Here is a 242,500-nt window from a genome sequence, read left to right on the forward strand (position 1 = left end):
TGTGTGTGTGTGTGTGTGTGGGGCGGGGGGATTGGCTCGATCGTCTGTTTCACACCTGGCCAGGCCAGTAGTGAGTCAGCAGTGAGGGTAGAGGTTTGATCTGTATCCCTGTCACACAGCTCAAAGTTGTGTTAACCTTTAAGACAAAAGGCGGTGACGTGTGTGGGCCACTGCTAATCCTGTGGGGGAAGCCATCTGAATGCCCTGTATTCTTCTTGCTGCCATCCCAACATCTCATTTGAAAATGTGCGGTTGAGGTCTCTCGGGAAACCTTTGGGGCAATCCTAACCGTTGAATTGTAAGGGCCTTTTTGATCACTGTGTGAGTCCGGGCTGCTGCAAGTGAACACTCAGGTTGAGGCTATTTTCATTTTTACTGGAACTTTTCACTGTGGTTCTGCAGTGAAAGACCATGCAAGTTGTGCAACATATTCTGTCAGGAGGATCTGCAACACAGGAAATCAGGGAGGGCTGTGTTCTCAAAATGCGATGCTGTTTTAATTGAACTTGCATCTATTTAAGTTGGGTGACATTTGTGTTAATAAAACTGCCTGGGTATTTTTAGAATGGCAGAGAATGCCTATTTTAGCCATTAGACTAGACGAGCATGGCCACAGGATATTCCTTATTACCTATGAAACTTCCTACAAAACCTATGAGAAGTTTACAGCACTCAAAAATAATACTTAGGTGTGATGTCGATGTGCTGATCTCGTTCTCGTCACTACGTTTTTACTTTTTTTACTATGCAACTATAATTCCCTCTGATCAGTATTTTCCCGAGCAAAAAAATGCCACAATGTGTGAAGAAGCGACTTGTTTCTTCTCATCCAGTAAGTGAAATATAAAAAGATAAGACTGTGAAGTTCATCTCAGAGTTTGATCATGTTTTAAAAATGTCTGCTGCCCTTAAATTCACTGTCTGGCTGCCAGCCACTACAAAGCGGAGAGACACTGAAAGCATGAAGCAGATTGTTGTGCTTGCATTAACCTTGTCACAGCTAATTTCACAGCGATATTTAAAAGGGAACATCGGAGATCTTTTAAAGTCCCTTTGGAGAAACATGTTTGAAATGGGAGAGAGCGCGGGCCAAAAGAAGTGAGTTTGTTTGAACATTTCTAAGTCCAAACATGAGTGAATTGGGTAGAGGTCAACAAGCCTGTGTCTCTCTGGGTAGGACTGCAGATGTGGACTAAGCCTGGGTCTCTGGGTAGGAGGACTGCAGCTTCGTCCTGCAGAAACAAGCCTGTGTCTCTGGGTAGGACCGCAGCTTCGTCCTGCAGATGAGGACTAAATGGAGACAATGTACATTTGACCCAAAGAATGACCTTCTGCGAAGAGAGAGGAGCAGAAATGGTAAGTGCTTCCGGTGCTGAATAACGGTGACCAGACTTTCTCCATGTGCATTCTCTGACTGTTTTTGTTTTATTGCGATGACCATTTTACAGATGTTCTACCTTCGTGTCTTGTTAACAATTCCACAGTTCCATTCAAAAAAAGTGACAAGAGGCCACATTAAATCCTGCACAGCAGCTGAACCAACACAGGTAGCCCATGCATCTCCATGGATCAGCCATAGAAAAACACGTGGAACTCACAGGACAACGATGTACTAGACATGAATAACGTGCGCTTTAATTTGGTGAAACCGTTAAACTCAGAAGCCAGAAGGAAAATGGCCCAGAAATATGTATGCACAAAGTGAGTAGGCTATTGTGTGTGAAACCCAGGAATGTGGTAGCTTTGAACGCACACACACTTGGACGGATTCAGTTCAGTTCAGTTTTGGATTGTGAAAAACAATATAAACGTCTATGTCTGTAAGTTCATTTTCAAAACATCCAGATGCAGAAAGTTGAAAAAGGATTTATTTTAAAACACTGGACAGAAGAAGAAGAAGAACTGGACGGACAAACCCGTCTTTTTATTGGTCACACGAACACACCCAACAACACACGCATGCGGCCAGCCACAGCCACAGCCACACACACACTCATGCTGGTGGTGGCCAGTGAAACACAGTCTCTGCATTTATCCCATCCAGGCTTGTCCTTCCTCTGGGGGGGCAGCCAGGAGCAGTGGGCAGCTTTCTTGTGTACAGCGCCCAGGGACCAACTTCAGATGTTGTCGTCACTGGTCAGATGACGATCTTCTGCATGTTCACTAACTATGACCAAGCCACAAATGATTAATAGTTTATTTAGGAGGAGGAAAGGGGATGAAGGGATGGGGGAAGGGATGGGGGGAGGGGGTGATGGGATGGGGGATGAAGGGATGAGGGATGAAGGGATGAGGGATGAGGGATGAAGGGATGAGGGGGTGAGGGATGAGGGGATGACTTGAAGGAAGTATGAGTAGATGTCTCAAGGAACCAGGGAGTGAGACTCTGGATGGGGTCTTGATGGTAGCCTAGGTAAACCCAGCCACCACGTGACCTGCTCTTTCAGTTCCCAGTCACTATAGTGACTGAGAACAGGTCTGAGAGCAGGTCACGTGGGGGATGGGTTTACCCAGGCTATCTTGATGGCTCCATCTTATCCCTGGTGGTTCCTAAGCTGAGATAGAAGATTAAGGGGTTGGGTGGGAGAGATGAGTTTGGACTTGAGACGAGAGCGAGAAAGGATCTTGGTTTGGGGCGTATATGTAGGTGCAGCGAATGATTGAATCCGGGCGGAGCAAGGGATTGACTGATTGAATGATTGAATGAGTGGTTAGTTGTGGCATGGCCTTGTTCCCGAACTTTAGTTATAATGGTATTATAACTTCATTTTGTTTGGGTTTTTTTTTGGGGGGGGGGGGGGGGGGGCTGGGAGGGTCCATATCGATGATGTATTGAGGAACCCCAGGGGAGCACGGGGAGAACATGCAAGCTCCACACAGAAAGGCCCTTTTGACGAGATATCCCACCTGGGCATGAGCACCGAGGACATGGGTGGAATGCACCCCCAGCGTCCCAGGCGGGAATCGAACCCAGGACATTCTAGCTGTGAGGCGACAGCGCTGCCACTGCGCCACCGTGCCCCCTCAAAAAGTACAAACAACACGTTTGTTGTGTTCATCCAAACACCATCATCAGTTGTAATGAGTGGAACAGGAAGTAACTGTGACAAATACTGTAAAAACACACAAAAGTCACACGACAAGCACATGGCTTTTCGGGTTGAGGAAGCCAAAACCCACAGCGACCAGTACCTCATGTTTCACTCTCACCATCCACTTGAGCATAAACTGGGAGTGATCCGCACCCTCCAACATCGGGCGGGGACTCTACCCGCAAACCCTAAGGCTAGAGACAAGCAACTGAATCATATAAAACAAGCCTTGAAACATTGTGGCTATCCAGAGTGGGCTTTTATTAAAACACACACAAAAACACAAAAAGGAAAAAATGGATCGCAAGGTCAAAAGGAATCGTGTTGTTATTCCATATATGCCAGGGCTCTCTGAGAAGCGTTTGGTCTATCCGAAGGACCAGATTCCCAAACATTAAAAGAGAAACCTGGTATACGCTCAAATGCAGTGAAGAGTGTAAAGATCTCTATATTGGGGAAACCAAACAGCTGCTCAGTAGACTCATGTCCTGACTCCCAACACAGGCAAGCAAACTCCTCTGGACAAGACTCAGATGTCTGGACTCTACACACAACACACTTACACTCAGAAGAACGCCATTTTCACGAGCATGATGTACAGTACAGATCTTGGACAGAGAAGATGGATTTGCAAGAGGTGACAAGGAGGTCGTCTACGTGTATGTTAAAGTCGAACAACTCAAACAGAGGAGGGGGTCTGAGACATCACCTGTCCCCAGCTTGCAACGCTGTGTTAAAACCGGTTCCTCTGCGCTTTATGGACAAAGCCAACTTGCCCCACCTCACAAGCGGGGGAAGTGGCATCACCATAAGCTGCTGAGAACACGATCTTCTCTGGCAAACACACACTCAGAACACACTCTCAAGTCCAATCCCAAAGCATGCAGCCCCTAACCCCTCGCCCTATCAACGCCCCCTCCCGTTCCAATCAGCGCGGAGTGTATGATACGTCGTGGACTGTTGCACCCTCCGACACTTGAATGTGAGCTAGCGCACCTGCAACAGGAGACTGGCGGAAATTAATTTAGTTCATTTCCATCTCTCACTATTTTTGATCATTTACACACATTACTTTGTTGTCCTCACACTGACTTTACAGCCTCAAACGAAATCACGGAATTGTGCGGTGAAGTTTCAAGCTAAAAAAAGGAGAAGCTCACTTTGTCCCTAAGGTCACTTGACTTGTAGCAAAGCCATAAATGCATTTCTGCATGCACACAAAAACAGACCATTTTACTTCACATGTCATTCTCACGGTTTGGGATTGTTAGCCTAGATGTGTTTACACAGTGACAGTTGTAACCTGTTATTATTCCCCCTCGTAAAATTTGCAATGGCAAAACAGCCGCGCTGCAGCCCAGCTGCAGCCTGGGCTTCTATCGGTTGCCATGGTGACGACTGCTTCCAATTCTTCCGGTGAGTGGCAAGGGCATCGCATAGCTTGCCAATTCATTACTCCCTCTTCATTGGAGGGCACCTCCGCACACCGCTAGCTAGTGTTACTTGATTTGGAGTGACACTTGGTAGTGAAGTGGGAGTGGGCATAGAGGGGCTGGTTTGGGGTTGGGCCAGTAACTACATCTCAACAAGTCATGTGACTTCAACACCTCATGCCATGTGCTTGTCACGTGACGTGCGTGTGTGTGCATAGATGTGTGTGTGTGTGTGTGTGTGTGTGTGTGTGTGTGTGTGTGTGTGTGTGTGTGTGTGTGCGCGCGCGCGCGTGTTTATTTGTGTATTTGTTTATGCTCAAGTGGATGGTGAGAGTCAAACATGAGGTAGTACTGGTCGGTGTGGGTTTTGGCTTTCCGGTAGACCTCTCAACCCGAAAGCAATGTGCTTGTGACTTTTTGTGTGTGTATTTATTTGTCAGAGTTACTTCCTGTTGCACTCATTACAACTGATGATGGTGTTTGGATGAACAACGAAACACCTTGTTTGTACTCTTTAGTCCAATGTTTTAAAAATAAATCCCTTTTAAATATAAACTCCTCTTCGTGGACACAGATGGACATTATTCTAAGGGTCCGAGCTGTATTTGAACATGTATCTTATCCATCAGATGCAAAGCCTGAAGGAACTTTGCACAACAACAACAACAACAACAACAACAACAACAACAACAACAACAACACAGCTTATTGTGAAATTTTAACTTTGAGGTGAGGCTTCAAATAAGTCCATGGTTTTTCTGCCTCTCCCTGCACTGTACATTATGTTATCTTTGTCATCTTTGTGTATTTATTTTATTTTTATTGCGCAAACATAAAACTAACTGGATCACAGGCAGGGTGTGTGTGTGTGTGTGTGTGTGTGTGTGTGTGTGTGTGTGTGTGTGTGTGTGTGTGTGTGTGTGTGTGTGTGTGCAAAATGACCTGCAGTTCTTTGGCCGGATGAAAGCCTGCAATGTCTGTGCTTGCCTGTCAAGTCAATGACTTCACCTGGGCTTGCTCATGGACATTTTGCAACAACAGTAATCCTACACCTGAAAAAGCAGCCTTTCAAGTTGGCTGTGAACATGACAGCTTTTTTTTTCATGTGGGCATCGCTGTTTCTGAGGAGTCAGTGGAGAGGAAGCGATAAAGTTGCTGTAAGATGACTACATCAAAAGCTTCCAAACCTGCTGTAACGGACCGCACACGTGATGTTACAAAGAAAGAGGAGTTCTCCGCCGAAATGAAAACTCAGAAGTCGGGCTCCAAAACGGAAACAAAAGTCTCTGGATGGAAAGACGGCGTATAGATGAGAGAGAGGCCTGATATCGTGCTTGATTACCTGCGCAGTGAAATCAGTGAAACGAGATATAGCGGAAAAGTGAAGTCGAAACAAGTGTCTCTGAAATTCAACAACTTAGTAAGGCAGCTTAACCGAGATGTGTTCCGAGATGCTTCAACAGGAAGCCTGCCTGACGGAGGTAATAAGAGGGATGATTCACCCTAGTCTGGAGGTGGTCATGGGGCTTTAGAGGAGCTGTTAGGAGCATTATAGCTGAAGAAACTCTTGGCCCTGGGGGTTAACAGTCCTATCTTTCTTTCAACCCATTTACTCAAACCACTAGATGGATGTCCTTGGGCGTCACAGTGGGGGGAGGTGGGATACTGACTACCCAGGGGCCCCAAACTGAGGGAGGGTGTGGGTGTCAGATCTGCTCGCCTACAAGACCTGGCTCGCACGCATTGTGATTTAACTGTATTTCGCGCAAGTGGGATTAACATGCCCAAAATGTCCCGACACCTTTAGATTAGCTAACAAGCTACGCTATTGATGTTATCAGACATTTGGGAATGTCAATACATAAAAAAAATAGGAATCATACAAACAGCCAATCAGGATTCAAGTGTTACAGGACCATTTCTCATCAACATGAGCCTTACTTTTTGAAAATAAATGTTGCGAGAGTTTTAACTTCATCTGTCGTCGCAGGAGCCCGAGCACATCGGGTAGGGCGAGTAGATCTTACACCCACGAGGGCAACTAAAGTGTCTAGACTCATGCCTTCTGTGGTCCTAAAGTATTTATAAAAATGTTATGCTTTTATTTCACACTGTTCTGGTTTTGAAACAGAGCTTGTTTGAAATCTACAAAACTGCAAACGATAAAACAATGACAATTTCTTAAAAGTATGATGCAGCAACTGTTGTGTAATCTGAGACAAACTGGAACAAGGAGGAAAAACATTTGGCTATATTTTTCCTGTGCAGACTAAAACAAAACTGTACAGGTTGAAAGCATGGTTATGACAGCGAGTTAGTGCTTTCAGGGTCGTGTCCAAATGCTATACTTTCAATTAGCGATGGATGTGTCTGATAATTGATCAGTAAATGAGTGTGTGGAGCAGGGTGGGAATTTCGGAAATTTTAGGGGGAAGGCCTTCTGCGTCACAATTTGTTTTAGGGCACAAGGCCACATGCCAGCCGGGCACAAAGGCCATTTCCCCATTGACATCGTGAAGAGCGATTTTTCTAAAATGTGTGGAAAAAATGATTGAATTACACATCATTTGCATAGGGCATTCTACATTAAACTGAGACCACTGACGCTTTTAAAACAACCGACAGTAGCAGGCTGGTAGCAGGGCACTGCCAAGGTGGCCTTTAGGGATCTCAGGGCATCACGGCCAGTGGGAGGGGCAACGGGGGCCATGGCCTCTGTGTAATCCCCACCCTGGTGTGGAGGTGACTTTGAGTTGTGGATGGGTCAGAATGTAGATGTTTGTTAGAATAATGGCGATGGGGGAACGGGGGAGGCCGGGGCAGAGTCACCCCCCCCAGGGCCCGTAACCCCTCTGGATATCACAGCCATGTGTCAAAGACAACCAAACCCTATAGCTGGCGCCATCAAGATAACTCGTTCACAGGTCGGGGAAAAAGGCCTCAGCATGGGTTGAGATAAGAAGCATCATAAATCCAATTTTAAAATAACAGAACACAGGATATCCTGTGGTTAACCACCGGCGCACAGCAATCCGATTGTCTAACCAAAAGGAGAAACACACTGAACGATTCAATATGAATGTTTGAGTCAATTTTGCGCAAACAAGATAGTCATGTCGTTTTTCGCCCCTTTAGGAAAATGACATACTTAGGTTACCAAGTTGATTCTTGATAGCTCTTGTTTGGCAAGTTAGTCTGACTTCATTCCTGATGCTGGAACATTTCTGCCAAAGCCTCATTATATAATTTTGGAAATCTTCACCTCACACACTAGTATTTGGTCATATCTGACAACATTGTCAATACAATGGATTCACTTTGAACAACTTGACGTCTGTACGCGCTGGGTTGGGAAGGGTGTGTGTGTGTGTGTGTGTGTGTGTGTGTGTGTGTGTGTGTGTGTGTGTGTGTCAATGTCAAGCTCTACTGAGAGACCAACCACTGTTCTGGGATGCAGTGACACACAATGCACTACACAATGAACACATCCTTAGAGATGGGCTGTGTTTACTGCCGGGTTGTCAGGGAGTCCTCCACAGTCCGGCCATAAGGAAAGGGATTATTTGCTTTGGCTGTGGAAGAGGACTGCAATCAGATCACTGTGACGTGAACACACTGTTTGTCCTCTTCGCCACCCGACTCTCTCCCTCCCCGTGTGTTTGTCCCCTTCGCCACCCGACTCTCTCCCTCCCCGGGTGTTTTCGCCTCACTTCTCCCTCTCCTCCGTCCTGTCGTGTTTTACAGATGCTTTCTCAAGGTGTAAAACACGTCTGAGTGTACATTATACTGGGCATGATTGTCACTGTCGCTGATAACTTAAATTGCTCCGTTTATTCACTTTTAAAGAGTTTTACATGTACTAAAAGCCATACATGGTTTGTTTACATTTGTATTGTTTGTAAACATTGGAGCAAAACAGCCTTGTGTTTTGAGTTATATGGTGCAATAATCGTAATATAAAAGGGAGCAAGTGGGTTCTGTTTGTCTGTTTGTTTGGTTTGTTTTGCTTGTTTGTTTTTTGTCCCACAGATGATGTCACAATGTCTATGACATCATCAGTGATGTCATCACTGACATCATTATTGACCAAACATCGTCTTATGACATCACCGATGATGTCATAGTCATTGTGACATCATCAGTGATGTCATAATAGCAATTGTGACATCTTCAGTGAGTGATGTAGCGCAGCGGGCGAGCTGCAGGGCGGGCGAAAACAATTAAAAGAGCATTATGGTAGTAAAAAAAAGTTTGTTTATGTTTGAAGGGCCCAATTTTTGTGTGTGCGTAGTATACATTTAATACATTTGTTGTGGATTAGGATAAAATAGCTTGGAGTTCCTTCTTTTGTGTCTGTCTTTGTGCTGATTAGATTTTTCCCCCTTTTTTTTTACCAAACCTAGTTTGACTCAAATATCTCTCACAGTAAAATCCTGACAGGCTCTGTGTGCTCTGCCTCTCTCCTGCAGTTTTTGCTTTTCCACTTGCTCTCATTATATCCAGCATGTGAGAAGAGCGAGGCCAAGATACAGTAGATTGCTCAGGTTTGGGGAATTGGATTGTCATGGCAAATTGCCACATCATCTGCCTTATCTGATCTTGCAAGGATGTTATTGTAATGAAACACCAGTGGAGACGAGCCAGGAAAGTTGAAGATATTACAGCACGAGCCACTCATGGCACAATCCGGCCCTTCATTTCTCCGGGTTTTCCACACTGACTGTATCATTCCAGGAAGTAGTGGGGCATGTGAGGGCTGGATGTGGGCTGGAGGATGGCAGGAGCGCTGAGGTAACACTCTGATAAGTGATGCATCTCTCCACTGCATTGTGCATTGTCATCCGAGATGATTGCCCTATTGCGAAGTGCTCCTTAATATGGAGACGCAACAAAGGCGGATTATTTTCTGCGATGGAAAGATCAGGTTCCAGCCTGTCAACATGTTTATATGTAAGGATTACAGGATTTTTGTCTCAATACATTTCAGCTGGATTTGAACAAATCTTTAGACAACAATGACAATTTCATCTGGTCAATGTTAACAGAACTAAAAAATCTGTGGACCTTATGCCTTTGGTTCACTAAGGTATTGCCCACTTTTCCAGCTATTTAATAAAAGGTCTGAATTATGACACTGCCCTTTAGTGCCCTCCCATGGTCTCACTGGGTATTGCAACATTTTATTTTCTCATATTGTCTTTTGTGGCATCTGTCTCTTAATTGCCATTTTTACTTTTATTCCCTAAGTAATATTGTCAACAAAATTATTAGCATGTCTACAAGCTCAATAAATAAATTTGTTATTACTAAACTAAACTTGATCTGAATCCAAAAATCACCTTTTCCAAAAGGAATGGGAGTTTAGCAATGACTATTTTCTTGTGTTCTAAAAAAGTGGAGCTGTGGTGCGAGACTGTGAGTAACGCTGGTCTGGAAGACATGTATGATGCATTTTTTGCATTCTACTGCAGATTAAAGAAGAAATTAGTGGTTGAATTTAATGGAAAGTAACAGTGATGGTTTGAATTATGGTTTGGACTGAATGATGGGTATCACTCATCGCCATAAAACTGAACTGAGGTTTGTTTATGGACACAACAAAGCTAGATACAAACCAAGTAATGGAGGCCTCTCTCAATTCAACTTAAAGTCATCCATTTATTAATGACATATAAAATAGTGTGTTAGAGATTACCAGAGATGGTTTACAACATAATTTATGTTGTTATATTTACATTACGTCATTTGGCAGACGCTTTTATCCAAAGCGACTTACAATAACACATTTTTGTCAGCAACAGAGCAATCAACTATGCAGCACAGTCTATGACAACTACAACTTCTGAAGGAACAGTGGTACAAGTTTAGTTTAGGTTAGTATTTTGTTTTTGTTTTTGTTTTTTGTTATTGCATTTAGGGCTGCTCGATTATGGCAAAAATCCAAATCACGATTATTTTGACTGATATTGAGATCAATATCATTATTAAACGTGATTACTCATTGACTTTGGCAACATCATGCATTTGCAAAATGTATCTTTTTAATGCTGGATGTCTTTGAACTTTAAATATAATTTAAGGGAAAAACAAGGAAATAAATGAAAAATAAAAGTATTCTTATTTTTTGTAGATAAATAAATAGGCTAACTAAAATATGAATATATAAAAATAATAATAACTGTTTTATCTCGATTGTCTTGTTTTCATAATTGTGGGAATCCAAAATTGTAACTGAGATTAAAATCCGATTAAGCAGCCCTAATTGCACTGTGCATCCTCTTTGAAAGTCAGTTTTTGGCTCTGTTTATCTTTGCCGCTCTCTGGCAGGTAGGCGTCTCTGGTTTGGTCCCTCACAGTCTTAAGAAAGGTCATGATGCCTGAGCCGCCGGTGCCCCTTTCCTCCAGCGCTGTGGGGGCCCTGCTGACCGTTTCGCACCCCACCGAGGCCGAGGCCTGACCGTGGCTGCGGAGCTGGCGGGCGCGGGCAGCGGGCACCGTGATGAAGCGGCTGACGACGTTGATGTGGTAGCTCCGGAACGCCAACACCTTGGTGACACAGAGCTGAAAGGCCTGGCTGAGCCGCTCGCTGGCCCGCTGATGGACAAAGGTCCTCAGGGAAGGTTGCAGTGAGATGTCATGGATCAGCTGCTTGTGGGCGGGAAGCATGTAGTTCCTCATGCGCATTAGAAAGGCACCTGTAGGTACAGTAAGAGGGCAGTATCATCGTCATCACACTCAATTTCTCTCATTGCTTCCCTGCCTACGAACACGAGGGTCGCAGGTTCGAGCTCCTGTGTTACCGCCGGCTTGGTCAGGCGCCCATACATTCACAATTTTGGCCCTGTCTGTGGGTGAGAAGCCAGATTAAGGGTATGTGTCCTGGTCACTGCACTAGTGCCTCCTCTGGTCGGTCGGGGCACCTGTTTGTGGATGAGGGGAACTGGGGGAATTGCGTGAACCTCCCGCCTGCTACAACCTGCCAGTGATACTCCTCAGTGTCAGGTGAGAAGAAGCGACTGACTACGGCACATGTGTCAGGGGAAGCATGTGCTAGTGTACAACTATCCCCAGATGGCCAGAGGGGGTTAACTAAGCTACCCAAGATACCCACTGGTGTAACATATTGCACATGGGACACTTCAGTGACCGTCTGAATTTGAAGTCATACATGACTTCTGTCACAAACATTTCGGCTAATTGTCTTGATTCTATCCCAGGAAAAGGCCCACAATCCTTCCGTTTGTCTTCAGTACCGCAGGGATGACATATTTTTGTAGGCTTACCCTGGAAGTCCCTGCATGCACTGCTGGTTCGTAGGGGGAAAAGGCAATGGGATTTTTGTATGGGAACAAACGAGGACCACTTTTGTGACTTTTGGAGCACAACACTGGGCTTTGCGGGCTGGGGAAAATCGAATCATCCGATAAGGGGAATCACAAAACAAACATGGCACAATGAGTGTTCCTGACTGAAACTTGATAAAAAAAATCCTCTCATTCCTCTCCCGCACTGTTGTAATCAAAGGAAAAATGTGTGTGTGTGTGTGTGTGTGTGTGTGTGTGTGTGTGTGTGTGTGTGTGTGTGTGTGTGTGTGTGTGTGTGAGTGAGAGAGTGAGAGAGACAGAGGGGGGTGTTGGGGTTAAGGAGAGAGTGAAAAAAAGGAATTGGATTGGCTGTTGACAGAATTTGAATTAAGAAGAGAGTGAAACAAAGGAATCTGATTGGCTGTTGACAGAATTCAAATTAAGGAGAGAGTGAAACAAAGGAATCTGATTGGCTGTTGACAGAATTAGAATTAAGCAGAGAGTGAAAAAAAGGAATCTGATTAGCTGTTGACAGAATTCGAATTAAGAAGAGAGTGAAACAAAGGTTGGCTGTTGACAGAATTCAATTAAGGAGAGAGTGAAACAAAGGAATCTGATTGGCTGTTGACAGAATTCTAATTAAGGAGAGTGAAACAAAGGAATCTGATTGGCTGTTAACAGAATTCTAATTAAGGAGAGTGAAACAAAGGAATCTGATTGGCTGTTGACAGAATTCTAATTAAGGAGAGAGTGAAACGGCCAGGCCGGGCCGACCACGCCACCCCCCACATGCAATTCAGCATAGCGCCACTTACTGGCAAACAAAAAGTGGTTTATCTCGAGAACCATTTGTGGGATTGACTTCAAACTTGGGGAGTGCGCTTAGGGGGGCCTGACAGAGTCCAGTGCCACATTTCGTGCAATTTGGCATACTGGCCTACTGGCAAACACAAAAAGTGGTTTATCTCGAGATTGCAGCATTGATGAATGCTCCATATAACAGTTATGAAATTGGTTCAGGCATCATGAATGTGTTTTAAATTATGTACTATTCAGCTCAGTGTTCTGTTATTCAGTGTGACCGAATTGTGTGTGTGTGTGTGTGTGTGTGTGTGTGTGTGTGTGTGTGTGTGTGTGCATGTGTGTTCAATAATCAACCCTCTTACCAGTTTCTGCTTGATGTTTGACTCCCAGCAGTTCGTCAAAGCAGTGCAGCAGGTTGCTCTGTGCAGCGCTGCCCCCTGAATACTCCATAGCTTCAGTCTGGACCCCCTCATACACCATCCCCTTTGGCATGGCGGGGTTGTCTTTCCACCTAACCATGTGTACATAGGCACACACGCACACACACGCATGCACACACACACACACACACACACACACACACACACACACACACACACACATTACGAAAATAGCTTCTGCTGTGCAAATGTCATCTAACTAACGAAAACAAAAATGCTCTTTTTTCTAAGAGAGGTCAACATGTACCCAGACAGATAGATCCTCATAATTCCATAGAAGACTGACGGCTCCACGTACACTTGAGGGGAAAAAAACAAAGGCAGATGCATAACAATGTGAGTTAACTAAATGAATATGAATACATCAAGTACCACAATATGTTGGGGTCATTACCTTGCATCAATTTGACTGCATCTGTCATGTCCTGTATTGACTGGCTGATGTCCTCCAGGGCTTTGGCCACAGCCTCAGCATCACCACACCGGACGCCATTGATCACAACAGGAATGCTCTGCAAACACAGATCCATTGACGGTGCCATGTTTGAGAAAGCTTTGTCATACATCAGCACTGCTTTAAAATGTCCTCTATTTGTTCAGTGTTTGTGCCTGTTTCTGGTTTCCCATTATCGGTCAGCCAATCACATACAATTAGTCTTCGGATTAGTTGTCTTTCCATGGGAGCACACTGCATGAATCAGCTTATTTTTCAAAAAGAGATTCACCCTCAGAGCCGGAACCGCAGCCAGCTCCACCAGCAGAGTGACCATGAAGAAACCCCGGACACTGTCCCCACCTGGGAGGGTGAGCAGCAGCTCCAGGTTCCTGGATGATCCAAAATAAAACAACAGCGTTTGACATGACAGGTGGGTACCATTAATTATAATGCTACAGTACAGTATATCCTGTCTCTGTAGACTGATAACATACTTACTCCATGTCAAAAGGTCTGGCACAGGGGATGAGAAGGTGAACATGAAAAAGAAATGGGACAGATCCTTATGGACATGTTTATGATAAACCCAAACAGCATGCAGAAGGTTGTTGTCCTCCTTACCCCTCTGGATCCCTCTTCTTCCAGTTAGCCAATACTGCATCCGCATGAGTGAGAATAGGGGGAAGCCCTAAGCGCTGTGATACCTCCCAGTATGGAACGGCCAGGTTACGGGGCAGGGTCTTGAAGGAAAATGATGAAGTCAAATGTCATTGACATAATTGTAGATTGTAGCAAATGTGATTGAATTGATCTGATATACGGTACTATTTTCAGCATAATACTACTTGAGCTAAACCTTTTCTAAGCTGACTGTAATCGCATAGGGATGGGACTAATTAATCTTGGTAGCAGGGTGAATAGTGAGAGGCCTCCTATGTCGACGTCTGCAATATGTTAATTTCCAAGATCCATTTGAAGTCCATTGGATGGGAAAGCGTGTTGGATCAAGCCAGGATGTCCTGCAGGAGTTAGAAAAAAATGATCCCTCGACAGTTGGACATTCTGATGGATGGTGTCTGGAAAGCGTCTCTGCTTCTGATTCATCCACTGAAAATGTGTCACAAAATCTTCAAGACTGATAGAGCCAACACTTCATACAAGTTCATGACATCCTCCAGTCGGCCAAAGTAGGTATTCGACCGTGTGACTTTCTCCAAACTCAGTTGTTTACAAGTTAGATAACGGAACGCTCAACTTTGACCGGAATGTGTTTACATCATGGTCCATCTGAAATGTGTGTGGTGCAGTATGGGAACTGTGGTCAGTGCCAGAAGGGGAAAGAGAACATGAGAGAGACAGACAGATACCTTAACAGTGTCATTCTCCCCCTCTTGCCAGGCGTACCCCATGGTCATCATACTGAGGGCCAGGTGGGCCAGCCGCAGCTCCCGGTGTCTCTCCAGAAACTGGCTGCTCAACAGCGGCATCTGGGGGAAGAGGGGAGCAACCTGCACTGAACTGAGGCAGGACACCTTAAATACAGTTGGTTATCCTGGACAGTTGATCATCCACACTTACCTTGTGAATACAGGAGCGCAACTTGTGAGAGCGTATGAGTTCTGGGACACGCATTGCGATATCCATCCATGGCTGGTAGTATGGCGGCAGCTTTTCCTTTAAACATGAGGTTGCAGCATGATGGTACAGTAAAAAAAATGATTTTGTTTACATCTGAAACCATATGACAGGGATGGTCACAAGTCTTTTTTTTTTTTTTGCAAGTCCAAGTCAAGTCTCAAGTCTCTTATGGCTGTAATGAACATTATATCATCTGCTGCCATCTGGTCTGTTTATAGAACACTGCAGGAATTCAAAGCATATCCTCCTGTATTATCATCACTCCTTTATCTATTGGCATACAGTAGCCTATCAGCATTGATAAGTTGGTATATTATCACTGTAAACAGGCTATTGCAATGCATTATTATTAATTAATACACAGGACAAGATGTTACTATCCCTTGTGCCAAAATCCGAGGAAAAACACATTTAGAAGCCCAATCCAGAATAAAACAAGCTAACAGGCTAACAAACTAATAAGCAAGACACAAATCACCAGTTACCTACCCTAGCCAACAGCAGTATGAAGCATGTCATTGGGGTTTTCAAGTGGGCACCTTCCTTCACCGACGTTTCGTTAAGTTAGGCCCACGACACCTCAAGAAGGCTTAACGGTGTAATCCAGCGTCCTGGAAACACCCCCCTCCATGCTACCACCGCACAACTGCATATTACCTCACTATCTAAGCCTAGCTATCCAGGTCAGTTCGGTATGACATTCCTAACTACACCACCACTGTCAATGATTCAGTAATGCAATATGAAAACACACACACAATGAAAGCTTATAGTTAGTGAATAACTGATAATAATATACATAGGCGCCGATTTATGTTTCTGCCAGTGGGTGCCCATGCCAACACAAGCCACACGCCCCCCCCCCCCCCCCCCCTAGCCTTTAGTTTAGACAGTTTATCCAACTTGTTCCCACTCCAATATATCTAATAATCTAATAATATATATCATCATCCTGTCCTCTTTTCCCCTTCCTCTTTGAACACTGCAATCTGGGCTTGCTAAACCCTGACGTCATCTGCCATTAATTTATGCGTTTACTTTTGCTACTAGGACATCCAAGCAAGTTCTGACAGAGACTACAGTAATGCCATTGGAGCATTGGACAAACACATTTGCATATTCCCCCATGCCTTGTTCCTTACAAACTTTCCTTACAAACTTTTGACATGGAAGTAACCAAATTAAATAAGTGGTGGGTGGAAATAATCATTAGCCTATTCTTAGCATGCAGTTTTGGAACATTCAATAAAGACAAATAAAAAATAGACTGACACCGTAAGTGGTACAGACATGGTATGAGAGTGGTATATATACCCATCACACCAATATCTATTTCAGTGTAGAATGGTTAGTTCTTTGCTCTGCTCTCCCCTAGGAGCACCGGGAGCAGGGAATTTGTCCTTCTCAATGTATATTGCTCAGGCCCCGGGGCACCCACGGTTTCGGCGCCCATGATAATATAGAGAGGGTGGCTAAAAGAGGGTTTATATATTTTTTTAATATAGACTAACATTACTCAGGGTAAGAGGAAAATATTGCTAGCAATTATTAAGCTTGCAACTGTAACCTATTTTTCAATAACAGTTAGAGTACAACAGAATGACATTCAGCTCATTAAACATTTATTTAATGTGCAACAAAACAAAACAAAAAACACAGATTGTCACGAGTCCCAAATCTCGAGTCTGAGTCAAGTATCTTAAGTCTCATCTTAAGGAAGAGTCTCAAGTCAAGTCTCAAGTCACGTGCGACTTAAGTGCGACTTGAGTTCAAGTCGCAATAAAGTCCAAGTCCCCATGTCCTGCATGAAGGACAGATGATGGAAGAATAGAGAAACTTTCATTTCGAATTTGCAGGACTTGTGAGCCAAAGCTTGTATTTCAGCTTTAATTTATGTTTGCAAAGTGACCTTGGACTTGGCAAAGGCTTTGAATGCAAATTAATTTTGTAAACTGCAATCCGTAGGGATACGGTTCAATACACAAAGCAAACAGAAATGATGCCCAATTTCAAAGTTCGATCAGTTGAAAGCTCTCAGCTCTCATATTCCAGCCACAACTGTTAATCGCTCTATCATGACAAACTAAAAAGGCTGAATACATGTGATATAACAGAAAATACACTTGAACAAATCAATGCATGCCCATACAACAGGAGTCAGCAGCCTAGGGCACAGGTGCCACCTCTGGCATGTGAAGGGTTAGCCAGTGGCATGGCAGCGCACAGTATTAATAAGTGCACAATTGAGATTTTGAATTTGAGAAGTGCCTTGGAAAATTATCTATTTCACAGCCATTTGCAGTTGCGCGCATGTTTTTTTTAATTTTTTGGGTGGAATAAAATTACAGACCTGTTGGCGATTTAAATTTTGATCTGCGAGTCATTCATCTTGGTGTGGCAGTGGCACAATGATTGACAAGCAAAGTTGAAAATGGCACTTCATATCAAAGTTGCCGACCCCTGCCATACAATAATCAATTACGCTCACAATTAAATTCCAGGTACTGTGATTTCCTGGCAGTAAGATATTGCATTATGCCTTCCCTTGTATAGTGGTAAAGCGGAGGGTGCCCTATTCCATAATAAAGCTGTTTTCCCTACCAGAGGTTGAGGAAGGAGGAAGCCCAGCTCCTCGGAGAAATGGTAGAGGTCCAGAGAGAAGGGAGCCTGGGAGCCTGTGACAGCAGCAGCCATAGAGAACACAAGAGGAACCCACAGACAGCAATGAGCCTCTGACAGTCTGAATGCGTCACCAGATCCCAACCTGTCTGACCTGGACTCTGTCACAGAGTTCACTTGTAAGCTGTGGTCAATAACAGCCCAGGGATTGCTTACACAACACCCTTACCTTCAGACTTCAAAGCTATTGCACAATATGACAAAATCATTATAATATTTGTTGTTTCATTCTGAGCTATATTTAAAGACTTAACTTCCAGTGTTATCATGTATCATCATGTTTCCAAACAAATATAACAAGTGTAAGTTCATTGTGTATAATGTGTGGTGGCATGATGAGAGATGGGTAGCATTTGCATTACAATATTTTAGAAAATGTATCAATTTGAAGTTCTTCTGGCCAGAAATATGAGTTTTACAGATGATTTGCTTATGTAAACACCACAGGAGGTATCCAACCACACCAGTAAACTTGCAAGACCTGAACAAAAGGCCTGAGCAGGTACTGTAGGCTTAATTATGAACCAATGCAAGTCAGAGAGCACAGACTACAGTACATGATGTGTACAAAGGTTATCTCTCCTCTATCCACTGTATCTACTGTGTCCTCCTCTTTATCCACATGCCCACCCTGACACACACTGTGGAGTGTGGAAGAACAAATACCAAATTGGAGTTAAATGTCTCAAAACAGACACTATAGTTATTAGGGTCGTCACAATTTCCAACTTCGATACGATACTCAGGAAAATATCGATGATCAATACAATTTTCGATACCACGGGGGGAGAATATGACAACAGATCAAGAGGCATATAAAGTAAGAGTGATGGACGGACAGAAGCACACTTCTCCATAATCTAGGCCCCATAAAAGTTATTAAAAACGTTGCATTTACAAAGCAGATTAGCCCTGCTCTAGTCATCAGTATTGTTGCAAATGACTATTGTATCCATACATTCTTTTGTATCAATACATCGATACTATCAGTCCTGTTGCAAACTTTGCCGTTTCAAACTTTGAGCATTTATCTACAACCATAGTGCTGTGGAAAATACAGAATATGTGACTAATTTCTGTAAATTATTGTGATCCATTTGTTGAAGGAAATCCATGTTGATCTCTGCCTGTGATGACAAAGACGGAGTAAAGAAATTCAGAGTATCAGCCTCACCTGGTGGAGCAGACTAAACATTGCAGGATAAAGGATGTCACCGTGCACTGGTATCTCTCAGTCCTCCCTATCCCACCCAGCACTTTACAATTCAGAACTAGACCAACCAGAGACCAGAGTCACCAGACCAAATGCAACTACAAATGCATTTCACATAACCCATATGGGTAATGTGAAATGCTTTTAGAACTACAATATATGAAACTGTTCTTTCACTGCAAACATATTGTGGCTCTGGCATATAAATGTGCATTGAAACTCAACTGCAAAGGTCAAATGTAATTTGATCGTTCTGTTCTTGGAACCAAAATGGAGAGATGGGAAGTAACTAAGTAGCCTACAAATACTTTGTTACTGTACTTAAGTAGGATTTTCAGGTATCTGTACTTACTGAGTATTTATTTTTCATTTTTCAGACTTTTTACTTTTACACCCTACATTTGAACACACATCTGTACTTTCTACTGCCTACATTTTCAAAACAGGCTAGTTACTTTAGTTATAATAATGCACAACAGACACAAATGATGTCTGTCTCTCTTGTTGCACATCCAAAACAAGACACAGAGTTTAAATAAGGCGTGGCCGATGATGTCACAAATAAACGGATGATGTCACAGATGATGTAATCAGTGATGTCCCTCGAGAAATTGCATCAGTGATGTCGAGCATAGTAATGTCATCAGTCAGTGAGGGATGTCATCAGTGAGTGCAGTGATGTCGCTTGAGCAAATGTGATGTCATCAGTGATTGATGATGTCTTCAGTGATGTCACTCGTCTCGAGCAATAGCAAGAGCCCCCCCACCCCCCCCCCTCTCTCTCTCTCTTTTTGTTATTTTTTCTGCCTGTCTAGCTACGGAGGCCTTTACGGTAGATGACTGGAGGTTGTTCCTTGACGGTCAGGGCTGCGGCTCTGCAACTCACCGACAGGCTCGAGATCGTCGCTCGCGTGTGGCACTGCGGTCGGACTTATCACGCCGAGCGATCCAGAGGAGTCTTCTACACGCAGCAGCGGTCCACCGCCGGTTTCCAACCCTCCAAAACCTGGCCTCGAAGATGACGTTAAATACGAGCTGCCGCCGTCAGGTGCAAGCCGCATCCGATGGAGCCCTTTTCATCTCGTTCATCATCGGCCAACCCGATGCATCACTTCCTTATGTTGCGGTGAGTGAGTGGACATAATGGCACATTCCCTGCATTGTGATCAAGTGAAAAATGGCTTTTAATTCTATGTCGCTCATTTTGCAATGCGCACACAGACCCAAACATTGCATGGCACTAGGCTACTAGCCCTGACTGGCTGTTACATAACGTGTAATGCAGCAGCGCCTTGTGACTTGTCTAGCCTTGGTGGGAAAGGAAAGGGGACCGTTTTTGTGGTAGGAAATGTCTGCAATTTTCATCTTTGGTAGGCTAACGTTATCTGCTGATGCACTGTGCAGGCCCGGGCCTATAATGCCGATTATGAGATAATAAATCCGTGTATTGCGCAATGTCGACTAGCGAGAAAAATGCATTTGAATGAACAATATTATTGGAAGCTGTGTAACTCTATGGCGTCAATTTAATTGTCTCCTATAGGCTGTAGCCTGCAAGGAAGGCTGCTGCTAAACCCGTTTTTATATCACTGGAGGCATAGTCACTTTGATGCAGAATGTGCATTCAGTAAAGGCTGATTTGTGAATAATAATAATAATTGTATAAGCATTGCATACTGTAAATATGATACTACACGAGATAGAAGAAACACTGGTTTCTGATTAGGCTATAGTCCCACTCAATCCTACGAAAGCTTTGAATTGTCAGGGAGAACTCAGCTTGGTCTGTTTACTAATGTACAATGGGCGGCTTCATACTGTAAACAGCCCCCACAGTACCTCGTTTTCAGACAGAGCTACCCAATTTAATCCTAGCATAGTGCAGTGATTCAAACTGGGCTCCCGCTCCAATAAGTTTACCTCATTCACAAGAAGTTACAGCACAATTTGAGAATCTGTAAAAAAGAAAATAACTATTCTGATCAGAGTTATCACTCTCCCACTGCTCTCTCCCACGCCAGGATATTTGGACAAAACCTTCAAACGGGGTTTGAAGGTCTATTTTGTGGGAGCCCCTGGCCATAGAGTAGCCTGTACAGTGGTTGATGGGCTGTGTGGCATGCTGGTAGAAATTACCTTTAAGATACAGTAGTAATAAACACTTGCATGACTTAAACACAATTCTTGTTTGATAGGTTACTTCTGTTTTGTTGACGAAAAGCATATTTCATAATGAATATAATATGTGGATGCCTACATGGTGTTTGTTTTTCTACGATATATACTGCCTTGCACAGATTTGAGATGAGATCCAATATTTTGAAGTGTTGAAGTGTTTGTCTTGTTGACACCCAGCCGTAGAAGTAAGTGTGCCTGATTTTATGAATGGGCCATGGTCTGAATTGCAAGTGGTAGGCTGGCTCGTTGCCATGCATTGTATAAATGTACAAACCTTTATTAACAGGTCAACATCACCTACATGGCCCTATTACACATCTTAACTCTATGGCGTCATAAATCAAGATCATAAATCAAGACATAATGCTTTGACTCACGAGAAGCAGCATATTTATGCAGGATTGTTACATAGGAGACATACAGAGAAACAGGCTACAGTTCCCTTGGAAACGAGTCTGGGTACCAATCAGCCACCATTTTCAAGAGACATAGGCGTAGTCTATTTACTTCCATTGCATTTAATTAATCTTCTGCTGCATTGTTGGTGGCAGTTGTCCATTACAAGTATGTATTAGATGTGTACTAATTAAAGGTACGCACTGGCTGTTTGTAGTTTTGAACATAATAGGACTGTAGGCAAGGAAAGGTGTTGTTTAGATGATTGCTGAGATAATAGGATTGTAATGTATCAGCCTTTATTCATCTACAGTAGACCAGGCTGACTGGTCAGTTTACTGCTTTGTGAAATCTAATTTGCTTTTCCTGTAAGCTACATTCAGCATTGAAATGTTTGGCATATTTGATATTATGCTGGATTTGACAATAGTCTGTATTTATTGAGAATGTAAATTCTCCCTCATTGTTTGCTTGTCTCTTTAAATATTTTCTTCTATATATATCAAGGACAGGGAGCTTCTGAATGGGCACAGGCAGCAGCTACCTTTGGAGCGAAGTCACAAGACCATCCATTGATAGCTCTGCAGGCAGAATGAGCAATGCAGATGAGGAGTAGTCAGAGGGTCTAATTACCATATTGATTCATCTTCCTGTACTGTCCAGGTGAATAGTTTATAGGATTGCAGGGTGCTGCTGCTGCTGAATGATGCAACTTTGCTCGACCTGGTATTTGGCCAAGCTCATCTGTGCTTATTCTATGCTTCTTTGTTGTATTGTGACAGGTCCCAGTTGACAGATTCTGATATGGACTATGAGAGGCCAAACGTTGAGACTATCAAGTGTGTGGTGGTAGGAGACAATGCTGTTGGGAAGACCCGCCTCATCTGCGCCCGGGCCTGCAATGCCACACTCACGCAGTACCAACTACTGGCCACACATGTGCCCACGGTCTGGGCAATTGACCAGTACAGAGTATGCCAGGAGGTGAGTACGGACTGGAGTCCATTGATTCCTGTCAATGCTCTGCACACGTTTGACACGCAACAGGAAGCTAATTGTGGAAGCAAATCTCTGGTCATGCAGCCAAACTAACTGTTTGCCGTGCATGCTTTTTTAACTTGTCATTCATTCATTCACTTTGTGCTATAACTTGATTGGCACATTAGGCCGCTATCTTGGTGTTAACTCCATTCTGTTGATGGGTAATAAATAGCCATGAATGTGATAGATGGGAATCTCTTATTAGGTACTAGAGCGCTCCAGAGATGTGGTGGACGAAGTCAGCGTGTCCCTTCGCCTCTGGGATACCTTCGGAGACCATCATAAGGACCGCCGTTTTGCATATGGCAGGTGAGTTTCTGTAAACTGAAGTCCATCTTACTCTAGTATCAACACTCCTTCTTGCCCTGATGCTAAATAAGTGAAGTGAATCAGAGTCATATTCTCCCTCTTCTCTCCATTCACCTTACTTCTCCCCCTTCAGGTCTGATGTGGTGGTGCTGTGTTTCTCCATCGCCAACCCCAACTCTCTGTACCATGTGAAGACCATGTGGTACCCTGAGATCAAGCACTTCTGCCCCCGTGCCCCCGTCATCTTGGTCGGCTGTCAGCTGGACCTGCGCTACGCTGACCTGGAGGCAGTCAACAGGGCACGCAGGCCTCTAGCTAGGTACCAGGCCAAACACAAGCATTTGAAAGTCTTATTCTGTGGAATTTAACAGTTCCAAGATTATTTATGCGCCATATTATGTTCTTGTACTTCCGTCTTTCTTAGCGTTTATCCAGTGCCAGGAACTCCTTTCATAGAGTTTTCTATTTTTCAGACCCATTAAATCCAATGAGATTCTTCCTCCGGAGAGAGGCCGTGAGGTGGCCAAGGAGCTGGGAGTGCCATATTTTGAGACCAGCGTTGTGGCTCAATTTGGAGTCAAGGACGTCTTTGATAACGCCATCCGAGCCGCGCTGATCTCACGCCGCCACCTGCAGTTCTGGAAGTCTCACCTCCGGAACGTGCAGCGGCCTCTCCTCCAAGCCCCCTTCCTGCCTCCCAAACCGCCCCCGCCTATAATCACTGTGCCCCCTCCCCCGACCACCACAGAGGAGCATCCGGGCCGCCTCCTGGAGGACCCCCACTGTGCCGACGTCATCCTGGTCCTGCAGGAGCGACAGAAGATCTTTGCACACAAGATATATTTGGCGACATCCTCTTCAAAGTTCTACGACCTCTTTATCATGGACACGCAACCCGAGGAGGCCGAGAGGCCCCCGCGCGGCGCCCCCTCTGGCCGAGAGCAGCTGATGCGCGCCGCCAGCTTTGACGTCTGCGAGAGCAGCGACGACGGGGACAGGGCCAACCTGCGGGCCTGCACGAGTGACGGCACCCTGAGGGACTCTGAGGGCGGGCGGCGGGGCCGACTGCTCGCCTCGTGGAGTAGAGCGTTTGTCAGTATCCAGGAGGAGCTGGTGGACGACCCGGTGACCTACAGCCCCAGGCCCATGACCGTCGTGCACATGGACCAGTCCATGCAGCTCGGTCCTTTTCGAGCGGTGCTTCGCTACCTGTACACGGGTCAGCTGGACGAGCACGAGAAAGAGCTCATGCACATTGCGCACATCGCAGAGCTGCTGGAGGTTTTCGACCTGCGGATGATGGTGGCAAATATACTAAACAACGAAGCCTTCATGAACCAAGAAATCACCAAAGCCTTCCATGTACGCCGCACAAACAGAGTCAAAGAGTGCTTGGCCAAAGGAACCTTTTCTGGTGAGCGGATTTCATTTGTCCCAGTTTTCAGGATGTTCTCTGCTTGAATATAGAGAAGTATTGAAGGGGAGATGCTCTTGTACTGCTAAATCAACTTTTCACTGCTGAAAGGAACAAAATAAAAACACAGCGTATCACCTCTGTGTTGCAGATGTAGTGTTCAAGCTAGACGATGGGACGATCATGGCCCATAAGCCCTTACTCATCTCTAGTTGTGACTGGATGGCTGCTATGTTTGGGGGGCCGTTTGTGGAGAGCTGCACCAAAGAGGTGAGGTATTCCACACCACTGGTCTGTAGGGCTGCAGTCAAGACCACCAGCCAAATCCCAGACAAACCAAGACCAGACCTAGTAGAGTCCAAGTCCGGACCAAAACCAGAGCAAGTCACCAAAACCAAAAGTGTGCAAGTGTTTCGTACCACATTATCCACATTTCCAAATGTTATTCACACTATCAATACTTAATTGTAATGACTATTATTTATAATTAAATAACAATTGGAAATAGATGTGTATATTCTTTCACAAATTGTGCAAAACATACAAAATACAACAGAGAACAATAGATGTACAGACCAAAGTTGAGCACCACAGAACTATGTGCTCTGCGTACCAAGTAGGCCTGTAACTTAATTAGAGGAATACAAATCTGTTGTAATAAGATTATTATGCTAACCTCTGTGGTTCTAGCATAGTTCTGTGAGCTTAGGCACCACAATGTCTTTCTGCTTGATCAGAAAATCATAGCCCTATATTAGCATTACATCTCCATAGAGTAAAATAATACATGTACTGAAATATTGCTCAGGTAGAGCTTTTCAGCCTGTCAAATCCCACTGCTGTACTGTATATACAGATCAAAAATTCTCATTATTTTACTTTAATTACATTTACTAACCAAAATTACGGCTTTGAGACACATTTTCTTTTATGTTTCTGCTGTTTTGTGCTACCGTAGCACTCTCGATGAAGTTGTAACAAACTTTTTTACTTTTTCTTTTCATGGTGAGCGCTAAGAACGAAGTACAAAAGATGTAATTTTCTAGATTTGATCTCGCTCTTCCATAAAATGCAAAAATCAGCAAAAGCCTCAGGCACCAAAGTGATGACTTGCCATCATGCTGTGTCACATTTTCCCGTCTCCTAGGTGCTGTTTCCCAACACGACTCGCAGCTGTATGAGGGCTGTGCTAGAATATCTCTATACTGGGCGCTTTTGTTCTCGCGCTGACCTGGATGCAATGGAGCTCATTGTTCTTGCCAATCGTCTTTGCCTCCCCCACCTGGTTGCCCTTACAGGTATTGCATTTCGCACGCTTATTACTGTTCAAAAGTGAACTACGGGATTGTATTACACACGCCCTTTATGTTGGTTGAATGACGAGCCTATACATTTGTTTCAGAACTCTACACAGTGACAGTGTTGATGGAGACAGCGATGATGGGGGCTGATATTGACGGAGATGTTCTGGTGTACTTGGATATGGCCCAGGTAGTGTGACCTGTCAATCACCTCCAAACTGGAACTACAAAGCATTTGCCTAATCCCTTCAGCAGATTGGAGTTTTAGTTATATACTGAAGAGATGCAGGAACAGAGAGACAAGTCGCTTCTCTTTTGGCTCCAGGCAAGTGCTGGAGACGTTTATTTCCTCGAACTCTTACATTGCATCGCTCGCTCGCAGCCGCTCTCAAGTCGCGAGACAGACCGACTACGTCAAGACTGAACGTGGCAAATACAGTATAGTCTTTCGTATGACATAGTCCTTTGCGGGCCACGTGACTGTGGCTCTCTTTGCCCCTACTCGTACTTGCGAATTATGTCCACTAGATGTCACCACAATACAAGCATTTCTCTGAGGCAGAGCTGCTCTTGAGGCAGAGATAATCAACCAAAAGAAAGAAGAAACTCTGGTGAGAACATGAATAAAAAACAATGCCAATGATCCCCCCCCCCCATTCATTCTTCATTCATGATCTTGGAAGGTCAGATAGCCTACAGTATGACTAGATTGCATTTTTCAGTCATTAGCGGGAGTGCCAAGCTTCATAACGAGCTCCTCTTTTACCCCATGCCATTTTCACTGGGGTTCAGTCAGTGTCACTAATGCCACACGGAGGCCCATTGAGGTTTAAATCAAGGAGCGGATTTGTGCCTCCGAGAAATGTTTGTGGAACTAAAAAACTCCAATCCGCAGTGCGTGGAGTCTTACTTGGAGTCATGATGTCATGAAATTAATAATGTATCATATTGCTGTTGCTCTCTGTCTCCTGCTGTTCCTTATCATATTGCTGTTGTTGTTGTTGTCGTCACAGTTCCACTGTGCCCAGCAGCTCACTGGCTGGTGCCTTCACCACATCTGCACCAATTATAACAGTGTGTGTCGCAAGTTTCCCCGAGACATGAAGGCCAAGTCTACAGGTAACACACACGTGATCTAGTACCACACTAGTGAAAACACAGATGTGATCTAGTAACACACCAGTGAAAACAACACATGCTCTAGTAACACACTAGTGAAAACAACACACATGTGATCTAGTAACACACCAGTGAAAACAACACACGTGATCTAGTAACACACCAGTGAAAACAACACACATGTGATCTAGTAACACACCAGTGAAAACAACACACGTGATCTAGTAACACACGACGGAAAACAACACACATGATCTAGTAACATGCCAGGGGAAACAACACACGTGATCTAGTAACACACCACGGAAAACAACACACATGATCTAGTAACACACCACGGAAAACAACACACATGATCTAGTAACACACCAGTGAAAACAACACACGTGATCTAGTGTAACACCACGGAAAACAACACACATGATCTAGTAACACACCACGGAAAACAACACACATGATCTAGTAACACACCAGTGAAAACAACACACATGATCTAGTAACACACCAGTGAAAACAACACACATGATCTAGTAACACACCAGTGAAAACAACACACGTGATCTAGTGTAACACCACGGAAAACAATACACATGATCTAGTAACACACCACGGAAAACAACACACATGATCTAGTAACACACCAGTGAAAACAACACACATGATCTAGTAACACACCACGGAAAACAACACACATGATCTAGTAACACACCACGGAAAACAACACACATGATCTAGTAACACACCAGTGAAAATCTGATCTACAGTGTTGGAATGAAGCAGCCTGGTGCTGCCCATGAAAGGCTTTATGTGGCCCTTTGGAACATCCCAGCATGAAACCCAAACCTTGTGTAATAGGCTTTCAAGAACGCTGGTCAACTTAAATCAAATCTGTATAAAGCAGATTAAGCTCAGTGTACCACCGCTCCCACCACAAAATCACTCATAGTTCCTTTTAAGTAGTTATATTACTGCATTATTTAATCAAGGATTTGTGCAGTAACCGTCGCTGCCTATATTGGTTAGTTTCAATTTCCTTTGTCTCATGTTAGCCCTACTCTTGTCTTGATAAGGAGTAAGGACAAGTGACAATACCAAACCGCTAAAGGGTGATGATCTAAAAATACAATTGTACCAACTGATTGCAAAAAAGGCTGTTTTTGCAAGTAGCCTATCTGTATACAATTACACAAGAATTTTCTGATAAAAGTATCCCATGTCATGTGAAAACAAGACATGGGGATACTTTTATTCAATTCATAGAACTAGACGGGCTGCCACTCACTGTCACAATCAGCATCCTCCTTGATATATGCTATCACTCATCACCAGTGTTGGGGGTAACTCATTACAAAAGTAACATATTACATGTAATATATTACTTTTAGTAGTAACTTAGTAATATAACTTATTACTTATAGGATTTCAGTAATATTATACCAGTTACTTTGTCAAGTAACTCAAGTTACAAATTGAGTTACATTTTATTCAATCAAAGCACATATTTAAAAAAAGATACAATAATTTCTTAATCAAACTGTGTGTTTTTATGCAAATAACCACTATAGATGACAATCACAAAGTTTTGGATTGTTTACACTGACTTCAAGGCAGTTGAAATTATTTTTTGGGATGGTTCCGGGGTGGCGATGTCATTCTGCTGCTGCTGTTGTTTTGGTAAAAGTAATGCAAAAGTAGTGTAATAAGTAACGAGTTACTCTACACAGAAAGTAATATTGTAAAGTAACTTATTACTTTCAAATGAAAGTAACTAGTAATATGTAGTATATTACATTTTGAAAGTAACTTGCCCAACACTGCTCATCACCAATGAATGATTGCAAATAAACATGGGGAGAAGTAGTACACCATTCAAAATTGAAAGCAGTCCTATCACTACTGCGGCTGCGACGCCCACATGTGATCGACATATGATACATCCTGCACATACAGAACATGTGATCGACATATGATACATCCTGCACATACAGAAGAAGCCTTTCAGCTTTCTGAACGTGTTGCCTCTCCTGCAGAGAACCAGGAGTACTTTGAGAAACAGCGCTGGCCACCGGTGTGGTACCTGAAGGAGGACGACCACTACCAAAGGGCACGAAAGGAGCGCGACAAGGAGGACTACCTGTACCAGAGACGGCAGTGCAAACGCAAGTGGCTCTTCTGGAACATTCCTTCTTCCCCTTCCTCAAACTCTCCCGCCGGCTCCTCCGCTGTCATCTGATGCGAGGCCAGGGCCCGCGCTCGAACGGACGCCCTGGATGCGAGCGGTAAAATGATACAGCAGAAGAAGATAAGCTCTGCTGGCTTTGTTAAGCCCAGTTTATCCAGGCCCACAATTTGTCCTTCCATTCGTTTGCCTCTGCAGTCCCTCTTCTAGGTTTTGCAAGGTCAGCTCAATCTGGCAGTGAAAGTAATGAGCTTTGTCTCTTAGATTTGGATCTTAGTGTGTTCTATCCACTGCTGTGCTATGTAAGAGCTGTGAGACTCAAACCTACTGACAGATGGCACAGTATACTGGCCCAAATGACAACTCATCATTGATCGATGATCAACTCACTACGTGTTTCAACAAAACGAGACCCGGGTTAAGTTTTTGAAAGAGGACTGGCACAGAACTTTTATCCTATGATCATAATTACCATCAATTCTACCTGAACTGACAACCAAGTGCTGCTTATCAGCTGCAATGACCAGCAATTCAACACATAACTGAAGTCTCAGAGATAGAACACTTCTCCCTTAAGTGTTTGTACAATCTACCAAGCTACGTGTATAGTATGATCTCCTCAACAGGAGATACAAAGAAACTGAGTGCACCCTCCCAGGAATTACAGATTTGAAGTCATACACACTAAGAACCCTGCCGATTATGATGATGATTATAAGGATGAATATGCAGAAATGAAAATGCTGGCAGGCTTGATTCGTTTTTGTACAGTCATTCTATTTTTGAATGTTTGTGTACAGCTTGCACAGCTGCAGTAATGGTGACGTAGTCTGGAAACACCCAGAATTTCTGTATTGTGGTCTTGTGATTCGTGGCCTCTTGTCAAAAAAGGGCTTTAGTTTACATGAATGCATTCAACGTCCTATGAAATGACACAAGAGACCCCAAATCTTGGAAAATTCCTGTATTTTCTGTCAAATGCCAGTGGAAACAAACTAGATCATCATTATTTCATGTACAGTATGTGTTACTCAACGAGTCTTACCTGTATCCTGAGTCATTCAGCTTTACATTGAGTGTTTCAACCAGATTGATCACAGTCATCCTGAAAAGCAACACATGTATCTGAAGCATTGCAGACCCTGGAGTGACTGCATGTACTCTACCATCCCTCTGTGATGGAGTGCTTAAGTTACCTGTCACTGGTGGTGATATGCCCTGTAGAGGTAGTCGTCGACGATAGTATGCCCCATGACTGTCTGCGGTTGGCTGTTTAAGACTTGTACATGCCGCCACCTTCTACTTGTCATCCCTCTCCTTCTACACATCTCTTGCACTTTGTGGACTCTTCTCCACAGAGAGCGAGCACACCCTCCAGTAGCAGCCTCCTGGTGAGAGGCATTGAGGACAGTATGGTGTCCTGACACACGTTGCAGCAATTTGAATGGGACTGGAGAGGCCATAGGGTCATGACCATTCAAAAGTTTTGAGAGTTGTGAAGAGGTTTAGGTCAAATCATTTGACCTTTTTTCTTCCTCTTTTTTTGCACATTTCACAGAATAATATGCTGAAGATTATTCTCTGCTGTCGTTACTTGACTGAAAGATGGCCTACAACATTGTTTTCATTTAAAAGCATGGTGCTCATTCAATATGGGTAGTAATGTAGGTTGTATCAGAGATATGGAGTGCAAGTAACTTGCATCACTCTCCAATACCGGTATGTAGTTATTCTAATATTGTGCACTGCAGGCAGTGAGTAGACTAGTACAGTATTACTCAGTAATACATACACTGAATATAGACTTGACTTATCTGACTTGCATTAAGTTACTGTGCAGCTACATAATGTTGTCAAAAATAACTGAATATTCATTGTGGCTTTGCTATTAGCTCATATTTTAATAGATCCTGGTGCTGGCCTCCAGTTACATCTACTAACTATATACTAGTATACATGCAAATTACATGCAGTACAAATGAACAGTTGACTATAAAATAGGATAAGTGCAAAGTATAGTAGACACATGTTATGATATTAAAGTTTTTATGATATACCCATAAAGCATACATGTATTATGCTCGACATGCCATAGTCAAAAAAGAAAATATTGATTGCTGCATTTGTTTTTGCAGCATATGTTAAAGAAAGGCTTGCTTCAATCCTGCATATGATTGGTTAGACTTAAGGTTATTTTCCTTGCAGTTAGTGATTAGATAGGTTTATATAGCCTTATAAAGAACTTAAAACTATTAATAGGTATGGATCAACTCTGTGACAAAACCAGATTTTTGCCTGCATTAAGTCCTGACCTTATAGCTAGACTGCATGAACAAGGCTCGCCAAAATAGATAGTTTATTTATCATAATTTAAGGTGTAAGATATAGATGAGAAGTGGTGGTGCTGGTGCTCTAAGCAGTAGCTTTACATTGTTCTCAATGAGATGAAAATGTCTCTTTTAATGTTGCTAATTAAACATGGGTACTATATTTTTCAATATCTTGTTAATTCTTCATATCTCTTTTGGCATACATATTCAAAATAATACTCTCTCGGAGTCAACTTAATCCTGTTTGTGATTTTTTTTAAGAGCAATTGTCTGTCATGTCTACACGTTATTGTAATGGGTTAACTGCAGGAGTTTATGTGTTGTTATAGTGGTTAAATGAGCTCAATTTCATTTATTAACATGCACTTAATTTCTCAGTGCAATGCATTTCTCAATGCTTCTGCTCTACAATGTTCTGTATCAGACACCTCACGCCTTAATGTACAGTGTAGTGCGGTAGCTACTGAATGGGAATAGTGTAACTCTGGTTCCTAGTTTGTGTGCTACAGATGTTAAGTTACCATGGTACCTGGTTGTATGTGCGTAAGTGTACATATTACATAATCTGGGTGTTAAGTAATTGTGTGTGATGTTGGGAGGGTGCTTTTTAATAGTTTGAACACTGCTTAGGTTCTATGTTCTTTAAACGCCGTGAATGCAAATTGCTGAAAAATGTGTCTCACCGTGATCAATTTGTGACATTTATCATTAAATAAATGCAGGGAATTCAAATTTGTTTCGTCACATTAAAATTTGCTCTATGATAATGAGCTCCAATTTTGGAGTCAGTATCATTACAAAATGCTGATTTGGTGTGGTCATTGGAAGTTGGATTATAACAAAAATGAAAAAGCAAATTGTATGATGACTTGCGATTAAAAATGGCATAGCAATTGATACTAGCTATCGCATAGTTCAACATAGATACTGTTTTTGTACTATGCATAGCCTATGCCTGACTTTGAAACCACAAACTTGCACTGCTTTGTAGCACCACGTGGTCCTCTCTTCAGACTGCATTAGAGGGTACAGCATTGCAACATCATTAGATAAGTAGACAACATCAGGTAAAAAGATTAGATCATAAAATAGAGAAGTTGTCGACTGAGGCCCTTTTCATGTTTGGGTGCTAATATCACCGCTGCAGATAAGCACAAACCAAAGGGAGCTTTAGCAGCACCAGGAATAGAATATGCTGCACAATCACAACTGCATAGTTTAAGAGGCCTTGTTCTGAAATGGTTGAGTAAGAAAAAACAAAACAAAAAAACTTGAATGTTTCCTCAGTGTTCAAAGCCTGGATGACCTTTTCCCTAGTCAGCAGGTGTTTTGGTTGTTCTGAAGAGCTGTAAATCTGGAATCCTGTAGCATGTGTTCTTGAAAATGTGGGGTGTAAGGAGGGAGCTGTGTAAATAATGTTTATTAAATTAAAAAAAAGGAGCAACATGTGCAGCTGAATCCATGTCCACTCTTCTGTCTTGCCTCTATTATTATTATTATTATTATTATTATCATTATTATTATTATTATTATTATTATTATTATTATTATTATTATTATTATTATTATCATTATTATTATTATTGTGTGTGTGTGTGTGTGTGTGTGTGTGTGTGTGTGTGTGTGTGTGTGTGTGTGTGTGTGTGTGTGTGTGTGTGTGTGTGCGTGTGTGCGTGCGTGCGTGCGTGCGTGCGTGCGCCTCTATTATTGTCACATGGAACTCTTCCACCAATCCTATGTAAGTAGGCGGCTACTGCGCAGCAGCGGCAGCAACAACAGCTGACTGAGCAACTAGTAGCCTACACCTGCAGCGACGCACATTGGGCAACTTTGGAGCTCCGAATCTCGATGGTAACGTTAAAACGAGAACTAAATGACGAAGGTGCAGTCTGCAGACTCTGTTTTACTTAGTATTATATGCCAGTCATGGGAATTTGATAAATTAATTGCCGTGCGGACAGACCATGGACAGACAGACGCAGGTTGTTCGAGTCTGAATACACTGCAAAAAGTAAAGCTAGTAGCCTACTAGTCTCGCTGGCCAGGAAGGGAGAGGAGGCTGAAGGGAGAGGAGGCTGGCCAGCGAGACTAGTAGCCTACTAACTTAGGCTAGCTGTTATATAGCTGTTGCACTGTGATTAATTTGCTAGTCCTCTATGCAAAATTGCAAATCAATGTATTTCAGATAGGCAATCCCCCCCTCCCCAAGCAAGTGAAATTTGGCCTATCTGTCATCATTGGCATGACATTTTTTGTGCAGTGTTCAGCTCGTCCTAACCAACACTTCATAGGAGATTAAGGAGTTAATATTCATAGTTTGTATTAAACAACCTTAGGTTTTAAGTAAACTTGACCTTTAAGTGTCAACGTTGCTGATGTGTCACAAGAACTAGCCTAGCAGGTTTAGGTGGGGTCAGGTCAGGTGGTATAAAATTATGATAGTGGCGGTCCTCAGCTCTGATTGGCTGACATAAAATAAACATAAGCGCACACTTGACCTCATAGCAGCTAAAAGGAAGATGTGTCAAATAGTAGGGTTATGTAGGCTACGTGTCGCCTAACAACCACAATGTAGGCTACATTGGAGAACTATACTGCTTGGCAGAAGAATACCATTTAAAAGTAATAACTCATTGCACACTGCTGCTCTGCAGGCAGTGCCAGGGCCGCTGCTGGTGTTATCGGTTGCTGTGTGTGTGTTGTTGGGGCCTCACCATGTGGCAGGAGCAACAGACAGCCCAACTCTGAGTCCTCACGATGCCTCTTTCTGTCAGTAAGTAGCCCATCAGGGACATCTGCCGTCAAAGCTTAGCTAGAGGAATGCAGGTGAACGGGAAGCCATGGGAGAAAACTGGCAAAGACACAAGAATTTGCCTGAAAGCTTCCCTGCCTGCCTATCTCTTTGGACAAAATACTTCAAATTTAAGTAGCATATTTGTGTTTCACATACTGTGAAACACCTGCTGCACCTGTGCCACCCATCATGTCACAGAGGACTTTGTGACACGATGGACAGGTGCAGCAGGTGTTCTTTGTTGAAATTGTAGTGATTTTAGCTATCCATCTTATATTCATTGTAGCCTATTCTGTGACATCACCACATGGCCATCTTCACAAATCGTGAACTCGAAGCTTTCTGAAAATTCCCACTTACCATGTCGTGAATACCACATGAGGGGGCGTTCATATGGACTCATGATGTAAACACGGTAAACACGACCCCATTTGAAGGGCCCATAAGACCTACCTGAGACCCGGATGTCAACACTTCCGGTAAATGTGATTGTTAAAGATCACGGGTTTCAGAAAATGCTTCAAAAATCATAAAGGTGGTCCCCATTTGTGAAGATTATCGTGCTGAAACACAAAGTTTGCCGTTTCATTAACGTTTGTTAACCACAGACCTTATTTTAGGCATTTAACCAAATTCCCATATAAAAATCCCATGACTTCCTGAAGAGGGAACCAGGAAGTGTATGACTTCTGGGTTGGACTACAAAAATATGTCATCCCTGCAGGGGTTCTCAACCTTTTTGAGCCGGGACCCCCAAAAATGTGTAGCCCCCAAAATACCTCTGTGATTAATCTTGTTCCCTTTACATTGTGTTGAAATCAATCAACAGACTGAGGTTGATCTTTTACTCTTTTTCAATTAAGTGGAGGACTAGAAGTGATCTATCCACATGTGGAAATCAACAAATGCCTCGTCATTTCCAAGGACTTGAAACTCAGAGAGAAGATCAGCAAAGTGTGGGACGCCCCACAGATTCACTTCACTGGAGCAGATAAGGTAAGAGGTGTGTGTGTGTGTGTGTGTGTGTGTGTGTGTGTGTGTGTGTGTGTGTGTGTGTGTGTGTGTGTGTGTGTGTGTGTGTGTGTGTGTGTGTGTGTGTGTGTGCGTGCGTGTGCACACGTGCACGTGTGTGGGAGGGGTAGGGTTGCGTCTGTGCATGTGTTTCTGTCTGAGAGATATTTGGCAAAATTCCATGCCATACTTACAGCCGCCGATTGGTGCACATGCTTGTTTTGAACACTAGAGAGCAATAATGCATAAAATATGTTCCATCTTCACATCAACACCCAAGTGGAACTTGAAAAATAAATATTCTATAAATATTCACAAAAATGTTCAGAGTCAATAGTCGTCATGAAATTACATTTTAACAGTATTTTAAATACCAACCTCCTCCCCAGGTTTAAGTGTTACCATCTGTTACCTGTGTTACCTGTGCTAATATATTAATGTACTGTAGCCTTTGCTACCAGAAGGTGGTGCAAGCACCTCATAGTTACAGGTCGGCCAATAAGGGAATACATGTGTGTATAGCCATGGTAATGTTGAATTTAGACATTTAGAATGTCAAGTTATATTAAAATAACATTAAATGTTGGTAATGCTGTCATTGGCTTGATTAATTCAGTAACCAATGGCTATAGCTCAATATTGACTGGCTGATGTTCTAATCTTTGCTTAATATTAGAAACACTACAGAACAATGAAGCTTCATCCTCACAAGGCATGCAATTGTTAGAATGGATTGCAGCAGATAGCACTCAAATATATGTGTGCTTTAGAAGAATAGCCTGCTATGACCCAATGTTCTACAATTGTAACGATTTAAACAATTATTTTAATCATTTTATATAAAAGTAAAATGGAGTACCAATTATAATTCATTTATTCAAAGGATTAACATTGTCTGGACTCCACAGTAATTCATCTAAACTGCTGTGTGCACTTTGAGTTTGCTGTTCAAATTCTAAATACATTTATAATATGCTTCTCGTAACTGTAATTATATATATATATATATATATATATATATATATATATATATATATATTAATGCATGTATCAGCTTATTTGCTGGTGAAAAAACATGGGAAATGCTTGTGTGAAAAATATGAGGGAAATTTGTCATCTTTTTCTGCCGTATAACTGAAAAGGAAGACGAGGTTTAAAATGCTCTACCATTACATAAAGTAAGGGTAGTGTGTGTCATGATTTGAACTATATGCCAGCTATTAAATGATTACAGTCAGAGATACACTGAAATGATCAGCGTACTATTTATTTATTTAATTATTTATTTATTTATTTTTCTGTGGGCCTCAGGCAGCGCACGGTTCTGTTGTTGAGCGACAGATTGAGAGAGAGATACAGTTCCCGATCCACAGAACCCCCGGCTGAAGTTGACAATGAAACTACAGCAACCCGATACCAAATCCTATATCTGTAAATTGAAAACTTAAATTGAAAGCCACCTCGATTTCGGAGGTAGTTTATGAATTCCAGGGCTAAGCAGTCTAGTTTGAACATGATCTATTGCCCTTCCCCTGGCCAAACTCCATTTGATCTATGGTCGTATTATCTATAATGCTGTCTTACATGATTCTCTTTTATTGCCAGAATCAGTGTCAGACAGCAAAACGGATTACATGTTGGATTAAATCAATACAAACTTTATTTACTGGGCTTTGAAATGTAATTCACCTTTTCCTCCTGACACTTAAGCAAACACACACATGGTGAAGGGCTCCGGCAGAGTCTCCTGCCTGTGGTTGTGTGGTAGGTCTGATGCTCAGCCTCCGCCACGCTGTCTGTCACTGCCAGGCAGCGCTGCTGCTGCTGCTGCTGCTGTTGTTGTCTGCCACTCAAAGCGCTGTGCCCAGTAGCTGAGCTACAGAATAGCGGTCAGTCACTCTGGAACCCGCCCACTGTGACTCCCACTTCATTACTGCGACGGCATGGAAGCCTGCTGAGTCATTGTAATCGAGCGCAATGGGCAGTCGTCCAGTAAACACGCCTCTAAATAGACGCTCGTGAGCCAAAACAAAAGCAAAGGGCCACAGAAACTGCAGACTTTCTTAGCCGCATGCTTCAAACTTTAAATACCGCATTATCAAAATGAGCATGTTATTGTTATTGAAGCACAGTGGGAAATCTTAATTCCACTACTGTATAAAGCCAGATGAACTTAATAAAATGAGATACTTTTGGTTGATGGCAATGACTTGGTTCCTGTTCGCTTTAATAATGTATATAACATATATAATAATGTATAATGTATAATAATGTATATATACCGTAAGTGGGACAGACATGACCGTAACCCACAAGGGTCACCGTGAATCTTTCCAAGAAAGTGCACTTTCTTTTCAACATTGCTTTTCTGATTAGGTTAACCCCAAATCACTACAACAGAGTATGAAATAGTGCTGTTCTTGAGATCTTGATATCTTGTTAAATGATTTTTTAAATACCACAACTGTCCACCATAATAAACAAATGTTTTGCATCAACCATAAAGCTGGTGTTTGCAGCTGGAATGGACATCACCCCAATTACAATTTTGTTTATGTACCAAATGTGATATTAAAGGGGATAGTTCCGGTTTTTTGATGTGTGGTTGTAGGAGGTACTTGCCAACAGTCAGTGAGCAATGCTACATGTAGTAGAATGCAGCCAGCGTGATCCCAGCGACCCTGTTCACACTCAGCAGACAGCTCTACTTGCCGGTCTCCATTTCTCCAAACTGGGACCGCGCCAGCTGCATTCTACTACTGCATGTAGTACACTGACTGTCGGCAAGGACCTCATACAACCCCACATCAAAAAATCCCGAACTATCCCTTTAAGCACCAAACGAAAAGCGGTTCTGCCAGTGCATACAGTAGTTACAAATGATTACAATTTCCTCAAATGAGCGACAATATCATCTTGTCAATGTCGCTCTCTCGTCTCACATCCCCAGTGCATTATTGTCTATGAACAGGAAGCATCTGTGGACTCCAGAGTAATAACTTTGGTTTAAAAGATACCACTTCAAGAGTCGACACAATCAAAACAACTGGTCTGCCTTTCTGACTGGCGCTCATAACAGCGCAAGAAAACAATGATGCAAAAAAGTACCTTGAGAATCAAGGTTGTGTTTAGGAAAGTACTTTTTGAATGACATTTTCAGCAAACATGGAAACCAATGCAGTGCTCCCATGATGCACTTCCTGGTTTTCCAAATCCCGCCTCATTTTGTATTTAAGGTGACTAGCTGTACACGGCAGCGTCTGAAGAAAGATCTAGACAAGAGATTTTATGAAACTAGAAATATTGCGCGGCCTCGCCCGCCCTGCAAGCTCAGCTGCTTCGTGGCCTCGCCTGTTCTGTTGGCATGCGCAGCGCACAATTTGCTCAACTTTGCATCACTGATGACGTCACAATTGACTTTGCATCACTGATGACGTCAGTGAGTGATCAGTAGTGATGTCATAGACATTGTGACATCATCAGTGACATCATTACTGACCAAAATCATCACAAATCTCACAATGTGGGACAAGAATTGCAGAGAGAAAGACAGACAGAGCCCACTTACTCAATTTTATATGATGATGATGATGATGATGATGAAGTTGGAGGAGGTAGACCAAAGCTGTAATTTGATGCAACTATACTTGTTCTCAGAAGAGTTAGAGGTGTTTATGAAACCAACCAATGACAATCTTCTGTTAGTATAAATGGGGTCTGAGAGGTCAGTGGTTTGCACTCACCATAACATTCCCCTTATCCAGGCAGAGGCTCTGAATTTATTTTGAAAAAAAAAAAAGGGGGTTTTGTCCCATTTTCTCCCCAATTGTACTTGGCCAATTTCCCCTGCTGTGCCGGTCGTTGCTCCACCCCCTCTGCTGATCTGGGGAGAGCCATAGACTAGCACATGCTTCCTCCGATACATGTGCAGTTGCCAGCCGCTTCTTTTCAACTGACAGTGAGGAGTTTCACCGGCAGGATGTAGCGTGTGGGAAGATCACGCTATTCCCCTCAGTTCCCCTCCCCCCGAACAGGCTCTGAATTTCTAAAGGATCATAACACTTTGTCCTGCTTTAAAATATCCACATTTGAGTGTTTCAATTCCACATTCATATCTAAATATCAGAATGCTTACAGGGAAGTTTCAGTAAAAAGAGAGGAGGATCTGCATGGGTCTATTATGTGAACAGGGGCTCTTTGGAGAAGCAGCAAACTTGGCCAGAAGACAAGAAACCTTCCAGATAAATGCTTTGCCTGTAGACGGCGAGGAAAGAAGAGTGAAAATTAGGAAGACTCCAAAAATAACCAAGGCGCTCATGTCTGAAGTGAAAGATTAAAAAGCCAGGGTATATTTGGCACCCGGGTGTGCTTTGGCACAGTGTTGCAGGGAGTGTGCTTAGGGCAGCAGGGGTTCCCAACCTTTTTTGGCTCGTGACCCTACTTTAACGTCGCAAAAATCTAGGCACCCGAGACATTCAAATTCCGGTACACCATCGATAATATCATCGGTGACCTCGTCAGTGATGTCACATAGTATGCTGCTTTCCCCCCCCGCAGAATTCTGACTTTAATCTGGGAATTCTGACTTTAATCTCAAAACTCTTCTCAACTTTTTTCTCAAAATTCTGACAGTAACTCGGAATTCTGACTTTAATCTCAGAATTCTGACTTTATTCTCAGAATCCTGATGCAAAGTTATAATCTCAAAGATTTTCAGCTAAATAAAAAAATAAATTTAAGATTTACTCACAATGTTGATTGAGGCTATGGTCCATTGATGGAAGCCTTTGCAGTATATAGTGACATTATGTAACATTAGTAATGTCACATAATGCAACACTGTTTGGATGTCACCTGCAATTACCACTCATCGCCATAGGTGTCAACGTTTTTTATGTCTGTTTTCTAATATACATGTATAGTGTAGCACGGACAATATATTAATATTAGAGGTTATTGGCTAGCTAGAGGTCTAGCTGACCACGCCATTGTCTGTCTTAGATTAGATTTGTTTTTTAATCTTACTTCTGTTCTAAACTCAGAACTAAATAAATAATAATAAAAATAAAAATAAAATGCAAGTATTATTATAATATACCTACCGGTATATATATATACTGTGTATATATATAATTTATTTTTCAGGCGACCCCACTTAGGGTCACGACCCTAAGGTTGGGAACCACTGGCTTAGGGGGACCCGACGGAGTGCAGTGCGGGGAAAGAAAACGCCCACGGGGGGAGCTACAATGATATTTGAAACACTTTCATTGTGACATCAGTGATGTCATAAATGGGGAGGGGAACAACCACTGCACTATGGCCACTGTAGCAATCGGGGGTCTGGCGGGGGGTGAAGAATGGGAGAGCAGCATGTGTGAACGGTGGATAGGGGGGGAAAGGGAAAGGGGTGGGGCGGATTCTCAATAGCTGCGTCCAGATATCAGATATCTGTGATGATGTCATCAGTGATGATGTCAACTAGCTTGTTTGCTCAACTAGCATGCTCAGCCCGAGTGACATCGCTGATGATGTCATAAAGTCAATGCACTGCGAAAGTGAGCATGCTCACTGATAAGGGCATCATGCACACGTGTGTGTGTGTGTGTGTGTGTGTGTGTTTTGGGACTTGTGAACAATCTTGATTTAGTTAAAAATTTTATTTTTTTGTGCATTAACATTGAGGAAAGGTCTATCAGCAGGCGTCTTCATAATAAACAACACGGGCCACAGGAGTCATCTTCACCTCAAAAGTGGAGACGGTTTTGGATTGATTTATTTATTGGGGGGCAGGGCAGAGCCACAGGGCACATTCTGAGACATGGGGGTTTTCAAAAGCCTTGTTCTTGGGTAGACATTCTTGCATCTGCTGGATGGAATGAGGGTTTAAACCATTACTGCGATTAGACCTGCCTCACTATGATCTCCTGAGCTTGTCTTACGCCGCTAATAGCTGTTTCCTCTCTGTTTGCCTCTATCCTTTTCTCTTTCGCTTCCTCTCGCTGTGTGAATGGTTTTTATGCTTTGCTAAAACATGTGGGGGTGTTGAGAGAGGATTTAAATGCAATGATCCCCCCCCCCCCTCCTCTCTGTTTTTTTTGGGTGAATCTCACTGTTCCTTTCTGCAAGCCTCTGATGACGACAGGGCAGCTTTAAAGCCTGGCAGTGCCCACGGCAGGCTGCCGTCTCAGCGCTGCCCACTCTCCTCTTGTGTTGGCACGCCGGAGAGAGAGAGCGAGGGTGGGGTTCCTCTCTCTAGCAGACCCTGTCATCCCCAGGAAAGCCTGCATGTCCACCCATGCACGATTCCTGAAAGGTCTCCTCCGTGTTGGGGGGGGGGGGGGGGGGGGGATATGAGAGCGCAAAGACATGGATTACGTTTTCAGTAGGCGATGGGCTTCAATCAGCCAAACGTCGAGGATGTATATTTAGACGTACAGATGCGGGGCTGCTGCTGCCTCGTGCCTTTTATACATGACAGCGAGGGGTCAACCAGTGAAACATGTAATGTCTGTCTAATTGCATATTCAGTGTCATCAGGTGGGTGTCGTTGGCTCTGTTGGATCACGGCAACGCGCTTGGGCCAAGATTCAGGGAGTTTATTTCCTTAGCTAATGTTCTCCTTTGTCATTCTAACACCCTGTTAAGCTGAACCCGTGACCCGCTGCAGTCACTCACTGCCCGTTACTACACACAGCAGTGATTCATGCAAGGCTCTCCGAAGAGTCGAAGAATTACAACCTCTGTTACCGGGAAGCGCCCATTGATTATGCATATTCAGTGGAATGGAGAGAAGGCAATAAGCCGCCTGAGCCACGTTTTCCACACACACACACAGGGATGATTTACACGTTGTGTGACCGACCGGCGTCTGTGGCACGCTAGACCACAGCGGTCACAACCAAAACTATTGATCCAAGGTGTGAGGTTTGCCCTCAGTGGGCAGGAGTCTGTGTTCGTTTGCAAAAGGGAGACGTGCCTCACGGAGAGATTGTACACATGGGATATTAACATATCATAAAAATGTATTATTATTATTATTATTAATAATAATACCAATTGTACTTGGTATTCACCAATTGTACTTGGCCAATTTCCCCCTGCTGCCCCCGGTCGCTGCTCCACCACCCTCTGCCGATCTGGGGAGAGCCGTAGACTAGCACCGTGCTTCCGCCGACACATTGCCGGCCGCTTCTTTTCACCCGACAGCGGGGAGCTTCACCGGCACGACGTAGCACGTTGGAGGACCACGCTATTCCCACCAGTTCCCTTCCTGCCGCGACCGACCAGAGGAGGCGCTAGTGCAGCAACCAGGACACACACCCTCAATCCGGCTTTCCCACCCGCAGACACAGCCGATCGTGCCTGTATGGACGCCCGACCAAGCCGGAGGTAACACGGGGGCGCGAACATGCGACCCTCCTGTTGGTAGGCAGGGAATCTTCCCGCTACACTACCCGGATGCCCATAATAACAATTTATTTTTTATGTTTACTATTCATCTCACTCTCTCCTCTCCCTGCCTCTGTCTCCTTCTTCCTTCCAGTGCGGCTCATCTTCCCTCCCCATTCACTTACACACTAAGAGAATGACTTTTATTTTGTAAGCTACCCTTTTGTCCTCCATTTGTTACAGAGCATGCATGCTATTCCCTCACCTAACACTTGGTCTGAGCGCGTAGGCAGCAATAGTTTTACTCTGTGGCTGGGAGTAAAATATGATTTCCATTACCATAAAAATGTATTGTATTCTCAATGGGAGGATAAGAACAGATTAGGGAAGCTCTGGGATGCTCTTATGGATGACAATGGTCAGGTTTGTACGCAAGCAGAGCGATATTGGAGAAAATGATAGATGTTCACTCCTTTGACTAAAGCTCTGAGAAAAGCAGGTGGTTCCACATGTTAAGCCCACTCAAGCGGCCTCGATGAGTCAAGATGTGATTTTAAAATGAAGTTGTTTGCTTTCAAAAGTGTTAACACGGTTATTACTCAAGGGACGTTGTTTTTAAGAGGTCAATATTCTTACATAGTAATACTAAATTCCAAAGTTTTTGTTAAAAGCAGGGTAACGGTGGTGTTATGTGAACGGTAGAAACATATTTTTGTGCAAAAGTTCATGGCTAGTTGTCTTTCCGTCTCCAACTGACAACATGAAGTTGTCAGTTGAAGTTGAAGAGCTTTATGAAATTCATTAATTAGATCCCAATTTGCGAGTCCAGCACAGAGCTAACAGTAAAGACACACAGCAACGGCAGGTCGGTAATAAAAATAAAAAGCAAACCTGTGCTGTCTGATTATTATTCACACAGAAAGTCTATCTCGTCAGTTCATATACATTGACTGCTATATCTGTTCAAACAGAGATTAATAATCTGCACGGGAAGTGCATCTGCTGCTGTGGATGCTTAGATAAACATACAAGATTAAATTTCTATTTATATGAGCCACAGAAATCTAACATTTGCCTGGGAATCATTGTAAGATCTGGAGACGACTGCATCATCACACTTCGGCACAGTAAGAAATTCCTACGTTTTCTTAACGTGTCGTGATCTGTCCGGCCTCATGAAGTCCAAAAATATCACCTCCCACAAGTTGGGGCTGCTCTGGCCACTTTTGATTTTGTCTTCTTACCCTGTCAGTATTATGATTTGATTTTGTCTTCTTACCCTGTCAGTATTATGATTTGATTTTGTCTTCGTACCTGTCAGTATTATGATTTCAAGAGATGTCAGGGCTTTCCATTTGTACACGATGTGTTGCTTGTCAGCCAACTCCTTCCTTGTCATAAAGTTTAGGGCAGAACTTTGCTTCAGTTGCTGTGAAAATTTTTACTTTTGCAGACACGATTACTGCAGTACTCAATGTATGCATAAAACTCAGGTAATTTACCCCCCCCCCCCCCACACACACACACACACAGTTCCTTGTCTCTTTTAGAACTCAAGTAATCATAAAGTTGGAAGTGATGGTGTGAAGTTTACTTAAGACCCAGATGCCTGGCTTAGTGGCACTTTGCCCAAATTGTTTTGTGCTTCTGATTGCTGGTCCGGCACAGGGTTTAGTTACAGTCTGGTCCCAATCCTCTGATTCACCTTCTTTAAGAACAGCTTCGGGGCTGCTCATAATGCTTAACTCTCTATAATGCCATCCCCTTCATCTCCCCAGTGCTCTCATTGTCTTAACTCTGGATGGAGAGGCAGAGTGAGGGGAAAAAACGGGTTAATACACATTTGGCACAGTGAAAGTAAGAATCTTAGTAAGTAAGACTGTATACAAGTTTCGCTTTGGAGAATCTTTTCGCTGTCGATTTCTGCTTCCCCCTGACTCGTATTCATCTTATGTAGCCCCGCCCACTTGACCCAGTTGTGTTATGACTTCCTGTTCAAAACACCGTCTGTTTTACCTGGTCACTAGTACTGTACTGTCACAGCAAGTGTAAACACAGGAAGTAACTGGCTGACCCCTGTGTTGGAACATAAGGTGAACAGTTACTTTGTGATAGATATTCCATCTTTTTTTTCTTTCTTTTTTTAGCTTCTTTCTCAAATTTAGAAGATATCCTGCCAGGACTTCACATACCTATTGACATAAACAGGCTATCACTGCCTAGCACTATCCAAGTGACGGATCTGAGGTTGAGAACAGCGGATGATAAAGCTGAGCAGCCATCACTTCCTCGTCGTTTCTCTGATCCTGTAGTTTGGAAGCAGAGAAAAAGCTATGCAAATGATTTGTTAATCCCCTTTAGATTATTTGTTCCATTTCTCCCTTTCATTTTCACACTCAATTTCTAGCACAGCAGGCTGACAGGGCGGACACCCTCCGATTGCTAATTCTTAACCGAAAGAAAAGGTCTGATCTCTATCTTGCATTTATAAGATGCTTGATTCAATTAAGTAATTTGACTTAAAAGATTTACCTGAGTGGTGTACAAAGAGATCCTGAAAAACCATTACCACGCAAACTAATCATTACTTCCGCCAAAGAGGTTATGTTTTCGCTGTCATTTGTCTGCTTGTTTTTTTTTTTAGCAGGATTACGGAAAAAACTACTGGCCTGATTTTCATGAAACTTTGTGGAGCCGCTCCGGATCCAACTCGAGCAATAATAGCACAAACAAGCAATAATAGTGAATAATAGCAGGTCTGAATAGAAGGTCTGCGCTCTCTGAGTGCCCTTCTAGCTTCCGAATGTATGTGTGGACATTTTTGTCATTGATTTTTTAATGTTTGAGTGCAGAAAAGTCATACAGAAACCTTCAGCGTTAACATCTTTCTCTTCTTCTGTGTGCAGAAAAGTCATAGAGAAACCTTCAGCTTTAACATCTTTCTCTTCTGTGTGCATTTTCCTTTCATGCTTTCAGCAACAGATTATCAATCCCACCAGAAAAAGATTACCTTGCACAATTAAGGCTTTAATATCAGCATAAGCAGGATAAGACAACCGAGTCCAAGACATGAGCATATAAAATTGTGACCAATGTCTTTTCCATAGTTTGGTTGTCCCCTAGGGTTGGTGTTAAAATAATAAGAAAGAGGTGGGATGGTCTTAGATCCAAGAAGCTTAAAATGCAAAATCGCAAATAAGCCCAATTCTCCCTAGCCAATCGTGTTGCATTTTGATGGGTTTGTGTTGATCGCCTCAACTGACTCACATACCGCCCCTCCCCAAATAAAAACATTAGAGATTTACATGGCTTTTCAAAAAATGTATCTCGACATTTATCCAGCTTAATCTTCTTAGCATATTAAAGTGATTTGCTTTACCGCGAAGTGGCTGAAGCTGTATCAAGCTCACCGCCCCTCATGGCACGAAGAGCCGAGAGGCATTGTGGACATTTTCAGCTCGTGAATAACGGCAGAGGTGGGCAGAAGTCAACCTGCTTCTCAGCTGTGGAGCCATGGCCGTCTCCGCTCTGCGTCCATTTTTGTTGTTTTTGTTTTGTTCTGTTATTAGTCCAATTGTTGCACTCAGTCAGTGTTCTTAGGCACGCGGCTCTGCCAGAGCTGCCCACACTGTGGTGTGGAGGTTTGGAGCTCTCAGCTTTTGAGCTGAACTGAAAGAGCTCGCTCACAGAGTAGGTGTTGGCAGGATGCTTTGTTTCTTTCTGTGAATGTCATGAGAGGTATGGATAATGAGAAGACTGAAGCGTAACCACGGCGATGGCACCATTTATCCCGGTGCCAACTTTGTGCGCGACTGCAGATTTGGGCATTTTTCTGATTAGATGATGTTTTTAACCTTTTCTCCAGACAGGACACAAATCAGCGCGAGAATCCGTAGTGACGGTTACAATGTGTTTGCTTTATATCACCACTTCACAGACTGGGCATTGAAAAGGTCTTGGTCAAGCTCAAGTACGTTCTGATGTCCTCATTTGGCATAATGCTCTATGGATGTGCTTCAGGGCACAGACTTTGCCTGGTCGCATCAGCTGAAGTGTAGGTTTGAACTTGGAGACATTCATTGCAGCTGAAGCATGGACCTATTCGTTGTCATCATGGTATTTAGCTTAATGTCTATCAAAGTCAAATCAGAGATAATGTGGTCATGCTACATTCATAGTTGTTTTTTAAGAAGAAGAAGAAGTTGGTTGAAACTAAAAATGGTTTTCAGATGCATCATTGGTATGATGATGATAATAAATTAAATTATATTAGTGTTCTGGAGATCCGGCCGGGCCCACCGGGCCTGACCTGCGCCGGATCTCGCGAGGTCTCTGGCTTCTTCGCAGATAAGCCCCGAAGACCCAATTTGTTGTGGAGATCCAGCTGGGCTTACTGGGCCCATCTGCTGTTGTTGAGATAAGCTTGGTTCGTCACTGCTAGCATGCATTGTCTCAGGTACGCTCGTTAGGTCTTGTCGGTGAGCACCTCCTGTAAAGTGTTGTGGGGAAGAGGGCAATAAGTTGGCCCACAAGTCGTCCAGGGTCTTTACCCTGTTCCACCCGCCAGCGCCAACTGGATGGTTGTGATAGTTGTGTTGGCAGGCACCTCCTGTAGGTGCCTTCTCCACAGCTTCTTCACGGAAGAGTGATGCGTATGCACACAAGTCGTCCAGCTCCTTACTTCCAGGCTGAAGGTCATCGTATCTGATATGGAGTTGAAGTCCTCTTTGGTAGCTGCTCTTGCGTAATACTCTTGGCATGGTCTTCAGACTGTTGAACGTACGTGGCGTCCTGAGAAAGTTAAAATACTAACGTACTGAACATACTAACATACTAAACTGGCAAGCCGTCTTTACGCCTGCTAAAATAGATGTGGTCATAACTGATGATGTCATATTGCTGCTTATGACATAGATGATTATGGCGTTATGACATCATTTGGTCTCGGCATCACCGGCTCTGATGATGTCATCGGCGAGACGTCGCGTTGCACTCTCATTGTGATGTCATCGCTGCTGTGCGCTATCCATTGTGATGTCGTCGCTGCCGCGGTTCCCATTTTGATGGCAATAATGGTGATGTCATGATGTCATCATTTACGATAGTTCCAGGGCTAGTTCCACGGAGCTGGCTGAATCCGGAGGCCCAGGATGGGCCCCTGGGGGCGGCCGTCCCGCCTCGAATAGGCATCTGCGCAGGAACCTTTGTAACAATTAGTATATGATATTATTTTGTATTATATTTATTTTATTTCATGGATATAAATGGTTTATTGGCTGTCAAACAGAATAGTGTTAATAAGGAATGCTTATTGCATCATTAAGACAGCAATCAATCCGACGAGCCAAAGCAAAAGCTCTACGGCACTTGCACAGTGTTTTCAGAGCTCAACCAGAGCCTCTCACAAAGCCTCTCATTTTGAGAATGGCACTTGAGTTTCACTCTGCTACAGGCCATGCTTTGGCAGGGTTTCCTGTTGTAGCATACAGTACAGTACAGTAATGCATTTGCTATAGGTAGCTTGCTGGCCACCTAGCACTCTATAGCAGCACGTCTTCTTAATTTTCCTTTCACATCATGAGACGCATCCACAATCCACATCAGTCCACCACTGCCCACTTTATTGGTTTTAAAAGCTTGTTGATCATTCTCCACGAGTTATGCACCCAGTGGAGCTACTACGTAGAGAGGGGGGTTCTAGTGAATGAATGCTGAGGCCAGCATGTGTTGTTAGAATAGTGCAAAATCTAAAGTAACCCAATGAAACAAGACATTCTGATACTGTGGCTATGAACTCTGATTTACTACACTCCACATTCCTTGCACTGTGATTCTACAATGGTATTTATTTTTTATTTCATTGTGATGCGTACATGTAGCTACTAGCTGGTGATCAGCTCATATGAATAATAATAATACTTTTGCACTTTTCATTTTGACCAAATCCCAAAGTGCTACAGAGGTAAAAAAAAAAATACAATAATAAAATAATAAAAATTAAAAGATAAAAACATAGAGAGAAATAAAATAAAATAATAATAATTAAAAGAAAAACATAATTAAAAGAACATGAAAAATCACATAAAAAGCCTGAGAAACTAAGGAAAAGCATAGAGCTAGGAGAAGGCTTTATTAAAAAGGAAAGTTTTCAGTCCCTTTTTAAAAGCATCCACCGTCTGTGGTGCCCTTAGATGGTCGGGAAGGCTGTTCCACAGACGGGGAGCGGCCGAGCAGAATGCCCGTTCTCCCATGGTGCGGAGCTTGGTCCTGGGGGGATGGAGGAGGTGGTTGTTTTTTGAGCGGAGGTTACGGGAGGAGGTTTGTGTTGTGAGCAGTTCTTTGAGGTATTGGGGGGCATGTCCATGGATACACTGATGTGTGAGCAGAGAGGTTTTGTAAATGATCCGGGAGGAGACAGGGAGCCAGTCTAGTGAGTGTAGGATGGGAGTGATGTGGTCATATTTGCAGACTCTCATCAGGATCCTAGCTGCACTGTTTTGGATATATTGTAGTCTTTGAAGGCTCTTGCTTGGAATCCCGATTAGGAGCGCGTTGCAGTAGTCCAGCCTTGAGGAGACAAAGGCATGGACAAGTTTTTCGCCATCTGGCAGGCTGAGTGTGGGACGGAGTTTGGAGATGTTTTTTAGGTGAAAGAAAGAGGTTTTGCAGAGTTGTTTGATGTGGGTGTCAAAGGTCAGGTGAGGGTCAAACCTAACACCCAGGTTGGTAACTGATGTGGAGAGGGGAATGTCTTGGCCGGAAAAGGTGATGCGGGTTATGGGGGATGGCTGGACCGGGTGTGGAGTGCCAACTAACATAGCCTCGGTTTTTGGAACTGTTTAGTTGTAGGAAGTTCTGTTTCATCCATGCCCTTATCTCCTCAAGGCAGGTGGTCAGTGAAGATGATGATGCAGAGGGGGTTGGGAGAGTTTTGAGATATAGCTGAGTGTCATCAGCGTAACAGTGAAAAGATATTCCATGTTGGGTAATGACATTTCCGAGGGGGAGCATGTAGAGGATAAATAGGATCGGTCCGAGATCTGACCCTTATGGGCTTACAAGAAGCATCCACACATCACATATTGTATCAAACGTATATTTGATACTGTAACCATCTCCCCAAGTGAAGGCAACAGAAAAGGAAGTCATTTTACTGTAACTCAACTAATATACATAAATGACAACAGGGCATCAAATGTTTGTCATTTTCTATTTTTTCCTCACATAGCAAGGAGATCCTCCTGTCCTCTCTTGTTAATGATTAAGGGTCTGTAGATCGTTGACCCCCGAGTAAGTGTATATATATACGGTATTGTATATTATATTGTATATTGTATATACATTTCGGTCAGTGGTATACCACTGTATACCAATCTATGTGTATACCACTTTATGTGATTGACAGTATGCTAATGATTGTGTGACAGCACATTACATTACATTACATTACGTCATTTGGCAGACGTTTTTATCCAAAGCGACTTACAATAACACACTTTTTGTCAGCAATAGAGCAATCAACTATGGAGCACAGTCTATGACAACTACAAATCCTGAAGTGGTACAAGTTTTAGATTAGGATTTTTTTTTTTTTTTTTTTTTTTAAAGAGAGAAAGAAGAGAGAGAAAGAAGTGTATGCACAAGACGATGGATGACGTTCTCTTGAAGCCATTCAATCCTTGGCCCTGAGGCCTCGATGTTCTGAACCATAATGCTTTAGCCATGGTATCTTTCTGTAGATGTCTGCACTTATTAGGATACCTTATGAAACATGATTTATTTGAATTTGCTTCATCTCTTCTCTTTTATTCAAACAAATACTTGACCTCTCACTGGATTGAATGTCTGGACAGGTGTCACAATCGGCGACCTCGGCTGTCCGTACAGAATGTTGTTGAACAGACTGAACGGAGCACAGTCCCGCACAGACGAGCACATCAAGCAAACGGCGAGCGGTTTGCTTCTTTTCATAGCACACAGAATGGGAGAAATTGATTGGAACTGGGAGGCTTAGGACTGGATTTTCCTCAACCATGAATCTTCTTCTTGAACAACTGCAGCTTACATTTTATTTATATATTTATTTTTTCCTGGCTTTGTTTTTATTTCTTTGTCCAAATCCTATCGAGTGGTGCTTCAGGTTCTTCCTTGAGTAAAAAGTTGATGTTGTTGTGGGGAGGGAGAAAGGACTTTTTTCATGTGTGCAGGAATGTAGATTCCTTCCCTCCGTGAAATCCTAATTGTGCCTTGGAGGGCTGCGAGGGTATCTCCGCTCGGCTCAGCGCTACAGGATTTGTGTCTGTGTATGTTAGAGTATGTCTCTTAGCCTGAATGCGGATATAACCCTTTCATTGCAGCCAGAAGCTGCTGATTCTTCATATTTGCCGATAGGCTGATCCTATGCATCCGCAGCTTTTTTGTGTGGACGACATTGAAAGTTTTTGTTTGGGAAGCTTCCATAATGTAAAATGTATATTTTATATATGTGTGTACACAGAGTATATGTTGAGACGTAAGGCAGATAACAAGTGGACTTCTTCCTGTGGATGAGCCCTGTTAGACAGAACAGGACTCGTCAGTATGGCGCGTGGCCAGGTTGGACTTGGCGATAGACAGAGAGCACATCTCAGGTCAAACCTTCCATCCTGTGTGCCTCTAGAAGTATTGCCGTGCGTTTATCTATGCAAATCCAGGATAAGATCCTATCTGCCTGCAGCTACATATCCAGGATAAGATCCTGTATCTGCCTGCAGCTACATATCCCCCTGGATTTGGTCTATGTTAGGCAGGTTATGGTTGACAGTCAAAAAGGGATGACAACAACATATATGCGAAGATTATTGTTGCAGTCATTAATTGTCGCTTGAAAGGGGATTAGGCTTAAAAAAAAATCCTATAGGATGCTGTTACACCTGTCCTTCCTCATGTCTAACAAGGTTCCTTCACTTTCCCCTTATTTCAGTATCAATTCAAGTTGGCAAAATAAGAAGAAGGAAAAAAAATCTGATTTATTCAAATGAATCATCAACGCTGGAAATGATTCAATATGTGGCGCATTGAGATGGGTGATATATTATTCCCCTGGGGAGAGGCAGCGATGGAGCGGTGGAGCTGTGTTATTTGTGCTGTCTTTATCAGGGTGTCAGGCAGAGAGGCTGAGCATCTTCTCTCTGAATGGACAAGCCCTTGAACCATAAACCTGTACCTCCTCTGATAACACTTCCTGCATTGTGATCTCGGCGCCATTCTGTGTGTTGTCGTCCCCCTCTTGACAGCGCTAAATATATAATAAACATTTACAAAACGAAGGATTTGTCAGACAGATTATTTGATTTTAACGAGTTCTCCAAAACTAAGGATTTTAGCATGTGTCTGCCTAGTCTCTGTTCTTTCAAGACACGCTGTGAATTCTCTGTAAACATCCAAAGCGCAGCACAGCTTTGTGATTGCGTTTTGAGTTTCACCGAGTCTCGCTGCTGATACTTGTCTTGTGTTTTATCTGTTGGGTTTGCTTTGGTACTTTCTTGCGCCTGTATATTGTTTATTGTTAGCTCTGTTAAGCAGGACCTCAGCGTGCCGCATCCTCGAAGGTGAGATGAGAGCGCGGTGAATTACTCAGAGCCTGTGTGATGACATGGCCCTGATTGTCAGACGGGTGGGCTGGTGACACTGGAACACAGACGGCGCTTGTCTGTTTGAATTCATATTCAGTTTTGAGCTTCCGAGCCCTGGGCAGTCCTCTCTCCCAGTCTCCCAGCACCCAGCTTCGCCCACTGAAACAAGAGTCTTCCATACTGGAAAATCCGGCCCTGTCAACTGGCAGTCTGGACTGGGTTCAGCCCACACGCCGAGCGCCCCCCCCCCCCCCCCCCCCCCCCACCACCACCACTGCCACCCCCTTAATAGGCACTAGAGCTCGCCGCCCCATGTCGATGCCTTTTGGTCGCCATCCATGGATGGCGTCAATAGCATCTTCCTACACAGAAGTGACTGTACGGAGGGCACAGGAAAATGTGGGAATAATTGACACTTTCTCACTGTACTACCATCAGAAACCATAATTAATCATGATAGGGTGAAAAATGTGGAAGCCATCTTGGCTGGTGAAACACACAGTGCCTGTGAACAGTACTGACACCTTTGACAGCTCTTGATGGCCAAAGAGGAAGGGGTGTCAGAGAGCGCGCGTACAACTCTGTAGCTCCCGTCATGGCAGCATGTGTGCCCTCGTCTTGAGAATTGTCTGCTGCATGAAAGCTCCAGGGAAGCATGGCGGCTGTGATTGTACGGCTTTTTATGAGGCATGGAAAAAAGAAAGAGGCTTTGGACATTTGACACTGTTGAATCTGTAAAACTGTGGCGTCAATCCTAAATATGTAAGACGACACTGCTAGAAACCTACTAAAAGTCTCAATCGTCTAGCTCTATCAAAAATGGTTTCCATAGGAACCGTATACAGTGGCTGCCAAAATCAAATCTGATGACCAAAATATTGTCCATTTTTTGAGTTGAATCAGAGATAACTCTCCCAAAAACCTTGTTTATACCTTTGCCCTCTTCACTTATCCCAAAATATCATTATTATTGTCAACATTTTTCCTGTTCCCCAAATTAGCCCTTTGTGCTTTTGTAGCAGTCTGCGGGTTAAGAGTGCAAAAAGTAAGAGATTTTCAAATCCTGGTTTCCTACAGGTAAAGTCATTAGAATGTTAATTAGAATGCTAATTATTGCATGTATGAGATGGGGCTGTACTGGGTGTTAAAAATGACAAAGTCTGTGACCCTTCCATGTGACGCGCTCGACACAATAATTATAGATATGAGTCCAGTGCTGTAATTTACCCTGTTTGACTGTGTTGCCTTCCCTCCCAGCTGCCCAACGACATGACAAAAACATTTCCCATTCGCTTCAGTTGGCACGGGCTGGCTCTGAGGCTGCGAGTGTCCCGGGTCCTGCCTGCGTGTCACTTCAGAGTACCTGTTAATGGTAGTTACTGTGTGTATGAGCGTTTTTGCAGCAATGCTTTCACGGCAGTGAGTAGGTGTATGTGTGTGTAAAGCACACCACTAGAAAGTGTTGAAAGCCTCAGCTAGCAAGATCGCATCCAGGGTGACTAATAAGCTTAACATGAGCACGGCGGTGTTCGCAAAGCCTGGTGCGGTGGAAGAAGTCGTCACTGGTTGAGAGAGATGCAGAAATGGTTCCCTAGGCTGCCACTGTACTAATTCTGTCACCCCCCTCAAGCTTCAATCAGACTGTGAACCATCTTACTGTTAGCTATGGCTTCATACTTGCAAACTGCGCCACACAAGTAAAGGAGTTCATGTACTCGGTTCAGGACAGACTGCATTTAAACATGTCCAGAGTTTAGCAGAGAGCTGTTCGTTTGTGCTTGGAAAGGCTCAAATAAAACACACTTTTCAAGACATGCTGATATACTGCAGAATCTTGGCTATAATCGATAATGCATTGTTCTATGGTGGCTCCTTCATTATGTGTTGATTTGATTGAAGCTTTGTATTTTTGAAAGATGTAGGTGTATGTTCAAACGTGAAAGTGTTAAGGCGATTATGTAATTATGTAAACTTGGGTTTCATATTCCACTGCGATTCCTCTTGAACTGCTGCTGCCTCCTCATAGCTAACAGTGCTCTGTTTGGCTACTGAGTGGGGCTCCAGTAGCTGTGTCGTCTTTAGGCCTAGAATATGCATTTTTTTTATCCACATGTGACTTTGCTTTGACCATGTGGCTCCTGGAAGTGTGGATTTCTGAAGCCACTTCACACTCCACTCCTGTGTGGGTGGCAGGCTGAGTTAAAAATAGGCAGGTTTGGAGGTAGTGGGCAGCCGCCTCACTGTGTGAGGCGCTTAAGACCATACTGGGGAGTATTGGCATACTCTTTGCATATCATTTAAATATGTGTCAATAATCAATCGATCATATTAAACCAATCAGAAATATTTCTTGTGAAACCGTAAAATTGGAAGAGTGATCTTGGTCAAATAAATAAGTAAATAAATAAATAAGCTAATAATAGTAGCTCGCTGCTAATACAATGCCTCCTTTTGCTCAGTGGTGTGTGTGTGTGTGTGTGTGTGTGTGTGTGTGTGTGTGTGCGTGTGCGTGTGCGTGTGTGTGTGTGTGTGTGTGTGTGTGTGTGTGTGTGTGTCTAAATACAGTGCGTGCATACAGTCTACACTTTATATCTCATCTTAAGCATCATCTGCATATCTTCTGTTTATTGTTGACTATACCTATGAGGTGTCTGTCCGCCATGATATAAGTGAGCGTTGCACTTCAGGGCTAAAGATACTTAACTACACATTTACATATTTGTAGAAAACACATGCTCCGAGTCGTGCAGAGGTTATGTGGAGCCTGCAGAAGGTTCAGTGCTGCAGCAGTAGCACGTTTACATCTGTATTATAGATGTAACTACTGTATGTGGTGGGAGCTTCAAGTAATGGAGAGGTACAGGTGGTCGTTTGGTGTTGCCAAAATGTTATATATTTGCTGATAAAGTCCCATACAAGTATGAAAACCCTGTGCACCTGCAAACCAGTTATTGGTACCTCGCTTGACTTTTGGGTTCCACATATCCCTTTCAACACTTCTTCTTCTTCAGTTTCTGAGGGTGTGATGACGATGGTGGTTATCAGATCAGGTTGCATCATTTCATACATTACTGGTAAGTCGTTTGCAGGGCAGGAATTATATACCAAGACCAAAAGGCCAGAGTGCCGTGGATGTCCCAGAGTGTGACCGTAATGCCCCTTCTACCCACACGGTTTTGGCATGGCCTGTTTCCAACTGTCTGTTGTGCTCCAAGAAAGTGGTGCATTTCCTCATTTAAAATGACATGAGACGCAGAAAATAACAAATGCCTCACAATGTCTACCGATCATCCGCTCCATTGTGATGTCATCCACTCCATTGTGATGTCATCCACTCCATTGTGGAATTTGTCACCCCCCTTTTAGTCAATTGGCATGAACACAAACACGTACCTTCACACACACACACACACACACACACACACACACACACACACACACACACACACATGACCTCCATGCCAAATTTCAGCCTCCTAGGGAAAAAACAGTACCCACTAAAGCATGGTGAACTTTTTGTGGACCAACCAGTTACTTATGGAGCAGCTGCTGGTCGCAGTTAAAAAGGATTCTAATAGTCATTGGTTTTGGCCTTGGTGTCCTACATTTTGGCTGCAATGCCCCAAGAAATCTGCACTAGAAATCTTCCACTGTTTCCCTACATTCTGTCCCACTTCTCCCTCAACCAGATCTTCCTCCCGCCGTCTCCTTTCCTACATTCTCTTTCTAATACATATGGGAAGCAGGGAAGGATTTATGACATCACTGATGACACAATTATGTATCACTGATGATGTCATAGGATTCTGGATGTTGAGTGTATCCGATCACTGATGATGTCACAATGTCTATGACATCAGTGATGTCATAGGATTGTGGATGTTGATTGTGTTTGTGTGTGTCTATGTCTATGACATCACTGATGATGTCATATGATTGTGGATGTTGATTGTGTTTTTATTTGCCGTAATCCGCCCTACATGTATTATGTAAGATAATAGGGCAGTGTTGGTGGGGAATCTGCCCTAGATGTAAGATGTAGTATTATTATTATTACATCATCAGTGTCTGTCATAAATAACTATGTCATCAGTGATTTTTGACAGCCACTGATGATGTCATAATAATTATTATTACACACTTCTCGAGTGACATCAGTGATCACAGTCTAGGATTGCTCGAGTGACATCACTGATGACATCATTATCGAGTGCTGATGATGTCACAATGGCTCTGTGAGTGTGAAGGCCTAAAGGATTTTGTTGTTGTTGTTTTTTGTAAAAATGACTTAATTCTTTGCCTGCATTTGTATTAGTAGAAGCATTGTGAGTAAAAGTCTTTGTTAAAGCGTCGATTTTTCAAGCTCTGTCACTGTCAGAATGTCTTGGCGCTTTTCTCTCACCCAATTCCTCGGTGGCAGATTACTGCGCTGCCCTTTGTGACTGCCTGTGAAGGAGGTTTTGTAAGAACAAGGTTACCGAAGCCTCTCAGCAAGAGGGGGGGGGAGGGGCTGTTATTAATGACAACGAGGACCTCCTCACCTCGAAGGTTGATGACCTCTAGGTGAGTGCCACAGCCATGTCCCTACACTGTGACCACTGCCCCCTTTCTATCTCCATCTCATCTGCGGCTCCGCTGCCCCCCACCACTTTCTGGACAGGATTCAATTACCGCTACCTGGCCGACCCTTGACCTCCCCTCCACCAGGATGAACCTCATCCTCTGACCCTGCCGTGTACCACTGTTAACCCTCCCCACGACTTCGTCTACTGCCATCCTGCCATTGCGAATGGGACTATTGCTTTATTCTGAATATAAAGCCACATATCTACAGTATGGCTCTATGAATTCACATAAAAGTAGATTATATGTACCGCTTGATTTAAAATCTTTGATATAGACTATATGATTGCACAAACAGTGGAATTGTAACCTGGATTACTTTCTCCATCATCTGCAATATTTCCTGGTCCGGCGCTGTAGAGATATTTCTCTGTATTTACAAGATCGATCTTCCAACCTTGCTGTAAGCTGCAGTCGATGGTTGTTAAGCCATTGCCGTCTCTTAATCACAACACAGATACCTGTTAATTACCCAACGAGTTCAAGTGTTTTTGCTGCTTAAAGAGGGATTTGAGGCTCGACGCGTTGCTTTGCTCTGGGTCGGGCCGGTGAAACGTTTAATGAAACGTTGCGGGTTCTGCTGCGCGGCCGAGGCTGAAGGAGATGAAGAAGCCAGAGGATAAAGCAAGATGGGTATATTAATAGGCAGCTGCGCGGACGACACTGTTTGGTATTGGGTCAGGGATAAAGCATGAACTTGTAAACTCACAGAGGGGCCTCTCCTCCCTCCCTCCCCCTCTCTCTCTCTCTCTCTCTCTCTCCCTCTCTCTCTCCCTCTCTCTCTCTCTCTCGCCCTCCGCGGTGTCATCAGCGAGCGCAGCCGGGCTCAATAGCGCAGGCAGCTCTGCGAGAGCAGCGATTAGGCGGCTCTCTGCCTCTCATCCCCAGCAGAGTTCACTCAGAGGTAAGACAGGAGTTTACGTCCTGGGAGACACCGGTCTTCCTCTGCCTTTGTTCTTCTTCTCCGTCCTTCTGTATTGCAAATACTGTATCCCGTGTTTTTTGGGGGTATGAAGTGGAGATTTCATGTCATCTCTCTCTCTCTCTGTCCCTTCAGATCTTTAATATATAATTTAGCAAATATAAATTTAGCAAAGCCATGTCTGCTGTTGCACCATACATATGCACAAAGAAATGTAGAGTTTCATGCATCCTCCAGTAAAACAGGTGACAGTAAAGTGGGTGCCATTGAAGAGCCCCCACGCCCCCCCCTCCACACAAACACACACGCCTCCCCTCCCAGTGCCTCTGACCAGCAGCCGCCCAGTCGTCTGCGGGGCTTCTTCCAGCCAGCCGCCTGTGGTCTGAGGCGTGCTGCTCCCAGTGGGCCGTTTTGCTGTGATCACAGCAGGCAGTGGGAGGTTAATCCCAAGAGAATGCAGGCTCAATCCACTCCCCCCCCCCTCCCCCCACGCCTCCGGCCTCCACCCTCCACCCTCCACCCAAAGCCTTCACTTCCCATCCTTTTATAATGGGCCAGGTGGAGGAGCATTGTGGCTGACACCTACCCCCTGATTTCAGTTGTGCTCTTAGTCAGATTATTAAGACTTTTTTTTTTGGCTCATAAAGAAATGTAAGCGAGTGGGCAGCTGACTTCTCACTTCTTGCACAATGATCTAAATAAACCATGCAGCTCCTGTTGATCAAAGAGCGGCGAGAATGATAAGTGAGAACCATTACAATCAAGTGGAATGTCACCAGCTAATGGCTGTGATGTGTGTGGTCCAAAATGTAGGAGATGGCCTGTCATTAACGATAGCCTTTTGGTTACCTGCAGAGTAAAAGCAAAAATCTAAATTTCTAAAATGCCCACCCAGGCTAAAATGTTAAGTTTCCTCATTAGTATTAGCGGGTCACTACTATTACTAGGGTATAACTACAACATATTTGGGGAAAATGTGTCTCTGTCTATGAGAATGTGCTCAGTTTTTAAAACATGTTTTGATACACGTTTAGTTGGTTGAAGCCCTGATAAATTATTTCAGATGGCAGAATATGCATCTGTTTTTCCCTGGAGTCTTTCGCGCATATCAGTGTGTAATTAATGTGGATTTTGACAGATGGAGGGAAAAAAATGTCCCTGAAAGAGAGAAGGGTACATGCCACAATGTGTGAAGTGCAAGCATGGAGGGAGCCTCGTGTATTTGTTACTGTCTCTGCCAGCTGGACTAGCGAGATTCTTACAGGTGGAAATTCAACCACTAAATCATTGAAATTCAGTGCCCACCATAAGTAAGCCATATTTTTTGATTTGTTTTTACACTTGGAAGTAAATGCAGCAAAATGTTGTTAATGTTGTACTCAATCTGGCTTTTTGTAAAACTATGGCTGTCCTATCCAGTATCGGCATGTCCTATACAATATTATCATGTCCTATACAGTATCATCATGTCCTATACAGTATCATCATGTCCTATACAGTATCACCATGTCCAATACAGTACCATCATGTCCTATACAGTACCATCATGTCCTATACAATATTATCATGTCCTATCCAGTATCGGCATGTCCTATACAGTACCATCATGTCCAATACAGTATCATCATGTCCTATACAATATTATCATGTCCTATCCAGTATCATCATGTCCTATACAGTACCATCATGTCCTATACAGTATCATCATGTCCTATACAGTATCATCATGTCCTATACAGTACCATCATGTCCTATACAGTACCATCATGTCCTATACAGTACCATCATGTCCTATACAATATTATCATGTCCTATCCAGTATCATCATGTCCGATACAGTATCATCATGTCCTATACAGTACCATCATGTCCTATACAGTATCATCATGTCCTATACAGTATCATCATGTCCTATACAGTATCATCATGTCCTATACAGTATCATCATGTCCTATACAATATTATCATGTCCTATCCAGTATCATCATGTCCTATACAGTATCATCATGTCCTATACAGTATCATCATGTCCTATACAGTACCATCATGTCCTATACAGTACCATCATGTCCTATACAGTACCATCATGTCCTATACAATATTATCATGTCCTATCCAGTATCATCATGTCCGATACAGTATCATCATGTCCTATACAGTATCATCATGTCCTATACAGTACCATCATGTCCTATACAGTACCATCATGTCCTATACAGTACCATCATGTCCTATACAATATTATCATGTCCTATCCAGTATCATCATGTCCGATACAGTATCATCATGTCCTATACAGTACCATCATGTCCTATACAGTATCATCATGTCCTATACAGTATCATCATGTCCTATACAGTATCATCATGTCCTATACAGTATCATCATGTCCTATACAGTACCATCATGTCCTATACAGTACCATCATGTCCTATACAATATTATCATGTCCTATCCAGTACCATCATGTCCTATACAGTATCAGCATGTCCTATACAGTATCAGCATGTCCTATACAGTATCACCATGTCCAATACAGTATCATCATGTCCTATACAGTATCATCATGTCCTATACAGTATCATCATGTCCTATACAGTATCAGCATGTCCTATACAGTATCATCATGTCCAATACAGTATCAGCATGTCCTATACAGTATCATCATGTCCTATCCAGTATCATCATGTCCTATACAGTATCATCATGTCCTATACAGTATCAGCATGTCCTATACAGTATCATCATGTCCAATACAGTATCAGCATGTCCTATACAGTATCATCATGTCCAATACAGTATCAGCATGTCCTATACAGTATCATCATGTCCTATACAGTATCATCATGTCCTATATAGTACCATCATGTCCTATACAGTATCATCATGTCCTATACAGTATCATCATGTCCTATATAGTACCATCATGTCCTATACAGTATCATCATGTCCTATACAGTATCATCATGTCCTATACAGTATAACCATGTCCAACACAGTACCATCATGTCCTATACAGTATCATCATGTCCTATCATCATGTGACCAATTTGGGGCCCGCGGGCCAAGTTTGGCGCTGGTTCGGTGGTGTGTGCTGTTGTTTGCAACCATGTTATTTCTGAATGCATCAGGGTCTGACTTTAATATTAGTGTAACTACATTATCCGAGTGTCTTTGCCTGGTAGCAAACATGTACAAATGAGGATTACAACTCTTGAGAAGGCAACAGGTCATGGTTGGTAAGCTGCCTGGGGGGGTCACTGATATAGAGTCACTTTTGACAGGCTGTGGAGGAGGGTCTATTGTTGCTGGTGTCTGGATGTTACCTGGAGGCACTATCACCGAGACTACAGTATTATCCTATTATTAGGCTTAGTTGTTTACGCTTATTATCGCTTGTCAGGTAGGCAGAGAATCCTTCTGAAAATGAGCATCTGCAGAAAAACACAATTTCTTTATCTCGTTCAACTACATCAGCTTAGGATCATTTTTAGAGGCTTTTAAGAATCTTGTGATAGAACACAACAAACGTAGAATTTTTGAGCAAGGTTTATGTTTGTATCAGGAGTTTTTTTTTCTTTTCTTCCCCTGCACAAACAATGTTGTTGGCAGCCAGTGTGAGAATATAAGAAATACTGCATGTGTTTACATAATTTAGGGCTGACATTGTTATGGTCTTGTTTCAGTTAGAAATTACATATACAGTGAGAAGGCATTGATTGAAATAGCCTCCATTAATATCTCTGTAGAGGAAGTGAATAAAATAAAATAAAAAAAGATCATCATATGGTCTGGCAGATTTTGGGCACAGGACCAGAGATGACAAATGTGCTCTCGCAATAATTCAATCTGCTCTCATAATTCTCAAACTTTTTGGGAGAGACAGAATGGAATTTTTCCTGCAATTAAGCCGCCAATATCTGTGATCAAGGGTTACTTAGTTAAGCTTTTTCTCTCGCATTATCTATTGACAGATTGAGGGGTATAAAGATACTGGATAAGTGGCAGAAAGTTAGTGTGAATATGTTAAGAGTGGATTTAGTGTCCGATCCAAAACATTGTCAGTGTATTGATGCCAAAGTAATGATATCATTTGAGGAATAACATACATGAGGCAGAACTAAACTGTTGCTACAAGAACGAGTGTACTGCACTTATTATTATTGCCTATTCCAATCTATCTAATAATTCTGGGGCCGTCTGTATGTCTGTCCTTCGCATATCTGGAGTACCGTTTGTCCGATCGATTTCAAACTTGGGGAGCGCTTAGGGGGACCTGACGGAGTGCAGTGCCGAATTCCGTGCAATTCGGACATGTGCATAGTCATAGCGCCACCTACTGGCAATACAAGAAATGTTTTTTTTATCTCGAGAACGTTTGTCTAGTAATCGACTTCAAACTTGGGGAATGCGCTGCTGGGAACCAGTGCCGAATTTCATTCAATTCAGACATGCGCATATTGATAGCCCCACCTACTGCCAACACAAAAAATTGTTTATCTCGAGAACCGTTTGTCCGATCGATTTCAAACTTGATGTGTGCGCTGCTGGGCACCCAAGAAAGTGCAGCGTGGCATTTCATACAATTCGACCAATTAGAACACGGCTTTCACGTATCTCGAGGACCGTTTGTCCGATGGACTTCAAAGTTGGCGGGTCTGCTGCTGAGGTACGGAGAAAATGCTCGGTCGAATTTTGTGCAATTTGACCAATCAGAACATGCTTCCCATATCTCGAGAACCGTTTGTCCGATCGACTTCAAACTTGTTGGGGGCGCTGCTGTGGACCTGAGAAAGTGCAGTGTCAAATATCATACAATTCGACCAATTGGGGTGAGCGGTGCCAGCAGGGGAGGGGGGCGTGGGAGGAGGGGAGAGTGGGTGAGTATGATGATATGTGAATGGGGGAAGGGGAGGGAGGGGAACAGGCACTACACCAGTTATTATAAATCATATTACCACATGATAGCATGTTTCACGTGTGTTATTGCAGTAATACAACACTTTTCTTTCATGCTTTTTTATCACAGTATTGTTTCATACTAACTCAAAATAGCATTTTAACATTGACCATTGACATAAAACTTTGTGTTATGATAGTACTTTGTAGAAAGCCAATAAATGGCAAACCCAGCCTTCTGGTGTGAACTGGCTTTGAGCTCTATGTGGCCACAGTTGGCAATAGAAGCAACTGAAAAATTAACTACAAAAAACCACTACATATATGAATGGGATCAAATACATACTCTACAATACAATAATTTACAGTTCGCAAAGGAATTTTGTTGTCAAGAGTGAAGCACGTGCTTGGAAATGGTGATAATGTATTTAAACTAACTGTTGTTCGCCCAGTTAGCTGAGCTGGCTGCACTGCATTGGGCACAGACATTTAAGAAGTGAATGTGGGATTGTGTACCTGTTCATACACCAGTTACTGGAAATGCCTCTGGGCCAATCACAATGTGGGGTAAAATGCTATAGCAATAGTAATAATATATGAACCTGCTATATTTTCTGTTTGCAGAGAAAGACCTATGTGCTGATGATGGTTGATCCTGATGCTCCAAGTCGCACCAATCCAGCATCTGCTCACTGGAGGCACTGGCTGGTAGTGGACATAAAGGTACTACTCGCAATACACTTTCGGTCAGCATTTACCATTGGATTAGGAACTCATATAGTACTAATTTATGAAGTAGTGTGTTGATCCCCCCCCCCCCCCCCCCAAAAAAAAGGGCAAAATTGTGCATTTTCATAATCTCCGGGCCTCACTTGGCACGTTTCGTGTTTACGTCTGTGCTGGGGTCCCGTCGCGAAGCTGAACAATTCTGAATGGTTTTTAAGCCTAACTTGGTGGGGGGGGGAAAAGATGCCAAGTTCAAAGATGTAAATTTTTCACATCACGTATCGTGTGCAATAAATGCCTGTGACAAAAGTGTAGGAGTAAGTCTTTCTAAATGGCTGTGAAAGTTTGCGAGGCCCTGTCAGCAGCAATTTCCCTGTGCTGCACAGAGCCTGCGACGTGTCAATGCAGGCGCGTGAGACTGAGCGATTGAGGAGAAGCAGCATGCGAGAGGCGCAGGCTCTTTCTCCCATAGAGCTCCAGTCCCTGGGCTCCCCCTCCAGTGGAGAGATCTTGGCAGCGCGTCCTCCCTTCATCTGTTCCCCCAGGCAGAGCAGCTCCAGCTCCCCCAACCATCCACACGTCTCCATATTTTACACCCCCGAAAATGGGCACCGCTCCGATCCCCTCGTTTCTCTTCATATTTTGCTCCTTTTTATCCCTTCGTTTTGTGTGTTTTCACATTCTTGCATTCTAACGCCAACTGCGTGTTAAGTTGTTGATTGCCTCAAATATTTGGAGGTTTGCAGACATTCTTTAATCCCCCCTGGAACCCAGAGATCAAGCCAGTAGATTAGGAGCAGTGGTCTGAAAAAACAACCACACAAAGACGCTTCCGGAATGTATTCTTCTTCTTTTGATTTTGCAAGGCGTAGTCATACACTAAGTAAATGCCTACGTTGATTCGCAGATCCAAATGTGATGCATCTGGGATATATATTTTGATATAACCTACAATGGATAATTTCTGAATTTTGTGATTCAGCTAATCAGCGAAGCGCTTAAGAGATGATTTTATACCACATTCCTGCTTTTCAAAATGTGCGAATAATTACATGATATCACTCGCATACATCAATGATATATGAAAACAGTATTTATTTTAACTATAGGGTTATATCATAAAACTGCATTATGCATCACCTTTGCTTTCTTTCTTATTTTGAAGCCCATACAGTCAGTCTGGCCACTTGACCGCTTGTGAATAAACAAATGTCCTTTAAGTACTCAGACAGACCACATTCTCTCTAGCAATTCAATTTCCTGTCACTTGTGTGGGTGTTGACCTGCATTGCCCATGTAGGGATTGGCCATTTTGACGGGATGTTTTTCTGATTGTGGCTGGTGGTTGGTCAGACGGGTTAATGAGCCTTTTGAGTGATGCCAACCCCATAGTGGGAGGTGTTTAATTGACCAGGATGGCGAGGTGGCATCACACAACCTCAGTTTAGTTTTTTTTTCAAGTGGCCACTGTATTGGATTGTGTCTCAATGCAATTGGGATTTTGACAAACGGTAATGTAGGTCAATTTACAAATTATTGTAATGTTTTTTTCCCTATTCACATGACTTGTGAAATTCAGCAGGGAAAGATTGAACCAATGAATAGACATCCGTTTGTAATGTTTTACCCCCCCCCCCCCTAAATAAGGTAAACAGGCTGAAGAAGTATGATCATTTATATTTGGCACTTATGGCAGCATTTTCTGAAAAGTGTTTGACGGTAGATTGTTTTGTTAACCAAAGTATGTTATTTTGTGAAAGCCACGGGTCAAGCTATTAAATGTCAAATGGATCAACATTTTGATTCTCATTCATCCAACTAGCAGAGCTCCAACCGCCATATTGTTTTCATATATATTCATTAATCCAAGGTTATCCAGGGTCGCCCTAGTTTGCAGATGTTGACATAATTAGTGTGCATTCTTTATCCACAGCCACAGTTGTGAAGTTAAAAGGTTTCTTCAATTCAGCGGAGAGGGAAGTGGGGTCAGTCTGGGCTGAGCAGCACGGTACAGTAGATTCACACTGAACAGAGGTCTCTCATTAGAGAAGGAATGGTAACAACAAGGACACACCGGCCCCAGCCTGAGCATTACAGTAGCAGCGCTCACCTTGCTTTGAGCTGCGCTGTGTGGCTAACACTTCTCTTGTCAGGGTCTGCGCACTGTCAGCCATGCCAAAATCCACTTGTACCTCAGAGAGAGCTACTTGAGATCTTGACATCCGGCGCTCCACGAATGCTCCGCAAACACAATTGAATTGACATTTCTGTCACACTGTAGGTTTTCTAATGCAGTCCGCCTACAGGGTAAGCTGTATGGTAGTCTGACTATCATACAGTCAGATAGTGCCTTATATCAGCAGATTTTCTTCTAAACATTTGATATGATAATATGAATTTGATGTTCATATTAGGCCTGCATGATATGAGGAAAATCTGTGATGTGTGATAACATTGTTCAATATTGCGCTGATAATGATGATATGACTTGCGGTAAATAAACAAATATTGAAGTATGCATATTAGCTATACAGCTCCTATATCTTTCTGCTTTAATACTGCTAACAGACCCCAAACATTGAATAGCCTATATGCCTATGAAAGGTGTGATTCACACAACACAAGTCAAAACAATCACATGCTGAGTGTGAATGCATGGAGCATGCAAATCAAATGATTTTTGTTATGCGTTGCGTTTCAGGCATTGTGTTTATTGCGCATATTCATATCGCAATGACGTTGAAAAAAAAGATTTGTATCGTGCAGCCCTAGTTCATATTCCAATGTGTTTTTTGTCCGATTTCTGATGTAACTTATTGTATCGGTTATCACATCATGGGGCATCCGGGTAGTGCAGCGGTAGATTCCCTGCCTACCAAAACGAGGGTTGCAGGTTTGAGCCCCTGTGTTACCATCCATGCAGGCACAATTGGCCGTGCCTGTGGGTGGGAAGCCGGATTAAGGGTATGTGTCCTGGTCGTTGCACTAGTGCCTCCTCTGGTCAGTCGGGGCCCCTGTTCAGGGGGAGGGGAACTGGGAGGAATATCGTGATCCTCCCATGCGCTACGTCTTGCCGGTGAAACTTTCTCGCTGTCAGGTGAAAAGAAGCGGCTGGTGACTGCACATGTATCGGAGGAAGCATGTGCCAGCTAGACTACAACTCGCCTCAGATTGGCAGAGGGGGTGTAGCAATTGGGCAGTGGTGGCCCAATGGTTAGAGAAGCGAGCTTGTGACCGGAAGGTCGTCGGTTCAATCCCCGGGACCGGCAGGATAAATCTGGGTGGGGAAAGTGAAAAGGCAGCGCTTGCCCCTCCCTCATTACCACCACTGAGGTGCCCTTGAGCAAGGCCCTTAACCCCAACTCCTCCAGTAGAGCTGCTCAGTGGCCAGCAGATCAGACTGTGGTTGTACTGGTCAGCTTCCAGGTATGAATGTGTGTGTGAATGTGAACAGGGCACTCCTGAAAAGGAGAGCATTGCTCTCAGTGAGACTCCCCCCGTTTAAATAAAGGTAATAAATAAAATGCACAGCAGAGGGAACTGGCCAAGTCTACATGTATTGTGGAGCAGGGGGGGGGGGGGTCTATAAAAAAACTTGATTTAAAAAAGTGATCACATCATCAGCTTTTGACCGCTTGTCACTAGTAGCAGTTCCCATAATCCATGTATCAAGCCGTCCACTTGCTGTTAGAACTCACATTATTAGATCTGTGCACTGCCATAGCAATTGCTACAGCAACAGCAATTTAGGATCTCTTCAACACTCAGTGTTTTGCATCAATTATGAACAATTAGCAATATAAGCATAGTCAGATTGTGAGCCTCTCTTTGCTCTCCCAGAGTCTAACTCTATGCAGATGTTCCGCTATGGTCTCATGGCGATAATTACTGTAACAAGCAAATCATTAGTATCTGAATAGAGACAACTTATATAAATACAGTGGGTGTTACTTTTTCTTGTTAATACTTATTCTCTCATTATAGTTTTGGCTGTTTGCGAGTCAACATGACGCAATATGAACTTGCAAAACAGCAGTATAATTAATACTCACTTTCTTCTACTGAGAACATCCTAGGTGTTCATTGTTCATTGTAAAATACAGAGAAAAGAAAATGTATAGCCTTTATGTTTTTCATGCATTTATTTTCTCACTCTGAATGCCATCATATTTAGAATGTTTCTCTGCTGAGCGTTTATCGCAGTGAAAGGTGCTTTGAGTTGTCTCACATACAGTAACTGCCAATGTCCTGTAATGGTAGTATACTGTGCAAACAAATGTAAAAAGTTTGAATAGTTACAGTATTTGCTTTATATGTGCTCAAATTGTATTGCATTTTTATGCAATGAAATTAATTGTATTTTCAGATTACATCTGACTAACACATATACAAATTATGCAGAGGCATACCAGCCAGTATGCGAGCAGTGGCAGATGATAAATAGAATGTATTTACTATATTTTATTGGCTGCCATCTTAGTTTGCTCAAGTGTTGCACTCACTGAAGAAACCTACGACTTTCTTACAAACCACTGGAATATGACAAGAGGTTGAAGACCCATCGTGATCTGTTCAGGCTGTGGTCATTATTGCGCCTCCCATACAGTCGGGCCTGATGATTCCCTTCAAGAAGGCCTGTGGATTGGAAGCCATCATCCCATGGTTTGCGCTCCTCTCCCTGGGTAATTGAGGGCCAGGTGGACGGCACGGCACACAGCTAGATGTGCTCATTACGATGGTGCATGAGGGATACGCATGCTTTAAAATCCATCATTTTGCAGCCGCCTCCCGAAGGGGGAGAGAGAGCCCCGTGTTCTGCTGTGGGGTCAGGCAAATACAAACAGTGAGGTATTGTGAGGATCAGCCCAGCTGCTGGTGTGTTTTGTGAATGCTGTGGCCCCGCAGAGATGGTCTGCTCCGACCGTGGCCCCGCAGACATGGTCTGCTCCGCACCTCAACATGTCCTTTGACTGCACACGCCATTAGGCCGTTTAGACTTTTTAACTGTAACTTTTAATTGGGCTTTAAGCCAAGTAGTCCTCGTAGCCTCGTTACAGAGACATCGCCGCCTCTAAACTGAGTGAGTACTTCTCTGTGTTCTGGTTAAATTCCAACTTATGTGGAGTTCTGCACAAAAAGAAAGTCTCAGTCGCAAATCATTAGTATCTGAATAGCATTCAGAGATATAGTGTTCAAATAAAATCTTTAACCTCCGCTATACCCTAAGAGTTTGTTTTAGCAACATACCTTTCCGGTATTGCTAATATACATAATTGCATTGTTCTTTATCCTGTAATTATCCCTGCTGTGGCATGTTGTGATTTAAGCGTTTCTTTTTGACAGACAGCTGCCCCCATATGGAAGCCAAAAACAATTTCCCGAAGGCCAGGCGAACCACAGCGAGCTCCATTGTGAGAACAAAGAACCATTGGTATTATTCATAATTAAACTCTTATTGTGTACTCTGCTGAATATTTCCATTCTTCTGCCTCTTCTCCTGCTCACTCTCGTTCCCCTTCTCGGTACTTTGCACCTCGCGCTGGGTAACATCTGTCTGGCGTCAGAGTGGAGCCTGGCTGTGCAGATTGGAGCAGGTAGAGGAGCACATTGCAGCCCAGCTAATGATGAGAGTGTCTGCCCTCTCTCTTGGAGGAGACGCAAGCTGCTGCTTCACGCGCGCTCACTCCACTCATACGCCCAGGGAAACAGATTTCCAAACATATGCAGTATGTTTTTAATCCAGTTGAGCACTTCATTTCCCAGCAAACACAAATAACCTTACGGGACATCCATATCTTATGACAAGGGGGTGGGCGCAAAAGGAATTGAACAATTTTCCTTTTTAATGTGTTTACCCCCCCCCCCCCCCCCTCCAAAGTTGCTAAACATGCTCCTAACCCAGGTTAACAGTTTGCTTGTTTATGGTTTCACAAACTTTTACACAGAAGTGCCTCCTGGCTCCGAGTCACAGGAAGCAACTTTATCCAATCTTAACTCCAGTTGGTGCACCTGTTGTCGTCCTTTATTGTTTTCGGAAAAGTGACAGCGTAAACACATGTTCTTTGTGTGAAACGCCTTAAAGAATTTAAACTGACTGCTGCCAATAATCATATATGAATATAAGTTAGAAGTAAGTCAAGTGATTAGAAGTTATACCAGTAGTTATACAAGCCCCCCCCCCCCCCCCCTCCCGGGCTTTCTGTAATGACCAATTTTAAACAAAGACAAATTAATGTAGTATTTAAAAAAAGGGAGATAAAAAGGCAATGTGTATTGTTTCACTTTTGGGGAAAACATACATGTGTGTGTGTGTGTGTGTGTGTGTGTGTGTGTGTGTGTGTGTGTGCGCACGCGCGCATATCACAGAGTGCAGAAACAGAATAGCTTTATCAATGCTATCAATGTACCCCCCCCCCCCCCCACACACACACACACACACACACACACACGTGTACCTTTGTAAAAACAAACAAAAAACTTGACCTTTGTCAAAAACTTCACCGGCTTTGGAGCTATATTACACCTGCTTCCCAACTAGCTAGCATAATGGCTGATACCTACGTATTCGTCTGGATGTCTAGTTTCCCAGGATGCTGTAGCTTAAAAACCCGTCACACACGGACTGCGCTGTGCCTTAATGACCGAGGTCCAGACCTTGGTCACCTCATAGCTGTCTATGGCCATGCTCTGCTCGCTGGGCCGCTCGGAGGTTGCGTCCGGGCCGGATGTGGCCCGTGGGCCGCCAATTGAATAGGAATAGGCCTGCAGTACAAATCTAGCTCAAATTAGTTTGACCCTAAATGACCATTCTATTTATTTATTTTTATATTTAGAACTATCTGACGCTCCCTTGGTGTAAGGCAACAATAGCTCCTAACATGGAAAGCCAGCTGGAGGTGCTTAACACTGATTTGTGCTGTGAGCTCCAGCCAGACTGATGTCAGAGGTGCTGCTACATGGAGTTCAGTTTTAGGAAGTCGTTCCCTCTCAAAACCTCAGCAGACTCTCCTCACAACCTCCCACCCAGCCTCATCCAGCTTAGGATGCTTCACTTTCCTTCTTCCCCCCCCCCCCACAGTCCTATATCTACATGTGTGTCTTATATGTCTCTACTGTATGAATGTGTGTGTGGTGAGTTGGAGAGAGGGGTTACAGTATGGGAGATGGCTCTGCAACATAAGCCGGGTCAAGTGTTTGTTGTTGTGGACTGAAGGGCGACCCACGGACCTAGACCCCATGTCAGCGTGCAGAGCGCCGCCCCTGTGGTCTCCTGCAGGAAGCCTGTAATCACAACTATGGCCCCTATCCTCCTAGTGCAGCTTATTAACAAGCAGGTTCTCCTTCTTCAGTGTGGGCTGCTGCTGCTCTCACTGTGCTCTGCCACCTAAAGGGAGAATTACATAAGAATCCTCCGCTCAATTGTCAGCTCCATCCCCCGTCCACACACGAAACACACACACGCACACACGAAACACACACACACACACACACACAATACTCTGGCTGCTAACCTCCGATGCCTCGTGCCATCTCTATAACAACTGACCTCCCCGCGGCGTCTGCTGTGGTTGCCTTGGCGAGATGATTGAGGAGGCTTCATTGCCTGAAGAACGTGAGCTGCTATGGTTTCCTGTCAGAAGCTGTGAATGCTATATAGAGTCGAGGAATAATTGTCCATATAAATTCGAGGTTTTACACGTTGCTTATCGTCTGTTCCTTCTGCCAAAGCCCAACTCCCGATATTGCTTTTTCACCACTTGAATTTGGTCTCTGTGGTCTCTATATGGTGCGATATAGACACTTGATTTCTACGTCTGTAACAGATGATTATATTAAAGGGAATGTGTCAGGGTGTTATCTTAATGTTCACCCTGGCCTGCACACTGTCCTGGATACATCACAGTTACTCTCCAAGAAAACAAGGGCAACCTGGAAAGCCCTCTTTAATCCAGTCTCTCATACTATAGGCTAGTAAAAAAAAAACAGAGAAGAAGAACAGATTGGACCTTCTCCATGCAAATGCAGTTTAAAAACCAGTAGCTTCGCACACATGAAGGCGCTTCTTTTAATATGTGCCCCCTTTCTTCACACCCACGACCATTGTGTATAAAATCCAGTTTTTTTCTCTCCTCCTGAAAAGATTTCTAGTCGCAGCCGCAGACAATGTTCCCCCACACAAGCTGTCGTCTTTGTCATACACCCCCCCCCCCCCACCCCCCTTCCCAGTCAGTAAGCAGGATCCCTGGCAGTCGGCCGCGTGTGCGAACTCTTCTCTGTTTCAGGGTACAGGTGGGGGGAACGCAGGGGGGGCTCCCTGGAGTCTGCCTACCTGTAAAACTGGTCAGTTTTGACAGATAGACAGACGGGGGGAAAAGGGGGGCATGGAGAGGCGGGCAAATGAAGAAATGACAGGGTTCGTGGGGGGGCTGCGGGGAGCGTGGCTGTGGAAAACGCTCCCTCTTAGGGGGTAGCACTGTGTCTCTTTTTTCGGGCATGGTGAAGGGGAGGGAGGCATGCTGATAAAAACAACTCACTAACAATTACGCTCACCCAGAATAGCCCTCGCTTAAGTATATAGCATGCTTGCCAGTTAATTGTACACAAAAACAAGGACTTCACAAAAGATCTCCTGCAGCCAATGTATTTTGGCACGATAATTAAGTATGACGGCTATTAGTGCAAAGTTGGCAGATACTTCAGTCGCTTGTCTTATCTCTATTTGTTGATGATGCTCGTTTATATATTTCAAAGTTGGACGCTGAATTGTACAATTAGCAGATTCTAATATAAAAGAGAGGATTTTATTATGAACAAACGATTAGAATCATTACGGGAGCTCAGAATGTTTGTAATATAATGGAACTCACTGACATTACAGTAAGCGGAATCTGCTACAGGCCTGATTTCCCATCATCTTGTGAAAAGTCCATCATGGTTACCTAGTCTAACGGTGTCTAACAGTCTAATCTGAAGTTATCTCTTAGTCTAACGATGTCTAACAGTCTAATCTGAAGTTATCTCTTAGTCTAACGGTGTCTAACGGTCTAATCTGAAGTTATCTCTTAGTCTAACGGTGTCTAACAGTCTAATCTGAAGTTATCTCTTAGTCTAACGATGTCTAACAGTCTAATCTGAAGTGATCTCTTAGTCTAACGATGTCTAACGGTCTAATCTGAAGTTATCTCTTAGTCTAACGGTGTCTAACAGTCTAATCTGAAGTGATCTCTTAGTCTAACGATGTCTAACGGTCTAATCTGAAGTTATCTCTTAGTCTAACGGTGTCTAACAGTCTAATCTGAAGTCATCTCTAGTCTAACGATGTCTAACGGTCTAATCTGAAGTTATCTCTTAGTCTAAGGGTGTCTAACGGTCTAATCTGAAGTTATCTCTTAGTCTAACGGTGTCTAACGGTCTAATCTGAAGTCATCTCTAGTCTAACGATGTCTAACGGTCTAATCTGAAGTTATCTCCTAGTCTAACGATGTCTAACGGTCTAATCTGAAGTCATCTCTTAGTCTAACGATGTCTAACGGTCTAATCTGAAGTCATCTCTAGTCTAACGATGTCTAACGGTCTAATCTGAAGTCATCTCTAGTCTAACGATGTCTAACGGTCTAATCTGAAGTCATCTCTAGTCTAACGGTCTAATCTGAAGTCATCTCTAGTCTAACGATGTCTAACGGTCTAATCTGAAGTCATCTCTAGTCTAACGGTCTAATCTGAAGTCATCTCTTAGTCTAACGGTCTAATCTGAAGTCATCTCTTAGTCTAACAATGTCTAACAGTCTAATCTGAAGTAATCTCTTTGCTACTGATATCAAATCCATGGCTGTCCCTGTTTAGAGCGTTGGTAAACGACAAGAGAGATTGACTACAAATAGTGCGCAAGAGATCAGCAGATCATGATTCCATTATCTGTAGATCACGTTAAGTTAGCAGCACTGATCCCGATCTAAGCAGCCGACTGCATGGGATTTAACCACAGGGTTCCTCATGGTCTCAGGAACTTTGGAGTCTCATCACGCCATGCAAGTGAAAAGCTACCATCAAGCCAATAGGTTTTATCTGTGTAACACTAAAATAATCCGAGTATGATTGCTGCATTTTCCCCCTGAATCCTCTTTGGATTTGTCCAACTTGTTCTTATTGATATGCTGTAGGACTAACAACTATAAAATCTACTAAGACCTCTGATCTGTGCTATTGACCATTATCATAGCCAAGAGGTTTCTTACAATGTGGTATTTTTATGCTACAGTTGGTGAGAAACCTGTTTACATTCCGGGGCGCTGGTATAGTTCACTTATCTCCGCAGCGCAGTCAAGATTCCAAAGCGCTGTATAGATTTCTTTCAGCTGATGAAATTAAGAAGACAGCAGTGTGTGTGTGGTGTGCCTTCCAGCAACGCGATTTGCCTGCGAGTTCACGATACGGGTTGAGAGGGGAGTTCCTCTGGGGGGGATTAAATAGCTCCCCCTCTCTTCCTTCCCCTCCTCCCCTGCCCTCCATCCTCGCAGAGCACAAACAGCTCGCAGGGCTGTGCAGCTACTTGTACAACATGCTTGCCACAGCGCTAGCGCTCACAGGTAACAATAAGCTGAGGTCAAGGGTTAAGAGGGATTGTGGAGCTCGGAATCGTGTGTGTTCCTCTGGCAAACACTGTACACATAGGCATAGGAGGAAACAATGCCCATGGTATTGCTGCGAGAGAGGGAGCGAGTTGGCTCGGCGGAGAGAGAGGGGTATCCAAAAAGAACAAGACCCAGATCTCTGCCGCCGTCAGGCTCTTTGAATGGGAACGAGATAATCCATTTAATCTCTTAATCATGCACACTGTATATACACGGCTGGACCCGTGCCCAAAACCTCTGTCCTGATCAGACGTATCCTAGCCACTTTTTTCGGGTGATTCTCGCTGCGGTTGTAACCCCACAGCGTAATTCGGGTTAGCGATCCAACCGCTGTTACTCACGCCGGTCTCCAGCTTTCAGCGCATCGTACCCTCGGTGCCCTGTTAAAATGAAACGCGGACCGACGGCACAGGAAATGGAATGTGGAAATATGTAGATTTTCAAACACAGCTTTTTAAAATCCCCTCATTCACACAAATGTATGCAGAATAGAGGCAGCGGCGTTTTCATAATGTGGAGTAGGTTGCTGTACATTTTGCGCCGTATATTTTTCCCCAAAAGTAGGAATTAATCATGAAGAACGCTTTTTGGCCTGAAATGGCCATTCAAACAATTATGTACTTAGTTTCTTCCAACAAATGCATTCCACATTATTGTTTTGCCTCGTAGCAAAAGCACCCAAAAGACTAAAACCTTTCATTCCAGCAAAGGCCGCTATTGGTCACCGTCAATAAAAGCATAAAAGCATTTATTTCCCACGTTTGTCAAATTAACAGCATACTCCATCTCCCATAGGACTTGTAAGGTTCATTAACCTCCCTGTGAAGTGGACCAGGTTTCCAGCAGTTACTCTAACCTCTGTCCCGCTCCTACCTCAATTATAATAGAAGAATTAAACATCGGGCGATTCAAAACAGTAATGCTGCCTCTTAAATCCCTTTGTACCGGCTCTCAGCTGTTAATGACTAAAGACACTGAATGAACTATAGAGTTATCAACAGATACAATCACAGGCAGAGACAAATCAAATGGCTCCTCTCAACGGCAAGAATTACCGTCCATGCATGTGCCGTTTTTTTGTTCGATGGCCAGATTTTCGGTATTTCTAAAAATTGTGATTTTATTTGCTGCGTTCTTTCTCCGTTTGCCAAAACTCAAGTGATGCGTTGCCAATGCTTTGTAGGGCTGTGCAATAAAATCGATACGGCAATATATCGTGATATTTTCTTCCACAATACTGTATCAATATTTCAGAAGAGTATCGTGATATATCGCCATTATCGATTTTTTTGCAAATTTTTGTGTTCAGTGACACAATAAAAATACTTTTTATTTCAGTATGTTCAGTAACACACTCAACACAGTAGTTTTGACTCAATTTGTCCACTAAGTTATCAATATAAAGTGATGTACATATTATTACACTACCTGGGGTGGTACACAACAAATTACATTTTCAGTAAATTATGTAGAGTATTGCAATATATCGCAATATGCATTGTATCGCAATGTATCGTGATACAATCGTATCGTGACCCATGTATCGTTATACGTAGGCTATCGTATCGTGAGGTCCTTGCCAATACCCCGCCCTAATGCTTTGTATGAATGATGCATATTTGTTGGATTTATGGTGCTTAAAATGGTTATATGGGTTGGAAAACGAGGCCACATCTGTGCTGAAATGCTAGCGGTTGCTCATTAGTTCATTATAGTCATTACAAATCACAGGACATTTCACCAAAAAGTTGTCTTTCTTCCCGTCTATCTGCGCCCTGGCCCACAGTCACCTCAAAGTCATTGAAGAATAGGCTGACCTTGAACTAATTAAGTGGTCTATTACACGCTTGTTGATCTCTTTTAATGTCTTAATTATTAGATTAATTGTGTGGGCACAGAGTTCGCTCTCTTGTCCACCTACTCCTCCTCCTCCTCCTCCTCTGACTTCTTTCTCTCCTCCCCCTCTACGCCGCGGCCCAACAGGTTTCCATACTGTTCAATATAGTAATTTATTTGGTGTCACCATTCATACTTCGAAAAAAAACTCGTTTAATTCTGCGCCATTGACTCTTTAATAAGCTTAATCCTCCCCTTCCTGTCCCGCCCGCCCCCTCACATCTCCCCCGTCCTCTCCCTTTACTACTCAAAGTCCAGCACGTGCCACCACCACGCTGTACGTGTAGGTGCGCGGCTCCAGAGTATATCCGTTTTACTATCATCACTACGGATGTGGAGTCTCAGGTGTGTCTGCTCGGCGCTCCTGGTAGGCAAGCTCAGGCTGGCTGGGATTTTCCACTGCCACCCCCGTCAGTGTGGAGGGCCCTGCCTGCAGTGCACGGGGACATGTCAGCGCCTTGTTTGCTTGTTGTTGCTGATGAAGCCGGGGGTGGGGCGAGTGGGCAGCCTTGTTCAGGTTCCAGGATTCCCTCCAAATGATTCAGCCATGCAGCCCCCACTCTCACCGACGGTTACCTTGGGAACTCAGGCGCGGGCTTCCCTCAACAGTACTGAAGTACAGACTCATCAACACGCGCACGCACACCGACACACACACTCGCGCACACACCAACACACACACACACACACACACGCACACACACACCAACACACACACACGCACACACAATCAGAGCTGTAAACGGCCACGCAGCAGGACCAGGTTTAGAGGGAATTAGCTTATCAAAACGCTCTGACTTTGGGCCGTGCTGCGCCCCGCCAGGCCCAATCTGCTGACCGACCCGCTCGGACCACAGCTAATGTATGCAAATGAGACTGAATAGATGAGTGGGATAATGAGTTTGGGTGGCTAGTTTCTTAAGTCAGTGGTTTGAGTAATAGTGTGCTATAATGAGCGTGACCACGGGAGCAGTGTCGGTTCGGTACGTTCCAGCGCGTCGGCGAGTGTCAGTGATGGCTGGAGTTCTCTTAATAACTGGACTGTTTGTGTTTCTAACGCTAGTTCATTACCAACGCCAAATGAGCTTCTTTACTGAAGCCATTAGTCCAGCAGGGCACTTGTTAAGTGGGTTAATTTGTTGATGCACTGGAGCAGATCATGGGTGACTCCTCCCCCACCCTGTCCTGCTGGAGGCACTGCGGCCCGCTCAGCTGATCACCAGACTCAACTCCATTAGGCTTGGATTTGAATCTGTATTTGGCTCGCCATGGAAACTAATGTGTGACCCAGCACCATGAAGCCAGGCTCATTTACCTTTTACATCAGAACCAAATGTACAAATCAGTACAATCAGAAAAAAGATCAAAATGTACATTTTTGATTCAGTAATTAATAATTCAAACAAATTCATTTATTTATGTGATCTACCATTTAAAGGTTGCACCAGGCAAATTCACGTGTGTGAAATGATGTCAATAACCTGAGAGCACAGGATAGATGGAGCGCTGCTCACTGCTGCGTAGGACACGGTTTGTATTTCACTCTGAAGTTTCATCTCGTCACTGCCTGTGGGTGGAGAAGTGTCCATGAACCAGGCAAATAGGGCAGAGCTACAACGTCTCGGATAAGACGGTTGTAGTTTTGCATAAAAGAAAATAGCCTAGCTCTCAATACCAAGATAAACAATCTATGAAACAATATCTATCTCTCACAATGTGCTGTCTTTGCTTAGCTGTGTCACATTTTATAAAAATCTTTTCACATCATTATTTTGTCCATTTCATGCAGAGTGCTGAAAGGACCGGGAAATATCATGGAATCATAATGAATCAGTAATTTCGGGTTACTAACGGCATATAAATGAATTTGAAATTTTAAGTAAATTGCTGTATGTTAGCCTCAAACGTCAAGACGATCCTGCAATTCTCTTTTCATCCATGATGCAACATCTGGCCACCTGCAGTCACTTTCAGGTAGGTGGGCTGGCAAAAAATACAAATACAAAAAAAAAAAAGTCGGTCCTATCCGGTTTAGAACATTATTTTTATGGAGGTTTCTGCAGTGACAGATTCCACCCCCAGCCTTAAAACTGAAATGTTCCACTTCCAATATTATTAGAAAGCAAGGATTGTACTTGTTACAGACAGAAGCTGCTATTCCCCCCCCCCCCCCCCCCCATCTCTGTTCCTAGTTAAGCAGTGTGATGCGATTCTCTCTGTCAGGGCACTTAGTTCACATTGTGAAAGGGGGGAAAAAAACGTGCTTAACCTGCAAACTGTGAGATTCCTTGTGAGACACAGACTGGCAATTCACAATAACCCTGCGAATGATTGGGCTGATTATTGAGGCGAAGATGAGGAGGCAGTCATAGGCACTTGGCTTGAGTGGAATAGGAGAAGGGAGGGGGTGCGGGTGGATGGGATGGGGGGGGGGGGGGAGGGGGGGGGGCTGTGGCGGTACAAGTCCAGCCTCAGAAATAGAGCTGTGAACACCATCTGTCATGCTCTCTCTCCCCGTCTGTTAGCCTGACTGCAAGTAAAAAGGGAGAACGATGCTCTCAGAAGCGCACTAGAAGGACGTGGGTGCTGATTGTCGTAGGTGTGGGTTTACAGGGTGGTGCGAGGCGGGGGGAGGCGAGCGGCGGCTACAAGGAGGTGCGTGAGTAACTCTCGCTGACAAAGGGAAGCACTCACCCACACAGACGAGGAGAGGGGTGCTCGGGCAAGTGGGTATTCCTTGTACCCCCCCCCCCCCCTCCCTCCGACAACCGCCACCCACCACCCTGCGCGGCCTCCCACCTGACGGCTCTTGGTCAGAGGATTCCTGGCTGAACAGTTATGGAGATGCATTACCGTAGTCACACGCGCAGCGGCTCCTAGATCTGCTCCTCTATTCAAAGCCCAACACTGGTTAACGATGCTTGCTTACAATTTAGCCCCATTTTTAAATGTTTGGCCAGGGCCAGTGCAATCACCTCTGAACAAGGTCCAGGTGGGTTCGTTAGCCTGCAAGACCCCAGAAGTGTGAATCATGTGCGGATTCAAGTAAAATCTACAGACATCCAAGATAATTAGAGAAATGCTTCAGATTGCTGGTGTTCTGGTTCCTTTGCCGAGTCTGGATAAGCTTGCATGTGCTTTGTTGAGTGAGGAGAGGATTTTTTTTTTTTTTTTTACTGCAAAATTGGTGGTTGGTTAGAGTGTCGGCCTATTACATGACCCACAGAATAAGCTGGCACTGAATAGTGTTTTTTTTCCTCACATTTGTAGAATTATTCATTGCTCATAATGTGTAGGTTGTTTGAAGCACTGACTTTTTTTTTCTGAGTCAGAGTATGAAATAGATAGTCAGTAGAATGGGAAAGGCGAGATGAGCTGCATGAAACAGCAGAGGGAGAAAGTATGAGTGACACTGCAACTGGACTCAGGGAGGTCAATGGTCAAACCTGGCATCTGTAGAGGCCACCGTCTCCTCATTTCACTTACGCATACATACATATATATATATATTATATATATATAATTTTTTATCAAGTTTTGGGGGATTTTCCTTGTTTTCTCCCCAATTGTACTTGGCCAATTCCACCTGCTGTCCCGTTGCTCCACCCCCTCTGCCGATCTGGGGAGAGGTGTAGTCTATAGCTCTATGCTTCCTCCAATACATGTGCAGTCACCAGCCGCTTCTTTTCACCTGACCTGACAGCGAGGGGTTTCAATGGCGAGGATGTAGCGTGTGGGAGGATCACGCTATTCCCCCCAGTTCCCCTCCGCCAAACAGGTACTCCGTCCGACCAGAGGAGGCACTAGTGCACCAACCAGGACACATACCCTTAATCTGGGTCCCCACACGCCGACACTGCCAACCAAGCCAGAGGCTCGAACCTGCGACCCTCGTGTAGGTGGGCAGCGTATCTACCCGGAAGCTACCCGGACGCCATTTATCTACCGCTGCACTACTCGGACTCCATTTATCTACCGCTGCACTACTCGGACTCCATTTATCTACCGCTGCACTACTCGGACGCCATTTATGCATAAAGCTGAGGAAACGTTTTGCTTTCTTTAGTCTTTGGGACCCAAACGGGGGATTACATATACTGTATATACATTTTGTTTTGATACTCTACTAAATGGAGAATTTCATTCTTCCTCAGTAGCAGGTCTGGAGCCGGTAGGGTTTCAGTGTCTTGCTCATGGGCACTCCAGCAGGGCGGATGCTGACTATCACAGTAGCTTAAGCCCGGGCCTTCTGTTTATAGGATGTTGTCCCTACTTTACACACCGCCCTACTGCCACAAATATATCAGTGGATTTGTGGACGGTCTCCATGAATGTCAACATATCATATAAAAATATTTGGCTTGATTGATGCCCTCTTTCCAAGCCTAGCGATTGCTGTGACATTTTGCACACAGCCTCACTGTCGCAGCTAGTTTGAACTACAACCAAGCAGCAATACATCTCGCACTGCCAAGCATAGGCGAGGGAAGGGGAAGATAAGCTTCCCCTGATATCCCCTTATTGGATTTATTTCTATTTATTTGGTATGTGGAGGTGAATTGACGAGCGAGACACAGACCACCCTGAAATGCGCTATGCCAATCCCATGTTTCCCCCCCAATCCAAGTCCCACAGTTTCTGTCTGTCCCCCTGCCTCTCACTGGTCTCCTATACCAAAAAATAACTGTGTCCTATGGAACTATAATAGCAAAAGCATAAAGATGATAGACGATATGCTTCCGAGTATTCAAATCCTTTGCTATTGAAATTGTAAAACAGTAGAGACATTTTGACGCTTTAAATTTTTACATTTCTTTCACACTCTGCCTCTCCCTCCGGTGCTCAATGTTCATGGCAACAGGAACGGGCATTTCCCCAGAAAAATACACTTGTCAATTCCCATCCAAACCATTATTATATCGTCAGTAAAGCAAGATTATTGTAATGATGATGTTTATTTTTTGCATTTTTAACTGTATCCACCGTCTGACTGTAAAAAGGTATGAGTTCATAATTTGTGATGCTAACAGGCATAACAAGAGACTGGTAACATCCATAGTGAGTTAGTTACACCTTGCAGGTACCCAGGTGGTCCATACTGTATTTCCCTTGGGCAACTTTCCAATATCTGGGATGTCTTTCTTGTCTCAATGCTTTTGACTTTTCTAACCTTGAGCTCAGAGTAGCATCCTATCTGAAGATGTCATTGATCAAAGATTAGCTTCATCAATGCTCTATGTGGCTTTTGAATCCCTCTTACAAAGCTGTCATGGATTTACTATATTATGGAAAACTTCCAGGTGTTTTCACACGAGCGTAACTTGTCCTGCAACCCAGCTGGAATATACAATTAATGTAGCATAACTATGATTAGATAATTTAAGTTAGACGCCTATATGAACATTACTGTGCATGTTATACATTGTGTAAGATTAGTTGCATTACTTTAATGCAACTAAAGCTTTTCAAGTCAGTTTGGTTGAACTGCTATGAATTCCAACTATTCAAATCACCTTCACATTTTCAATGCTGTTGACACATTGCATTTTATTGTTGTCTGCAAATTTAGAAAAAGAATAACCATGTATTTTTTGCAAAAACACCACAATATTTAAACATTCAGTGCATTGGAGGAGAGTGAGAGTCAGAACAAATATATATATATATATATATATATATATATATTTCCAGTTACATAAAAAGTGACTGTAAGAATAAAATGATACAATTGTTAAAAAAAAAAAAGATTTGATTCACTGCACTTTTCATATTAAACACACAATTAAAGCAGAAAGTCCCTGTCATTCATTTAGCGGTTAAACCTTTTCGTGCTGTGCCTCGCCCCCACAGCACGGGTCCGCAGGGAGCCGCCCACCATGTGAGAATGTCTTGTAGATTAGTGTGATCCAGTCCTCGGTCCCTGCTCAGCAGCAAGAGTCAGCCACCTCACCTCTGGTCCACTAACTCCAACTCATTTCTGACCTGGAATCCTTCGGATACCTGTTGGAACACACAATCACTGGCCATTTAGTCAGGGCTCGCTCACAGACCTGGCATGCAGCCTTTCCTCTCTCTCCCCAGAGGGTTTTTATAGTCCACTTCTCTGGCTGATTCCAACTCTGCTCAGCTGTGCTCCTCCACTCAGGTGAGCTCCATCAGTAGCTAACGAACAGAGCCCTCCATGGTGCTGAACCTGTGTTGACTCATTTTGGCCACTAATCAGCCATTCTTGCAGTCGGCCTTAATTACCTAATTTAAAAATCAGGCTCCGTTAGGTCACCCACAGGGGTGCTCTTTACACTTCCTGAAAGATTCAGTGCACACGCGTGCGCGCGCGCGTGTGCACACACACACACACACACTTTGCATTCTTATTATAGGATGGTGCTGATTTTATTATTACAGTAATTAATTATTATTATTAATAATAATAATAATATAATAATATTATTAATATTATTGTTATTGTTGTTTTAAGGATGATTTTTATGAAATGTACTGTGAATATTGCCATTGTGAGAAGGTGATCATCATACTCAAACATTCAAACAGTACTGTGATTCACGTATCATTGATTAAATGGTTGAATTCCGTGTTTGCTTCATCTACTGTTTCTGCGTTCTATATCGTAAGTGAAATTAAAAGGGCAGGGGGTGTCATGGAGAATGAGCGAGAACCGAACATTAAGATCTGGGAAGATGTTGCACGCTCAAATGTTGACTACCTGTTGCTATGGCGATGAGTTTGGCTTCTGCAGGCTGTAGGACTCTGGCTATTTCTAAATAAAGCTTTTTCTCACTGATCAGTGGCTGAAGCTACACATGGTTGATACTAATCTTCTGCTTTTTATCAGCCTGTGAACACTGGTGCTGTGCACGCTCATAGTTAAGTTATTACGGAACCATACTACACTAGATACATGATTATAGATATGATGATGTAATAGAGGGCACATACTTTGCAGTTGCTTCATTTCCCCCCGCAGAAATAGAGGACGTTTAGGTATCAAATTATTATTATCAAAGTAATTAAGTGTATTGCAATCCTGCTGATTCTACTGACACCGGTGTGGTTGCACCCCTACGTTTCTGAAGCAAGACCAGGCTCCTTCCACCCAGTGTTACACAGGCTGCTGATCTGCAATAAGAAGGGTGGCCTCCTTTGATAGAGCCCTCCTCTGATTGGTCCCGTCCTCTTGTCCTCCGGTCCAGATACAGCAAGTCCTCTGGCTCTGGTCCAGATACAGCTAGTCCTCTGGCTCTGGTCCAGATACAGCTAGTCCTCTGGCTCTGGTCCAGATACAGCTAGTCCTCTGGCTCTGGTCCAGATACCCACAGTCAGCATGCAACAAAACAAACAGGCGCTACATGCATCGTCTTTCCTATTCCTGATCAAGGATATCAGCTAGACACTACTGGGCAAAAAACAAGGAGGACCCAGCTGTATTTCCTAGGACCCCGCTGTATTTTCTACTGCATACTGTTCTTACTGTATCTCTTTTCAAAAAATATCATTGTTATTCACCTTACGTTCCAACACAGGGGTCAGCCAGTTACTTCCTATTGTGTTTACACTTCCTGTGACAGTACAGTACTAGTGACCAGGTGAAACAGACGGTGTTTTGAACAGGAAGTCATAACACAACTGGGTCAAGTGGGCGGGGCTACATAAGGTGAATGGAGTGTAAAATGTACTGGCAACCATCATCAAGATGTCTAAAGAATCAAGTCTAGCCAATACCATTACAGAACGTTTAGGGGTTAAAGTCCCAGACATATGTAGCTTATGTTTCTGTTTTGCCATAATACGGTATGTCATGTTTATCCTATTCCATCTGTCATCTAGTAACCTGACAAGTCAGAGGAAGGCTCGAAAGTGAGCGACCTATTATAGTATATCTGTTGTCCTTGTGTGCTTGTCTTTTAGCGTTATCCCTCCGTCACCCTGTGGGGGGAGCCTGCGTGTGGGGGAAAGAGGACAGAAATAGGTGCTGTGCTAGGACCACATTTGATGTCTGTGATGGGGACTTCCATGCTTACCTCAAGTGGGTTTTCGGGCCCTTTCACAGACGGCATCATTTAGTCCTGTTCCTCCCACTCAAGGATGCAGCCGCCCCGTGGTGCCGTAAACAACCAAGTCTATTAAACAAACATTGCTGTGTGCCGTCTGCAGTCAGATGCCTGGCCGTGTGCTTGGTGGGGATGAGGGAGTTTAACCTGACAAATATAGTGGAGGAGAAATGCTTAGGGAAAATATCCACGCTTCACACACATGATCCCTGTTTCCAGGCAACACAAAGTTAATATACAATTAATAATATGGGAAATTTGCTACCTGGAAATCCACTCGCTGACTTAATTTGCTTGGGAATTGTCTTTGTCTCCAGAGATATTAAATATTGCAGATCCTTTATGCATTGGGATTTGACACATTGAAGCCAAGATCTTTTGATGAGAGCCTGGTGAACAGCTGTGGGTCTTAAGTCGAGCTTCCTATAAGCTAGGGGGTTTTAAATGACTGGTGACAAATGATGGCCTTTTCCCAAACGTCGCCTTAGCCCCACCGTTTTACTAGATCTCCGCATGCTAAAATCCCTTAGTATGACAAATTATAATGTAGTCCACCACACCAAGGGAATTGAGTGGATGTCAGACTCAGGCACACACACACACACACACACACACACACAAAGGCTGGGGAGTTAAGTGGCTTCTCCAGCCTCACCTCGATACAGCGGGTGCTGATTCAAGAATTGAACATTGAGATAAGGAAGCGCAGCCTAAATTTGTATTGGCTGTGGAGACAGAGAACAATGTAATGGACCGGGGCATGGTGGCGCAGTGGTAAGCACTGTTGCCTCACAGCTAGAAGGTCCTGGGTTCGATTCCCACCTGGGACACTGTGAGCGCTGAAGGAGTGCGTGCCCGTCCGCATGTCCTCGAGTGCCCACCGCCCGGGTGGGGTCAGGCCTTTCTGTGGGGAGTGTGTATGTTCTCCCCGTGCCCCCTGGGGGTTTCCTTCATATAGGAACCCCACACCAAAACATGCAATATCCTGGTTGCTAATGTGGTGCCTCCTCTGGTCATAAGGGGTGCCTGTTTGGAGGGAGGGGAACCGGTTGGAATAGCGTGATCCTCCCACATGCTATGTCCTACCGGTGAAGCTTCCCCTCTCAGGTGAAAAGAAGCGGCTGGCTAACTGCCCATGTCTCGGAGGAAGCATGGAGCCAGTTTCGGCTCTCCCCAGATCAGCAGAGGGTGGAGCAGCAACCAGGATAAATAAATAGCACTAATGGGGGATAAAAATGGGATTAAAACAATCGTGTGGAAAAAATATAAAAAAAACAAAAAAAACAATGTAATGGACCACTGCACTTGCTATCTTTTGAAAATATGTTTTGCAGATGCCCTATAGATGACAGCCACGGCCCAAGAGTGGACTGACCTAACAGGAATCATTCCCAAATCTCCAAAATCTCTGACTGACTCTTATATGATCTGTTTCTGAATGAACAGGGCAGTGGACTGAAGAAAGGACAGTTAAAAGGCACAACCCTGTCTGGTAAGTATGCTATTTCAAATGACATTTTATGGGCCTGCTGTCACCATGCTTTTGTTAACACAAATTCATTATGATTGGCCGACATGTTAGCGTTTGGACACCTTATATACTATGAAACAGATTAGGGCATCAAACCAGGGATCTGTGATAATCGAATACTTTAAAGGCCTCCTCAAAATGCACTTTTTCTCCTTGGCCTTCGCTGCCATGTAGGATGCTGATTTTATGACCCATGAGTTGCTTTTATGTTTTTATGTTTTTATGCATTCTATTATTTTATACTTTTTATTTTGTTTTTTATGCATTTTATTGATTTTGCTTTTATATATTTTACGTAACGTCTTTTTATTATGTTTATTCAATTTATTGATTTTATTGATTTTATCTGATTTTATTGATTTTTTTTTTTTTTTTTAGCTGATTGCTCTTCAGTACTCTGTACAGCACTTTGGTCCTCCTCTGGTTGTTTTTTTTTTTTTTTTACACTTTGATGTTTATTAAGTTTCAGCTTTTGTATACAACAGGTTTACATTGCATGTTGATCAATAGTTTTCTGTCAATAAAAAAAGGATAGAAAAACAAACATAAACGGAAGTCAGAACAAGTATAAATTAAAACATTACTGGTGTGTATTTTCTATTGTTTCATAAGTCAACCATTTTTCCCACTTTCTATCAAAAACATCCTCTCTCACTCTGATCTTATATGTTAATTTCTCCATAATACATATCTCTTTTACAATTTCCAACCACTGGTCCACTGTCGGGGGTTCAGTTTTGTTCCTCTGGTTGTTTTAAAGCGCTTTATAAATAAAGTTGGATTGGATTGGAATATTGCTGTGGAGTCAAGCGCCAAGCTCAGCACTCAGAAGTCACAGTCTTTGTTTCTCCACACAGAATATTCCCGCCCAACCCCTCCACACAAGTCAGGTTTTCATCGCTACCAGTTCCTGTTGTTTGAGCAGCCTCCAGACACAATCCCGTCGCTCACCAGACAAGAGGAGTCATCCCTGGGTAATGATCCCACTCACTCACACCTCGTGTGTACACAATGCTGCCCGCCGGCCACCGCAGGGTCATCTATCATACGCCGGCACTGAGCAACACGCCTGACAGGCCTTTGTTGTTGAATCAGCAATAAAAATAAAAACCCCAAAGCAGGGGATCCCAAAGTTTTGATGACTGAGGGCCAATTTAGGGACCCACAAATATTTTCTTTAATAGACTAAAAGTCATGGCAATTGTGAATCATGTGAGAAATGTACGTGTATGTTGTGTTTTCTGGGGGGAGGGGGGGGGTCCCATTTGTCCATTTGTAAATGCGCGCACGCACGCACGCACGCACACACACACACACACACACACACACACACACACACACACACAATACCTGCCAACATTAAGCTGTGAAAAAGAGGCCCCCTTTGAAAATGTTTTTCCCTCACCAAAATGTAGCCTAAATTTGGAATGTTATTTAGCCCGGTGCCTTCGGTCTTCTATTTTCATATGATACCATTATCTTCACTCGTCTGCCCACTACAGCCTCTGAAAGACAGTAAACCTAGAATCAGACTAAATCATGTCACTCATTGCGGGTCACCAGGAAACGTTCCCGAGGGCCGCAATTGGTCTGCGGGCCACATTTTGAGAACCCCTGCGCCAAAGTATTATTTGAGCCCTGATGCCAGAATATGAACACAAGCCCATATCTTCCTCGGATTAACCAAGTTTTATGTTCTACATTTATGTTGTAATTTTTATGCGTGCTATTTGGTAATAGAGTTTTGTACAACATTGCACTGTTTGATTTAGGTTTTGCATATCCTTTTGACTTCTTTGTCTTAAGTTGGCATAATCCTCCTACGGCATTAGCTCTTGCTAAATGTAGCAGTAACGGTATTTGTGAAGTTGTAGTAGTAAGCTATTATTAATGATTTGATATGCTGTATTACATTATTTCACAGCTGGCAAGCATGCAAGTGCACTAAGCTATTCTTCACTTGTGTTATGACTTGCTTGGTCTAGACATCTGTCAATAGAGTATCAGCATAATTCACAAACAATTATGAGCATTTACTCTAAGCATATTTTGAGTTGGTTTGGGACGAGTGTTTTCTCAAAGTGCTAGAACTTAACATGGGACACGTTAATGAGGTCAGTGAGTGTGGTGCAGTGTGAATGCCTGCAGGGTCATTACAAGTGTGCTGGCTCCCACGCACACCTGCACGAGTCTGTCACAGACACAAAAAAAACACACAAAAAAAATTATGTCCCCCCCCCCCCCCCCCCCCATTTTCTCTCCAATTGTACTTGGCCAATTTTTCCCCCTGCTGCCCCGGTCGCTGTTCCACCCTCTGCCGATCTGGGGAGAGCCGTAGACCAACACCATGCTTCCTCCGACACATGCGCAGTTAGTTGCCAGCCGCTTCTTTTCACCTGACAGTGGGGAGCTTCACTGGCAGGACGTACACGCACGTTGGTGGATCACGCTATTCCCACCAGTTCCCTTCCGCCGCCAACAGGCGCCCCGACCGACCAGAGCTAGTGCTTCCAAAACACGGTTATAATGAGCCTTTATGATGAGCCCATTGGCAGGGTGTCTAAACTGGTTAAGCTAGAGAAATAATAGCACGCATAATGATCTACTATTTCCAAAGTAATTGTGCATAATAAATAAACTGGCGCTTTGTATTTCATTGCACTGGATGTGTGCAGTAGTTTTGCTAGGTCTTGTCTCCAGTAGTTTGCCCTCGCATTACAAAGTCATTGATCTGAGTGGATCCCACCCATCCTTAATCCACTATATGAGTTGAACTCCCGGTGGAGCACTTCCTCTCTCTTGCAAACTGTTCTGTCTAATCCAAAGGGAAATGAAATTATGAAATTCACTCTTGGTTAATCAAATGTTTTCATATGGTCGTCGTCGTCGGTATTGGAGAACATAGCTGCTCTTGCAAAAGTGGGCAATAGAATTAGATGCTGTATATAATGACATATTAAGAATGAAAGCCTAGTCATGGTTTACGAGCAGTGTTGGGAGTAACTAGTTACTAAGTAACTAGTTAACTAGTAACTAGTTACTAAGTAACTAGTTACTGTAACTTAACTACTTCTTGCAGTAACTAGTAATCTAACCAATTACTTTTCAAATTTAGTAACTCAGTTACAGTTACTAAAATAGTAACTGGGATAGTTACTAGTTACTTTAGGACATGAAAATAACGGACAACTTCAGATGATTATCTGCTTTCTGATCCTCAGACCTAGTCCGGGGAGAGAGCTGCAGCTGCAGCCAGAGCCCCAGAGGCTAATGACCTTGATAGGCTATAAGCCTCCCCAATAAGTGAATGTTCAATGCCACACTGTGGCACAGCAACACTAACATAATGTGTGCATTAATAACAATCGAAGCGGACTTTTAAAAGTAAAGCAAAAGTTACTTTCCCTAGTAACTAATTACTTTGAAGTAACTAGTAACTTTAGAGGTATTAAATTACTTTTTGAGAGAAGTAACTAGTAACTGTAACTAATTACCAATTTTCAGTAACTTGCCCAACACTATTTACGAGTGAGGGGGGGGGGGGAGCAGGATGATTGTACACTAATGATTTGCTTGGCTGAATTCACTGCTGTACCTGCTGTACAGTATTAGCAAGGCCTCCACTTGGCCGTGAGCGTGGTATTCCCGCACAGACAAGAGGAACACGGAGGGAATCCCATGTCTCCCCACCTCCTCCGTTAAGTATGTTCACTTATTAGCGTCTGTCCTCCCTCCATGTGGTATGACACAGAGAGCATTTCTCATCGCCCATGACATTAATTGATGTGATTTGCGAAGGGAAAGCAGTTAGCCGTGGGTGGGAGACTCCTAATGATCGTTTTCCACTTCCAGTAGCGCAGTCATTGACTCGATTTTATCGCAAATTTGTCGTCTTTTTTCTTTTCATCTTTGACCATCACTCGAGCAATAAAGGGGGGGGGGTGAGCAATGAGAGGTGGAGCAGAGCTGTCGTGAGGAACCCGTGGGAGTCTGCCGGGCCTCCCGTGTTTAAGGTTATGAAATGTGGGTCAGTGAACTGATGGAGACAGCTGGTTTATTACACAAGGAACCACAGGGGGGCTGCGCTCTTGGCACGGGCCACAGGGGCGTGATCGTAGGGAATCCCCCATCCCTCTGGCACAGGATGGCTGTCCCTGACTGAATGTGTGCCCCTGTGCCAGGGTGGGGGCAGGCGTGGGCATGCAGGCCCTGGTGAGACTTCCTTGCCAGTTGGCAAGCTCCTCAATATGTCAGTGCCACGGCAAACACTGATACAATGCAGGGGAGGGGAGAGGCTGTGGACCTGAGAGGGGCCATCATAGTGATGCATCTGTCTGCACAGCAATTTGCACGTCCACTGTTCACCCCTCCAATGCTGTGTGTCCTGATTTGGACCCCAACAGTTGTTTGTCAGATTGTTCAGCAATGTGTTGAGAGTAGCATAGTCAATTTGGTCACATGATGATCAGAAGATTCAATTCAATTTATTGTTCACAATGTGGAAATTTGTCTCTGGCTTCACAGGTTTGCTTGCGCACGTGAAAGGCACAGTGAGTACAGTACATGCAACAAACACCAGAATACACAGTACACAGCGCAGGAAACGACAGGATACATAATACAACATAGAACAGTACAGGCAGCGATAACGGACCACGTGGTTCTGATGTGGATGACGTTTATGAATTTAGCAGATTTATTGCGTTTGGTATGACAGATTTTTTTGTAGGTGTTCTTGGTTGCTGCAGGAACTCTGTATTGTCTTCCCGAGGGCAGTTTTGTGAACTCTGTGAAAAGGGGATGTACAGGGTCAGACACAATTTGTCTGGCTTTTCGAGCCACCCGTGTTTTATAGATACATCCCAGTTGTTCCTGTTCTTTGAACAAGAACAACAATGCAACGGCATTCAGTCCTCAACTGTCCCACCGTGAAGGCTGATGTGTGGCGAGCGTTCTGGCGCAAACTGGCTCCTGTGCATCACCCAGGTGGGTGCTCCCCATGTGGTGGAGGAGTTGATATGTGAAGCACTTTGAGAATCTAGGAAGGCGCTATATAAATGCAATCAATTATCATTATTATATATGATCAAAATAATTTGTCAAAGTAAGGAAAACGCACACCGTGGAGTGTCTCAGTGAGGTGCTGGTGACGGAGAAACAAAATCCAATGAAAAAGAGGAAACCGCACACTCTGGCTCAGACATGACATGACATGACTTGACAAATACATTTTTAGTCTTTGCATCTGAGCCAGAGTGTTGTGGTTTCCTCTTTTTCAAATGATCCAAATGTCATCATCATTTCATCAATTCTTTCCTTGATTTTCCAGTGGTAGATTACGAAGCAGAGGGTGCACATGACGATCACACTGTGAACGCGTCACAGTGGAGCTAGCTGCTGGATGCTGCATGCTCCTCATCTTGGCTCCTGGAGCTTCTACTGCCAGCTCAGCACACTCCACAGTAATTGAAGCCATTTGCAATGTTGCAGTGTGGTAATGGGCAGATCCATGTCTACCACCCACCCACAGCCTCTCCCATTAATCAGAGCTGCGTGGAGTCAAGAGAGCCAGGATCTGGATGCTACAGCAGGCCTGAGCTTCAGCCAGGAATCAGCTGCCTTAAAGGAACACATTGACATTTTGAATTTTAGCTGCTTCTGTTTTGTGTTTCTCTCTCTCTCTCTCTCTTCACCAGACACTTGTCAGGTTGTGGTGTAAAGTTTCTACATTTGTTCCTCACTTTCTCCCCCCTAAAATGGCTTCTTCTTAGCCATTGAAACCGAGGGGCATAGCTGACCTCAAGTTATAGCCAATTGTGCCGTTTGGTGCTATTGAGGAGGACAAAGAATGCTAACAAGCCATATTAAAGGAAAGTGAAGGATACATGTAGTAATGCAGTAATTTTCAATTCAACATTTCAAATATGCCTATATAATATTGAATAGTCCGCAGCAAGGTGAGAGCATAACAATGTAGGCTGCTTTGTACATTAGGTAGCGGGCTGTGAGCTGAGGTTGGCATGCCAGAGAGTGATGTCATGTTAGATAGCAGGATGGCACAGTAAGGACATGACTTTTCAGCTGCTGGACCTGGGTTCTCTCTCTGACCTCTCACCTGCCCATTGAGAGGAAAGCAAAAAGAATTTCTCCTCCTGAGGCCGAAAAAGTACGACACTCCTAGTTCATTATTATTATTATTCAATATTACACAAACAAGCTGTAGGAAGCTCTTACCCTGACATACTTTTCTGTCTCCACGGCAATGACGAGGTCGGCTTGGTTTTGAGCATCTTCGGGACACTGTCAGAGGTTCAACGGGGACAGTTTTGTGTCACCTCACAGCAGCGCAGCCATACCCAGACAGAGACCAAGGTGGAGACGAAAGGGGGGCGAGGAAAGAAGATTTCAGGTCCTACGCTATCTGTCCTTTCCATGAGCCGGCAGATGGGAGAGGCGGAAAAACATGTCTCTGCACTACCAACAGATACCAACCTATTTTAAGTTCATTTGTAAGTCTAGGCGTTTGCAGGATACCAGCCCTGCCAGCATGATACCACCAGCTATTGTCAGTTTGCCTCGTTTTGGACTGTGCCCAATGACAGTGTTGCACAGCTTAGACGGGCTTATTTGTGTAAACACCTTACAAGCAGTGCTTCGTTTTGTCTCTCGTTTGATCGTTAACTCTACAGCTCCTCCACAAGGGCTATACTGTACCCTGACATTCGCTATTACGGGAACTATTGCATAACGCTATGGCACATTCTCCCCTGGCCTTGATAGCATAGGCAGATGTTTGCATGCATGCAGGAGCAAAGAAAAAGTTACACTATTTACCCATGAGAGTTACGAGTTAAGAGTCATGCGAGTTAAATCTACCACATGACACATGAACTATTTCCCCATATTTTAGTTGAAAGTTTTCTGTCCCCTTGGCCTACCTCTGCTGCCGCACCCCTCTACAGGATCTGCAGAGGCGTCGCATTATCTCTCACTGGAGCACAGGCCAGCGGGCCACTGGGGCCATGCTGTCTCATACAGGCAGGTCACTCTATTGCCCCCTCTGGATTATTGCGGCCCTGTCTGTGGGCTACCTTCATCCACAGAAAGGAGCAGATGAGATTCAGATGTTCATCTGCTTCATCTCCCAGTTATTATTCATCGTCTTCGCCAGCTGAGCTCGGAACGCCGCCTGACCCCACGGCCACTCGGACACACGGTAGTGTCAGTCTCCTGGGCTGAAGATGCAGACGGGATAAGCAGCACGGTGTTCAGGTAGATGAGAAGTGTATACAGTCACAGAGAGAATGTCAGAATGCTTCAGGGAGTCAGAAAGTCAAGGACAGGAGCCCCAAAGCAGTTCACCAATAATTTGGTATGGAGGGGGGCATCCGGGTAGTGCAGCGGTAGATTCCCTGCCTACCAACATGAGGGTTGCAGGTTCGAGCCCCTGTGTTACCTCCGGCTTGGTCGGGCATCCATACAGGCACAATTGGCCATGTCTGCGGGTGGGAAGCCGGATTAGGGGTATGTGTCCTTGTCGCTGTACTGGTCAGCCTTCTTGGGAGGGAGGGAGGGGAACTGGGGGGAATAGTGTGATCCTCCCACACGCCACATCCTGCCGGTGAAACTCCTCGCTGTCAGGTGAAAAGAAGCAGCTGGCGACTGCACATCGGAGGAAGCATTTGCTAGTCTACAACTCTCCCCAGATCGGCAGAGGGGGTGGGGTGGGGCGGCCAAGTACAATTGGGGAGTAAAGGAAAAATAATTTGGTATGACGTTTTTTTTTTTACTTCCTCATAAATATGAAAATAAGCACAGATATGATCATGAACACAAATCCATTAAAATCTGATGGGAGTTGCGTTAAAAACAAATATCCTGGAAAAACCCTGAAAAATCACTGCCTTTAGTAAGACATTTGATCTGAAATGCAAATGAATCTTTGTGATTTGTTTCTGCGTGGACGGGAGGTGAGCGCGCTGGCTGTGCGTGGCACCAGCAGAGTGTATTCCTGCTCCCCCATCTCCTCCACGCTGCCTGCCTGCCCGGAGGATACAAACTGTGGCTCCCTGATGGCGAAAACAGCCGTGCAGAGGAGAGGGCCGGCAAAGCAGCTGCAGAGAGGGGGTCAAGAGGAGTGATGTTTCTATCCAGACACAGTTAGGCTCGACCCCGCACTATGGAATCATTCTCTCTACAGATTCGGAACATTTCAATAGTCGGCTTTCATTTCAAAAGATGAATTTCCTATGCTTCTCTGCGGCAGCTGTTAATGTAATTATTCTACACAAGGAAATGCCAGAGAGTCAGCGATTCCCTGGAATATGGAGCACGGCATTGTCTTATGTACACCCAAACATGTGAACACACAGGCAGGGACAGATACTCGCTCTGTCCAGGATCTGTTGAAGTTTGCAACTATAAAGCACACAGGGTTCTGTTGCCATGGAATGATAATTGTGAATTTCTATTTTTTTGTCTTGTTATTTTTTTTTTGTAAGGGAAGGGCAAGCTTCAGGGATTCAGCGACGGTCAAATCTATGAAGTGATATTGTCATACCAGCCGGATGGCCGTCTGGTGTTTGTTTAAGAGGAGGGGGGGGGAAACAGCCCAAGCGATTGAATCATATCTTCTTGCCAATACGTCGTCGCGTTCCCACCTCCATCATTACGGCAACATGTTTTATTTTCAGCAGTGCTGTTTCTCAGTGACTCACATCCCAGAGCCATGTGCTGTCAGTTAGGCCTCACAGCCCTTTAACATGGACCGAGCGCTCATGACAATGCTCTCATATCGCACTCAGTGTGGTGAATGTGTGCAGACAAACAAATATCCTTTTTTGCTATGATACATGTGCGGTGATGTGTGTAAAAAAAAAAAACATGAGGTTTTAATTGCTTGCTAATGAACGTTGTTTATTTTCTCTCTAAGTCTTAATTGAGTTTTTAACTATATGCCAAAACGGTGTTGTATGACGTTTACAATGCACCGTGATTTTTCAGTACAATTCAAGCCAAATGTGTGTGGACCGGTGAATGGATAATCTGCGTTTCTGTGTCGTCCTGCCGCTCCAGGTAAATGGGATCCGCAGGCCTTCATCAGTAGGTTTGGCCTGGGCGCGCCTGTGGCCGCCCTGCAGTTCCTCACCCAGAACTACAAAGACTGACGGATCCTCTGCCTGGGTAACCTCTCTTCTTTATCACCAACACATGTAGAATAAGCTGCTTCTGGACTGTTTCATCCTGTGGAAGTAGCATCAGTAGATATACGATCATGTTAACGGTGTGAATTCCTCTTAATTAAATTGTATGGAAGCTTTGAAAGCTTGCAGTGTCAGCTTTCTCTCTCGTGGTGGAGTTAGAAAGATATTTCCTCTTTGTGTTACAACCAACGAATAGGTTTTGATGTTGCGCTGCATCTCTTGTCACGTGATCCGGGGGCCCGGGATTTGGGAAATAGATTTTGACCTCATTGGGGATTTCTTATTAGTTTCCGAACACGGCCGACAAGAGAAGGAAGAGGGCCTGATATCACGGCTTTGCTGTGGAAAGAGTTGATTCTAATTCAGGGGAGGAAACACGTCAGGGCCCAAAAAAAGGAAGTGGGAGGTGAAACCGAGACCGCAACACAGCCGGATGCCACAGTGGAACTTGAACCAAAATACTCTTCAGAGTGACAGGGCATGGGGGGAGGGGCTGCCTGCGGTGTGTTTAGGGTGAAGGGAACTTGCTGTTTGTGTCATTGTTTATCATATTTCCATTGACCACTTGTACACCGATAGGAACGATTCCGAGCCTGCTTTCCGGTCTCAAAGTGATATCGTGAAGAAAAGACTTTCTCTAACCGACACACGTCGAAGCGTCCTTGAATTTAACTTTGGGACGATGAACCCGTTTTGAACTTTGGACAGTTGCATAAGGGGGCCCTACCTGGGCAGGTCTGTAGAGGATGGTGCGGATAAACTTTTCAACCCTTTCGCTAGGAGATACTTTTCAGACTTCCACGGGTCTTTGTAGAGGGTGGGTCAGAGTGCCCCCCATGAGGAATATCGGTTTCTAACCAGCACCTCTCCTCTGGGAGGGGTTTGTATCAATACCCCAGATGTCTGAAAAGGGCTGGATTTACATGAGGGACTTTGATGTTCTGATGATCAATCTTTTGTTGGTGGTTTCATTGACCCTAATTTGGTGTCTCATCAGTGGGCTAGGCTGGAGTAGGTAATGGAGGTTTTTGTTCCTTTGGTGGTTAAGCCAGCCTTGGTAAACCTCTATGTGCCCTCTCGATGAACTCTGGGAGAGCATTGATCAACTTGTCCTGCATTCGCTTTGTTTGCCTCCCCGACTTAGCAGTCAAAGCAGGCTGGTCCACAAACAAAACAACCAAAACAATGCGCAAGTGCACAGACAGGCGGTCCATTCCTTCTGAAAAAAAAAATGTTAAGTATCCGTCAGTTGCAATATCGCTCTTCTTGACCTTGATTTACCCGTCTTATTTGACTTATGAAATATCATTTTTAAAAATTGGCAAGTGGAGCATAATTCCACACCATCACACACAGTGTGCAGCATGCCAAGTGGGAGAGCGCTCTTCCAAAACCACCTACTTCAATCCAGCACTTCACCAATGAAACGGCAACTTGTGCCATTCCAAATTCACTTTGCATGATTTCTCCTTTATATCTTGGGGATATTCTGCCAAAACAGCATGCAGGGTTTTGCCACTCCACTTCCTTGTATGTGTTTATTTTACTCCAATTATCAGGAGAGTTGAGATATTATGATTAAGAAAAACTGACAGCTGTAGTTCAACAGTGTGCACTATATTGCATTCTCTGAAAAAAACAACTTCACCTCCCTTGATGATATAGGAAAGGCATTTAATATTTCCTTAATTTATTCAAACTAACATTAATTAAAGGGAATTTGTATAATCAATTCAATTGCCTAACCGCAAGTGATCTAATATGCATGATGACTTGAGTCTCCATTTTTCTTGCTGGTGCCGGTAAAACGTGCAGGATCCCCCCCCCTCACTTGAGAACCCCCCCCAGTTCATCACTTATTATGAGGAGTGGCAAAATGGATTTGAGCGTGACATCTGTTCACTGCGTGTCAACAGTATGGTCTGCGGACCACTTTGCACATTTATTTACTGTACGTTTGACCTCAACAGACTGGCATTGTTCTGCAACTCTGACTGATTGCAGAGATCCAGTGCAGTTTACTGCACCTGGGGATTTGAAGAGGAATTCGCATTCATATCCACATGGTCTTTGCGCACGATTGATCTCGTTGTTTACATTCATCAACCAGGAAAACTGTATTTTAAATTGCTAATTTATTTCTAATACTCTTTGACCTCTGAATATTATTTTTTTCCTGAAGTCTATGCACTGACCTTAAATTCATCTGTATTTTTATCCCTGTTATTAACTGTGAAAAACAAAACTCTGCATATATATACACACACCACAGATAGTACAATAGTGCTGTTGCATTTAACTGACATGCATCACATTCGACTTAATAGTAAACCAGAATTCATAGATTATACGTTAAATGTGTGTTATGTCACGTTATGTCACAACAATAATGAAACATTATTTATGTATAAGCATAGCGCCGTTGTCATGTGAAAACCTCATAACTCCAGTTTTGGTGGTTGTTTTAACTAAAGGATTATGGTTCCTGTATGGGTTGAGAAAATTGGGAGCATTCTATTTTTAACCCATTCATAACTCGTTGGATAAAGTCAAAGATGCATGGTGGTCAAGCTAAAAAGTGTTTTTTTTTAGATATGAGGTTCTCAACTGAGAGCGATGACAGGAAGATGGCAGTGGGATGATATAGTAGTTTTGGGCTCATTTGCTTGGTCAGGACCTGGACATCAAGCAGGCAATTGAGAGTACAAAATATAGTGAGGAAGCAGAATATAGGTCAGAATCTGGCTGCAGCTGAAATGTCCACTCAGGTAGGAAAAATATTGGATGTATCAAAGCCATGGGGGGTGTGGGTAGTGTAGGTAAAAGCACTCACCCACTGCGGAGACCCGGGTTCAATTCCCGGCAGCGGTACTTCCGGCTTGATCAGATGTTCCTCCAGACACAGTTGGCCGTGTCTGCGGGTGGGGAAGCCGGTGGGGTATGAGTCCTGGTTGCTGCAGTAGCTCCTCCTCTGGTCGGTTGGGGTGCCTGTTCAGGGGGGAGCGGAACTGGGGGTAATAGCGTGATCCTCCCACGTGCTACGTCCTGCCGGTGAAACCGCTCGCTGTCAGGTGAAAAGAAGCACATGTATCAAAGGAAGCATGTGTTCGTCTACGGCTCTCCCCAGATCGGCGGAAGGGGTGCAGCAGGGGGATTGGCCAAGCACAATTGGGGAGAAAATGGGATAATAAAATCCATATATATATATATATATATATATATATATGTATATATATATATATATATGTATATATATATATATATATATGTATATATATGTATATATATATATATATACATACACTGTGTGTGTGTGTGTGTGTGTGTGTATATATATATAGATACATATATATACATATATACACACACACACACACACACACACATATACATACACACACACACACACACGCTATTTTTTTTCAGACGTTCCTACAGACACAATTGGATGTGTCTGCGGATGGGAAGCCGGTGGTAATACATTTCTTTAAAGGTTCAAAAGTTAACAAAAAAGGACCGACCAAAAGAAAGAAGCAAAGATGAGGGAAATCACATGCTTTCACATCTGTATTACTGGGAACAGTTTGTCTTTCCACAGCTCTAGCATTGACTCCCGGCAACAAGAAGGAACAATCACGACCTGTCCCATGAAGCTTGGAAAAAAACAAAACTAATTTGACTATATCCATAGTGCCTTTGCATTTTCCCACTCATGCATTAAAGTGAACCTGCGCTTCCACGGAATCCCCGTATGCAAAGGAGGCAGGAGAGGTGCAACGCCACCAGCAGTCACACACACACTGGAGGCCGGCCGGGCCGCGTGTGGCACCGCAGCTCAGTCGAGGAAACAGGCTACAGGTAGTATATTCCAGTCAGATGGGTTGGCCAAGTTTCCAGCCTCCAAGCCATACAAAGGCTTCCCCTGAGGAAAGTGACTAGCCAGAAATAAGTCCCTCAACTGTTACCCGGAAGGGAATTCCCCCATTGGCTTGTATTGACAATAACATAGTTGTGGTAACCATTTCCACGGAGCTCCCATGGCATCGATTAACGTGAAGCTATATATAACACATTCCTAGGTTAGTGCAAGCTACAGTTGATGGTCAAATCTCAAATGATTTAACACCTGTAACACTCAGCAGCTTCACCTGACACACAGGAAGTTCAATCATGAGAGACTAGTAAGAAGGTTCAAAATGAATTTAATGATACAACAAGATTAAAGTTTGGCGTATGGCAACCCAATAAATCACTATTTAAACAAGGCTGGTGTTAGGGTGACAGTAGGCCTGCCGCAATAGACTGAATGTTGTCGGTCGTGAGAAAAATGTACATGTTTGACCTAACTACTTGTGACGGATGTGTATATGGCGTAAATGATCTACATTATGTGAAGTATATGACCTAGTACAGAATATATGTTGTGAATATATATATGTAGTATGTACTGTATGTAAAGCCCTTTGAGACTTGACTTTGATAAATACGACTAAAGATCTGGATGAATCTATACAGCAGAGGTTTTCAAAGTGGGAGGTAGGCCTCGCCAGGCGCAGGCTCCAAAGTGAAAAAGTGTCAGCCTACATTAGTTATCAAAAAGAGATCACACTTTGTTAAAGAGATAGTTCTGAGATATAGTATTTAGGGAATTTTACAGTTTTGTTTTTCCCCACTTTCCCAGAATCAGAAACAATGACATCAGAGAGACCTTTCCTATGTATTTGGTGCAGTCACTCTGACGTATGTCAAATAGCAATATCTCGGCTCAATTGTTGAGTGCCTGTGGGGTCAAATGAAATAATCATTGGACACCAAGAACTGAGCGAAACTAAGCGACCAAACTTAAGTAGGGGGGCAGCTTTTTTCCCAGCTTTGTCTGAGGGGAGGCCCACAGTCTCGGACTTTGAAAACCTCTGCAGTAGATGATCACTGGCCTCACACACACGCGACAGTGGTGAAGAGCACGGTTGTATCATGCTGTCACAGGCATCATGGGACTTCATTGTGTGTAATGAATGTTACTTGTAACTTTTGGTGTCCACGCCTTTTGACCTGGAACAGTGTGTTCAATCACTGCTGTGATACATATGAGCGAGGTTAGAGAGTGAGTCAGTGTGCAACGGGGTTGAAGAAGCTGCTCTGATAGGAAGCCTATCTGTGGTCCCGAATTGTACTTCATCCATTTTTGCTGACTCCGGATACTGGGCAAAGACTAAATCAACAGGATGCCATAGTGCCTGGCTGCTGGCATGAATAGGTTGCCCATAACAGACACAAACCGATGAGCGAGACACATGTGAGATCACTGCCTGTTGCTCTGTTTGTATAAGCCCCCTAAACACCGAGCATGATTCAGACTAATTCTCCCACACACTATTTACAGTTCGCTTCATTCAGGTATTACTAATTTCTCAGGTCTGGATATTCAGGCATTTGCATTTTCATTCAATAGCCTATTTCTGTGAAGGCCCACGTGTTCTATTTTGTAATAATAATGCTGCACATTCTGCTGAAAAGAGACATGAAGTTTGCCACACTATCCCAACACTTTTACAAAGCTGTGAACTAGGGTCATATGAGTGAGTTGGTGCTCATTTTAACTGACAATAGTTTGAGCTCAGTGAAGGGCTGTCAGGAAAGCACCTCCTTTCCATGATATGTGCTTAAACCATAAAGGCATAGCCTATCTGTGACTGTTTATTAGGTAAACTAGGCCTATGTACTTTCTCACAAGTTGCCAAACTGGTGAAAAGAGAGCCGTGACGCTTTGTCCAGTGTGATCTCTTTACATGGCTGCCTGTTCCGATCACTTTTCCACTAGCAGCAGTTCACCCGGAAGTCTGCGGACCAAATACAGGCATGGAGGGGCGGGGCCGGACACGGCCTTATTTGGGGTTTCCACTTTAGCGGCCACTTGGCGCTCCAAGTCAAAGCAAGCCTGTGGATTTACAAAGCGCCTGCAATATTTACCAGCGATTAACTCTGTCAATTACGGTCTTTGTACTGACTATAAGACAGTGTTGCTGCATGAAAAGGGGTTTAAACCAATGTTCTGCAACACGGGACGGCCCAAACTCTGCACACGTGTGTAGTTGGGTTCAGGCATAATAATTGAATAAAATTATTCATACTGATAATAAAACAGGACAACGGAGAACCTCGGGAGTAAAGCCAATAAACAACTCTCATCCAAATATTGATTTTGTTAAAACCCTGAACTTGAATCAACAATAGTAGCTAAAGTACACACACACACACACACACACACACACACACACACACACACACAAAAACTCACATCTGCCACAGCAGTTGTTTTTTTGTATTTTCTTTGGTTATGTCATGTAAGCCTATATTGTATTATGTTATGTTATTCTAATTTTATTTTATTTTTTCTATTTCCAAGACCTGCGGAAAGGCTGCAATAACCTAGAAACATATTGTCTCCATCAGTGGATTAGCGCAGGTGTACAATCCATAATAATGAAAAAGGTAGGCTATAGGTGATCGGTGCAACTGTAGTATAGGCTAACCGGAGCAAACAGGATCTTATCAGGTGCAGGCAATCGTTGCATTTCGACAACTATATTTTGTAAAACTTTGTATCTGATGCATCCTTTACCTTTACCTCTCCTCGACTGTAGTTTCCACCGACTGACGCGCTGTGGAGACTGGAGAGCCTGGCTGTGTGTGCAGCCTATCCATATATGGTCATCTACGTCACGCGAATGTTCCATCCCCCTATTTAATACGGACCGACTGGAGTCCCCTATCCAGCTCCAATAGAGCAAGTAGAGCTGATCTTGTGCAACCAACACCACCATCCATTGATTCACAGACTTCATATTCCCCCACAAGCAGCCTGTCACCAGCTTCCACAGTGATCAGATTAATAACAACAAAAGCCCGTGGTCATACAGGAGGAGATACCTACCAGCGCTGCTCAATCTCCGCGGGATACTTGGATACGGCAACAGGATCCATCCTTAATCCTCTCTCCCTCTCCCCTCTTTTTACGCGTGATTCTCACCTGTGTGTTTTCCAGTTTGACAACACCCGCTGTCTATTTGGATACCTGCGCGCTGTCATTTATGTCGGGCTGAATATAACTGCTATGACAGGGAAACTAGCGGACAAGCTCCCTCTTACCATGAGCAGTTTAATTAACACGATCCCCGACAGTCTCTACCCAGAAGAGGACATCCCGACGTCTATGAATATTTTCACCAGTACGGATTCTATTAACCACTATTCGCAGATGAACACAGGTAAGAATGAGCCACACGTACTTTTTTATTAGCTATATGTGTTTTGGTCAAAGTCATTCAAACTACGATGTGCGCAAAAGGCAACAGTTGTCTCGGGGCTTGGAGGAGCACCTGTTTGCGCTTGGCTGTTGCGCACAAAGACAGATTCCCAATAAGCTTATTGAATACGCTACTTTTTGTATGGTTAGATCTAACACCTGCCGTAATGTGGATAGGCTATCGCCTTAAAAATCACAAGTTGTCAGTCCGGTGAAAATAGATATTTTTCTCCTGCTCGTGTGTCCAAATTTCAACTGCGATGTTAAAAAAGGGGGCAACTGTATGGTCTAAAAAACTTTTTTTTAAATCATCCGCTAACATGTCAGGGTTTAGAAAATCTTCTACGTTCACAGTGATTTTTACTCGCCAAAGCTTGGACATATTTGAGGCTATTTGAGGAAATGACATGAGTGAACCTTGTGGAAAAGGGATTTGTTTTACATAAAGTCCTCTAAAAAGCAATATTGATTGAAACTGAAGTCGGTATGTTGCTAGAGGAAAATGTCCTATAGGTGAATGGTCAGGCGGCTCAGGCCAGAAATGCCCCTGATTTATTAAGCCAGTGTCCGTTTGTGAAGATGGTCGAACAATGACTTTCATTCATAAGTCTATTTACATGTGGGAGATAGGGTTTTGGTATAGGCGTCTTATTGCGTTTCTCTCGGAATCACGCTTACACACCAGGCCCATATTCGGTGAGTTGCGAGGCCTGGGAATCTATTGATCGATTTGTTATTTGGTCCAGATTAACCTATATTTTTTATTAATTTAGACGGCCGTATTATGACTTGTTTATTCACTCCAGTGTCGTAAATTGGCATTAAATCAACCCCTAATTGCACAGCCTCACCTTCTGAGGTGATGGGTCAATGCTAAACGAATAAATCTTTATTTCCCTAAGGCTAACTGAAAAGACCAGCATGTGATGCACTGATACCCCCATGCAGACCATAATTACGTTATATCTCGTCAATCCTTAATTGTCCATGAAATATATAGGCCTATATATTTTTAATTTTCAAGTTTTTGTGTGGAAAAAATACGAATTCAAACAGCAGTCGGTCTCGGTTCGGCCTGGTGTGTTTTCTTCCCACGCTTTACCTCAACAATGTGCTTTTCAATTATGCAGCACCAGCTCTTAAATATGACACTGAAACATAAATATTTAAAATAAATTCTACATAAGCCATTTGAGGTCATAATATCACATGTTTCTATAAACACTCATATGTAGGCTAAGTCCAGACTGGAGATATTTTAAAAACGCAATAAGACTGGATACTAAAAGATGTTACAGGTGTGTGTGTGTGTGTGTGTGTGTGTGTGTGTGTGTGTGTGTGTGTGTGTGTGTGTGTGTGTGTGTGTGTGTGTGTGTGTGTGTGTGTGTATGTGATAATAGGCATAGCCCTGGTGAAATGTAGGCCTACATAATAGACGGTAAAAAACTACATGTATAAATTCAGTGTTTTGACAAATAATTAGCCTATAAATTATTGTAAGTAGAGGTGGGGCATGTGTTTGCTGTGCACCACAAGATTGACCTGTAAGAAAAGAATGGTGTCATTTTTTTTTCTTCATGTCACCCGCTCTGCTTAATATATCCCACATCTCAAATTACCACAGAGACTAAAGATTTATCGTAGAATACATTTCAGCCTTGCTTTCTCGCTGTCATATCCAAAGCAAAATTACACCTCAAGTGTCACTGTTCTTGTGCACCATGTGTAGAATAGTCTTGTGCAATGTATGTAATTTTGCTTTTGTTTGTTTTCATCATGATTTGCCTTTAGTCAAATTCTGGTAAGAGTAATTAGTGGTCGAGAATAACTAAGCACCCCTGTGTATGATTTCTTGCAAATTGAAGGAAGGGCTGTTTCACCTCGGTTTATGCAACAATTCGGTTCAAATGTCATCTCAAGAGCCTGAGCACCGCAGAAAGGTATCCTCTGTCAATCAAACCCACATCGGCATCTGATGCTTTCCCCATGGCATCTGTGTCAATAACTTAATCCGCATACCGGTAGTTTGAGATTCTGTAAAATATTGTGCTTAGACAAAATATCAAGAAACTTTGTGAAAACGTCCTAAAATCTACAAAGTGCCCAAATTTTCCACATTGACACCAAGTTTTGGAGAGGAAATGCTTGGCACTTAATTTTTCCCCATTTTCTTCAGATGTTCTGTACTGCAAGTATACGTTTGGAATGCTGGAGCGTGATAGAAGTGGCGTCTGCCATAATCCTCCTGCTGTAAAGAAATCAGATCTTGCCATTCAGTTTGGCTGTGCTCTTGTGGGACACAATGACTGGATCAAAGGGGGTGTTTAGGTCTTGATTTATGAGAGCTTGTGGGATCTGAGAGAGACACACACCACTGTCTCAGATGCAGTAGTCAGTCAGTTAACTTACAGGTCTGACAGCGCTCGCATTTTCTTTAGGAACTGTATTGGACTTCTTTTATTTCTGATCTCTTGTTGGCAGACTATTTGCAGATATGCAGAGAAGCTGAATTCGGACTAACCAAGGACTGTCACTGAAATCAAGCAAGTTCATTTAGTATAGCTTAATATACTCAATTTTCTAGACTCCCCCCCCCCCAGCAAGTAGTGCAACGTTGTCACTTTCACAGTCTTTCCTTTCTCAGCTGATTGTATTTCATATTCATGTTTGAGCATCCATGTGCATGATTAATTCACAGTATCTGTTTTTTCTCCCCTTTAATCCAGATAATATCATGGATCTGGGCATGGGAAGTGAGAAAGCAACCGCAGAGATCCAGTATGGCTCCAGCTTCCAGGCCAACCGCAGCGGGCAGACTGTCACCTATCTGGGGAAGTTTGCCTTTGACACTCCTCCGTCAGGTGGCATCGGTGGCTCTGGCTGGTGCTCTGACAACAACATCATCAGCCTCGTCAGTGCGGGGATCCTCGGCGTCTCTCCGTCGCCTGGCACCGTAACCACCCAGACATCGTCCTCTGCAGCCAGCATGGGTGGCCAGACATCAGACATGGAGCAGGTGTACGGTCCCCCGCTGCCTGCCTACTCCACCTGCAGCGACCTGTACCAGGACCAGGTCTCCTTCCACCACAGCCCCGCCACCAGCACCGGCCTCGCCTACCCCGGCAATGACTATCACTCCACCTCCAAAGCCTCCATGGACGGGAGCCTTTTCTCCATGATCCCAGACTACAACCTTTTCCACCATCAGGGCGAGGTCGGCGTGATGGAGCACAAGCCCTTCCAGAGCATGGACCCCATCCGAGTCAACCCTCCGCCCATCACGCCCCTGGAGACCATCAGGGCGTTCAAGGACAAGCAGCAGATGCACCCGGGCTTCATCGGCGGGCAGCAGCATGGTCAGCACCAGCACCACCCGCCGCCGCAGACTCTGACGCTCAAGCCCATCCGGCCCCGGAAGTACCCCAACAGACCCAGCAAAACGCCGGTGCACGAGCGGCCGCACGCCTGCCCGGCCGAGAACTGCGACAGGCGCTTCTCGCGCTCGGACGAGCTGACGCGCCACCTGCGCATCCACACGGGCCACAAACCCTTCCAGTGCCGAATATGCATGCGCTCCTTCAGCCGGAGCGACCACCTGACCACGCACATCCGCACGCACACGGGCGAGAAGCCCTTCTCCTGTGAGTTCTGTGGACGCAAGTTTGCCAGGAGTGACGAGCGCAAGAGACACTCAAAGGTTCACCTGAAACAGAAGGACAAGAAGCCCGCTGACAAGGGGAGCGGGGTCGCTGGCAGCCACAGCTCTCCGCCCAGCTCCTGTGGCACTGGGGGGGCCAACAGTGGGAACATCATGACCGTCACTACCTGTGCGTAGACTCGGACCCTCGCCATAAACAGACTGAGGAGGAAGGGACCCCGTCCACTATGAGATAAATAGGTGACTCTTTTCTCTCTCTCTTTTACATGCCCCTCTCTTTTGATTTGTCCCTCTATTTTGAGATGGATGCCCTTATAGTTTACGCAGGAGGGGAAAGGGTGCTACGCTCTTCTCTTTCAAGCAACGCAGAGCCTCAGCTACTGTAACACAGTGCCAACACGCAGAGGGGGCACCTTGGCACATGTAGGTTTTGAGGTGGATACGCTTCTGTAAAAATTGACTGAGAATTTCTAAATTGGAAGGAGGCCAGAATCCATCATAGGGGTTGAAATAGACAAAGCTAGAATGGAGCTTAGTTAAAGGGTGAGTTGTCTGGGATGTATGCATTAATTTTACTGCGTTGTTTAAAAGTGCAATTGGTTATATTTGTGTACTGTCATGGATACCTTATTAGTGGCACTTGACTGTCTTTTTGTTGTTTTTGTGTTGAAGTGTAGTATTTTTTCTCTTTGAATGTTGTTTTCTCAAGAGAATGTGCCAAAATGTATTGTGATAATACAGCCAACCTTGTTCTTATTGTGCCTGACATTTGCCAAACATAATAGAGATATCAGCTTAGCGAAGACTTTGGACGATTTAGAGGAATGATCAGTCAACCAAAATATGACACAGTGTATCTGAGATTTAGGTTTATCGACACACAATTTTTGCTACAGTACATCATGGTTCAGCGGGTCACAATTCTTTGGGGGGGCACACAATGCAAACCCATGTCCTGTCATGTTTACCCTAAAACAAACATGCCTGCAGCAATCTATGCCTTTGCCAATACTGAATTATTTGCAGTCACTTACAGACACGGCGTAATATTGTTTTGGAAGTCATGTTGCCTTTTATACGGTGGCTTTATATGTGGTGTTACCAGATATCATTCCGGTGGCCTTTTTCAAAAGGCTCACCAATATTGTTACTTTTTTTTTTCCAGTTTCTTTTTTGTTTGCAGTTATACAGGTGCAGCACCTTCAGGACACATACCACCAACCCATACAATAAATTAGGCGAGAGCATAGCGAAAAAGACTGAATCTGCCATTGGGTTGCAAACCAGCAATATATGAATGAAAAGATGAATGAGGATAAACGCAACAATGAATAAGACCTTTTGTCTGTGCTTCATAGTAGTGGACACAATGTAAAGAAAAACAACTTACTGTAGGTTACCAAAACATGAGCAGCACATGGTGAGAGAAGTTCAAGTATCTAAATCCATGTTTACATCTTTTACAATATGGACAGATTGAGTTATTGAACTGCGGGGTTGTTATTTTTGTACAGTATACAAATATGTATGCAGGTAGCTACAGTAGAAACTTACACTTTTATACTCAAATTGTCAAATGCACCATAACTCAGTATTAAATTGTGCATATAGTGCATGCCTACATGCACACTAATGTAAATACAAATGTCTGCATAAACACAATTTTTAATTGACTGAATGCTTGTGCGGAATGTGTCTTAAAGCTTTTAGTAATGTAATTATAATGCAGAATATTTTGTGGCCATAGGTCATTGCAAAAGTCTTCGGAGCACTGAGACAGTGCCGAATAATGGTGTGTTATCTAATCTTCCATTTCAAAAAATAATATAATTTGTACCTTCTGTATGCTTTAAAGTGGTAAGTGGTTTAAGGAAGCACTAATGTGTTCTCTGAATAAACAAAAAGGTCTTTTTTTTAACATCTTGTGTATCTCCATTACGGTTACAACCTGAGTTTTTCAATTAACACATCTCCCCCATTGTATAGAAAAACAGAACAGCATTGTTAGACTTCTAAATGATGTGCATTTGTCCACATGCAAGAACTTTCCATGTGAGAAACTGCTTGTCTGCTGATAAATAGGAGACTGAATGATTGGATCACCTTTTGAACAAATTCCATTGAATGACAACGCCACTGATTTTGACAAATGGCTCCTCTGTGGAATTTTGATGTGACAGGAGGAAATACCTGAGACCATCATCGCTCAAAATATTTCGTGACTCATCATCACTGCCATTGGCTACTTTGTTTCCTCAAACGTACTTAAATAATGCACAACAATGGTCACATTTTATGAAAACTAATCTATGAGAGTGATGTCACCTTTCCCAAGAAGTGCTTTTGTTACGCTCGAATCTTCCCCCTAAAGAGCAGGAGGGGAGGTCGTTTCCTCAAAGACTCATCTTGCCCAGAGCAGCACCTGGAAAAAAACAGACAACTTATATATTAGCATGGCATTTTCACCAAATATTATGACATTTCTTTACATTTTGCATGAGAATGGTGGCAATGACTGCTGATGATGACTGAGTGGTTACTAAATATCTCACTGATCGAAATGATAAACAACATGAGGTATTTTACTCCTTTCAAGGCTAGAATGACATTGCACCCAGAGGTCGAAAAATATCGGTACTGGTCTTCACACATACAGTAAATCGTTAGCATTTTGTCATCACTGTTTATGTGGTCAAATATGTCCGCTTGGCAACATATTTCCCAGTTTGATCACAATCCTCGCTGCCTGGATATGCTTCCCTTTGTGTTCAGAGAGGCGATCTCCTCGCCATCTAGTTCAATTGACATATTTCTGTGTAACGGCTGTGTTCTGGATTGTGTGTTGGATGCGAGACAAAGAAACTGTATACAGACATTGTTTTTGCTATTGTGAACTAGAGAAAATATTGTAGGCTACTGGTCAGTAGGCAAGGCACGGCAATCAAATTTAAAGAGAATATCGATTGACAAATGCAAAGGCCAAAAGAAAGGTTTTGGAAAAACAGTGCTACTGAGAACACTGCATTCTGCACCAACCAGTTTTCATTGCTGAGCTTTCTGGCAAGTGTCCACTTACTTTCCAATTAATTTGGCCTCAGAGTCTTTTCTCAGCTCATCTACATGGTTAAATGAATAATATGAATGACCTCCTTGCACTTTCTGAGATAGTTTAAGAGTTCACACATCCAGGAACATCTAACTGCAAGTCAATAGTTTTGTAGGCTACCAAATAAAAAAATAAAAATGCATTAACCTTTTGCATTGTTGTCAACAAATGGAGATTTTGTGAACTCTTTCCTAATGTGATTCTTCTGTATCACTGCAACTGAAATTAAAATCACAACTTAACCTCCTGAAAATTAAACATTCCTATAGATTGAGATGTTACACATTTCTTATCTGATCCCAGATAAGGGTGACAATTAATCAAATTTAGGCATTATTGGCATTTGCCTGCAATCTAGTCTTGAGCAAAAGGGCCTACATGTTAGACTACTGTAGCAGCTAGGCTTGCGCAAACTGCAATTAACATCTAGAAGGGAATATACGTCAAGAAAAAAAATAAGTTTCCTTTAAATGTAATATAGTTATCAATAACTTACTGATCATCATAGACGGTGGATCTTTTCCAATGTATCTGACCAAAAATGACAGAAACAAAGGCCAATATTACTGAAAGAGATGATGTGTCTGTGCTGTTGATTTGACACTTGCTAAGTGAGAATGGATGCTTTTAATTATAGTATTGAATGTGGTGTCCGTTGAGAGAAAACTGTGTTTATCTTTGTGTTAAGGAATGATGCAAGGCGGAGACTATCCCAAAATATTTCCATGTCTCCACGAAGCCATGTAATTACAAACTCAATGTATCCTCAGTCATATCATCTGACTCTGTTTCTCACTTTTGTTTTGTGACATTTTCGTAATGGAATACGGAAGATAGATTTTTCGAATTATATGATCCCCTCCACCTCACCCCCTCATCATATTTTGGTGGTTAACTGACAATAGAGGCTGCACCATATTGTTCAGAACAATAATCATAGTGTGCAATGGTTATGTGAGAATGGTATTGATATATATGTCAATAACAAAAAAAACAATACCCTCTTGATACTGCTCTCTCCAAGTATGATTTATTGTATGTTTTTATGTTATTTTGTCCAAAAGCAGACAAGTAAAGTAAATGTTCTGAAATAGGGATTTGCCTCATCCTGGTTCTCTGCTCCATGTTGGATCTGAGCCAACATTAGCAGCCATCTTTGTGCCAAATTGGGTTGCAGGGTTGGCTGATCAAGAACAATATGCGATGAGAACTCCACAGAAGCAAAAAAAAAAAAAAAAAAAAAAATCATAAATGTGACCTCAGTCTGCTTACAGCGCTTACAGCTGAAGGCAGCCTTGTGCAAATGTTCGTGTTTACTTGTTTGATTTAGTCTCCGTGAAGTTGGCCTTGGGCAAGGCAATAGACTTGGGATTATTCATGACAATAAATAGTTACAGAAAAAGACATGATTGAAGATATTTCAATGTGTAGATATGACAGGCTACTCATCTCATCTCGTGGACTAAGGTGGCATCAGGGATTCTGTGGTCAACAGTGACACTGCGGTGGCACTACTGTTCAGATGGAGTCGATACTCACTGTTTTCTGTTGTGTTTCCTTTTCATGACAGTATATCCTCATGTTTGCATGTGCACGGAAATGTTCCAAACTGCCACCCTAAGATTCTGGAGGTGGTGCTCAATTACTTTATTATGCATGATAGAAGTCACATTGGGTGAAATGGGATAACAACAATTCAAGACAGACAATTTGGAAACACACACTGCAGGATAACTGTTCTGTTGGCTTTTTTTTCTTTCTTTCTTTCTTTCTTTCTTTCTTTCTTTCTTTCTTTCTTTCTTTCTTTCTTTCTTTCTTTCTTTTCAAGAAAACAAGGGGTCTTGTTTAAAATGTTGTGGATGTCTTTAGCCTATTTCATGTTTTTCTATTACCTTATAATAAGGTCCTTTTATGAGCTGAATATTGTAATGAACTTTACTATATCCTTGTGATGGGGAGATGTGCTCCCCTGTTTATTGGCACTTCAGTTTGTTGTAATGCAATTGTTTTGTTATTTCTATGTAAGTACTTGAATAAATAAAACAATATCATTGGGCTACTTGGATCACTATCTAAACACACACACGCACACACACGCGCGCGCGCGCACACACACACACACACACACACACACACACACACACACACACACACACACACACACACACACACACACACACACAGAGACACACACACACAGAGACACGCACACGCACATACGCACGCACGCACGCACACACACACACACACACACACACACACACACACACACACACACACTGGGCGCGCGCACAGGCGCGCTCTAAACATATGCAAAGCACGTATAGCTACAGGCTGTAATTATTCACAAACACCATAAAAATTATACATGTATTATGGCTTATTCGAGTTTAAACTCACCTGATATCGTTTTGCACCTGTTTCTACCAAACTACTTCCCTAAAGCCAGGAAACAGCATTTGAGCGTTAGCTTCCGACTTCCTGTTTTGGCTCGACTGTTGACTGGTGGAAAGGGATGAGGTCCTCTGAAGAGATACAAACTAGCCAATGAAACTGGAATAGAAATTCCCACAAGATGAGCTGGTATGTATTGTCGGTTATGCCGTTAATTTAGGGCTGTAGCGTATTTCTAAAAGTGTGAACTCGTCTCACACTTCGCTACATTGTTATTCCTCTAAAGACAGATGGCTTGCCGACTGGGCTCCGGCTATTACCTGGAACTGCTCCACAAACAGGCTGAAACATGAGCAGGAGTTGTCTTATAAACCCCGACACTAATGAAGCAATGCTTTGCAAGTCACTTTTCTCGCATAGTTAATGAAGATACATCGCAGAACCTTTGCAAAAGAGCATGCTCTTGTTGAACAGTCATGTGTAACGTTAAAGGCTTCGGCTATTTGTTGGAATCGAGGTTTTGCAGTTAACGTTAGTTTACTAACTAAGTCTGTATACTCTTAGTTGCTGACACATTAACAAACAATGGCAACACTATAAGGGAGTGTTTTTATGCTAACGTTATAATAGTTGCTCGGATAATCTTTAGATTAACCATTCTAGATGGCGATAAGGTTATACTGTAGGCTATTAGGCTATTAACGTTAGCAAAGTTGGAAGCCACTTGACGTTTTGGAGGAATCTGGCTGTCCATTGACAGTCTGGCATTATTTCAGATTCTTACCTTTATCCTTGTGTCATGAGGATTTCTGCTTTGATGTGCGATATCACATCAACGTTAATGGTAGTTGTGGATTCATAGTTTAGGACGTAGGCTACCTATATATTTCCTAGAAGGTAGGTGAGTCGGTCGGTCACAGTATGCTAATCCCACCTCCATGTAGGCCTATGTTAATACAATAGTAATAGGCGAATGGCTAGTTTCCTTGATTTCTTCCAGTCCAACACCAGTTTGAGTTCAAATGAAGAAACTATTTACCCAACTTTTAGTCTCCTAACCCACAAGTCCACAGTATTTTCTTCAGTTTAATACCAGTGGGAAGGCCTAGGGACGGTGTTGACAGCTTAACAGCAATTGGTGTCAGTAATTTGGGGGAACTATTTAAATTTTTGACCCACTTTTAGCTCACCCAGTCTGTTCCTCCAAAATCAACTCAAATTAAGCAGGAATATAAAACTTGTGGGAAGTTGGTGTGAGCATGAAGGTCACAGAGGTGATTGGTGGCATACAGTCAGGCTGTCAATGGGTCAGCGTGGGGCAAATCATCCCGTTTTCCTCCATGGCCACACACACACACACGCGCACGCTACCGGAAGTAACGTGACCGACTATCTATACAGCAGTGGTTCCCAAACTGGGGTACCCGTATCCATAGGGGTACATGGAGCTACTACAGGGGGTACTTGAGAGGATTTGGAGAAAATGGAAAAATTTACGAATAAATAATGAAAATGAATAAAACATTAAAATAAATCTGCTCAGGAACAGGAAGCACTAATTGCAACTATTTCACTCCATTTCTTATTTTACAATGTTATATTCTTCAAAAGGCGGGTTATCATTCATTCATTGCATCATAATGCTATACGAGGGATCAGCCGAGCAGCATAAACAGACCGCGTCACTGGGTGGCAACGGCAATGGAACCCTATGGAGCCCAAGTGGCGTGAGGCTTGAGTCTCTGACTCTAGCCAGTTAACTCTGTTTACATTTTAAAAACTGTGACAGTTCACACAACTTTAACACGACATGCATATATTATACATCAAACTCTTGAGCTACTTCTGCTCTCACTCAGAATGTCAAAATATAAGCGATGTGATTTTTGAGATATTAATGTTTGTTTGGCACAACTCATACTATTAACTGCCGCGGGGTTCCGCATTTCTGGGTGTCAAGTGACGTCACGCTGATTCGTCCTATAGTTTTCTCTGGCAGTTTTCTAAGCAAAATGTTGTAGTTGGGTAAAGGGGGTACTTGGATTCAGAAATCTGGGAAACGGGGTACTGCTGAAGACAAAACAGTTTGAGAACCACGACATATAGACCAGTGGTTCCCAACCTTTTCTGAATCATGGCCCACTTGAACCTTTGAAAAAGGTTTGCAGCCCCCATCCGACCGTAAACAGGTAGGCTACGCTACGGATGCCAAAGAATGCATTCTCAGAGGAGCTGTCCATCGGCACCACACACAAATCAGAAACTAAAAGTGAGGGACTGTCTGCATTGCAATATAATTAGCAAATAGATATTATAGACAGCACAGTAGTGTATAGTAATTTTACTAATTAAATAACGGTATCCTTCAATAATGGAGAAATGCATTCTCACACATAGTAATAATGACATGTTTTTTTCTCTCTCACAAAGATCGTAATGTTTTAGCAAATTATTAGGCGACCCACTTTCAATACATTCACAGCCCGCCCGTGGGCCCCGGACCATAGGTTGGGAATGGCTGGTAGAGACTGTTCGTATGGGCCCATCGCACCAACCAGATGCTCTAAAGTCCCGGACACACCGGGCCAACAGCAAACTAGAACTAGCGGCAACGAAGGTCGACTGTTCCGTTGCCTCACGCCACCTGTGTCGGGGCCAAAAAGTTGCACTTAAACACACCGCAAAGACCGCAGCAGACGGACACTTAACATGTACGTTCTGCGCCTGTGGCTGCCCGAGACCTACTATTGCCATGTATATGCACATGGGAGAAGTTAGCAGGGAAGGCTTTCTAAAAGAAAGGGATGACGCGAAACAGAGGAATTGCCATACAACTCTTCAAACATGTATTTTTGTTTTAAGGATGCTGGTTTGTTTTGGTTAGGCAAGTAAAATAATTTGGTTAAGGTTGGGGTTAGGGGTTGAAAATGTTCAGCTCAGGTGTTCTGCGTAATCCCTTTAGCCTTCAAGGCTAACTTGTGCTGCAAATATACAAACCACCAGATATATGAAACAAAGCAACATTTGCCTACCATTAATATAGCTACCGTACTTCTACTGGAGAATATGTCTGATAAAAAAGTTGCAAGTGGCACTGACGCTGGCAGCCCTTGCCTGGTATTTTGCTTGTGGAAGAAGAAAGGAAGAGGCGGAGGCGAAAAATAAGGAGAATAAATAATAATAAATAAATGGGTGATATGATGCATAGAGCGACAGGCTCAAGGGGCGTTCCTGAAGCCCACGGCGTTCAGGCTTTGTGAAAATATTTGTGTATTGGAATGATCAGATGAGATGAGAGAGACAGATGAGTTTTTGAACGATGAACGTTTTGTGCGTGCCGTGCCCTCTCTTCTTGTGTGCACTGCTTCGCTTATGCTCCACCAGCCAATCAGTGATTTCTCTCACCAACTGCCCGGCGCTGATTTTATATGTCGAATCGAATCGGCCGGTTCCAAAAAAAAGCAGCCGACTCGTGCCAACGGTGGTGGACGGACACAACGCAAAAACCATGGCGACAGATGCTCAGGACCGTCCAGACATTGCAGATGGCCGACTACCACTTGGTCGTGTGTCCCGGGCTTAATGTCATGCAGAGGCTTCGAAGCTGCTGTCGGAGTCCAATGGAATGAACTTTAGGGACTTGATGGGAGCAGTTAGATCAAATTAAAAAAAAATCTGTCTTGATGAATCTGTGCTGCTGAAACAGCAATTTTTGAACAATGTGTAGGCTGTTGTTGCTGTTTGGATTCATTGTTCTTCAATACTAGTTATGTTGCTGTAGCATAGCATCCCCTCACTTAATATGATTGACAAATACATGTAACTCTCTGAGGTATGTATAATAATGTATATCATAAATTGGTGCCCCAGAAAATACCGTAGTAGGAGATATCATCGTGTTGCAGCCGATGCAGAAGGGCAACATTTAGCAAATTATTGTAACGGGCAAACTTGAAATTGAAACACATTTTTATTTAGGGTCAGAGGTCTAAGATGAGGAAAATACAATGGTGGGCAGTATGGGCACACATTGTACAGCTGTAGGGTAGCACAGAACATCTTAAATTATGTATTTGTTAGGCTACATTATAGCGGCCAAACTGACAAACATTTTATGAGTCTTTAACTGCAACTTTTCTGTCTCGAGGCAAATGCAATGAGAAAACCATTTTGTCATGCATTTTAGCCCAGTCATTTTGATTATGCACCAAAATGACTCCTCTGCTCTGACTTAAATCACAGCACTCGTGAAGTCTTACTGCCATCTTCTCTTTCCAGCCTTTTTGCATTTCATTTTATTTCTGTGACTGCGCTTTGCATTTACGAGTATAGGGGAGGGTTAAACTGGCCTTCAGTCATGTGCCGCTAGTAGTAACAGAGCTTGACGACAGACTCGAATAACTTCAGTCAGTGGTTGTTTCTCCCGATTAATTGACCAATAGAGTTCAAGAGGGAAACGGGGAGAAAACCCTTTCATTGCACGTCTGTGACGTGTCTGTCCATTAACTCGTCACATCGCGTACATCAGCGCACCCCGGTCTGTCTCTGTGTCACGGTCAGGAAGGGCCAGCGACCATGCAAGCAACACGGCGTCACTCGCTTAGTCAGACGCTCAATAGCTGGCAAGCGACGCTTCCACCAGCACGTACGGCCAAACACAAGGTCAAGAGTGGGGTGCAAGACCAGTGAAAAGAGCCCTTTATGGGCTCTGCTGACTGGTGCATTCCAGTAGGGCCTGCACACTTGCTTCTATGACGTGAGAGGATTGACTCTGGGGTCATCGCCAGAACAATTCCACTCCCCAACGTCTTCAACCGGCCCTCTGTACTCCCATGGAATAAGCTCGTTTCTTTTGAGTGATGCATTATTCCGTTAATGGCGTACACACATTTTGCAGTTTGAGTGAAAAGCCGTCGGTTCTTCCAGTTGATGTATAATGTGTCCCGGTAGAGAGGACTGTTGTTTCTTTGTTCGTGCCTACGTGCTTTACTGGACAAGTGACGTGGAGCCTGTTGGGCTAAATCAAAGATCAGATAGCTCTTGATTTCAAAGTAGCCCTACTTGTACTTGCTGATACAGTATGAACGCAGCTATGTGTCACAAAGCACTTCTTGCTACAAACACCCGGGTCTGATGTTTGTCACTGCAGGTTATAACCTAATATGTCACCAGGAAATGGCAGATGATATCAAGCTGCTATGATTGATCACCTAAAAACTCATGGAGCAAATACGTTGGTACCTTGAGAATTAACTCTGCTATTTACTAGATCATTTACTAGTTGTTGTTGGTATTAAATCGTCAGAGTAACACGAGTACTTTTATATTAATCAAATAGTCTGAATGATTAACTACCCATGCCTGTCATTTGTAGGCCTAAATGTGTGCTCAAAATGCTCTGGTCTTTACCTGCTATAACATATACGGTAGTCTAAGTTACAGTCTTCTGTCTTCAACTTGTCTTGTGGCTAGGTCTGCCTTTCCTTGCAAGTTCTGGGTTCACAGGACTTGACATCCCGATGTTTCGATTCATGCTGGGCCCAGCAGAAATATCGCAGTGTGTGAAGAAACATCAGAAATGGATTGACTCTCACACAGTGAAAACCATCTTCCCATTCTCTCCCTCTCCTCCTGGTTGCCTGCCACATTCCCTTTCTGTCTGCCTCACACTCGGGTGTAGGCTATTTGCCAATAACACACTGTTCTCATGAGGAGTTGAAGAGTGACCACTTTCCTACGGCTGTTTGCAGAAGTAGCTCTACGTCTTCTGCAACTATGATGTGATGGACTCTGTCTTCCATTTCTTTCTTCAGGGGTGGCTTTTTATATTAAAGGGGAAATCCACCCGAAAATATTATTTGCTTTTCTTGGACAGACTCTAAAGGCTGTTACACACCAAGAGCGATGCGGATATACAGCACGAAATTGCGATGCAAATGCGAATATTGACCCACGTGTCAATCACAGCAACAGATGTGTACACGTTGGAAGCGAATTTCTGAAAAATCGACCTTGGTCCGGAAAAAAAAACGCGGAACAACGCTCAGCGAAACTTTTCCGTTGGTAGGCACGGTTGCACCGTTTCTTGCTTACCTTAGGTTTGCTAAATATTCCTGAATGCCTATGGGATCATGATGATGTCGTTTGATCCCAACAATTATTTGAGCTCAACAATTGAGACAAGATCGCTTCAGACTATAAAAAAGGTCTGTCTGAAGGCATTTATTTGTATCTCTGAACTATCTCTTTAACCAAATCATATTATTCTATGTGATCTCCTTTTGATAACTAATGTATTATAGTTTCACTTTCATTCACTGAGCCTCCCCTGAAACTGTTTGGAGCCCCCCTGGGCTCTCCTCTGGCATACAGTATCAAACCAAGCTATATTGAAGTGCTTTCTACGTGTTGCGCCTAATGTGATCAATAGTATTCAGGACAGGTAATATGAGAAAGATGAGTCATCCAAGTTGGAGCTGAGGAATTTCAGTTGGTGCGTTAACTGTGTTTTTTTCCGCGTTGGTGGTGGCTCACCCAAACTATGACACGGGTAAAACTACTGCTGTAAAAAGTTATTAGTTAAGTCGGCCTTTGTGAATTTGAATCCTCAATGAAAATAAGGCAAAGGATTCCTATACACTCTAAAAGCACAGGTGCTGCTAAGAAAATCATCTTTACTTGAGATAAAAATGAATTTGATCAAGTGAAGTCTTCCCCACCAGTGAAAGCAGTTTTTTTTTTTTTTTTTTTACATGTATTTCAGATTAATCCCAAATGCTTATTATTTGACCATGTGGACTTTTGTGATTGAGCTGTCATCAAAAGGATATCCCCCACACATCAGTAGCATTCCCTGGTTGCACAACGAGGAGGCCCTACCTCACACCCTTCTCTTTTCCATCTCATTAGTCTACACACCTTTGTTCTGACGCAGCTGCTGCCTCGCCCAGCCTGTCACTGTCACCCGCAACTCTCCATCATCTACCCTGGATTTCAGGCTATTAGTGTCAAATCATCAGTGACAACCTACAGCCGTGTGCAACATTTGGCAAGACTGTTTTCTGTCTCATGGATTCCCAAAGAGCTCCGATGCTAAGAAACAACTTATTACACGCAAGGTTTTGAAACGATAAAAGACCATTATAACTAAGAGGGAGGGAGTTATTTTTCTTTTAGAAAAACTATAGCTAGGATGTCAGTGTGTTTCTCTTTCAAGAGTGTAGAAAAGTGTGTATTCCATTCTGAAAATCAGGTGCAACTAGCCTATGTGTGCTAGGCTATTTGCAGTTACACTAAACCTCATGATATGTTTTGTTTTGGATTGATTGGTAGCACTGCTCTCAAGTTTGTCTTTTCAAGGCGTGCCTTTGTCTTCTTATTGTCTTTTTCAGTCCGCTGACATATGACAGTGGATGTCTTTCACTATAAGAGGTGTCCACAGTCCAGTGCCCTGAAATATCATGTTTCTGATTCATAGCATAGGCTAGTATGTGCATCTGTGTTTGATTGGTAGTCCTGCAGTAAAGCCACGCAGAGGAGAGGGGACAGCCACTTCTAATTGGTGATATCCGCCTGCAATGGGAGCCAGATGTGTCGATGTGATGACAGGAAGTTAATGCACAGGAGTTGACTGCACACTCCGGCCGGACGAGCTGCCATTTAACACACAGCTTCACAGATTGACAGTCTTTTCAGCACATGTTCACTATACCCACCTCCAGTCACTCACGCTGCTGATGTCAATCAAAGCCTTAAATAATTAAGATAGAAGATAGAAGTATTTTAGCCTTTATCTGCCTCATGTCAGCTTTTTCTCTAACTTTCTCTCGTTGCAGGATTCCCTTCAAGATTGGACAACCAAAGAAGCAGATTGTCTCTAAAACAGTGAGTCACCAATCCTTTTTGTCTTGGGAGTTTCCATCTCACGTACTCCTCAACATTTAATGAAATCTCCTTCGATTAAATACAAGTTATTTTTGCTTGAAAGCAACACTTTTCAACACGGTGTATTTGTGAAGATGTAGTCGGGAGGTCTTCACAAATAGTGTATCGAACATGAATAGTAGCCTAAATCATCTCAACCGTGTGCCACAACTGTGAGACGTAAGGGTGCCAATTTGTCAAAGCCATGGAAGGGGGCTGAGGTGGTTGCCTTGAAGTGACATGGAGTGGGTGTTCTCTCCTTGCTGGAGAAAACCACTTCCAGTGTAATGGGGTCTGTGGGCCAGCAGGCACTGTCTTACTGGGTTTCCAGCATCCTGTGCCATCCTAGGCCAAAACCAGGAAGTCAACTTAGATGACCCACTAGTGACAAAGTGGCAGCTGCCTCCCTTGTTGTTTTGGCCCACGTGTTTTAAGTCCAGGAGCCCACAGAACCACAAGACAGGAACCTGTGCTACCTCTGCAACCAGTGTTTGTCGTGTTCCATAGACATGGCTGAGCAAGCTCTGTCATCATCATCATGTTCGCATATGCTGGGATTAACCACTAATTTAAGGGAAAGAGATTAAATGAACACACATGTTAAATAATGAAACCAGTGACAACTTGCTGTTCATTTTTTTTTTTTTTTTTTTTTAGGTTGAAAGAGACTTCGAGCGAGAATATGACAAGCTCCAAAAGTAAGTTTGCTTTTTAAATGAATACTCACAGCAATGTCTATAAGCCAGACAATGAACGAGCCTTCATCTGATGGAAATCTCCAGCATGAAACAAAATGCACATGCTATTCATATCTCTTGGGAGTTGGGATATTTCAGTCTTTTTTTTTACAATGAAGTGAATAGTAGTGAGTACAAAAGTGAATTGGTAGATATTGTGACACAGTGTGGTGTTTTTTTTCCTATACGAGGACTTTTTTTTTCAATTTCTTTTTTTTTGTTCCATTCATTTCTTAGACTGAAATGTGTGACTAGTGTAGTAGTGGATGGATGAGTGGGTAGCTGCACTGAAATCCACTGAACATTGTAGCCTTGTAAACATAAAAAAATAAGACCTCCTTCAGAGAATTATACTTCCCGCATGGACTGTCGCACAGAAATGAGAGACACGGAATCCTGACGAGAAAACGTTTGGAGCTTTTATTATACTCTGTGTGCGGGTTTCTGCTCGCAGAAGTGAGCGGGAGTTTTGAAAATTCCACTTTGTCCGCCTAGACCCTAATTTTGCACGGCCAGGCGAAAACTGTCCGCATGGGAGCCTTGCGGAGGAGCGTGTCTGCTGATTTGACGTCCCTTTTTCCCGCACGGACATGTAATTGATTCAACATAGTGAAGTTAATTTGTTTATATTGCCGTTCCTCACAACCATGTTTCAAAGGACGTTGCAGAGAAGGAGCCTACCTAGATCAAACTACTCAACAATCAATCGTATAACAGAATGATGTACGTCACGAAGAAGCAAAACAAGACACGCAATAGCATTTTGCAGGACATGGCGTGCCTACCTATCCTACATAGCCCAGTCTACCTGGCACCACCAACCTTAGACCCTCAGCACAGGCACAGAAGGGGAAAAAATGAAGAAACCTTATTGGTTATTGGGGTCTAACATCATACTCTCTGTTTGTTTGCATGGAATTACCGGTATGAACATAGACACACTCATGTCGTGTATATGGAAAACTCCATTGGTCAGCTTGAACTAGAATTTAGGGCTCACATTTTGAGCTGCGCTGGAATCTAAAATTAGAAACCTGGATTTAGGCTGTAAGTTCTAATCAATAGCCTATGAAATTCCTATACACTGCAAGTCTTCATACATTCAGGGAAAGAATAATTAGCTCCTCTATGTTACCGTATGTTCAAGCATTTCATTGATTTGTGGAGGCAAACGCAATAACCCTGAAATGAACTGCAGACAGTCGTTCTTTAAGCAGCCTGTTGTGAAGCGAGTAATGTGCTATCACGCTTTCTGTGAAACAAAAGAGAGAGAGAAGTGTTCAGAGCACGTTCCTCAGACCTGAACGCTCAGAGAGAGAGAAGTGTTCAGAGCACGTTCCTCAGACCTGAACGCTTTCTGTGAAACAAAAGAGAGAGAGAAGTGTTCAGAGCACGTTCTTAAGACCTGAACGCTTTCTGTGAAACAAAAGAGAGAGAGAAGTGTTCAGAGCACGTTCCTCAGACCTGAACGCTTTCTGTGAAACAAAAGAGAGAGAGAAGTGTTCAGAGCACGTTCTTAAGACCTGAACGCTTTCTGTGAAACAAAAGAGAGAGAGAAGTGTTCAGAGCACGTTCCTCAGACCTGAACGCTCAGAGAGAGAGAAGTGTTCAGAGCACGTTCTTAAGACCTGAACGCTTTCTGTGAAACAAAAGAGAGAGAGAAGTGTTCAGAGCACGTTCTTAAGACCTGAACGCTTTCTGTGAAACAAAAGAGAGAGAGAAGTGTTCAGAGCACGTTCCTCAGACCTGAAACAAAAGAGAGAGAGAAGTGTTCAGAGCACCTTCCTCAGACCTGAACGCTTTCTGTGAAACAAAAGAGAGAGAGAAGTGTTCAGAGCACGTTCCTCAGACCTGAACGCTCAGAGAGAGAGAGGTGTTCAGAGCACGTTCTTAAGACCTGAACGCTTTCTGTGAAACAAAAGAGAGAGAGAAGTGTTCAGAGCACGTTCCTCAGACCTGAACGCTCAGAGAGAGAGAGGTGTTCAGAGCACGTTCCTCAGACCTGAACGCTCAGAGAGAGAGAAGTGTTCAGAGCACGTTCCTCAGACCTGAACGCTCAGAGAGAGAGAAGTGTTCAGAGCACCTTCCTCAGACCTGAAACAAAAGAGAGAGAGAAGTGTTCAGAGCACGTTCCTCAGACCTGAAACAAAAGAGAGAGAGAAGTGTTCAGAGCACGTTCCTCAGACCTGAACGCTCAGTACATCTGGGCATGAGTCTGAGGTTAAACAGAGTCCCTGAGGGCCTTGCAGACTGAGTGGGAGCACCATTTGGTTTTGTTGAGTAGGAGGACCCTTTATCAGAGAGGTGTGGCACCAATAGACCTTATAGATGAGTCAGAGGAGCAGGCATGTACAGACATCTTAGCTTCTCCACCCTTCAGATCCATATCGGCAGACCATTGTGCACGTGCTAGCCGAAATATTGTTTAATTTGGCGAGTGATGATGTGTGGTTGGTAAGTCGAAAAGAACTATATGAATGCCCCATTCACAGACAGTGGGGCCTGTTCTTCAGAGCTGAAAGAAGAAAACATGCAATCAATTCAGAAATGCCTCACTGACTGCACATTAAAAGAATAGTTCGCCCAAAAATGAAAGTTCTGTCATCTACTCCCCCTCATGCCAGCTGAAACACAGGTTAAGTTAGCTCCTCCCCCCTCATGCCAGCTGAAACACAGGTGAAGTTAGCTCCCCCCCCCCATGCCAGCTGAAACACAGGTGAAGTTAGCTCCTCCCCCCTCATGCCAGCTGAAACACAGGTGAAGTTAGCTCCTCCCCCTCATGCCAGCTGAAACACAGGTGAAGTTAGCTCCCCCCCCCATGCCAGCTGAAACACAGGTGAAGTTAGCTCCCCCCCCCCCCCCCATGCCAGCTGAAACACAGGTGAAGTTAGCTCCTCCCGCTCATGTCAGCTGAAACACAGGTGAAGTTAGCTCCTCCCGCTCGTGCCAGCTGAAACACAGGTGAAGTTAGCTCCTCCCGCTCATGCCAGCTGAAACACAGGTGAAGTTAGCTCCTCCCGCTCATGTCAGCTGAAACACAGGTGAAGTTAGCTCCTCCCGCTCATGTCAGCTGAAACACAGGTGAAGTTAGCTCCTCCCGCTCGTGCCAGCTGAAACACAGGTGAAGTTAGCTCCTCCCGCTCATGTCAGCTGAAACACAGGTGAAGTTAGCTCCTCCCGCTCGTGTCAGCTGAAACACAGGTGAAGTTAGCTCCTCCCGCTCATGCCAGCTGAAACACAGGTGAAGTTAGCTCCTCCCCCTCATGCCAGCTGAAACACAGGTGAAGTTAGCTCCTCCCGCTCATGTCAGCTGAAACACAGGTGAAGTTAGCTCCTCCCCCCCATGCCAGCTGAAACACAGGTGAAGTTTGTCCAACACAGGGAGGTTGCGAGCGCAACTCAATGGCAGCCTTCTCCAAAACAAGTCCGTATGGAGCACTTCTTCAGAGTTCCATAAAGACCTGCGGTGGGTTGCACCAGCTGTGCGTAAGTTGAAACGTAAGCTAGTTTGAACGTAAAGTCTCACTAAGTCCGAATTTACGCACTACTAAAAATATTTGGGTTGCACCAAGTGAAATAGTTACAACTTAGGCATAAGTTAGAACTTAAATTTTACACCTACGTCTTACTAGGTGTAAAGTCCTCCGTAAAATAGCAGTTGGCACGGATTGCAACTTGGCACCATGGCGCATCGTTGTTTTGCGTCCGCAACGCGCTCTCCGTGATCAATTATTACACCCTTTGATATCACGCTTTTGTTTCCCACAAGCTGCAACACTGCATACAAATTAAAATAACCGCAACAATTTAGCGAGGCAGGATGGTGGTAAATTAGCCTACAATACTGATGAGGGGCTCACAGATAAATGTTAACAGTAATATGAACCTAAACGAACGTTACTCAATAACGTTCTCATTTAGTTAGTGTTGATGAAATATGAAAGCACTAACTTGCGGTGGGCAACATGTCCCGACTGTTTTCATTCCACTTAATTAAACAACGGTAAATAAACACCGTTTCCACCGTGCTTTTCACTGATTGGCTACAGGAAGTGAAAATGTCATTTTCCGCGACACTATTTTGGTCAGTATGGACTTTAGGGTCTACTAGTTAAGATGTATCTTACGTCTCCGTGGTGCAACTAAACAAAGACACAACTTTAGTGTCAAACTAACTAGTTTGAACGTAGCAGTTAGTGTGGACTTTACACCCCAACTTAAGAGAGAACTTACGTTCAGCTGGTGCAACAGGCTGCTGTATTTTTATTTTTTATACCATCATTTAGTGCAAATCTTAACTACAGCTCATTGATTTGCAATGTACAGTATAGGTCGTGTATAGGTCTTTGAAGTATTAAAAGGTTGATGGAAACAGCAACATTATACATAAAAGGAAAACATCAATTTCGCAAACGAAACAAAAACGCTCGCTTGAGGTGGTTTTTGCCTTTTTCAAAAAACAGTTAATGCACCAAATGGGAGATGGAAAGACCTTTTTCGAATAAGTTATGACACAGCTTGTCTGGTCTGCTGCGATGTGTTCTGCTGCTGGAGCAGAACGGCAGCCGACGGGCCTGACAAACGCACGGCTTGATGACCCTGCCTCAGATCAAATGTTGTTCTGGATCTAAAGGGTTGCACCCCACATGCTCTCCGTCCCTAAAATACCTTTTGCACGGTGACTCCCAGAACCGTTTTGTGTGACCTCTTCCCCAGATATATGGCAGGTGAGCGTTGCAGAATGTGCATTGCTCCTGTGATGGCTGTAATATTACTCCTCGCCTCCAGAAAGAAAGAAATACAGCCAGCAGCAGATTACATGACATCATAATCATCGCTTGTCCTATGGCAAGTAACCATTGGAAAGCTCTCTCTCTCTCTCTCTCTCTCTCTCTCTCTCTCTCTCTCTCTCTCTCTCTCTCTCTCTCTCTCTCTCTCTCTCTCTCTCTCTCTCTCTCTCTCTCTCTCTCTCTCTCTCTCTCTCTCTCTCTCTCTCTCTCTCTCTCTCTCTATGATCTTGTCCCCCCCCCCTCCCCCCCAGGCCCACACAGAGCCTACTTTTCAACTTTTCAAAAGTTTGCTTAGAGTTTGCGCAAAACCTGAATGGAAACACGGCTAGACATGGCTGTTTTTGTTTTGGGACTCTGAAGAACAGCAGGTCCCAATTGACTTGAGTTGTTTTGGAGAAGGCTCCATCATATCCTGATCTTGATCATTTTGCTGTGTTGATAGCGTGGTGCTCACTTAAGAAAATGAAACCCGTGAGAAATGTTTTAATGTCTTTCCAATTGACATCCACACACATGGCTCTGATTCAGCAGGCGTTATGGCTGGCTGATTATGGCTGCAGTGGCCCCAACTGTGGGGGCACCCGGAGCAGGGAGCAGCTGTTCAATAGGCTTCTCTATTAACACCTTTTGGAAACGGACCCCGGGCTCACCTGGCACTCAACCAGAAGAATGGCTCTCTAGTCCAGGCATTTTAACACACAATTTGGGTCAATCTCTCACTAATTGCAGCAAAACCAAACTCAATGGATTTTGTGTCCTCAATATGTTCTAAATGAGAGGTGGGAAATAAGTCTTAAGTAATGAGGGGAAGTTTTGAAAATCACACCTAAATAATAATGATCCTACCAAAACAGACAGTACAGGTGAATAGGGTAAAAAATAATAATAGATATCCCTATGAAACCTCCCCAGTTGATGACTCACATTAAGACAATATTTTTCTGTTCTGGAAATGTATGCAAATTAGCACACATTTATGCCTCATTTGCACAATTAAACATGCAATTTCAGAAAACTTGTAATACAAAAAATAATTGCCTTGATGTAAGTGATCAACTGGGGAAGTTTCATGGTGATACATATTGATTCAAATGTTTACCCTATTCACCTGTAGTGAGAGGACTACAATATAAGACAACCTTGCTTGTCCGGTTTGGTTTGGTTTCATTTAGTTTCGAAACAAGCCACTGGGGAGATTGATCTGACAGAATGCCATTGTCCTCCTGTCCTGTGGTGTGAACTGTTGCATCATTTCCATTTACTGGAAATGACATTTATGGAACAACCTCCATCTGGTCTGTGGCGTCCATTCAATGTAAAAATCCCCAAAAGTTAGGCAAGTTCATTTGTATAGCCCATTTCATACACAGAGGCAATTCAAAGTTATGATTGACAAAGAGTCTGTTTATTTTATACACTCTGTTTTCAGTAGCCCATTGTTTCAAGTGTTGGGACAACAGTTGAATGAATGAATGAATGAATGAATGAATGAATGTCAATTGTCATGTGACAGATCCATGCAAATATCATCCAAGTCTAATTTGATTTGAGCTACTACAGTGTAACACAACAGATTAGTTCCTCAAGTAGCTGACGGTGGCACAGGATGCCCATGCTGTGGAACTTTAGAGCACATTGTGTATGCAAGTGTATTCATTTCCCAGATCAGATTCTACTTGATTCATCATTTTGGAAACGGCTGGTATTTAAGTCCATGGAATTGTCATTGAATTGGCCCCATACTGCACTGTTTTTGGTGTGATTGTAAGTTGTACCCATGTCAGCCAGTGTTGGAGAGTAGCAGAGAAACACATTCATGTTAAGGGTGTTCAGGCACCTGACTTCCTATGTAAAACTGCATTTGTGGTTTAAAATCCTCAATCCAAATCCCAGCCATGATGGCTGCTGTAACTTGTATCCCGATAGAAAACCTATGGAATCGCACAACTGCATTCTCCCTCGTTAATATAATCCCTCCAACAGAAGATGGGAAATGCAACCCCTCCACTTTCCCCTTTTCATCAAAGCAGGAGAAGTGATATGACAGCAGTCTCAGGGGACTTTCTAAACAGCCCCTCGTTTGCCTTAATTGATATAATGAATGGCATGCTTTGCAGCCTCCATAGTCTGCTAATTGCCATTTTTAACACCCATCATTGGGATATGTGCAGAGGGATGATTGAAGACATTAATGCTTTTGAGCGCAAATGTAGTTGACAGTAACAAGAAGGGTTCTCTGTGTTCATAATTAGCTAAAGGATGTTATAATCATGTTTTATGTGGAATCAATGAAATGTGTAATCCCATTTTGAACCATATTTGTTTTTATGCTCACTTCCTTCTGTAGGTGTGTATTTGCTACTTGTGGATTGGGCGGTTTCTTTGCCTTTTCCAATCATGTTTGAGTGAAGGATATCGATTTAAAAGGGGTGAGGAGTGAGGACTGTGGACACTGTCTGACTGGAACAATTTCCTCTGTCTTTTCCCCCCATTATGTTTCTGATCACTAGATTCTCAACCTAGCACTCTCAACTAATGCCATTGTTGGTGACACAGCTGCAGCAGGCCATATTTCCCATTGTTGCTGACTGTCACGTCGTTACTGTCGCGTTACCGTATTAGCCATGCTATTATTAATCACCCTTCCTCTTGCCCCACAGGTTGGAGGATCAGACAAAGAAGCTTCATAAGGACATGAAGAAGAGCACTGAGGCGGATACAGGTGTGTTCTTCTACCAACCTATACCTCCTGGTGGTGTGACATTGATCTCCACGTGTTTCAATACAGCTGGAGCACTGACTTGACAACTCACTTGATGTTGCCTGGCAGGTTTTTTCAATGCTGCCTTTACAGTGTGCACTGTTGGGATTGTGTTGTTGTTTGAACTTGTCATTTGGTTGGTTTGTCTACCCACACATTTTTTATTTTTTTGCCTGCCACAAAGAAAAAATTACTTATGTATTGTTGAATCCCTTCTTTTTATTTATTTATTTATTTATTTATTTATTTATTTATTTATTTATTTATTTATTTATTTATTTGGGAGTGGTTATTGAAATATCTATTTGCTAAGTAGCAGTAGACTTGGGCCCTGGTAGGTAGATACTTGTGGGGGTGGATGGGGGGAGGGAGGGGGGGTGGGTGAATGAGAAGCGTCTTCATTTCCTCTCCTTTGTGCTGTGGAATATGGATGTCTGCCTCATCAAAGTGTGGGGAGCTGTCAGGCCCTCATTATTGTTAATGGATTCCATCTGTTGCACAGGTCTCCAGCAAACAAAGCGGTGGACCTCCTCAGCATGTCAGCACTGCATCATGCTCAACACAGCTTCCCATATCGCTCGTCATTCATCAAGTCAGGGGTGCTGATACGCTCTCGGGGGGCTCTCTTGAACTCCCTGACAATTGGCCGGGGAGGGACGATGATGTTTAAGGGCTGCTCCGGGTTCACACTTTCAATTAGGCCAAGTAACAGAAGGCAAAGGCAGCGGCAGAGAGATCACCGTGATTTTGATAGAGAATTTTCCATTTTATCTCATTTGGGCACCGTGTAATTACAGGGGGACTGAGGTGTTAGTTTTGCACACTAATCACACAGATTATTAAAATGACCACACTTGGGTCACGCTTTGATTTTCATAAATCACCCTATAATCAACATTTCCTTTACAGTCATGTCAGACGAGGTCAAATCAAGCCCTTTGTTACTTGTCACACGGAGAGAGATGCAGAAGGCCCACACCAGGGTCATTGATTGGTTGATCATTTTTTCTTGAGAGGATCCCAAGGGAGTGTGAAAGAGACCAAGGGCCTGGTTGCACAAAACACCTTTTTAAGTTAAGATTTTCCTTAAAGTCAGAGTTAAGGTTTCCATCAAATAAAATTGGTTGCGCAAAACACCCTTAAGTCTTCTCCTTACGGTTTCCTTCAAATATTTTTGTGCAACCGATTTTATTTTATGGAAACCGTAACTCCGACTTTAAGGAAAATCTTAGCTCAAGGTGTTTTGTGCAACCGACGATGCAGGATCTCGATGGAGCCTCTCTCCTCTCTTTTGTCGACTGGTGTCTCCTCAGTGCAGCTCATGTATTTTGACAGTGAAGCGATAATCTGATATGTGCTCTGCGTCTAAGACAAAGTGGCATGCGTGCAGATTAACAGTAATGGGTGCTGTCAGTGTAGAAACATTTGCACTGATTCCTGGTGCTCGGGTGAATATTCATCACAGCAGCCAGCCAGCCAGCCAACCCCACCACCCCCTCCAATTCCTACAATAGAGGCAGCACTGTGCCATTCTACGTTTGATCTCCAATTGTTTCCCAAAGATCATTTTGAAGACCCCGCCGCTCTCTTACACACACACACACACACACACACACACACACACAAACACACACACACAACACACACACACACACACACACACACACACACACACACACACACACACACACACACACACACACACACACATTCTGGTGAAGTGCTCAAAGCTTTGATATTGGCCAACTGAGCTCCTGTGATGTTGACTTTGTCCACTTAAATTGTCCCTTTTTAGAAGAAAAAAAAAGCTGGCACTGACTGAGTAAGATTAGAATGTGTTATAGTAGAAGTGTATTTGACTAAAGAGTATGCTCTTTGTGTGTGTGTGTGTGTGTGTGTGTGTGTGTGTGTGTGTGTGTGTGTGTGTGTGTGTGTGTGTGTGTGTGTGTGTGTCTCTCAGCCATGTCCAAGGCAGCAGTGAAGATCTCTGCGGACCTGCTGAGTAACCCATTGTGTGAGCAGGACCAGGCGTTCCTCGAGTCCATGACTGCCCTGGACACCGCCATGAGAAGGATGGACTCCTTCAACCAGGAGAAGGTCAGTCATTCTCACAATCTCCGACTTTCACGTCTCTTTGTGTGCTCGCTCGCTCATTCTTTCTTCTGTCTTACTCTTTTAATTGATCAGATCTTCCTGCTATTCGCTACAGTATCCAGGCGAATGTCTCTCTTTAGACATACGAAGGAGTAAACCAAGATTATCATTTTTTTAATGCAGGTTTTTAAATTTGTCAAATTGTGGTCTAAAAACCATCCTTATGTCTTTCCTTCTGCTGTCTTCTGAGAGCATCTGTTGCTTCATCCCCTATCCACCTTATCTCTAGCGGCCATGATGCCTCTGGGTTTTTCTTCCGGTGTGATCCTCCCAGCCTTGTTGCTGACAGCTTGACACCCGTCTGGGCGAACGGAGCAAATCACTAATCGGGTCCAGCTTGGCAGAAATCTCGTCGATAAATATCCCTTTAAGAGCGCAGTGCGCAGGCTACTGTGGCTAATGTTAGCGGCTAGCTTAGCTATGTTACATGGCAGTAAAACGCCACTAAATGACCAAATTGATTTAACTTTTAACCATTTCGAGTATCACTGTTTCCATACGGACTCCCAGCGTTGGTTAGTTGTTTATAACGTGACTATATTTATAACCTTCATAACGTACTCCAGTTTCCAGTTTATAATTTCGGCTCTGCAGCCAAAGAGTATAACAAAGGAAATGGCAAGCTGCAACAATAAGTCACGTTAAACCGGAACTTGTACCCACAATTATTTGTACAGTGGGGCATTCAAAAATAAGGTGGATAAGCTAAAGCTAACTGGTTATCGGCTGTGAAGAGCGATGCATTTATGACTCACTGGCTGGTGTCTGAAATAACAATGGGAGGTGTTTCACTAAATACATCCTAACACAACAGTCATAGATGATGTTCCTATCCCAGGATATTCTAGGTGTGTGTAATGAACAAGTCTATCCCAAAGCCTGGATCAAGACAGCTGAAACTCTTAATCTAAGGTAGCAGCGACAGAAAACAGTTTAAACCTTTAGAGACTGAGGATGGACATGAATAATAATAATCATAATTTTTTCAAACAAACGCTTGGCTCACGTTAAAGGCCTCATTGATAGTTACCTCCACCAAGGAGGTCATGTTTTCAGAACTACTGTGCCGATTTTCATGAAACTTGGTGGAAGGGGCATGAGCCAAGGTAGAACCCATAAAATGTAGGGAAAAGGGGTCGTAGCTAAGGATAGGAAAGTCATAGAGAGTCGGGATTCGAGGTGTGGGGGAGTGGCTTAGGTGTATCTGGGTGGTGGACTAAGTATCCAAGAAGCTCCTTTTTTTCTCTTTTCTTATGTAGAGACCCAGAATAAAGGTCCACTCAGACACAATCCGACACTCTCTTCTCTTCTCTTCTCTCAAAAAATCTGTTCTCTTCACATAAAAAATCCTCATGTTAGTTTGTCAATGAAAGCCTGCCTGCCTCAGCACTCGTCTTTTCCTGGTTCGCTCGCACACACGCGTTTTGAAGGGGAGAAGGAAGAAAGGGGTGGTGAAGTGAGATCCGACGTACTACAGCCGGACTACTATACGTCTCGATGGATTGTATCTGAATTCGGCCTAAGCCAAATTAGGGTTTCCTTTCTGTACCGGCACAATCTTCTGTTGTTTTCCTTTGTCTGTATCCAATTTTAATACGTGCAAATAAATAAAACAAAACAAAACAGAGAATATATATATTTATTATATTTCAGTATAAACCTATTTATTACAATGGAAACATTTTTGATTTACATGTTGCTGCTGCGTACCATTTGCTGTTGTGCAATATGTATGTATCTTCTATCTATCTTTCTTGTGAATTGTGTGATTCCAGATAGCAAACACACTTTCCTCCTAAGGCCTAAAAAAAAATTAAGTTTGGTTCCGGTTGCCGACCGACCCTGTCAATTTACGTGCGACCCAATTTATTTTATGAGCTTGTTGATTTGACGGTGGCGCTAAGGGGCGGGGTTTGCCACTGCGCAAAGGTGCTTTTCGCTACGGATACTTTAAAACGAAAATGGCATGGAGGGAGCATGACGGACATGTGCTTTGTGTCGCTTCTCTGCCCATGCAGCAGCGTGCCAACCAGAATTGTGAGATTGGGGTTAAAATCGTTTGAAAACGTGCTTCAGGAAGTTAAACAGTGCGCTTGTATATTCGTATCAGCAGCCGGCAAAGTGGACAGAGCTGACAAATGGACGGATATCTCCAGCGATGTGGTGTCGACCCCCACTCAGCAGCTTGGTTCGCTCGTCAGTGGCTTCATGGCTACGTTTCAATTCAGGTATTTAGCACTGAAGTGCACGGCAGAACCTCAGCCCTCGACAGCTCAAAGTACCGCTCCGTCCGCCTTCGAGATACTGTTTCGTGCACAGCAACATACTCATTTGCCCCCGCCGAAGGTTGCACAGACGAAAAAAGAGGAGCTAAAAAATGACATTCTGGAGAGCCTGCGGACCCGGGGAGTGGGCTTTTCTCTTCCAGAGAGCACAAACCAGAGCGTGTGTGTGCGCGTGTGCGTGCATCTGTGCGTATGCGTGCATGTGCGTGCGTGTGTGTGACGTGTGTGTTTGTGTGACGTGTGTGTTTGTGTGCGTGTGTGTGTAGCTATGAGGAAGCCGTGAGTTGGAAGAGGCAGGGAGGGAGGGAGGGGGGGGGGGGGGGATAGAAGTGTGTATGTCTGGTTTTTGCGGTCTAATAATGCCATTAAAGGTATGAGATGAAATATTGTTTGAGATGTCTTCAATGCCAATGGTCCAGAACTGGTTTTTAGGAGTAGAAAAAAGAACATTTAAAATCAGCACGTTTTAATAACATTGAAGCATTCATATTGACTTAAATATTTTGTTCATATAAAAACGTGTGTAGAGCACAGTGGTACAGTACATGTAGGCTATGTTATGAAAAAAGTATCCATCGCTGCTGTAATTTTAAGGAAAAAAAATATATCTATATATTTCCTATCTATCCCTTGCTGCCACTGAAAATAAAATAAAAAAATAAAATAAAATAAATTCCCTACCGACCCTCACCTCAACTGACAACCAACAGGAACCAAACTTATATTTTTTTTAGGCCTAATGGCACTTTCTTACTCAAACTAATTTTAGCCCAAAGTCTTTGTTGACTCAGCAGATTTGGGAGTGTCAGCGACTCAGCACAGCACCGACAGTTCGCATAGCTAATCTTGTAGTGTGAGATTTAGTCTGTTGCCTCTCAATCAAGATGCAGACCAGTGCGTCTGGATGTCAGCACTATTTCAAACGTGTTTTTATTTCCAGAGATGGACAATAACACATTTCTGACCGAGACTGGCAATAGCCAATGACAGTTGGGCTTGAGCAAACAAAAGCAAATGGGAACTAAGCAGCATGCTATCTCTGTATCTATGTTTGGTATTGTACTATCCTCAACAATAGCATACATTCTCCACATCTGAGAGTTGCAAGGCTCTGCAATTGAACGCCATGAACATAGATGATTTGTGTCGCATGTGATGCAACGTTTTATCAATTGCATGATCTCTACCCCTAGCTTGCCTCCATGTTTGTCTGCACTTACAACAGACTAAGAATCCAAGCAGTCTAAAGATCTGCTAAAGTCCATTGTTTACTGTGAAATCCTTGATGTTTCTAGTCTGTTAGGATGTTGAAAGTCGTAGTGGCAGATGCACTCATGCTTCTACACACTACGCATACTAATTTGACCAATTACATCATGTCAATAATCAGGCTGTCAAAATAATAGCTAAGGCCCAGAATGACTTTTTGACTTTCTGTGTTTTTATGTGGGATAGGTAAACACAGTTCTCGTTCACTACTGTAACGATTACAATGCACTCCACGTGATTAGGGGTGGGAATCGCTGAGTAGCTCACGATACGATATGGTCACGATACTTGGCCCTCGATAACGATATTATCACGATACAGCGATTCTGCGATAATCGATATATTGGAAGACGATACATCACGATACCTGTGTAACTGAAGAGAAAAAAATACCCCTAAAAGGCAAGAAGCAGGTATTATGTATTTATTAGCAGAATTGACATGAACTCTCTCAGAGTTCACTCACTCACTCATAACATTTTCGATACCACGGAGGAAAAGTTACACATTAAGTCTTTTTATTATTATTATTAAAACAAGAAAACCTATATAACCTACCTACCTATATAATTTCTAAAAGTAGATATTAATGAGCAAACATTTCCATTCATGTAGCCTACAGTATTTATGTTTCAACTACAAACATAAATAAACGTCAACTTGAAACTATGTTTCAACTACCACACACAGCATAATATATATATTTTTAAAATAAACATATCGATATTTGGTGCCAGTGTATCGATAACGTATCGCAAGTGGAAATATCGCGATACCGTGAGTATCGATATTTTGTCCCACCCCTACACGTGATCTCCCTCTACTTGTTCTTTGAGAAGGTTTCTTCTCCGCCAGTCAGGCTTCTTCAGATTATGTGACTAGGATCATTGCCACAGGTAGTTGTGATGTGAATCATCATACAGCCTTGAGGCGCTACACTGTGAAGGTTAGACTTTTGAAGAGGGGAAGAATACAGCAACACAGGAGATGATACTAAGCCATATACGATTGACTTTTTTACATCTTATTTCTTGACTCATTGCCCTGCTGTTATGTGTTTTGGGCTTTTGTTCTTGTTGAAAAAATAAAAAATAAAACGCCCTACACCGTTGTGCCACGCAATGATTTCAAAATTCTCCGGCTCTAGACATTTTTCACAACTCTGACCTAACAAGGTGGAGAAATTCTACGAATTTGTAAAATAGTTTAAGTTGAGGGTAGGTAAAGCTCATCATTGTTTACATTGGAACAATTGCAAATGGTGCACAGTTAATGAGTTGCTCCTGTCCAGTTCCCCCCATTAACTTCCATGGTAGAATTGGACCGGACGTAACTCACGAAAAGCGCACCATCTGCATTTTTACAGAGGGCGACAGGGCAATGATGGCGTACATAACTGAACGATGTTTCCCCACGTTATTCTGTCCATCTTACAACCTACACTCCCTTTGAAATGTTTTGAAGCCACCTGATATCTGCTTTTCTAGCATGAACCGTAATTACATCTGTTTTGAAATAAAAAAATATATATATTGTAAAGCTGAGCATCATGATTTGCAGAGTAAATTTTGCCCTAGAGGCAATTTCACACTAGATTTGTAATTTAGGCTTAATGTTATGTCTAGGATTTCCATCATACTTTGATAGAATAGGCTTTTTAAACAACCAGGGCAAACATTTTTTCTTTTGTTTTCCTGCGCCCCCCCCCCTCGGCTTTTTAACACCAGTCTTTCAGACTGCTTGTGCTCACAGCCCGTCAGATTTTACAGCAGCCGTTTTGAGTGACTAGACAAAGTAGAATGCGGGTTGGACTGAGCTTGTGGGTTTGTGACCCGCGGTGCGTCTGTTCCAGGACTTGGCTTGGTCGCCTGCCCAGGAGAGCACTCAGAATGGAGAATCACTTCTCCATTCTTCAAATTGTACAGGACATCATTCATTTTCACTTTTTTCATTTTCACCGTCTTTCAAACTTGGAACCTGGAGTAAATTCATAGCTATCGCCTACCACACTTGACTGGATAAGTAAGGGTATGAAGCGTTATGATCATCATCACACGCTCTCTAAATCACAGTCTCAATGTTTGACCTCTGACCCCTCCCTCCTTCCGGCTAAAAGTGAAACCTTCACCTCTGCCAAACCTGGGAGGCCAGGACCTCTCTGGATGGACGGCTACTTGAGCTTGCACAGCGCTCTCAGCAGCCTCATTACTGCAGTCATTTGGTCAGCTCCAGTACCGTAGATGTTCCCATGTGCTATTGGATTTCTACACTGCAGGTGATCTTCAGGTCAGTAGCAAAAGGTGCAGGTTGTCTTTACAGTGAGTAGGAGTGGATGCATAGGCTGACTTCAATACTAGTGTAATTTTCCTGCTCATCGATACTGTGACTGGGAAAGTGACAGTCATTCAGAATCAGCCAGGCAATTTGGATCCTTGTTGGTTGTATTTATTGAACACGTCTCGAGGGGAGTTCTGACAGCTCTGCCATACTTGATTGTATCTGCTGCACCTCTCTATCAGTCTTGCCAAATAAATCTCTTGACTCAACAACACTACAGTACATTCAGTTAGGGGCTTCATGGCTCTTTCTGTAAAGTGGTCAAAAGTGAGCTGAAGGCAAAGCGGTGATTGTGGGCACTCTTTGGTCAGTCTGCTCACTCTGGAATATCACCTCAAGGTTTCCTAGGTTCCTGAAGCCCCAGCAGCACAGCTCACCACCACCCAGAAGAACGGCCGTTCCGACTCTCCCTCCAAGCCGACCGTGGATTCCGACGGCACCGACAACAAAACTCCCATCGTTCAAGCAGAAAACAGACACAAAAGCATCCACCCTTTTGCTCTCGCTCGGTTGTTGAGACGAAGATGTTTCCGCCTGCGGGGCCTTTGCGAGTGAGAGAGCCAGCAGATAAAACGTGCAGCGATAATGAAGGCAGCAGTGGCCCAGGTCTGTGTGTTTATTTCTGGGGCTGAGGAAGGGCGCGCAGCCCCGCCGGCACACCGCTGCCGAAGCTGAGCCCCAGTGTGAGATGGCGGCGGCGCAGTAGAGGATGCTCCGTTTGGAGGGATATTGATTTCCTCTGCGATCTGCGTGTATTTTTGGGAGGCCTGTGTGCCGGGATGGCCTCTGCCCCGTGACTCACTGATGGAGACTGCTTGGTGGAGCGCCGGCCTCGGGCTCTGCCGGGTGCCTCCGAGGAATAGCACTGCCCCCCCCCCCCTCTCTCTCCCCCCCCCCCCTCTATGGGAAGGGGCAGAGGGTAGAGGGCACCAGCATGCTTAAGCAAATCTGCCGCTGTTGTTCTCCCTGCTCACTGCATGCTCTCACCTTAGAAGCAGCGGCGCAGCTCGAGTCGGGGAGGGGGGGGGGGGGGGGGGGGGGGGGGTGATGGTGTGAATATGTAAAACGGCGAAAATGTGAATTCCCATGTACTTGTTATTGGTTCTCTTTTTTTTCCCTCAAACCACAATCAACCATTTTGTACTTGGAAATGTGCCTGTGTGAAGCATCTCAGAGATGGTCAGGGCATTTACAAAGCACAGCTGCGATCTGGCTTCTTTCTTGTTGTGGTGTGTGTGTGCGTGTGCGTGCGTGTGTGCGTGTGTGTGTGTGTGTGTGATTGACGATCCGTCCAATAGCGAGTGAACATACGCTTAGCGGAGCCGCTCGCTGTGCTAACGCGGCTGTCACATCACGTCTAGCCGCTCCTAATTCTCCGTCTGTGTTCTTAGCGTAGCTGTGTGCACTCGAGTCGTTTGCCAGGTTAAGTTAGCGTTCTGTCAAGACACGGAGATCTAGAAGTCATTCTGAATCTGCAATGTAAATGACGCTGGAAACTTTATTAATTGTGCGCCGCCGACTTCTGTCGATGAGACTTTGGTGCCGGGGCTGGAGGCCTCGAGATGAGCTGTTCATTTACTTCCACTTAACACCCCGCCCCACCCCACCCCACCCCGCCTCCCTTCCCTCCCCTGGCGGTTGTGGCAACCAGAAGGAAACGCAGGAAAAATATAAACTGTTATTGTTCAAATGTTTGTTTGCAAAGAACTTTCATCTTGTAAGGCAGCCCACCCTCCACAGGATTTGAAATCAGCGGGGCTTTGCTTTCATGTCCGTCCCCAGACACTCGCATCCTTTTGTATGGCAAGCTCAATGAATATTCAACGCTTTCTCCTTGGGGCTTGTGTACAATGAAAGAGTCAACGTCATGAGAGTTTCTTTGCAGGCCCCCCCTCCCCTCACCCCCTCCTCCTCTCACCTCACCTCCTCTGTTTGAAATAGACACACCCCCTCCTCCTCTCACCTCCTGTTTGAAATAGACACACCCCCTCCTCTCACCTCCTCTGTTTGAAATAGACACACCCCCTCCTCTCACCTCCTGTTTGAAATAGACACACCCCCTCCTCTCACCTCCTCTGTTTGAAATAGACACACCCCCTCCTCTCACCTCCTGTTTGAAATAGACACACCCCCTCCTCTCACCTCCTCTGTTTGAAATAGACACACCCCCTCCTCTCACCTCCTCTGTTTGAAATAGACACACCCCCTCCTCTCACCTCCTGTTTGAAATAGACACACCCCCTCCTCTCACCTCCTGTTTGAAATAGACACACCCCCTCCTCTCACCTCCTCTGTTTGAAATAGACACCCCCCCTCCTCTCACCTCCTGTTTGAAATAGACACACCCCCTCCTCTCACCTCCTCTGTTTGAAATAGACACACCCCCTCCTCCTCTCACCTCACCTCCTCTGTTTGAAATAGACACACCCCCTCCTCTCACCTCACCTCCTCTGTTTGAAATAGACACCCCCCCTCCTCTCACCTCCTGTTTGAAATAGACACACCCCCTCCTCTCACCTCACCTCCTCTGTTTGAAATAGACACCCCCCTCCTCTCACCTCCTGTTTGAAATAGACACACCCCCTCCTCCTCTCACCTCCTGTTTGAAATAGACACACCCCCTCCTCTCACCTCCTGTTTGAAATAGACACACCCCCTCCTCTCACCTCCTGTTTGAAATAGACACCCCCCCTCCTCTCACCTCACCTCCTCTGTTTGAAATAGACACCCCCCCTCCTCTCACCTCACCTCCTCTGTTTGAAATAGTCACACCCCCTCCTCTCACCTCCTCTGTTTGAAATAGACACACCCCCTCCTCTTACCTCCTCTGTTTGAAATAGTCACACCCCCTCCTCTCACCTCCTCTGTTTGAAATAGTCACACCCCCTCCTCTCACCTCCTGTTTGAAATAGACACACCCCCTCCTCTCACCTCCTGTTTGAAATAGACACCCCCCCTCCTCTCACCTCACCTCCTCTGTTTGAAATAGACACCCCCCCTCCTCTCACCTCCTCTGTTTGAAATAGACACACCCCCTCTCACCTCCTGTTTGAAATAGACACACCCCCTCTCACCTCCTCTGTTTGAAATAGACACCCCCTCCTCTTACCTCCTCTGTTTGAAATAGTCACACCCCCTCCTCTCACCTCCTCTGTTTGAAATAGACACACCCCCTCTCACCTCCTCTGTTTGAAATAGACACACCCCCTCCTCTCACCTCCTCTGTTTGAAATAGACACACCCCCTCTCACCTCCTCTGTTTGAAATAGACACACCCCCTCCTCTCACCTCCTCTGTTTGAAATAGACACACCCCCTCTCACCTCCTGTTTGAAATAGACACACCCCCTCCTCTCACCTCCTCTGTTTGAAATAGACACACCCCCTCCTCTCACCTCCTCTGTTTGAAATAGACACAATTGTTGATGTTTGTGTAGCGCCATTATCTTGCGGCTAATGAGAGTTGCAGAAGCTATTTTGCCCAAATTAAATCTTGACGTAACTCAATTTGACAATGAATAACAATTCACAGTATAATTTACAGAGTTCCCTCACGGGTCCTGGAAATCGTTGAAAGTTTGTGAATTTGAGGCCTTCAAAGTTTTTGAAAATAGACATACCGTAAATAGACGGGTCATTGAAAGTGCTTGAATTTCGAGTGGGAATTTACCTTGATTTAAAGGGTAACTTAGGTATTTTTAAGTCCGGACCCTATTTCCCCATGTCTTAGTGTAGGCGTCCCACAATCGATCGGCCAGCAATCGGAATTCCAACGATATTTAGTATGAATATGAGATCTGAGAATGCGTAATAGTCGGCGAGTGCAAAAACCGATGGATGATGCAAAACATGTGAGCCTTTTCCTCTGCGTTCTTTGATAACTAAAGAAACATAGAAAGAGAACTTTGTTTTGTTTGTCTCTCTGAGACATTTTTCCATAACAGCAGAGTTGGTGTCATTGTCGCATGCTAACCAACCTAAAACATGTCGACGGTGTGGAACTATTACAAAGTATGTGAGACAGATGCAACAAATGCCATCTGGAATGTATGCTAGGATAAAACATCTTGTGGGGGAAGCAAGGTAAACATTTCAACAAAAAAAAAAAAATCTGATTTTCCCCCATTTTCTCCCCAATTGTACTTGGCCAATTCCCCCCTGCTGCCCCGGTCGCTGCTCCACCCTCTGCCGATCTGGGGAGAGCCGTAGACTAGCACCATGCTTCCTCCGACACATGCGCAGTTGCCAGCCGCTTCTTTTCACCTGACAGCGGGGAGCTTAACCGGCAGGACGTAGCACGTGGGAGGATCACGCTATTCCCACCGGTTCCTTTCCGCCCCAAACAGGCGCCCTGACCGACCAGAGGAGGCGCTAGTGCTCAACACAACAAATTTAATATGGCACTTGAAGTCGCATCACCCAGTGGAGCATGGCAAGTTCCCTGCTTATTTAATGCATCAATCCATTTCATGCCATGTGCGTTTGTTTACATAATGGTCGTATCTACTATGTTTTGGGGACTTGGTTACACAGCGGTCTCACTGAATACTGAACCTTTTTAAAGTGTCCTCTTTAGTCACTTAGACACTAAAACATGGGAAAATAGGTTGAACAATACAGAAGTTACCCTTTAGAGACGTGCTTATTGTTTATGTTATCTATTGAGACAACTGTTTATTCCGTTACAGGTCAACCAGATCCAGAAGACTGTTATTGACCCTCTGAAAAAGTAAGTGTCCAATCGTCATTCATTCTATTCATATGTTTATTTTTTTGTTAGCCTGCTGCTATGCTTTAAGGGTCAAATAGGGTTTTTGCCGGCAATTCTTGCCATTTGTTTGAATCTGCTTGGAGTAGCAGATGGGTGGGGTTCTCCGCATAGGACCATACAGTGATGATGATCAGAAAGTTCAGAAAATCACAGCAAAGTATTTTAAAGGCAGTTTAGCAGACTGGTTGTGACTTAATTGTCCTGCGGTAAATCCCACCCATGCGGCACAGGCTAAGTCTTTAACGTGACGAAAACATTTATATGATGTTGCATCTGACCCAGCTCTGCTCTTTCAGCTCCAGTCATACAGGTTGTAAAAGTCAGCTAGGGAGTGAACGGTGCTGCTGTGGTGTGCGAGTGTGTCTGGAAGAAAGTTTATTTGGTCCTCATTCCTTATACTCGCCCCCATCTGAGCAGGCAGTGAGTGCTATTCCATTCTCATCTCCCTCCCTCTCTCTCTCTCACACACACACACACACACACACACAAACAGAAAGCAGAGGTACTCGAGGGAGTGTCCGGACAATCCCACCCCGCCTTCCGAAATGCTTGTTAAGGTTGTGCTTCCTCCTCGTGGCTCCTCCCCGGAGGCAGCTTTTTTGGATGGGGGTGTGAGTGACAGATTTAACATATACGCTGTGTAAAGAGAGCACACATGCATCTGTTTCTGTTGAACTTTCTCCCCCGCAGGCCTATTAGTGCCTTTTCTTTTTCCTTCTTTTTTTACAACTACTCTGTATCTCAGGCCCTGAGCTCAGCTCCGTAGTTTGGTGGAGTTGCAGACGTGAATAGGTTGGGCCAGCAGCAGTGTCTTTCTTCTTCGTGTGCTCTGGTGGCGGAGCAATGACAGGATGGAATGGTTCTAATTTCCTCTTCCTGGTGGGCGGCAGGCGGACGTGTGGGCAGGCTCTGAATATGGCAAAGGGCCCAGCTTCCTGGGCCCAGGCCCGGCCTGGATTGGTCGAGGAGGACAACTGTCTCTGGACAGTCCACACACAAACTAAACCCACATTGGACAAATGTGTCTTTTTTGGGGGGGGGGGGGGTACTACTATCTTAACAGGATGGTATTTTAGGCTATAAAGTTAGGCATTCACATGATTCTGAAATAGAGCAGGGGAAGTAAGTACATAAACAACTTTTGAAGCCAAGCTAAACTGACCTCTTGATTTACCTTTTGCTTCCTTAAAAACCCAGACACTTCACTATTCCAGTTCATCAAAGTGTGTTCCATAGAAACCTGAGCCACCAAAGCCACTATACTGCAAAGCCTCCATTAAGATTCCATTAGTCCATGGCTAATTAATATTTGCCATTGTTCACTTGGTTTCAGAATACTCTTCTTGGTGATCTTGTTTAGAGAAGTGTTGAAAAGGGGACTGTTAATGTTAATGGAGAACGTCCTTGATGAAGTGTGTGTGTGTGTGTGTGTGTATGTGTGTGTGTGTGTGTGTGTGTGTGTGTGTGTGTGTGTGTGTGTGTGTGCGCGCGCTTGCATGTGTGTGTGCGTTTGCTCTTTAGTATTTTGTCATCCAGCCTTAGCACACTGGCTGGTGTGGTAAAGTGTATAGTAAACAAACAAAAATACACCCCTCTCTCTCTCTCACTCCCCCTCTGTCTCTCTCTCTCACTCCCCCTCTGTCTCTCTAGGTCTCTCTCTCCTCTGTCTCTCTCTCTCACTCCCCCTCTGTCTCTCTCTCCTCTGTCTTTCTCTCTCACTCCCCCTCTCAGTGTCTCTCTCTCACTCCCCCTCTGTCTCTCTCTCCTCTGTCTCTCTCTCTCACTCCCCCTCTGTCTCTCTAGGTCTCTCTCTCCTCTGTCTCTCTCTCTCACTCCCCCTCTGTCTCTCTCTCCTCTGTCTTTCTCTCTCACTCCCCCTCTCAGTGTCTCTCTCTCACTCCCCCTCTGTCTCTCTCTCCTCTGTCTCTCTCTCAACCTCCCTCTCAGCCTCTCTCTCTCTCTCCTCTGTCTCTCTCTCACTCCCCCTCTCAGCCTCTCTCTCTCTCTCTCCTCTGTCTCTCTCTCACTCCCCCTCTCAGCCTCTCTCTCTCTACTCTGTCTCTCTCTCACTCCCCCTCTCTACTCTGTCGCTCTCTCACTCCCCCTCTCAGTCTCTCTCTCTCTCCTCTGTCTCTCTCTCACCCCCCTCTCTACTCTGTCTCTCTCTCACTTCCCCTCTCTACTCTGTCTCTCTCTCACTCCCCCTCTCAGTCTCTCTCTCTCCTCTGTCTCTCTCTCACTTCCCCCCTCTCCTCTGTCTCTCTCTCACTCCCCCTCTCAGTCTCTCTCTCTCCTCTGTCTCTCTCTCTCTCTCTCACCCCCTCCCTCTCCAGCCGTAAATCTCATCCACTCAGCGGCTGAGCGGGGTCACTGTATGACATCACTGTGTTTGTGTGAGGGGAGGAGGAGTGCGTGGGCATGCAGGCATGTGTGTTATCTGGGCCTCCTAACCTAAGCCTCTCTGCTCCGTGGCTCTCCTCTCCGGGGTGAGACAGAAGCCAGGCCTGTTTGGAGACCTCTGCCCTGGGTTGAGCTGTGGCAGGACAACCACCTTCAGCCCCTCTGAGTCACAGGAAGCCACAGTCCCCCAAAGTGGCTTGTGAGGCCTGGAAGTGGTGGCATTTTTGCCCTCAGCAGTGGAGCTAATGCAAATATTATATTTTTCAATGTATCTTGTTTTATGTCTTTTTGTATTTTTTTCATCCACGTCGTAACATTGTTACTACTCAAGTGTTATTATGACCCCTGGGCTCATAACACTTGTTTGTTGTCAAGTTGTTGCGTTTTTTCCCCCCCAAGCTTATCTGATGGATCGGTATCGAGGTTACGTGAGTCCTCTCGCTTTCGATCAACACAGACACAAAGCGCAAGGCAAGTTGCGGCAGATCAAAACCCTCCTTTTCCTGAGACAAAGAGGTTCTGCTGGCATGAACGTCACACACACACACACACACACACACACTCACACACACACACACACACACACTCACACACACACACACACTCTCACACACACACTCTCTCACACACACACACACTCACACACACACACACACACACACACACACACACTCTCACACACACACACACACTCTCTCACACACACACTCTCACACACACACACACACACACACACACTCTCTCTCACACACACACACACACACACACACACACACACACTCTCACACACACACACACACACACACACACACACACACTCTCACACACACACGGCCCTCCGCTATCCAACCATTTGCACAACAGACGGCAATCATTCTGCATCCACAGCACGCGTACTTGGCGAACCTTGTGTCACGTGACCGTAAGTGGAGGTGGTAATTTCCCTATAAACAATGCCTCTGCTCATATTTTTACTGGTTTGCTGCGGCCATTTTTTGTTGTTGCAGTAGTGAGTTATGTGATGGTGATAGTGGAGTGTGGCAGCCAGCCTCCCAGACTGAGGGTGTCTAGACCAGACTGGGGCTTGGCTGGCGGGTCAGACCGGCCTGTCTGTGGATTGGCAGCCGCTCATAAACACGCTCTCTGGTCCAGAGGCTATTTGTAGCCTGCCTCTTCACCACACCCAGCCTGACCTGTCACAGGGACAGCGGTGTGCCCTTGGCCCCCATGCAGCAACTCAGCCAGCGTCCAGACGAGACAGACCACAAACGCAGACCTTCGCCGGCTGACCGGCAGCTGTCCAGCCACGGCCAAGGACCTCGAGGGAAATGTCCAGCGCCTGGCCTGGTTTTAGACCCAAACTATCATTACACACAGTATGTATAGTGTAGTGACCATCAACCGGGGCGACTGCTGTCGGTGCATTCTCTTACGCGAGAGCCAACGACACAAGAGCTGAGTCACTGTGACTTCCAGCGACCCGGAAACCAGAGAGACGTGAACGTGGTGCCCAAGAACCTCAACTTCCTCCTGGAAGACCTCCAGAAAAGCCTTTTGTGAGAACAGGGACAGGACTTTTGAGATGGATTAACAAGCAATTGAGTTCTTGACATTCTCTTCGTCTCCTCTCAGGGCCAGGAAAGCAGTAGTCCTTAAAAATATCTTCTCCACTGTTGCTGAAACCCCCGTGTAATAGGCTGGTTGCTGACAGCGATAATGTCACTCTGCTGTAACGGACTTGGAGTGAGAGTGACAGCCCATCACGGTGCTGCCTGGTGAGGGGAGTTGCGACGCGGGCGTCGGGTGAAGTGCGCTGGCGAAGGACGCCTGCTGATCAGCCTGGGTGTCGTGTGGAATCGTGGTGTGTTGCCGTGCGTTGTCATCAGCCAATAGAACCGCGTTGGGAGTGCAGTCGTGCCTAGAGGGCACTTACATAATCCCTTGGCACTTGAAGTATGTGTACAGTGGAGAGGCAGATAGTAGACGCGAGGATCCACCCCTGCCGTAAAACTGGGCCAAAGTGGTATGTTATAAATAGCGGTAGAGCGTGGGAGGCGGGGCTGGGCTCAAGTGATGTCACTGAAATGATACAGGGACCACTCCTTGCTCAACTTCCTGTCGGAAACAATCCCTGCTTGTCTTGAGACTGAGCCTGGGTTTGGCGTCACTTTGCTAGCCGCCTCCCCCTGAACCCCCCCCCCCCCCCCCCCTCCCCTCGAGCACTAAGCAGACAGACCTGGAGTCGTGTAGGATTTCACAAGCGATCCGCAGGTCCCCCCGGTGGTTCCACCTGCTACACACACACACAGCAGGGCAGGCAGCGGGGGTTGGCATGGAGAGAGGAGAGTAAACCACAGAGCCCACACACCCGAGTGGCTAATACTGCTGCTAAGAGGCAGAGGCAGATGTGATCAACTATCGTAGTAGTGTGCCTACACACTAAATGAGTCATTGAAAAAAGCCTATGTCTCATTTTTCATTAGCATTGTTTTTGTTGCTGACTCACATGTTCGCAGAGACACCTGTGCGAGTGATCTCGCGGCCTCCTTTTGAGCAGGGCGTTGTAACGGCACCGTGTTTGAGATGTTAGACATTCAGTCAGGGATGAATGGCTTCTCCTCCTCCTGATGCTTCACAGAGTTGCTGTGCTGAGCTGGGAATTTGTTGGTGGCTACAGGGGTTTGAATTCCAGCCTCCACACACACATGTCTTGAGTTATTTGTCTCTTATTTTCTTTGGACTCTAATAAAACGGTGACCGCCACTTTAAAGCAAAAAAGTTAGGCTTGTAATTCTTTGCACAACATATAAATTGGAGCCACATGATATCTATTGTAATTTTTTACCAGCCGTGACAGCGGGGCTGGTATTGTTTTCACCTTGTGAGAGTGTGTGTGTGTGTGTGTGTGTGTGTGTGTGTGTGTGTGTGTGTGTGTGTGTGTGTGTGTGTGTGTGTGTGTGTGTGTGTGTGTGTGTGTGTGTGCGTGCGTGCGTGCGTGCGTGCGTGTGTGTGTCATCGTGGCAAAATGTGGTCCTATTATAGCGAGAACTACCACAGAACAGCGATATTGAGTACTTAGCCAGGTGTTTATATGTCTGCGTCTCTGGACAGATTTTGCGAACGTGATGCCATCAGAAAACCGTGCAAGATGCAGTCACAAAACTTTGCGTGTGTGTAGTTGACATCAAAATGAAGGACAAGTTGGAAAATGGGCGTGATCCGAGCAAGGGGGCCAACCCCCATACACTTTACGCCCCTGGGCTGGCCCCCCCATACACTTTACGCCCCTGGGCTGGCCCCCCCATACACTTTACGCCCCTCGGCTGGCCCCCCCCATACACTTTACGCCCCTGGGCTGGCCCCCCCCATACACCTTACGCCCCTGGGCTGGCCCCCCCCATACACTTTACGCCCCTGGGCTGGCCCCCCCCATACACTTTATGCCCCTGGGCTGGCCCCCCCCATACACCTTACGCCCCTGGGCTGGCCCCCCCCATACACTTTACGCCCCTGGGCTGGCCCCCCCATACACTTTACGCCCCTGGGCTGTTCCCCCCCATACACTTTACGCCCCTGGGCTGGCCCCCCCATACACTTTACGCCCCTGGGCTGGCCCCTCATACACTTTATGCCCCTGGGCTGGCTCCCCCCATACACTTTACGCCCCTGGGCTGGCCCCCCCATACACTACGCCCCTGGGCTGGCCCCCCCATACACTTTACGCCCCTGGGCTGGCCCCCCCATACACTTTACGCCCCTGGGCTGCCCCCCCCCCCATACACTTACGCCCCTGGGCTGGCCCCTCCCCCCATACACTTTACGCCCCTGTGCTGGCCCCTCCCCCCATACACTTTACGCCCCTGGGCTGGCCCCTCCCCCCATACACTTTACGCCCCTGGGCTGGCCCCTCCCCCATACACTTTACGCCCCTGGGCTGGCCCCTCCCCCCATACACTTTACGCCCCTGGGCTGGCCCCTCCCCCATACACTTTACACCCCTAGGCTGGCCCCTCCCCCCATGCACTTTACGCCCCTGGGCTGGCCCCTCCCCCCATACACTTTATAGACCAGACCAGCACATCCGGGTAATTTGCAAAACTTGAAGGCCGTGCCCCTTTTTAGGGGATAACACAAGCCACTCGCGTTGACTTCAATGTAAAATAGCAGTACCCAAAACATCTATAGAAAAATAACAGAATTAATTTCCTTTATAAATGACCCAAAGACACCATGACATGACAATATATTTCAACTCGGCCGGCCATAGAATGCGCAAGATACATCGACACGAGGTACTTGCCTTATATGAACGCTGTATCCAGTTTCCACCAGGTTACATGCATCGTCCACATTGACGGTGTCACGCCTACCCTATCGCAGACCAGTTTTTTGTTTTTTTTATTGTTAGTGAAACTATAACAACACAGCAACTCTTCGGTATATCTCTATCAAATTAAACCGTTTTAAATAGTTTGTTTGAAGTGGTTTCGGCTTCTTCTACCGTCGTTTACTATGGTGGGTTTCCCCTAAAAAGGGGCGCGGCCTTGGAGCTGGACGCTTGAAGACGCGACGCAGTTCTGGTCTATGCCCCTGGGCTGGCCCCTCCCCCCATACACTTTACGCCCCTGGGCTGGCCCCTTCCCCCATACACTTTACGCCCCTGGGCTGGCCCCTCCCCCCATACACTTTACGCCCCTGTGCTGGCCCCTCCCCCCATATACTTTACGCCCCTGGGCTGGCCCCTCCCCCCATACACTTTACGCCCCTGTGCTGGCCCCTCCGCCCATACACTTTACGCCCCTGTGCTGGCCCCTCCCCCCATACACTTTACGCCCCTGGGCTGGCCCCTTCCCCCATACACTTTACGCCCCTGGGCTGGCCCCTCCCCCCATACACTTTACGCCCCTGTGCTGGCCCCTCCCCCCATATACTTTACGCCCCTGGGCTGGCCCCTCCCCCCATACACTTTACGCCCCTGTGCTGGCCCCTCCGCCCATACACTTTACGCCCCTGTGCTGGCCCCTCCCCCCATACACTTTACGCCCCTGGGCTGGCCCCTCCCCCCATACACTTTACCCCCTGGGCTGGCCCCTCCACCCATACACTTTACGCCCCTGGGCTGGCCCCTCCCCCCATACACTTTACGCCCCTGGGCTGGCCCCTCCCCCCATACACTTTACCCCCTGGGCTGGCCCCTCCACCCATACACTTTACCCCCTGGGCTGGCCCCTCCCCCCATACACTTTACGCCCCTGGGCTGGCCCCTCCCCCCATACACTTTACGCCCCTGGGCTGGCCCCTCCCCCCATACACTTTACGCCCCTGGGCTGGCCCCTCCCCCCATACACTTTACGCCCCTGGGCTGGCCCCTCCCCCCATACACTTTACGCCCCTGGGCTGGCCCCTCCCCCCATACACTTTACGCCCCTGGGCTGGCCCCTCCCCCCATACACTTTACGCCCCTGGGCTGGCCCACGTTCATTTCATCGTGGCTGGTGTGATGTGATCCCATCGCAAGATGGTCTCTAGCGTTATTCAATTTCCCATTTGTCAGATTATTCAGCTGGATGTTCAAATTGATTTTAGTTTGAAAATCTTCCCATGAGGTTGAATATTGTCGTAGTCTATACTGTACTGTATACAGTATTCCTGTTTCCCATGAAAAAGAAACTGGCATAAAACCAGTGCAACAAGTCCCAGGATGAAGCTCAGACTCCTGTTGCTAAGTTACAGATGAGTGTTTTCCTATTTTTAGTGCCGAAGTCTAGGATTCTCATTGAAAGAATATATTTTCATTTGGAATATGATAATTGTCACCAAATGAATTGTTTTATGGCATTTTGAACTACAGTAATTAGATAATAGATTAGAAGGAGCTTAACGCAGAGCTGTCCTCTGGGGTTTGAGAGTGCCTCTACAATAAGATGTTGAGATAGGGATTTTATTAATTGATAATTACTTTTATTAAGATGGGACTCTACATAGGAAGCATGTCTACAATTTTCATAGTGCAAGGAAAACGTGTTTGTGCAGGTCATTAATCTTGCTTTCTTGTAGAAATTAAATTCTTTAGTTGAGGTACTGTGTGTGTGTGTGTGTGTGTGCGTGCGTGCGTGCATGTTGTCAGCGATCCAGAGATGTCAGTTGTCTTTGTGCTGCTGTGTCTCAGGTACAGCGGCGTCTTCCCCAGCCTCAACATGGCGGTGAAGCGGCGGGAACAGGCGCTGCAGGACTACAAACGGTTACAATCCAAAGTGGAGAAATACGAAGAGAAAGAAAAGACGGGACCCATTATGGTCAAACTGCATCAGGTACCGTGTGTGTGTGTGTGTGTGTGTGTGTGTGTGTGTGTGTGTGTCACGTCATTCTATATATGATCCTTTTCAAAGCGAGTGTTTTTAAAGTGCACGTGTTGGTCCACTCTTTAACGCTCCCTCTCCATCTGCAGGAGAGCAGAGTTCATTCCCTCTTACAAGTTGCACATCTTTTGAAATCGAGCGCAATAAGTGAACAAGGCAACAAATGCTGACTGGATACGAACGAAAATAGTCGAGCACATGCATACTGTACATGTGCGCTCCTTCACCCACGCAAGCTAGCAGGCTCTCAAGGCACTGCTGCACATCTACAGGCACGTAATTGAGAATTGTAGACACACACACACACACACACACACACACACACACAGTGTGTGAGGGCACTACAGAAGCACACACATTCACAGATAGCACTGCAGTGTGTTGCCTATGCTGTTGCCTCTAACACATCCTCACATGGCGAGCCACCCACACACAGTGAGAAAAGCATTGTCAGGGGAACAAAGCCTTGAAGAGGCCCCTACATCCCTGGCCTTTGAATCCCTCTGCACTTAAAGAAATGATCCCCGACAAAACACAAGCATGCCATTTCAACTGGCATGCAAAGAAGAATATAAAAATATAAAACCGAGCGAGGTGAAGAGAGAAAACCATGCCGTAATGCAGCAGATAAACAGTATGTTGTATTTTCTCACCCTCTCTCACACGTAGTCATTGTGCATTCCAAAAGTCCATGCCTACAGTAGACGACTACCCACTAATACATTCACACACACACACACACACACACACACACACACACACACACACACACACACACACACACACACAGCGAGATCAGTGGTGTTGGAGTCCACTCACAGCCAAGTCTGCCCACATCACCCACTCCTCCTCACTGTGCTCGTGATTACAGCCTTCTCTCTTGTTGTTGTTTTTTTCCCACTGCCTCTCCGTGGGAATTAGGCAAATATCGTCTTATGAACAATACAAAAAAAGGACACGACCGATGGGTTTTCACCCTGAAATGTTTCTAACTAACCTGTGTCTTTTCATAGGATATTCAACCTTTCAATATAAATTCTCAACTGTAAAAATCTACTGTAGTTGGTGAAATCAGGGGCTGTTGTGTAAAGTTAGAACTGATATTGAACGCTGGTTGGCCTGTCACCAACCCCAAACCCCACCCCCCTCCCCAGGCCAGAGAGGAGCTGAGACCAGTCAGGGAAGACTTTGAGGCCAAGAACAAGCAGCTGCTGGACGAGATGCCCAAGTTCTACCACAGCCGCATCGACTACTTCCAGCCCAGCTTTGAGGCACTCATCCGGGCGCAGGTGAGCGGATCCCCTGGAGACGCGCGGCGCACCCACCACACACACACACACGCACCCACACACACACACACACACACACACAGACACACACACGCACCCAACGCACACTGTTAGTTAGTGTGACCACTGGTTCAACAGTGGATACAGTGTCTAAAGGAAGGGACTGTATAATCCTGGCCGTCTGTCTCCCTCCACGCAATTCTAATGTGATTAACCCGCAGTGACGGCCCACACGACTGTGTTTAGCCCAGGAAGGCCTCATCTGTCTGGCTCCACCGCAGCCCGGCAAGCCTTCCTCCAACCTGGAGCTCCTGGCACACTTAAAGCAGCTGGGCGTCTGAGGTAGCGCCACCATGGCCACCTCCCCTCCCCTCCCCCTCCCAGACCAGACCAGACCAGACCAGCTATGCAATTTCCTCTTTGGGACAGTCACTGGCACACTCCTAATTAGTCAAATTAGATTATCCTAGACCGAATGACAATTATGGAGTTGTCTGATGTACTTTGTACGTAAGACGAGAACACCGTTAAAACTGAGCGATTGACTATAACTAATATGAAGCCTGCTGAAACCACACATTCGGGTTAGGGTTATCTTTAGCCCGTCTTCTCTGATCTTAAATCAACTTTTTGCCTTCTTATTTAGATCATCGTTGGCATTTTTTGGGTCCAACCGCACGTCTCTTTAGTCATCACACACATACTATACACATGCTGCATACATACACACGCTGCATACACGCACACAGAGACACAGGGGCACACGTGGGTGGTCAGTGGGACCAGTGGAGCTCATCCCCGGCCCTGCTGCTGCACGTGCTCAGTTTAGCTCTCCACTCCCTTCTCTCCCAGAGTTGCTGCTGGGCTCCCAGAGGCGGCACAAACAGCACAATGGCTGCCTTTGTTGTCAGCCTCCAGCTTGAGTACCGCGAGTCCCATCCAGCGACCGTCAGCGGGACAAGCTGCACTGGCCTGACCTGTCCACCTGTACAGATGTTGATGAATTGAGACATTGTCTTGATACAAGTCCCTTTTCTCGCCGTTTTCTCTGTTAAGTCAAGTCAAGTCAAGTCAAGTCAAATTTTATTTATATAGCACCTTTCATACACAAAGGCAATTCAAGGTGCTGTTGCCTGTGTGCATTTCTTTTCAAGTGGTTTTCCATTTGCAAAAACTTTTTTTTTGATCCGTCTCCTGAAGCAATTGTCCAGAAACATTGAACAACTGGACAGAATGCTACTTCAATTATTTTATTATTTTAGTAAGCGAAGAGGTCAAAGGAGTCCCAGTGTAGCACCACTTGTACCCATATCGAGCAATCAGAATTGAGCCGACAGAGCTCAAATAAAATAAAACGTCCGGTTTATCCAAAAGGCTCCTTTTTATACAGTAGGTAGGTGGTCACAGTCCTGCCGGACCCGGTTTCTTCCTTGTGGTGACTGGACTAATTGTAATAGCAGAGTCTCTTTGCTGAAGGGGGCATCCAGACACTGATCTGGTGTACATTATCATCACTGGTCACATGGGCATTTCCGATGGCCCTTTCAACAAGCCACTTTTGAAATAGAAAAATATCCGTTTTACCCACACAAACAGCAGGAACCCAATACTTATGGCCCACTCATGTGGTTTAGGTGGCAAGTTTAGGTATAAACATACAAAAGGCGTTCAGACTAAGCTAGTTCTGAGACTGACTCCCCCCCCCCCCCCCCGTCTAGCCCAACATAATGTACAAATCTACTTGTGGCACAATGAGCGAGTCTATACATACAAGATGCATGATTTATTTTTATTTTATTTATTTGTTTTCTCTCCAAGTTGACCTAGCCATTACTCTGTCCTGACCCTTAGCTCATCAATAATTATGACTTTTATTGGCATGTTGGCGTGTCTCACGGGTTCAGCCTACAGTAGGAACACGCATGCGATTGCAAATAAGCCAACGGTGCCCCCTTAAGAGCACAGTACCGTATGCGTCGCTGCATGAATACATATTGAGATGTGTGTGTGTGTGTGTGTGTGTGTGGGTTTCAAGGGGTTGTGTTTCCCAGTACTTTCATTCTCTGCCCACTCTTCTGGAGTCTTGTAATGTGATTAAAGTCTATTAATCATCAAAGCAACTCTCGAGGGAGCCTGACTCATGAACTAAGGGGGAGAAGCTAAGGGGTGGGATGTGTCAAGAAAGCTTTCAGTGAACACTCTCTATCTCGTGTTCAGATTGGGAGAGGAGGGGCAGGGTCACTACCCACTGAAGAGCCGGGTTTTGGGGCTTTGTGTTGAGTTGTTTGATATCTCCGGGCTCCCTCTTCTTCTCCTGAATCACTTCTCATTAGCAGGGTTGAAGGGCCAGGAGACCGGCGGCCTCAGGTTGGTGTAAATAACAGTGAGGTTACGTCGCTGCGCGGGTGGAGCCCAGTTTGGATATGAATTTAGTGAGCTGCTCTTTTCTAAGAAGCCTGAGAAGCATCATCTCAAGACAAATCTGCCCCTCTCTCTGTGAAGTGATGCTGTCCTGTCTTCAACTCCTAGATCTTGTTTTTTTCTCTCTCTCGCTCTCCTCTCAGGTGGTGTACTTCACCGAAATGCACAAGATCTTCAGCGAGTTAACAGACCAGATCGACCAGGCAGGTTTGACCGACGAGCAGCGGGAGAGAGAGAATGAGGCCAAGCTCAGCGAGTTGCGTGCTCTGTCCATTGTCGCCGACGACTGAGGGAGGAAAGCCGGGAAAAGGGGAAGGGCTCTACGACGCTCTCTCCTCCTGTCGCGCCTCACTGAATGGATTGCACTCTTTCAGGCTCCTCCGTGCAGCAGCGGCCTTCACCTGATAACACTCCCATCACCCCTAACGCTCTCCCAATTCTACTCCCCGTGGAGCCCTGCTCTCCTCTCTGCGATGTGTTCATTCCATCTTTACAAAGACTCAGTAACTCAAAGCAATTGAAATGCCACATTTACTAAGCCATCAGCCAAGTGCTACACATCATAAGCCAATATGTCCGTTTTATTTTCTATTTATTTTCCCACTAAAGGCATAAAACTGTTCTTTTCAGAACTAATTAACACGGTTACACGTTTTGGTTTCAAACCTGTCTATAAACATTTGTTTACAAAGTAGGAAATGAGCAACAAAATGTTTTTGTTAATCACATCTGCTACGTTAACCGCAAAGCAATCTGTGAAAAGTTGGGATTATCAATAACACAAGTTTGACATTACAAAGACTAACAGTGTGTTGCAGCAGACTGGTATTATATTTAATGTGGTACTGCACGGTAACTGCCCGGGTTACGGGTGAGAAATATTTTTATTTATTTGTTTTAATTGGCTTTCGGGGATTATCGCTAAGTAAGCTCTGTGCCAGATGAGGACTACTTTATGGAGGTATACATGGTGAACTTTGTAACATGACTTGACTTTGACAACATGAACATTCACCTGTGAGAAGTGTGTGAGTGCCTGTGCAGCTGTGTTGATGAAAGGTCTGCAAATTAAGAGTGTGAGGAGGGAGGCCGATTCATGTCCAAAATCAAGGATGCTGCTCCCTCTAGTGGCACATACTGCTCATGTTGCCACAACTGCCTTTTATTCGCACTATTCATCCTTTGTTCTATTGTTTGTCCAACAGTTCCTCTGATAGGGAAGAAGCTTTGATACATGAACACTCTCCACATATTTTATACATTGTTGGCACTCTTCAGAACATCTTGTCTGCATACACTACATGTCATAGCAAATGAAGCTAGAGACGCCATTATTTTGGTTGTCATTGCTTTCGGACCAAATCATACTTCCACTCCTTTGTTTCCACCGTGTACAGGTATCGCCTCAGCATGATCAACATGTTGTGGTTAATGTGGCAAGATGGTGAACACAGACTAGTCCCATACAATGGCAGTCTATTGTCTATTCTTGACAACAGTTTTAATTATAAAATGATTGAAGGAAATACCCTGTTGAAATGTTTGCCCTGTATTTGTGTTCTGCAATGCAGACGTTTCAGTTTCAGCTAAATCACTAATTAATGAAGGTTTTTCAAGTTGTAGTAATGGTTGACCTAACACCATTGCATGACTTCTTTGTTTATTTAATATTAGAGTGGGTTTTATTAAGCTTTTAAAAATGTATTAATGCCACAAATCCGTTCAATTTTGGGTTGTTTTCAGATCAGTCTTTACATTATTTTCTATGTACAAGAAATAAATGGATCTGTGACAATGGAGACCATTTGAATTATCTGCATTGTTTTCAGCTGATTATTGTTGCCATCCTAAATAGCCACTAACTAAATATTGAACATGTCTGAAATTTGAAAATGATATCTTCGAAGGTTCAAGCCACACATTTTGAGATTCAATCAAAGGGTTTCATGGGCCCCAGAATCGTGAAGCTTGATCTACCCTCATGGACCATGTAAGCCATCAAAAAAGATGTTTCCATGACCGCAGTAATTTGCTGAAGAATTAAATCAGACAGCAGTTAAAAGTAACTCCTTGTCTTTATTCAGTTATTTTACTGGAATTAGTGCCCATTCAACCATTCTCTGCAATACTCTTGATATTTACCGGTCAACCCTTCTGTCTCACTTAGAAATCATTGCGGTCAGGTGAAAACCTTGTCAGTCCAATTTTGGTTTGGAGATATGAGGTTTTAAACCAACAGCAAAATACTTAATATTTCATGTAAGTGCCATGAGTAACAAGGCTCTGAGCGTAACGTCCCTTTGAATCCTTTATTAGGCGAGGAGTAGGCCAGTAGATCATGAGAATGATCTTAAACATTTTAAGCTGCAGGATGCTTCTCAACTACTTCTGTGATTCCAACGTAAAATTGACCAGTGAATGAACGATGTGAATTAGTCAGAAGGACAGGAATGTGCTCCCTAACAAAACCCATCAAAAATATATTTGCCCAACAATCTGAGCACTATGACTGTGTGCTTTTGAAACACCATTTCTATAGTGTTCAGTGAGGCTAATCTATGTAACAGATGGTTTTGGTCGCATACCATGTTATTTCTCTCACATGACATGTAAATAGTTAATACATTACACATAGGTGCAAGAAGAGGCACAGTTGGACATGCGGATGGAAACTTGAGTTCTCTGAAGCGACATGCCAAAATTGCAAAAATATTTACGACTGTATATTTTGAGTAAGGCACTGCTAGACATTTATCATTTCAACCATTTCTTTTCCCTGTTCTTCTTGGTCCCACTTTTGTCCTCGGGACACCAGTAACCTTTCAGTGGTGTGTGTGAATATGAGTGGAGTCCTTTAAATGGGCGTCTTGCTGTACATGCTTGTGATCTGTTCCTGGAAGGCTCTGCGGATGTCTATGCGTCTGCTCTTCAGGGTCGGGGTGAGGAGGCCGTTGGCAACACTGAACATCTCTGGATGCAAGTGAAGATCCTTCACCTGCAAGGGAAGAAAGGTACGAGACTGTTTAGACGCGATCCGATCTGTGTTTCAACAATCTAGTGTCATCTTGCAACGGTATTCCACGCATAAGTAGTGATGTATAAAAGAAAATGGCTATAAAGTAAACAAGACAACGTAAACCAATAATTTAGGTCAATTCTGACTGTTGCTTAAGCACATGTTGGGAGACAAGTGCCCACACCTTCTGCAGGCAATTACCCCGTTATCAATCACAGTCCAACTTACATTCCATGGTTGAATTGGGATCTGCCCCAATCCAACCATAATATAAATGAGCCTGATTATCAACTGAACAGGGAACTTGCATGCAGTCGTGCGCACAGTCACTAGGTTAGTTGCTCTTTTAATTAATCTGTAGTAGGGATCCTACGCAGTTTGATAAATGAGACCACAAAACGGTCAGCATCTGGGCCTTCTGTAGCTCGCACATTTCGACTGAGCCAAGTCAGAGACTCCTCACCTGCTCAAAAGACTTGAGCCCTGCTTCCTTCCCCACCGCTCTCATGTCTTCTAATACGGCTTTCATCACATCCTGTTGGAAGAGCAGTCATCCGTTTTTATTTGGAAATTCAGACGGGATTGTGAAAGTCTGATGGAATGCTGAGCTTGTCAACGCAGGTGAGATTGCGACATACCGGATTCTGGCACAGTTCCTCGTAAGATCCCATGAATCCCCGCTCTTTAGTCCAGTCACCAAACACCTCCGGGTCGGGCACGACGATGCCTATGAGATGAGACTGGTAACATGAAAGTCAAATGTTTAATTTGTACCAAGGGTGATTGTTTTACATATATAAAATGACAAAAGGAACGAGATATCGAAAAATTTGGCAGAAAAAAATAATTTCTAATCACAAATGAGATGGCTTGAACATCACAATTTCACAAGCTCGCCATAGAAAATTATTTTATTTGCACTTTGTAATGACATTCATTCATTTACATAAATTAGATTCTAGCAAGCCAATCGGTAGAAAGATTTGTGGCTCAGAAATAATCATAGATCTGCATACTTACATACTTTCTCATCATTGAACCTCTCTATAGTACATCCTATCATGGTTGTACTGAGTCGTGAAGCCCATATCACGCAGCAAATCATATCGTGAGATGAGCAGATCATCCCATCCCTAATAACTCATATCAATCAAATTGGATATACCGGGCTCCACTGTACCTGTAAACTATCTCCATGCACAAAGACCTGCAGCACGGGGACGCAACGTGTGTAGACATTTTCTATCTTCTCTGGAGCGATGTACTCGCCCTGGGACAACTTGAAGATGTGCTTCTTCCTGTCAACGATGCGCAGTGTCCCATTCTGACAGGAGAGAGGTATAAACGGTCACATTAGCCAGATCAGCATACCGGTCGCCTACGGACTGATTGCTGTCCCTGGACTCACCGGAAGCCACTGGCCCACGTCGCCGCTGTGCAGCCAGCCGTCGTCGTCCAAGGCCTCGGCCGTCTTCTCCGGGTCTTTCAGGTAGCCTCTGAACACGCTGGGGCCACGTATGCAGATCTAACACACGAGAGAGCAGCGTGAGCAAGCAGCAGATGGTCTGGTAAGACATGTAATATGGTAATTACTTAGTCATCTCCAGATCATCTCACCTCTCCCTCCCCATTCTCAGCATGGTAGTTCATTTCAGGGATGTCGACCAGCTTCACCATCGCACAGGGCAAAGGAGCACCAACATGACCTGATGTACGCACGTGCGCAGACACACACACACACCACCGAGGACCAGAGTTACAAACACAGCGACAGAAGCACCAGCTGTTTTGAGCACCAGTTCAGACAGTGTGTAAAGTCAGTGCTAGGGTTCCGTATTTGAGAACGGGTTCCAAAATTATGATTCCAAAGGAATCGAAAAGGAATCGACATTTTTATTTCGATTCTGCTTGATTCCTAAACAAATTTTGCGTGGCGGGCACGGACCTCTACATAAACGGTTAATTTTAAATTTCATACAAAAAATTATAAACCGTTGATGTTTACAAAAGTTAATAATAAAGGGCAAGCAAAGTTATAATAATAGGAATATGACTGAATATGACTTGTGTAATGGTAAAAAAAAATCCTGCGAAATAAGCATGACCTGTTTTGACGCCACCCCTCAAAGAATCAGAATTGAGAATCGTTAACGGAATCGATAAGCAGAATCGGAATCGTTCAAATCCAAACAATACCAAACCTAGTCAGCGGCGTACCTGCGCTCCAGTCACCCGGCATAGAGAAGGTGCAGCCGGCGGTGCACTCGGTCTGGCCATAACCCTCAAAGATCGAACAGCCCAGAGTGGCTCTGAGGAAGGACAGCACGGTGGGGGAGATGGGTGCTGATGCGGTCAGGATGAACCGCAGATTGCCTCCGAAACCAGCCTGAAACAGAAGTAACAGCATTCATGAAAAATTAATCCAAAGGAAACCTGTAAATGACATTGAGAAAGTCGTACAGTGGGATAAAACATAACTCGTAGCATAACTTTCCACCAGGACCATATTCGGATCAAACTGGCATCAGCTATAGAGCTACTCATGGCTCTCATCACAGTCCTATTGGGCCAATGGGACAACAAAAATCAATTCCAAAAGGACTGTATATGTAGAAAGAACAAAGGAAGTCCAAGGCAACTCTTCAAGAATATTTTTAAAAAGCCTAGGCTTTTTAAAAATATTCTTGAAGAGTTGCCTTGGACTTCCTTTGTTCTTTCTACTGAATCTTCAACCCTTGGATCCAATGAGCACCTTCTGAGAACACAGTCAGCCTACACTCGACAGAACGCCGTAGCCCTCTTTCCCCATTTTCTTTTCAGGACTGTATATGTATTGGAGAGACGTGCATCCAGTCAAGCAAGACATAATCAGCTCTATATTAATGAAACAATTGTTGAGATGTTGGTCCTTGTCAATGGATATGATGAGAAGATAGGCTCCAGGGTCAAATATGGCCAGTTATTCTTTAAGCCAGTGGTTCTCAAAGTCCAGGAGTCCTTGAGGGGGTTCCAGGGGATCCACAGCAAAAAGGGGAATCATTTATCTTCACTATAATTCCATTCCATACATAATTTTGGTCATGGGTTTCATACACTTTCTGTAATAAAACATCTAAAAGCAAAAGCCTTACCAGATGCGGGACCCTGGGACAAAATCTTATCGAATGGGGGTCTGTGGTAGTTTTAGGTGGTCCTTGACGTGAGAAAGTTTCAGAACTGATGCTTTTAAGCAACTGACCTGAATCCTGTTGAACACCAGCTTGTCCCACAGACTGTTGTTGCGTACGACCCCGCTGCTGAGCTCCGCCTGCTTCCTCCTCACAGCGTAGTGAAGCAAAGCCCGGCGCAGTGGAGAGGTCACAGAGCCCAGGATCTTCAGACAAGCCAGTGGAAATACACAGACAGACACAAAAGGCTCAGAACAGACCCGAGAGTGGCGTCACGGCGTCAGCAGCACTCGACAGGAGGGTGAATCTATTGACTGACCTTGTCATAGATGCGGTTGAGTAAGCGAGGCACGACAGGGAAGAAAGTGGGTTTGAGAGTTTTAATGTCATCCGTAAGAAGGGAAATGTCCCCTTGGTAGAATCCCACTCTGGCCCCATGGCAGAGCATGGTGACCTATGACAGAAGTAGACTCAAATTAGAACACGCACGCACGCGCGCGCACACGCACACACACGCGCGCGCACACACGCACACACACACACACACACACACACACACACACACACACACACACACACACACACGATATCAATAGATGAACTACCTGAATCATCCTCTCAAACATATGGGCAAGTGGCAGATAGGAGATCGACACGTCCTCTTGCTGGATCACAAACGAACCCTAAGAGAGGCGAGGAAAAGTAGGCAACACACAAGGGAGAGATTACGTTCACACAGGCAATCAGACATGCAATATAGCAGTTAGACGACAGAGTCTTTATACAGGGGCAATTAGTTAAAGTACCTTCCAGCTACAAGGGCAATCACACATCCAATTAATCAAACCATTAGACACAGCAGGGAGAGGGACAGTTTAGAGATACAGTAGGTGTACTAGAGAGATGGGCAGAGTGATGGCAGCTGCGAGGCTGGAGGTGGAAGTGTAGACAGACCTCCAGGATCTTAATAACAGAGGATGTGTTGGAGGCGATGTTGCCGTGGGTGATCATGGCTCCCTTGGGCTTCCCTGGATAAATAAACAAGACATTACTGCAGTGCCCCTGTGCAAGCATGGGAAACTACCGCCATGCCATAATGAGAGGTTGTTAGTGGGCGCTGATGGACACTTCTCTAATGATGTGAGCCAACAAAGTGTAAAGGAGACGCAGGAATGCTTGCGGATAATTTAGTGGGAGACGTAGGAGATCAGAAGGTACCTGTGGTTCCGCTGGTGAAGCAGACCACGGCCAGATCCTGGGGCTGGGGCGGCTGCAGCAAACAGTGATAAAAAAAATATGAGAATGAGACAGCGAGCGTCCTCCACTCGTTATTTCAGCCCTGTTTACAAGTGAATTGTCTCACGGGAGAGAGGACTAGCGACAAAGCTGTCATCGCAGCGTTTAGAGAGGGGGGGGGGGGGGGGTTAGGTGTTTACTGGAGCCATTTGGATGCTGTGATGATATAGAGAGGCGGTGAACTCACCACAGGGTCTTTGAGGTTCTGCCTTCCCAGGTCCTACCACGTGCACACAGGAGGGGTGTTCCATAAGAACTCAATTATCACCAACAAACAAATTAAAGGGTCTCTCTGACTAAAATAAGCCGGTATTATTATGATCTATGACTTTCACCCTGCTCACCATGAGCTGTGCCAGATGCAGAACCTCCACGCCGCACTTCTGCCCCCTCTCCACTAGGGCGTCGCCGAAGTTGTTCAAGAGCACCAGGCAGGAGAGGGTGGGTGTCACGCCTCCCTCCTTGTTTTCCAACAGGGACGACGCCTTCTCCTCCCGGTCGCAGATCACTAGAGATATCTCGGCTAAACATGCAGGAATAGGGAGAAATACCATTATTACCATTTTGAAGGAATAGTTCAGCCCGAAAATGAAAATTAACTCATTATCTACTCGTGTCAGTCGAAAAACTCCACAGGAGCGTCAGTCAGGCAAACGGTGAGTTAGCCCCCGTACTTCCATCTCAGCCTTCTCCCAGTCTATTGAAGTTAACGAGGCCATCTTCGTACAGCTCCAAAAATGTCCATCAAATGTCTCCAAACAGATCGTGCAGCAGGGTAAGGCAAGTGTTTTGCAGCCAAGCGACTGCACTGCAGATCCAAAAGTCCCAAGTCATTATCTCCTACCTTTCTCCTCACTGGCAATGCTTTGTTAAATTTGATGGACATTTTCTGCCTTTTTTTGAAGTTGTAAACAGATGCAAACAGATGGCCCTGTTAGTTTCAATTGTTTGGGAGAAGGCTGGGATGGAACTATGGAGGCTGACTCACTGTGTGTTTGCTGGTCCTACCAACTTCACTGGAGTTTTGACCGACATGGGGGAGTAAATACAGTACTTCCTGAAATGTTTACTAAACTATATATACATGTATTATACTATACTATTATGCTTTGCTATATATACTGTAAGTCATGAGAAATCATATAGCATTGTTTTTCATTGTCGTTTCTTTAAGCAGGATTACTCACCCAGGTTGAGTATGTGCACCATTGCTTCCAGGCCCAGTGTGTCATACAGAGGCACCACTGCCATGGAGTAGGTGTAGCAGGCCAGTTCTGAGATGGTCCACTGCCACCAACAGAGGGAGACAGAGCAACACCGTTACACTGGCTTCAGTCTACTTCCATCACTTCATACAAGGTAACTTACTGTATTTAAATATTGGGGAGCTATTTAGGTTAACAGTAAACACTCGCTAAAAGAACAAGCAAATCGTAAACATGCCGCCTCCCGCCAGTGATGTACCGGAAGATCCTTGGGTCAGGCAGTAAAGAAAAAACATGAGGGAAACTGTTTTGGACAAAATTCTACAAGTTTTGGACAAAATTCTAAATGGTGGAAAGTCGCATAGATGAAAATAGGGATGGATGCAGAATGGCAGAATGAACCAAGGAATCCAGCGAAAGTGGAATTTTGATTGTGGCCTAATACACTTCAGATGTTATATAGGCCAAAGCGTAAAGTCGCTATAGCGCCACCATCTGGTCAACACATGGACAATGTGGAGAAAGGACAATCTTCAGTCTACATTTTTAGGAAATGGGAACAACAAACATGGTCTTGTCTGACTATCTTAAATAATGATGTCACTTTGGTGGATCATTAGTATATTTTTCTGTATGCACACCAACATAGAAGTTCAGCAGCAATCAAGCTCCAATATTAGCTGGCCTGGAAATCCACTTTCACCACCGGCATTCTGGATTCCCCCCCCCCATCAATATGTAAGGGTTAATGTACGACGAGGTGTACATTATCACTTTTTAAGGGACGACGCGGAGGCGTGAACCGTCCGAGGCGAAGCCGAGGATGGTTTGCCTCCGCGAAGTCCCTTAAAAAGTGATAATGTACACCTCGAAGTGCATTAACCCGCTTATACCATGGTCACTTGCCAACAAAACAATAAGACCAGTCATTTATATTTCCATGTGTAATAAATAAAGCAATCTAAATGGCTAAATGTCTGTTATTCATACTGTAAATCAGTCTTCCACGAAATAAAATAGTCCCTCCCACCTGCACCACCCTCCGTTTTAAAGCCGACTCAAACGTTAACTTTATCACAGGAATGCAGGTTTAACGATGTTTTGCGTTCTACATTAAATGAAGACATTACCGTTTGGCTGCTTGCTTTATTTTGTATGATAGATACGTATTGGCCAAGTATATTAACATTTAAGAGCGAAGAGTTTCAGGAAGTCAAACAGTGCAGCGGGGGCTCGCACTGCGTGTGCTGTATGTGGTGAAATGCATCTCTCTCTCTCTCTCTCTCTCTCTCTCCGAGGTTAAAAATCTCCGAAACGAAAATCAAAATTGTAAATAAGAGTTATTTTTGATAAACTGAGCACACAGGGGTGATTTAAATAGTTACTTTGACCGACTCAATTTTTTTCTCAAGTTGCAAAAGTACCTTATTAACCCTTAACGGGGTTAAAAAAACTCAAACTGCTCTCTTGATAACACTGTTGAAACTATGGCGCATTGATATGAATGGTGAACAGACCATTTAGCTAGGTGTCCATTATCACTGTACAATATCACTTTTTAATGGACACCTTGCAGCCAATCAGAATCGAGTATTCACTCAGACCATGGTATAAGAATAATTAATCCATTTGTCCTGCAAAGGTATTAAAAGTAGAAACTCAAAATTCAATGAGAATATGTGCTAATTAAGAGACCGCAGGACAGAAGGATGAATAGTTGACCATTCATTAACCTCTATGGAGGCATGTGTGCACTAAAATATGCTCCCTCTACCCATCACTTTGAGTTGCTCTGGGGTTAAAAGATCAACAATATAGCCGGGAGCCAGAGCCAGCCTTGCCTTCAAACTTCTCTTTAAAAGAAAACAAAAATCCATTGCTAATCTGGAGCCAGTGGAGGAACAAGTTCCTCTCTGCAGAATAGGGATGAGTGAGACAGAATAGGGATGAGTGAGACAGAATAGGGATGAGTGAGACAGAATAGGGATGAGTGAGACTAGACTGAATAGGGATGAGTGAGACTAGACTGAATAGGGATGAGTGAGACAGAATAGGGATGAGTGAGACTGAATAGGGATGAGTGAGACAGAATAGGGATGAGTGAGACAGAATAGGGATGAGTGAGACTGAATAGGGATGAGTGAGACAGAACAGGGATGAGTGAGACAGAATAGGGATGAGTGAGACAGAATAGGGATGAGTGAGACAGAATAGGGACGAGTGAGACAGAATAGGGACGAGTCAGACTGAGTACCTCTGGTCTGTTCTGTGCAAATATTCCAACAAATTGCTGCGGGTTGGGCTGGCATCCTTTGGCCAGCAGCCCAGAGCCCAACACCTGCGCCTGCTCAGCCACCTGAAAGATTTGGATGCTCGGTCAACAAATAAGAAAATCATTATTATTATTATTATTATGATGATGATATTAATTATAGAGAAGCTCTGCGATAGTTGCAGGATCTATCAGACCTCTGTGTAGGGGATCCACTGGTAGGGCTGGCCGGGCTTCCTGAAGCCCAGGCATGGGCCACTTCCTGTGGGTCACAACAACACAAGTCAGTTCAGACAAAGTACTGGTCTCTCTGATGTCGAGTTTCTTCTTTTGTTGCATTTATAAAAGGGTTCTTCCACACATATGTCATGCTTATGACAGAATCCAATGTGCCAAAATGAGCAGGTTGTAGTGTTTTTCTCCAATTTTCTGCTATCTATCGTAACTTAAAACTATTTTCTATCATTATACAAAGCATGGAATGAATGAATGAATGATTATAATTAGGACTGGACATTAAGGCAATATTAGCATTTATCATCCTCCAATAGAATCATATTGAGATGAAATAATGAAGTCACAGTGATACACAATGCTGTTGTCTTAATTAATAATAAAAGCCGGGCACTAATTAAAACCTCTCACAAAATGAGGCCCCGAAACAAATTAGAGAATATTACTGGAAAAAAACATTGTATGTTTGATCATACTTTATATTTTGATGCCGTTCAATAAAAGAACATTGAGTTTGTATATGTTAGCAGATGATTTATCAATAACAGTGCCTTATTGATAAATCATCCCCCCCCCCCCCCCTCGCTGCCGGCCTTTGCGGGAAGCAGCCTTCTCTGCCGAAGGCCGGGGGAAGGCCGCGGCCACCGGCTTAAATGAATGCCATTATGAACATTATTTCCACACAGCTAGTGTGTCAGCTTCCCACTTGTCTGAAATCCAGTGGTGTATGTAATGTATTACATACATACAGTACATACATACATACATACATACATACATACATAGATGTATACATGTATACATACATGTATGGATGGATACAGGATGACATCACTGATGATCTCATCATGACTAACCTATTTATTTCTGTCACTTCCTGCTTCATGACCAAATGTACAGTAAATCTTGAGCAATTATACACTGAGTGATGTGACTCGAGCAGTCCATGATGTGATCAGTGATGGTCACTCGAGCGCTAGCCTGGTAAACCAGCCGGTCACGTGAACTCACATTTCATTTCGTTCCACCAATGACAATGTGAGCTCACGATAAACCTCGATTAAAAAAAAAAAAAATCACCTGCGATCCTCAGGCCTCTCTGGAACATGTCGTAGACCGTCCGGGTGTCATCATAGTAAAAGTCCAGCAGCAGGTCATCCTTAAGGAGAGCGGAGCGCCTACAGGCAGGCTCGCCCTACGACCAACACCGGGAGAGAAGAACGCCTTCAACACATTCATTAACACTCCCCTCTCTCAGTCAGGGATGGATGGCATTTGGAACGACTCTGAATCATGTAATAATAATAATAATAATGATTGGATTGATATAGCGCCTTTCCAAGGCTCAAAGCGCTTACACAGAATCATTATTCGTTCACACCATTCGTACCGGTGGTTCAGAAGCGTGGCAGCCACACATTGGCGCTCAACGGCCCCTCCGAACCACCATCATTCATGTCTACATTCATACCAATCATACCAATCATACCATTCATGTCTACATTCATACCAATCATACCAATCATATGAGGGTATGGCAAAGAGGGTTAAGTGTCTTGCCCAAGGACACAACGACAGCAGCTGGGAGGGAGCGGGGATCGAACCGCCAACCCTTGCGTCATTGGCCGACCCGCTCTACCTCCTGAGCTAAAGCCGCCCCGTGTAATGATGCCAGGATGATCCACTCACCTGCACAGCTACAGACTGGGCCTGGAGATCACAGGGGGGGCGCATGGGTCGAGGACGGGTCACCAGCCAGTAGGCGGTGAGCGAGGCCAAGGCCCCGATGCCCAGCAGAGAGGAGGAGGACAGGGAGAAGGAGGACAGGGAGAAGGACAGAGGGAAAGACGGCAGGAGGCTCCACAAGTCCTCGGATTCAGGCGCTTTGAGTCCAGCGTTGGAGCGAATTGAGCGTAACCACTCCTGAAAATGCATAGCTGAGAGAGAGAGAGCGAGAGAGCGAGAGAGAGAGAGAGAGAGAGAGCGAGAGAGAGAGAGAGGACAAGTGAGAAAGCAAGAAAGAAAAGACATGAGTAATGGGACCCGATCAAATAGGAGGCAATTACATGGTGCATTCACAGACTATTGGAGCTTGCAGAAAATTATGCACAAAAGTGCCATTGTGCTGCAAAAGCAAATCGGCAGCATCTGCTGTAGGAAGCATCAGACGTTCAGCGCCTACTAGTGGTTCTGATATCCAGATGAATACATTCATCATCAGTGAGTGAAGTATGAAGAACAGAACTAGTTCAATGCCGTTTTGAATGGGAGCGGGGAGATATCTCGCTCTTATAGCAAGTTATTCAATTGCAAAAGCTTTTGTTTCCGTGATTTTCAACAGAACAGAGCTGCGACGATTAATCGATTAGTCGATCGTCACAGAATGAATCGCTAATTTTTATTTTTAGAATTGACTACTAGCGGAATACTCGTCCCTGTGCGGTGGAAGCTGCACAGCCATTGTTGAAGCATTGCAAGTTTGGCCATTAATCTGCACTAATTACCTCATTTAAAAAAAATCCAACACCATTAGCTACACGGCTCTGACCCGCAGGGGTGCTCTGATCTATACACTTCCTGGAAGATTGATTCTGCGCGATCGCACGTAAAATGGCGTAGCTGTGTGGCCAAACAAAATTTCTGCCCACTTGCTCGCTCGCTCACTCACTCACTCAGACTTTGCATTCTTAGTTCTGATACCCGTTGGAGGCTGGGCACACAATCACTGGCCATTTTACTCGCTCACAGAGTTGGCATGCAGCCTCTCCTCTCTCTCCCCAGAGGGTTTTCATAGTCCATTTCCCTGGCTGATCCAACTCCGCTCAGGTGTGCTCCTCCACTCAGGTGTGCTCCATCAGTAGGTAAGGAATGGAGCTCTCCATGGTGTTGAACCTGTGTTGATTCATTTTGGCCACTATAATTAGCCATTTTTGCCCTAATTAGCTAATTAAAAAATATAGCTCTGTTAGGACTGCTCTTTTCACTTCGTAAAAGATTGCGCACGATCGCACGTAAAATGGCATGGCTGTGGCCAAACGCAATTTTGCTCACACACGCGCACACACACACCCACACTTTTTTAAGGAAAAAATTGTCTTGTCCCAGCTTCTTAAATGTGAATATTTTCTGGTTTCTTTAGTCTTCTATGACAGTGAACTGATTATCTTTGGGTTGTGCAGTTGATCAGGACAAAAGAACATGACATTTCAGGATGTCATCTTGGGCTTTAGGTAAAAGGTGATGGACATTTTCCACCATTTAGTGACATTTTATAGACCAAACAGCTAATTGATCAGTCAAGAAAATGATTGACAGATTAATTGATAAAAAAAACAACGGTAGTTGCGACTCTAGAATAAAGTACTGTCTGACACTACTGGGAAACACACCAATAGACTACTTGCACAACTCCACTACTTCCTGAAATGAGTAGGGCATCTTGGTTTCCTGTCCTACACTATTGGATGAAGTGATTAATGTCAGGTGTGCCTGATCACTGTTGTTGTGACTGCTGCAGTCAGGCACACCTGACATTAATCAGTTCATCCAATAGAGTAGGACAGGAAACCAAACTGCCCTACTCATTTCAGGAAGTAGTGGAGTTGTGCAAGTAGTCTAAAAGTTGCCATGATTTCCCTTTGTAAGCTAAAATGCACAGCGCTAACCTCTACTATTGCGCCACTGGAAACTCTTAGCACTACATGACAAACAAGCTTAAAATCAGAATGCAACAAAACCAAAAGGCCAATTGAAAACATGTTCCTCTTTTTGGACCCTGCAAAGCACCAGTCCCGTTAAGACTCTCAAACTAAAAAAGCCAGCTGAAGCACACTCGGCCCCCGGCTTGACAGAGTGGGACAGTGAAAGGGAAAAGAAATGCCCTGGGCTGCGTACAAAGAGGAGTGGGGGGAGTGGGGGGAGTGGGGGGGGGGGGGGGGGGCAGCAGGAAGTAATCACGATTGGCTTAACTGAAACAGGCAGTGAGCGAGGTTACTCTCAGTCATGCTGCACCACCGGCCCGTCCGGGATGGAGACCAAGGAGAGGTGGAACAGAGTCGGGGGGGGGGGGGGGGGGGGTGCGTTCGTACAGTAGTGGAGGGGTTGGTGCTGCTGAGATGGGGTGAGGGGGAGGGGCCAGAGAGTTAATTGTTCACATCCAAAACTGAATGAAAGAGGGCGAGAGGGGGGGAAAAAAAGGAAAAACAAAATGGGGAAGGGGAAGGGCTTGGAAGCGGGTCCACCTTACAACAACTTCAAAACAAACTCTTAAATCTCTGCCACTGCTCACTGCGAAAAAAAATCCGCTCTTTCATGTCTCCCTAAACACCCCAAGGCCACTTCAGCTTCCAGCAGGCCTGGAATCCACCTCGGTGAACAAATCTCTCCTCCTCCCCGGATGCCCCTCAACCTCTCACCCACTTTCTCCCCACCCCTCCCCCCCACCCCCACCCCACCCCCACCCCAATACCAAACAGGAGAGGGGATAAGGAGTGATGTCACCCCCCTGCTCCCCACCCTCTTCCCAGGCCTATGCTCCCCTACCCCAGACCAGCAACGCCACGCTTTCCCCCCTCACCACATTCATATTCTCCACTTGCTGCATTGATTTATGTGAGCAAAGACGTGTTTCGGTTGCCACTTTACACCTGCTGAACTAACAGCGCAGGCAGATGATGATCCCCGTGAGTCCTTTATAAGTCAATAAACAGCGAACAATGGGGCTTTTGAGACATGACACATCGCAAAAAATGATGCTTCGCTGTGAGGAGAGGATCCCCTGCTGGAGCCCATTCTCTCTCTCTCTCTCCCTCTCTCTCTCTCCTCAGCCACCACACTCATGTCATCCTCCCTCCCTCGCTCCCATTCATAACAGCTATTGTCACGGCCCAGACAGGGACCATTGTGCTCTGCAGCTTTTACTCCCTAGAAAACATCAGACAAAAGGGAATGGAAGACAAGACTCATTTGAAACAAATAAAAAGACATGGACTGAAAGTTAGCGAGCACATTTTACCTTCACAAACTGAGCCCATCCCTATTTTTGGGAAGAATAAACCGGACTGGTTTGATTACACTGTGGATCTGTAATCACATTCCAGTGATTGTGAAACAGGCCACTCACGACAGAGACAGACTTGTTGTGCATTATCATCAAACTACCTTTAGGTGGAGGAACATTTGAACTAAATTATAATAGGTTGGTGCAAGTGATTATTTGAACCAGCCAACCAGATTACTCAATTATGGAATTAAATGGATTCAGATTTCCTGCTAAGGGAACCACTACTACTAAAGCGGTGTAACAGAGTAACAGCGGGCATGCAGCAGATAGGGCATGTCTGTGCATTCACCCCTGCTGACAAGCAGAGACAAGCAGAGACAGCTGGAAACAGAGACGACACTCAGTACTATGACAAAAACAGTTTGTTTAGTTTAGTTTGTTGGATTGGAAATAACACAACAATGCACATACAAAACATACACATGGTTAAAAACAATCAAGGATAAACACAATAAAGCGCATGGCTTATTTTCCATTGTCGTCTTCAATTAGCTTTGGTAAGGATCTGTATGTCATATAATCTATAACAATAAATGACATTAAAATATGGATGTACAGCCATATTTGACATACTACCTGTCACACAAGGTGGATTTCCCAGATGAGATGGGGGGTATCATTGGCTTCCTTGCAGAGCCAGGGTTAAGCAGTACACCCACCCCCCCCGCACGCACGCACGCACGCACGCACGCACGCGCGCGCGCACACACACACACACACACACACACACACACACACACACACACACACACACACACACACACACACACACACACACACACACACACACACACACACACACACAAAGCCCCTCACCGCAGAAATGCCTGCATTCTATAAAGAGCATGAGCAGCACACAGCTCTGTAGAGGAGCTCATAGAACTTCTGTGGTGGACGAGAGAAAACGCCTGGGACTGTTTTCCCCCTGACCCAGAAAACGACAGCAGGTGAGATGAGGAGGAGGAGGTTTTATGGGGGGAGGAGGGGAGGTGACAGGCGTTTTGTACCCACATCCAGCAGACCAGGAGCAATGACCTCTGCACGCTTTCCATGTGCCCGGTGAAGTGAATGGTCTGAGGGGAGCCGGGGAGAGCGTGGGGGGGGGGTAACGGACACGTGAGTTGGGCCAGGGGGAGTGGGGGAACGAGCGGAGGAGAAAAGAATAACGCACGGGTGTTCTCTGGCTGGCTGCGATTCCCAAATGAAGCGTGAAGAACACAGACTTTTTTTTTTCTCGTTAAGAGGAGAGGAGATGAGGAGAGAGACCATGCGCCGATTGTCTAGCATACACCTTCACCCTGTCAGCTGTCTCCCATGGCTCTCAGTGGAGAAAAATACCTGCCCTCACTTCAAACTAGGGCTGGGCGATATTGACAAAATCAAATATCACAATATTTCAGACCAAATACCTCGATACCGATGATGTGCTTTCATAAGATATTTACACACAAGAACAATTTGAAAAGTAATAATAACCATGAGTAAATAAGTAAGGTGTAATCATAAGTGATGTGGATAGGATGAGCAGGTAATTGGTCTGGTCATTGTTCATTTTACTCAGCCAGAACAGACGAATAAGTTCCGAAAATTACATCACTTTACTGTAACGCAGCCTTTAATAGCAGGAAGAAGTAACATTTAAGTTATGTCATACACAATATTAAGAAAAGCAAAATCCCAGACAATATATATAGTCTCATGGTATCAATAAGATATATACTGTATATATCACCACTCTGACTTCAAACCAGTGGGCAAGCCCCCTTCTGAGGATGCAGAAGTGAATTGAAAAGCTGTAGTTCCTCGAATGGCCACTAGACGTCGGGGGCAGTAGGCACCCCCCCCCCCATGTTAAAATGCCCGACTTTGTAACATGATTAAACATCTTTCCAGTTAGGGGTGAAACACGGTTTGGGTCTATATAGCTAATTTCACCTTTTCATAACAACTGTAGGGGGGTAAATCTTTATATAACTCGCCCGTTTGGAGTACATTTTTAAAGGGGGTGATTGACAGATCGCCTGTCCAGTGATCACGCAGCTTGCTGATCACGGACCAATAGCAGGCGGAGCTGCGGCTCTGGGAAACTCCCATCTCACGTGAGGTGCGGAAGGACTCAACCCATTCCCTCCCACTCTGCTGACGAAAAATCAAGATGGTGACACCCACCGTTTGAACTCCGCCAGGAAAATGAAATTTAATGGGTTAGATATATGTCCATATTATTTATGTCTATGCTTCAAACCAATCAGGGTTTGTATAGTGACTCTGCTATTTATTTATTTTTTAAGCATCAGTTTCAAAATCACTGTCAATGCTAAGAAATCTATTTTTTGGGCATCAAACTTCTCAGGCACTTTTGAATCAGGGAGTGTTTTGTGCACCGGGGCAGATCATCCAAGTCTGCATGGCTGAGTGAGTACACAAACTTCAGCTGTCTGCCCCACTACTGCACTGTGTCTGCAGTGTACTGTCAAACACTCCGAGAAGATGCCTGTTCTGGCTCTGAAAGAGAGAGAGGAGGGAGGTGGGAGACTTTTGCAAAGAGACTTGTAAATTGGACACCCAGTGATGGATTGCTCTGAGGATCTGCCTGGAATTCGTGTGTCCATTCCAGAGACACATGGCCAACATTTAACACGTTGCCCAGAGTTTCCACAGACACACACACACACACACACACACACACACACACACACACACACACACACACACACACACACACAGAAGTTGAAAATACAAAACAAACACATAGCAATGTGACAGAAGGATTCCACAGAGCCTATACTATCCTGCTGGCCCACTGCCAGGTCCAACCATAGTACTGTAATTAGGCTACCTCTGGCCTGGTTAAGGGAGAAAAATACCACACTAGGTTACTGGGTTTAACTTCAGCTCAACTCACAAGTAGGCTACACCCAAAATAAGAACCTATGGCAGGGATACTCAACTTGCTTTGCCTGGGGGCCACTACACCCAAAATAAGAACCTATGGCAGGGATACTCAACTTGCTTTGCCTGGGGGCCACTTTTGCAAAATGACAGGAGGCCAGGGGCCAGTTAATAAACAAACATTCATATTCATTTTTCTGTAGCGGATTGTAGGTTTTTGGGGTGCCAGCCAGTTTGGTCTGACAATTTTGGGCACACAGGATAGATAGTACATATAAGTTTGGGCAGCGAGCAGGCAGCGATATTTGACAATGTAGCTGGAGATCAGTCAAACTTGATTTAACATGAGCTTTTATTGTGAATTAGAAAATGGTCAGGGGGCCACTCTGCACCGTATCGCGGGCCGCAAGTTGAGTAGGCTATCACTGACCTATGGTATATATTCCTATAATAAAGAAGGATACAACCATAGCAAAACTACACAGAATACAGGAATATTATAGTGACACGACACCATAGGTTAAAGAAATACCATGAAGTAATGTTATCAGTAAACTTACAGTCTCACTACAAGTCCTTGAGAAAAGCACAGAAATGAACATAAATAAATAAAATAAATACATAAATAAATAAATAAATAAATAAATAAATAAATAAATAAATAAATAAATGCCCTATGTTCATACTCTGTTATTAAAATATTATTGTTTAGAGTCACTTGGTTACATTTGTATTGGTAGAATAACTTCTGTGCGGTGATGCTGTCAAGCCTGCCTGGATTGGATGCAGCGCCTCATTCATCATTTAAATGCAGATAAATGAATTCCCTTTGATCCCACTTCATGATGCAATGCAACTTTTAAAGCTCATGCAACAGTAAACAGGTGGATTCATCATCGCAATATACAGTACTAAGATTGACTGCAACAAACCTTGTGCAGACAGGCAGCAGGCAGCAGCCTGCCAGGCGGCTTGTTCAACTTTTCTTATTGTAGTGAAGATTGAGCCATCCCAGTATGGGGACGCTTCAATATGAAACCGAAACGACTTAAAAACAAACACACATACAAACTAACAATGAACAACCGCGATTTACCTGAATACAACGTAGGACACCAGATTTTCTTTATGTTGTGCTCCCAAGCTACTTCGGGAGATCCATCGAACTCGCACCCGCTACCATGTGTCAAGCTAGCACGCTGTAAAAATGAGTTTCTGTTTCGAACTTTCAAAATAAAGTCCATTGATGAATGCGTGGCAACCTACTACAGTCTATGGTGGCAAGTTGGATTTCCGTCTGACTTGCATTTAAATTTGACTTTAAAAGGTAGTAAACATCTTGCCAAGTTTTTTGCTTGAGTATCACCATGTATTTTCTTTCTCTTCTTTTTGCCTTAAATTTACCATCTATCTAAAGGTATGATGAAGGTTTGCTTACAATCATTGCCACCAGTGCCCACCACACAACAGAACCTTGTCAATTTGAATTTTACAGGCCGAATTAATAATTTGTTGCTTCACACCTTACAGTGCACCCCAACACCCCCCCCCCCCCCCCTCCACACACACACACACACACACACACACACACACACACACACACACACACACACACACACACACACACACACACACACACACACACACACACACACACACACACACACACACACACACACACTCATTTTATTTTGAAGGCACAATTGCATGACTTCCGGTATTGTTCTGCCTATCTCTCTTTGGCTTGACACTTCTCTGCAGAACTGGACCTACCACTGTCTGACGTCACTTTCTAACTACTGCATCCTTATTTGAGCAATGCAATCAAACATTAAAGAATAACTCCAACTGCTGAGAAACCATTTATTTTCAATTAAGTTCAGAAAAAATTGATTTCCAGTGTGTTCAAAGCAGAAGGCAAAAGGGTAGGCAGGCACTGCAGTGAGATATCACACTAAAAGGGCAAACCTATGTAGCCTATCATGTGGCGATTCTTGAGTCTGTTGGGGCCCTAGGCAAAGATTCCCCGGCGGCCCCTCCGACCAGCATTCGTTGCCATTATTTTATAAATAACGAGACATCAACAAAAAAGACATTGCATATTATAATTAGAATTCCTCAAGTTCCTAGGGCATATTTCATTAGCCTATTTATAGCTTTCATACATGGTGCAAAATTTTCTTTTTTGGCTAGTGACTATTCAAATGTTACCAGCCACTCAATAGATTACCATTGTTTGTTTGTTTTTTGGTTGGTGGTGAGTGATGCAAATCTACCAGTCACTTGCATAGTGATATAGTAACTTAATTTCCTTCATTCAGTTTAAATTCAAGATAATTCTTGAATCATGCAAGTTTGAGAAGAATGATTCACGTAGGCTACATTCTCTTGAATTGAAAGTGAAAGTGAATGACCATGAATCATTTCCGTCAAATTTGCATGATTCATGTCTACTTTCTCTTGAATGATTCACTTTCAATTCAAGAGATATGTGAATCATGTAAGTTTGACAGGAATGACATGGAACAGAACTGACTTTTGGGTGGTTTCCTATACGTCATTTCAAAACATCCAGGTCAGGGGATGACATGCAGCCCCTTTAAGGAGGTTTCAATGTCATTGCAATTGGTTGTTTAATGTAGAGGGATTTGCAGTCACTGTTGTGGAGTAAAATTTGTCAGCCCATTGGGGGGCCCTAACACCCTGGGGCCCCAAGTTGCCTGCCTTGCCTGTTCACAAGCTGCACCTCTGGCGGCCTATATGTCTCTCTGTCTCATTTTTCTTGGACAGTCGGCCTGATGTGGCAGCATTTATATTTGGCACCATGGGTACCAGCAGATCGAGGTCCCAAGTAGACCGGGCCAGATTTTTTGAATTAGGTCATTATGGCCAATTAAATGGCCAAAAACGGACAATTAGTCATAGCACTACCCACAGTAGCCAGCAGGTGACACATGCGCACATGCACGCACGCACGCACGCACACGCACGCACACACACACACACACACACACACACACACACACACACACACACACACACACACACACACACACACACACACACACACACACACACACACACACACACACACAGATGAGTAAAAACACTACCCACACCAGCCAGCCCAGCAGGTGACATCCACACACAGACATGGCACTACCCACAGCAGCCAGCACGTGACACCCTCCGACACACACGCACGCAGACAGACCGATAGTGATTGCATGCTCCAACGGGTTATCAGCCATTAATACCCACAACATTCAACAGGTGGCACAGACACACTTACCCCAGCACAGTAATTGCATGCTCCAACGGGTATGAGGACTACTATTTGTTTATTGAGAAGTTACAAACTGCAGTTTATTTGTTTATCCCCATTAGCTGCCACCTAGACAACAGCTAGTCTTCCTGGGGTCCAAGATAAAACACACATTACATGACACACAATAATTAAAATACAAAGAAAGAATAAAAAGCAAATCTAAGCCAAGACAGACTGTCCCACTGATGATTTCATAGGAGGCATTGTGAATCACTGCTGATGTCATCTAGTGATGTCATAAAGATCCAGCATTGTGACATCAGTGATGTCATAAAGTCCCGGAAGTGACGTAATCAGTTATCATTTGAGCAATTGTGCATTGTGACATCACTGATGATGTCGTGAGTGTGTTCATCCTCTTCTTCTGGCAAACAGCTGGCAGGTGTCAAGTGTGTGCTAGAGATGGAAATGGAAATTAAATTAATTTAATGTAAATAAAATGATCCAAATCTTGGCAAGTGGTGTTTTGCCTCTTGATCATGGTTTTTAGGGGCATTCTGAGATTTCTTGGGGCAATTTTGCCCTTGCTCCTGGCTAATTTCCTACACTGCTCACATTTAATGTTATTCATACTACACACCATACTAAGTCATATCAAACTATTACTTAGTAAACTGATTGTATTTTAAGGACAAAAAGCCTATAATTGATAATTAGGCTAATATTTGTGCATAATGGTGGTTGTTTGCCTTCTGATGACCATTGACTGGATCTCATAGTTCACCCACTGTTTTATTTACCACTACATCACTGATGGCAGTATAACCTAGGAATTATTTATGAAGACTAAACCAAGAGACCGTTTCTCTTCAGTTCATTTGCAGTTCATTTGCAGGTCACATGTCTGATGGTCATCAGAAGTCCTTGTCCCAGCTTGTCCGCTGCTCTGGTGTGCCTTCAAAATGTTCCGTATAATGATCAAATGTGCTGCACTCCAAGGGATGCTTGAACTGAAATACAATGAAGAATGAATATCAGTCCACCAAAACAACGCATAGCCTATAGTATGGACATGTAGTATGTAGTCAGCAACATTCATTCTCAATGTAACAAGAATGATCATAAGACATCAAATAATAAATTAAGCTGAACCTTTGTCTTACTTTAGGAATGATTGGTGGGTCTAAGGTTCCTTTACACAGTCCTTCCCAGTTGAATCCTTCAAACCATCTGAATAGAAACACATGATCACAGCCTGTAAGACATTGTCTAAGCACAATAGTGTATTTCAGCACCCGTACAGTATTTTCCTCCAATATAATACATCTCTCATCTTACGTGTGCTTCTGGATGTCCTTGGCCCCATTTCTCTGACTCCCCAGTCTCTCCGAGGGATTGCTCCTTGAATCGAATGAATTAATAAAAATGAGATTCTATCCGTAAAGAGGGGTCTTGGAATGCGCTTCTTGTATGGGTCACGTCTAATAACTTAATGCATTATTTTTAATTAGACGTGTTCTTCAATTCTGAGGTGGGGAGGGGAACAGTGATGGAAGAGGGGGGTTAAAGGGTTGTGGAAAGGCAATTATATTGTGCTTGTTATGCTTTTTATGGAACAGTTTGACAAGCATTCAGTATTTGTAACAATTATCATTGACTTTGATGGTATAATTCCTGCTGATGCTGACTGATGATCCAGTGTGGGTCGTGTTTACAACACCTGCACAATTTGCTGATGAGACTGGAGGCGCTTTTGCTGATGGTTTTTGGGAAGTTGATCTGATCGATGCCACGGATAGTCGCAGTGAAAATCTTCATCGGGTCGGAGCCACTAAAAGGGAGACTGGAGAGGGGAAAATGAAACAAGCATCATCACTTCTCTCTATAACTGGAGGAATGAGCAAAAAAAACATATACTGTACAGGGGGTAAAAAACGATCAATCTTACCCGCCACTTAAAAGTTCAAACACGAAAACGCCCAGTGACCAGAAGTCTGTAGCCACACTGTGGCCTTTGTTCAGGATGATTTCTGGGGCCATGTAGCCCAGCGTACCGCAGAACGTCCAGGTTTTCTTACCCATCTCCACCTTCTTCGCACACCTGGAGCCCGTCTACAAAAATTCAATAGACTTCCATCACAGCCTTGGCGATGCATCAAATCCTCAAAACGAGGAATAAAGCTGAAGGTAAGTTATCGTACCAATTTGGCATATCCGTGCTCATCCAGGACAACGTTTTCAGGCTTGAGGTCTCTATAGACGACACCATGGCAGTGAAGGAAGATCAGGGCCTCGACCACACAGGCGGTGTAGAAGCGACTGCTGCAGTCGTCCAAGGATCCTCTGAAACACCAAAGTCACCTATTGCTGAATTGAGCGAATGAAGCGCTACTTACATCAGTTGGGCCATAAATATTTCATGGCTACGGAGAAAAAAGTGATAGACAAATACCTACCTGTCTTGCAACACACTCCACAGATCTCCACCAAGACAAGCCTCTGTCAGCATGTACAGGCACTTGGCATCTCGAAAGGTCCGGTGTAGCCTATGGGATCAAGAAAGGTGATGACGCAAACATAGGAAAAATATCTCTTTTTAAACCATAAACATGTTATAGAATCATTGTAATCAGGATTATATTACGGACACCTGACTATGAATGGACACTGAGCCGCCATGAGGATGTGTCTCTCCCTGAGGATGTGCTCTTGCTGAGCATTGTTAATGATCAGCTTCTTCCTAAGGACCCTCATGGCGAAGGGACACCTGCCGGTACTCTTTAGCTGCACCTGAAAGACGTGGAAATCAATAGATGACATTATAGAAACATTGAATCTTAAGAAGGAGGTACCACAGGGAATCTACGCCATTGTGTATGACCTGCTACAAGATCTGGGCTCACCAGGTCTACGTGACCAAACTCCCCAACTCCCAGATTGCAAATAACCTGGAAATCACTTAAGGTCGTAGCTGAGAGGAGCGTAGGATCCTTTTCTGACCTGCTCACAGGGGAAAGAGGGGTGAGCTGGCACCCATTGTGCTCTATAGGTGCAAATAACTCTTCTTTTTCTTTAAGTTCTTACTCGACTGGACTCCATTCATTGCTCTGCCGCACATCATGGCTCCCATCCACCAAACTGCCGATGACATTTTTGAATGTCCTGGAAAATAGAAACAGAGCCTCAGACATCTGAAAGGAAGAATCACCATGGACCAAAGTCAAGCATCATAATCAAATTCATCTTCTGTGCAGCGAGCTATTAATAACCATAATTTTTAGCCACTTACTCTCTGTCTATTGCCAAGCATGTAACTTCACCGGCAGCAATCACATTCACAGCCCGCACGTCTTCTCTAAAGGAAGAGTGAACAGACTGAATGCATAAGAAGGTCACACACAATATACAAAACACTGCTATCATGCTGGCACAAATGACACGTTTTACCTAAAGAAATTGTGCATTTTCTGAATGCTGTGTTTCTGTGGTCTACATGAAGATGTACATTTACAGGTGCCTTTCTGAATTTGCATGGAGGAGCACCCACAGTCAGTCATATCGTCAATTATGATGGAAATGTTCTTGAAAAGTAAATACATAAGACACACAAAAATGTATGGGATTAGGCCTACTGTCAGTTAGAAAATGCATCCTCTCCAGAACAGAATTGCTTAGGAGAAACCCAGTAGTTAAAAATGTATGCGATTAGGCCTACTGTCAGTTAGAAAATGCATCCTCTCCAGAACAGAATTGATTAGGAGAAACCCAGTAGTTATGGATTCCACCCAATAAAACCTAATAATACCCCCACTGTAATATTTCCTTGACAACATCCACTGAAAGCACATCATTTTCTCCTTACCCCCACAGAGCTTTTTCTCCAAACCACTGTCTCTCTGAAAGCTTAGAAAGGACCAGAGGCTCTTCGTGACCTGGCTTCTTCTCTGTCACTCTCACCTAGAGAACGGTAATGACGGAGAGCAATTTGCAAGAGCACTAAAGTAAATTATCGCCATCAAGCAATTTCAAAAGTTGCATTGACATTTTGTCCTCCGCACTCTAAAGCGTTTCCTCTGAAAGCCTCTACATGCGCTGGCATGGCAAACCTTACCTGGCCTTTGCTAATGATGTAGAAGGTGTCTCCCATGGCCCCTTGTCGAATGACGTAGTCACCCTCAGTGTAGTGTGTCTATGGGACACAGACATGAGAGATGGAGGGACAAAGAGAGAGAGCGATATGGACAAGATGAGGAAGAAAGGAAAACCAAGAAAAGAACACGGTGTGCCACGGACAAAAGCCTACTGTAGGCAGCCAGCAGCACAGCACAAACTGAGCTGTAAGCTGAAAATAGAAAATGCAGGGGGGGACTGCATGTAAACAGCCATGTTTACATTCAATAATCTATTGGCTGGATTCTGTTTGACGAATGTGCGTCGGTTATAGAAGTGGTGCTTCTGATTGCCAATACTTAATCTGCACCTCCTGCATGAGATCAGACATTTTCATGATGACATCCTCCGGCAACGACTGCAGGAAGGGAACGCTGCGGACACACAGGTACAAACAAGACATCAGGTTTCATCCAGGCCCGTTATGAAAAATACTTTGAGTTGATGTTTCTGTACACTTCTTGGGTGACTGAGGATATTTCAAAAGGTGCAACATTGTATCACCAACTGCTGTCACTGCACCCACTGACGATGAACGATCGAGTGTTGTGCGAGGACTACAGTAAAAGCGGCATCAGGTTGACTGACCGGCAACATGACACTCCAGCTACTGTGCTGCTGCAGATGCTATACAGTACAAAGCAGCTTTTAGTGGGCCTGTTGCTTGTCAAATCAAGTGTGCACTGGCCTGGTGTTCACCTGCTAAGCAGCTCCACTGAACGAGATCGGCGGCTGAGAGCATCCTGCATCAGTACGGTCTGGAAGCTCTTGCGGTCAATAGCCCACAGCTTGCTGTCTGTTAGTGCTGCACGGCAGAAGAGAGAGAGGCAGAGTGCTGTCTGTTAGTGCTGCACGGCAGAAGAGAGAGAGGCAGAGTGCTGTCTGTTAGTGCTGCACGGCAGAAGAGAGAGAGAGGCAGAGTACTGTCTGTTAGTGCTGCACGGCAGAAGAGAGAGAGGCAGAGTGCTGTCTGTTAGTGCTGCACGGCAGAAGAGAGAGAGGCAGAGTGCTGTCTGTTAGTGCTGCACGGCAGAAGAGAGAGAGGCAGAGGAAATCACAACAATGACATTGGAGTTCTTCATCATGACGACAGTGCCATACTTCCCATGTAAAACAGCACAGAAGGCTAGACTGGCTGACGGTTCACTGTAGTACAAAACACAATATTAGAGGGGGGTGGTGGGGGGTGGTGGGGGGGATGCAGCTACAGCCTTGTGGTAAGAAGACTAGACTGTTTTGAGGCCAAAGTCGCAGGAATGCTCACCGTAGAATAACAAAACTCTGCTCAAGCTCATTTTCTTGATAGAGGAAGACATTTAATTTAAATCCAATCCGACTCCCTTGCCTATTATGACCCTGTTGCTTCATATAATAGAGCTTGAAAGAGGCTGTTGTAAATTAATGATGACCCATATTGATTGATTCACTGGAGCTTCCTGCAGATGGAAGGAGGTGTCCTGTGGACAGTCTAATTACATCCACCATCCTGCAATAGTGCAGTGCCATCCTAATATCTCAATTCCCCCCTGTTGGTTTAGGCCCTATCAATTCTTTGTTTTTGTTTTGCACGCTATCTGCCGCTAATCAACATGCACAATATGAGATAAGACACAATTCACAGACAGTGGCTTAAGATTTCCATTTGAAAGCTGTGCAGAATGTTGTTAGGAAGTAAGACAGACATCGGAGTGAAAGTGGAAAATATTCTGGCATTTTCTGCAGAATATCCTGTGGAGCCGTGAACTTGCATGCCATAGCCCCGCTTCCGGCTGTGCCTTTATCAGGGTCAGTATGAGACGGACCACAGGAGGAATGGCCTTATTGATGCTCTCAGGTGCAACAATGAAACCAGTCATTTCAGGTCAGGAAGGGATAAAGGAACAGGTGGCCCACACAGAACAAAAGATAACAGACCGCCCACATGAATTAAGAAGAACAGACATGCATGTAGAACAGACATGCATGTATGTATGTATATACATACATACATACATACATACATACATACATACATACATACATACATACATACATACATACATACATTTATACATACATACAATGTATGTATGTATGTATGTATGTATGTATGTATGTATGTATGTATGTATGTATGTATGATTGTATGATTGTATGTATGTATGTATGTATGTACTGTATGTATGTATGTATGTATGTATGTATGTATGTATGTATGTATGTATGTATGTATGTATGTATGTAGGTATGTGTACTGTATGTATGTATAACTGGTAACTGTATGTGTACTGCAGAACAGTAATTTGGATAGGCTGATTGGTTGCAAGGTACAGACACAATATACAATAATGAATGTAGAAGGAAGAAAACTTTAAGTTAGAGAACGACAAGGCAGTATAAAAGGATTTTTCAACTTGAACTGATCCTGACCATTTCCACAGCCTATTTATTTGTGAAACGAGGTCATATAGAAGTGGCTGCGAGACTTAATTCCCACAGGACTCTGAGATCAGATGCTGGAGGGAGACGATAACACACTTTCTATTTTCTAAGGAATATCACAATTTCTTACTTGTGAAATGTATTGGTAGGTCAGGGTCTAACCATGAAAAGGTTTCTTGAATGCAATGTTTTTCAAAATGTTCTTTGAAAATACTTTTGGAGAATCCAATATCCATCTCGTAGTCTGGGAGGACGTGGCCGTCAGACAGGGCTATGCACCAAAGCAGACGGTATTTTAAATTCCCCACATCTCAGAGGGGAGCGTTTGAAGCTGTGGTGTTGTCTCAAGATCTCAAAAGGCTTTTTGATTTCAAATTCTACTGATGTCTTCCTCGAGGTCTAGGACCACAGTCAGAAATCTGCTATTTCTGATATTTCTCTAAACAAGAATTATTTATGTCCTCACCAAATCAAATCGGTCACAATGAAACTGCCCAATTATTTCAATGTGACAGATTTGTATTGTCCCCAACAGCGATGCCAGCATGCATAAAACCAAGGAGCCATCAGAAAGTTGTGATACCTGATACAGTGTAGGGGTGGGTATAGCTGTACAGGAGTGCCAGCTCTCCAACCAGGCTTTCTGCGTCTATGGTGAGCAGCTTCTGGCCATCCTTTGTCACATTCAACCTCCCCTCTGTAATCAAATCAACACACATACTCAGTGCAGTAAATATGGAATATGTAGAACCATTCATTTCTGTACATGTATGTGTGAAAACACACAACTGTGAGTGTATGTCATATTTATAGCATGGTGATAATCATTGTCAAGAAACTTCGGCTGCCTGAGATTTACCATAGGAACCAGGGCTGGGGTGTATTTGATGGCTGAGTGTATTTCATGTGTTGAACTGTCTTTTATTTGATTCATAATGTTTGATTTATAAGTAAGTAAGTAAGTAAGTAAAGCTTTATTTATATAGCACCCTTCCCAGCACGAATGCACAGAGTGCTTTACACATTAAAACAGCAACACAGAAATATAAGTGCAGGAACAATACAAGTCAAGACAACCACTCTTAGCAGTAGAATTCAATTAATCCAATTCAATTCAATTCCTATTGTGTTTCCTTAGAGCTGAGTGACATTCCAATTCCAATTCCAGCTCCAGGAACAGAATCGGCAATTTACCATGCATTCTCAATTGGATTTGTGAATGGCACCAGCCCAGGTAGGAACACTATAACCTCAAGGTGGATATCACATCTCACTGGCTAGGATGACAAGAGAAAACTAATTTGCCGTCACATCACATTCAGGACAGATTGCCGAAGACAATCAAGCATTGATGAACTCTGCGAGCACTTCAAAAAACCAGGCAGACCTCTTTTCTCCAGTCTCGCGTCTCAACAAGACATTTCCAACACAAAACAACAATGTGTGCCACTTGCTATTCCTCTGAGTGTCTCTCCTTTCCTTGTCCAAACAGGTCATTCTCACATCATGTGTCTGAGAGCGGTGTCATTGGGGATTACCGTCTATAATTGAATCGTGAGCCAGGAGTAACAAGGCTGATATACGGCTACAGTAAGAAAAAATGATCATTTGAACAGACGTTTCCTGAGCCGTGCTTCTCTTCAGGCAAGATGAATGTCATTAATTACAAGAAGAAAAGGTTTTACCCTCTAAAACATAGGCCAGAGACCCGTTGGTTCCCTCCTGAATGACACAGCAGCCCTGGCTGATGGTGGTGGGATACACGCAGGCCATGATGGCTCTGATCTGCCCACAATCAAGGTTCTTCAACAAGTCATTCTTCAGCAATGCCGCCTGGATCAGCCTCTGTGACCTGGGGGGCGGGAAATGTAGGCCACTCTATTAGGTGTCTATTAGATGTCACTGACATTTAACGGTAAATAATCTGCAGCCTTGAGTGAAGGAAACACAATTGTGTTTGCGTGGGAGCTGAGGTGAAACGCGGTGTGCACTTACTCTGGGCTTTTGTCACAGCTCGGGTGAGAAATCACCATGAGCGTGGCTGGGTCCAGTGTGCAGGGTTCGGAGGTGATCGTCTTCCTTTTGGCTCTCCGCTGCTCCTCGCCTTGAGCCGAGCACCCTGGGACAGGAAAACACATAGTAATTCACATTTAGGATTAATTCTGCCTCGGGATGGACAATGATATCGGTGCATCATCGGTATCGGCCAATAAAGGCTTTAATATGAAATATTGGCATCGCCCGAAACGAACATTTCTGCCGATATCACAGGCCGATAAAATGACGCTTTAATTATGCCCCCAATGTTTGATGCTTGACTAATTGCTTGACACCATGGCCCGGCGCAAGGGTGCGCGGCACGCAGCATGACGTCATCATGTTGCAACTTGTGAATTAGGTCAAATTTGCCCTGGTTGTACCGTTGTAGTGGCTATGTCAGGATTGTCTCAGGGAGAGCATCATCCAACCTGTTTAAGTAGAATGAATCTTTCTCTTTTTTCCCTCTTCTTTTTGTTCAAAAATGTTACATCAATTACAAAATATAGCATGTTTTACCTATAAGTTGAAGTAGTTTTCTTATTTTGCTCAGTGTATGTGTACATTTTGAAAAGCATTATGTTTGCATCTGCCAGTGGAAAGAGCATCATAATGTGGTAATTCCACTACAGGAGAGATTTGATGTTCTCTGAATTTAGGTCGAAAAATGCGTGCATACTGCCATATCGGTTTTGGCATTGGCATCGGTAATCGGCCAAAAGAGTTGGAAAATATCGGCACATCGGATATCGGCGAAAATAATGGTAATAATCATCATCATCATCATCATCATCATCATCTTAAATTAATCAAATATTGTGCATCCCTAATTCTGCCTATTGATGCTGCATAAATCGGACACATATCCCGGTACCGGCAGTGACTGCAGAGGGTCCGGGGAGCGAGACGGTGGCTCTGTAGCGGTCCAGCTCTTCCTGCAGTCTGCGGATGAGCTCATCCTTGGTGTCCAGCTCCAGCTCCAGCTCATCGATCAGCGTGTCCCTCTGGCGGAGCTCCTCAATCTTCAGCTGCAGGGCGAACTGGAGGTCTCGAAGTGTGCCCATTACCTGCAAACACCAGGTGAGACAAACAGGTAAAGAGTGTCCATACCTGCAAACAGCAGATGAGACAAACAGGTAAAGAGTGTCCATACCTGCAAACACCAAGTGAGACAGACAGGTAAAGAGTGTCCATACCTGCAAACAGCAGGTGAGACAAACAGGTAAAGAGTGTCCATACCTGCAAACACCAGGTGAGACAGACAGGTAAAGAGTGTCCATACCTGCAAACAGCAGGTGAGACAAACAGGTAAAGAGTGTCCATACCTGCAAACACTAGGTGAGACAGACAGGTAAAGAGTGTCCATACCTGCAAACACCAGGTGAGACAAACAGGTAAAATACCTACAAACACCAGACAGACAAGTAAAGAGTGTCCATATAACACCAAGTGAGACAAACAGGTAAAGAGTGTCCATGCCTGCAAACACTAGGTGAGACAGACAGGTAAAGAGTGTCCATACCAGCAAACAGCAGGTGAGACAAACAGGTAAAGAGTGTCCATACTTGCAAACACCAGGTGAGACAGACAGGTAAAGTGTGCCCTTTACCTGCAAACAGCAGGTGAGACAAACAGGTAAAGAGTGTCCATACCTGCAAACAGCAGGTGAGACAAACAGGTAAAGAGTGTCCATACCTGCAAACAGCAGGTGAGACAAACAGGTAAAGAGTGTCCATACCTGCAAACAGCAGGTGAGACAAACAGGTAAAGAGTGTCCATACCTGCAAACAGCAGGTGAGACAAACAGGTAAAGAGTGTCCATACCTGCAAACAGCAGGTGAGACAAACAGGTAAAGAGTGTCCATACCTGCAAACAGCAGGTGAGACAAACAGGTAAAGAGTGTCCATACCTGCAAACAGCAGGTGAGACAGACAGGTAAAGAGTGTCCATACCTGCAAACAGCAGGTGAGACAAACAGGTAAAGAGTGTCCATACTTGCAAACAGCAGGTGAGACAGACAGGTAAAGTGTGCCCTTTACCTCCAAACAGCAAGTGAGACAAACAGGTAAAGAGTGTCCATACTTGCAAACACCAGGTGAGACAGACAGGTAAAGTGTGCCCTTTACCTGCAAACACCAGGTGAGACAGACAGGTAAAGATCTCTCTCACACAAACACAGACAGACAGAAATACACACAAACACACACGCAGTGGTCCATAGGAACATCTTCCTGGTATTGAGTTGCAGCCCATTCCAAACCACATCTCGTCTCAAAACATTAAAAATCCTTCTCTAACTCATCTGCTTTTCCTTATCTACAGTACATCCTCTTATCTCCTTCATGATTGGGTTAGATTTAATATTGGGAAATCAATAAGATTAAGGATAATGGCTTTTACCTGGATTTACCTCATCAGTGCACTTCATGAAAGAGGAAGTCTCCCTAATACTTTGCACATTCAGTGGGATTTTTTAATAGGTTGTTGGACAAATTGTTATGACTATAGTTGGAGGAGATGCTGTCTTAAAATGATATTCAGATATTTATAGGCTATTGAAAATTGTTTGATGAGATCACTATCCTAAAGATAAAGCAAAATTGCTTTTGGAAGCAGCAGAAAGATATAATAGGCCTAGCCATAGGCCTATGGATAGCCTATCCCTGAACCCCAACACACTCCACTTCAGGAAAGAAACATGAAACCTTGCTTTGTTATGTAGAGCAGGGGTTTCCAAACTTTTATATTGTCAAGGCCCCCCAAATAGCATTAGCCTTTGGCTGCAGCCTCTCTATTGAAAGAAGAAATAAACCCATTGACAATTGAAAATGTCAAAAATCACATCCACATCTCAGCATATTTCCTCACTTGTATTAATGTAATAACCCAATAATTACATTTGTATCTCAAATCTTTTCTCATTTCTTCATATTCAATATTTCTTCAACATTTCTGTTTTCCATTATAAACATTGTTCCAGACTATTACCTACACCAGGGTGAATTTGTGTAAGGAAATTATTTAATTATGTTTATTATATTTAATACTACACTAAATAAAATGTAATATTAAAGATATGTTGTTTATTTATTATACTGAAGTGTTAACAAATATAACTGAATCGTTTCCTTCCCCATAAAGATGTTTTTTTTAAGCATGTCCATTAATTTGCTGAGCCACCCCTAGTGCCCCCTGGCGGCCCCCCAGGGGGCCCCGGCCACTGATCTAAAGGTTCCCATCTGTTTTAATTCCCAGCGTCTTATTATCAGCAGATGATAGGTTGATGACTTCCAGGCATGCTTGTGTAAATGCATTAAGACACGTTCATTTGAATAACTCTCGCTCTCTCTGCGTGTCTCTTTCTCTCTTGCTCTCTCTCATGACGGAAAACACCAGTAATCCTATACATTTTAAAATCAAGTATAGGAGTAGTTATTATAAACTATTGGCTATTGAGTGCCACAGACTTTAATAGTGATTTTTTCTTAGGAACCATTATAGACAGCAAATAGGGATGCAAGCGCGCCTGCTCGCGCGACCTGCACAAACAGCTTTTAGCCGTCATTAAAAAAAAAAAATAATAATAATAATAATAATAATAATAATAATAATAATAATAATAATAATAATAATAATAATAATAATAATAATAATAATAATAATAAAAAATCATATGACCTATTTGTTAGAATCTGACAACTGCGTTTCATGGCTTGTTTGCACTTTGCATACACAAATGCACGTTCTTGGGCAAAATAATATAAACGCCATAGCCTACTGAACTCAGCATTGGGAATTGTCATGCAAAAGGTCTCTTACCTCGTTGACGGTGTGAAAGTCTTCTCACTTGTCCTGAATAGCTTTCCCCCTGTTTTGCAGCAATAATTAGGCTATTCGACAGGTGCAGCTCTTCTCTGCACCCGCCCCACTGAATGATGCGCCTCTAGCCGGGCACAAGACAGCAGGCAATCACATGACCGCGAGACAGTGGAGACATCAGACATGTGGGAGGGGGTGTGTGGAATACATGTTCCATAGTGGATCTCATGTTGGTTCGGGGAGGAAAACAGGAATATTCCACTTACTATTATTTTACTCATGCTGCCAAAGTGAGACAGTGCAAGCCTTGGACCGGAGGCTGTTATCTTCTCACACGCAGCAGGCTCTAAAGTAGACCCATTTGCCCGACAGTAAGCTACTAGAAAGCAACGCAAGACTTCAGCCGTTGTAATACACTCCAGCCTGTGGGTGGCGCTGCAGCTCACCTGACAGGAGAAAGTACGTAGAAGAAGATGGACCGCTGACAAGAGAAGTCCTGTGGCTGTTCTGAGGAAATAAAGTGCTTCGTTTGGTTTATTGGTCAGCGTTTTAACGTACCGACGTGTAGTTTTGTTGTGTTTAGGAAAACATCAAGATGATTCTCACTGTGAAACCGCTTCAAGGAAAAGAGTGCAGTGTACAGGTAAGCGCCGCCAAGCTAGTTGTTAGCTGGTTAGCTTAGCGTTAGTACGCTAGTCGTTGGGAGGCCAGCTAACCACCATGGATGGCTTTGTCACAAGTTAGCTAGCTAGCTTTTGTGTGAAGAACCTCACGTTTTAACCTGAGCCTAAACTATTATTGCTTTGTAACTCAGGGGGTACTGTGTGTTAACGTTACCGTCACATCTCCTTCACTTTTTTCAGTTAACGTTACTTTTTAACCCTTGAGCAAGGCAGGAGACGTTCTCCTCCAAGCCCATGGCAGACCAATCAAACATTCTACAACAAACACAGCCAAACACAGATGTTTGTTTTGGTGTGCCCTGGTTGTCTGTACTTGTTTGGAATTGTTTGGAGCTGTTTGGTCAGATTCAACATGTTCAATCCTTGTTTGTCTGTGGTTTGCCCATGGCAATCAAACCAATCAACACACCAATCAAACATTCTCCAACTGCCAACATTGTTGTTGGCAGCTGTTGGAGAATGTTTGATTGGTGTGTCATGGGCTTTACTTTTCAGTAAAAAGACGAAGTCTGTTCATTGTGTTGTCTTTAGATTAATGTATTAATCAAAGTGATGAGGGTATCTGGGAAAAGCTCTTATATTAGGCAAGCCATAATGATTACCCCCGCTCTCAACTGCTTGTTCCATAGGCTAGGTCACATTATGTCTAGAAATGCCCCACAGGTGTTCAAAGAAGCATGGACCTTATGTCATAGTCAGTGAGGATGGGTATCAATGGCTTGTGCTTCATTGTAGTGAGGGACCAGGAAATTATCCAGGGGCAAAAAATGTCCCAAGAACTCTCAGAATGCAAAAATTGCCCCTAAGATTAGGATCATTTTCATTCAATTAATTTAATTTTCCATTTCCATCTCTAACACACACATGCAAGCTGTTTGCCAGAAGAAGACGATGAAGAACACACTCACACAAACAGTGCTGCTGTTCACTGATGACATGTAAAAATGGTATCATAGGTGAATTTGAGATTACGGAGCGTACAAGGCTGAATCTCAGAGATTCTGGTAGGCTAAATCCAAACACTTTTAAGGACCTCTTTATAAATCCAAGCACTTTCAAGTACTTGATTATTTTTTCTTAAATCCATTCCAGGTATTTTCCAGACCCTTGGCAACCCTGAACTTTATGCACTAATTACTATTTTTTTAAAGTGCCCACAAAATTTTGTAACTGCCTCCAATTTTTAGACAGTGGACTGGAAATATACCAAAAAATATTGTTTAAATTTCCTACACTGAGGGACAGTGAGTTATGCAGGGTTACACAAAGTGTTGTTTCACCATGTGACCTTTAGAGAGTCACAATGAGCCATCACAGTCTGTTTTGTCCTCTTACCCTTCTTGAGGCAAATCTTTCTGCTTGTATCATGAGACTAGTGTTCTTTCTGCGCCTCTACAACATTGACGTGGCCTTTGAAGCACTCTCTCAGCACATCTCTGTGCATGTGTCACATCTCAATAAGTGTGAACCTTGTGGAAGAATTGTGCAGAGGTGAGAATGTAGCAGGTTGGGTTTTTAATATAATCAGCATGCTCACACAAGTATTGTTGTATTTCCTTGAATACAAATAATATGGATATTGATTCCCTGTACAGTGGGAGATCGAAATGACAGATCATGTAAACTATTTGACATGTGCTGGAAGAGTATTTCTGAAACTGCACACCATATTTTGCTTTCAATGCTTTCATTATTATTATTATGAAATTAACACTACACGTCCCCTTCAAACAGATGCAGCGGCAGGGTACACGAGGCAGCCATCATGCGAGCACGTAGTTAAAGAAGCATATTATTTAAAGTTTAAAAAAGTATATTCTATGGCTGAGATGAGTTCTAATCATGTAGCGTGAAATTAATGCATTTCATGTTGCTGATTTTCTGGGTTGGGAAGTAACGGAATACATGTATTATTGAGAATACACTACAGTATTTAAAATACAATATTAGAGTTACTGTTTAAATTGGTGGTATTCTGAATGCAGTTACTGTCTTTAAAAATAGATTACTTAAGGGATTACTTTATTTGTTTGTTTTGCTTTTATTTGGTCAAAAATTCATATGAGGCACGCATTTCCCATAAACAGATTAAAAAAGTGCAACAATTTGTGCGTGTCAGTTCACCTGCCGCACACCACAAGACAATAGCAATCTCAGAGGAGACACACCGCCAGGAATCCATCCATGTAAGCAAGTGTTAACTACATTCAGTCACCCAGACAAATGGGCTCAGCAAGTAAAAGTAATCCAAAGTAGAATACTTCACTTAACTTGAGTAATCTAATAAAATACATTACAAATTACATTTTAGGGCATGTATTCAGTAATCTGTAGTGGAATAGGTTTTAAAAGTAACCCTCCCAACACTACTGATTTTCCAGGTGACTGAAGATGAAAAGGTCTCCACAGTGAAGGACCTCGTGTCAGAACGTCTCAACATACCAGCAAACCAGCAGCGGTTGCTCTACAAAGGCAAAGCACTTGCAGGTGCATTTGCCAAAAGAACAGTTGAAATTGTTTTGAAATGTCATCGTTTGAGCCATTAATTGATTTTATACATTATTTGAGTGTTATATTAAGACTTATGCATGTGATATATTTCTATTCTCAGATGAACACAGACTGAGTGATTACTCCATTGGGCCAGAGGCCAAGCTGAATCTGGTAGTCCGTCCGGCGGGTGAGCGGACCGGAGCTGCAGGGGCGGCTGGCAGCAGCAGCAGCAGCTCACAAGCAGCAGTGTGGCAGGCGCTCTCTGCTGTCCTCGTGAAACACTTCAGCCCTGCAGATGCAGCCAAAGTCCAAGAGCAGCTCATCAAGGTATTTGAATGCAGCACACTGGCTGCCAGGCATTGTAATGAAAGATCAAAGAAATCTACTTTGTGCTCATCCTGATATCTGAATGTCTACAGTTTCGGAATTGCTTAAATTAAATTTGATATGTTGCTAGTACCAAAGGAGGCTAGTGACTCAGAAGCTATTATGATGATGAACTACTTCTTAAGGACAATGTTCAAAACATGGGAAGGTCCAATCTGTCTATCCTCTATGGACCAGCCTTCCATGGTTGCCTCATTAAAAATAGAGTAATACATTTCAGTTATCTTCCAGTACATAGCAACAATAAAATGGATATAATGTCCTTTTGACCTGCTGCATGGCCACACTTTTCAAATAAATAATGGATAATTGTTGCTCACTCTTCCTCAAGGACTATGAACGTTCACTTCGACAACTCAGCCTTGATGACATTGAGCGCCTGGCTGGAAGACTGCTTCACCCAGACAGCGAAGGCATGGACACCTCATACATGGACTGAGAACCTGCGGTGGGGGAGGGGGGGGGGAGGTGTTGCTTCTGATTGTGGTCAGAGAGGTGCTCTGTGCTTGAAGATGCATACAGTGTTTAGAGAGTAAGGCATGGGAAATGCAGTATAAATTTTCTTGCAGAGAGCTCCAGATGTGTGCCTAATCATGGATGGTGTACATGGATAAAACTGACTTTTGATTATCTCAGCAGTAGGGCTTTCTTGTTTCTTATCCAGGACCCAAGCGCTTGGATGAGAAAACTTGGCCTCTTTGGTTTGGTCCAGCTATTGATGTTCAAGCGATGACACGAGACTTGATCAGACAACACTCACAAAGGAATACATTTTGGCTGTTGGTTTTACATGATCTCTGGCTGCTAAAACCCCCAGGCGACACTAACTTCTACTGGAGGATATTTATTAGTAATGTCTGTGATGGATGCTGATAGAGCAATCTGGGCACCCAGAGTCTATCAGTCTGACGACTAATAAGACTCTAGGAGTGACAGCTGATATGTCAGGGTTTCTGGTGTGGAGCTCATGTCCACGCCAAGACTTCCATTTCCGTGCGCCGCCGTCATTGTTTACTGTCCAATTGACGGGAGAATAGAGTTAATCGATACGTTTTTGGAGGTGTTTTAGGTCCAGATGACATTTTGGTTAATCCCTATAAACGGCTGCATATGAGACGTCGTCTGACTGTAAACACTGGCGGAACCGGAAGTCTTGGCACGGACATCCGCTCTACACCGGAAACCATGAAATATCTGCCACTTGTTGTCAGGCGGATACTCTGGGTTCCCACATTGCTGACTGAGTGTTTTCTGTTAACCATCTGTGAGAAGGTAATGCCTGTTTTATCTGATAACTAACTTGTGATCATTGTATGATTTGTAAATACTGTGTTTATATACAAGCATTAAAACAAACCAAAAAATAATTCGTTTTTCTACATCATTGTTGTGTAGCCTGATGTGAATAAGTTTGATTGAGAGACTGGTTGTATCCTCTACAATTATATGTTTGCTTTTAGGGAAGTGCGTTGTCAAAAGTGTAACGAGATTGAGACTGATGGAAAATGAGATTAGATGGTGGGTCAGGGTGTGTAGACTTGAGGGGCGGGACTAAATTGAGCAATCGGTTGTTTTCAACCAATCAGCGGAAGGGGATTGTCATGATTAATATTTTATGGCCAATCGCATAGAGAGAACGTTACAAGTACCGCCTTCGTTTCAGTGATACCCAACAGGCGGTAATAATGGTTCTTTGCTGCTGAAATTGGGTACAATTTGGGGGAAATGGGGTGTATTTGTAACTAGTTTTTTCGGCCCAGTATGAAGGATAGAGTCGTTGGATAAGGAGGAGGAAAATTCAGTCTCCCCGGGTAAGGTCGCAAGAGAGCTTCGGTTGTTCAGTCAGCTAAGCTAGCGTTAGCAAACAGCTCGCGCATCTCCATTCACTCCCTACTTCTACAGTTAGCTTTAGCTAGCTAACATTAGCACATTTTATTCCTGGGCTTATTGTCTGTGCTGTAACGATAAGCACATCATTAGCTACCGTGTAGACAAGTGTACTTGATAACTAACCGAGTTTTAACATGTGCTCCTACTCTTGGTTTTACGATTTAGCGTCATCATTGGGACACTGGCTTGGTTCGACCGCTGCCTGGCCCTGGGCGTTTACTCCCTCTCATCAGGACCACTAGCCCTTTGGCAAAGCACTGCTATCCTCGCAGTCAATAACTATACTAGACAAGAACTAGATAATACAGTCGGAGGGAAGAAACAGATTTTGCTTTCTCAGTGTAGTTCTTGTTTAGAAAATGGACAACTTGCTTTTTCCCCAGGGGTATTTCATTTGTACATACCGTTTTCTAAAGTGACCTTTTCATAATTGTCTCTTGCCACCTTATTATGAAGTGTGCCCAGCTTTAGAGGAAGGATGGAGACTCTAATCCCCATCATCAACCGGCTGCAGGAGGTCTTCCTGACTGTGGGTGCAGACGTCATAAAGCTTCCCCAGATAGTGGTGATTGGAACCCAGGTTGGTGAGACAGGAAACAGAGGGATACTCACCTTGGTTACATGCTGCCACTCCGAAATATCGGCACTCAGAAAGGGGGTCTATATTCCCCGTTTTTCACTAACCTCTCCCAGCCCCCACGCCAAACCTAACCTCCCCCCATGCCTAAACCTAACCTCCCCCAGACCCTAACCCAAAACCTAACCTCTCCCACCCCCACGCCTAAACCTAAGGTCGGCATTGCGGCTTCTAAGGTGAACGACCGCCAGTCCGAATAATGGAAGTTAACGTTCGGAGTGGCAGGGCTTCGGAAAGGCAGAGGAACCCCACTCACCTTATTATAAAACCATCACCTTAACCCACACCTCAACTGCAGGAGCCACAATTGCAAGGTCTCCAATAAGAAAAGAAAAGACATGGTGGATCATTGATTTTTGAACGTTGTAGCAGCTTTTGTTAAAAAAAAAATCTATATATAATGTACTGTCAATACCGTATGCTGCAAAATGTGTTATCCACATGAAAAATAGCAATTTTCATATGATCTGATTTGCAGATGGATGTATTAGTCTTGCCAAAGCATTGTCCTGATTGGCTCTTATCTGCCCTAATAGAGCAGTGGAAAGAGCTCAGTGCTGGAGAGCCTGGTTGGACGGGATTTCTTGCCTCGGGGATCAGGAATAGTCACACGACGACCCCTGGTGTTACAGCTCATTAATGTGGCCTCTATGCAGGAGAGAAAGCAGATGGAGAATGGTACTTCAATATTTATCGCTATTGCAATTATGATTCAGAGAGATGTTCTTTTAAATGTAAACACTTCTCGAGCTTTGATACAAATTGTGATTTAAGATAATGCAGTACTGTATATACACAAACCAAAGTAGGACTGTAGGTCAGTTATTTCTGTCCAGCTCCAGCCTGCTTGCAGCATCACTCTTACTATTAGCATTTGTGCATGGCAAGTTCGCTCACTGTGTAAAGTCTTCATAGAGCCCTTGTCTCTCTTTTCTAACATGTAGTCTTTCTTCCTCTTCATTGCATTTTTCAGGGAATGGGGTAAAACAAAACACCCAAAACAGCTACCCAGGTCTCTATATAGTTAATGTGCATGGACTTGTCTTTGTCTAGTCATCTCTTTAAGTCCCATTTTCATATCTCACAAACCATTATTTTGGTCTTCACTACTGTCGAGCATCCATTCTTAATTTCTACAGACATATTTTCTTTTCAGTTCAGATCATTTCTTCCCCGACCCATATTTTAATGCCATTCTATAGTTTGGAGGCATATTTTTGTGAAATTATTTTCACTCATTCCTGTTTGTTCAGGTATCAAGGCTGAAGAATGGGGTACATTCCTTCACTGCAAGAACCAGGTACTATTTTCTTATTTCTCTTTTGAGGAATTCAAGTTATGTGCCTTATTATATATTACTGTCTGTGTCCAGTATTTGATGCACTTGGTTGATGAGCCTCTCACCGTTTTTGAAAGACCTTTACAGATTTTGTCGAAATTCGTAAGGAAATTGAAGCCGAGACGGAACGCAGTTCAGGCGACAACAAGGTGATGAGAAAGAGCATTGGTGTGTAGACTAGATCAGTGTTTCTCAACTGGTGGGTCGGGACCCAAAAGTGGGTCACAGGGCCGTTTTGAGTGGGTCGCGGATGTGTGCATGTGAAAGAAGTTTCTACTCATTGAGGATGCTGGCATCCGCAGCCGACATTACTGTCTTTCAGAGGCTGTAGCGGGCTAACTTTTAAACCCAGAGTGAAGTTTACTGGTACAATATGAAACTAGACCCTAAGGCAGGGGTGGGCAAAAAAAAAATCGGCCATACTGTCACATAAAGTAAGCGAAGGGCCACACATTGGACATCATACATGCCAACACGCGTCTCCCTATTTTTCACCCTCTCCCCCACTGTTATTGGTATTTTCATGTTAATCTCCTGATATAATAGTGATACTGTAGTAGCAGATGGGATTTATTAACATAATTCTGCATTTTATCGAGTTTTGGGGGGTTGTTTTGTTTTTCTTTGAGGGTGTTGGGAGCCGGATTGAGATGATCCAGTGGCCGGGTCCGGCCCTGGGGCCACATTTTGCCCATGTATGCCCTAAGGCAATAAGGCATCCATTGGTACTAACATGCCTTTCTAGCTTGTTGCGAAGGGGGCTAAATGACGCAACAAAGTTAGGCTACATTCTGAAAATTGGGTCGCGACTTAATGACTAAGGAAAAATGTGGGTTATCATGAGGCTAGAACAGTTGAGAACCACTGGACTAGATGATGCCAGAAGTTTAGTTCTTTTCCCCTCTAAATTCATGTTTTATAATTGTTCCATCTCTTTTAATGCCCTGCAGGGAATCACTCCTGAACCCATCTATTTGAAGATTTTCTCCCCTAAAGTCCTAAATCTGACACTTGTTGATTTACCTGGAATCACCAAGGTAAGTGCAACCGCCCAGCGAGGTTGTTGGTTCAGTCACACAACTAACGTTATACTTTTTAATATTAGCTAGCAACAGTTTAACACGATTAGTGTTCATTGTGATGTCGCAGGTTTGTAGCAGTGCTGTATTGCTGCTGTGCTTACAGCGGTTGTTCTTTTTTGTTGCCCCAGGTTCCTGTTGGGGACCAGCCAGAAGACATAGAAGCTCAGGTGCAAGAGATGATCCTGTCCTTCATTTCCAATCCAAACTCACTCATCCTCGCCGTGTCCCCTGCCAACTCTGACTTGGCCACCTCAGATGCTCTCAAATTGGCTCGTGAGGTTGATCCAGATGGTAGGCCATTTTACGCTGACTCTACTTCCCTTCTCGTTTCATTTCATTTGGTTTCCTCTTTATTACTGCTAATCGCATAACCTGTCGTAAATAGAAATGCATTAGAAATGATTTGCATGAAGGTCGTGATATACAGGAACCTCATTTTAGGCAATTTAGCGGGGCAGTCTTGCTTGTCGCTTGCATACTGATGGTTAACAAATTTGCTGAGAAAATTAATGTCCCTGTCTTGGTACACTGTGAAGAATAGATTGATAATTAAAGAGAATTTGCCAAACAAACAACACATGTCTGGCAAGTTGGCAATAAAAAAATGCCTGTGGTGCCCAGTGGTGGCAAGTAGCTTTCCTGTGTAGATCCTGTCCCATTTGTACTCCCGCTGGCCTCAACCCTGTCCCACCAGAGACTTGTTTCCTGTATCTCTACCCTTATGTCCCCCCTTTAACTTTTCCTTCCGTCTGTCTCAATGAAGGAAGAAATACTAAGTGGAATGCAGACTGCCTTCTCTCCTTAAACAAAAAAACGATTATCACATGGCTGTCTCTGTGTCTCTCAGGTCGCCGAACACTGCTGGTGGTCAGTAAGTTGGACCTGATGGATGCTGGGACCGATGCTCTGGAGGTGCTTCTGGGTCGAGTCATCCCAGTCAGGCTTGGGATTATTGGGGTGGTTAACAGGTTTGTAACAATCGTAAACCAACTTCCATTCATTATTGCCCTGCAGTCGTTCTAATTTCACAGTACAGTGTACAAAGTGGCGTTTTTAATATCCTGACTAGGCTGGAGATATACTTGTTTTCGCATTCGCAACTTCGCATGTGTATCCTGCGTCATTTCGGAGCGTTGGTTGTGCACGTCCTATCCAAGTTAACGGTACGTGTATGCTCCAAAGGGACACGGTATATGCGAGGCAGCCATCATGCGCTTGCGAACACGTAATTAAAAGCAAGTATATCTCTGGCCTTACACTGATCTCACAACTACACTGGTTGTACCACTGGGTGGTCTTGCATCACTCTCGCTCTCTCTCCCTCTCCGTCACTGCTGGGTGATCTTCATAGGAGCCAACATGATATCAACACCCAGAAGAGCCTGGAGAACTCCATGCAGGACGAGCAGGCCTTCCTGCAGCGCCATTACCCCTCGCTGGCTTCCCGCTGCGGCTCACGCTATCTGGCCAAGACTCTCAGCAGGCTGCTCATGCACCACATCCGGGACTGCCTGCCAGACCTGAAGACCCGCGTGACCGTACTGAGCGCCCAGTACCAGGCTCGGCTCAACAGCTACGGCCAGCCAGTGGAGGACCACAGCGCCACCCTGCTGCAGATTGTCACCAAGTTTGCCAGCGATTACTGCAACACCATCGAGGGAACGGGCAGGCACATCCAGACCTCCGAGCTGTGAGTCTGACCTCTACAGTAACGGAGGCTTCGCTGAAATGCAAATGCTTTTATTATAATAAACCTTGTCTCATGTTTTAATCAACGGCCTCTCATATTCCAGAATTTCCTGAGATTTTCACTATGACTCTAACTTATTTATCGCGGCAGAACTCGCAGCTTTTTTACCTACGTTGGTGTAGATGTCACGAGGGTAATGTCCTTTGGCTAATGTAATTGTAGATTGAATTGTTAATGTATCGGCACCTCCTTGCTCAGCACCTTCATTTCCACAGCTCTCATTTCCGCTAGGCAATTAATTCATGTAAATATGTAGAGAGAGCAAATATTGACCTTTTTTTTTTGGTTGGCTGCATTTAATTTGGCCGTTATTAACATTGCTGACACACTGCGTTTCACTGAGAAACGGTGTCGGGGGGCCACACAGCTAAACCCCGACTCTTCCACAGCTGTGGCGGCGCTCGGATCTGTTACATATTCCACGAGACGTTTGGCCGCACTCTGCAGTCCATCGACCCCCTGGGTGGATTGACGGAGCTCGACATCCTCACTGCCATCCGCAATGCCACGGTAAGCGTCTCTCCTGTCCGTCTGTCTGTCATGTCTCTCATATAGAGTGTTAGTCTAGCTCTGTCTTGAAAGAGAGCAGCAGGTGAAGTGTAGTCAGAGCTTGTGTGTGTGTGTGTGTGTGTGTGTGTGTGTGTGTGTGTGTGTGTGTGTGTGTGTGTGTGTGTGTTTTGCCTGCAGGGTCCGCGGCCGGCCCTCTTTGTGCCCGAGGTGTCCTTTGAGTTGCTGGTGAAGCGGCAGATCAAACGGCTGGAGGAGCCCAGTCTGCGCTGTGTGGAGCTGGTCCACGAGGAGCTGCAGAGGATCATCCAGCACTGCTCCTCCTATAGCACACAGGTTGGATAGACCATGTTAATAAAGCATATTACACAATGTGTAATATGCTTTAAATATGTCTAATACACATTGATTTCATAGGTTTTGTATTAGGGGGGTGTAACGACGATACACTCAAGTCACGATTCGATACGATTCATGATACCGAGTTCACAATACGATTTTCTCATGATTATTCTTCTTCTTCTTTTTTACAAAATGACATTGCAGACAAATTATGATTGAAAAAGATCCCTTATCTTTTCTTTATCAAATTAAAGAATACCTTTTTATTTCTGAGGTAGGGTATAACTGCAAAACACAAACTTTGCAATGAATGCATGTTTCCTTTTCTTTGTAAAAGAAAAACTGAAGAGAAAAAAGCATTCCCATAATTTTTCACCTCACCTATTTGAATCTAAACACATTCTGTATTATATTTTTCACCGTCTCGTCATGCATTGTTACACCCCTAGTTTGGATTCAACGATGCTGCGCATCGTGTTAAAAGATTTATGTGTTTTTGTTTTCAAGGAGCTTCTGCGTTTCCCGAAGCTGCACGATTCCATTGTGGAGGTAGTGACTGGATTACTAAGGAAGCGCTTGCCGATTACTAATGAAATGGTAATGTACAGCTGAGCAGAGATTATCTTAGATTCTCATCATCATCTACCAAGGTCATAGTGCTGTTAATGGTCTGATTTGCATTTATTTGCATCTATGCTGCTAATTTTTTTTCAGGTCCACAATTTGGTAGCAATAGAGCTTGCTTACATCAACACAAAGCATCCGGACTTCGCAGATGCAGCGCAGGTCTCTGCATCTGTCAACAGTCAACAGGTAGCTATTAGTTCCTTACAACAGATATATCATACAGTACTAAATGCAAAAGTCTTAGCCACAAGGGGGGGGGGGGGGGGGGGTTCTGTAAACCAATTATGCATTTCGAAATGAATAAATATAGAAAAATGTGCTATAAAGATCTACTGACACACTAATGCAGAAAACAAATCTGCTGACAAGCTAAACTGGGAACTTCTAATGATGATGTTCCACTTCCACACCCCCTAGTGTTGCAGTCGCTTTCAAAGAGCTCCCTAGAATTCCAGGCTGAGCTCAAATTGCATTGACCCTCTGACTTCCTGGGTCTCCTCCCTGTCAGGCGGAGGCTCTTGATGGAGGCCAGCACTGGAAGAAGGAGAAGGCTGCGGAGGAGAAAGGCCCCGCAGTCTTTGGCAGCCCCAGCAGAGGCCGGGCCATTAACCTCCTTGACACAGTGAGTAGTGGGATTAACAGTGGAACGGAGCACTTAGTAGTGAATCCATTGCAGCCTACTGACATTTTACTTGTGCTCTCCCTGCCAGGCAGTGCCTGTGTCCCGCAGGCTGAGTACAAGGGAGCAGAGGGATTGCGAGGTCATCCAGCGTCTCATCAAGTGCTACTTCCTCATCGTCCGCAAAATCATCCAAGACAGGTCAGATGGAACATGTCCCAGGTCACCTTGGGGGTATTTTCTTCTCCCCTCTTGTGTGTCTCTGTTGAGTGCAGTTGATGTTATTGATGGTGATGATTTTCTCACCTTGTCTCTGCTGTGTCCGCAGTGTGCCCAAGACGGTGATGCACTTCCTGGTGAACTTTGTGCAGGAGCGTCTGCAGAGCGAGCTGGTGGGTCAGCTTTACAAACAGGCACTGCTGCAGGAGCTGCTCATCGAGTCACAGGACACGGCGCAGCAGCGGACGGAGGTCGCCCAGATGATGGAGGTAAAAAAAAAAAAAAATGGCCGATCCTTTTGTTCACTGAACAGCTCCTGAGCATGAAGAAAAGCCAGTTCGTTCTCTTTCACTTCCCATCTCACAGCCAGTACTTTCCTTTCTTCTCTTATTTCTTCTTTCTTCCTTTCTCAGGCACTACAAAAAGCCAATAACATCATCTCAGAGATCCGGGAGACACATCTGTGGTAGCCGGAGGAAATGAACCTTTCCCTTCGCATAGGACGTTTTTGCCATATGAGGGTGTATGTGAGTTTACAGCTGAGAATGTGTGCAGAATATGGCACTATCACCGTTCTCTCATGGACCAATGAGCATAACACATCTAGATCCTATTTGTCCTGTCAGCTGTTGCCCTGATCAGGACACTGAGGCCTGTGATGGAGACCCACAACACACTCAGGCAGGACACATTTTACTGTTGGCTTGAAACGTGAAAGAAACCGCCGCAAACAAATCTCTCTTTTTTCTTTTGTTTTGTTACAAAATGCTTGTTGGGTCATAAGATTGTTACTGTAAATGTAATTTATAATGTGGAATATTTAAATTGTTCTGTTTTGTGAATCAATCAAATATCGTGGCAAACTGTTCTCATTTTCCGTTGATTGGGCTTCTTCAGAGCCCATATAGCAGGTGCTAAAACTATTGTAATGTTTAATTAGCAATACAATTTAATCCCCTATGTTGGAACAACTCTGCCTGATTAGAGATGAAAGTTCAGCTCAATCGATTCTGACTGCAGTATAACACTCCGCATTGCTAATCAACATCTCAGCTTTATGTTCAGGTTCACCTTCGCATATCATTCCATGTGTACACTGTTGCGCCGTCTCGAGATTTGTGTGTAGCCATAAACGAGGTGACCAAACTCACAGAATCACATTCCCTGAAGCTGAAGCTTCTCACAGACTCCTACATGAAGTTGGACAGCTGAGTATTTACTACACAATGCTGAAAGAAATACGACATCGGTCAATAACCTTGCCAGGAGATGTCAGCCTTTGCACAAAAGGTTAGTTCGGCGTTCTCGGGCACTGGCCAAAGAGAGTTATAAGTATGACATGTGGATCGGGCTGGTGGTGAGACTATAGTGCTCGGTGGCTGTCGCTTAGTTCCTCGAACCAATTACTCACTGCTTTTCCTCTTGCAACCTTCCCCCACTACATCTGCACTCTATCTGAGGCAGAGGCAGAAGCTCGTTCCCCAGCGTCGACCCTCTCCAACACGACACGACTGCCCCACGACTGAGAGAGTAACAGTCTCCGGCTCAAGCCCTGCATGCACTGTGTTGCATATCCCCATATGAATTATGACCTTGTTACATCTTCACTAGGCTAAAACCATTTGCTTGTGTGCCTGTTAGCCGTTGAATTGTGTAATATCACTTGATGTGTGACAAATTATTTACCTTTGTTCCATCCATTTCATTTCTTAAGATGTGTTAAAAGTCGATACCTTCCCCGAGTGCTGTAGCTATAATATATAATGTGAATTTCTCACAGCAGAAATTATTGGTGAATAAAAAAGTTCTCCAAAGGATGAGGTTTGGACAGAAAGACATGCCTTAATGGGACCATCAACCACCAGTTACTCTGACTTCTATATGACCAGGGGGTGAGCACAACGTACACAATCTGTCTTTCTGAAAGTTGTGTGTGTGTGTGTGTGTGTGCGAGAGCTTGTGTGTGTGTGTGAGCATGTGTGTGTACAGTATGTATGGGTGGACGTATGGATGAATGTTTGCTAGTTAAAATGTAATCATGTTGTTCACGTCTTTGTCAACCTGAAAGTTCCTGCCTGCCAATATTTGTGATATATGTTGACTGAATGAAGTCTGTTGGGATTGGAGGGACTCATTAAACCCTAACAGAGGACCACTGTCATTGGCTTTGCGGGTGTTATTAATAAGATACAGTAACTACAACAGTAACGTTGATCAATGATCAGATCCGTTTGATCACTCACCTTGTCCCGTCCGGCCACAGCAGTGCTGTGATTAAAGTCACTTGTTTCCCGTCATTGATCCCCCCCCAAGGGACCCGAAAAAGTCTGTTAGTCAGATGAGTCTGTCGCAGACACCCGAACAGGATGAAGACAAAGTGTCCGGCAGGGCGCCAAGACGGATTGACTCGCAGTGGCACAAGCACCACGGTCTCCAAAACCCCCCCACATTTTCTTCATTCACTGCACCAAGCAGTGTGGAGAGAGAAATGCCAGTCGTGTTCAGGTGATGTATTCCTTTTCATTTGAATGTGCCGAGCGAGTCCTACAGAAACTTGAATGAAGATTGAGCTCCATCATGTGATGATGGGTGAGTAGGACGTGAAGCAGTATTGTAAGAGGAGGGCAATAACACTAGAAAGATAGTCTTTATTAATGTTAGATGAGTGCGAGTGAAGGAGGATCCACTCATCTGAACATGCTTTATATGGGAAAACAATTACACAAAACGGACATGACAAGAAGAATGACGGAAAATTCCATGACAAGAATCATGATATATTTATAAACCCCACTAAATCATTTAATTTCTTTGTTTGACTCCAAATCAGAATGCAGCGACGGCCCGGTGAGTGGCAGATTGAACGGCTTAATTTCATTTGTGATGAGAGCACACTGCTTGAAAATGAAAAAGAAGCACAATGTAATAATAAGTGCCTATTTCAGGTGATTATTTTAAATTGCCTGCACTTGGCTCCTACTGTAGCCAGTTATTCTGATCACCCTCTTGTAACAACCCCCCCTCCCAACTGAGACTAGACTAGAACATACCAAGTGATAGGAGGCAAGGGGGGCACAGCTGCAGTCTCACGACATACTGTTTCATGTCGGTCACAGATAAACGACCCGAATGAAGGCAGAACCAATGCAGCCCACACTTTGACTCATTTCTAAAATGGCTCTTGGCGCTCTGTCCCTCCAGAGGCAGTGTGCGGAGGGCTTCGGGCTCTGCCTCCCTCCCCACCAGCCTTCATCTGGTGAGCCAGTCAGGAGAGCAGGCAGCTGAACAAAGCCATGGGAGAGAGGAGCTTCTGGGGGAGTGAAAGAACTGACTCTCACTGACTCTTGTCGCCTGGACAACCGGGTAAGAGCGGAGGGAGGGAGCGAGGGATACGGACCACAGAGAACGTAAATGGAGAGAGGAAACGACACATTAACTGCTGAGATGAAAGGATTCCTCGACAGCGGGGAGGGAGATTTCTTTGTGTTCTTTTCCATATGAGGGTTCCCTTTGTGTCTCACCTTTGATGAGTTATTAACTATGACAATAAAGCCATATATCAATTTCATTCACACCAGGATCAGATGGGAGAGATGAGATTGCAGAGCACAAGTCCACCTCGCCAGGAGTGGACCCACTAGGCCTGAACGCTCCACCTGTCCTTCTCATCAGCCTCAGGTAAGACTTCTCTCACTGTTATATGAAGATGCTCATTGAATTCATCGAATACATGTATTATTGCGTGATTTATTCATGAATGGAATAATCATTCAAAACAATTTACCGTGCAATTATCCCCAAATTGAAAACGAAAGGCAAGCTTGCGGGTTACCGAATCAATAAAAAGCTCATAGTATCTGCTTGCAGGCAGCTTGGAGTGCGAGCATTGTGCCACGGAGTAACTCTCAAGCGGATAAGTTTTAGGAATCGGGCTTCTAATGCGTGTGCGTGTCCGTTTTTGCATTTCAATTGATGCCACTAGGAAGAAATTAGCTTCAATGTGGCGCGAGGCATATTAATTCCATTCTGTCACGCCGTAGAGTACGAGAAATCGCTCCGTAGTACGTGCTTCGGGGATCCTTCGTGCGCGCTTGTGCGCGGCTCTCCGCACCGTGGGGCACGCGTGCGTCGTCAACAAGAACAAAATAAACAGTCATTAGGAGCAAATGCCCTTTGCTCCTAATTCCGATCACGATGGGAGTTGAACTTGAACCCGTGAACCGGCGATGCCGGTCACACTGTGCGTAAAGAGCGGAGCCTCCATCCCCCCTGTGGACTTTACTGCTGAGTGCTCATGCATAGGCAATATATTCAGAGAGCACTGGGGCTGAAATGAATGCCTGTGTAAATGAGGTGTATGCTGTGTGAGTTTACACCAGGCCCAACGTGTGGGGTGAGATGCATATTGGATGAGATGGAGGGGAGATAAACTGGGGGGGAAGAAGGGTGGGTGGGTGGGGGGGGCGGTGCTATTTTTAGCTTTTTGTCAGTAATGAAGCTTACAAATCTCCCACCTCCTGTAGACACGCGTACACACACACAGAGGCAGCCAGAGAGACGGGGAAAACAAAACAGAGAGCGAGAGGAGGAGGGGTGAGAGAGAGAGAGAGAGACTATAGAGAGACATTGAGAGAGAGGTTGATAGGTGAAGGGTTCCGGCTCACGGCGTGCTGGAAATGCTTAGAGCGCCCATCTCACCGACACCTACACAGGGGACTGACACAACACACACGCGCACACACGCACACACACACACACACACACACACACACACAGCCAGGGCTGGAGGAGTGGAGGGTAAACCGCCTGCACTCAGCTTACCCAGCGTCTGTGTTTGTGGAATATATATCAGGTCCGGGGAAACATAGCCGTCCCTTCAAAAGCAAATAAAACACGAATCGGCACTATATTGAAAAAGCGGAGCTCAAGGTTCAGCCTCCTTTTTTATTTACAACTCACTGAACACAACAGTTGAGTGCAGCAGCAGCAGCACTGTCCATCAAACACCGTGCTGCTGTGTTTCCAGTCAGCTGGCAGCTCATCACACAGCCTTCTTGGCCGCACCGGGTTTAAAGAAAAACACCCGTGCGGAAAGTGTAAGTGAGGGCAAGGTCGTCCGACGCACAGCTGCACACCATTTCCCCCAGGAAAGTTCCCCCTTTTCGTGCCATTAATATTTCATTGAAAGCGTGGAAAAACCTACGACCCCGTCAAATAAATGTTGCTTTGATGATTCCTTTCAGGCTGCCCGGTACATTTCCTCTCTGTGCGGCGGGTTCAGTTTGAGTGAAAAAGCTCCATCACAGCCAGAGGAACACCGGCACACTTTGAAGAATGACAAAGTCATGTCAGCCCGATCCATACGGGGGAGACGCCTTTTATGCTCATAAATACAGCAAGACTCTGCTCAATTTCACTCCATCCATTCCACACCTGCGCTCTGTGTGTTTAAATGGACTCTCCGCCCGTAATCGCAGAGGAGAAATGGCAACGTTGAACCATTTTGGCAGCTTATAAACACATTAGTCATAGCGAGCGTTCAGCGCTGCGCTGCACGCCTCTCTCCTCCGCTCGTAATTAATGTGCATTAGACTTTCTTGGCTGAGGAGGCCTCAGATTCATCAACGAGAGACAAAAGGATGATGTCCCTGAGGCCTGTCAGAGAGAGATGAACGTGGAGATGCCTCGCAGCGGTGATCTTTCAGAGGCTCCTCTGTACCTCCAAGCAAGGTAGCGCATCATTAATATGAAATGCACAGCGCTGCTGCCTTCATGGCTCTGAGTCTGCAGATCAGTGTCTCCACGTGTGTCAGCCATTCTTTATTCTCACCGCCCATCAGCTTCTTCTCACGTTGGAAGTGACACAGTATGGCGGGAGTTATGCAGATATGCAGATAGTCCCTCGTTTTCGATTCGCTCGTGAATGTTAAACAGAAAGCAGCGTCATGTCTGTCACAGATGTTGCGACGGCGGTCGTTTGTTTGATGGGTGCCTGTCTTTCCTCAGTCTCTCCTCCTTTACCTCCACACTTTCTCTGTATATCTCTATGCTACTTGGCATCCCTCCTCTCTCTCCCCCCCTTCTCTTCATCAATACCTCCTCATGGAAAAGGTTGGGGAGTGAGAGATTAAATGTAATAGGATTACGGTGATCTAATTACCAAACACTGGCAACTGTATTCTATTCCAGTTATTATTTAAAAAAATACAGTTACAATTACTACATTGCAGATATATTTGGAAAATGGCTCATGGTCACTTGATGGATGCTGCCTATTCAAATGGAAAACAGCACTCATATTGTGGGATTATGGAAACTAACATCATATTGCACGTGTTGAAATAATTGTGCATAATGATTGTAGATGATAATAATCCTACATGGAAATTGCACTGATTTGATTGAGATTCATATCGTATATTGAATATGATATGATATGTTGAATATGATGTGATGAATCCCAAGCAGGCTCTCTGCAGACAACCGCGTAGGCTACCTTTGTGACCGCGCGCGCGGACATGTCCGGTGGAGGCTGTGCATTTTCTTCTCTCTGATTTCTCCGCGTCACGTCGCGCCTCCTCTGAAGTTTACACGTTGAAAACCGCTGTCATATACCATTCACTATAACTGTGGTATATATAGTTTTATGGTGGTAATCAGTAATCTGCACCAGTTCACATTTTGAAAGTAACCTTCTCAATGCTGCTAATGAATTTGCCCTCTGAAGGAGCAGGAGGCTCGTGTTCACACTGCGTGGGCAGATGTTGGTCCACTGCTCTCCTATTAAAAGCCTTATTGGTGTCCTTGTCTGTCCTGTGGAATGGCAGGACAATGACTACATGGGGTGTCATGCCCACTCAAATGTGCCTCAATATAGGCCTGTTTCTGCAGGATAGAAGGCACCATGGAGATCTGGACTTTCCACCGGATGCGTTCGATTATCGCTGTAATAATGGAGAAAATCCACCCTAAAACAGAATGTCCTTTGGTCTTGGGCTATTTCAATTAGTGAGAAAAATTGAAGTGCAAAGACAAATCCATGAGCTGCTTCATTAGCAGTGAATTGCAGACTGACTTTGTTCCATTTATTAAACAAAACCTCCTCTTCATTTTCTCTCTTAAGACCCTTTGCTACTCTGTTTGCTTTGAGGGACTTTTCCCACAAATATTGATTCAATAGTGATCATTTGTAAATTCTGTTTTATAATATATTTTCTCTTCGCCCATAGAGCTGAGCCCAGCCCTCTTCTGCGCATATTCAACATTCACTGGCGTACCTGGCTGACCTCAGCTCAGTTCTAAAGAGAATAGTCAGATGGCGACTTTGCCGCAGTTAGCAAAGCTCACTGCCACTTGAATGCAAACTGTCTGCAGTGTTCTGTATGCAGAGGAACAGAAAGGGGGCGGCAACTATTTAGCTCGACACTATTAGTCAGAGGCTGCCTATCAGGAGAGATAAACACCTCTGGTATTGCTATGGCCTTCTAATATCCCACTCATCTTTGCTCTTGTCAGAAGACAAGTAAGATGATTTAATTTGCTGCAGTTGACTGCTCATCTGTTGAAAGCCACCAGCAGGGCCGGTAATGGTTTAACACGCCGAGACAGAGAGGAGAATTAAATCACTGCTTTTATCCTGTCTTACCCCCTGAGGCCTTGTGATCAGCATCTTAAAACAGACTCAGCCAGCCCATCCTCTGTTATAAGCCCTTGAGAAAAGGTCCACCCTCCTCAATTTTCCCCTTGACTCCTTTGAGACGAGAGTTTGTGGCGAGCTGTCTGAGGACACACTTAATGGGCGCACGCGCCCGTGCTTGCTGACTGCCACTTTGGAAGTCACCTGGCCCGTCATTCTGCCTGATGTGTCGACTGCAGCCGGTTCGCACATCTATTTTGTGCCGTGGGTCTTCCCCTGCCCGAGGAGAGCAAGGGTAATTATCGCTTTCAGTGAGTGATGATCGTGTCTCTGTGACAGGTGCCGCGATGGACTTGGAGGATGAGCCACTGCTGTTTCAGACGAGCTGGGGAGGCGAGGACGAGGGAGAGGACCAAGAGGGAGAGGACGCGGTCACACACACGACACGAGGGAGCTGCTGCTCCTCCGGGGGCGCGGGAATGTGCGGGGTGTGGCGGGCGGTTGGGTGTGTCTACACGCAGCCCTGGGCCAGCGGGGTGGTTTTAGGGATAGGTGTCCTGCTGCCGTGCGCCCTGTCCGCCTACATGTTCCTCTACTGCCCTCCGCTGGACATAGACCTCTCCTACAGTGCCTTTGAGGTTCACAGCCACTTCTCGGCCGAGCGCTTTGATGCCCTCACCATCGCCATAAAGACCCAGCTTGGTTCCTGGGACAGACGTCGGCGCGATGCGGACGACGGCGAGTCCACTGCCCTGCGCGACCTTCTGCTGGAGAAGCTAGGAGACGAAGCATTCAAAAGGACAGATAATGAGGGTACGAATTCTACCTCTCCTGGAAACAGCTCTTTTCAAAGAGCCGATGATCAGAAGAGAGGAGTCGCAGTGAGCAGAGATGAAAGGACAGTGCCGGATTTGATTCTGGAAGAAACGGGGAGGCTTGAGCACTGGAGAGATCACAGAGAGAAGAGGGAACCGGAGAGATCAGGGGATGGGAATGGCACTCTGCCGCTCATTAGGAGGCGCAGGTTCTCTCCGAGTTACTCCTACTTGCAGAGCCAGGCTCTGTGGAGGATTGAGCTGGTGTTTGTCGCTCAGGGCGAGGGCGATCACAACATCTTCACTCCCGAGCGTCTGCAAACCATCCACCGCGTCGAGCGCCTGCTCATGCAGCACCCGCAGTTCCACCAGTTCTGCTGGAAGCCTCTGGAGGCGTTGAGGGATCTGCCCCTGGGGCCGTCCTACTGCTCACCTCCCAGCTCTGTCCTGTCCTACCTCTTCCCCAGCGAGCGAGGAGGGAAGATCTACTATGACGGCATGGGCCCCGACCTGGCTGACATTCACGGTGAGTCCGCCAAGTTTTCTGTTGTGTTTTGTTCCACAGCAGGAGTCTCTAGCCTGGCTGATTGTCCTTGTTTGCGTGTGCAGGTTCTCTGGGTCTGGCCATCACCCACCCACAGTTCTACTGGTACGTGGATGAGAGTCTGTCCCCCGAGCGTCTCTCCTCCTCTCTCTTGCGCAGCGAGATCCACTTTGGCGCTCCTCTCCCATCCTACTACTCCCTCCAGGACCGAGCCGAGGACCAGAGAAACCGCTTCAAAAACTTTGTGGTCCAGTATGCTAAGATCCTGGCCAAGCAGTCCACTAGGTTTGTTCATTTGTTAGAATTTCTTTAACTTGATGCACATTGTTGCATGCAATTGGAAGTTGATTCGACTGTTTGTCCACTGCCCTGGCTCCAGCCAGGTGAAGGTGCTGTATGGGGGAACAGAGCTGTTTGATGACGAGGTGAGACATACCTTCCACAATGACATGATGCTGGCTGTCATCAGCGGAGCCTGCATCACGGTGCTGGTCTATGTCCTCACTTCCTTTTCGGGTACAGTATGACCCTTTCCCTCTGTGCAGTTTCCCCTGTATTCATTCAAAATGCTCATATATATTTCAGAAGATTCAGAATGTTGATTGATGTTGTTGTTTGTGTGTTTGTGTGTCTGCAGTGTTTCTGACTTTCTTCGGCCTGGCTAGCATTGGACTGAGCTGCCTGATGGCTCTTTTCTTATACCATGTTGTTTTTGGTGTGAGGTACCTGGGGATTCTCAATGGAGTGGCCGCCTTTGTTATTATTGGTATCGGTAAGGGAGCATAATACACGGTCTTAAAGGGACAATTCACCCCAAAATCAAAAATACATATTTTTCTTCTTACGTCTAGTGCTATTTATCATCTACATTGTTTTGGTGTGAGTTGTCAAGTTTTAGAGATATAGGCCATAGAGATCTCTGCCTTCACTCAAATACAATGGAACTGGATGGCACTCGGCTTTTCGTGCTCAAAGGTGTAGCTCAAAAAATAGTTCCTACATAAAACTGCTCACAACAAGGTCTGTGGATTATCTTGAGTAACCACATCACGATGCTGTTGAATTTTTCAAATGTATTTTTTCTGTGTGTGCTTTGAGCACCACAAGCCCAGTGCCATCCAGTTCCATTGTATTTGAGTGAAGGCAGAAATCTCTAAAACTCGGCAACTGACACCAAAACGCTCTAAATGGATAAATAGCACCACAGATAAGAGGAAAAATATGTATTCTTGATTTTGTCCCTTTAACCCTAAACCTTTCCATAATGTTTACAATAATATGCAGGGCGACAACTCTGTCTTTCTCTCACCTATGCCCCCAGGTGTGGACGATGTCTTTGTCTTCATCAGCACCTTCAGACAGGCCTCTCACCTGCTGCACCCTGAGCAGCGTATGGTCTACACCATTAAAACAGCCGGCCGAGCAACGTTCCTCACCTCCTTCACCACTGCAGCTGCTTACGCCGCCAACACCTTCTCTCAGGTAATCACAGCGGGGGGGGGGGGGGGGGGGATCCAACACTTAATAGGATTTGGACACGAGGTATAAATGACACTCCTGCTCTGGTTGAATAGAAACACCTCTCTCCTCTCGGCAGACAGCCATTTTCATGCCATATAAGCACAAATTAAATGTTTCAAGGTCCTTTTACTCTTTGCTTCTTTTCACTGACATTTAGATCCCAGCCGTGCATGACTTCGGCCTATTTATGGCCCTCATTGTCAGCTGCTGCTGGCTTTGGGTTTCCATCCTAATGCCGGCGGCCCTGTGCGTGTGGACTCGATGTGTCGCGGCCCGCGGGTTCTCGTGGCTGAAGTGGTGAGGCGTTGTTTCCTTTCGTTTTTCTGTGTCGGATGTTTTTTGTGTGCCTGCTGGGGGCGACACCGCGGGCAAAGATGTGCTTCCTTCAGCTCTCTCTCTCTCTCTCTCTCCTCCCTCCTCTGAAGGTGGAAGTCATTTGCGGGCCTGTCAGCGAGCCACAGTCCTTTGTCAGATGAGGATGATGATGTGGCACTTTTGTCAGTGGAGATGGAGCCAGGTGAGATCGTTATCTCTCCCCCCGGTGTCGAATGGATGATGGGGGCAGGATGGGGAAGGGGAAGGCGTGCAGGCTGTAAAATGTTGCCGTCCACTCAGCCACCGCTGAGCGCCTCTCTTTGTCTTCACCCCAGGCTCCTGTGACACAGACGGCGATGCAGCCATTCTGTCCCTGTCTGTGGAGACGCCGCTCTCCCCTGCAGGGAAGCAGCACGTGGGCGTGGTGAGCACCAATCTCCAGTGGGCCCTGAAGCACTTTGTGGCCGAGCCAGCTGTGGAGAGACGCAAAGCTGTTCTAGGTAACGCTGGATCTTGAGCCTTTTAAGCCCAGTTACGCCCGAGCAAGTCCCACACAGATGTAGGGATTGAGGTGGAAATTTCGACTATTTTGTTTTTCTCAGACTCTCCCGGCCCCCTGGTCGAAAAATATTTGATTATGATGCTGGCAACTTGCCGCTTAAATAATGCAGTTGTTCCGATACAGATACAGATACCGGTATCGGAAATGCCTCCGATTCTACCTAAAATGCTGGATCGGGTATCGGCGAGTACGCAAGTCCGATCCGATACCACGGAATTTATTAGCCCCGATAAAAGTAGTTTCACCTGGATAAAATGGCGGTTTTCCCGGAAATCAAAGGGTCTAACCTGAGCCAGGTTTTGGCCGATACGCTAGTTCAGGTAACGGGATCGGTATCATGAAGGGGGAAAAGATTATTATCTCTATTAAATAATAAATAGTCTCTATCCACCCTGAGGGGATTCAGTCTGTCAGAGGTAGAGCAAGCGTGTCTCATGAAGTATTCATACACCCTTTTCAAGACTGCAATAGACTACTTGCACAACTCCACTACTTCCTGAAATGAGTAGGGCATCTTGGTTTCCTGTCCTACACTATTGGATGAACTGATTAATGTCAGGTGTGCCTGATCACTGTTGTTGTGACTGCAGCAGTCAGGCACACCTGACATTAATCAGTTCATCCAATAGTGTAGGACAGGAAACCAGTATGCCCTACTCATTTCAGGAAGTAGTGGAGTTGTGCAAGTAGTCTATTGATCTGTCGTTACTTGCTCCTCATCTGCCCCTCGACCGCTCTATCCCCTCCATCAGACCCGTCTTTATGGTCTCTTTCTCTCTTCCCCAGGTGTCTACCTTCTGGTTCTGCTCTTATCTGCTGGATGCTGCTGCCTCCTGAGGCCAGCCACCCACGCCCCGCTGCTTTTCCGCCCGGACACCAACCTCCAGACGCTGCTGGCACTGAGAAGCAACCTCAGCGGCCAAGGCATCTCCTGCCCCATGTGCTCCGGTGAGACCGCGTCAGTGACGGAGAGCCGCGCTCCAGTGAGCCAACCTCGGGCCCCCCGAAAAACAAGCTAATGTGTGAAACGCGTGCTGTGTCCCACAGGTGTGTTCATGGAGAAGCCCCACTCTTTGTACAGTCCTGCTCACACCACCTCATCGGCGTTTAGGTTTTCCACACACCAGCATAGCCAGAGAGCGACGACCTCCACTCCACCTCAGAGCCCAGCCAAACCCAACTCTGTCTCCAACACAACAGGTAAGAGGTTCCACAGTAACATGTGCTAACGTTTGAGGACAATACTTTGGAGTATTGCACATACGAGCTGTTTTTTCTCCGTATTATTTTATTTTAGGCCCTTTGCTGACAGTATACATCTCAAAGTTGGAACTAGGAGGCTCTACCAGCCTTTACCGCTTCTCCCTTAATGCCAGCGCTGCGTCACCATGGAAACGGTTAAGTCCGGCAAATGACGAGGTGTCATCGTTTCAGGTGAGGAAACAATCAGATAATCAACGTGCTCATGATTTAATATCATCGTGTTATATCTCATGGCTGCTACCTGAGAAAGGTGCCAGTAAAACAATCTAAGCACTTTTATAACTCATCTCGTTTTGTCTGAATAGGCTTATAATCAACCCCGCAGCAATTACACCACCCGAATGACCGTGTGTGTTTCCCATGTGTACCGCCCACACCCCAGCTGGATGATCAGCTCCGCCGCATGTGAGGCGCACCACGGTTGGACGCCAGAGTTTTCCTTCTACGTGGCGGCGTCCGAGCAGCAGCGCAGCAGGTGAAAGCATGAATGAGATGAGGGATCCCATGAGGGATGTCACAATATATCGTCCCACGATATATCGCGATATCAAAACGTGACAATGTGTATCGTTGAGATGAAATCTCATGTCGCGAGAAAAAGAAGCTGCACATGGTGGCACTGATCTGCATCTGATTGCATGCTCTCTCTCCTTTTCATTGCTTTGTTTGAACAGATGAGGGACGTTACAGACACGGAGGATGAAAATGGTGAAATGACTCAAATTAGCGTGGAGGATGCCCCCTCAACTTACTAATCGATTGCAAAACAATATTGTTAAAATATCGTATCGTATTGTTATCGTGAACCCAATATCGTGTATCGTATCGTATCGTGAACTGAGTGTATCGTGACACCCCTAGAAGGCATGAAAGCGGGACAAGTTAAGTTGACGACTGTGGTGTTGTTTTAGTGGACTGAGCTGTGATTTGAACTTGTGCCTCTGCCGCCTCTTAGGAGACTGTACTTCGCCCAGCACCGGCTGAGACCCCATCCCAGCCGGGTGTGCGCCAAGCCGCCCGGCTGCGGCCTGAGCTCCGGGCCTGACGGAGCCACGCGGGGAAGCTTCTACACTCCTCTCCCCAGCGGTGAGCCAGGAAGAGAGGTGTCACACGGTGTCAGCGAGCATCATTAACATAAAGTTAGCAAACAGATGGCATGCTCAGCTTTGGCTTCAATATGTGCTGCGCTGCAAAAATGCCCTATCTTCAACAACTCGTTTATTCTCATATTCACTCCAGAAAATAAATAAATATTTCTCTCTTGTGTGAAAAATAGGAGATAGTCTCGCTTGTTTTCCAATGCAGTTTGCCAGTTTCACTTGTTTTCGGGAATTTCCTGGAAACAAGCGTCAGCATCTTGACACAAGGCAGAAGAAGGCGTCTCACGCCACGAGCACTGGGAAAATCCATTTCATTACAAACACTGTCTGACCGCATTGGCCGATTTTTCCACTTGCCTGCAGAAGAATACGATTTTAAGACTTCACTAATAGATTACTATCACTTGTTAAGACAGATTTTTGCACTGTGCAAATAAATCCTGACATGACAAATCCTTTGTGTTTCCCTTTTCAAAGATCCCACATCGGCTGCCAAAACCAAACATCTGTCCAAAACCTTTGGCTTCAACCCGTGCAGCGGCGGAGTGTGTGGCCAGCCGGCCGTGCGTCCTCTGGTCGACACTGGGGCGATGGTTTTCGTCGTGTTCGGAATCCTGGGCGTCAACAGAAGCCAACGCACCGACAATCACGTTATTGGGGATATGGTGAGTGTGTCATGATATACTAAAAAAACGATAGAAATTCAAATTTCAAATGGCATTCTCGTGGTATTAACACGTGTAATTCTCTCCAAAGGGCAGCGTTATATTGGATCCAGACTTTGATATTTTCCAGGAGATGGGGCATCTTTGCAAAATCTGTAAAGTCATTAGTGCAAATACACAGCTTGTGAAGCCAGGAGGAGCCCAGTGTCTGCCTTCAGGTGACACCCACACATTTCATCATGTAACAATGCCTGCTTTCAGGTGACACCCACACATTTCATCATGTAACAAAGCCTTGAATCATCAGTCGTGTGCCCAACTTTCTCCTGTTGGCCCTCAGGCAATAAGCTGTCTTCTATCCTGCCTCTGCTTCATCCCGAGTGCCACTCTCTCCCCGAGCCCAACCTCCTCCCGGGGCAGCTCTCTCACGGCGCGGTGGGAATGCACGGAGGGAAGGTTCGCTGGCTGTCCATGGCCTTTGAGTCTGTAAGCCACTTTATATACTTCAGCCTTTCATCTTCCATGCATCACAGAGCTGCACCTTTCAGCAGTCAGTGGCATTCGTAACGCTCCCTCTCTCCGTTCCCCAAGACCACGTACAAGGGGAAATCCTCCTTTCAGACGCACTCAGACTTCCTCCAGTGGGAGAACTTCATCCAGGAGCAACTCGCTGCGCTCCCTCAGACTTCCGCTCTGCAACGAGGCTTCCAGACCTGTGAGCACTGGAAACAGATCTTCATGGAAATCATAGGCAAGTGGAAATGTGCGGCGAGAATGTCAAAGAGATGTTTTTTGATGTGCTGCATATAAATAAAATGAGAATGTATTCCCTCTTTGGTGTGTGCATATAGGCGTGGAGAGCGCCCTATGGAGTCTGCTGCTGTCTCTGGCCATCTGTGTGGCAGCTGTGTCTGTGTTTACTGCTCATCCGCTGCTGCTGCTGCCAATACTCCTGACCATTCTAGGTAAGAGACCGGTGATTAAGCCGCACGCTCGGGTTAGCAAGCGAGCAGTCTGGAGTCGGATACGTACTTATTTAGATTACGTGCGGGGGCGATTTCTGAAGTCAAATGAGTAGGTGAAAATGCTATTGAAGATGTGCTCCAGGGCTGGGCTGGGATGGTGTGAGGTTAACTGTGAGCTGTGGGCTCTCGGCAGGAGTGATCTGTCTGGTGGTGGCTGTCATGTACTGGCTGGGCTGGGAGATGGGAGCGGTGGAGGCCATCTCCCTGTCCATCCTGGTGGGATCTTCAGTGGATTACTGTCTGCACCTGGTGGAGGGATACCTGCTGGCTGGGGAGACCCTGGCCTCTACGCCAGGTCACAGCTTGGTATGGAAATACAAATTAGTTTGCTGACAACTCGTCACATACCAAGTCCAAAATGTGTTTCTTCTTCTTCTTCTTCTTCATCTTCATCTTCTTCTTCTTCTTCATCTTCGTTCTTGTTCCTTCAGTTGGATGTTTCTAGCTTCACTGTGCAGAATGATGTATGTGCAGGTTTTGACACTAGATGGCTGTTTTAACATTTAGCTGCTGAAAGTTTCTCTGCTCATTGAAAATCCAACTTTTAGGGGGTTGCCCAACGAGCATGATTTGTGACATCACAAACAGTTTGGAAGTCAATCCCTGTCCAATATTCAACTTACAAAAGTGTGATCTGGAAAGTTGAAGTCTCCAGGGCACATGCATTGAGAATGGCCTTTACAGTGAAGTAGGAGACATCTTGCGTCCAGCACATTCAGCAGGAAAACGTTTGAGATGAAATATATTTGCATATTCATAGACTGGAGTGTTTACTGAGGGAGAACGAGGAGATGTCACTTTAAGGATTTTAACAATCATTTGTGTGTGTGTGTGTGTGTGTGTGTGTGTGTGTGTGTGTGTGTGTGTGTGTGTGTGTGTGTGTGTGTGTGTGTGTGTGAGAGAGAGAGAGAGAGAGAGGGAAACCAATGCAAACCATATCAGACACAAATTATTATTCAGAGTATTTGATATAGAATGGAATTTCACCACTCTTACATACTGTACATCTTAGAACATGACCTTAGGGGGTCTTTAAGCAATAACTGCGAACAGTTTGAAAAATTTCCTCAGCGCTTTTGCTATTTACATAATCCTGTCGTGTAACTGTGTCTCTGTATTTAATAGAGAAGGGATTGCCCTGGAGGCCCGTGAATAAGGAGGAGAGGCTGGTTCCATTAATCGGTCTGTGTTTTGTCCTCAGGAGCCTGCAGCCAAGAGGCAGAGGCGGACCCTGGAGGCAGTCAACCATGTGGGCGTGGCCATAGTGTCCAGCGCAGTCACCACGGCGATCTCCACGGTGCCGCTCTTCTTCTGCGTCATCGTGCCTTTCGCCAAGTTCGGCCAGATCGTGGCGATCAACACGGCCGTCTCCATCCTCTTCACCCTGACTGTGACCACGGCCATGTTGGCGTGCGCCGCCCCCGCCAGTTTCACCCGGCCCCCCGGCGCCGTGCTGAAGGCCAGCCTGGTGGTGGCGGCCGCGGCGGCCCTGGGCGCCGCCCTCTACTGGGTGGGAGGACAGCTGGGTGCGTTAGCCTGGCGCACAACCAGCACGTAAGACACAGCTGTCAATCAAACACACACTGATGTCAGGCCATGTATTACCTCGGTAAGCAAAACTAAAAGGCACCAGCTGCAAGCGCTGCATTTCTCCGATGTTCGGGTGGAATATTGGATCTTGTACTTTACAGCACAGAGATGTCACACAATCTATTCTATAATTACAAACTGGTCTTAGGTTGTAAGGCCATATCTGTCACATAATGCTTTTTTTTTTATTAGTATTGATCAGCATCAGTGAGTAAGTATTGAAAAAAAATCCTCACCCTTTGGGTATCTCTACTAAAATATAGTGTAAATGACTGATTGTAAATGTGTGATTCATAGTAGTGAATTGCCTTTTTGAGTTGAGATGATCAGTTGATATGTATTGCCGTCAGCCTGGAGGCGGAGATGACGCATGATGCATTGAGTAATTATTGATGACATGCATTGAGTAATTATTGGGAAATACTGGCTGAGTCACAGTTCCCATCAGTGTGAGTTATTGGGTTTTGAAGAGTTACTGACTGTTCTCTGACCTGCTGTTTGTGAACATTGGCAGAAACTCTGAACACTCTGACGTTCATAAAGACGAGTGTTTTCCTGGTTGACGACGTATGATTCATTCGTGACCATATTACAACATTGGATGTCAGCCACACCTGTGAGATAGATCGTTGTGGCTGGAGCAAAAAAGACTTGTAGAGCTCCGAGTTCTACCTTGTACATTTTTTGTTAAATGTAGAGTGTAAATGTGTAGATATGCTGCTCTCTCACTTTTTGAACTGTACCTCCTATGCTGCCAGCACAGACTTGTGTATGCCAATACTTTCCCGCGAGGTGTCTTCTCAGACATGGACCTCTCTTCTGACCCCCTTTGTATCTACTTGAAAGCGAGACCTCTTGAGACCGCTCTTAAAGGTCTCCCTTCTTGCCATCAGCGCCAATTGAAAGATCGCATCACTTGTCAGCTTTCTCAGGTGCAGCCCTCTACTTGCCCTACACAGCACTCGATGGCTCTTACTGTAAACCCACTCAGCCCCCTCAGCTGCTCTCAGGCGATGCAGCGGAGCACCACTCCATATCGACTCTGGTCCACCCTGCAAAATAAGGTGAAGGCCATTTTGTCAAACTGCATAACACAATAATAAGACACTTTATAATAACTGCAGGCTATGAAGAATTATTTAAAGACCTCCTAAAGTCATGTTTTAAGATGTATATAAAATACTCTGCTTTGAATCATAATTTGTGTCTGATGGTTTCCCACAAAAAAGGTTCAATTATCTTGTTAAAATCCTTAAAATGACTTCCACGCCGCCCTAATTTATCAATACTGTACAAAGCAACCAATCAGGGTTATCTAGCACCTAATTAGCCAATCATAGCTTACAACACAGGTTTTCAACACATTCTCACTCGCAACTGAAAGTGACGACAAGGGTTCCTGACCGATCTGCAGTATATGATGAGTTGGGAGTGAGAATGCGTTGGGGCTTTAACTGCTGGATACTGGACATCCAACTGAAGGAACAAGAAGAAAAACATATTTTTGACTTTAGGGGGTCTTTTAAGTATTAGCAAATACTTCATCATTTATAAAACATTGTTCCTACATTAATACACATTAGTAATTAATTTGTGTTGTGTCCTTTTTCTGTAGAGATTTGTATTTTATTTTTGTGAGGTACTGCCAGCCTTTCAATCTAATTTGTAAATGCTTTTTAAGGCATAGATAGTCATCACTTTAGTTGAGGTCACACAAAATACTCTAATATGCTTTCAAATCAGATGCCAAAGCTCAAACTGAGAAATAGACATACATTCGCATACAGACTATGTTTTGCGAGTCTTTTTCTATTCCTAGCAGCCGCTGGCTTTAAGGCTGACCACAAAAGTCAAACAAACTTCCCATGTCTGTGGTTTTCTCTCTCATATCTCTGTGGAGGTCAGGGACCCGGCCCCCCCACCTCAAGGTAGCAGAAATTCAACCGGCCACCCGCTGGCTGCTCTATGTGGTCGACAACTCCATCGCACCACCAGCTCCCCTTCGCTCTGACGGATCCTCTCTGAGCGCTTTTAACTCTTTCCTCTGACTGCCACCATTCAAAACTGACTGCGGCTCGAACCCACGACCTCAAAACTGACTGCGGCTCGAACCCACGACCTCAAAACTGACTGTGGCTCGAACCCGCGACCTTAAAACTGACTGCGGCTCTAACCCTTCTTAACACAGATTTTTCAGAGCTTTTCAGTCTTTGGTCTGGGTGTCCACTTTCAAAACTCTGTGACTGACTGAGGCTCGACCCCACAACATCAAATCTTTCATGCAGCTGTCAAACGCTGTGCACCACTGAGTCTTACAATGTCAAGTCACTTCTGTCAGAGCTTTTAAGTCTTCACTTGGGAAGTTGTTCTTCGAAGTTCAAGCTTTCACTGAAGCACCAACCCAAAACCTCCAGACTGCGGTGTGGCCATAGGTGTCATTTACAATGGGGACATGCCCCCACCCACTTTTAAACACAAAGTGACGCCCTTGTGTACTCAATAGTCTGAAAATCTACAGAGAAGTCTGGAAAAGTATGGAATTTTGAAATGGAAAATGTGTATAGGAACCCTGTAACTAACAAATAGCTTTCTAACGACCATATCAATGTGGTAACAAGGCTTCATAAATGATGAATTATTTGCTAATACTTAAATAAGGCTTCATAGCGTGCAGTTGTGTTACCCAATAAGAGACTAGAGGGACTGACTATTTCCATTAAGAGCAGTACATTTGTGTTGTGTGTATTACTTGTGAATGTCAAATAAAGCGGCCGTAGATAGCCTGGGGTCTGGTCTGTTTTCTCCTTGTTACGCTTACAGCCACATCATTAATATTGGGAGTGCTAGACAGCGACACGTCTCAGGCTGCTTGTAGTCAATTATTCATATGAAAGGGAAGAAACAATGAAGCAGAATTCACAAAGGATTGCAGTGCATCACCAGGCAAAAGGAGCTGTTCTACATACAGTGGCCTTCCTGCTCGTCTTGTCAATGAGGTTCATGAGAGAAGCACTGTACACAAAGCTGTTCTGAAGAGAGCTCTATGCATACTAAGTAGCAGTATTCAAGTATTTGATATGTATTGTGCTTCGGTATAAAAGGTAAAAAAAATATATGTTGTCGGTTGTCATGCATTTCCATTGTCAGTGGATTCATCTCAATGGATTTAAATGTCACTGGTTCTTGGGGTGCTAAGAAAGTAGTCGATTTTCATGACTTCAGAGTTACTTTAATAAAACAAGATCGCATATTAGCACACAAAAAGTTTTTAAAGTAATAAAGAATGAAAAATGAAGAATATATAAAGAAAATGTATAGTTATACAGCAGTTCTTAAACACATTAAAGTACACAGGTGAAGTCTCTCTAACCTGTACCTCTTACTGTTATACAGCAGTTTTAAACAACACATTAAAGTACACAGGTGAAGTCACTCTAACCTGTACCTCTTACTGTTATACAGCAGTTTTTAACAACACATTAAAGTACACAGGTGAAGTCTCTCTAACCTGTACCTCTTACTGTTATACAGCAGTTTTTAACAACACATTAAAGTACACAGGTGAAATCACTCTAACCTGTAACTCTTACTGTTATAGAGCAGTTTTTAACAACACATTCAAGTACACAGGTGAAATCACTCTAACCTGTAACTCTTACTGTTATACAGCAGTTTTTAACAACACATTCAAGTACACAGGTGAAGTCACTCTAACCTGTACCTCTTACTGTTATACAGCAGTTTTTAACAACACATTCAAGTACACAGGTGAAGTCACTCTAACCTGTACCTCTTACTGTTATACAGCAGTTTTTAACAACACATTCAAGTACACAGGTGAAGTCACTCTAACCTGTACCTCTTACTGTTATACAGCAGTTTTTAACAACACATTAAAGTACACAGGTGAAGTCACTCTAACCTGTAACTCTTACTGTTATACAGCAGTTTTAAACAACACATTCAAGTACACAGGTGAAGTCACTCTAACATGACAAGAGCATCTCGTCTTCCTTTTTGCTTCCTACTTCACAGTACACATATGGGTGTCGTATACATTTGCTTCAATAAAAAAAAAGTTTAACAAAAAGGTTTGTCTATATATATATATATATACATATATATATATATATATATACATATATATATATATATGTCTACATAGGTGTTAGGTGTTATTACATACAAAGTTTAGACCTTCATGCTTCACATGACATGCACACATCCAGCTGTGTCAGCCTACCAGCGCTGAGAGGAAATGTGAGGATTTTGAAAACACTGCTGCGTACCCCTAACCACCCTAATCCTGCTTTTCTGTCTCTTATTCTCTGGAAGAAAGCCTCTCGCTCTCCATCATTGGCAAAGTGAAATAGCCGAGCTCGGCTAGCTGGCTCCTGGTTCTCTGCAGACTCCTTCAGTGTCACCCTCAGAGGTTGTGTCTCTTTCTTCAGCGTCACCCTCAGAGGTTGTGTCTCTTTCTTCAGCGTCACCCTCAGAGGTTGTGTCTCTTCTTTCGGAATCCACTCAGCCGCTTTGAATCTCTCCGCCTCTGCCGTCATCTGATTGGCTCTGTCCTGAGCTGAACTCGGGGGATTGTCCATCAGAGGAGCAGCCATGTTCCTGATGACTTTACTGTTGAGCTCAGGATGGAGGCTGATGTTCAACAGCTTGCTGCTGGCGTATTTGTTCTTGACAGACTGGAGGGAAACACAAGGTATTAGATTAGCTCATGTTAAAAACAACATGTCATCTTATTGAGACATTATTAGCTCATGCTAAAAACAACATGTCATCTTATTGAGACTGTTGCACTGTTGGAAACCAACTCACCAGGAACTTTGTTTTTCCCTCATTCACAGTCACCACATTTTTTGCAATGAGCTGCATGACTGGCTTGAGGTGGGCCTCGTCATAGTTGGAGTAGTGCTGCTGTAGAGGAGACTGCAACACAACAAGAGAGGAGAGATCAGTCCTGTCATTTACCTTCTGAACTCATGTTGACATGCTTCAGTCAACCTTTGAATCCATCTGTAGGCCTATATACACTTCTCACCCATGAAAGGCCATCAAGGAGCAGCTGGGAGAGGCAGAGGGAAGCTGCAGCGACCTCAGAGGGATGGTATTGCACCATGTTGTAATCCATCAGAGTTAACTCCAGGAGGTACTCTGCCACTCTCTCTGTCTCTAAAAAGGACTAGACAGACAGAAGAGAGTTACTTTAATTGCCTTGATGACATCAACTACATGAAGACAGGAGACAAAATATATATTTATGGTGGTTGGCATATATATATATACAGTATATGTACTCACGCTTGCAACCTTTGAAGCCCGCCTAAGAAAGTCCAGTGGCAGAGGGCGTCCCAGGTCAAAATTGAGTTTTCTCAAAATCACCTGCTCCATCTTGAGAATCTGGGCCGTTGTGTATCTATTGTCCGTGCTGTTGGCAAAGTCTGCAAGCTCCGGACTCCAGATCTCCTCGTACTTTGAGGCGAGCCACAAGGCCGTCACCCCGACAAGCTGCAGCTCGCTGCGAGACACCTCCTGGACCTGCGGCACATAATGAGAAGAGTGTTAGCTAGCTGCTACCGCTAGTTCACAGAAGATGAACAAGATTATTTTTTTTAAACGAGTTTGTACCTGTAAAAAACGATCCAAAATGGCGATTGAGAGATACAACGTCTCCTGAACGAGTGGCGAGCGGGAGTGAACACGGACCATCCAGTCAACTGCACGAGCTCGCATGTGTGGAGTGATTTTGTAGCCCTTCATGTACACGGCTCGCACAGCCTGCTGAGCCTGTGGAGACACAACCACTTGTCATATAAAATACACACTCGAGCATGGCAGCTCAAAATAGACTAATCAGGGTGGTATTAGATTATATGTATATATTTTTTATGATTTTAGTTAATTATTATATTAATCAAGCAATCAATCAATCAAAAGCAGAGTATTACCTCAAGGAGGTGCAAATAAGCATATATGTCTTTGACATATTCCGAGCAGAGCTCTGGAAAGTCGGCATCCCACTTGTCAATGTCCTCTATGGGGCACGTCTCTGAGAAAGCCTGGCACATCATTTCCTCCTCCTCTGTCATGGACACATCTGTCACGGCGGGGAGGAGCAGATCTTCAGCTGCTTTCACTGTTTGGTCTTTGACAGGTCCAGTCTTCTGAAGGAACAAAGTTCACTCAAAGTCAGGCATACTGTTTTCTTTTTATATATTATTATTATTTCTGATTTCCCCCCTATTTCCTCCCCAATTGTACTTGGCCAATTCCCCCTGCCCCAGTTGCTGCCCCACACCCTCTGCCGATCTGGGGAGAGCCGTAGACACACACATGCTTCCTCCGAGACGGAGGAAGCAGTTAGCAGCCGCTTCTTTTCACCTGACAGCGCGGGGAGCTTCACCGGCAGGACATGGCACGTGGGAGGATCACGCTATTCCCACCAGTTCCCCTCCGCCCTGAACAGGTGCCCCGATCGACCAGAGGAGGTGCTGCTCGTGCAGCGACCAGCAAGCCAGGCATATTGTTAGCTAGTTCAACACAAAGCATGTTGCTTCATAGCTTTACCTTTGCCTTAACTGCCCTGCGTGGGCAGTTGGTCAGCTCTCCAAGGACAGCTCTGCTGTGACCAGCTGCTGTGGCTTTCTTCCTCTGTACAGGATCCGCACCCTTAGACTGTTAGGAAGAAGCATTCAAAACAAAGCAATCAACAACACTGTAAGGAGGATCTGGCAGCTGTTCTCCACACATACCTTATGGTATATGACACACACACACACACACACACACACACACACACACACACACACACACACACACACACACACACACACACACACACACACACACACACACACACACACACACACACACACACACACACTCTACTGTATACAGAGACACTGCAGAGCACGTCACAGTTTGAAAGCCACGCCCACCGTTGGGGAAACCTGGATGCCAAAGGTAAAAGCTGCTGTGGGAAATGTGAACAGATATGGACAGTCTGACGAGGTTCATCCTGTTTTCAAGCAGACAAATGTGTCAAAGAATGATTTCAGCACACTGCCTCCCACAGAGAGGAGAAGAAGGTACATTGACAAAACAAACTGAATGGCCTCCATCACTGTCCAATTTCAGTATTGTTACTCCAATAAAGCTGGATATAAATGATACCACACAGTGGCCTGACGTGAAATACTTTGACATTTTCACCAGCAAGATAATATCCTGATATTAATTTGACTTCATATTTAAACATCTGAAATACAATATGCTTTTCAGACTAGTGTGACTGACTGATTGTATGGATTGATGCTAAATTAACTTTCATATGTTAGATAACAATTCAGTGACAATTCAATTTTGCTCAGGAGTGTAAAAAAAACTTGAATTGGCGATTTTTTACATTTGTTCTCTGCACAGCCAACCACACAACTGCTTTTAGGCATGTTTAATTCAAGGAAAATGACGCTGGTGTATGGAGGTGAATGGAGAGCTTTCCCCAGCGATGGACGTGGCCTATTTCCTGCAGGGGACTGCCTCCATCTTGCTCTGCTGGTGGTGACAGCCCTGCACTGTGGTTCTCTACCTGCTTTCAGTACCTGTGTGTGTGTGTGTGTGTGTGTGTGTGTGTGTGTGTGTGTGTGTGTGTGTGTGTGTGTGTGTGTGTGTGTGTGTGTGTGTGTGTGTGTGTGTGTGTGTGTGTGTGTGTTCTCTACCTTGCTTTTGAGAGCTTTTTTCTTAGCAGGTTGGTCAGCAAAGGACTCATCACTGCGTCTCTTCATGGCCAGCCTAGGGGGCCCAGAGGAGCTGATGGAGGAGCAGCACACAGCCTGTCTCTGATGAGGAAAAACAACAGCACAATGACAAACAAGTCCACTCCATTACTACTTTTTACATGTCAGCTACCATCGTCTTCTTCACAATAAACCCTTTCCACTTACATCCATAGTAGCCTATGAGGACATGCAAAGTTAATTTGGCCTAAATAAATGAAAACCACTCAAAATAAAGTACATGAAAGTAGCTACAATACTATTAATTGTATTTGTATTCTTTGATTTGGAGGAAACAATCTCTATTTAGATAGAGATATAACAAAATGGCCGAGTCATTCTTCTCCAGTGTGTTAACTTGTTGTAAATAAAATGGTGAAGTTGAATTCATCATTTTGCTGGGGAACCCCTGGAACTCCCTCCAGGACCCGTGGCGGTCCCCGAACCCCAGTTTGACAAACTGGGGTCCGGCTTAACCGTGGTTATCAAACTGTTTGATAACCACGGTTGTATTTTAAATGATCTACATCGTGCTGTGCTAGCCTGTGACAGTAAGAAAGCGTTTAGCTAACCTATGCTAACGTTTCAATGTAAAGATGTCAAATATCGCCGAGTCAGCAGGCTACTCACGGTCAGTTTGATGGTTGGTGGTGGAGTGAAGACGGTCTCTTCCTCCAGAATCACCGAGACCTTCGGCTGGAAGTTGAACCTCCTGAACTCTGGAAGTGATAAAAGCAGGGATTTAGCAGATGCTAGCTGAGCAGACATTACACCTAACGTTAACGTTAGCCTACATAAACAACTGATCAGGATGCAAATGATGGCCTTGTTCACTGTAATCAAACCTAGCTGATGTGCACCATATCTTTCATCAAACCCACTTAACTGAGCATTTTGAATTGTGGGTACATTCAGTTATGTGTATTTTAATGTGTTTGAGTTGATTAACCGCTACTTACTGCGGCGACGGGGCAGTCCAGTCTCCATCGTCTCCGGCGTCCACACTTCGGTCGAAGTTATTATTTAATTCGCTATTAACACCGGGTGAACACGGACCTACAATCTACTTCGCCGCGGTTAAAGAAAAAAACGAAGTAGTACAAACTAGCTGTTGTCTCGCTTGCGAGAATTGTGTTAGCAGTCAGTCAAGTCAAGTAGCCGTCCGTAGCCTGGTCATCTAACGTTAACACTGCTCTGACGTCAACTTGTGCCAAGCTGGTCTGGTGCCAAGTACCCGGTGCCAGCTGGTTGTGCCGCCTGTCGTTTGAATCTGCGTTAGCCAATTAGGAACCAGCATATTCAATCGCGCTTTAGAATCAGCCAACCAAAAAGCAGCAGGGGGTTGTCGCCAAATCTTGCTTTGATTACGATAACCTTGCGGCTAGTGCTTGCGGCACCAGGCTGTACGTTTATTTACGCCCACTTTCGGTTTAGGCATATACTCACCAAGAGATTTCATCCGCCATTCTTTTTTCATGCATGGTGAAGCATGAAGTGACGTCGACTTTGCCTCTCTATATTCCTAAAGGTTCTTGGATGTGTACAGCTGCTCACTATCCATCCATATTCCAATTGAAAGTGTCCATCGTTCCAGGCTAGCAGAGAGGGTTTTAATAGGCCACAATAAGATGTGAATTATCTTCATATTTATTTAATCTTTGGCTAGATAGACGGAGTCCTTATCCATGATGGATGTAATAATTATAACGGTTATGAGTCTTGCATGGCTGAAATCCTTAATAGCTCAGACAGCTTGAAGTCCCATGATAAAAATGACTTTATTAAACAATAAAATGTTTTATTGACAAAAAATACTGATGTCATGAATGTAGGCTATTATCAGCTCTATAGCTGCTCCATTACATCATAATGTGTTGATTAAAAAAAGTAATTATGTTATATTTCTCTGTCCTGTTTATACTTTGAGCAGCATATAGACTTTAAACTTTTCTTACTCGGAGACAAACATTTATGATTCAAACTCATACATGCAGTATAATCCTTTATGACACCTTTACAGTATCAGGAGCTAAATCAACCCATATGAATGGGCGAGACAAAATTCCACAGAATAAACAATACTGTATAAACAAACAAATACTATCATGAAAGTAATAAATGAAAGATTCAAATATATAACATGTTGCAAACACTATTACATCAATATACTGTATCGAGCTTAGACTAGACTTATTATTACAAATGGGATCTGGTCCAGTCAGTGTGCTCCACCTCTGATATGATTATATGATGCAGTTTGATTGATTACATCAGGGCTTTTCAAAGTGGGAGGCGGGCCTCCCCACGGGGGCTCCAAGCAGTTTCAGAGGGACTCAGTGAATGGCAGTGAAAAATATATGACATTAGTTATTACATAACGTATCAAAGGTCACATAGAATAGCCTCAATGTGTGTGATTTGGTTCAAGAGATAGTTCAAAAATACAGTAGTTTTGGGGAACAAATATATGCCTTCAGACAGACCTTTTTTTTATGTATTGGGTGTATCTGAAGTACGTCAACAGCAATACCAGGCTATCTTGACTCAATTGCTGAGTGGCCAACTGGCCATGGGATCAAATAACATCATTGTGATGGGGGAGGGCATCTGAGGAGAGGCCCACAGTCGTGGACTTTGAAAACCCCTGGAATACAGATTCCACATGTAGAAGTGATCAATACTACACTGGTTGTCTATGGGAAGACATGAACCTGACCCGATTCAGATCCCACACAAGTATGCAACAACATGGATTATTTCAGAGGCCTTTTCACCTTGACAAGAATATAATGATTGGCCAAACACTGCATATGTTGAAGGGTTTTTTTGGGGGGGGGGAGGGGGCATCAATACAAAAATATCTATGTTGTGTCGGCTTTCAGAAGCTCATTGGTTGAACCCTAATAATACATATCTCCACAATACATGGCAGTTTTTTATGAGTTAATAAAGGTGATGGGGAAAGGCACATGACAATCCAGTTCTAGACGGTCAGACACTTTATTTTCCACAGCCGAAGCTCACAGTAACAGTCTTCTCATCAGCAGCAGTTTCTGCTGGTGTCTTTGGCAGCGGTCTGCTCCAGGTTGGCCCGATCCGATCCTGGTGACACAAACAGCCACAAAGATCATCACACTTCACATCATCAAAGACCGTCACACTTCACATCATCTGTGATAGAGAATAAATGAAAGTAAGAGTTCTTGAGATTCGGCTTACTTGATTATATTTAATATGATTCAAGGTCTCATGAGATGAAGAGAATGCCACTAGCACAATAGAGAGCCAAAGTGAAACGTCACTTCTTTCTCCCTGTACCAGCGCTGAAGAAATTATGAATGGCAGTGAACGGAGAATAATGCAACTTTTTTTAATTGTGCCACGGGGTGCCAACGTTAATCTTAAAGCATAACTTTGCATGTCAAACCTTTGACTGGTGGTGTATGTCATGTGAGAACTCACGGACCACATCCAAACCTTTGACTGGTGGTGTATGTCATGTGAATACTCACGGACCACATCCAAACCTTTGACTGGTAGTGTATGTCATGTGAATACTCACGGACCACACTAGTGTGGCAGAAATCTCTGCTTGTTATGAGATGAAAGTGATTCCTTACTGATACTGTTTCCTTGTCCAATGCTGGTGGGTGTGACTCCTCCCTCCATGTCCTTCACTATGGAGTCCTCAAAGGCCAAAGCTGCCACTCTGAAGAAAAACTCCACATTCTCGACTAAGACAGAGGGAAATATGTTTGATTTGATCTCCGATATTGGGTTCATGATTTGATACAACCACGATACAATGTAATCAATAAAAGTTGAAGAGCGTGGTGCAGGTTAAGCATTTGTATGAATTAACATTTTGGGCTCATGATTAGTATGAAAATACCCCATAAAACAATTATGGACAAAAAGGTGGCATTCTTATAATTAAGCAATAGATCAGGACAGGCCGTGTTATATGCTTATTATACCCGATGGGCCGCATAATGACCAGGTATGCTATATAACATACACATCATAAAAATATTCACTTAGGCTATTTAAAAGAAGGAGATGTGTGCAAATTTAATTTGAGCCTATCACAATTCAAATTGTGTTTAGAGGGAGATAATTTCACTGGACTTCTTGTCCGGGATATTTTAATTTGTCAGACTTTGATTAAAGCACCCCCCCCCCCCCTTCCCTAACTTAATTTAATTTAACTTAATTATGAGACTAAAAGAGAGTGAGCATACCTGATTTGGCCGATACAGCCCAAAACTCTGCCTGCATCTCTGTTGCCATCCTGATGGCGTCTTTCGCTGTCCTGTGCCGTTCCTCTGAGGGCTGAAGGAGAAGACAATGAGGTCAAAGCAGAAAATGATCAAATCTGCTCAAAAGAAAATATTAAAAACTGGTAACATTCATTGCTATAAGTGACCACAAGGCAATGACAAAAACTTTCACATGCAAAGGTTTAGACATGAGTGATTGGTTAGGTTTAGGCATGCAGTGTGATGATTGGTTGGGTTTAGGCATGATGAGTGATGATTGGTTAGGTTAATATCAGGGTAATACAAAGTCTGCAATGGAAAAATGTGATTGATTGATTGATTGACTTTATTCATGAATAGAGAGAGGGATAGCATGTAAAAGTGTAAACACTTATTTCCAACTTGTGTTCTCTTGTGTTGTCAACCCCAATGATTTTTTAAATGTATGTATTCCTGCTGTGCGGTTGTATAGGCTACATATCTTTTTTTTATCAATTATCAAATAAATTAAATCAATCAATCAAAAATGGCTGGTTATTGACTTTAGACATTTGTTTATTGCTTGCCACAATACACTTGTTTGATGACTTATTTGAGGCAATGTAATAATTGTATCTATCACATCCGCTATTTCTTTCTCTTTGAACAACTCTGGATATTTATCGACAAGATTTTTGTCAAGCTGGATGCGCTACGGGGGTTTAAGGTTAAAATCGTTAAACCGAAAGTCAAACTGTGGGAGATTGTTGCTCACTTCACGAAGATCTACGGACTACAGTATGTTGTGTCTGTGTCAGCAGACACAACTTGGAGGATTGCGTCCTCATCCAGGAGAGGGGGGCTGGGAGGATTACACCGGAAGAAGCACCCATATTCCACACAAGGCATCATGGCATCTAGAAATAAGGTGGATAGGTTAAAGAAAATGATTTATTGATTGGCCAATCAGCAGCAGGCACTTGCAATTGCACCCAGGTGATGCTAATTAAGTGTCTTAAAGTGGTAATCCACGATGACAGCTGCACTGGATCAGGTAGACTCATCATGAATGGAATTCATGAGGGAGAGAGGTCTTCCTCAGCAAACCGGGGTTACATCCGTAACCATCCGTTTATCTCTATGGAATCTAAATCCCATAGAGATAGGCACAGTGTCTATCTCTATACCATCTATATCCCATAGAGATAAACGGATGGTTACGATGTAACCCAGGTTTCCTGAAGAAGACTTCTCTCCCTCATGAATTCCATTCAAGGTCTGGCCTGCTGACTTAAAGATGGATGCAGTCCGATTATTTAAACAATCTTTGAGCAACAGTTGTACCAAAAGTTTGTGGCTTTGTGTTGTTATTGTTGTGGAAGAATCTTACAAATTGGACCTTGATGGTATGTGAAGACATGGAAAAATGGCCATGGATTCTGTTACCATTAGCTGACCTAAAACAATGTAAGATAAATGAAAGTCCAAATGATTGCAGTAGCTTTGAATTTAGAAACTCACAGTCTTATTGAGATTGTTTGAGTAGGGCTTCAGCCCCGAGTGCGGCCTCGCCCCAGCACGTGGGGCCTCGCCTGCTCTATTGGCATGCACAATGCACAATTTGCTCAACTTCACATCACTGATGACATCACAATTGCTCGAGTGACATCACTGATGTCGGACATTGTGACATCATCAGTAACATCACAATTGCTCGAGTGACCATCACTGATGCCATCATGTGCTCGAATGACATCACTGATGATGTCATAGATATTGTGACATCAACAGTGGCATCATTACTGACCAAAATCATCACAAATCTCACAATGTGGGGCCAAAAACATGTCCAAAATCACAGACAGTTGGCACACTTTGACAATTTTATGTAAGATTACTTCATGCAACAGCTAATCAGAAACAATCATCCAACAACAGACAGGTAGGTCTGTGGGTTTGTCTATGTGGTCAGTGCAGTCGTCTGTGTTCTGGTAGACAAGGGGTCAAAACCTGCTGTGGGAACCCCTCCTTTGCATATAGTTTATTGAAGAACATTTATTTTAACACTTTAATATCTTCAATTAATTAGAAGTGTAATAAAAACAGAAAATTGGTTGTTACTGTATGCCTATTGCCACTTTTATTTAAAAACAAATCTTTTTACTACCCAAGGATATGTGCACATCCCGGGCTTGAACTCACAAGCCTTACCTCAGTAGGCAACTGACATAAGACACTGCTACTGCTGCTGTGTTTCTCCTGTTGTTTGGCAATTTGAGCAATTCATCACCAGAAATGGTTGTAATATAATTGAGCTTCTAGTTAACTTAGTAAGCTGATCTAAGAGTCTAAGTCCATGTGTGCGATGTTCACAGTGCAGCCATGCAGCCTCTCCTCAGCAGCAGGGCTGCGGTGGCTCAGAGGGTTGAGTGAGGACCATATCAGGTTCTCCTCGCAGACACTCGGGTTCAAATCTGGCCCATGGTTCTTTGCTGCATGTCCTGTCTCTCACCATACACCAATAAAGCCTGAAAATATACATATTTTTAATTGAGGATGGGAGACAGAAAATAGCATAAGTTATAGGAAAATAAATAAAGTATGTGATGAGAGCACTTGAGTTTATTGTGAATTAAATTTAACGTATTACTTAGTGTTATTACAAAACTACGATTATCTGCACTTTTTTCTTCATCATTAACCATTTTCAGAGACTTCCCTGAAAGACACAGTGACTGTGTTTGAACAGTTCAGAAAGTCTCTGAAAATGTTTAACAGCTGTAATGTTTTGTTTTTGCCTGGCTAACACTGCTCTTGAACAGCTTAAACAATCAGAGTAGGCTGTCTTCACGGTCTATGCTGCCTTCAAAGCAATCAGGACAGAAGAAAAAGGGTCTGTCTGATTCAACAGTAATGGTAAAATAAAATACAAATAAATTAATTTAATTGTATTGCCCAAAATTAAGTTAAACTACAAAAAAATGTCCAAAAAGTAGTTGAACTACTTGACTCACTACGCAAATATGAATGTATTTGAACTACCAGCAAGTTACTGCAAAATGTAGTTAAACTAAGTAGTTCGACTACATGTAGTTAACTACTCCCCAACACTGTATATTATACGGGATTAAAAAAGAGGAAATTAGCATTAATTACATCTAATTATGGCGACTGTGCAATGCACAGGAAAAGAGATGGATAGGTTTCACTCACATACAGTATGGTCAATCTGATTAATCTACATACATACAAGTATGCTTAAAATCCATCGTGTAATAAATACATTTATATAAACAGGTAGTGATCATAATGTTAATAATGTTCATTTACGAATGTTATAATTCAAACCAAATGTGGATTCTAGCCCATTCCATCTGCATGTACTTGGCTGTGTGTCTTTGTTGACTTAAACGGAGCGAGGGCCCCATTTCAGTTGACCATCAGTCTGGGGAGTTCAGTGTAATAAGAGCGCTCTGCTCTGTGTGTTTTATGAAGAAGTATAACAGAAGAGTAATGGAATAATTATTGAGGGAGAGCGGGTTACAAGTGAGCAGGGGATTGTTTTAGCAAGGAGCAGACGACACGCTACAACTATAAATAGTGAATTGCAAATGGATGAAAATGCTAATAAGAAGAGAAATTGCTATTTGCCTTTTCCAGCGCTTTGTGTATGTGCTGAATGTTCGTTCCCGGCTCACAGCAGAGTGCCGCAGGCTGTCTGTTGGAGTATTCAGTCCAGTGTTACTTCTCTCCCCACATGGCTCAGTTTGCACTCCGCCAGCACCAGACACCATCAAAGTCTCAAGCTTATGACAGCTATGTATACGAATGCACACTTAATACTCACTCAACCCACTGCCCAGGACTGGCAAGGCTAGAATGGCACAGAAAACAGGTTTACCGTTACCAGTTAGTACTATAAACAATACTGAAAATACCATTGCATGAGAAATAAATGGAGAAAAAGAATTGAGTGAGCAACATAGTATATTCAACACAGGCCAGTGGCTATACATTAACAGGCGATTATAGGGCCAGGTTCTACAGTGCCTTTCCTCCTTTACATTAGATGCTGTTTGTGATTACTACAACAATAAATACCCAGGCTCATTTGGTTCTTGAGAAAGACTTCATTGTACCATGAAAAGGCATTTTCTCTGGGGAGATAAATTATTTTACATCAGAACTGTGAATCAACACTGAAACATAAGTCATATCTTTATTACCCCATGTTACAGGGCACACACAATGTTCAAGTATGCCTGAGAAACTAAATGGAGCAATTAAAAAAAAAACAATAAGGAATAAAAGAGATAAAATGCATTTAAAAAATAAGTGAACTGGCATTGCACTTCACAAAAATTCATAAGCTCATGATTTTGGAACAATTCACTGTAAAGTGCTAACTGGTTTGAGCTGACAAAGCACATGTTCCCTTTGAAAGATCATACACATTTACTTTACACATGGAGGGTACAGTAATAGCCAGTCGTCAGGCAAGCAATTATCAACCAGAAGACATGGACCACATTTCATTTATTAGTCCTTTAATATGATAACTGCTTCCTTAATTCCCTTGTTAATGGTAACAACAAGAACCTTTTGCCACTGGTTGCCATGACAATGCCAATTACAAATGCTGGTGTTGTCACTGTACACTTTCCTTCTCTCCTTGTACTAATTACATGCAATTTGACTGACATACAGTATCAAAATCTCAAGTCAAGTCCTTCAAATCCTCTTACAGATATGGAATCCTTGAACAAAAGGGACGAGAGAGTCAGGGGAGGAGAGCAATTTTTAAGGAGTGCAGGTGGCCTTCCCAAACTCCTCCTCCTCTTCCTCTTCCCGCCCCCTTGATATGGTTTGCTGGCCCGACAAAAGCAGGGATCTGTCCAGCTGATGCCTGCCTTCCTACAGGTCCTGAGAATCCACTGTTTTCCATTGCCCCTCTCATTCGGAGGCTATTTGTTTTTTTGTTTTTAAAAATAAAGAAACAAAAATCTGGAGGGGATTGGGTCAATAAATTTGCCCCCAGAATCCGCCTAAAACGGATATTCAACCTCCCACCCCAATCCTAACCATAAAAAAAGGTAAAACAAGGTGTTACTGCAGAATGGCTTTACTCCTCACAGTCTGTGGGGGGAGCTAGAGCCCCTAGGAGCTGAGGTGCGGTTGGTGGTCTTGCGGCTGTTCTGTCGTGTCTGATTCATCTTGGTGGCCGAAGGTCTCCGAGCGTCAGGCTGGCGCCTCCCCTGGGGGCCCCTCCGTTTGCCCCTCTGCGCCGCACGGCCCCTTCCGGCCCCCGCTGGTCACTTGCGAGAGTGCAGTGTGTCCTGAAACTTGGTGCTGGTGTAGCGGACATGAAATCCTTTTTTGTTGATTGTATCGTCGGAGCGGAACTTGATGACGATGGAGTCGCCGGCCGAGTAGATCTCCTCTGGAGGCTGGCAACGGACAAAACAACACGTTAACTTTGTGACTTGTCGCTTTCAAGTTCTCTGACTGCACTTCAATTAAAACTAAAGACTTTTTACAGATCCACACTGAGCGAATTAACTCCCATGATGGAGATGGCTTCTTGGACTGCAGGGGAACTGCTCATTCTATAACAGTCAGGGGCCAAGGAAGTGTCCAGGAGCAGGACTGGCCGTTTGCAGCTTTATTTGGATTGGGGCTTTGGCTGCTATTGAAGGATCAAATATACAACACTGATGATTAGTGCCAAGTGCACCATTTGAGAGAGCTCATTTCCTCCATGAACAAAACCATACAGCACTTCATATATTTCCACTGTTTGGAGAAAATGAGCTACGTTATGTGTGAGAGCAGAAAATATGCACCACCTGAGCTGCATATTTGTTTTAGGATACTGACTTCACATGCATCATAATTCGGAATAACATCTTGGAAAATAATTAGTTGGTTCAGGTGCTCAGGCAGTTGCCCTGTGGCTAGGACAAAAGGAGCCTTTGCTCCGCCGGCGCAGCCAAAGCTTGTCGGCAATTCATCTGTTGTCAGATATGTGCAACCGACTGAACAAGATCACACTGATTAAAGCCACCAGGTGGAACAAGAATATTATAGCTGGAACAGGTTAATACGTCTTGGTTTAGTGAGCGAGACATTAAAAACACAGAAAGACAGCAGACTACAAATTTCATTATGTGTAGACTGTAGACCCGGCACTATGTAGCCTACTATTTAATTGAGAAAGGCCCTTGGGCTGAAAAGTAAGTCCTTTTTTCTGCTAATGAGTTTTCACACCACTTTAGACTCGATTGTGCCAGTTTATTCCAACCCGTTTTAAAAAAAGAAACTTGATTGAGGAGCCAGTCCCCTGGTGTACTGAGAGGGCTGCGTACCCTGCAGCAACTGATTCATAGCAACAGGCATGAGTAAAAAGGCCAGAGCTTATTAGTGGAGTGTGTAAATGAAATCAAGCTGTTCTCTGACCTGGGGAAACTTACATTTCTATCCCCTATTGGCCTCATTGTTCCAGGCTGCAGCCTCAGCGTTGGCCCAGTAATTCTCACTTACAACCCAAAGCCGGAGACTCCGATAGGCTATCGGCACACAGGGAGTGTCAGTTTGTATCAAGCTCCAACTGCCCTCCAAAGCAATACTCCCCAATTAACTTTAAACAAAGCGATTAAACCCGGAGAATGGAGTGGAATTAAGAGCCCTGGGCAGCGCACAAAGTCACTATCAGAACCCACTGGGAACGGCTACTCAACAGCAGCACTAATTCCCAACTGATTGTATTAACGTTTTTCCGGCCGTTCAATAAAAGAGGAATGGGAAAGGTGAAAGAGAGCCATGATAAGCCAGCTGTGCTTGGCAGGCAGATGCCATTGAGAGAGCAGTAAGACGGAGTGAACTTACCCCCGAGCCGCAGTAACGTCCCAGCCGCGGCGACTTGGTGTCCGCTCCGTCAAACAGCTCCATGTAGTCGTAGCCGCAGTCGGCCTCCTCCTCGATCTCAAAGGTCTGGAAGATGAGCTCCACGCCGTAGCCTTTCTCCGCAGAGATCATCCACTGGCAGTCAGACGCTCCGGGGTAGTTATTGTCCCCAAACTGGGCGTGCGAGAACAGGTCCTTGGTCTTGACTTCAGCCTTCAGGCGACCTCCACACTCTGTGGGCAGAGAATGAGTTGGACATGTTGTGTAGTCGGAGGCCAGTGTTGATAAGAAGCAACACACAGATGCTGTACAGTCACATGGCATATTTGTGGTTTGTAAGTTGCAGCTATGCAGCTAAAAATTATTCCAAAATACAAGGTTAAAGGGCAAAACATCAGCTATAATCCTTGTCAGATGGGGTGGAGAATTGTGATCCCCAAAAAATCCTCCCTTTTTGATACGTTTTTCCAATAGAAGCCTATACATCGGACCAGACATTTTTCCATAGATATCGACATGAATAATCAAAGAGCGAGTACATGTAGACAGAGTCTGTATACAAGGAGAGGATATTGAGAGTGGGAGTGAAAATGTGCAGTGTGTGAAGATTGGTAGCTAAGGTTAAATTTTCACAATAAAGCCTTCACCTCATTGTATTGAGCTGGTACTGCTCAGTCAGTACTCAGTACACAACAGAACATGGTGTGTAGAAAATGCCCCCCCCCCCCCCCCATATTCATAGTAGATACTATATACATAGTTACTGAACCTACCTGCAGTGTGGGAGGCCTCAAAGCCCTTCTTCTGCACAGAGTTGTCGGAGAAGAAGCGGATGAACAGCTTGTTGGCGCTGGACGCGATGGGCGGGGGCTTCTTGGTGCCGCAGAAGCGACCCAGACTGGGGGCCTTTCCGTCTCGCCCGTCGTAGATCTCAATGTGGTCGTAGGCGCACTCCAGGTGGGCCTCCATGTCGATCTCATTGAAGGCCTGGGAACCAAAGAAAATGTTGAGTGTGTACATTCAAAGAATTGTGTTGCAGTTCAAGCGACTACAGTCTAGTTGCAGACTAGCATTTAGTCCTAAAATCATATTTGACTAAAAACTGCCAATGGGGGTGAGTTAATGTCGCTTGTTTTGAAAACTGAAATCAATCAAGGAACATTACCTTGATACATGTGGAGTGAAATGCTTTCTTTTCAGAAACTATCACCTCGCTCAAGAAAATGCTCCAAACAGGTGAAACTGCACTGGAAAGTCAAATGATCTCACTCCACAGACAGCTCTTTCGACTTGTTTAGAGGAAAACAATTTTGAGTATAAGTTTATACTTCCTGGGATCGACACTTTTTTTTTTTTTTTTTTTTTGCATTGTTATTTAGAAACAGTGGCAGGCATTAAATTTCTCATTATGACAAAAATGAAGGCAACAACAGAGCAGCGAGCCACACATCATTATCAGGAACTGCCTACATTCCCTGTCGGAACAGTAAACAGTTGTTTTCAGTGGATGCTTTCACAATCCAACCAAACACAAAGACTGCACACAAAGAAATGAGAATGAGTGAAATGACAGAGAGCTGGAGGAAGGGGCACATACGATTCTGATGCGGTGGCCCGGCGTGGTGGAGAGTGCCCAGGTGCATGCCTTCTTGCTGGGGTATTTATCTGGCCAATTGGGGCTGGTGATAGTACCACTCACACTGTTCACTGTATGATCACAGCCAGCTGTAAAAAGACATCACCGAGTCAACACAGACCTCTGTATCATCCCAACACTGAGTGGGCCAATGTTCAACCTCCACTCATGGGTTCGCCTGTTGTTCTTGGCACGGGGAAGCGTGTGCTCGCCCAACCCGAATGACCGCACTATAACAACATCCCCTACAAATGACCCACTGGGCTCCGACTAGGGTTGGATACCGAAACCCGGTACCGCTTTGGTATCAGTACTTTTACAACCGGTACTACCGGTATCGAATTGCAACGCAGATTTAGGTACCTCATTTAGGTGCAATGCCCAAGCTGCTGAGTGAAATATCCATCCTCCAGTGCTCCTGAAAGTGGCGTTGCACGCACCTTCACTAACATTATAGGGCAGGGCTGTTCAACCTGTTCCAGCCCAACGACCCCTTGGTTGATACTAGAAACAGCAGGGACCCCCTATGATTTAAAAATAAAATAAATACAATTCTGTTGCATTTTACGTGTGGCCTATAATAACATTTATACTCAGGATATCAGGATTGACACGTCATTTTATTAACAGATTAGATTAAAAAAAAGCAAGGAGCAAACAACGTGTTTCGCATACTGCTTCATCAGATGCGCTTTGTAAATCATTTTGTCAAAAGTAGCTTATTAATACTTGGAGTTTACTCAATAGCATATTCTTATTTTTGGTCTAAAATATATATATTTTTAATTTTCACAAACTATTTTGACCAAAATTGGCAGACCCCCTGCAGACCCCCGGTTGAAGACCACTGTTATAGGGCATAACACATAACACTGTTTGAAATCCTATTTAAAAAAATAAATAAAATAAAATAAAATCTGCTTTAAAAGCTCTTTGAAGTACCTTCTTTACAGTCGTGCTTGTTCTCATGCAGCACAAAGCCACTCCTACACTGACAGCTGTAGCTCCCAAAGGTGTTGACGCACTCGTGCTGACAGCCGCCATTCTCCTTGGAGCACTCATCTTTGTCTGAGGAGGACACAGTGAACACAGACTTGGTGACTTGCTCCTTATGACGATGATGACAGATGACACTCCTAGAATGAAAACATGTGACGGTGTGCAAGGCAGACACTGGAAGATGGCGCACCTGAGAAGAACTGGGCTTTAAAGCCCTTTTTGGACACGGTGTTGTCGGACTTGAACTCGATGCGCATGTTGTTGTACTGGGAGGTGATGGCCTCTGGTTTCTCCGCCCCGCAGAACTTCCCATGTAGCCTGGAATCTGCGGAGAGTCCACTGCGCACCTCCACGTAGTCGTACTTACAAACCTGAACAGAGAAACAAACAGAGGATGTAAAACAAATGTACTAAAACATTGGATTTGGTTGTAATGTATGAAAAACAAAGAGGAGTGTAAAGCTTATTCTGACATGAATTAAAAGTATGCCTGGAGGCTAATTCATCTGCAAGGGAAGTTAGTGAAACCTTCATTTAATCAATGGGTCAAGGGAGGATTCTCTATGATTCCATTCCATTATTGAATTTGTGAAAAGTAGACCAATCACTTGATACCATTTTCTCTTACACCCTTACATATACTGTACACATGAGATAGCCTGTTGGATTCATTGATGCATGTTAATGTACAATGTTCCCATTCTAAACATGTGCATGTTCTATACATCAGAACGGCAATATGGTCCCACCCCCTCTTAGGGGGGGGGGGGACACAAGCCACTCGCCGTTGACTTCAATGTAAAATCGCAGTACCAAAAAAATCATAGAAAAATAACTGAATTAATTTTGTTTATTAATGACCAAAGACACCATGACATGACAATATATTACAACTCGTCTGGCCATAGAATGCACAAGATACACCGGAAATATGACTTACTTGCTACTTATAAAATCATGTGACTCATGTCACATGTTAGATTAAAGACCCGGCAGTCTAGCCTGAGCTAAGTAGCCTAAACGTAAGTTGCCGACTTCAAATGGAGCTCGCTGACCATGCTGACCATGCTGACCATGCGCTGAACAGGCGGACACCAGGACTAGGTCACAGAGTCACATGATTTTAGATGGGTCAAAGTCATATTTCTGATGTATCTTGCGCATTCTGTGGCCGGCTGAGTTGTAATATATTGTCACGTCATGGTGTCTTTGGGTCAAACAAGATTAATTCTATTATTTCTGTATAAAGACATTTTGGTACTGCTATTCTACATTGAAGTCAATGGCGAGTGGCTTGTGTTTTCCCCCTAAAAGGGAGCGGGACCACCTACAAAATGACATATTGGCAATCTGATGTTTGTTTTTGTTTTGCAACTGAACATCTAGAAATAAAGTGTGTGTGTGTGTGTGTGTGTGTGTGTGTGTGTGTGTGTGTGTGTGTGTGTGTGTTGGGGGGGGGGGGGGCACAGTGCAATGGCAGAGATTTTCAGAGAAGGAGCACAGAACAAACCCACCCCGTGCTGATTCATAATAACCCCAGTGCTCACGTCATTGCCCTCAGTCTCGAAGACGTCAAAGAGCAGAGTGATGCGGTACTGTGTGGGGGCGACCAGCTGCCAGATACAGTTCTTGTTTGGGGGGTACTCTCTGGGCCAGCCTGGGCTTGTGATCGACCCATTCAGCTTGGTGATGAAGCCTCCGCAGGCAGCTGGGGAGGGGAAGGACACAGACCATAGTGAGATAAGTCTTGATATGGGTGCTCAAGTGCTGCATGGTAGAAAATAGTTACATTTGAATTTGACACTGATGTTTCTTTAGTGATATTTTTTATTTTATTCTGTGTAGTTGTAGAAGGACAGTGCATAGAGATCAAACGCTTAGGAACTGTGATGTATATGAGAATAGGAACTTTAAACCCGGAGATCTCCTGGAAAGAACCATGATATGATGTACTAATGACAGATCAAATAGAGCTACAGTGTTTCCCCTAGAAAACAAAACCTAAACCGACGGGATGGCATATTGGTGTAGTCAGCTTGGGTCAGATGGCGCAGCAGGCGGTCTGCAATTTATATATGCTTTCAAAATTTAGTTCGCTCAGTATATTAAAGACTTAAAACAAAGTGATCCCAAGGAGAGGATGACTTAATAAAGTGCCTTTATTGCAAAACATTACAGGGATGCAGACTCACAGGCTCCCAAAAGCAAATGCTTATTTATGCTTTATGCTTTAGTGCTCTTATATTACTGTCAGCACCAATATACATTTTGTTGTGTTGTAATATGCCCTAAAAGTTTTGTATTGAAATTTGTAAAAGAAAATCTATGGAAAACAACGGAAAATATGTTTTTTCCTGGAAAGAACTGCAAATCCCAATGATGAAGAATGTTCGACTTAATTGTTTATGGTTATATATCTTTATTGTGACTTTATATGGTTGATTTGTTCGAGAACGATCAAATAACAAATAAATAAACTATGCACTATTTATGGGAAATTGGAATAAGAGCCAGAGGTCAACTTGGTAGCCCAAGTCATTATTCATATAATTAAAGTAGGATGCTGGCTCTACAAAGAAATGAGAGCTTGTTAAAACAAATCCGTTCCGTGTCTTACATTGACCTGATTATTCCCTGACCTGCCAGTGAGCTCTCCGGCAAGCTTTGCATCACTTGTGCAATATACAATACACTCCACCAACTGTTGTTACTCACCCCCCTCCCTGACCCTTCAAATCTTTGCAGAGATTTGTGCCATTCCAAAGGATTAACCTGGTTATGTTTAGTGACAACCATTATTTGTTTTCTACAAAAGCTTTCACATGTTCTACCAAAATGGGATAAGATGAATTATGGTACATGTGATAATGATGTTGTGACAGCCGTCTTCCTCTAGGGGCGGACAGTGGCACACAGATATCATACAGTTTGTTGTTGTATAGTAGTCGTCAGGCCTTAGACAACAACGTATCATTTGAGATAAACAATAATGATTGTATTGTTGTGACTCAGATCTTTAAAAGATAGTGCCCAGCAGAAGAATCACTGTTGGGATCTGCTCTGGCTTTGAGGGACGACTGTACTTACTGTAGGCCCTATTTGGGTGGCCGTGACTAACTGTGAGATATGCTGTAGCATGTAAATTGCATGGTGAGCAGGGCTGGTCGTTTTCCTCCCTATACTTACCCTCACAGCTGCGCTTGTCGGCAGCCAGCTCGTAGCCTGGGTCGCAGGCACACTTGTAGCTGCCCAGTGTGTTGACACAGCGTTGCTCACAGCGACCGTTGTCCGGCTTGGAGCACTCGTCCATCTCTAAAGGCACAAAGATGTGTTAGGACCCTCTAGCTGGCCCCCCTGGCTCAATGGCTTACAAGAGAAACCCCTCCAAAACAACAGCAGAGCCTTATGCAGAATTCAACCGTACAAGCGGGACAAAAACAAAAACGTCACTGGAACAATGTCACGTCAGATATAAAGATTTGGAAGTCCGTGCCCCCGCCCCGCCTCCCCTCAAGTTCACAGCCCCTTAAATTAACCTCTGACCTTTAAAAAAGTTGGCAGCAAAGCCGGCCTTGTTGACAGAACCGTCCGAAACAAACTTCATCCACAACTGGTTGGAGCTGGTTTTGATGTCGTCTGGCTTGTCGTACCCACAGAAGCGGCCCAGCAGAGGGCTGTTCTCTGAGTTCCCATCACGCACCTCCAGGTAGTCATAGGCACAACTGTCATGTCTCTCAATCTGGGGAAGGGTACATACAGTACAGGCACCGGGGTCAGAGCCTCACACCAGTAAAACATCAGAATTATTTGGAGAAGTCATTCAAAAGCACAAAGTTGTGTGCAGGGAAGTATGTTTCTACATCGCTCAATACAACAAGATGTCTTACCTC

At 44.3% G+C, this 242,500-nt stretch overlaps 12 protein-coding genes across 15 annotated transcripts in view; 7 read left to right on the forward strand and 5 right to left on the reverse strand.

The window, feature by feature from the left end:
• Positions 1 to 10,783: 10,783 nt before the first annotated feature.
• Positions 10,784 to 17,841, reverse strand: ido1 (indoleamine 2,3-dioxygenase 1; the record flags this gene model as incomplete). Its single annotated transcript, XM_083645390.1, has 10 exons — positions 10,784 to 11,220; positions 12,996 to 13,144; positions 13,321 to 13,372; positions 13,468 to 13,585; positions 13,799 to 13,898; positions 14,008 to 14,022; positions 14,131 to 14,249; positions 14,877 to 14,996; positions 15,088 to 15,183; positions 17,749 to 17,841. The coding sequence occupies 10 exons, from the start codon at positions 17,839 to 17,841 to the stop codon at positions 10,784 to 10,786; spliced, it is 1,299 nt and encodes a 432-aa protein (XP_083501516.1).
• Positions 17,842 to 20,103: 2,262 nt separating this feature from the next.
• On the forward strand, positions 20,104 to 29,030 carry rhobtb2a (Rho related BTB domain containing 2a; the record flags this gene model as incomplete). Its single annotated transcript, XM_083644430.1, has 10 exons — positions 20,104 to 20,165; positions 22,396 to 22,597; positions 22,860 to 22,963; positions 23,097 to 23,282; positions 23,437 to 24,377; positions 24,529 to 24,647; positions 25,525 to 25,675; positions 25,780 to 25,868; positions 26,692 to 26,797; positions 28,828 to 29,030. The coding sequence occupies 10 exons, from the start codon at positions 20,104 to 20,106 to the stop codon at positions 29,028 to 29,030; spliced, it is 2,163 nt and encodes a 720-aa protein (XP_083500556.1).
• Positions 29,031 to 33,085: 4,055 nt separating this feature from the next.
• pebp4 (phosphatidylethanolamine binding protein 4) lies at positions 33,086 to 94,724 on the forward strand. The gene is made up of 7 exons (XM_083644538.1): positions 33,086 to 33,157; positions 33,961 to 34,079; positions 34,964 to 35,096; positions 63,186 to 63,284; positions 85,330 to 85,375; positions 86,272 to 86,388; positions 94,490 to 94,724. The coding sequence occupies exons 1-7, from the start codon at positions 33,155 to 33,157 to the stop codon at positions 94,579 to 94,581; spliced, it is 609 nt and encodes a 202-aa protein (XP_083500664.1). The 5' UTR covers positions 33,086 to 33,154; the 3' UTR covers positions 94,582 to 94,724.
• A 7,007-nt stretch (positions 94,725 to 101,731) lies between these two features.
• egr3 (early growth response 3) lies at positions 101,732 to 106,055 on the forward strand (the record flags this gene model as incomplete). The annotated part of the gene is made up of 2 exons (XM_083643919.1): positions 101,732 to 101,885; positions 104,650 to 106,055. 2 exons carry the CDS (start codon positions 101,732 to 101,734, stop codon positions 105,756 to 105,758), a joined length of 1,263 nt encoding a protein of 420 aa, XP_083500045.1. The 3' UTR covers positions 105,759 to 106,055.
• Positions 106,056 to 111,179: 5,124 nt separating this feature from the next.
• Positions 111,180 to 154,740, forward strand: bin3 (bridging integrator 3). Its single transcript, XM_083644160.1, has 9 exons — positions 111,180 to 111,270; positions 118,917 to 118,965; positions 119,662 to 119,702; positions 127,192 to 127,253; positions 129,253 to 129,389; positions 140,025 to 140,065; positions 148,677 to 148,818; positions 150,021 to 150,155; positions 152,720 to 154,740. The coding sequence occupies exons 1-9, from the start codon at positions 111,263 to 111,265 to the stop codon at positions 152,864 to 152,866; spliced, it is 762 nt and encodes a 253-aa protein (XP_083500286.1). The 5' UTR covers positions 111,180 to 111,262; the 3' UTR covers positions 152,867 to 154,740.
• A 131-nt stretch (positions 154,741 to 154,871) lies between these two features.
• acsl2 (acyl-CoA synthetase long chain family member 2) lies at positions 154,872 to 172,900 on the reverse strand. Of its 3 annotated transcripts, none has more exons than XM_083644157.1 (20): positions 172,817 to 172,900; positions 165,456 to 165,703; positions 164,847 to 164,961; positions 163,730 to 163,794; positions 163,515 to 163,616; positions 161,243 to 161,342; positions 160,400 to 160,578; positions 160,243 to 160,275; positions 159,978 to 160,029; positions 159,714 to 159,787; positions 159,365 to 159,442; positions 159,079 to 159,213; positions 158,831 to 158,965; positions 157,810 to 157,978; positions 157,210 to 157,298; positions 157,001 to 157,117; positions 156,773 to 156,916; positions 156,231 to 156,332; positions 156,056 to 156,127; positions 154,872 to 155,571 (listed from the first exon to the last, which is right to left on the reverse strand). In XM_083644157.1, exons 2-20 carry the CDS (start codon positions 165,699 to 165,701, stop codon positions 155,431 to 155,433), a joined length of 2,148 nt encoding a protein of 715 aa, XP_083500283.1. In that variant the 5' UTR covers positions 165,702 to 165,703; positions 172,817 to 172,900; the 3' UTR covers positions 154,872 to 155,430. The 3 variants fall into 3 exon arrangements, with proteins under 3 accessions (XP_083500283.1, XP_083500284.1, XP_083500285.1); XM_083644158.1 differs by lacking the exon at positions 172,817 to 172,900 and adding an exon at positions 172,653 to 172,700; XM_083644159.1 differs by lacking the exon at positions 172,817 to 172,900 and having other exon boundaries at positions 164,847 to 164,990; positions 165,456 to 165,516.
• Positions 172,901 to 175,902: 3,002 nt separating this feature from the next.
• Positions 175,903 to 184,680, reverse strand: prkg1l (protein kinase cGMP-dependent 1, like; the record flags this gene model as incomplete). The annotated part of the gene is made up of 19 exons (XM_083645391.1): positions 175,903 to 175,998; positions 176,152 to 176,218; positions 176,327 to 176,389; positions 176,709 to 176,831; positions 176,937 to 177,100; positions 177,190 to 177,331; positions 177,445 to 177,534; positions 177,639 to 177,778; positions 177,892 to 177,988; positions 178,073 to 178,150; positions 178,278 to 178,343; positions 178,851 to 178,945; positions 179,100 to 179,177; positions 179,469 to 179,532; positions 179,858 to 179,963; positions 182,163 to 182,276; positions 183,265 to 183,431; positions 183,575 to 183,698; positions 184,491 to 184,680. The coding sequence occupies 19 exons, from the start codon at positions 184,678 to 184,680 to the stop codon at positions 175,903 to 175,905; spliced, it is 2,064 nt and encodes a 687-aa protein (XP_083501517.1).
• Positions 184,681 to 187,910: 3,230 nt separating this feature from the next.
• ubl4a (ubiquitin like 4A) lies at positions 187,911 to 192,346 on the forward strand. The gene is made up of 4 exons (XM_083644310.1): positions 187,911 to 188,079; positions 190,501 to 190,606; positions 190,731 to 190,939; positions 191,331 to 192,346. The coding sequence occupies exons 1-4, from the start codon at positions 188,032 to 188,034 to the stop codon at positions 191,436 to 191,438; spliced, it is 471 nt and encodes a 156-aa protein (XP_083500436.1). The 5' UTR covers positions 187,911 to 188,031; the 3' UTR covers positions 191,439 to 192,346.
• Positions 192,347 to 192,673: 327 nt separating this feature from the next.
• LOC310783407 (dynamin-1-like protein) lies at positions 192,674 to 202,080 on the forward strand. 2 transcript variants are annotated; one of them, XM_083644267.1, is made up of 18 exons: positions 192,674 to 192,810; positions 193,346 to 193,469; positions 194,063 to 194,204; positions 194,500 to 194,538; positions 194,780 to 194,826; positions 194,943 to 195,014; positions 195,816 to 195,902; positions 196,076 to 196,238; positions 196,795 to 196,915; positions 197,299 to 197,637; positions 198,087 to 198,207; positions 198,385 to 198,540; positions 199,054 to 199,143; positions 199,261 to 199,359; positions 199,682 to 199,795; positions 199,884 to 199,993; positions 200,121 to 200,280; positions 200,425 to 202,080. In XM_083644267.1, exons 2-18 carry the CDS (start codon positions 193,368 to 193,370, stop codon positions 200,479 to 200,481), a joined length of 2,019 nt encoding a protein of 672 aa, XP_083500393.1. In that variant the 5' UTR covers positions 192,674 to 192,810; positions 193,346 to 193,367; the 3' UTR covers positions 200,482 to 202,080. The 2 variants fall into 2 exon arrangements, with proteins under 2 accessions (XP_083500393.1, XP_083500394.1); XM_083644268.1 differs by lacking the exon at positions 194,500 to 194,538.
• A 5,914-nt stretch (positions 202,081 to 207,994) lies between these two features.
• Positions 207,995 to 217,015, forward strand: disp3 (dispatched RND transporter family member 3; the record flags this gene model as incomplete). The annotated part of the gene is made up of 20 exons (XM_083643973.1): positions 207,995 to 208,988; positions 209,072 to 209,291; positions 209,386 to 209,522; positions 209,644 to 209,778; positions 210,328 to 210,488; positions 210,685 to 210,824; positions 210,953 to 211,044; positions 211,178 to 211,342; positions 212,191 to 212,352; positions 212,452 to 212,604; positions 212,702 to 212,838; positions 212,973 to 213,142; positions 213,623 to 213,753; positions 214,245 to 214,432; positions 214,524 to 214,650; positions 214,773 to 214,918; positions 215,024 to 215,195; positions 215,284 to 215,397; positions 215,591 to 215,763; positions 216,659 to 217,015. The coding sequence occupies 20 exons, from the start codon at positions 207,995 to 207,997 to the stop codon at positions 217,013 to 217,015; spliced, it is 4,074 nt and encodes a 1,357-aa protein (XP_083500099.1).
• Positions 217,016 to 219,432: 2,417 nt separating this feature from the next.
• LOC310784384 (G2/mitotic-specific cyclin-B2-like) lies at positions 219,433 to 225,821 on the reverse strand (the record flags this gene model as incomplete). The annotated part of the gene is made up of 11 exons (XM_083645392.1): positions 219,433 to 219,462; positions 221,538 to 221,744; positions 221,878 to 221,988; positions 222,101 to 222,241; positions 222,361 to 222,597; positions 222,688 to 222,846; positions 223,008 to 223,223; positions 223,627 to 223,734; positions 224,778 to 224,897; positions 225,465 to 225,553; positions 225,794 to 225,821. The coding sequence occupies 11 exons, from the start codon at positions 225,819 to 225,821 to the stop codon at positions 219,433 to 219,435; spliced, it is 1,446 nt and encodes a 481-aa protein (XP_083501518.1).
• A 7,572-nt stretch (positions 225,822 to 233,393) lies between these two features.
• The window catches only part of bmp1a (bone morphogenetic protein 1a), a 43,916-nt gene continuing 34,809 nt past the window's right edge, over positions 233,394 to 242,500 (reverse strand). The window contains exons 10-19 of the mRNA XM_083643883.1: positions 242,498 to 242,500; positions 242,154 to 242,349; positions 241,797 to 241,922; positions 240,158 to 240,318; positions 238,801 to 238,981; positions 238,554 to 238,679; positions 237,573 to 237,700; positions 236,749 to 236,962; positions 235,958 to 236,208; positions 233,394 to 234,519 (exon numbers count right to left, since the gene is read on the reverse strand). The exon at positions 242,498 to 242,500 is cut by the window's right edge and continues 143 nt beyond it. Coding sequence (XP_083500009.1) covers positions 234,385 to 234,519; positions 235,958 to 236,208; positions 236,749 to 236,962; positions 237,573 to 237,700; positions 238,554 to 238,679; positions 238,801 to 238,981; positions 240,158 to 240,318; positions 241,797 to 241,922; positions 242,154 to 242,349; positions 242,498 to 242,500 — 1,521 coding nt within the window. The 3' untranslated portion in view covers positions 233,394 to 234,384. The remainder of the gene's footprint in view (positions 234,520 to 235,957; positions 236,209 to 236,748; positions 236,963 to 237,572; positions 237,701 to 238,553; positions 238,680 to 238,800; positions 238,982 to 240,157; positions 240,319 to 241,796; positions 241,923 to 242,153; positions 242,350 to 242,497) is intronic.

The sequence above is a fragment of the Poromitra crassiceps genome (genome assembly GCF_964638095.1).
Source record: "Poromitra crassiceps genome assembly, chromosome: 10".
NCBI classification, from domain to species: domain Eukaryota; kingdom Metazoa; phylum Chordata; class Actinopteri; order Beryciformes; family Melamphaidae; genus Poromitra; species Poromitra crassiceps.

What these genes read in the sequence shown, in the direction of transcription:
- pebp4 (XM_083644538.1), top strand. An exon ending in AAAAGGCACAACCCTGTCTG is followed by an intron (nt 85,376 to 86,271) that starts GTAAGTATGCTA and finishes TTCTCCACACAG; the next exon opens with AATATTCCCGCCCAACCCCT. An exon ending in ACAAGAGGAGTCATCCCTGG is followed by an intron (nt 86,389 to 94,489) that starts GTAATGATCCCA and finishes CTGCCGCTCCAG; the next exon opens with GTAAATGGGATCCGCAGGCC.
- bin3 (XM_083644160.1), top strand. An exon ending in GAGCACTGAGGCGGATACAG is followed by an intron (nt 127,254 to 129,252) that starts GTGTGTTCTTCT and finishes TGTGTCTCTCAG; the next exon opens with CCATGTCCAAGGCAGCAGTG. An exon ending in TTATGGTCAAACTGCATCAG is followed by an intron (nt 148,819 to 150,020) that starts GTACCGTGTGTG and finishes CCCCCTCCCCAG; the next exon opens with GCCAGAGAGGAGCTGAGACC.
- acsl2 (XM_083644157.1), bottom strand. Translation starts at nt 165,701, where the DNA reads ATGCATTTTCAGGAGTGGTTACGCTCAATTCGCTCCAACGCTGGACTC. An exon ending in TTGCACAGAACAGACCAGAG is followed by an intron (nt 161,343 to 163,514) that starts GTACTCAGTCTG and finishes TGTTGGTGGCAG; the next exon opens with TGGACCATCTCAGAACTGGC. An exon ending in ACGTGGGCCAGTGGCTTCCG is followed by an intron (nt 156,917 to 157,000) that starts GTGAGTCCAGGG and finishes CTCTCCTGTCAG; the next exon opens with AATGGGACACTGCGCATCGT.
- ubl4a (XM_083644310.1), top strand. Translation starts at nt 188,032, where the DNA reads ATGATTCTCACTGTGAAACCGCTTCAAGGAAAAGAGTGCAGTGTACAG. An exon ending in GAAAAGAGTGCAGTGTACAG is followed by an intron (nt 188,080 to 190,500) that starts GTAAGCGCCGCC and finishes CTGATTTTCCAG; the next exon opens with GTGACTGAAGATGAAAAGGT. An exon ending in TCCAAGAGCAGCTCATCAAG is followed by an intron (nt 190,940 to 191,330) that starts GTATTTGAATGC and finishes CTCTTCCTCAAG; the next exon opens with GACTATGAACGTTCACTTCG.
- LOC310783407 (XM_083644267.1), top strand. Translation starts at nt 193,368, where the DNA reads ATGGAGACTCTAATCCCCATCATCAACCGGCTGCAGGAGGTCTTCCTG. An exon ending in CCATTAACCTCCTTGACACA is followed by an intron (nt 199,796 to 199,883) that starts GTGAGTAGTGGG and finishes TCTCCCTGCCAG; the next exon opens with GCAGTGCCTGTGTCCCGCAG. An exon ending in CGCAAAATCATCCAAGACAG is followed by an intron (nt 199,994 to 200,120) that starts GTCAGATGGAAC and finishes CTGTGTCCGCAG; the next exon opens with TGTGCCCAAGACGGTGATGC.